Below are 288,358 nucleotides of genomic sequence, written 5' to 3' on the forward strand. Positions count from 1 at the left end.
AGATTTCCAAGGCTATACCGAGTTCTGAGTGTGAAGTTCGGTATTATTGCTGGGTGGATTAAGCAGGTGGATAGTTTCTTTTCTTTCTTTCTTTATGGTACTCCTGCATCCTGCTTTCAAATTCTTCTGAAATTGTTTTATAAAAGCTGTTGGTTAAAATACACAGGTTTTAGTTATTTTGAAAGTTCTTAGTCTTCGCGTATAAATGGGGGGAATCTGGGTTTCTAAAAGTGGCATATGTACATTCTATCACAAAATTTTGATTTAGGGTTTGTTTTGTTTTCTTTGAGGCAAAGAGAAAAGACATTTCCTTTATGTAACCAGAATGTAGTAGGAAATCTGAGAAATACTCTTCAAGAAGAAGAATAGAATCCTTGGAGGATAGATACTCTCTTAAATAATTGTTATGTCTTTAAAGAGGAGGATGAGTGGGTCAGTGTTTTGTAAGTATGGATTCATGGACAGCATGATATATTCAGTAGTTTATTTTAGTCAACAAAAAAAATTTTTAAGCTAAATTTGATGCTGTTTGGAGAGTCAATAGTAACCATCAAGGGGTTTTAAACCAGTCTGTCCAACCCTAGATAAATTGGAACTGCTTTACCATGCTTCGTCATTGTGCTCTCTGTGGCTAATCTAGAAAAATGTATTTCAGTACAGTTCCGAAACAGGAGGTGTACCAAGATGGAATGGAAAAGCATGTAAAGCCCAGATTTGTGCAACAGAATTGGAGATTTGTTACTCTTTTATCACCCATTTTACTACCTGTTTTATAAATCACAATCATAGTTCACTGTGTTGCATTTAATTACCTTGGTGTATAAAAGGACTATCCTGATTTCCTAAATAGAAAGGAAAAAGGCAGCAAAAGATTGGAAAAGCACATGCTATTCTCAAGATAAACCTCTAAGCTAAACTACTAGTCTTCAGAGGCAGAACGACCTCCCCAGCTTGCGAGTATTTTAAGATTTCACTTTTTAGTGCTCTTCACCTCTCAACAGCTTTGCAACAATTCCCTATGTGAGATTTTACAGCTGTTGACATGGCTATTCTGTGTTGTGTTTGAAATATAAAGTGTGTTCTATATAAAGCAAGATTTCAGCAACCTTAAAGAAAGGTAATAAAAAAAGATCAGTTTAAAACCATGAAAGCCTCTTGTAAAATGCAAGATTGTTTAGTACGTAGTTGCCTTCTCATCCCTTTGAATGTTAATTGACTTTGAAGATTGCCACAAGTTGAGCAGTAGTTGAACTGAAAAAAGAAAACCAAAATAAAATCTATTTGAAATACAGTTAGGTGAGTGACCATAGCCAACCATATTTTTTTTTATCCTTAGTTGATAGAACAATATTCTGCTAGGTGGCTAATCTATAGTGCTGTCCAAAATGATAGGGTCTTCAAAACTTGTGTGAAAAATGTATCTAGACGGTAGTGATTTAAATGGAGAATAAAAAAAACTTCATAATAATATTAGAATGATAGTGTAAATACCAAAGCATCTCCACAGTGTAATGGTAATATATGCTCATGTACACCTCTCTATATGTACATTAGATGAATAGGTAATAGCTCATCACAATTTATATTATTTTTCTAATATTTAATGTTGTAAATGTTGTGACAGTCCTTCAGTGTCTTTGTAGTAGTGACCAATCTGTAACCAGAGTAACAGTAAACTCTGGTTGAATTCACCAGTGAATTCTGCTGACATCACTTCTGTATATTGTTTAATAGAAAAATATTAAATCTCTAAGATTTAATACGGAATACCTCATTTCCATTGCAACACAAAGGTATAATCTTTGCTTATCAATTTCTAATAAAGGGTTGATCTTTTTGTTAGAGGGATAACTGATAAAACTTTCAGAAAGGAAGGAATATTTTTCTGCATCTCATTGGAAATGTTCTGCCTTTATGTAGTCCAAGCATGCATTCAGTAAGCTGGAACAGGTACAGTGTTTGGGAACAACTTTCTCAGATAAACTTGGTTTAATAATGAAACTAGATTGAGTTTTAGAAACAAGTGCACTTTCAGCTCTTGACACTTGTTGCTCCATTAGTATATATCTAATAATATTAAGATAGGAGGGCACACACACACACACACAAAAAGTATTTATAGAAGGGAAAAAATAACCTGGCATTTGTATTTGTCTTTTTGTGGCCGATGTAATGATTACTGATCAACTCTTCAGCTGAATTCATTGCAGCTTTCTGTTTACTAGAAAGTATATTTTTGCTCATCCAAGCAAAATAAAAAGCCCCCGGACGCTATATAAGGTACATTTGAGATGATGAATTTAAGCTCACAAGTTCTTTGAAATTCATCAGTGGTATTTGTCAAAGTGAATTCGAATCCAAGCAGATCATGTGCAAAAATAGAAAACTGCAAATAAGGTGGCTGGAAGAGGAAAAAAAAAGAATGAGAAGGGGAAAATGGATGACCCAGGGAACTACAGACCAGTCAGTCTCACCTCTGTGCCTGGCAAAATCTCGGAGCAGATTCCCCTGGAAAGCATGCTAAGGCACATGAAAAACAAGGAGATGGTTGGTGACAGAGCATGGCTTCACTAAGGGGAAATCCTGCCTGACCAATTTGGTGGCCTTCTATGATGGGACTACAGAACTGATGGACAGGGGTAGAGCAGTTGACGTCATCTACCTGGACTTCTGCAAAGTGTTCGACACTGTCCCATACAACATCCTTGTCTCTAAATTGGAGCGACATCAATTTGATGGGTGGACCACTCGGTGGATAGAGAACTGGCTGGATGGCTGCACACAAAGAGTTGTGGTCAATGGTTCGATGTCTGGCTGGAGACCAGTAACAAGTGGTGTCCCTCAGGGATCAGTGTTGGGACCGGTCTTGTTCAACATCTTTGTCGCTGACATGGACAGTGGGATTGAGTGCGCCCTCAGCAAGTTTGCCAATGACACCACACTGTATGGTTCAGTTGATACACTGGAGGGAAGGAATGCCATCCAGAGGGACCTTGACATGCTTGTGAGGTAGGCTGATGCCAACCTTATGAAGTTTAACCATGCCAAGTGCAAGGTCCTACACCTGGGTTGGAGCAATCCCAGGCACAGCTACAGGTTGGGCAGAGAAGAGATTCAGAGCAGCCCTGTGGAGAAGGACTTGGGGGTGTTGGTCGATCAGAAAAATGAACATGAGCCGGCAGTGTGCACTCACAGCCCAGAAAGCCAACCGTATCCTGGGCTGCATCAAGAGGAGCGTGACCAGCAGGTCAAAGGAGGTGATCCTGCCCCTCTACTCTGCTCTTGTGAGACCTCACTTGGAGTATTGTGTGCAGTTCTGGTGTCCTCAGCATAAAAAGGACATGGAACTGTTGGAACAGGTCCAGAGGAGGGCCATGAGGATGATCAGGGAACTGGAGCACCTCCCGTATGAAGATAGGCTGAGAAAGTTGGGGCTGTTCAGCCTGGAGAAGAGAAGGCTGCGTGGAGACCTCTGAAGGGGGCTGATAAGAATGCTGGGGAGGGACTCTTCATTAGGAACTGTAGTGATAGGACAAGGGGTAACGGGTTCAAACTTAAACAGGGGAAGTTTAGATTGGATATAAGGAAGAAATTCTTTACTGAGAGGGTGGTGAGGCACTGGAATGGGTTGCCCAGGGAAGCTGTGAATGCTCCATCCTTGGCGGTGTTCAAGGCCAGATTGGACAGAGCCTTGTGTGACATGGCTTAGTGTGAGGTGTCCCTGCCCGTGGCAGGGGAGTTGGAACTAGATGATCCTTAGGTCCTTTCCAACCCTAACTATTCTGTGACTATGATTGTATGATTCTATAATTGTTCATGTATTGATGAGGTGAACTGAAAGCATCTACTCAGCAACTAAACCTACTCTCAATTTTTGAAAGAAAATTATTTAAGTGTATTGATATCTAAACACAAACAGAAGACAGATTCTGATTCTATTTTACTCATACAGAGGTGATGAGAATGAGCTGGAGAAGAGTCCTGTTATTCAGATTTCAAATATATCTTAGGTAAATAAATAGCTTCTAAAACCTGAAGGAGATCCAAAGTAAAAAGAGGACAATGGCCAGGTTGAATATACAGAGATCACGTGAGAATTCTACTAGCTTGCTTTCTTTGTCAAGCTTCAGTATATTCTTATTCTTAAACAAAAGCCAAACTCTGAATCTGTTTTTTAAATCTGCCATTTCATAACTCTGACTCTTAGTAGAAAAATCCCATGAGTTTACCAGTCTTCAGTGAAGTTGCTTAATTGAGAGGCAGTAAAGTGAAAGCTGAGTGATTTCCAGTCAGACCAAATGTAATGTCCTTGATTTCAAGAAACAGTCTTCCACCAGTATACCAGAGGAGTAGCTCTTCTACACTGAGGTGTTTATTTGTTTATCTATAGGCTAAGATTAATTAAATATTGATCACTTCAGTAGCTGCTGGTACACTAGGTTTGCTAAATATACCATTGCTGGTATAGGGCAGGCAGAAGGCAACCGCATTTATGTATCTGTCATCCAAAGTTATAAAGAATCAACAACAATATACAAATCACAGGGCATTATTTCAGTGCGTCCATCTCCTTGGCTGTGATTCCCAATATAATGAACTGACAGTTTTTTCTTAATGCATATGTATTTAATCTGCGTCATGCCACCACAAAACAGCAAGAAGACTGCTAACAGGCAGGTGCCACTCCTGCCCAAATTCTGTAACACCTCAAGGTAATCTATAGAGGAGACATTTCTGCTCATAGGTGGCAAGATTTCTCATAGGAAAAGAGAGTTTTCTAAAACCCAGCTTGAATGTTGCTAATTACCAACATGAATTTTCCTGTTATATAGACCGTTAATGCTACACTTGGCTAGAGAACACATAGACAGTTTCAAGGGTTTGCTGTTGTGGTCGTTTGCAGTGGAAAGCAGGTACAGTTCCACTTCACTCAAAGAGGCTGTAGAGAAATGCCAGTTAATCATTGCACAGAAGCTACTGTATTGCCAGAAACCAGTGGAGCTGGGATTGCCACTCTGTGTTTTTCAGTACCTCTGCCACATGTAGCTACTTGAAAGGTCTGCAATAACGTGAAATGGCTCTTCCCCAAGGAAAGCTTCAGAAGTGGCAATATTACCTCTGTCTGATTGGAGAAATTGGAAATGTATAACAGGAGGAGTTTCATTTGGTTTTACCTGATGGACCTACAAAGTAACTCTAGGGAATAAATGATTTAACACAGTTTCAAGCTATTGCGCAGAGTTCCAGGAAAACTGCATGATTTACTTTAGCTGAAGTACATGACCGATAGCTTTACTTCGTAAAACTCTGTAAGCATAAATATTTCTTGCTGAGTTATTAAAGTGGTGCAGGGATACGTGTCTCATCCCCATGGCTTGAATGGTAACAAAATGAATTATTTTTTCCTCTTTGACTCTGCTCCATGTACTTCAAATGGAACATTGGCTTCTGTTGTTTTCCATGTCATCCTTCTTTACATTTGTGATAGGAAAAGAAGGTAAGTTATATGCAACTTAGATATAGGTGTTCATTGTGTGCTTCTGCAGGTCTTTTCCAACAGAAATGGTTCTATGAATAAACCTGGTTTACTCCTTTTAAAATAAACAGTCAGTTTGGCAATCTCTTGCTGAATAAACCTCAATTTTATCTAATTTTAAGTAATTTATCTTTTTTTCCCATTATACCTGAAGTGTCAGTCTGAGAAAATAAATGATTTTACAGACTGTCAGCAGTAGCTGATACTTCTCGCAGTCATGCATATAGGACTGTGGAAGAGAATTATTTCCATAAGCATTAGACCTTATGAAGTGAGGAATTCCTTTTTGTTCAAGAGCAAACAGTGGGAAGCGAGAACTAAAAGAGTTCTGAACCCAGGCTCTAGGGAGGGTAAGAAATTAGTTGCTGACCTTTCTGCTGAATAGGCTGGATTCACACTGGGCCAAGATCTATCAGCCTTAAAGGTCACTAGTATTTTCAGCTAAAGAGGGACCTTAAGACATGGCTACACTTAGATTCTATGTTTCTCACGTTCTGCGAATGTATGTTATTATATGTCTAATGATTACTGGTACTGCTTTGTAAAAAGAAAAATATACTTTATGTGGGAGGGAGTATAAGCTTATGTGTAAGTATTTGTGTCGTGCAAAGGCTGTATACAGGAAGGTGTTTCTTTTGATAGCTAAACTGCAGGTTCACTCTAAAAACAGTAAATTACTGCATTTAGGATGTGCTACAGACCAAGAGGCTGTTTTGTCATGGGCATTCAGGTCCTCCAGAATTTTGTGAATGCTATCTGTTTTAATAATTCTAGATTTATAGTTGTAGGCTTAAGCTGAGATCCTCAAAGTTTTTATAGTCGCTAAGTCTCTATTTTAGAAATTAAATTCCCTTAGTGAAAAAAAAAAAAAACCACAACACAAAAAACAAAACCAAAGAAAGAAAAAAACCCACAAAACCAACAACAACAACAACAAGAACAACAAAAAAGCTACCAGCATATGTTCCAGTGCAAGGTAAGTGCCTAATTATGTTTGGAATGTTTGGTTTCCACAGATCAGATTTTAGATACCTATTGCATACTGTTTGGGAGTCTACATGGATAACATCCAATATGATTAGAATGTGTTTTGTCTGTGTACAGTGTGTGTATATGTATGTATTTATATGTGCATATGTATTTTTATATATAAATATATATATTTATATGTGCACATTTTATCCATTTGTCAATAGTTGGAAGTTTTTATGAAGGTACCAAGTCCCATGCATGTGTAACAAAACACATGGCTTTTTCTTCTTAAGAAGTATAAGCAGCATCTGCTTGTATAGGACACAACACACCCTTGTCCTTGTGTAGCATGTAGTTGAAAAAGATAAAAACAAATCCCATTAGAGTTTGCTTTTGGGCCAAATTAGCCTGTTGGTAATTTTCTAACTGAATATTGAACTGCTGTCTTCACACTTCCAAAAGAAGACTATATAAGAAGCTAATACAACATATTTAAAAATCAAATTCATTGCTGAATTCAGTGGTTTTTAAGCCAAGCCTTTTAAAAACAAGATGTTGCCTTAAATATTCTTTTTTATATATGTATATATAAAATTAACTTGAGACACACCTAACTCCACATGGCATGCAGAGAATCTTTAATTTACTGAGAATCTGAAGGGGACCTGTAAGGATGCTGAGGAGGAACTCTTCATTAGGGACTGTAGTGGTAGGACAAGGAGTAATGGGTGTAAACTTAAACAGGGGAAGTTCAGGTTAGATATAAGGAAGAAGTTCTTCACTATGAGGGTGGTGAGGCACTGGAATGGGTTGCCCAAGGAAGTTGTGAATGCTCCATCCCTGGCAGTGTTCAAGGCCAGGTTGGACAGAGCCTTGGGTGACATGGTTTAGAGCGGGGTGTCCCTGCCCATGGCAGGGGGGTTGGAACTAGATGGTCTTAAGGTTCTTTCCAACCCTAACTATTCTATGATTCTATTTATAGGAAAATTATTATGTCCTTATTCCACTATCATATTCAATTTTAACTTCAATAAGTTATTTTATCACTGTACTGATTGTTTGTGAAATACTAGAAACACATACTGCAGGCATTCAAATATTCCTATATTTTTCCCAGAAAATCTGAGTTAATAGACAAGCTAACAATTAAAAATTGTGTCCCCCATCAGAAAGTTAATCTTGTCAAAATTAGCAACCATTACCTCTGAGAGGTCTTTTGCCCAGTCAGTCTCACCAGAACTGGATAAAGTCACAAGCTCAATTCAGAAGAAATCAGCAGAGAAATAACCTTATTTATCACTAAAATCAAAGTAGTAGTGTATCTTGGGTTTTTTATTTATGCTAGCAGAAAACAAGTGGCATAGTGTCATGTGACATCATTGTAGGAAAAACTCCAAGAACACATCCTTGAAGTCTTTTTTTGAGTTGTTTCAGCTTCTTTATCTGTGATTCCATTGTTGAATTATTCAGCTAATGCTCTTGCTGGTTATACTTTTTTCACCAATGTCAACATTTAATATGTGCAAGAAAAGTTAACAGTTATTTGTAAAGGGAGAATATGAACTACCCATACAGCTCGGATGCTCAGTGGTCTAGAACATTGTGGTAGGTAAATCTTTTTTGACATCCACTTGTTTTCCACAATAACATTTCTGTTACATGAGAATTTTAGTTTTCTTTTTAGGAAAAAGGTTGAGGTTTTCCTCCATATGAAGGTAGCAGAAATATAATTTTATTCAGAACTCTCATAGCAAGGAACAGTAGACATAGCTTAAATGCTACTGAGGGCCAAGCACAGTTTACGCAAGTGGAGCAAAACACAATTTATATGAATACATAATGCAACAACAGTTCAAGAGGTACTGTGAGGTGACTCCACATACTCTCGACTCGGAAGAGCAAGTTGAGTGCAAATCCTAGTCAAGCACAGTGTAATCACTTTAAACCCAGAAGAGCCCTTACCTATCTGAGAAAGACAGGAAAAGAAAGCAGATAAATTCTTCCTAACCCAATCTAGTTGTGTCTTCTTCATAAGGTTAAAACTCACACCTATGAGACCATAATTTTGCCGAAGAATAAAAATGTCTCCTAGTCCCTGAAACAGCTGGTGGATTGGGCAGCATGATAATAGTCCCACATCCATGAAAATGCTAAATCTCAATGGAATTAAACTTAGTCTTGATGAAATAAACACAAATACTGGTGTCTGTTTTTTCTCATGCACTATACCCAGAAGGAACTTTTAGCCCACTTTTGGTGACGGACAAGTATCAGCTTATTAAAACATGGGCATATCACAGAGAAGCCAGCAGAAGCCAGCTCTGTTACCTCAGTCTTGCCAGGACATAATTTCTCTTCCTCAGTGCTGTACTTGTCTCTTTACCAAGCCAAGTTTCTTTCAGTTAGGTGCAAAACCATCCAAAGCATGGATAATCATCTAGCCTTTTCAAATGACCTCTTGGCAGTTTTGCCAAGGTTATCTTTTCTTGTGGTGCTTCTTTCTGTTTAGAGGTGTGTTCATTTCCACAGATAATATGTATTCAATTTTTGCTGCTCTTTATGTCTTAGTAAATAAACTGCGTCAAATTCAAGGTAGCTGTCAGTTTTTCATGAGACTTTTTTCTGTTGGCAGTTCTGTATGCATGTATTCCGTATGTGGTGGAGGATGTCCCAGCCCATGGCAGAAGGGTTGGAACTGCATGATCTTGAAGGCCCCTTCTAACCCAAACTATTTGGTGATTCTATGATTCTGTGATCTTACATAATTTTGTATTAATAATAGCTCTCGTGACCTGGTAAATTCAGATTGTGTGAGCATATTTTGTTCTTCTGAATTCTTCCAAAGAATATTCTTTATCATGCTCAAATACCTATTTTGAGAATTGTTTTGTATTATTGTGTTCAAAACTGGGGAAGCCATGTATTTTGAGTTTCAAATTTATCTCTTAGATTTTTATGAGATTTTTGGATATTTCTCATTCCTCCCTACCTACTTACCTCTCTCTACAACAGAATTATAGGGCTTCCCTGGAGTAAGCTTGAGTACCTCTTAAAGAAAGATCTGGTGGATACTTTTGTTCTAATTCTTTATCTGCCACCTTTTGACTTTGTTAAATTTATTACTGAGTAGGATTCTTTTCTGTTTTTCATTTTATTCCATAGGGCTTTTTTAAAGGAACATCATAGGAAACCATTTTTTAAGTTAGTCTTTTACTGAGCCTTACCTTTGTGCATGTATGTATCATGTAGGTCACAGAGGACAAATATGTAGTTTCAGGCTATGCCTATGCTACAGTTACCTTAAAAATACATATATGCATCAAATTCATGGCTCAGAATGCCACATAAAGTATTATAAAAGTGTAGTGAGACCCATTCTTTATTCATTCTTATGTAACCTGTATTATGTACAAAAGCATAGGAAAGTCCAGTTAAAATTGGACTTAAAGGTCCAATTTTAGTACTAATAATGGGCTGGGCACAGCCTGGCTTTGAAAAGCACTTTAACTTTATTCCTTGTGTTTGGCCTAAAAAAATAGTTTGGAAAAAAAAATTCATTCTCCACTGAAATGTAATTTTAATGTTTCTAAATGTGTGATTCCAATCAGCCATATATCTTGGGGGAAAAACCTAGGATTTATCTTACATTCTGGCTTAGCACAAAACTCCACATGATACAAGTAGAAGTTCATGCCAAGAAAGAAAATAGATTGTTTCCAAATAAAATGCGTATTTGGTACAGATCTACAATTTTTTAAAGCTGAGAGGTTAAATGCTTTAGCCCAAGCATCTTGACTTTTCCTGAATCCTCAACAAAAATTTCAAATATGCAAAGGATGCCTTTCTTTTTGCCTTGTCAACACACTGAACAGCGCTGAAAGCATTACTCAAACTTATGTGTGGTATTTTTCTAAGTGGTCGCTTGTTATGCAAAGAAATATGAATTTAGATTACAAGATGTTTGTCTTCTTGCACATATTTTCACTTAAATTATTTATGAAATCTGTTCTGCCAAGACAAGAAAATTGCACTTTTGGACTCCACACAATGTTGTTTTCTTATCCCTTAAGCTGTTTTGCATCTCTTAAGTATTAATGGGTGTCTCTCTCCAACTCCACTCAAAAGTTTTTCAGAGCCCTTTTTAATCATATGATGAATCATCAAACTAAACACTTCGTAGAGTGTCTGGCTCCACTGCAGTTGACAGCAAAATGTCTTTTGACTTCAAGAGACAAAACAGCAGAATTAATCTGATGGGCTCTCAAGTGTAACTTAAGTTCCATCAGCAAAATAGTGCAGATCCAAGCCGCTTCATTTCTCCTGTTATGATGACTTGTGCAGCTGGAAATTTATCAGGCTTACATGGAGCTGACCATAAAGCCAGATTTTGATTCCTTACATGCTCTATCAGGAAGGGCCTGTTTCAAATGAAAAGTGAAATTTCCATCTGCATTTCAGTCTAAACAGGTTTGCCCTTAGTGCAGTAAATACAGAGGTAAAATAAGATCTGGGACTTTGAAAAGTCTCAGATTGAGATACCTCTCAATTTAAATCTTACATTCTATAAGTAATTTTTTTTTAAGCCTCAGGGAGCATAGAATACTAACATCTGTTGGGTTCGTAACAGCAACTGACTTCTCAGGATACTTCTTCATTAGTATTTTTCACCTGTCTTATCAAAACTGCAGACTTTGCAGGAGTTAAATGAATCGTTGCACGAAGTAGCAATACAGAGGAATACTATGGGTTCATACCAGCAATGCAACATTTTTGCTTGAGTGCTTTTTATTCCATATTCAAGCAAAAAGGGCTCCTTTCTTGCAAAACTTGAAATACTATTCATCTTTTGAAGGCAAGTATCTTCCTTTGAGCACCTCTGTAGTGGGAATTGGAGAAGATGCAGTAGACAAATCTATACAGTGGATAGGTGCTGGGATTGCAGAAGTAGCAGAGTGGATGAGGCCACTTTTACAGTTACGGCTTTAATGGAAATAGTGAAGCAGCTCATTTTGGAGCTGTTTTCTTCCTTGCAGCATCAAGGCAGTTCAGCTGAAAGCTCATCCCACTTGCGGCAGTCAGTCTCAATGGAGATCCGAACTCTTTAAGTCGTTGCTTATACCATTGTGACAAAAGCAATGTCACTCAAGATTCTTCACTATACAAATGCTTTAATTTCTAATCCTTAACAGATTGCAGTATTTTCCTTTATGTATCTTATTAAAGCACAGCAAAAGTTCATTTGAGGACTTAATTCAACTGCAAGCATTGAGACAAAGGTACTAATTATATGCTCTGGACTTTGGTCAGCTATGTCTCTAAATTAAAGGGATTAAGGCAGTTTAGCAGCCAATAGGAAACTGGAAATTGATAGCAAGATTTTCCTCTGCACAATGTATTTCAGCATTAAAACATGCTGGAGCAGTAATATACCTGGCCCAGAAGCTGCAAGCATACCAAGACATCTGTGCTTACAGTATTCTTTTGGTGTGGTTGCTCTGTTACTTCAAAGATCTGTTCTCTCTGTCATGGGCAGCTTTCCACATTTAAAACAGTGTTATTAAGTGAACTTCCAAGTAGATCCTAGTTTTACAAAGGTGAGGGTTAGATCAGCCTTTGGAAGAAGTGAAAACCTTCTAAATTCTCAAAAAAAAAAAAATAACTCCATGCCATCTTTACACCACAATTACACTTTTTGTCAGGTTAGTGGACAATATAACTCTGATCTCTGAATATGCAGGTTTGCAATCTATGGCTTTTCAAGTGCCTGAGGAAGAGGACTATTACAATTACACTCATACTGCATCTTTAAGAATAGTCTTTCTGCTTTAAAAATTCCCCTAATAGACCACTGAAAGCTAGCAAGATAGGGATTTCACACTGAAACCTAATTTTTAATCTTTCCAACTGTGATAATTTTCCTGATTGCACATTAAAATGTATCTGATTCATTTGCACATAGATTTAATTATGATTTAATTCTTTGATGAGAATAAGAACTTGCTGTATTTTCTTAGGAGTAAGTTTTGCAATGCAGAGTCCTGTTACAGCAGTATTTCAGTATAAAGTTATTTGAGGGTTTGGCCAAAGTATTTTTTCACTAAATGATTTGTATCTGATGGAAAACTCAGTGCATAAAATCTACGGTTTATGTGTCATTACCTGTGTACTGTTAATTATAACTATACCTTTGTTGCTAAATATATAATGAAAATTCTGTATCTGTGGCATGAGTTGTTAGAAACCTTGTCTTTAAATGAATACATTTCAATATGTAGGTAAACTTAATGTCATGGAATGGACTCAGTCGGAGATCAATGTGATCAGACAAAGCCATTTATTATAGAAAACTAACTCTTTATATACTATTTCTTAAAGTTGTTTGCACTAGCTTGGCCCATTGTGATTGGATACATATCTGTGAGGCCCTTAACAACTAACATATAATTGGTTAAGCACAGGTGTGAGAACCTGACCTTCAAAGTTTTCCAACAGTCCTCAATTTATCAACTCAGTAAATTCCAGCTCCTTCTTATCTTGCTGGGATTCTCACTCCCAGTGCCTCACTCCCATCCTCCTTCACCTTTAGTTGTCCCTCGGTTCATGTTGAACTCCACGTAGGCACTTGCTGATCTGAGTATGTGGCTGTTCTTTGCCAGAAAATCATCCACATCTTAAGAATGTTTTCCATTTTCTGATAAACTCATCTCCTGGATTAATGTTCCTTGTTTCTAATGATGCATGCATACAGCTGTATGTGTGTCCTGGGTTCAGCAGTAGCAGTCAGTTTTTCTCCTTCTTAGTAGCTGTTGCAGCACTGTGTTTTTGACTTTCGGCCTGGGAACAAAGCTGATAACACCGATGTTTAGACTGACCAAGGACTTTGTGAGTCTCATGCTCTGCCAGGGGGGAGGGGGGGCCGGGAGGAAGCGGGGACAAGACACCTGACCCAAACTAGCCGAAGAGGTATTCCATACCACAGCACGTCATGTCGGGGGATGTAACTGGGAGGTGCCCGGAAGGGCACGTCCTCTTTCTCTCGGGCTCTCTTTTCCGGCAGGCGGTATCATATTCTCTTCCCTTGTTATTTCTCTTATCATTATTATTATTGGTGGTAGCAGTAGTGGTTTGTGTTATACCTTTGTTACCGGACTGTTTTTATCTCAACCCGTGGGAGTTACATTCTTTCGATTCTCCTCCCCATCCCTCTGGGGGGTGGGGGGGGGGAAGTAGACTGCGTGGTTCTAATTTACAGCCGGGGCTTAAACCACAACAGTTCTTTTTTGGGGCGTCTACATGGCGTACCTTCACCACCAGGTTCTGCACCCGGGCAGCGATATCTTGCCACAATGCAGCAGCCCAGATGGGTTTACCTCTGCGTTGCCAGTTGCTCTGCTTCCATTGCTGCAACCACCCCCACAGGGCATTTGCCACCATCCATGAGTCATTTTTGGGCGCCAAAAAAGAACTGTCGTGGTTTAAGCCCCGGCTGTAAATTAGAACCACGCAGTCTACTTCCCCCCACACACTCCCCAGAGGGATGGGGAGGAGAATCGAAAGCATGTAACTCCCACGGGTTGAGATAAAAACAGTCCAGTAACTCAGGTATAACACAAATCACTACTGCTGCCACCAATAATAATAATGATAAGAGAAATAACAAGGGAAGAGAATATGATACCGCCCGCCGGAAAAGAGAGCCCGAGAGAAAGAGGACGTGCCCTTCCGGGCACCTCCCAGTTACATCCCCGGGAATGACATGCTGTGGTATGGAATACCTCTTTGGCTAGTTTGGGTCAGGCGTCCTGTCCCCGCTTCCTCCCGGCCCCCCCTCCTCCCTGGCAGAGCATGAGACTCACAAAGTCCTTGGTCAGTCTAAACATCGGTGTTATCAGCTTTGTTCCCAGGCCGAAAGTCAAAAACACAGTGCTGCAACAGCTACTAAGAAGGAGAAAAACTGACTGCTACTGCTGAACCCAGGACAATGTGAAAACAGTAGCAAACATCTAGAGCTCACTTAAAGTGACATGAAAGTGAATTACAAAGTTATGTGGCAACAGCTGTGGTACTGAAATGAAAATAAGTAGTGTCCATAAATTTCAGTACTTATTTAAGTATAGTACAGTTTCTTAGTATTCTGTAATCCATTACTTGCTCTCAGTGAAGAGATCAGATACTCAAAGTTTTGTGTTTTAAGAACAATTTTAGACAAAATGTAACATGCAAGATGGTCCTCAGGCCCTGAAACTGAAGCAAAAGCACTCCAAGTTCTAGAAAGCAATAGCACAAATGAGCAGTAAAATGCTGCAACACCACAGGTGTCATGAGTTTCTCACTTAAGTTTTTTCACACATCTAAACCTGTGTCATATTTTTACACAGTTAGTGTCTTGGCTGGACCAACAATGGGATCCACAAACTAAGCATCTTCTGAAGGTCCTGACTTGATAGGTAGACTCAGAGCATGCTTGGAACAGACAGGGCTAAGCTGGAAAAAAAAAACATGCCCAGGGAGGAAGATAATGGTGGTGGTTTGGGAGATGATACAAGTTTCTGCCTAGTAGCCTCATTAGAGTGCTCACCTCAGAGAGATGGTACTTGGATTCTGGATTTTCCTCAGCTCCACTGCCGTGTATTGAGTACCCCGACTGCCCAGCACTTCCTGTTCCCTCTGCTGAGCTCACAAGGTCACTATGCAATCAAGAATGCAAATTTTGAGGAAGGGGACAGAAAAGAAGCAATTTGGGTTCCCAGCTGTCACATCTTTTGAAAGGGAGAATATAGGTTCTGGGGTTTGCACCCTATTTTTTCAATGGTTACAGTGAAAGAATTCTCTTTGAACACTTGTCAATACAGTTTAAGCTCAATTATCTAAATGCCAGTTATCTGAATACTGTTAGATGCCAGTAGTCTCTGAAGAGAATCCTAACCCTAACCCTAACCCTAACTAAATGTTAAAAGTGACATGGGCAAGCATATGCTAAGAACAAAAATGCTGGCTCAGATGAGCGCTGTCAGGAACTAAACTATGTATTCTGCTGCACAGATTCAGTGGTGTTGCTTCATGAAGAATTGTGGCTGTGGCATATTATGGGAACAGTCCAGGTAGATTCTGACATGGTTGAGCTCTTGAGTCTATACAGATCTCCCACATGATGCGCTTCCTGGTGAAGACAACAAAGTCTGTGTGATAGGAATAGGAATGAGGTTGTATATATGAAGAATGAGACTCAGGAAATAGCTTCTAATTCCTGTTGTTTTCTTGTGCACAAGAAAACACATCCTTATGAAGCATATCAGTTTGAAGAGTGTGTGCATGTGTGTAGTAATGAAGTTTCTTATGGGGATCTGACTAGCCTTCTCTAAACCTCCCTTAGATATGTCCCTAATTAACTTTATGAGACAACATTTCTAAGTGAAATCTTAGACTGGGACAGAACTTCTCAAAAGCATAGAAAACGTCTCAAAATCTGTGAGATACCATGGATACAGCCTTTGGCTCCCTGTTTGAAAATTGTCTGAAGAGGAACTGGACAAGATGTGCCCATGACTCTTTTTAGAAATTGCTCTTTCAGGGTGGTGCTGTTCTCTCTCAGCTTAGTGTTATCATTCTTGGTGATAAGAAAGTATGGTCTGTGCTCAGAGAGAGTTCCTTTGCTGTGAGAGAAGAGGATTTCTTACAAAATGATCCCTTCCCACTTATGGGTTTTTTCAGCAAGTACCTGGCTTGGGCTTTTCACAACAGTGCTCTGATGAAAACCAAGACTTTCTGGCTTATACACAAGTAGGTGCCAAGTAACTGGAATCCTTTGTTTGTCATTCCTTACCTGACTAAAACCTATGCTTCTTAGCTTTTTACTCTTGAATGCAAAGACATTTAGGAAAATCAATATTGAAAGCGGTAAAAACAAACAAAAAATTGCTCTTATTAATGACATCCATATGTTTCAGGACCTTATTTATCAACTGGGATGAATACAATACAGATTTCTTTCTCTTATGCTTGGAAAGAAAATCTTTGCCTAGATTCTGGAGAATAATTACTGCATTTTGTGACTTTATTTAAAAATGAACCAGGGAATAAATACTTTCCTCTGCAATAAAGTCTAGCCTATTAATATTAAGTTGCTATGTCTTTCACAATTCCAAATTTACAGGGACTTTTTGCTTAATCATTTTGCTAAAGAAAGTAATCAGGGATTTTTGTACTGAAAACTCTCTTTGTTTTTCCTTTATTCTCTTCGAAGTAGCATGAGTAACACTTTAGAATGTGTTAAAAGTTGTTCTAACTCAGGAATGGGCACTGACCCAGAAATCCAGTGATAATTTACAAATTTAAACAGATTAGCACTTTCTTTTCATGTGAAATGCTAGCTCTATTCAACTCCTTTGCACAGATTTTCTTCATTTTGCTGTGCTTTTAAAGCACTTACTGCTTTTCCATTGGGAAGAGCATTATCTATTATTTATCTATAGCTTCAAGCAGTCTCTTTGCATGTTTCTTTCAAATATGAAGCAGCAGGCACTATTTCAGCTGCAGAGTAACTTTTATGGAACATAAGACCTTATTAAAAAGTTTTCAAGTAACATCTATGTACTTGTACTGACTTATTTATAACCCTAGATTTTCATTTTGTTTTGCACAAGTAAAATGTCTGTGCACCGTTTTGGGAAAGTACACATGCAAATGCTTTTTTGCTTTTGATGAGAGTACCTGTTCCCTTCCGTATAATAGTGAAAAGATGTGTGTGCTCTCTTGTGACTTGAAACATAAGGAATTCCTTCTCTCTCATAGGCCTTTAAAAACTGAAAACACAGAGTAGTGCTGCAGTCTATCTAACAGTGTGGCAGAATTGCATTTATTGTTTCAGACTGTTAACAGGTGTTGATCCTCAGAGGAAAAAGTAGATTGGTACATTGACCGCATAGAACAGGGACTTATGCTACTCAGACAGAAAGGGGGGGATGACCGGCCACCAGAGAAGAATCTAGGCTACAGCTAAAGTTATGCTTGGTTAAGTCTGCTGGAAAAAACCCAATTTTTAAAAAAGGATAAACTGAACTGTTGAATACCTCAGTTAACTTTACTCATGATATTTCATTGCTCAAGTGAGGATATTTTAATGTAGAAAGCCTTATCCTTCATATAACACATTATATCTGTAGCAACAATATGTAAAGGAAAGCATCCGTTGCCCTCTGTTGCAGCTTTACTCCAGCTGTTTACATATTGCCAAGATTCTGAGCACAGTCAGGTAGCAGCTGTCTCTTATTTTCAGTTCACAGAAATATGGCTTTGCTTCCTTTTGCTCCGTACATTTGCTACAATGTAGGTTCCAAAATGGACAGTATTTAGTCTTGGTTCAATGGACAGGATCTTGTAGTTTATTAATCTTCTTTGTTACCTCAGTGTTGATAATTACAGTCTCCGAAACATTTGCATTACTGCATGGAAATACCTGATATATCGCTTTAGGTTATGATGGGTTTAGACTGTTTTGTAAATTATATGTTTCTGCTTCAGTCTGTCTCAATCCTCCAGTATTACATTTACAGCAACCTACAAATATGCTTAGATGAATAGTCAGGTAAAGATTTTAGAAAATGTCGTAAACACAGTAAATATGACATCAAACTTGTGCATTTGAGATATGATTTGGGAGTCTTTGTACACACTTATTTGGAATGTACAGTGTATCTCAGACATGGCTTGGTTGCTCGTGAGTCAATTTAAGTAAACTTTTCATACAGAGTGAAAAACCCACTGTAACTATTATGCATTTGTAATCCTTTAATCACTCTATTACTTCATTCCCATGCAGAATCACGGAGAAGTCAAGGTTGGAAGGAACCTCTGGAGATTATCTGGTCCAGCCTGCTGGGTTGGAACCAGAGCAAGGCTTGGATTAGGCTGTCCAAGGCAAAGTCAAGTGTTTTGAATGTTTCCAATGAAGGAGATTCCACCACTTCTCTGGGCAACCAGTTCCAGTGTTTAATTATTCTTGAAATGAATAATTTCTTTACATATGTTCAGATGGAATTTACCCTGAAGCAGCTTGTGCCCTTTGCCCCTTATCACTGGGCATCCTTGTGAAGAGAGTGCCTCCATCTGCTCTATGACTACTTTTTAAACACTGCAGGACTGTCTCTTGTCTAGGCTGAATGCAACCAATTCCAGCAACCTTTCTTCCTACGTAAAGTTCTCCAACCCTCTGATCATCTTGGTGGCTCTCCAGTGGACTCTTTCCAATTTCCCATGTCTTTCCTGAAATGGGGAGACCAGGAGCTGATAGAGCAGAAGAGGTATAGTGTTTCAGGTTTGGCCTAACAAGTACTGAGCAGTTGAGACAATACCACATCCGTCCATACGCTGGCTATGCTTCTGTTGATGCAGCCTAGGACACATTTGCCTGCTGGTTCATGTTCAGTTTGCTGTGCACTGGGACCCCCAGGGCCTTTTCCACACAGTCACACCTCCACACACTTTTCACCTCACAGTCAGAGCCCAGCCCATACTTGTGTGTGCAGTTATTCAGGATGCAGGTGTTTGCATTTATCTTTGTTAAACCTCATGCATATCTTCTCGTCCCAATATTCCAGCTGTTTCTGTGTGGTGACTCTTCTCTCTGGCTTAACTCTCTCTGCTTCCACTTTAGTGTCACCCACAAGTCTGCTTTTCAGTAAAAGATTTGGAAGGAGGTAAAAATTAATCATTTAATACTTTGTGGAGCTTTCATTCAAGTTTCAGTGGAGGTTATTTTCAAAATTTGTGCTTAATTTTCTGAGATTTATCATTTATGGAATTAAGACAAAACATGTTTTACCATGTGTCTGCTAGAAATTCCCTATAGATTAGTTATCTCAAAGAACTACCTATTTTTATAACCTTCTCCTTCTCCAAGAAGCGAACTGTTGAGGACCTCAATGCATGGAACAGATATGATTGGAGCGTACATTGGCAATGAAATCCAGCAAGTCTATACTCAGGCTATATTCTCATGTTCAATGTTCTGTGATCCACAATCACAGTTCCACAGTGGATCTCCTGACAGAGTAGCATAAAAAAGCTTCCAAGCAGGAACTGAACTTTGTGTGATGAATGTCCATTTATTTTAAAGTTGCTTATTACCCATCCTGCTTTACTCCTGTTAAGCAGTGGTTTACAATCCAGTTGTGCTGACTTGCAAGAAAAATTTTGGTGGTTTATATGGTTTCAGTGGCAAGATTCCTGGTGTGGATTCCACCTTTTTTTTTTTTTTTTTCAATTCCAAATGATTTTACGTTTTATTGTTATGACCAGCACTTAGAATAATGATTGCCTCAGAATCAGGTAACCAAAATCTTAACACATCTGCATCTTGTTATGATACTCTCATTTTGATAATGTGGTAAGGAACTGGAAGGAAATCTTTCTGGGAAAGTTCTTGTAAGAGGGAAACTGGTTTTGTACAGGGGTTTTTTTTTTAACAAATATATATATACACTTGATAGGTGAGCAAACAGAGAATTTTCTAGTCAAGTGAATCTTCCAGACCAACAACTCCCACAAGCTCTATCACCAGTGACCTTTCTGATGTTTAGCCAGGGTCCATCTGCCAGACACTTGTCTTGTCCAAAGACTTGCTACAGAAAAATTAATCTATTCAGAGATTGTTATACTGCTATTTTATTTACTGGAGAACTTCACTATGTGACATCAGATGTCTGCACTAGCCTTTATGCTACTTGATATCTCTGGGTGAAGTCCTGCTTTTCTGGAGGAATAGCAGTGCTGTAAGCATCTGCTCTCCTCTCTAAGGACAGGTAAGATTCCTATGGAAGAGGCTTCTTTTCTAAGGGAAAATGGTCATGTGGGCCCCAGTATTACTTAGATTTTCATTCCTTGAACGATAATCCTCTTTAGAGGAAGATTATTTTGGTATCTAAACCATAAAATTTGTTATGGCTGTTTACAGTCCTTGTTTTATCCTCGCACTTAAGTTGCATATTTAAGTAAATGTGCGTGAAGGACTTGACTTAGGCCAGATTGAAATCAGACTGAGGTACCTCATGTGCTTCTGACCTGCCATCTAGAAATGTCTTAAATCAAGACCTTGTCTTCCTAAAGGCCTGAGTAGAACCAGACTGAATTCATAACAAATCAATTTTTTTGGTTTTGTGGACTTTCCAAGAAGACACTGTAAATATGTAAATATATAATTTTTTTTAAATCAGTCTTTGAGTAACTCTTGCTTTTACTGTGATTTATAGATAGCTCATGGTACGTTTTTTGGCCAAATGAGGAAGTTAATGTTTGCTATAGATCTGAATTTAAACTGAGATAAGAACTTATTTTTGTAAAGGACAGTAAAATCTGAAAAAAGAGAATCTGCTATATTTTCTTAAACTATCTGTATTTTTGCATTAAAATACGCTTTTGAACTTGTGAGAAGAATGGAATTTTTTCCTGATCCATTTAAACCTCACCTGAATAAATACTATGTAGATTCAAGCATTATTTTTCAAATCATTTACCATAATATAATGAAGATGCATGAAAAGAATGTGAGGAACAGCTTAGAATGACATGAAAGAAAGCCTTATTTCTACACTCAGAATTAGAATTGCTGCTTTAACTAAATCCCAGACGGCATGAGTGAGAGCTCTTGGAAAACAGCACCATTGACAGAGAGAAAGGAAAATTTTCTTTCTTCCATTCAGAGCTCAGATCACTTCTATACCCTTTGCAACAAAATCTTGTATTATTTTTTTCTAGCAGCTGCCATCTGTGTTTTGGATTTTTATTAAGTGAATTTGTTTCCCTGAACAAAATAAAACATCATTTAGGCTACAAAAATGAGTAGACAGGTGGTCTTCATAAAAGATATTTTTCCCATTGTGTTCTATACCACCATTTAGTCTAATTATCCCTATCATCTCACCCCTCATATTGTGATTTTTTTCCCCCGTAGGAAAGAAATAACGACATTTCTTTTTGAGAACAAAGAATTAACTTGGAAATTGTGCAAAAAAGCAAAACTGCCCATTGGTAGCCTTCTAGAAATGCTTTGGCAATAAAATAAAGGACATAAGAGGGCATTTAAAATTTAGTAAATTTAGAGGGAAAAATAACTAAATTATTTTCAGGTTCTGTGCCTGTTCTTGAGTTTCTCTGCCAATTCACATTAGCTTTTTATGGCCGTTTGTGTTAGAAGACTGAATGCAAGAGGAATGCTCATTCAGTTGTGGGGAAAAAAAAAAAGCAATGCTCTGTGTAGGACTGTGGGAACAGTGCTGTACATTAGGAAATGAGAAAGAAATAGTATTTTTGTAACTTGGATGGAAAGAGGAAGATTACTGTGTTGTAATATCATAACTTAGCTTTTGATACTTCTTCACTTTATGCTGCTTTCCTCCCCACCCCATGCCAAGACTACCACAATAATGCATTTAGCACTATCAGTGCCTGGTCAAATGAGAAGTGATCAGCTCCAACAGTGTAATTCTATTAAATATATCCATTACCACGTATCCCCAAAGAAAATTTTACAGCCCATTACAGCCCACTCGCTTTCATGAAATGGTGAGAATGCCAAGAGCAACCACTGAGGTGAATTGTTATCAAGTGTTTCATTTGGCTTTTAAAGAAAGGAGAAAATAAATCGTGGGCCAAGTTCTTAGGCATGTGGTTTCTTTCAGTTGCCATTAGGTAAAAATAAGCTGAAGTTTCAGGTGCTTCTGTGTCTCAATCACTAAGTAAAATACACCAGTTTCAATGCATATTGCCATCTGCTCACATTCTAAAAATGTGCTTCCTAGAAGTATTCATGCTTACACTGGTTTTGTGACTGTTAAGAAAGAAAATTCCATCAATTAAATGTTTTAAAAAATGAAAACTTAAAGCATCTAAGCACTATTAGAATGAGCTGGAATTAGTGTGTAAATGTATTGCATATATCCAAGTCCACTTGGACATTTTCACCACTAATAATTAGAACATTATCCCAACTCGGCTCCTCAGTGGAGTGGCTAAGAAATGAGGATGACATTTCTAACAGAGCGTAGGGTGTTATTATGTGGGAAAACTGAGAAAGAAGCCAGGATTAAAAAGAGAACAATTGCAATGGGAGTTCAATTCCCTTTTTAGTGAATTGATCAGCTTTGCAATCTATTCAGTTATATAAATGAAGGAAGAGAGCACAGCTCTTTTGGTCACAGGACAGCCTTCTTCACTGTAATAGAGGACAAGTTGTTACCCGTGCTTTTGCTAAGAAAAAAAAACAAAAGCAAAAACAAAACACAAGAAACATGGTCCTATTGCAAAGAAAGAGAGAGGGAAACTGAAATCCTTTTGCTATTAAATAATTTCAGGTTCTTGTAATGCATAATTAGAAAACCAACAGGTACCATATGAACCCTCTTTCTTCACAGGACATTACAGACGCTAAATACAAAAAGTTCTGCTTCCAGCATAGCCTGAATTAGTCCACAGTTTAGGTACAGTTGCCAGTACAACTGAATTCAAACACAAATTCAGTTGAATCTGCACCATGGATCAGAGAATCTGGCTCTAGCAATTATTGTCTTAGACACTGAGAAACTGGGGAGGGGGATTCTTAATAGACAGCATGAAAAATTTATTAGATGGTGTCACAGCAGGGTTTTGCCTAATTATTTCATTTAGTCTTTATGTCAAAAGATGGCAAATGTGGGAGTATCCAGATATTCATGGGGTTGAAAGCTGTGTTCTGGGAAACATGTAGGGTTAAATTAATAAACTGCATAAGGAAAGGGAAAGCTAGAGAGAAACCAGGGCCAGATCTTGCATGCACAAATTCTATCAGTGATTAAAATTACCCAATAATAGAGTGTACTGTACTGCCCTCTAGAAACACCTCTTGAGTACACGATGACTGAGAGCATATTGACTAAGAAAGATGAAGATCAAACACAAGCGCACTCCCCTTTCCCTCCCCTTTCCCTCCCATTTCCCAAAAAAAAAAACTGTTAGCATTTTGGTAGTAATGAGAAAAATGTGAGAGGAACAGCCCTGCAGACACCAGTGTCAGAGAAGAGGAGGGGGAAGAGGTGCTCCAGGCACTGGATCAAAGATTCCCTTGCAGCTCATAGTGAAAGACCACTGTGAGGGAGATTGCCTTCTGCAGCCCGTGGAGGACCACAGTGCAGCTATCTGCCTGCAGCCCGGGGAGGACCCCACACCAAAGCACATGAACATGCTCTGAGGGAATCTGCAGACAATGGAGAGCCCACATTGGAGCTGGCTCCTGGCAGAAGCTGCAGCCCATGGAGAGGAGCCCATGCAGGAGCAGGTTTTCTGGAGCAGTCTGTTCCTGAAGGACTGTACCCTGTGGAAAGGACCCATGCTGGAGTAGTTCTTGTAGAACTGTGGCCTGTAGGAAGGACCCACACTGGAGCAGGGGAAGACTGTGAGAAGGAAGGAGTGGCAGAGAAAAGTGTTAACAAACCAACCACAGCCCCCATTCCACTTTCCCCTGAGCTGCTGGTGGGCAAGTAGAAGAGTTGGGACTGAAACTGAAGTTGAGCCTCCAAGGCAGAATAGAATAGATTTACAATAGAAGATTAATAGAAGGCAGGTGGGGAGAAAGTGGTTTTAGTTTTGTTTTCATTTCTCACTGTCTACTCTGTTATTAATTGCCAAAAAATTAAATAAATTTCTTCAGGTTTGGTCTGTTTTGCCTGTGACAGTAACTGATGAGTGTCATGTCCTGTGGAGTAGGGGAAGTGAGAAAGCAGCTTGGTGTGCGCCAGACAGTTGACCAATGTTAACCCATCACATTTATTTATTGCCCTCTTAACTCTGTGTAGATACAGCACACTTGTTCAGTGCCTTTCCATCATTTCTATTATAGTAATTTCATTTCATCCTTACATTGCTAACGCTGAATGGATTTATTGAAATATTTACAGAATTGTGAGGGCTGATTGGCTTCTAAATACTTCCCAGAACCTGTAACACAGTAAAATACTAATCACTTTGACTATGTCAAAATAGGAATCATACACCTTTTCTGAAGTGCCTCTTTTATATAAACTGGTAGCCAAATTCTTTCTCCTGGTAATACAGCATAGTCCCTGAGATGCATTTTCATATGTATGAATAGACCATTTTTGAAACGTTACCGCATCAGACAAGTTGTGCAATGTGAGAAAGTTCTACTATGTATACAGCACATCCATATGTTCAAGAAATAACTTTTCAGAGCTAGAACTGCATACATAAGTAAGCCCTGGGGTTGAAGAACTGTGCAAATTTAGTTGCTAAAACCTAAGTCTCACCAATTTCTTTCAAGTCCGGGCAAATACTCACAAGAATAGATAAGAAGTGTCTGGCAAATTTTATATCGTTGTTTTAAAATACAAAGGAGCAGGTGTACATAATTTTCAAGCATCACTTTTCTTTTTTTCTAATGGATATTCAATACTCCCAGTAATGGAAAATATCAACTCATATTCACGGGGATGTGTTAAGGGTATGAGCAGCTGGTAAGGAAGTGTCGTAAGGTATTTGATAGTCTTCATACGAAGTGGTGCCACTAGTCTCATATATAAAAAAATACCATTGTGATGCAGTCTCTGGCAAGATTTTGAAAACTGGGAACCTGCTAGGTGCTAAAGTTGACAATGTGGAACTGGAATTTGGCTGTGTAGTCTGATACTCATCTTTCAATACCAGAAAAATGTTATTAATGTATAGTGTCATAATAAGGAACTTGAAACAGTCTGATAGTGCTTTAGGAAAAAAAAAATCAGAATAACAATTTGTCAATTTATCTGGAGATTTGGATGCATGTTTATAGAAGCATTTGCATATTTATCTGATACCATATTAAATATCATAGAATCATAGAATAGTTAGGGTTGGAAAGGACCTTAAGATCATCTAGTTCCAACCTCCCTGCCATGTAGTTTCCCTCATATTACCTACCTATATATAGCTGTAGGATCTGACAAAAATGACATGATGCAAAGCCTGAACTTGAATATGTCTTTATCTCTGTAAATATGGGAGTGCTTCATGAATGTCACCACTGTGCATATGAGGCACAGATGAGAGCACATTGCCTCGAACTCTTCCCACGCGCAGTCTGCAAGTAACTGAAAAATTCAGCGGCCTGCTGTTATCATCTGTCACAGTTCAGTTCTTCCTTTTTTATTCCTCAGTTGCAGCTGATAACGTATCAAGATCTTTTCCTGTTGCACTGCTGGTGCCGATGGCAACCCATAGATGGTTCTGTGCTATCTCTGAATCCTGCCCTCATCTGCTTTGCTGCATTCAAATTCTGATTTATGTGTGAGTGCTTAGGGTTTTGCAAAAAGAAATTAGCCTCTTCTTGGATAGGGAGCTTGTTGGTGACTGTGCTTGTAGGATAAAGTAAAAAGGGAAACTTGATGTATTCGAAGACCAGACATGAGTGTGGCCAATGTGAATATAAAATCCAAAGGGGAGCATGGCTTGCAAGAATTGTTCTCTGGACCTCACATGAATTTGGACAAAATGAGGAGAACTTGAAGCTGCAGCATGAGATGGTAAAAGAGAGGGTGTGGGCCTGCTGAGCCTTTCAGCTTTAATTTGTGTGATTCACTGAACTGCTGAAAAATAAAATAAAATAAAATAAAAACAAAAAAAACCACACAGATGTTTTTATGCTGGGTGTTTGTATTGATTTCGCCCTTGGTTTCTTTATAAAACACTAACCTGGTTATAGGCATTACAAATATGCCTGTGGAAGTCTGGCATTTTTCTGTAGGTTGTTGCAGCAATTTGCATGCAAACAGTTTTCTACAGTATTATAAAATGATGAATAGATTCATTTTTAGCCTAATGACATAATGATGATACCAAAATTTTAGTGATAAAAGTGTTCTGCAGTAAAAATATTTTGTTGCCTCACTTGGCAGGAAGAGGTTCTTTTTTTTTCTTTTACACAGACAAAGAATTTTTCAATGAATTCCTTCCCAAAAACACATTAAGTGTAATCTCCAGAGATTGTAAAGAGTAGAAAGCAATTCTTTTTTCCCTTCTTATTTTACATCTGACTTTTTATGTTGCAAATTCTTTCTCATCGCACATTCCAACTATTGAAATGCAATAGTAAATTACAGGCAATGGCACATTTTACTGAACAAGTAGCCATAATTGTACAATATATATCTTTTAAGAGGTGGGGATTTTTTCCTTGCAGTACAAGGAATGGGAATTTTAATGCAGCTTTTCAAAATACCAGCTGCCACTTCCTATTAGCCTTCTTCTAATGGGGATGTTCCCCTGTGTCAAGAGTTCATTCACAGGAGGCCTTATGGAGTTCCTCATGGTTGAACTGCACCACTGCTGTTTGAAAATTGCTACGTCAAGGTTATGAGGAGGACAGATGGGCAGCAAGGAATGCAATGAACAGCGTGTGAGAAACTGTTAATCATCATTTTGGTCTGCATCCTATCTGTAAATACCTACAAGTCCCTTTGATATCTCTTAATCCAGTGAAGGAATCTGGTATTCTATAATTCTGGATTTAGGACAGAAATTAGTGGAGTGGTGAGTCTTTACTAAAAGAAGAATCTTCTGTAAACATAGAATAACACTTCAAGGAATTATCAATAGCAATAAGAAAATGCTAAGCTCCTGTTTCATTTCATTCTTTTTATACATAGATTATGGTGGTCTTGAATCATAGAAGCATAGACTAGTTAGGGTTGGAAAGGACCTAAGGATCATCTAGTTCCCACCCGCCTGCCATGGACAGGGACACCTCACATTAGACCATGTCACCCAAGGCTCTGTCCAACCTGGCCTTGAACACTGCAAGGATGGAGCATTTACCACTTCTTTGGGCAACCTGCTCCAGTACGTCACCACCCTCATAGTAAAGGACTTCTATGAAGGATGAAGTTGCAAGTTTCCCTTTTATTCTGGTCACTGACAGCTGTCCAGGGGAAAAAGACTATTTCCACTGCAGAATGCAAAATTCTCTGAAGGATTATCTAATATTTAGAAGACCTGTACTTTCAAATCAGATGGGTAAATGAATATTCATGAAGAGAATGAGTAAGAACACATGTGAATGTGTTTAATTATCATGAATGTGGAAAGCAGATTTTTTCAAGATAATGCATAAACCACAAATATCTCTGTCTCATGGAAATGCGGTATATGCGTACATTCTTAGTTTGTTAATTTTTGTTAAATGTTCAGGAATAGTTTCATACTTCTTAGGAATTGCAATATCTGTAAAACTTCCAGAGGCATCAGTGACATGTTCTTTTATAGGCTTACACCTTCATCCAGTACACCTGAATATTAGTGTAAATGAACCTTGAAGAGTTGGCACCATAATTCATGTTCATTCCAAGGCCTGGTTTCACCAATGGAGCTGCATGAACGTACCGTTGTTATAAATGACAGAATTAATGCTTGAGAACATGATGCTTAGCATAGCTAAGAGCTGTTGGAAAAATATGTGTGTACAAAGTCAGAGGTTTTTTTTGAAAGTAGTTGCTCAGTCTCTACCAACAGCGTCTTTCTATGACCTATTTAAACATACCTATTTTTGTGTACTTAGTCTAGAGTGATCCTCATTCCAATATTTCCTTGTGCAATCAGTGACTAAATTTTGTGTGTAGGAATAAGAGGGATGTGAAGATTTGCCAGAACAGTTAGATTTCTATAATTAATATGTTAAATCCTGAATTTTTATTTTCTGATTTGTAGATGATAGAGAATGTTTCCAGATTATATATTTTAAAGATATTTTACTTGGAATATAGATATAGAGTATGGAATATATGATATAGAACTACTAATAGTTGTCAGCATTGAATGATAATTTCAGCAAAGAATGTGATCAGTCTTGCAGAATGCTGTACATGACATTTTTTTTCTGAAGAGCAAGCCTGTATAGTGAATGTATAGTTTCTTTTTCAACTCTTGCCTGAAGTTGTATTTTTAAAGTTTATAAGGGAAAAGAGGTAGTTAGAAGTGCTCCTTTATTTAAATTTTATCTGGCTAATAATTATTTTCATTTTAGAGAGCTTTTAAGTATGAAGAAAAAATACAGTGATATCTGACATGAAGACTAATTTGGTTTAAAAGGACGTTTTTCTATATTAATTGAAACAATGTCTGATTACTGGGTAAATTACTAAATGGGTAATAATCATAGAATCATTGAATAGTTAGGGTTGGAAAGGACCTTAAGATCATCTAGTTCCAACCCCCCTGCCATGGGCAGGGACACCTCACACTAAACCATATCACCCAAGGCCTCATCCAACCTGGCCTTGAACACCGCCAAGGATGGAGCATTCACAACCTCCCTGGGCAACCCATTCCAGTGCCTCACCACCCTCACAGTAAAGAATTTCTTCCTTCTATCCAATCTAAACTTCCCCTGTTTAATTTTTAACCCATTACCCTTTGTCCTGTCACTACAGTCCCTGATGAATAGCCCATCCCCAGCATCCTTGTAGGCCCCCTGCAGATACTGGAAGACTGCTATTTTTGGCCTATAGGATAGACCACAATAGTAGTATGCCAGAAATAAACTGTGCATATGTTTGCATTTACATTGCAACTAACAAGATTCTTTCCTCTGAGACTGCTCTGGCTCACTGCTAATATTTAAAGAGTTTTTGATCAAATCATTCCTGTATGCTGCCAAGGCAAAAGAGAATTCAATTAATATGCCAAAAAAATGGAAGACAAGCACTAAAGGAATATTTTAAACATTGTATTCAACTGTGAGTTTGGTTTAACATTTTGTCCTCTATTCCACAAATATTTAATATTATGTATTTTTATTTGCAAATAGATTAATTTGCATAGGATTATTCAACTATAATTAATCATGGATGTTTGCAGAATGATGGATATATATTTTAACCAGTATTTAACGTACTATTTAACTTTTTTCCCATTCTATATTCTGCTTCTTATTTGAAGTGGAATAAATGTACAGGTACATGATTGCCACTACTATATCTGTAGCATATTAGTTAGAAACCTTTCTAGACCTCAGAATAGTAGTATGGGTTATGTGCTGGGATATAAATAACCAAGTCAGCTTCAAAAGGAGGAACATTTTATGTAATCATATTTTTAGTTCATTCATGGCTGATAAAAGCTAGCTACTTAGTCAACTGCAATACAGGATAGTATATTCAGGGGTTTTTTAGTTTTATCAATATACTTGAAATCTGAACATGAAATTTCTGCTGAAATAATCTTCCATAGGAAAAATACATCAAAATGTGCTAAATGGCTTGGTCATTTTGCAATATAGATGACGGCACTGCAGATTATACCAGAATCTGTTTCTAGAGAGGCCAAAGTTAGGTTTTATGTTGTGCTGTTCAGTCTCTGGAGTTTTTATGACTTAGGCTTAATGTTTCTCTAAAGAAAATGAAACTTGAAGCATCCAATTCCACCATATTTGAAGTTTTCTCTTCCAAATGATACACAGCATTTTTTCACATAAGGCTCTGCCCAGTGTATATCTTTCAGTAAAGCACTCTTGCCTGGGGAGGTCACGGACAGCAGGCTTTGCACGAATGGCTGCTGTACAGCCTGCATGAGTTGTGACAGAATGAAAATCCCTGGTAGTATCACCTGTTGAAGCGATTTTGTGGAACTGTCAGTCACGTTTACTCAACAGAAGGAAAGAGCTTCACGCCTTGGTTCATGGTCTCAGAAGTGTAATTGCATACCACATGAGGGGTTTCTCTGGGGAAGGTACCACAGAACCTGATGGATGCAGAAGGCAGCAGTAGGCTTTCCTATGGAAGTTGGCCAAGAACTAGCCCGTCTTCTCTAAGTCCAGGAGGCTGCTTGTACTGGAAATATTTTTTTCTGCTGACACAAAGTTAGCCTAGATATGCATGAACTGTGTGCTTCACTGATCTAGTCTAATGGCAGAAAGCCTAAACTATCCATATGCTCACTGTGATCTGGCATTGCTGAGGCATGCTGACAATTTGGCGATGGTGACTGTTCCTGTGGGCGTCACTGAGACATTCCTATTTCACTTCATCTCTTCAGTATCATATGATGTCCTGGGACGCTGTGTACATTCTGTTTCTACATGGTTCATGGAGAACGCCATTACAAACCCCAAAATCCAAGAAGTGAAGAAATATGTACCATGAGATGTAACTGACCAGGAGGTGGAACAGAAAAGGTTTTCTCTGGCTGGTAGTTTGACACTGCCAGCCAATTTCTTTGCTTATTATTGTCTCCTGTATCTGTAAAGCAGCCAAGGTCTCTTAGCCATGGAGCATTTCATGTCCTCTCACTCCTCTTTGTGTTTCTTATCATACTTCATTTCATCTTCTCCTTCAACCAGAATATTGCTCTTTAGAACCATAATGCTGCTTATGTCTCCCTGAGCTTGTACTTCTGAGGGCAAACCATCTTAAAGCAAAGGGACGTCAGCTGTATGCTGAAGTTATCCATGGAAGCTAAATGAAAAATTACATTCCTTGTATCAGAAAAGAAAAACCTACTGCTTGTGGAGTTCATTTAGGACTGCAGCCAGCTTGAGAAGTCATATCATTAAATGTTTAATGAAAAATATTCAGTTACTGATAATTAGAAACTCATTTGCCAATTATTCTAGCTTCAAAGGGGGCATCTAGTTGGTCATTAGAAGAGCTTTGAAACAGGGACCTTAGTTTCTGAGTGTTCCTGCAGTGGTTTTGCATTCCAGGTAAATTTCAGCCGTAACATCTTGGGTTTAGCCACACTGTTCATGACTAATGACATGAAAATTGGCAGCTTAGGGAAATAAATATAACCTTATTATACAGTGTATTTTTAACAAAACTCCTTTCTTTGCATTCTTACCCTCATCCTGTTTTCTAATCACAACTAGTTTTGAGGAAAACCAGCATGAGCTATTGCTGGGGACTTCAGACCATGGGAGAATGGTGACCAAAAAGTCTGGTAAGAAGAGAGGTTCATTGGTTGTGTGAGAAGCAGTAAGCAGAAGCCTGTGATTATCGAAGATTTCCACAGGTTGCCTGTTGAGAGTGAGTGCAGCCTCACCTAACTAACCAAAGCAGAATACTGCAGCATGATAAAGGGGTGGCATATCTTCCAGGAGGAGGAGGAGTAGGCTTGTGCTGTGAAACACAGGCATCACCAAGGACACAGTCACTTGAGCCTGATCCCAGCAAGAGAATATCACAACTTTCAGAAATTCTCACTGCAGCTAAGGTTCAAAGTGTGTGGAATGCAGATTGATAAATTTTGATGGTTAGTTTTTCCAGATGCCATGGATTGTTTTAGCTACTTACGAGAATATGGGTGTGCTGGAATTGAAGGTATAAAGAACTGTTTTGTTTTGCTACCTGCATGTCTGGGACGACCAGACTTGCTATAATAATTAAGCTTTTTTTCAGGTTAATGAAAGTGTCTCTATTAGTACCATTACAGATTTAGAGCATCTATTAGAAAACTTTTACTGCTGAATGCAAATCTAAAAACCATGGTACTACATCCCATTCTAGTTTGTTGAGCCCCTGTCTAGGAAAAAAAAGCTGTCAAGAAAAGGAGACAGACATGATGCTTTTTACATTGGCTTAGGCATAATGTTTTTTTAAAGAAAATTAAACTTGAAATATCCGATTCCATAAGTGGATTAATTGTCATAATTAAACTAAAATTCTCTATTTATCATTCTATCTAGTTACTTTCACAAGAATGCCTTATGTGTCCAAATTAGATGTAAAGCAGCAGAACAAATTCATCTGAAATTGACTGCTTCATCTTTTGGACGGGTAGGTGGTAAAATCCTTTTATGTCACCATCATTGCATTTAAAAAAGATTAAATCTTATACACTTCAACTACTTTTCCTAATCCAGACTTTAAAATAGTATTAAAATACCTGGAAAATCTACTTTTTCTCTCAAAGTTTTCTGACTTGCTTGGAAGTTGTGTGGAAAAGAGAATGGCTTTTACTTGGATATTAATAGATGTTAAGCCTTTCAAAAGTCTAGGAGATAAAAACACTAGAGATGCTGATAGTAGTATGTTCATTATCATAACATAAATCAAGTAGCTGTGTTAGTAAAGCATGTCTGGGAAATGTGACTTTCTGTCATTTGTGTGTGTCAGCTGACTGTATCGTTAATTGAATCATGGTAGTGTTTTAGTTACTCCATATGTATCTTTAGCCTTTTCCCATATCTTTTTTTGGCAGTGGCAGTCAGGTTGTTTTCTTCAACAGTCAGACACAGGAATAAAAAGCTATGAGAAGTGAACTTGTAAATGTTCAAACATAGTGTGAGTTCCTATATTTTATGAGACCTGTAAGGGTATTATCATCTTTACATGCACTTTGGTTGCCTCAGCAAGATTTGAGTTGAAAATTTTATGAGAAAATGGCAGAAAACATAGCTGCATATTGAGTCCAAATTGTCACATAGCCCTTCAGAACTAAAGGGAAAAAATGTTCTTTTGCATGTTTCCATGATAGGAGAATTAACAGAAGACAAGTCAACCTGATCATATGGAGGAAACTTTGCAGGTCTGCTATAAGAATGAGCAGTAGAATAAAAGGTGCAGAGTCAGCTCAGAGGATTCAAACTGCAGAACCAAGGAAAATGAGTTAGCCAGCCACGTTTGAACCTGACAGCAGCTCCTGCATAAAGCAGATCTTGAGGGCTGATTGTGGGAAACCCAAGGAGAAATCAGTCCATGGACTCCATGGCTTTCCCGGCTTACCAAGCAGTGTAGTTGGACCAGTGCTTTCTGAAGGAAAAAGAAGGGAGAGCTTGAAGGATGCATGATGCCCTGTGTGCCTTTTGCTCATATTCTTTGGTCATAAGATGCCACCATTTCCAATGCTGTGAATCTTGGAAAGGGTCTGTCTCTGGATGGTGTCCCTGGTGCTATGTACCACTGGAGCTCAAGTCCAAAACTAACAGTCTTTCATCTCTAAGATTCAGGTGCCTTTATGATTCTTCCCAATGTCAAGAAACAGGTGGGATTTGCCTCCCTTTGCTAACATTCAGGGTTGTACAGATCTTGTATTTCAACCCCTGCCAGTTTAAATTTGAAGTACTGAGGCAGGGCAGGAGGTTGGACAGCAGGTGGAAGAATGGATGCAAGTGCACAGATAAGGGGATTGTATAGACTTTATTACCTCAGGGAACCTGGCAAATAATGCCTAACAGATCATTTTTATTGCTGTCCACCACCTATACCATGGACTTCAAAGATGCACTGTAGTTGTCTGAGATCACACTCTTAACACTGTATTAAGGCCATAAAAATTTCCCTTTAAATCACAGTCTTATGGAACTAAACCAGTGTTAAGAGCTTTAGCAGGCTTGGGTTTTTTTTCCCTTTTCACTTAGGGTAGGAGAGATCACAGACCTCTTCATGCTGTTCCCAGGGTTTTATTCTGAACTTCCTTTGTGTGTGTCCTTGACCTACCAGTCTCTTTCCATTTAGGAAAAGAGAGAAATTACTTTTTTTAAAGTATGCAGGTCTCTTCCGAACACAGCTGCCAGCAGCTGCCAGTGAAGTACTTATCATCACTTTTTAACATTCTATATATTCACTCATGTAAAAAAAATAACAACATTTGCCAGATCTACTTGTATGCTCTTATTTGGTGTGTTTTCAGTGATTTTGTGGAGCATACATATTTTGGTTTGTCTTCTGTTTCACACTGCTCTACAAAATCATGTTGTAGAAGATGGTGAAATAAAATGATGGGCCTTCCTCTCACCTCACTTTTACTAATATCCTTTCAGCAGTTGTCACCTGCAACCTAAGAAAAGTAATTTATTTACCTTTTTTATGAAATATTTCTTTATTTTTAAGTAAGTTTCAAAATGGATAGTTACTGAAACCTTCATTTATCTTCTGGAAAATATTACTACAGAAATCATGCATTTCTGAAAACAACCAGCCATGTCATCCAGAGTTCCTTCCTTAGATCTTCTCTGCAGTGCCTTAAATGGTGAACTCTGAAAATACACTGGAAATTATAGTTGCGGTAGTTCAAGTTTTCTAACAGTGATGTGTCCTGTTTCTTTGCTAGCGGTCATGTGCACTGCTGTTTCAGCAGGGATTAGCTTGGCTGTCAGAGTCAATAATGATTACTAGGTTTGACTTTACTGTGAACTTCCCAAGAAAGATGGTAAACTTGAAATTGTAGCTTGGCTACTGTTTTATAGGGCTAATATCATTCAGTTTTCTTTTCTCAATGCAGTACAGATTTAATTTTGGTAAATACTAATGGCTGAAAATATGAATGACAAATAAAAGTAGTTTACTTGAACATTGGTTATGACTCTGAGTTACATTTGTGAAAATACAAAGGTTAATGTGACTAACCTCAATAGAAATGCTTTTAATTTATCTAATTATTGGTAAAATGTGAATCTGTCTATGTGAACATGAATTCAAGAATTTGAAAGTTGTGGTTTTCATTTAACACCCCAAATATAAACCAAAAACACCCACTATATTATGAGAATTGAAGACAGCTGTGAATAAGTGTCTTGTATGTAGTATGTTGTACTGTGTTTGCAGTCCAAACTGGGAAAAAAGCAGGGAAAGCCCCAAACCCAGCTATGATAACTTTACTCAACATTTTCAGTCAAGTTCTGTCTAGACAAGGAATTCACAAGAATAAATCTATATTTATTGATAAAGCATAGCATTATTACATATCTGATAAGAACTGTATTTTATAAAGTAGCTAAAGGCTGGATGGAAAGCAGCTTCAGGAGTTACTAGAAGCCTGAAAACCTGGCTTCAAATGTATTTGAAGAAACCCAGTCAATTTAGTTTATGGGAGAAGAGCATGAAATAATCCTGTTTTATAGCAGCATGGGGGAACATGGCTCATTGTAAGGCCTTCTGAAAAAGTCCATTCAAAAAACTCCAGAGCTATTAGGTGGAAGTGCATACCAAATGCATTTAGATGCAGCTATGTATCAGCAGCTAATTACCAGAACAATTTGCTTGGAAATGTGGCAGATTCTGTTACTTAGTATCTTTAAAATTGGAATTACTATCTTTCTACTAGGTGTACTCTTATGTCAACAAAAAATTGCAGCTCTACAGTAACAGTTGTGGATGTTTTTTATAACCCTCATATTATGTAGGAGGACAAACACTGTAGCGACCATGGCTCCTCCTGAGCTTACACAATAATGCTGGCATTTAACATATGATGAACCTCATGATTTGAAAGGAAAGATGAGATTTCTGTTGAATACCTAAGATGTAATAAAATGAAAGGCTGTGTACTTTTCATTCAAGTTTAAGGGATTATGGCTTTTTTTAGTTCACAAATTAAAGTAGGTTGTGTGAATCCACTCACCCTTCACCCCGACATGAAATTAAATTAGGAGGAGGAAGTAACAAAGAATTATCAGGATGTTCTCCATATATCACCAGGTTGATATATACATAGTAGTCTGCTTATGGTGTTTTTCTTTTAAAGAACTATTTTCCTAAAGTATTTTCAATACTATAGAAATGTTCAATGAACATTTACATTATTACTCGGCTGGCCGTTTTAACAGAATATTAGAGCTTAATTTAATAAAAAGTAATGTAGAATCCATTACTTAAGTGATTTTTTAAAATACTCATGACAAGATGCTTTGCAGTAGAACCTAGAAATAAAGCATTTTACCTTCATGTATATTATACCAGTACATGTACACTTCATCATTTGCTATTAATTGTAAAATAAATTTCAGGAGATCATTGAACTGTATTTCATTTATGGTAGTTCTGTGTGATGAACCAATGAGTTACTAATACCATTCTCTTCTACAGTGTATTATTAATGGTTTTGAAACTACCTGCTAAATATAATGGAATACATTTTTTCTTTATCATTACTTTAAACTAGCAAGTATTAAAAGCAGAGATTAAATTCATTCCATTCACTTTCATGATATTCGTGCTGGTCTCACTCAGGAGTAATTCCGTTGAGGTCTATGAAGTTGTATCAATTGGGGCACTGCTAGAAATAGTAACACCAAAAAAAAAAAAAAATTAAACTCATACTTCCTTTTCCTTCTTTTCATTTAGTCATTTTTAATCCACTCTTTCCTTCCCACACTTGGATTTTCCTGTTACAATAAATACTCATTAATACAGCAAGGTTCAAGTGAAACAGAAACATTCTTTCCTCTGTCTTACTTGATTTTGACTTCTTGATTCTATATAGAAAGAAAAATTTTAGTTCTATTTTTTATAATTGTGTTTCATGTCAGCACTGTGTAACATTCTGTCAAGGCCAGGATAAAATAAGAGTCTGGTGCTTTGGTATTCCCTTTGAGCCCCAAAGAGTGAAATGTGAAGTGCATAAATGCCTAATGTGCTGATTAAGTCAGTCATCTTTCAACAGTAAGACTTTCATTTACTATTTTATATATCTCAGCACAGTGATTTGTGATGAGCTTCTGTACAGAATGCATACAGAGAAAAAGAAATCATCTTCAGATCTGAATTTCTAACATGCACATGAAGTACATGCATGCATTTTAGGTGCCATCTAATGTGAGGGTGCCACCACCATGTGTTGAAGCCTCAGAGTGAATCCAGTGTGATCTCACCAAAGTGATAAAAGATCAGACTGTGGACACAGAGATCAGTCAGTCAGTCAAATACAAATCACAGTTAAATTCCATGACACTACAAAGCTGACCTGGGCAACTGAAGCTATCAGTATATTTATTCATTTTTCGTTTTCAGCTATCCAGCATCAGACAGACTATTACTCTCATTGGTAATTTAATAATTTTTTTTTCCAGTTATTTTTGCCTCTTTCTGATTTAAAAGCTGTTCTGAAAGCCATTTCTGAAATTTTTAAGGCATGTTCAGTGTTCTGAAAAATTTATTTCTATGAATAATTTTTCGTGTATTAGCAGGGATTCATTCGAAGTATTCATATTCAGTAATTGAGCTTTCTTTTGATTTTTACTTCCATATTAATAGAATTATTTTCTGGTTCTTAGTTGGATAAGCATAATTGTAACAATCAGATTCTTGTCAAATTGCCATTTGTCTGTATACCTCAACATACGTGAGCAGAGTTCAAAATAAACTTTCCAAAAGTATTATTTAATCTTTAAATTTACTTGTTTCTAGGTATGTGCAGGCCATTGAATATATTTATCTATTTTCTGAATAATGCATGGAGAAAAAAAAAAAAAAGAAGAAAAAAGCACATTGAGACAATGGAAACGCATCACATGCGCATAAATAATAGCAGAAAAATCTGAGATACTCTTTTTTTTATTAATTATCTTTTCAATCAAAATCATATCCAAATAAATTCAAAGTTACTCTTACGGGTTTTTTGTAAAAGCTTTTAAACTATTGCTGTTGTAAATTTATAGATTAGATGTAGCTAGTGGTTCTGTCATTTAGGTGGAATTGAATGAAGCCTCAAAGCAGAAATTGAGAAACTGTGTCCTCTGCTCAAGGGCAGAATACCCTCCCAGAGGAGATGCAGCCACTATGCTGTGCCTTGCTTGGGGAAGAACCTTTTTCTCACAGACTTTCTCTTCTGCACTTACTTTTGCTGTCACATTGTACTGTATAAGTGACTTGATAAGTTTAGGTAGCTTTTTGGAAGTACCAGTCATTTTTTCAGACATTCTTCATAAATTTAGGTTTATTTCCCAAGTACTCTATAGCAACAAACATTTTTCATGGAATTTTGTGAAAAATAGTCCGTTTTCAAAATTGATGCTATTTCAATTTCTTCATAACCAGAGCTGCATGAAAAATATTTCTAGTAAATGTTTTCCCTTGAAAAGACAATTTTTCTGTTATACCAGTAAAGGTAAGGTGAGACAAGTTTATTTGAACAAGTGGTTAAGACTTCCACCAAATCTAACTCAATCTTATAGCATTGCTATAAAACCAGAAATTATTTCTGTTCCATCTACTATGTGACAACAAATATTGATCAGTTCCTACAGCTATCAAAAATAAGGTGGTTAAAGTTCTTAAACTGTATTTATATACCACAGCATAGATGAGGTTTTGGTTTAGTTTTTAGATTTTGGGTTTCTTTTTTTTAACCTTGAACTCAGGAAGTTCAAAGTTACAGCACTGTTTCAGGGTACAGCTATAAAAGTTCTGTTATTCTCCTCCTTCTAATCAGATGTTTCATGGTCTATGCCAAACCAAGCTTATGTTTGCTGATTTTTACTTTTAGATTGAGCTGGAAGGAACAGGTTAAAATTACTAAGGTTAAGTTTTAATCTGAGCATGACTGTTTTCTTCAAACCCAATGACCTTTCCAACTCGCTTGCTAAGCATTTTTATCTCATACCTTCAGAGAGGGCTTTTGTTTCTTCCAAGAATTTGTTTTCTCCCATGTAGAAGTTCATTGGCCTTGGATATAAGCAGAATGTTCTTGCCACTGCTTGCCTTATCTTTTCTTACTGCATCACTGGAGAAACCTGGCTTGGTTACACAGGATTTGAAACATATCCATGACCAGGCAGGGTGATCATAGCGGTGGTATTTCTTGATACAGTCAAAGCTCCATAATACCAATATGAATATGAAGTGGATTTTCCAGGAAGTTCTTACTTGTAGTTACAATATGGGATATTTTCACTAAGGTTTTTTTTGCTTTCTGGTGGGGCTAGTGTGGGTAGCATATGGGCTGTGAAGATCAATAAGCCCTGTAGTGTCATCCTGTCAAAACTAATATCTTCACAATGTTCCTCTAAGGTTTCCATGAAGTTTCTCCATTAAGACACTTGTAAATTTCTTTCTTCATTTTCATTAGTTTCTGGGGCTGACAACAGATTTTGAGGGGTAACACCATTCAAATAGAGCTACTACTTGAAAGCCAAGATGGGAGACCATCTGCAAGCATAGAGACTGATGCTTATATTTTTTTGCATCTATCACTTTTGCTTGGACTTAAAAGATCACAGTGTACTTGGAAGAACATTTTCCAAGGAAATCAGTCTCTATTTCTGCTAAATGAGGTCAAGGTCTGTGACTAAGCTGTAGAAAGAGTCATGTAAAACTATGTTTTATTAAAATGGGTTGGTAGCTTTTGTGGAGAAAGAAATATTTGAAATAATGTTTATCTTAATTTCTAAACAGTAAGGAATAAAAAGCTTAGAGGCAGTTTGAGTCATGAAAATTGCTGGTCAAGACCAGCAAAGTCACATAATCAGACTGTCACTGCCATCACAGAAATAAAAGTATGGATTCTGTCTTGTGGTGTGCCTTGACTGGACTGTAATGCATAGGACTAAGAAAAGCCAGTTGCCTGGCTTGACAGTATATCTTGTTATTTCAAGATATGTGTAGAAAACCTCTTGAGATCATGAAAACCTTTAGCTCAGGCAATAATTTAACTGATTCCTGTCGCAAAATTACCATGCTGCTGAATTGCAGAGCACTTAAAAAACTGGTTGAAAAAAGTTAGTGATCCATGCAGCTTAGGATTATGTAATAGTGCAATGTCTGACTCAGATTAACAACTATTAGGTCACTGTCAGACAGTCACTAGATGTGATAGTGGCTCCTTTGCTTGGTCACGCTAGCGTGCCTGCGGTGAGAATAGAGTGCTTCTTTTAATACAAGGATGTCCATTTTCACAATGTGACCACATTGCAGATCGTGAATTTACTTGATTTTCACAGGAAAAGTACAGTGCATACATTGAATGTAGGTTTTATCTTTTGAACATCTCATTCTTACTAGAAAAATAAGCCTTTGACATTTATAACTGGCTGGCTTAAAGGAATCTATATATACAGACCTGAAATTTCCATATTGTATTAGTCATTTAATGCTATATGTTTTATGCCACTGTGTTAGCCCCTCTATTTTTGTGTGTGGCCTGTCCCTAATACGTGCTTCCTTTTGTAATCCTGAATGATGTAAGCAGTCTAAATTACATTGATTATCTGTAATTGCTAGAAAGTAGTGACTGTAATCCTTTAATTTTAAGAAATCTTCTGTGAGGAAAGCAAGTAAAAAGCCTCCAGAGTTGCAAACTTGAGTGTCGCTGTAGGGTACCCAAAAGACAGCAACTGAGCTAAGTATGTGTTAACCTTGTTCCAAATTTTGGAACTTTCTTTTCATCCCCTTTCACTGTTCTTCCAGCCCAAACAGCATTCTAGACACAAATTGTAAGCACTGCTAAAAAAAAAAAAAAAAAAAAAAAAAAAAAAAATTTAAGGTCATACAGTTCATCACCCTACACATTTAGAAGGATAAAATGCAACATCTATACCTGTATATGAGGTATATGCTTAAATATTGCCTATACAACATTTATCAAAGGACTCAATTTAATATATTCTCTTACATGCACATTATACAGACATAACCTCCTGGCTGTTTTCTTTCTGGGAGTAGATGTTGATTGATGGTTCGGAATTTGCAGTGGAATTCACAACAGGCTCTCCAACTGATGTGCTGTACCTCATCAAATCAGAGAGACTCTGTGTTCTATACCACAGAAAAGGCATAAGCAGTCTAATCACACAGTATATTATTAATCACTGGAGCAGATCAGAATTTTTTAAAAGTTGACTGTTGATTGTGTGTGCAGACGAGGAGAGTGGATGAACAGATGATCACAATTCTGTATTTCTATTTGTAGAGCCAAGATTTTTGTATGCAATCCTTTGTATTGCCAGTCACATTCCTAACAGGATTGGAAAAATCAGACTGTGTCAAAATCTTGCAGACATATTACTGCTAGAATTCTTGCAGACCTTGTAATGTAGATAGATATGACTCAGAGATTAATTATGTGTCAGGTTCCTTTAGTGACTACATTTTTAATGACACTCCTAGCGAAGAATCAACTTGCTATTAGCCACAGAGATGAAGAAAATAAATCCAAGCCCAAACCCTCAAGCACATATTACCCTGGTACTGACCACCACAGTTGCTCACCAGAAGCATGTGGATGAAAATAATAGTCAAATGTAAACATGAAACTTGCCACCACAAGTATATGCAAACTAAAGAATGTTGGATGCAGACAAAAAACCAAAAAAAATCCAAACAAAAAAACCCCACATCCATTTTTATGACATTGTGGGTGGGATGCCTTTCTTCTTGTTTTTTTCTATATGCATACCATTCACAAGGAATACCTCTTGAGTTTAATTACTTTTTTTCCCCAGTTACTCCCCCTTATTGATCTGCCCACGACCTTGGAGTGAATTTATGTTAGTGGCCAAAACATTTCTTTTATGAATCCCCATCCACTGTTCAAGATTAAATTATATTGTAAGTATCACCTTACTGGTGTGATTGCTGACATGGAAGCAAAAGCCAGACATTCGCTTGAGAGTTTTACCCAAGGCACAGTATCTCTCATATTACATGCCAAAATGGATTAGGAATATAATTTGAGACTTCATTTTGTTCTGAACACCTTTAACAAATTATATAGAGACAGACATTTTAGAATATGTATCCTTTTATCAATGTCAAGATTTTTATTAATGGGAAAGGCCACACAGAATGGCTATAAAATATCAAGACCTTTGGGATAAAGCAATGCGCTGCATGAGGAGCGTTTGGAAGTTTGATTCTCAGCATCAACGTACCTTCCATGTGTTTGTAAAGTCTGAGATTCGAGGAGAGGAATTTCCCTGACAACATTATGTAGTGGGTGAGTAAATAAATAAGCAAATGCTGAGAATCTTTGGTGTTCAGTATGGGAATGAGAACCTCTGTTTGTTTACCATTGAGCATAAAATGGGAGCACAACCAGAAATAGCACTTCCAGAAAGCACAATTTATATCCTCTCACTTCAAACAGTAACGCAGCATTTCTTTGAAAAGACTGCTGTGATCTGAGATGTAAGTACCAATATGGTCCAAATGTGCGTTTCAGTTTGCGTGCATGATTAAATGCCTTCCTGTCTCAAAGCTGTACATCCATGACATCATATCTTTACATTGCCTTTCACCTGTGTGCCAGCCCTGCAGTTTGTGGTCCTGGCACAAAACCAAGGATTCAGAAGTATCCTCTTAACTCACTGAATGGAACCATGTTCACCAAATGAAAACAAAAAGTCAACATCATTCACTCCTTATTTTCTGAACAGACAAGGATATTAGACTGAAGGTGCTGTAGTCCTAATAATGATTAATTAGGGCCTCTCTGTTAGGGTTAGGGTTAGGGTTGGATATTACAGTGTCGCTGTTGGTAACTACACATAATGTAATTGCATTGCCTTCCTTCTGTATATATCTAATGTGAATTCCAAGCACGTTTGGCTGTTTCTCATATATGTCTTACTTGCATTTTTATAGTTAAGCTGCACACCTTGACGTAGATATCACAGCCATTCTGTCAGTTATTTTAGCCGTTATTTACCTTACACTCCACATCATTATACATTATATTGTGCATTTTGCATTGCTCTGAATATTGTACTGCTACAACATAACCAGATTATTGAAAAAAAGAGGAAATTATGAATATTGAGCCTTCATACTGATCCTATAAGACACTTCAATTATGCAGGTTTGTAAGTCGCTAATGGCCATAAAGTATTTTTATTTTATTAGTCATTCTGAGTTATTAATTATCCATTTTGTACTACCTGCTACATTCTCCTGTATTATTTGCTTACTGTCTATATTCCTATGTATGCATTATTTTATTGAAAGCATTTGTTAGCTAATTGTTTTTCACAGCTTCCTGTAAAAACATAAGAAACTTAATTCTGCAGTCTCGTAAAATAACATTGGAGGGGCTATGTTGCATATCAGTACATCTTTTGTAAGTGAGAAGTTTTCACATATATCTGAGATAAAGAATATATTTCTTGAATACATGTTTTATAAATAAATTTGGAACACATGAGTAGACAATATAGGGAAATCGGGCTTGTAAAGTGTAGGTAATTTATGCAGTCAGATTTGTTATTTTGCAGGCATTTTGACTTTAATTACGTTAAGATTTAATTGCACACTTTTCTAACCACTAAATTATTTCAGCAAATTGTTGTGCATTAAGGACATCATGTTAGCAGCAAGGATGAGTATTTTCATATCCTTCAGGGCATCCTCAAAAACAAAAAAGCAAATGTAACATGAATGTTGAGAGTAATAAGAATTCTTCAGCCTAATAATGCTGTGTCTATTTAAAATCTCATTCCTATTGCATCAAGTGGGTTTGGTCTGCTGTCCATAAAATTGCTAATTCCACTGTTTATTAATAGGCAGTATGTTCATCAATTATCTTGCTTTATTTCATGAGTGATTAAATGTTCCTAGTTTGGCCAAAAAATATCAATGCAATAAAAAAAAATCTTAATTGTCTTCCTCTCAGCTATTCATTGCATGATCAGATAGCCCTGTCTCCAGCTGTTAATGGCGCTAAACATTGATAGTTCATCATTAAACATTGATAGGTTCAGCCAACACAATTATGGTGAAAAAAATGCATATTAAAAAAAAATAGTGGTGGAACTAGAGGCTGTGTAGGGTGGTGTGTTGGGTTTTTTTTTCTAGACATATATTAACATATTAAAGCAGGATTGAGGTGTGGAAGTGATTTAGGAATTGCACTGGGGTTTTTTTCTGTGCAGAATTGCCCACTAAATATTGAAGAAAAGCACCACTGCTTTCTTTAGTGAGCAAATATTATACTTATTCTTCCCTTCCTGGAGGATGCACTATGGTACATTCTTGGGGATTTTTTCTAATTCATTATGCTTTCAATACTGTAGAAGCAGTAATATAGTTAAGGTAAAATGAAGCTATATTCTCATTAATACTCATGACTTTTATCACAATTGACATAATAGATGTTTTCACAGTATCACAGTATCACAGTATGTTAGAGATTGGAAGGGACCTCAAAAGATCATCTAGTCCAATCCCCCTGCCAGAGCAGGAACACCTAGATAAGGTTACATAGGAATGTGTCCAGGTGGGTTTTGAATGTCTCCAGAGAAGGAGACTCCACAACCTCCCTGGGCAGCCTGTTCCAGTGTTCTGTCACCCTCACTGAGAAGAAGTTTCTTCTCAAGTTTAAGTGGAACCTCTTGTGTTCCAGTTTGTACCCATTACCCCTTGTCCTATCATTGTTTGCCACTGAGAAGAGCCTAGCCCCATCCTAGTGACACTCCCCCTTTATATATTTATATACACTAATAAGGTCACCCCTCAGTCTCCTCCAAACTATAGAGACCCAGCTCCCTCAGCCTTTCCTCATAAGGGAGATGCTCCACTCCCTTAATCATCTTAGTTGCCCTGCGCTGGACTCTCTCCAGCAGGTCCCTGTCCTTCTTGAACTGAGGGGCCCAGAACTGGACACAATATTCCAGATGCGGTCTCACCAGGGCAGAGTAGAGGGGAAGGAGGACCTCTCTCGACCTACTGACCACCCCCCTTTCTAATACACCCCCGGATGCCATTGGCCTTCTTGGCCACAAGGGCACAGTGTTGGCTCATGGTCATCCTGCCATCCACTAGGACCCCCAGGTCCCTCTCCCCTACACTACTCTCTAACAGGTCGTTCCCCAACCTATACTGGAACCTGGGGTTGTTCCTGCCCAGATGCAGGACTCTACACTTTCCCTTGTTATATTTCATCAAGTTATTCCCTGCCCAACTCTCCAGCCTGTCCAGGTCTCGCTGGATGGCAGCACAGCCTTCTGGCGTGTCAGCCACTCCTCCCAGCTTAGTGTCATCAGCAAACTTGCTGACAGTACACTCAATTCCCTCATCTAAATCATTGATGAATATATTAAATAATACTGGTCCCAATACTGACCCTTGAGGCACTCCACTAGATACAGGCCTCCAACTAGACTCTGCCCCATAGACTACAACTCTCTGGCTTCTGTCCTTCAGCCAGTTCGCAGTCCATCTCACTACCTGATCATCCAGGCCACGCTTCCTCAATTTAGCTATGAGGATGCTGTGGGAGACTGTGTCAAATGCTTTGCTGAAGTCAAGGTAGACCACATCCACCGCTCTGTCATCATCCATCCACCGTGTTATTTCCTCATAAAAGGCTATGAGGTTGGTCAAGCATGACTTCCCCTTGGTAAAGCCATGTTGACTGCATGCTATTGCAATGCTATTGCAGCAGAAAAAAAAACTCGTAATGCATACACAAGTCTGAGAGTTGTGAATAAACATTTATTTACTCTGAACTTCAATCTCTCACAGATTTTAGAGCCTTTACTATTACTCCTTTTTGTTACACAGGTGCTTGCTCCCCTTTGTTTTGGGTTTTTCTGTAATTTTCTGGTCTTTGCTACTTCTTTTTTTCCCTCCTCTTTCAAATCTGCTGCTCCTGCAAAGATTTATCCTCATCTTTTTGTGACTCTGTGATCTTTGCTTTCACAAGCATATTTTCTCTGTTACTCTCTGTATCTGCTCGTCTGATTCCTCTCAGGCAAATCAACCTATCTATTTTCTGCTTTTTTCTCCAGTACTTCCTCATGGAAGATTTCCTGACAGCTCAGACTCAAAATGGGTGTAGAACTAAATGTTATATTTTCTCCTAAACATTACCACCATCCTACTTGCCATTCAAGCTCATATAGGAGTGCTTAACCAGTCTTCCTCCACAATTTATGGAAAGCGTGTCCCTTTCTCACTGTACAGACAAATAAGACTTTTCATAAGCTTTATCGCTTTTTAAGACTACTCTTCTCTTTAACATCTATATTGCCAGTCCGTCCAAAACACAGCTAGTAACATTGCTGCTCTCATTGGTCAAACCATACCTATATCTTTTAAGCTCATCTTTGTCTTCTAAATGTTCCACACTGTTCTGCTCCAGCCTATCTGTTATAGAATCATAGAATCATGGAATAGTTAGGGTTGGAAAGGACCTTAAGATCATCTAGTTCCAATCCCCCTGCCATGGGCAGGGATACCTCACACTAAACCATGTCACCCAAGCCTCTGTCCAACCTGGCCTTGAACACCACCAGGGATAGAGCATCCACAACTTCCTTGGGCAACCCATTCCAGTGCCTCACCGCCCTCACAGTAAAGAACTTCTTCCTTATATCCAACCTGAACTTCCCCTGTTTACGTTTTAACCTGTTACCTCTTGTCCTACCACTACAGTCACTAATGAGTCCCTCCCCAGAATCCTTTTGGGCCCCCTTCAGATACTGGAAGGCTGCTATGAAGTCAAATCAAGTGTTTCCTCATCCGAGCCATTCTGCTCTAACAGTATATTAGGACTGCATATTCTTAATAATTCCATGTCATCCCCTGTGCCTGTTATGACCTCATTATTCTGTAAATGCTCTGTCCTTTCAGTTCTTTGTCTGTCTACATATACTCTTTTTCCACAGTATGCTAAAATGAAAAATTCATAGCCATTCAGATAATAAAAAAATGAAAATAAATCACTGATTCTGTGCAAGTCCCACTGTATTGTACTTCTCCATGTCTTTCTTGTGTCTATGGAGCAAGGTTTTACTGTTTTTATCTTACATGGTACGCTAATCTATTGTTAGTCCTAAGATAATTTATCAACCATCTTGTGGATTGTTGTATGATTATGGCCTTAAATTAATTTAAATACATTTAAATGAAAATCAACTGGCTGAAGTTTTGTTTTCACAAACCTTTAAGTGTGAAAGATATTCATAGACACCGGAGATACAAGTATTTTTATTCGGTCATTATATCCTTTACTGGTATTCCTCTTGATGGGATATTGTTGGTCAAATCACACTTTCAATGATTTAAGTAATAGAGCTACATCCCTTTGGGTTTTTCTCTGTTACACAGTCTAATAGATCATACTTTTAAAGGAGTTTGTAGGGATTTGAAATGCTCCTTTGAAATGATAAGGATTGTCACTACAGTATAACTGAAAAATCAGTTCTTTGACTATATTATTTTTGTGCTTTTTAAAGTGCATTTGGCCATTCTTCAGGTAAGCCAGTGAGCTCATCCATTTGGAATATTTGAAGTGCTTTTTGTGGTATTTTGAAAACTTTTCTTTTGGAATTCAGTCTTCTGAGAATGAACATTTTCTGCATTGCAGGGATCCAGTGAGGGAGAATGAAATGCAGGACATCCACAGTAGCTTTGAGGCATATTTAAAAAAACCCTCCATTTCAGCTCATCACAGATTCAGAAGAAAATATAAAACCTGTTGTAATGAAATGCAGAACATCATTTTCCAGACTGACTAACTTAGTGCTATTTCAGAAAACTTCATTGTTCCAAATTCACCAGCATGTGCATTGTCCACAACCTGTTCAAACATGAACTTTATCTGAGAGAACACTGGAGGAACATAGTGGAAAACTGTGGACACATGTCTATCCATATTCAAAAAAAGATCTCAAGGGCGACATTTCCAAAAGTATTATGTGACTATCCATGCTGGAAAGGAATAAAGTAGTTGAGTGACTCCCATTTCAGTTGTGTGCAGAATAAGAGAGCATCCTCTAAGGAGTCCTCTGCCCATCAGAAGCTGAGACAGCACCATGGGAATGTTTTGCCACATGTAAAACCGCATAATTTATACATTAATAGCTCAGAGGTTGCAGTAGCGGTTGCATCCAGACTTTTTCTAATGATGAGAGCTGAAATGAGGACATCTGGCCTCAAACAGAGTAGTGGTTATATCACTTATGGTGAAGATTTCCCTTTCAAATTGTTGCAACCGGTAGTCTATAACCCTGTGAGTCACTTCAAGGCCAAATAACTGCAATCAAGTGTTAGGCGTTGAAATCCCTTACACTGTTACAGCAGTGTGCAAGTTTTGGCTATACGAATTTCCGTAACGGTAGCAGGAGTAGGTAGGGATATTTTAAACACTGCTTGGTACTCTGAAAATTTATGGAAAATTAAACCAAGCCATGCATTATCAGAATAAGATTTATTTTTCTAATAGGAGTGAGTAAACAGTAACTACAACAACCCTGATTATATAGGTTATTAAACAGTTTGTTTGATTTAATTTTGACAGAGTTAGTGCCAGTTATTATTATTTTATTCTTAATTTGAAAAAAGCTTACAGAAATAATGTTTTCATATAGTCTTGAGATGCTTAGGGTCTAGGACAGACAACATTCAGATCAAGTAAATTGCACTTTAATCATGAATAGATGTGGATTTAAGACAAAGAGAAGTTTTACCTTAACTGAACCACACTTAGTATTTGGTCCAGAGTATCCCAGGAAGTGATCCATTAGGGACATGATCTTTTTTAATGCATTTATTTGGTTCTGAAAACATGCAGATGAGCAGATAAGGCTTCCTGAGAGGTCCCTACCCATAAATGTTTTCAGGACTCAAGTTTTACAGTATAGGTGGTGATACTTACCTTGTGAATTCATGAACAATAGCGAATTTCATATCAGAAAATGTTCTTACATGTTTTCCAGCTGGTGAAAAGAATATTTTTCCTGTGTATTGCTTAGGTATCCCCTATCACTATGTTGGACATGGGAAATATTAAGTGAAAAAAATAGTCAGAGACTGTTTATTACAATTATTTGTACAGTAAGAAACAATGCTAAACATGCACATGCTGATTTTTCTCTTATCTTGAATATCTTATGGCTTCTGTTGTATTTCATTTTTTTAGGCCTTTCTCTGAGATCTGCCTGTTGCATAGCCATACGTATTAGATGACTTTGGGACTTGCTTTACATCAACGATGAAGGGATTATCTAGCAGCCGTAGTCATCATCATGGGGTTGCCTGTGACCCTCCGTGTGACAGTCTGCCACACCACTCAGACAGGAAGCCATATTTGTTAAACCCGGTGGACCCCCATCCTGCAGACCACCCTTACTACACTCAAAGGAACTCTTTTCAGGCAGAGTGCATGGTGCCCTACAACGATCAGATTGCCAGCAGCACATTTCCCCGGAGGCATTATAGTTCTCACCATGAGCTCAAGGATGAGTGTGCTCTGGTTCCCCACGGAACTGCCAACAAGACAAACCGCATTCCTGCCAACCTTTTGGACCAGTTTGAGCGGCAGCTGCCTCTGAATCGGGATGGCTACCACACTCTGCAGTACAAGCGGACTGCCATGGAGCACCGCAGTGACAGCCCAGGGAGGATCAGGCATCTGGTTCATTCTGTCCAAAAACTCTTTACTAAGTCACATTCACTGGAGGGACCATCCAAGGGGAGTGTCAATGGGAGCAAAGCAAGTCCAGAGGAGTCACAGACAATGAGGTATGGGAAGCGCAGCAAGAGTAAAGAAAGGCGATCAGAAGGTAAGCCCAGATCCAATGCATCAGGATGGTGGAGTTCAGATGACAACTTGGACAATGATGTTTGCATTTATCATGGTCCCAGTGGGGTCATGACCATGGGAAGATGCCCTGATCGTTCTTCTTCCCAATACTTTATGGAAGCCTATAACACTATTAGCGAACATACTGTGAAGTCATCCAGAAGCAATAATGATGTCAAATGCTCTACCTGTGCAAACCTGCCTGTGAATTTGGACTCCCAGTTAATGAAGAAAAGCTCTTGGTCCTCTACATTAACCGTGAGCAGAGCCCGTGAAGTTTACCAGAAAGCATCAGTTAACATGGACCAGACAGTGGTGAAAGCAGAGACGTGTCAACAGGAACGGTCATGTCAGTACCTCCAGGTACAGTGTGGACAACTGATTGCTGTTAACTGTGCTCTGCCTTGTCTAAGGTGTTTGTGGGGGATGGAGGTTTACTCTGATATTTCAGCTTTCCCAAGAGGTCACTGATCATCAGACAAGGGGTAAAGCTGCTGAAATTAAAAATAAACCTGCTTTTTCTTTCCTTTTTTTCTTTTTTTTTTCCCCGAGCATTCAGTATTTCAAGGAAACAGTTCATGTTGGAACAGGCTTATAATTTTTTCCTGTGGGGAAAAATAAGACCTTTCTGTGTACTTTTTGACTTTATAAGGCAGTCACAGTAGTGGTATAGGGAATTTGATGTTGTAGTGCTTGTGCTTAGCATTACAATGTCAATTAACTGAATGTAACCAGGATACAAATTCTTTGATTTCTGTCATTTCAAGATTTGCCTTCATTTACTGCTTATTTTATTGTGAAAGCTTTTGAGACCCTTTTGAGAAATTTTGATGTACCTTAATACTTCCTCCATCAGGAAAACAACCTATTTTCCTTTTTGCCAGAGAATTTAAATTCTCATAAAACAGTTATTGTAACGTGTCCAGATTTGTTTGTCTGGCTATTCCTCTTTCTCATGGCTTTGAGTCAAAAATAAAAAATCAAAAGGTTGAAATTATTACTTGTTCTGATTATACATTTTAGGAGTACATCACCTACTCCCTCACAAGCTGTTTGCAGTTAATACAGCGTCACTATTTTCACCAGTATTGTATCTTTAAATGTCAAGAATCAGATGTCTGCTCTTGGAGCTTATCATACTGCCGGTGAATGTTTGTGGCAGGAACATGGATCAGAAAATATTAAAACTGTTTCATTCTTAGGAGAGCTGTGAATAGCTTTATGCACTTTAAACGAAGCACTTATGGCACATCTAAGTGTGTGTGTAAGATGGAACAACGTTGCTCAGAGAAGAGAGAAGACCATGAGGAAAAAAGAGGTTTGCTAAGATGATTTGGTTTCATTTTAATGTAGTGGGACTCTTGTCTATTTGTATAGAAACTGTAGCAAGTTTTCTGGTATGAGTGCTTTAATGAAGCAGTCAGCTTCCACATTCTGTTGTTTAAGTCAGTATGCAGAGAAAGCGTAGGACTGAGGCATCTGCATTTAAAAATTGATGTTAAAAGGTTTTATTGAATGGCATGCAAAATAGTTTTGAATGCCAGCCTCTCGTATTCTAAGTTTTAAATGTAAAGGAATGGATCTGTGTATTTCCTATTAGTTGTTGGGAGAATGGTTTAGGGGGAGAGGGGGCAATATGAATGCTCCGTGTGTTTGGAGCTGTGCATGTGGACTGGGGGGGGGGGATTCAAAATAGCTTCGGGTTGCAACCTTTTGCGTTTTGGGTTTTTTTTTTCTATTAAGTCTCTTTTGTCTGAAATTTGTGAGTGAGAAGAAATTGCAATTGAGCTTTGATTGTTGTGGTTACTTTAGACCTTGAGATTGCTTTTTGTTGATGTTTTTGTTTACTCTTTCAGTCTTTCTCTCAGGTTTAGAGAAAATAGCTGACAATTCAGTATGTGACCAGATGGCTAGAAAAGAGCAAAAAACTGTGCCAGCATCAGCTTTAAATGAACACCTCCATGGGGACTTTTAGATAATGTTTAACTGACAGGAATAGTCTCTTGAAGTGGAATTAGAGGACATTATCTGTGTCTATGTGAAAATATGTCCTACAATTGAGAAGAGCAGGAATTCAAATAACTAAATTCTCACTGTGTTTTCCATTCTCACTGGTAGTTCTATTTTGGTTTTCGTTTCATTTTATTTGATTTTGTCTAACTGTATGCTTGTTTGTAAAAGCCAGAAATATAACTGTTTTGAAATGGTTTAAAATAAATAAATAAATAAATAAATGAATGAATGAATGAATGAAAGGAAAACATTAGCCAGACTTTGATTAACTTTGGAAATAATATTCATAGTAGCATAGATTTGAGAAAGCAGGTCAGGATTACTCTTCTCTCTTGGCAGCTTGAAAGGATGACACATGGATATAGGTATTAAAAAGTCAGTCTATTTTGAATGCATCCGACTGCCTTTCTCTTCATTTTATCACTAATCCTTTTACACTACAAGCCCTTTGGGGCTTGGACTTTGTTCTCTTTTGTGTTTTCACAGTGCCCAGTACAATGGGGCTCAGAACCTAATTGAGGCCTTTTAGCTGTCCTGCAGTATAATTATATATTAACTGGAGCAGACTATTACTCCATTAGGGTGCTGCAGAAGTATTCTGTAGATTTGTTATTTTCCTGATGACCTTCTCATCATTGTACCAAAAAGCTGGTGTCCTATGTTGGAACCATTAGAAATGCACTAAATGAAATTAAAGCTTCACATTCTTGACAATACTGGACAACTCTAATAATTTAACTTTGTTATTATGATGCTACTTTGTTGTTTTATTTAACTCACTAAATGTTAAATAGATGCTTTTATGAACTCACTTTTAATTTAAGCTGTTGTTTACAGTCCAGGACAAAAACTCTCTGATCCTTGAAAGAGGCAACTCTTTTGTTCGTGCGAAACTCTTCCTGTTATAATACCTGAATTCAATGAAGGAGTGACTTTCTTTCAACTCTGGGTATTCAGGGTAATTTTCTTTGTCCTGGTAGATCTATCAGAGATCACAGATGACATTGACTTCACATTTGCTTGCAAAGGCTTTTATCACCGAAATATCTGGATGATTTCTCAGTGTAAAGGCATAGAAATAACAAACAATTATCTCACTTAGTGTGGTATTTTCCACATAACTGTTCTGTGGAAGGAGTTGGCAGTAGTTTGTGTTACAGATGGGCTTATTTCTCATAGTCTGGAATTCGGATTGAATGCAGAGCCCTCCTGCATTGCACAGTCTTCCTTTATCCTGGCAGGCTCCATTTCCCGCTTGGGTGCTGAGGCACAGTGTCTGTCCTTGGCGGTCTAGAGGAGGCTTGTCTCAACACTGTGCATCTCCAGAAAGAAACATTAGCTCCCAAACTAGCCTAAAGACTGTCAAGCAAACCTTTTCCTCTCACCTGTGTTTTGTAAATGGAGTTGTATTTTTCTCTTCTCTTGTATTTCTCCTTTCAAAAATGAGGAGCTACATAGTAGAAAGATAAAGTCCTTAGTTTTGAGCTGCTTCTTACATCAGGAAAGTTCTTTTATTTTTTTCAGGTTTACAGTTGGACTAATTTGAAGGAAGGTGAGAAGGGATTGTTTGTGTTTTCTTAAAATTCTTCAAAATGGTTTCGGTCCCTTGAGAGAATAATTTATGAAGCAGTGGACAGCCTCTCTTTCTCTGGTATCTTCTCTGGAAAAAAAAATAATATTAAGCAAAACTATCAAAGACAAAATGCAGTCTTCTTCTGCAAACAATAGGGTCTAATACACAGGTAGATATTTTTGACACTCTTGTTTTCTATGAATTCATGATTGTTGAAGCTAATAGAGTATCCAATACACTGCAGAGTTCGTTTCAAATTATAGTTCTGCCATTCAGTGTTCCCTGATAATTACTATTCTAATTGTCCTTGGTCCATTTGTTAAAAAAATGGATAAAAAAAAAAAAGGATAACATTTTTGTATTATTCCTCTTTTCTTCTTATGTGGGTCAGTCATGTTTTCTTTTGATCCCATATGATAAGGCTCAAGTCAATTGTGTCAGAGGATGAAAGGCTGAGATTTTACATCTGAAAACTGAAGAGCAGTAGGTGAGGGTGATGGTGATTCCATATTTCCATCGCTTGTCTGTTGGTGGGAGACTGTGAGAAATACTATAAAAAAAAATATATAAGCCAAGTTTCTGGGTATAACAAACATTTTCTGGTGGAAAAGGGCTCTGTTCATGCTGTGCTCAGTTTCCTGTGTGAAGATTATCTGTAATGTGCGTTATTGCATAATGTGTAGTGTTAAGAGACACAATAGTTCAAGTGACTTGTTTTCCACTCTGAAGACAAGTCATGCCCACAGGCTCTGAGGAGATGCTGCTCAATCCTAATTTCTTTCTGTTGCCTGTGTCCATGGACGGCCAAATAGAGGGCATCACCCTGTGTCAGAGTGCTAATAAGGACCAGTATCTGCCGTATGATTTTTTTAAACACAGTATGGCAACTGCAAAGTGTTTATCCTTATGGCACAGCAGTTTATGTTAGATCAGTTATCCTGGGCTTATGTACCAAGTCTGTCTGCATTTTCAGTTTATCTTTACTTTTTCCTTGTTTGTAGTGTTTGCATTTCTGTCACAACTGCCATATTGGTATTAGACTTTCAGTATCTCCCTGTATATGCATTTATATATAAGTTGTATTTTAATATTCATTAATATTGATCTTCCATTTTTCATACAACAAAAGACTTGCCTTTTTTTCCTCTTATTTCATTATGAGTTGCAATTGAATGAAGCATACATTATTTTCCCTTTATTTTTCTTGTCAGAACTACAAAGTATATTGAGTTAAAAGTTTAACATTAATTTACTGAGCTCATATAAAACATACTTCTCAGTAAAGCTAGTGAACAAATTTGAACAATTGTGAAATAAAATGTCAGATGTTAAAATGTATTCTAGGCCAGCTTCCAGGTATGCAATAATCCTAAAAATGTTTGGAAATTTGTAAATTTTCATGAATTTTAAAATAAACTAATGTCTAAGAACATTAAAATTGAAAAAGTGTCATTCACAGAAAGCAACTTACTTCAGCTTTAAAATTGTGAGATGGGTAATATGAATAATGAATAAAGTTACGAAATGTGTGTGGACTTGGAAAATAGAAATGAAACACAAAATAGCTCATTTACAAAAAATAGATTAATAACAAATAATTCCATTGAACCAACATCTTGGTTATTTAGCCTACCTGCAAATCTATCCATTGCTATATTAAGAATCCTACCCTTGATATATTAAGACAAATATGTAGGAGACTATCTCCATATAGCCACCCTCCTCATCTTTGCAGTCCTTTAATTTACCTTTTTTTAAAAAAAACCAAATTGTCGGCTGAATTGGTGAGCATGATCTTGCCACGTATTTCACTGTGTTCTCTATTCACTTAGTTGAAACCTGGACTGACCTTTGGTGTCTGAGTAATGCAGTAATGGGGGCCACCTAATCACTAAGAGCTGTTCTACAGCAGTGGCAGTACTTAACTTTTAGCTGCTATTTTATCTGCCCATATATCTTAGGTAATAATTTTCTATGCTTTAGGTTTATAACCATTCTGTAGCTTCTTAGTATTGGGTATACTGGCACTTATTTTTTTAGGTTTTTGGATTAACTTGAATTCCTGTTGGTTCATTATGTTGATATCCCTACATTCTAATAGCACATCCATTAATGAGCCTAATTCTGGCAGCTGGATCCCTGTTTTGTGTTGCTAGCATACAAACCCACATATAGGATCCAGCAGCATACTTAGGTGACACTGTGCTACATATACTGTTATGTCAGAAATGTTTATGAAAATTATGGCTGCACATAATTTAGTATAGATTTCAGTTCCTTTGTGGATAAGATTTGTCTCAGTCCTGGATCTGACTCCTTTCTATAGCCTTAAGTATCTGTAGTGTTCTAATCTTATTCTTTTCAGTAATTTCACTGGGGAAAAAAAAAGCAACTTCAAGACAAATCAAGCCCAGCAAAGAGGATGATTTCAGTCTGCATCCAAGTATTCTTAACTTTTATTGTGGAGATATGCAGAGTAGGTGGGGAAAAAATGCTGAGCGGTGGTATATTTTCCTCAGTCAGTGCAAAGTCGTAAGTAGTATTTCCCCTATATCCAGTTATTGGGTTGTTTTTGTTTGTTTGTTTGCTTTTGTTTCAAGAATGGAATTTCAGTACAGATCTTGAGTGGGGACATACTACAGTGCCGGAAGAGTGGTTTGAGCCGGGGGCAGCTGCCCACCGTTTCTGTTCTGCCTTACAAATAATCTTGTGCTTTGCTTTTTGCACAACTGAGCTTCTGTCACTAGTGAATTAAGCAACAAGAACATGAATTTATTGTGTACTGTTTGTCCTTTTAGCCTGTGCAATGGACTGTCTCATTTGGGCTTCTGATGTATAATGTATTTCTCTCATCAAAGGCTAAGGAATGTGCATTGCAGCTGGATAAGACAGTGTGATAGTTCTGGTGGAGGGCTTCCAGAGACAGTCTCTGAGTTATCTCTGAGTGTTCTATGCAAATAAGTTTGTGTTTAACTTTGCTTTAGTGACAGCCTGTCAATCACCTTGGTAGGAAATCTATGAGATTTCCTGGTCTCTAGCAATTCAGTTTCCAGCAGAAGAGAGCCAAGACCACAACCTTGATTTGATATCCAGTGGGACACTGCTGTAGAGTAGAGCTGACAATTTGGAGTCACTGAGAAGGCACATTCTAATGTTCTGAAACCAGGAAAGTTTCCTTAGGGCTGAATGAAAGCTTCTTACATGGGTATATTTCATTGTATTCCAAAAGAAAGCGTTGTAGAAGTTTCAGTGAAGTCTGTCCACTGTCCAATAGATTTGACAGAAGCTAATAGCCAGCTGGAAATGGTAACTTAACTGCATTACTTACGGCTGCTCGCTGTGAGAGCACAACATTAGCAAAGCACCAGAGATCATTCAGTTACAGTCAACCAACAGAAACAGTATAAGGGCTGTTTCTCAAAATGCTCTCCCCACCATCAAAAACATCAGTTTTCTCCCAAGGATGCAGATTCGGCTACATGTTCTCCATCCACAAGCCAGTTTCCTGCTGACTGATTGATAATGGGCTTGTGGTCATGTGTAGTGAAAGAAAGGTAAAAAGACGTCTTATTTATCAATACTGAGATGTGATGCTAGCTAGTCACTGTATACAGCTGCTGAAGTGATTAGGGAGAGAACTGATTCACCCCAAAATAAGGTACCTAGAATTGAGGGAACATTTCTCCATTGCTATCGATTGAAAGTGTCCTTTCAAGAATTGGTATTCATGTTAACAGTCATCCTGTCATCCTTACTTGGGCAAGGAGCCTTATCTCATTATAGTCCACTGCACTGAAAGCTTCAATGGAATCGAGAAAGATGAGAATAAATGTCTGCCCTCTGCCCCAGAGAGATCATCCATGAGTATTACTGAAGCAGTTCTAGTTTGAGGTCCTGACCAAGAGTCCTTCTACTATATGACCTTCAGTTATGTTTCCTTCAGCTAATAAATGTGGTAATTGCTGTTTGGCTTCCTTTCTGCAGAATGCGTTTGGGGATGGCAAACTTGCCAGGCCCTTGGCTGGAATCATTGTATCCATGTGATCCTTTTTATGGTTGGTTGGATTTTTATGGGTAAAGCAGGAGGAGAAAATTTATCTGGAATCAAGACGTGGTTGTTTTGTGTAGGAGACGCACATTTCTCTTCATAAAACAGGATGTGAATCAGATTGCCAAGCTAGTGGTCAAGGCACCTTTTGATGAATGAAAATCATAAACTGGAGCAGTTATTTGAAGAATTTTTGTCTATTGACTTGCTATATGAGAATTTATACTGTTTTAGCAGACTTTCCAAACTCTTGTTACGTGAAGGAAGATTGCAGTTCTTCAAACTGCTTGTTCAGGTATGATGCAAGGTGCAGGCATTTAGAATTGAGGAAATAATGTTTCATCTTGGACAGGGTCTTTTGGCTGTTAATGCTGTTCATGTATAAAAAATATAGAGTCAGCTAAATGAAATTCATTTATAATAGAACTTGATTGCTGAAATAGTACAAGCTAAAACAAGTGGTGCTGCAGATGCTAAGCATATTAATTTTGTCCTAAATAGAAGCAACCTTCCTATCTGCCTTGTTGCAAACTCATGAGGTTTATTAAACATATAGTTCTTTAAGATTTCTAAGGCTTCCCCTTTTTTGCATACTTCAGTGATTCTTAACACATGCACACTGATAGAATGAAATGCTGCTCATCTTTATTGGTCTGATTAATTCAGTATTCATGAGTGCTAGGAATAGGCTTGGTGAGTGGAAGATGGGAATTGAAACTTCCTTAACAGCACGCAGAAGAGGCATAATAACGGCTAAGAAAACCAAATTGCATGGGTTTGAAAATCTGCACTGAGCAGTCATTAAGCATTGTTCTTCAGTTGTATGATTTCATTTCATTAAGTATTTGCATACTAATAGAAAGCTGAAGTTACAAGTCTACTGCTGTGAGCGATGGTTAGCCACTCCTTCCAGTCCTTGTGTTTACTTCTGTAGTCATCCACATTGCTTTGGCAAAGCACAGGGAGAAGCTTTAATGATTTCAGCTGCAATAAACCAAGTCAAACTAGAGATCAGTAATGAACTTAATTTGCTATAGAGACAATCTGTTTGCTATTTCATCCAGTAAGGTAAGTAAGTTAAACAATTTTTGGGGGAAAAAAGAAGGAAATTAGATATTCTAATTTTATTGTTTAGAAATGGAATAAAAAAATGGGGGTTTACTTTTGTCTTTACATTCTGGGTTTATTTCACATACCACTGTGTGAGCTTTTGAAATGAATGTTTGAAAAGTGGAGAGACAGTATGCCTGTTTAGTTAGTTTCTTTATTGGGGGACCTAGACTATCTATTAGAAAAATCCAGCTCCTTCATATCAAAAAATGTATTAAAGGAATTGACGAGACACTCCAGCCTGGGTAATGATGAAATGTGAACACTTCCAGAGCAACATAAATTTAAAGGTCAGGACAGGTAACCTATACACTAAATGAACCTGAATCCAGATAAAATGTTGGCTGGTGGCAGTGTGTTATCTGTATAGCCTGTTCTGTTTACAAAAGAATCCTATATCTACCATTTAATCAGAAGAAAGAAACTATAGTCAGGCTTAGCTTTCGTACTTGTAACAAACATTTTACTAATGTGTATGCTGAAGTGTCAAGTTTCAGTGAGTCGCCTGGCTCAGGGGCCTTCGCTGAGTATTTTTTGTGTATTTTCAAGTAATCATGTGTTCTATTTCACTGTGCTTTTTGTGCAAGTGAAGTGCACTCTTGATTTTTATGCTTGTAAAGAAAGAATTGTACATGATCTTAAAGATCATTTGCAGAATTAAATGTTTCCAGGATCTCTATTATTTCAATAGTGTGAATAATAATAGCTCTATTTTAATGAAAAAAAAAAGTTCATTGTTAGATCTGAGTTTAGCTCTTCCCCTTTTTCCTGAGAGTAAAAATAATCAGACATGATGTTCCTGCTTGATGATCTGATACTGATACAATGGTATTGCTAAGGTAATTGGATAATGTGATTTTCTTAAAAGCATGAAACAGCTTTATCTCAGGTATGTCCATCTTAATGCCATTAATCCTCTAAGGCAGCAGATACTGTACATATGCACTTGAGTGCAGTATAGTATGTGACCCTGAAAGACATAATATTGGTGATTCAAACAAAGTAAGAGCCTGTGGGAAAATCCGTGCAGACCTCCTGACTGAAAAAAATAAAAGAGATGGAGGTTCACATAGACCCTTTTCTCAGCATTTTCCAAATCAACAGAAGGAAACACACTACAGAGTGTTTAGTACCATATGTATAGAAAATGAATGCATGAAATAATGCGATCAATTTTGTTTTCACAGTTTGTGGTTTTGAGAGGGCTTTATATTTTATTTTTTTCCCATGATATGAAACACTGTATGTGACAGTAAATTGCATTGTCTGCATGAGTTGTTTCAGCCATTTCTTTTAGGAACAGAGAAAGCTCTCTCAAAATCAGGTCACTTCTTTTAGTAGATATTGCTTGAGGTATTTGACTGTAGGCACAAAAATATTAAAATGTTGACATTATTGTATCTGGCTGTATTTTTTAAACAGCAAAATAGGTACAATGAAAGGAAATGCTAAGCCCTAAGACTTGTTTGTCATACTCAAATAATACAGGCAGTGCCCTGAGGTCCTTTCATGAAAAGTATTACAACTGTTAATAGCCAAAGCAAAAACCTACTACTTCTAAAGTAGTACTGCAATTGCTCTCTACAAGTTACATGATGTCTTACTGATTTCTCCTACTCCAATTTCTGAAATCAGGGTTTATGACTATTTTAAAAATGAAATAAGATAAAAAAGGGAACTGAACCCAAATTTCTTTCCCTAATATTCTCTTAAATACTGAAGCCTTACTGAAAAGAAAAAGGAGAAAAAAAAAAAAGAGGGAGAGAGAGTCCCACTCAGCCTTAAATATCTGCAAGAAACCTGGTCAAATTGTTTAACTAAAATAGCCTTTTAACAAATATCCATTACATTCTTCCACTTCAGCCATGTCTAGACGGTTAAGAGAATTTGTACAAGCACTCTGACTTACTCAATGTGTTAACTGAAATTAGAAGTATATCTGGCTTGATATTTTAGTCAGTTCTCTAAATCTGGATGTTTTTCCTAACCATAACCATAGCCATCCTTTTCTCTTTGGCTTGTACAGGGTTTACCCTTAAAACCATAATATGGTAATGGAACTTGGGTTGCATTTATATTATTTACTTTGGGTTTGGGCATGAAAGTAACTTCCAGTACAAAAAACACCCAGTAGGTTTTTGGCACTCCCTGAGACTGCTTTGTTCCTGGTCTGTATGTGACCAGCTCAGCTTTCTATTTCTTCTAGAGTGTTTAAAAGGTGGAAGAGCTGCAAAAAAGTTAGCATGCTGATTTTCAGTGGTTGCTCACTTCACAGACTGAGCAGAGCTCAAACTGGAAACTTTCTCCCAATCACATCTTGCATTGTGAGGCTAAAGCAATGCATTCAAAGCGTATCATGGCACACAGTGTTTGTGTGAATAAATAGGAAGTTTTGTGCAAAATTCATTGCAACCAGCTTTCAAAACCTAGCCTATTGTATCTAAATTATTTTGAGAAGTTTAGGGATAAAAAAGGTATTGTACTTATGTATGGACTTACTGATAACAGAACTTAAGAATTACAGGGTTATGGTGCCTACAGCAACTATAGCTCATCACTTGTGTTATCACCTATAAACTACAGCATTACATCTGACAGTATGTCTGTTATTTTGTCAAACCACAAGTGTTCAACTTGCCTGAACTATAGGTGCTGTATGAGCATTGTAACTTTAACACCCTTAACTTTTTCTCAAAGACACCAACTTTAATATTATACCAACATATCCTATTTAGTGCATGAAAGATTAATTCAGTAATTTATTTTCATGAGAAAAAGCACCGATCTTTAACTAGTTAAAATGTAATGAATAAAATATTAAACAGATTAAAGTGCATGTCCTCAGAGAATTTACAGATTCCCTACATAATATGACTTAGCTATCTAGTATCTTCCTGAAAACTGATTAGAAATACACTATTGCAGGTTTTAAACTCCTGACAAAAGGCCGAGCATGTCATCCAAATGTCAGCAGAGCTTGATTTTACTGAGTGTATGTTAACTTCTTTTTCGTACGTCAGTGGATTGAAAAGTTGAGGTTTTACAGCTGAGAAGCAGGAGCTGTAGGTTCCAAAATATATGTGAGAAGTGGTATGAATATAGAATTGTATTTCCACTGTTTGATGATGCTGTTGGCCTACAGCCGTTGCAAGAATGAGAGATGAAAAAAATATTATCCTCTGACTGTCATAAATGGCTACAGGAGGAGTATAAAATTCTCCATACTCTTCTATGTCACCAATGGAATCAAACCCACTGTCAAATACTATCTTCATTTGTATACAGACATATACACACCAAGAAAGCATTAACTTTCCAGATCTGAGGTCTAAGCATAAACTTAGAAACCATGGAACTGGAACTGCTTTTTGTTTGCTTGTTTGTTGGTTCATTCATTTGGTTTTTATTGCACACAGAAATTTGTCAGAGTCCTATATTCAGTGGGTTCTGTTATTACTCTCAATCTGTAATACTGTAGTTCTTAGAGTCCTAACCTTTTCTAAAAGAAAATTTTAAGTGTTGTAAGTGTATTTCTTCAGTTACTTTCTATAGATACATGAAGTAGAATACAATGACAGGATTAAATCTTGAGTCCTCTGAGGAAAATGTCAAAGCTCCAAATGAGTTTACCAAGGCCAGACTTAACCAAGAGAGAGGACTTAGACTGAGTACAAGAGGAAACGACTTGTTTGAGTCAGGAAGTTCAAGGACCTAAATCATGATGCAGCAATAAAACGAAGAGTCGATGAAAGAAGAAAGTTGGCAAGGTCCTGGGTTTGAAATCAGCAGGAAACAAAACAGTGACATGGCTTATGAATAGTTCGGTAAATTAATTATGATTAGCAATAAGTCCATGAATGCTTAGGACCATTAAATGTCTTTATTTCATTTGTGTAGCACAGTGGTTTTTTGGATTACAGTTTATATCAGTGTAGATGGATAAAATGACATAAAAATTTGACCTACATTGACAGTAACGTTTGAAAGGCCTTAAAGCATCTGGACTTAGGTTTAAGTTTGTAGTGAAAATCAACAGCTAAGCTGTTAGCAAACAATCCAGTGTTTCAGTTTTGGTTCTCTAAACAAGCTGGCATGTAAATGCTATAGCTATAGTCTGTGAAGCAATGGATACACAAGATATTCAGCAGAAGATAGATGTTGTTGAAGAACAAAATTTCCATAGAAAAGAGGCACTACGTGATTATCCTCATAGATGCTATTATTCATACACTGCAGGGCAAATTTTGGCAACTTAGGTCTGAGACTCCTTTCTTAATATGGCTTGTAGGGGCTTTTTGAGCGTTGTAGCTACAGCTTGCGTTGTAGAGTGATTCACTAAAAATCAGAGAAGTAGCAATCTAAAAGTTCACAACTACTTTTATTTAAATCAAACACAAAATATGTGTAACTAAAAAGCCTTTTTGCAGTTTCACCTTTGTTATAAAAATATGCTTTCTGCAAAATAACTTTAGGACAACTCCTTCAAGCACCCTTCTCCACTGCATGTTGTTTCTGCTGTTACAGGAAGGAGAAGGATGTTGGTTTGCAATGGCCAGAAGCCCCAAGAGCAGAGGAGAGGACAGGATGGGTGGGCAAGAGCACCATGCTCTTGAACTGTCCTCTTGCTATGTTCCAAAATCTCATGAATGCATGTTCCCAGTGTTCCAGATTTCTGGTGCAAGGAATGGATAGCACTTACTTCAGATCAAGAGAAATAATGTGCATCAAGAAGAAAAAGAAGGGAATAGAGTTGTATGACTCAGACATTCAGGCTAACATAATTCAAAAGGAGGATCCCTGCAAGCTGGCAGGTGTTCAGTGGTGCTAATTATGCTATAGAAGCAATAATAGTATAATTTCACACTTGCAAACATACTTTTGTGATGATTAGTGCATAGCTCCACTAATCTGAAATGTATCTTGAACCAAAGTCATCCTGGTCTGTGTAGCAGTGCACAGTCTGTCCGAAAAGGTTATGATATAGGGGTTTGTATTTAATCTTTTCTGCCTCCCCAGAGGTGTTTCATTTGTTAAGCTAAACCAAAAATACCCTGATCTGGTTTGCAAATACTTCTAATGAAAACCACTAAAAAAACAAGTTTGTCCAGCCCAGTGTTAGACCTAACTGAGGCTAGCACGTTAGCTAGAACTTCCCAGATAAGTAGTGGAAAATAACAAAGAACTCCAGAGATGCTTGTGACTATGCAGGGAGAGAAGTGGGCCTCCACTGCAAGCAGCAGCCCATGGCCAAATGGGATTAATAATAGGCTCTTGGCCATTAGAGGTTTTGTTATGGCTCTGGTGTGGCTTAGCACATTCAGATCTTGCTGTGCAATTGCATCAGGGAGGGATGTATTAATAAAAGAATTGTGTTTATCACTTTAGGTCCCTCAAGATGAATGGACTGGATACACTCCACGAGGGAAAGATGATGAGATTCCCTGCCGACGAATGCGTAGTGGCAGTTACATCAAAGCCATGGGGGATGATGACAGTGGAGACTCAGACACAAGTCCAAAGCCATCTCCAAAGATCGCTGCACGGAGAGAGAGCTATCTCAAGGCCACCCAGCCATCCCTCACAGAGCTCACCACCCTCAAGTAAGTCAGTGCTCTGCTACATCATATAGAGTTCCCCATTAAGACATACAGGTTTTGTTGCTATTTGTTTCTATTCTTTGCTTCTGGGTACAAGATAAGGAAAGTATTTACATAAGGATGTCTGGTCATGCTAATTTTTGGTTGGAATTTTTTTTTGCTGAACAAGAGTAGATTTAGGAATATATTTCAATGTTATTCTGAAGAGAGACCCTACTACCTGTGCTTTGAATTTGTGAAGTATTTCAACCTTTTAATGTTAAGTGAGTATTCAGGTATGTGCAATAGGTCTGTTCTTTAAATATTTTGCTGAATTATAGTTTTGGCCTGCAAAAGCTTTGCATGATTGTGTATTTATTTATATTCAACTTGTGAAATTAGCCCTAAACTAGTCTTTGCAGCTCAACAAAGAACATCTGACATTTAATTTAAAAGAAAAATAAACAAATATGCCTGAAAATAAACAAATCCATTGTTTCCACTCTTCACTTCACTCAGAATTGCCCTGTATTTTGTGGAGAAATAGAACCAAAACTGGGGGGAGGAGGAGCAAATCATTTATGGAAGTCAAGAGGAATTATGGTTTCTGTTGTGGTTTTTTTTTTAATGTCAGTTTGTGTTGTTTTTACTTGGGCCTTTTAAAAGAGACACCTAAATTCTCATGAAAGTTATACAAATGGATAATTTTGGTTTTAGTGTTGTATTCTAAATTATTCTAAAATGGAGAGGTCCCCTACAGCAAAAGAATAAATAATATCCATAAAAGAAAGTAGTGTGAATTTAAATCAACAGTTGTTTCTGTCTAATGTCTTCTGCAAAATTCATAGCTATAATAGTGAATCATAGTTCACAGAACCGAAAATAACTTGATTTTAGTATAACTTGCCTAAGGCTGTAGTTTTAAAACCAAAAAAAAAAAAAGTGCTGTATCTCTCTTCTAGTATGTGTGATTAGTGACAAAAGACTCTTCATGCATTACCTTCATTAATTTCCTCTCCTTACTTCCTTCCTTGTCCTTCTCTACCCCATTTTTTCCCAGATATCTTATCTGAAAAATAGATTTTAGAGAGAAGCATTTGATCCTTGTTAAGAATGTCATGCTCTTGACATCAGTGATGAATAGACCAGCAGAAAAAAAAACAGACTTATTGCAGCTCCCCATAACAGCCTGCTTGACTTTGTCTTGGGGGAAGCCACAAATTGTTTCTGTTCTGTCTTTCCATCAGTGTCCAAAGGAGAGAGCAGTCTCATTCTCTACAGGGATTTTCATAAGCTAGATGGCTCTTGCTCAAGGGATCCAATGATTCCTCTCATCATCCAGCAGACTTTATCGCATCCTTTCCTGAGCCAAAACTCCTCCTCTGAGATGAGTTATTGCATCCTCTGCAAGGTGAACTTGAATGTTATGTACCATCACAAACTCCATAAAGCCACGCTTTATGCATGGACACATTATCAGGCACCGAGTTTATTCTTTCTGAGACTTCAGAAACATATGGTCCATAGTTCTGTAATATATATGTGAAGTACAATCTATCACAGTGAGTTTATTTGCTCTTGGTCATTCCTGTTTTCTGTAAAAATAAGATTTTCAGAAGAATATCAAATTATTATTGAAAATAAAAAGTCCTGCATGTCACTGTTCACCCACAGAGGATGTTAGATCAGAGGGCTTTGGCAGCAGAAGCTTTTTGAGTTTGGCTTTGAAGTCATTGTTATTCAGCATAGTGCTTGTACAAATACTTCATTTTATATATATTTTTTAATTCCTTCCTATTTGGGAAAGCTCTTAGGAATGTGCTTGATTTTAAGCTGTCCTCTGTAAAATTCATGTACGTTTAGAAGCTATACAGAAGTAGAATGTAAATCACAGGGTAGGAGAAGGCAGGAGAAAATGATAAATGGTAGTAAAACACAAAAGAGGACCAAATATGAGATAACTTTTCCTTTTTAATGACTTTTCATCAAGAATTGGGATGAAGTAGAAATATTTGTTTTAATCCATGATGATACTTTGTAGAATATATAGATACTTCTTCCTTGGAAACCTTTCCACTTTCAGAGACAAATTGTATAATACATAATTACGCATTGCTTTTATTCTTTTCTGCTGAACATCATAATTTGGGGTTTTTTTTGTGAGAACTAGCCAAGTACTTGCTCTGGGAATTGAAGGCTTCTGTTAAATCTGTTCTTTTTTGCAGACTTCTCCATACTTCCTTAGTTGCATGAATTGACCTTGACCATGACATTGCTTGTTCATCCCAGGGCTACCTTGATTATTCTGAGAGTGAGTTGTGATAGAGTTTTGCTGACATTTCAGCCAGAGTCTAAATTAGGGCCCCTAACTCACTGAATATAGGTCGTCTAGAAATTGTGTAATGTGTGATAACAAATTATTTCCTTGGCTTACTATTGACTTGAGTTCAATTTGCACCTGAATAAGAGCTTCATGGAAATGAGCCAACAGCCACGCTAGTTAGCAAGCAGCCTTTTAGTGACACTAGTGGACTTCCTAGCTGTCCTTTTGGGACATTATTAACACCTTAAAGCTGAGTGGTATTTCTCTCCTTTAATTATGTTTTTTTCTGTCAGTGAAGAACAAGGCACCTTTGAAAGTGGTGTTTCTTCAGTAGCAATTGTCAGGAATCTCCTGCACTTCTTTCTGCTATTCTTTGTGTTTTCTGTATGCAGTCTCTAGTTGGCTTCACTTTCATCTTTGACAGAGCAAACAACTTAAAAACAAGTTCCCCTTTGCTTTCACTGCTTTTGAAAGGATTTTTCATCTTATGGGACTTTTCCTCTCTGAGTACTTTAAGTCTAATATTGGTCTCACAACCCACGCTGTTCCTCCCACCTACCTACCTACTATTGCTCATGCGCCTACTTTTCCAAGAAAGGATTTTCATTATTGCCAATGTTTCTTTTTATATAAGGAATAATTTTTGAACAGCACAACTGTGTCATATCTCCTTTACGTAATGCAAATTTATTTTCCTGTTTTTGCTGATGTATTTTTCTTGCTATACCTTACAATCTCCCTCCTACAACATTCCTCCCATGCCATGGTTTCCATGTGGTTACGGCACATGTGTCAATTGCTGTGGTACCATTCTGAACAAAGCACATCTTGTTGTGATCTTGAAATGCACACCTCCGCTGCTGCACTCTCATTATTCTACCAGGAAGTAAGCAGCTTTTTCTCTCTGTCTTTGCTGGCAGTATCCTCTTGGTGTTTAATCTTTTGGTGTTTAATCTTTCACAGTCCAGATAACCTGACCCAGCTGAAAAAAAAAAAAAAAAGTGGTGTTTTCTTGCCCATTCCTGAAAAGTGTCAAAAATTTATCTTGCACTTATAAGCAGATGGAAAATAGGTTAGCTAACTTCTAAAGAAGGTGCAGGCAACAGATAACTGACATTTCTATTACAGCTCAGCTTGGTTCAGGACATATTCCTTCACTATCTATATGTTCCCTGGTTATGTTTAGCCTGATTTTCATTGGAGAAAAAAGTATGCAATTACATTGCCTGTCCACACACCAAACCTGTCACCTCCACCTCCCAGTAACTTTTGAATTTGTTGGCCAGCTATAACTAAGTTTGCTAGAGAGAATGAAGTCTGAAAGCTATGAAGTTGCAGCAAACGTTATGAAGATCTCTCTGGACAAGGCAGAGAATGATCTGCAGCTGTCCCTTACAGTCTCTTGAAGTGGGAGAAGTAGCTGGTGAGTCAGCACAAGATATTACTTGATGGCAGCATTTTCCCAGCCTGAAAGATGAGGAATGTGGAAAGGACTGAAGAAGTCTGTGGAGGACAAGAGGTCTAAGATGGATCCTGTTACCATAGCTTTCCTACTTCATTCTATCCGTTTCCTCTTCTCACTGCATCCACACTCATTGCTTAAAATACGGGTTCAGATTAGGGTTCCTAACTCAATATTGCTTCTACTTTGGGGACTCAGCCACTTCAGTCTTCTGCAGTTCTATTTTTATTTTTCCTGAAATATTACAGTACTGATGTACAGTACATTATTCCATTTGTGGACATTTTACATGGATTTTTGGGTATATGCAGTTGCAGTATTGTTCCTTTGAACTCATATTTGATTATATAAACCTTTTTCAGAGTTGTTCTCTCTGATCACTGGTGTATTGACAGTTTCAATGATCTTGATACTTTGGAGATGCACTGGTGGAATTCATGTAAAAAGGAGAGAAGGGAGAACAGAAATTAGGTTTTTGTCTTTACAAATCTTTATTTTCAAGGTATTATCATAGCTGCATGTATTCCTGTGATTTATTGCATAGGTGAGTAATACTTGCAATTAAGCAATCAATTCCTAACTTTATCAGAGACATTTCAGCAATAATATCTCAAACGACATCCATGTTATTTGTGTACACCCAGGCTTATATATTTTATATGCTAACAGAAATGGCATAAGTACTTTCTGCTTGTATATTTATGGAAATCTAAAGATAATATTGTTTTGGAAAACTCTGTGCCATTTTTCTTAATATTCTATAAAATCACAGTAAATAATCAAGCTCAATTAAGTGGCAGAATCTGGCAGGAAACTTAACAATAGTGACAAAAGCAAGAAGAAAGAGGTAGATCTTATTTATCTGTCCTGAATTCCAACATTCCGTCACCTGCCTGAGAATTGATCAGGTCAGTTCACGGCAGACAAGCCTTCAAGCTAGGGTCAACCTATATTACAAATCAAAGCCTGACAGAGTTGCAGGACCAGCTCTGGTAGGATGACTTGCCAAAAAAATCCAACTACCCTATTGTTACATAGCATGATTCGGATAGAAATCCCCTAATCCTTGCAGAAGTTAAAGAAATTATGATCAAAATAGTTCTTTTAATATGCAAAGCTCCTGAATAGTTTTGTCTGATGGTAACTTGTGGTGATCAGGGGAAAAGCGATACGCACACATGGGCACTTCCATATAGACTGTCAGGAAGGTTAAGTGCGTCATCTGCACTGAGTGAATTAATCATAGAATCATAGAATCACAGAATAGTTTGGGTTGGAAGGGACCTTAAAAATCATGCAGTTTCAACCCCCTTGCCATGGGCAGGGACACCTTCCACTAGACCAGGTTGCTCAAAGCCCCATCCTACCTGGATTAAGCACTTCCATGGGGCATTAATGGTGAAATTAATGGCAAAATTGCTTACTGTCTGTTTTCAAACATGACACTGGGACTGATGTTAATGAAAGGATGAGCAAAGATCCAAAAGCTTTTTACAGCAAAGACACAGCAAATTAAATGTCACATGGCAAGGATGTTGTTAAACATTAAGTTCAAAACTGGAGATCATTATAGCTTTGATTTTCCTAGTGATGAAACACACATTTGTGTATGTATGAATCTTCATGGGTCACCAGACTGAAATATGCAGCTCTCAGAAAACTATAGAACAATATAAACTCTGGAGATGGTTCTCCCACTCTCTCAGCTTTTCTGAAATATTATTCTTGGGAAATATCTGCACTGAAGTAAATGATAAGGGATGTAAGGAAAATTGTAGCCTCACAGACTGGCTAGACTCTTCTGACATTTGAGCAAACTGAGGCTGATGTCCTTACAGTGCACTAGCATACATCCTTAGGTATGAAAGCCATCCTGGTCTTAGGAATGAGGTCCTATTTACTTTAAGGTTTTTCTGTATTACGAAAACATGCTCCAAAAGATCTCCAGAAAAAAGGTGTCACTTAAACAAAAGCATACTTTTTTGTCCTCATTCTGCTAAAATTAATGAAAATGTCCCATTAACTTCACTGGCCCAGATCACAGATGGGGGAAGGGAGAGGGAAGATACAAGGTGATGCAATACCTCATCTTCCTTCTGGTGAATATTTTTAGACACATGCAGGGAAGTTTGATAATTTCTTTTTCTTGTTGAGTGACTTCCAATTAGAGAACAATGATTTTCCTAATTAGTACAAAAGCAATAAGATTGATTAATCTTTTATTTGTGTTTTACAGTATATTTCCAGTACAGTGTTTCCCTGTTTCATGTTAAAGTCTCTTTCATTTTCATCAAATCTTTAGCTGCTGAAACGATTGTTTCCATTTTCCTTAGGTGGTTTTTTTTTTGTTTGCTTGAAGAGTGAGATTTTTGAATTTCCTCTGAAAGAGACTGGAACATCACCCTGAGCTTTGGACGTGCAGATGGAGGAATAGTATTCTGGAACAACTGTTGGCTTGGGTGGTAACTTTCCCAGCCTGCAGTCACCGATGCGTGATATATTATTTAGCTATATATTAGTCTAATCCCTTCTCTCTTCTCTCTGAAAGCTAGGGAGAAACTGTTGGACAGGTTTCTCACTTTTCAGGCTCATATGTCAGGTATGATTAAGTTCAGTGAATAAGTTGTAAGTCAGAAGAAAATTTGAAAGGCAAGACAATAAAAAATACATTTATTTTGAGGTAGTAGGTGGTCATAAATCCGGAGCCAATGGTTTCTTTATGGCAGCTGACATCTGTTTTGTGTGCATGATACTTAAGGAGCAGAGGATATTGATTTATTAAAGGAAGTTAGATCTTGGGGCTTTCAAAACAGTTGCAACTTTCCAATGATGGATATATAAAGCATGTTGAGTCAGTTAATGCTTAATGTCACTGATGGTTATGTGAGAAAGCTTGTGCCCCATTGCAGCTTCTCTTCTGGGCTTTGTGTCCCCTCACGCAAAGGTATGTATACTTTGCAGCACAGAAATGAACTCACTTATCTCACTGCACAACCCTCTGTGGAGAAAAAGCATTCTTCCAGTTCACTGCATAGTACGTAGGTTGGACAAGCACCCTTCCTCTCTACTTCTGTGATAGAATCATAGAATAGAATGATTCTCACCTGTTTGTCTTGCAGTGAAATTGAGATGCCTGAGCTATTAGTCTCACTGCTAGCAGACATTGCTTATCCTATCATAAAATTTACCCTTTGTCAGTCCACACCTAGCTCCATGTGCCCTTATGCCCTGTTATGCTGCTATTGTCACATTTGTGTAAATAATATTATTTCTTGTTTCTCTAAGATAAGAAGTCAGAATTGTGTTGTGACATGTGACCTATACTACTGTTGTTGCCTCACTTGTACTTTAACGTACTGAAATTTAATGCAATAAAACTGTTACAATTAACTTACACATGAAAAAACATCAGCCAAAAAAAAAAACTTTAACTTTGCTAGTCGAAGTGTGATTCTTTGGTAGTACTGGAGGAGAGTTTTGGACGTTGATAGTTTGTTAACAAAAAGCTGCAACCTCATTTAGATTATTGGCTGACTTCCCGAAATCACTAGATGCATGACCCCTTGCCCTGTATTTAGTCATCTGCCCCAACTTTGCATAAGATCTAGCTTAAAGTTAAACATAGCTACAGATTAAAGGGAGGATTTCTAACTTTTTAACTTCTTTCGGTAAAATTCTCTAAACCTGTATTCATTTTTGAGCAAATTACTTCAGTGAATTCAAGTCCATCTCATTGTCTGATTTAAAAAGCAAGGTTTATTGCTGTAAGGGGCACTTCCAGGGTTTGCTTGAAGAAACAATTACAATCACTGAACCAAGATGTGGTTTTCAGCCATCTCTTTCAGGGTATAGTTTTTACACAGCCAACCTGCATGCCTGTGTGCAAAACTGGTCTTGTTTCTTTTTAGCCCTACTTCTGCCTACCTACTTAAAAGGCTGCCTCAGAAAGGAGGTTAATAATATCCAGTGGGGATAGGAGAAGAAATACCACCTTAGACTGCAAGGACATACTCAGTCTATATGTTAGGAAAAATTTCCTAATGATAATGATAGTTACGCGTGGGAGTGGGTTGCCAAGAGAAATCACTTCACCGGACATTTTCAAGAAAAGAGTAGAAAACGTCTGTCAGGACAAATTTAGGTATTGCTGATCCTGCTTTAGGGTAGGAGGAGGGAACAAATGACCTCATAAAGACCCCTCCGGACCTATTTTTTATGATTCTCTGTCTTTCTCCGGCTATTAAAAATACCCACTATCACTGTTCTTGCTTCCTTTTCTTAACTTATTTTTTAAATACAAAAATAAAATTCTCGTCAGGACCAAATTATTCCTGAAGGCCTAATGTTGAATAGTAACTATAGATATCCCACCCACAGCACTGCTGCACAGTTCTTTCATGTATTTTAAATGTTATTTCATTGCTAGCATTTTGAAATTATGTTCTGGCTTCTGCCAGCAATACCATGCTTGACACTTGGTATGTGATCTTGTACTATCTAGTTTAGTTTGCTAAGGGAAGCTCAGTTGATGTATTAAATCTGCCATGCAGAAAATTCACGAGCATAAAAAGAGATGTGCATTTGCACAAAATTCAGTCTGGAGTCCTTAATGTCCAACATAACAAGACAAGCAAACAGGCAACAATAATTAAGTTCATTATTCACAGCAATTTTCTGTGCTGATCAGCTAGAAGTGCAGTATGCTTTCACTGTGAAATGCTGGATCCCTGTTAGATTAAAAATGAAAAAAAAATCATATTTTGCTTTAGTTTTAATGTGAATTACAGGACACTTTCTGTAGACATGCTTTGGGATCTTCTGTTAATTTATATCATGTTAAAGTGGAGAGAGAGAGACATGAAAGTGAGTAATTGTTCTGTCCTTACAAAAAGATACTTTCAATATCTAAGTCATGTTGATGCACAGTCATTATTTTCTTGCATTTTCTTGTGTCCATATTACTGCTAAGATGGACTGACTTTCAACTTATTTTAGTAACTCTCTGCTGGCTTGGCTGCAGTATGAGATAAAGGTTAGGGGCAGGGGGAAACAAATGAAGTGTAAGGCCCCTGGTAGCAGAGGTGCTGAAGTAGGCCACTATCAAATACCACTCTGTTCCCAGTAACACACATGGATGGAACTTCATCCAATCAGACCTGACTTCTTAAAATCTCCTCTCTTCTAAAGAAGTCAAGAATCTGTTCAGGAAGGCAGAAACTAGGGAAAATCCTTAAAGACTTTTTTACGTTGTGCCTGTTTGCTTGTTCATTGTATACCACAAAGATAAGAGAAGTATCATACAATTGCTTGTGTTATTTGCTGGTGTGAAAAAAAAAAATATTTTGGCTTAAAGCACCTTTGCTGCAGCTACTGAGTTCCTGTGAGACATTTCTGTGGTTGCATCTCTAGCTGAGTTGCATGGCAATTTCCCATTCCCCTTCAAAAGGGCTGTGCTGCCTGACCAGCCTCTGCCCTGGCTGCCCTGCAGCAAGCCTAGGAGCTGCAGAGAGCAGTAACTGGTTTTGTCATCCCCAAATGCCAGCAGCCACATACAGAGCACCCAAATCCTTCCTTTTTTTAGGTGTCGTTGGGATGGCAGCCATGCTTGAGTTGTGTCTATGCAGCTCCGCACTGTGACAGTGATGTATCATGCTGAAGACAAGCTCTGGATCTTTCAGGACTAGTATATAAATCTCCTGTTTCATATCTGACAATGGCTATTGCAAATCTTTGCTAAGCCTTCATTACACTTGAAAGGAAACCTTGAAAAACTTCTTTTGGAAGGTAGTCCTCCTTGAGCTAGTCCTAAAAATGTTCAGTTATTATTTCTTACTGTATCAAACCTAAATAGGCATAGTATTGACATTTATTAAAAATCTTCCTTGTAATAATCAATATTTATTACTGCCTGCATAACAAAAATTGGAAAATGTACTAGAATGCATGGTTCTTACATAATTTAGCACTTTTACTCTTTTACAAAACTTAAAACTGCTACTTGGTTTTTATCACATTAGAGAAACAATTTGGTTCTGAACTTTGCATAAATCTCAAAATCTAGGATACATAAAAAATGCAGAAAGCTTACAACCACTCTGGGTGAAATGGTGTCAATGACGACACCAGCTGAGTCATGACTTCATCTCATAATATTTATGTTTATAGCAGTAATAGAAATTACATTTATAAAAGATGGATTGGGGGAGGGGGGCAGTTTCTGACTTTGAAAAGGTCTCTTTTCATTATTCTAGTGGGATGCAGCCAACATGTCATTCAACCATCCTTGTGAAGTTGCAGTCAAAGATGTTTGAATCGCAGAAACGTTGGCACTGTCTAGTCAATAGGGTCCAATCTAAATGTCTAGCTGTGGATTTCAGACTGCTGCAGGATCTGTTGGACTCATCTCAGTCATGTGCCTGTAAGAGCTGTGAGACAACAGGGCTTTGGCAGAGATTTGTTGCTCAGAGTTGTTTGAAATGCTAGTGAGTCAGGCTGTGCCACTGCAGTTGTTCAGGCATTTACTGTTGGGTAGAATGTCATTTCTGGCAGAGCAGTCACTCTCTGTCTATTACTACTTCCCCCGCGCCCACCCCTTCCCCCTCTCCCTTAGAGATCATTTTATTTGGGGTAGAAATTAATTGCTGGTTACCTGTGATGGAAAAAATGTGAATTGAGAGAGAGTGGATGATGCCTTGTTCAAACAAGGTGTTAGACTGACAGTGGCTGGTATGAATGTCAGCATGATGTCACTATTTCTGTTGTCCGTTTCTCTTCTCTCTCTCTTTTTCTTTCTTTAAGTGATTCCTTAATATTAATCAGTAATCAGAGAATCATAGAATGTCTTGGGTTGGGAGAGACCTTAAATTCATGTAGTTCCAAGCCACTGCCATGGACAGGGACACCTTCCACTAGACCAGGTTACTCAAAGCCCCGTCCAACCTGGCCTTGAGCACTTCCAGGGATGAGGCGTCCACAGCTTCTCTGGGCAACCTGTTCCAGTGTCTCACCATCCTCACAGTGAAGAATTTCTTCCTAATATCTAATCTAAATCTACCCTCTCTCACTTTAAAGCCAGGTCTCCCTGGAGCCTTTTTTGCTCCAGGCTGAGCAAGCCCAGCTCTCAGACTGTCTTCATAAAAGAGGTGCTCCAGTCTCCAATCATCTTCATGTCCCTCCTCTGGACTCACTCAAGCAGGTCCACATCCTTCTTGTGTGTCCCAAATAATCCTCAGTGCTTAGCTAGACATCATTTCTCCATTAAAAGGGCCAAGATTTGCGAAAGTGATAGAATGACCTTCTGACTATCAACTATTTGTATATTTCCACCTCCCTAGTGCTTATGTTATTTCCTTTTTCAATGAATTTCACACCTCTGAAAATAATGAGTATGTAGCATTACCGTCTGCTTTCATTTATTATAGCTCTGATCCTAACACACTCTTAAGATTTTCATCAGTGGTGATATAATTATTAACATTTTCCACTAGTCGTGTTACTAATTTCATCCTTGTGAGTCTTTCAGAGTTCTTTTATCCCACAGTTCCTACTCCTAGCTAGAGCTGCTCTGTTGCTCCTGGATACTTCTCTTTTCTCAGGGGGGAGGCATGCAGCTTGTATTGGAAAATGGCTATGCCTTCCTTCGTTTTGGTTCTTCATTGTCACCACTGTACATGTAATGGTTAGTTGCACCCAGTCATGCTTCGAGCTATTTTTGGAGTGATTCTGTGGGCAACTGAGTGTGCTCCCTGTTCCAGTTCTCTCAACAGGAGTTGCTGGGGTGGCTCACAATCACAGCCTGGCAGCCAAGGTGCCCTTGCCATCAACCAGTGGTCATGCAGCCTTTGTGCACTGCTCCCTGTGCAAACATGCATGCACCCCAAAGTGGCTTTATACTATCAGCTCTAATTGCCCCTTCTCCAGGGAAGTTAATCAGATTCATTATATCTGTGTGATGACTGCAGTATCTGCCTGAATGTTTTGCCTCTGGCAGAAGATTGACAAGCCCTCATTTTCTATTGAAATTGCATGTTATGACTATATTTCCTTCCCCTGTTCTCAGAATCAGTATGTCCATATAATGATAGCTTGTTATTTAATGTTACTAGTTCCCTTAAGGGCAACAGCTCAAAGAATAATAAAATAATCCATTTGACGTTCATACAAATGATGAATCACCTGAACACCTGTGTCTAAAACTAGAGCTGTAGCTTGACATTGATGCCACACAGATTCTTCATCTTTTGAATATGTTTTTAGATTATGTTTTATTTCATGTACCTCCTTTAAATGATGTACATAATAGTCAATACATAAAGAATCCTTATTTCTAAGGAATATTTTTAAAGTAAAATGGACATGTAAAGTAATAATTAAAACATGGATTTTAGAACATCTTGATCATTTGCAAGCCTGTTTTACAATATTTTCAATATTAAAAAATACATAATCCCTTCTCATAAATAGAATATTTATATTTCTAGAGAAGAAAAGTAAAATTAGTCTCTTTTGTATCCACAAAAAACCCCAAACCCAGCAAGGTAAAAGCTTGCTTCTGAGTTGAATCTTACAGTTTTTATCATGCTATATTATATTTCACCATTACTCCCTCAGTATTTCTACCATGGGCAGCACCGAAGCCAGCCAGAATGGGAAGTTTAGATCTGATCCAGTTTAGATCTGAGGTTAATGTAAATCGCCTGCCTTGCTCCCTGGATTACACACTGCACCCAATACAGGCCTGATATAGCCATTGGGAGGGCATTCCACTCCATGGGGAGGTATGCACTCTACCTGAAATCAACACTGGGGTTTTTCCCTAAGGCATAAGACTTAGTGGGAATAAGGCAGAGAAAAATGATTGTAAACGGTTTCTCTTAAAGTCCTTGGGAATACTATGCAATTGGGATCTGGGTCCTCACCAGTGGATTCTGCAGTGGGTTGTTTACAAGTCTCAAGTGTAGCGTTTAAAATCTGAGCTGTGGAAGTTTTTTCCCCCCCTGACAAAGTACATACTAAGTTTTAAATGTCGGCCTTCTACCCAGCGCAATGGGATGATAACCTCTGCCATGAATTAATCAAGCTGCTTGTTAAAAACATTATCTTGCCACTGTTCTTCCAAGTTCTTTTGAATTCAGACAAATTTAACAGCTTTCTCTTCCATAAAATGATATACTGAGGTTAATTACAGTTCAGGAGCACTCTAAGGTATGATTTGGCTGCTCTGTGTTTCTCAGGTCTAAAAAGAGCATAAAGAGGTGCACCTGGAATGAGTGCCTGGCTTGTGTTGTTCCCATAGGGAGGAGGAGGATCAGTCAAGCAATTAAAATGAAGGACTGAATTGCAAAGCCATCAGCTGTGCTGCCCCTTTTTTGTAGCAGGGGGAAGCAGGGGGAGGGGGGGGATCTGGCCCCCACACCTACATGCTGTGCCCCCATGGCAGGTAGGCAGTGGCCTCGGGAGGAGGTCCCAAGGAAGGAGTGCTGAGCACCCCACAACTGCTGCTCCCTGCCTGGCCCCTTACCAGTCACAGCTAATGGTGTGCCTCCAGTTCTGGGTAAAAAGGGATTATAATGCTCACCTCCTGCACATCAGAATGTCACGAGGATTGATTGATTACAGTTAGTGCAGCAATCCTTGAGCCTTCTAAAGAGGTTGCAGAAATGCTTATACCATCATCATTAGCCACTGACCCCTTGCTTTTAGCTCGTGCTTTGTACTCCTGAAGCAAGGCTTGCAGCAGCATTTCCTGGTGCTCATTGAGATGCCTGGGAAGAGCCCCACTGTACTGCATGAGCAGCAAGGCACAGTGTGGGGAAGAAGTTAAATCATCCTCATACTTCCATGCTGGATGAAATGCTTCAGAGGCTTGCTAGACCTCAGCCAGGGATAAAAGGGTCGGTTCCTGTAGTTCCTCCTCAACTGTGCTTCCCACATGCATCCTGCTGCCGGGATACTCTCTTCTCTCTTTCCACCTGCTATATGTATTTGCTCACCCTGTCATGTGTGAAAGCCTGCAGGGAAGTGTACTACTCCTAGGAGTAACAGTAACTCATGTTGCATTTTGCTGTGTCTGTTGAAATCCATAGGTATGATATATCATAACTTGACACATCTCCCCCTCTCTTACTGCCATGCAGCCCACACCCATTGCTAACATATGTCCTAGAGGTAGTTCAGATACTTTCACAGGGGGTAAATGATAGATAGGCATGCTTCCCTTCAGCTGTTCCTACATCCCCTCTTCCCTCTGTGACCTGCCTACATACGCTAACGCATGGCTTCCCACTCACATCTCTATAAATTTTCTTTGTATTTGTTACCCTTCACACTATAGCAGAAGGAATCTCAAAATGCTTTTTTTTTCCCCCCTTAGGGAGGGACTTCAGAGCTAGGAAAATATATTTTAATACATCTCAGAGCCTGAGCTGCTGTGATATGTGCTGCACAGAGAAGCAAACACACCACACACTGAAAATCACAGTTTGGTTGAGTGAGGGAGTTCCCACTGTATGCTCTGTGCATGCCTATTCTTGGAAAACCTGTGAATTTTTTGATGAAAAGCCACTTGGAGGGCTGCAAGAAACATTTTTCTGTTATTGTCTCCTTATTTCTCTCCTTTGGGGAGGGTAGACAGCAGCACCTGTGGTCCTGTACTGATGGCAGCCTAGTCACCCATTAAAAGCATGGTGCTGCCAGGGACAGTAAAACCTTCAAGACCTAGTGGAGGAGCGGTTTTCTACTTATATCCCAAGTCCTTAGTATACTCACAACAGAGGTTATTCATGACCTTTCCACACTCTTTTTGTGAAGCATATCGATCCATTTTCTTCTGCTGAGTTTAAGCTTGGTTTCTTCCTGTTTGGAAGGGCAGTATGGGGCCTGTTAACTCAAGCAGAATTTGTTGAAGGAAGAAACATGACTCAGAATTTCCAATCAATTTAAGGTCCCTTCCAGCCCATACCATTCTGTGATTCTATGATGATTGATAGACCCTCAGCAAAACTTCAAGATCTGACCTGCTAAACATCTAGCAATTACCTAATTAGCTACTTGCTTATCTTCAGATAAAAACAACTTTTTAATTTTATTTAGCATTTTCCTGTTACTGAAAATCTTCTCCTCAGTGAGTAGTGAATAGCTGTACACACAAAAAGCTGCCTTCACTTACCCAAATTACTTCTTTCCTGCTATAAATGGATAGTTAGTATAGTTATCCATGGTGAAAAGAGCATAGTAATGCAGCCATTGAGTGTATTATTGTTTTGGGGTTTTCCTTGCTTTCTACTTTCAAATAGCTTTATTCTTAAAGAATATAGAAGTAACATTTTAAGCATGTTACTAGTTTCTGTACAGAAGAATTCCTTCTTCAACACCAAAGTGCTGACCTGCCCTTTCTAGTCACCAAGAAAAATACTTTCGTTCATTTAAAGCACATAAAAAAGCTGTAAATCCTACAATTTTTGTAAAGTTATGCTGAATGCTGTGAAAGAAAATTGCCTTATGAATGCTGATTAATTGGAAATCAGGTCCATAATTCATCTGGGCTGTACAGATCAGAATATATTCTAACATACAATAGGAGTGCAGCACCTTTTTTTGAGTCCTTGTACTTTGTGCTTGTGTGCATTCTTTGCCAACTGTGAAAACTCAAGGGTTTTTTCCTTTAACTGAAAAGGTTTTGCAAGCCTCATGAGATGAGCTTTGGGAAAAACATAATGCATTGCAGATGCATAATAAATAGCAGTGATTGGAACCACTAGATTATTCCTCCCTCTAGTGGCTGGTTGGCTCCAGTGAGAATAAATGGAGCTCTTTATTAACATCTCAAGGAATTATTCCATTAGTTTAGCTACTAGAAACTTACTCTTATCAGGTTAGCATCCTCCAGCATCCTTCACCTCCTGCCTGCTTGGTAATCCCTGGTGCCTCTCTGTACACATAAGTGACTATGTTATGATTCTATGTGACCAGCCTTCCAGTTTTTCAAGGCCACCTCCCTAGAGTGTTCTCAAGCTTTCCCAGTCTCTTCTGTACATTATATTACATGATTCCCGGTAGCTGTCATGTAAAGAAGGTTGCCTCATTTCTGTTTTGCTTCTGTGCTTCCTCATCATACATTACAACAAATCCAGGTAATATATCACAGCTGATCTCTGATGTGTGTGCTAAACTGAAAAAGTGATGAATTTGAGACAGCTTAGTTTGCCTAGTCATGTACAATACATGACAATAAGAAGTAGATTAATAGATTATCATAATGTTGCTGTTTTCCTAATCAAGGTGACAAAAAATCTGAGCAGTAAAAAAATCTGAGCAACAAAATAGCCAGTATATATATATGAGTACAACAGCCATTTAAGGAAAAGGTCATCTAAGGAAGAGGGTACTTACTCATACAAAACAATTAAATTACGTAACTTCAGGGCAAAACTGCAGGCCCTTTCCCCCCCAGTAAATGCTGTGAGGCTCAAGAAAGTAATATAGGTTTCATTATGCTTAAAATTGACATTTAGGCATTAAACCTTTCCATAGCTCACTGAAGTTTTATTAGGCTGGAGATCTTTTCAGGGAGTTCTGTCTTACCTCAGTAAAACCATTGACTTGAGATGGTATCGTAAATCTCCATCCATAGTCAATAATGGTTTTAATCGAATAATGCATTTCTTCTGAAGTGCCTTTTGATCATCACACCAAACATTCATTAGTCTTTATTAACCAGCTATTGCGCTTTATGTGCTATAACTGTCCCTGGGGATAAAGTTTATTATTTCAGTCATCCTGTCACCTTTGCCTCCAATAATATAATGAAAATACGTTATTTTCCATCAAAGAACCTCAGTCATGTCTGCTAACTTGAATTCAGCACCACAAAACTACCCGAGCTGTGCTGTAGAGAAGTATTAACATACATGTTTTCTGAGCCTGAGAGTTTATATGACTTCTATAGGTCACACAGCAAATTTCTGTCAACAATGAAATCCAAACCCATGAGCCACAGTCCGTTTCCTGTGGTTTTAAATGCCAGGTAGAAACTTAAAGCTTATTTTTATTTTTTTTTTCTTTCCCTGTTATGGTGTGTTAAGCAAAACCATGGATATCCAGATATTTTGATTTTCCCAGTAAGACAGAAAGCCATTTTCAGCTTCACCATGTATGCTGTACTTATATTCTGAAAAGGAGAGGAGGTTTTCTTAATTCATTCACAAGTGGTTGGTGGTTTTGTGATTTATATGGGCTAGATAGCACACTATTAATCAGCCTTCTATAAGGAACTAGCTTTATTCCTTTCAATATGCAAACACAGACATTTGGGCATTTTATCTTTTTTATCTGACCTTGATGGTTGGTTTGGTTTTTTTTTGCTTTAATTTTCACTGGACAAGAGCAGTGTCCCAGTTCCGTAAACCACATGTTTTAATTCTGAGTATGATAATGAAGTTCAAACAAATACTTGGAAAATCTTCAGGAGTTAAAGCTCTCTTCCTTTAAAATGAGGTGCACAGCCTATTTGAAGATCCTCAGCCCTGAAGAGTACCTACTCTTCAGAAATCTTTTTACATTCTCATTGTCTCCATCTGAATCATTGCACTTGAAACTAACAGCATGATGAATGGCATGTCAGCTGGTTGTCCATTCCCTTACTCCCAGACCCAAATAAATGTTTCAGGGTATTTCTGTTCCATGGGATTAAAAGTTACCTATTTAAAATAATTGCAATAAAACTTCCCTTTTAGTCCCCAGCAGGATTTTGTATTATTATCCAGGGTTCTTAAGAAATGTTTTTCTTTATTCTCTCATACTCCAAAATATAATTAGTTCTGCTTTATCAGGATTCATTCTGTACAAGTTAGGCCCAGTGACAGCCTATAACACAGAATGAATCTGTTTTTAAGAAAGGAAAAAAAAAAATCTAAAAAGTGTGTTTTAAGCATACTTTTACATCTTCTGCACAAACTTGTATGTATCAGAAAAGTTTTCACAATGGAAATCAAGTGCAGACTTCCACCTTAAGGTATTTAGTGCTTTTGCCCTGTTTATAAAAGCATTGACAAGCCAACTTGCCCATATCATAATACATATATATATATATACACCTGAAATAACAGGTTATCACTTCATGCTGTGTCTCAGTACAGGAGAGAAAATAAGACTGGAAAGACTTTGGAGTGGAATGACAGAACAAGAAAATACACACGGATAACTAGGTTTTGTGAATTAACTGGGCTTGTTTTAAGGATTCCCTTTGATGTAAAAGCAGCTAAAGGGAAAGTGGTAGCAGCTCCTTTTTTTCTGAGGAATAACTCTCGTAAAGTTACATGGCGGGAATGTCTTCCTATCTCTGGGTAACATTTTTGCTGTGCAAGATCAGTGATAAAAGAGAAACTCCCCCAGAGCAGCAGACTACTGCCCAGAGAATCAGTAAAAAATTTGCCAGAAACCCTACTGCACACCATTATTTTTCAATTTACTTATATTCTAGATATTACTTTAAATAAAAATGTAGGAAAAAGAAATTATTCCCAACTTCTTTGGTAGCACAGGAGAAGTTTCAGGGTTTTATCTTAGTCAGTGATAAATCCCAGTTGAATAGTTTCCCCCAGAATCTTTCTTTTTTTATCAGGAAGAGACAGCTGCAAGTCGTATCTGAGCTCCAAGCTCTCAGACACAGCTTGAGAAGCTGGCTGTAGAGTTATCCAGGAGGTCATTACTCTGTCTTATCACCCCCCTCTCAACCCTCTGTGCCAGCAGGAGGAGCTGGATCCCATTGCAAATCACCAGTTCCCAGATGTCCACAGGAAAACAAAATGTAGAAAGTTAGAAGTACTTGCTTAGACTAGAAGAAAAGGCAATCTTCTCTTCAGGGATTTTAAACTGCTTAGCAGTCTTCAAATATAAACCAGCTGAAATAGAGAATACTGAAATAGCCACTTAGTAAGAGTGCACAGATGATGTTTCAAAATGAACCCATCAGAAGAGAGGAAAGAAAATCTGCAGTCACTATCCGCATGTATTACAGTCCAGGTCAACAATTTGCAGGTGTTATCAAGAAATAATGTTTGCCCACAGTGGATGAGGGAATATTCACAGTATTTGTCAGGTACCAATGTATTGACTCTCGCTTTTTCAAACATTCATTTGGAGTCAGTGCTGTTACTCAGAGATATAAAAACATGAGCTCAGCCCCTTTAGCTTAGTTGAATATGGTATTTTTCCCTTCTGCCTAGCAGAGTTACTAGCGTTCCCTCCTCATTGCTTTAAAATGTACTTGCTTTTCAGAGTTTCTGCAGTAGTTTGGTTTGTGCTGAACATCTTTGCAGATGTTGAATCTGCTTTTTTTTTAAGTAGGTAACTGAAATTTTTGAAATGGTAGAAGACTGAATAGGAAGTGAAAAAATGCTGCATACGTAAAAGTCATTTTTGGGAAATGCAGGTGGCTGCTTATCTATTTGAAGGTTTTGGAGTAATGGTGTTGACTTGCAAAACCTAAGATGCGTTCCTAATCTCACTGTGAGATGCTTATATAGATGTAGCCTGGAGGGCTGGAAATGTCTTTCTGAACCAGGTGACTTAGAAACAGGCACATGGCAGGATTGCAGGCTCATGGCCATGCAGTATGAGTGACCATCACCTGGTTTCAGTTCCATGTGGAGCTGAGGACACTGATCACTGAACACAGATGGCGAATTGTCAGGAAAAATTACTCTTAAATAAACACTGCAGTGACATTAAACAGCAAATATGGGTTTAGTATTTACCTAGAAAACATGATTTGTAGATAAATACTGCCCAATATTGTAACTTGGAATAGCACAGAAGGACCTTAAGTTATGGGAAGCCTGCCCGGAAGATGCCGTTTAGCTGAGCTAGAGTGCTATCCTCCCACTCCCGGGAGCAAGCCAGAGCTCCTGCATAAATCGCGGCGCTAAGCAGGGAGGGCTGGTTGTGCAGCCAGCTCAGCACATGGCCAGGTGACATTCCTGAAAAGTAACTGCTTTCCTCCTGCAGTTTGGCAGAGAGCTGTGATTCTTGGTTCTTCCCACTGGCAGAATTAATCAAACTTTTAATGTATGAATGAGGTAGACCTGAAAATTAAATCAAGCAGGTGAGGTCTGAGCTTGTTGGACTGTGATTTTTTAGTAGAATCGCATAAGGACGGCAATGGGGAATATCTTGATGCCAGATACCCTAATGTCAATATTCTGAGTAGGACTAAGCTCATATTAGTACATAGACTGAGACTCGAAGTTCTCACCATAAATGCATCAGGAAGTGCAGATCTGCAGGTGTGCAAGAGGATGTTTTGAGTGTGTAGCCAGAGACCTGAGAGGAGGAAAATGCAGTGTGATTTGATTCACTTGTTACAATAGCAGCAACTGGAAGTGGTGGTGAAGCAGTCCCTGTGCCTGAGCAGACCTGGAGGCATCTCCTTCCCTCCTTCTCAGGGGGCTTGCCCTCAAACACATACAGTTGGCTGGCACACCAAAATGTTTGGATTACTAAAGTAAGAGTTTCATCTGAGCAGACTGTGGATTACTTTTGAATCTCATTAATGGGGAGAAGTGGCACTGAAGTAACCAAGAACATAAAGTGATGTGTGATCTGGTGGGTGCGCCTGGCCATGCCAAGGATAGCTGTGAAGGAGTGCCTTCTGCAGGAAGGAGGGTTTGACTTTTGTGCTGGCAAAGAGAGTTCATCAAAGCCGTGGTGGAGGGTGTTAATAGGGGGACCAGCAAAGGATTCATCCTAACCCCAGCAGGGGCCAAAAGGCTCCAGCAGGACTGCAGGCATGGGCAACCTGCTCAGACCCTCAGGCAGTGTTTATAGTGCTATACCTGATTTGAGGCAAAAGCTCCTCCAGCTTAGGTAAATATATTTCTCTGCTGGTGAGCACCACTTGTTCCTGGGATTATTAGTGCCAGCACAAAGGAGACTTGTGCTGAAAAAGGCAAGAACCTTGTGTCACACATTTGGTCTAGGTTCAGACATGTTTTCCTCAGCAAGGACCTGCAAAAGCCCATTTGAGTATGTACTCAGTAGAATTGGCAATAGGGAGGGGGGACATTAAGGCCCACAATTTTCTTCAGAGGGTCTTCTGAAAGGAAAGCTACTCTTCTCAAGCTGGGCGCTCTCGACAGTGTTATGTCTTACTCTGCTAGGTGTGACAAGAAAGGATGGATTTCTCTTCTAGCGTAAACAAACAATATGTGGTTTTCTACAGAAACAGCTTACCTGGCATCACTAGGTTGAGCTGGTTCATCTGGGTTGAACTGCTTCTACGTTTCAGCATCTCTTTTCACTCTCCAGGGTGGAATAGAAGAGTGCTCACAACTATTCCCCACACACACACCCCCACATAGGAATGAGCACCAGCATGTAGACCAGATTTCTGACTAAAGAGAATTGTATAATGTCTGTCTGCATCATCTCCCATCTGTTTCTCTTACCAACTCAATTTCATATTGCATTCTGTGCCCCTTCCATACTGTACTCTGCTCTTTCACCGTGTCTAGAAAGCAGGTAGAAGACGTAGCATGTCAGGGGCAAGGGAAATGTTCCTTCAGTTCATTAGCCTATGGGTTTTGATTATGCACAGCACCTGAGGGGATCTTTGAGATAAAGGGGAGGCTTTGTTTTAGTGTATATGTTGGGTTTTATGCAGTAGTCATCTTTGCTAACACTTTAACAACTAAAGATTGCTCTTACAACTGGGTCATATAAGCTCAACACCTTCACAGCCCAAAGGAAATAAATAAAAAAAAAAGAAAAAGAAAACAATCAACTCCAAGCTTCTGTGTCCCTCAAGAGGAAAGCAGGTTTGGAATAAAATCACGAAGAGGAGGTTTCATGGCAGATTCTGAAGCTCGCAGTAGCCAGACATGGACAGTTTTAAAAGGCAGTGGGATTTTTTGAAGCATTTGCTGCTGGAAACTTTAAACCCGTTACTGCTGCCCTCTATCAAACTAACAGGAGCTTTGTGGCAGGACACATTGTGCTTACTCAAAAAGCCCACAACAGCTGGAGATAGACACGTTAGAGAGCTGCATGGCACCAAACTGTGTAGGCTTCTGGATTTATATATTTTTTTAAGTGCTTTCCTCTGCAGCCCTACCAGAATATATACACCGTACTGCCTCTTCTCACTGCATGACAAACCCTGTGACACAGGCATGCCCCGTACAGTTTTGTTGTGTGTCTTGGCTGGTCTGTGCAGTGAAGACAATTTATAGTCTGATAATTGTACCTTTTACAATGCAAAAGGAAGCAAATGTCAATTTTTTAATGATTATTATATTATTATAATAATTAATTGCTCTTCAGAAGTTGAGCTTTTTCTGGCTATCTGCAAGTTTTAGATATTTCTTTCTCCAACTCGACTCTAGCAACACATTAAGGACTTGAAGAGAGGTTTTTTGGGGGGGGTTTTTTAGCTTTAATTTTAGCTTTAAGATAGGAAAACCCCATGAGGAAGTTCACTTGATTGTAAACAAAACCAGAAAAGGAGATCTTCAAAACCCAGAAAAATCCCTAATGAGTGGGAAGAATGCTCAAAACTGTCAATGTGCTGCCCTTGTCTCTGTCAGTAGCGTGACAGCTTTATGTTCATTGCACTGAAAAAGCATGTGCCAGCATGATCAAATTACTCAAGCCTGGTGACCCATATCATGACGAGGATCAGACAGATGCACTTGAATGACTTTGTTCTATATGTGCTCCTCCCTGATGTCCTTCAGTGTTTGCCTTGTGTCAGACTGTGCTGGCTTCTAGCAACATGAAAATGCAAGTAAAATTAAGCACAGAAATGTGCATTGGATGTGCCCACCAGCCACGCCGAAGGTGGGGCATTCAGCCAAGGATAATTAAGCCCCAGGGAACTAAGCTGTCCGTTGTAGGCTACTGAAGTGAGAGCTGAAATATTTAGCAACAGTGGTGGTTTTGAGGTTTATTTTGTCTTGGGTTTGAGTTGGGTGTGGTGTGGTGTTGGATTCCTCCTGTTTGTTTGATGGCAAATTTTAGCACATTCCTCTACTGGCTCATGGGAATATTCAGGGCATGTTTCTGGACTTTCACTTTATTCTGCTTTGTCATTTTCTGTTGGCAGGGCATAGCACGCATCTGGCACAACACTGGGCTTTGTACTATGAGTCTGAATGCTGAACTTGCAGAAGACAATACTGTCTTTGGACTACTTTTCACTGTAACACTTTTTTATATTGTGTCTGGTCTAAAGGGGTACCTCAAACTGCCCTGAGGTACAGTGTGTATCAGAGGCACTTGCCTTTCTTTACCCAGCAGAACTTTTATTTCTCTGCTGGGTCTTGACAGAATCCTTTCCAACCCATCTCAGCCGTGGCTACTTTTCTGATAAGTTCCCTTGGATCTGCCTGAGCGGACTGGCCGCAGAGTGGCAGAAACCCAAAGGTCTCATCTTCTCGTCTTGCCGTGTCTCTTGCCTGTGGTTCTTGGGAATCACATCTAGCATGCTACTCCAGGCCCATGCATTATCAATGTGTTGCTGTTGTGGCTATGCTGTCATACTCTGGGGTGAGGCCTGGGACAAGAGCAGCAGCAATATGGGGAAAAAGGATGGTGCAGCTGGTTTGGGGACACACCTCTTGTGAATGCAGCATGCTACCTTTGGGGACAGCCCAGCCTCAAAGCACACCTGGCTTCCCATGCCTGCTGCAAGCTCAATGAATGCTGCTTCGACCAAACATGGTGTATCCACAAGGGACTAACCATTATACATCCCAAACAAAATCTCTCTTTTATCATAGCAGTAAGGAGGAGCTATGTATAAGCTTCTCTGAAGGAGCTCTGGCACTGAGCTCGGGACTACCCTACAGTACTCATCCCATGTCACACTGTCAGGCACTGCAGCACAGAAATGATGCAGTATGCTTGAGGAGCTCGCTCAAGATCTTTAATAATATGCATCCTCCTTCTGCCAGTTAACGTATCCAATGCAGTGAGTGGAGCTAACAGATCATTTTGGATTAGCTAAAGAGCTGTCTCAAAGTCTCAGTCCCCTGTTGTATTTAGTTGTGGAAATCATGATGGCACAAACAAAAGCTTAGGTAATGCAGGATATGAAGATGTAGTTAACCCTTAAGGAAGAAAAGAATATTTTCATTTACAGGTTAATGGTAATAGCAACTCTGAGAAAATAAATTAGACATTCAGCTCTTCCCTGTCATACATAGTCAGATTTATTCCTAAGCTGAATGTTTTAAAAATTTCCAGTGGCATTACAGCTGTTCATTGAGGTATACTGTAGCACACAGTGACGATTTATTACACAGCTATAAAAGTAGCAGTATAAATGCAAACCTTCAGATGTTTCTTTGTCTAGGCTTTAAAATCTCTCTTTCCTTTTTTTCTTTTTTCCCCATCATTACTTCTAGTGAAACAGTGATTGTAGCAATCAGTAAGCAAGGAGCCACCTCCTCCAACAGCTGCCAATATCCTAGTCGGTTTTATACAACGGATGGGAGGCTAAGACAAGGGGCCACCTGTAAAATGTGGTTCTAGATGTGTGCCAAGCGGAACAGTTGTACAGGCAGGGACAAAAAGAAAAAGAAGGCAGCTGTGCTGACCACCCACATCTGTAACAAGAGGGAAACGTTTGCCCTCATGGGTGGAGGCCCTTGTTTCCAGAGTTGGGAAAAAGTTATGCAGCACTAATGCATATTGAAAATGAATTTTCATACCTTTTGTGGTGGCTTTCTATGACACTTAGAGCATCTGATCTGATCTGTACTCTGGCTGCTACAGCAAAATCTTGCTGCTGTGGATAGCTGCAGCTTGTTGTATTGGTTCCAGTATTTAAAACGTGCCTGCCTCAGCACTTGCAAATTTCTGTCTGGCAATATCTGTGCACTGAATTTCATGATGTGCTGCATTCTCCTTGTGAGCTCAGCTAATCAGTGAACAGCAACAAGCTCCAGGTGATGTATTTGACTAGCTGCTTATCAAGCATATGTGAATTTTGTATGGCACATACTGACAACAAACTGTTTAGAACATGTTCATAAAATACATTTTGAATTAATTCAAGAAATGCGTTTCAGTCAATGCTGGTCAGTTTACAGATCTGCAGGGTGGTGAAGTTGCTTGCATGCATCTGAAACATTATGTCTTTTGAATTATTCATTCTATTTTACCTTCTTTTTTATTTATTTCTGTATATTTTTATCCAACAACAGACAAGAAGTTGTGGGGTTTTTCTAAGAGTTTCATGGTTAATGTTAGTTACCAAAACGTTGTAGCTAACCATTAGTAATGGTCGCTTTTTCATCACTTCCTCTTCCTTTTTTTGAGTTCTTTGAAACACTGCTAATAATGATATCTAAAAGCCTACTTTTGTCATGTGGAGTCAAATGGCATAAGGAGTCAGAGTGTATGAATATGGCTGCTGTGAGTATTGCACCGTACACATAATGAAAATGGCAAGAAAAGGCTCTATCTTCATCTTGTGACAAGAATATCAAGTAATCAGCATAAGTTTACATATTTTTTTTAGGCAGATAATTAGCAGCCAGAGTATTGTATGATTGGTATTGTAGAGATGGCCTAGATTTTATTACCATATTGTACCATTCAGAAACAGACCCAGTTTCTGAACTACTTACTTAGGTGTGCAATTACACAATGGAATTGTCCTCCTAAAATACATTGACAATTACCAGAATTGTGCATGCCACTGGGAAATTGCTCATACTAATTACCATCATTAGCTACTTGAATACAAAATATCTGCAAATGCTTGAGGAATTAGACATAAAATGAATTCTCTTCTTTCAGGTCAGCTGTGTATGTATTGCTAAAACTAGGGGACCAAGATTAGGCTTGTAATTAGGTTACAGATTTTTCTTTCATATATCAACAAACATCTACGTGAGATCTACATTTTAAAATGGAAAATTTAGTTAATATTTTAACTTTTTGCTTTATAATATTTAGAGAATATTAAGGATATTTTCATTAAATATATTGAAGAACCACCCTTTCAATACTTTATCCTTGTTTATACTTGTTTATCCTTGTTTATACTTGTTCAACATCTTTGTCGGTGACATGGACAGTGGGATTGAGTGCGCCCTCAGCAAGTTTGCCGATGACACCAAGCTGTGTGGTTCGGTTGATACACTGGAGGGAAGGGATGCCATCCAGAGGGACCTCGACACACTTGTGAGGTGGGCTGATGCCAACCTTATGAAGTTTAACCATGCCAAGTGCAAGGTCCTACACCTGGGTTGGAGCAATCCCAGGCACAGCTACAGGTTGGGCAGAGAAGAGATTCAGAGCAGCCCTGCAGAGAAGGACTTGAAGGTGTTGGTCGATGAGAAAATGAACATGAGCCAGCTTCAGTGTGCACTCGCAGCCCAGAAAGCCAGCCGTATCCTGGGCTGCATTAAAAGGAGCGTGACTAGCAGGTCGAAGGAGGTGATCCTGCCCCTCTACTCTGCTCTTGTGAGACCTCACTTGGAGTATTGTGTGCAGTTCTGGTGTCCTCAACATAAAAAGGACATGGAACTGTTGGAACAAGTCCAGAGGAGGGCCACGAGGATGATCAGGGGACTGGAGCACCTCCCGTATGAAGAGAGGCTGAGAAAGTTGGGGCTGTTCAGCCTGGAGAAGAGAAGGCTGCATGGAGACCTCATAGCAGCCTTCCAGTATCTGAAGGGGGCCTACAAGGATGCTGGGGATGGACTCTTCATCAGCGACTGTAGTGACAGGACAAGGGGCAACAGGTTAAAACTTAAACAGGGGAAGTTTAGATTGGATATAAGGAAGAAATTCTTTACTGTTAGGGTTGTGAGGCACTGGAATGAGTCGCCCAGGGAGGTTGTGAGTGCTGGCAGTGTTCAAGGCCAGGTTGGACAGAGCCTTGGGTGGCATGGTTTAGTGGGAGGTGTCCCTGCCCATGGCAGGGGGGCTGGAACTAGATGATCTTAAGGTCCTTTCCAACCCTAACTATTCTATGATTCTATGGTTCTATCCACTGTTTAATTGTTTCAAAAGGAATATCCCCAAAATTAATTGTGTTGCATAAAAGGCATGACATGGATCACTTTTTGTGACTCAAATCTTTATAGGATGCCTGTGATTATGAAGACAGCACCTAGCCAGCATTTTCGGGTGATAAACCATCCCACAGATGGAGGATTGTTTCTACACGTTACAACCTTTGCTAGCTGACTCTAAGCATATATGGCAGGAGTACTGCAGTTTGTACACTTCACCTATGGGGGAGGTTTGTTTGTTTGGGACTACTTGTACATCTTGTCTGTCAGTTGTGTTGAAAAGATGGAGAAAGTAATCACTTCAGAAACACAACTGTGGTTTTTAAACTTCTAATTTGACATCAGTCTTGTAAAGCTACTTTCCCAGCTTACATTTTCTCTACTTACAGCTTAAGGCAGGAATAAAATTTTAGAGCAGTCAAACCTCACCAGGTGCCCCAAGTTCTGGGAGTGATTTCCCAGGTTAAAACGTTCTATGAGTGCATTTTGCATGTTGTGTATAATCTGCCTACCCTATTGGCCATACACCCTTGAAAGCTCCCTAAGAAGCAATCCCATAAGATAGGTACATACATGGGTGTCAGAGTCACAGCACCATCAGGTCTGTTCAGCACCAGGTTTCCTCAGAGAAATAACCCCTTAGAGGAATAGAGCCCCTACCATTCCCACCAACTGCATTGCAAGAAGTGAATGTTCAGCTGATGTGTTTGGGATCACTCAACCAATATTAGTATCAGGCTTCTTTCTTTACCCGCCTCCCAGCTGTTTCGGTGTTTGCTACATTCAACTCTGTAAGGATAGAGGGCTTTCCTCCACTGCACTCGCCTCAATGGCTCCATTTACTCTTTTAAAACCAACACGTGAAGTCGTTTCAGTGTTGTCATTTTGAAAGTCCCACACAGCGAGGGGCGTTGCTGGAGCTGATTGCTGCTACTGTCAGTACAGTGTAAAATTTTTTCCATGCAGATGTCTCTAAATAAAATGGAAGTTATTTTGCCATTCTGCTTAGGCAGAGTTTACCAAAAACAAGGTTTACAAAAAGTAAGTCCTTTCCTTCCTTTTCTCTTCCTCCCACCAAATAAACAGGTGTGGCAATCCAAATAAAAGCACTGACATTATCCTCACTTTGTAAATATACAGAGACTGTGTGATGACTTGTTCAGGTCTTGCTGATCCGGTGAAAAATACCTGGTTACTCTTGCTCCTGCTGAGGCCATTTGGATGTCATGAAATATCTTTTTTCTTTCTCCTTCCCCACATCTCCCAGGATATCCAGTGAACACTCACCGAAGCTTCAGATCCGGAGCCACAGTTACCTGAGAGCAGTGAGTGAAGTCTCCATCAACAGGAGCCTGGACAGCCTGGACCCAGCAGGGCTGCTGACATCCCCCAAGTTCCGCTCCCGCAATGAGAGCTACATGAGAGCCATGAGCACCATCAGCCAGGTGGGTGACAGGCACCCATTGTGGCCTGAAGAGCAGCCACTGACCAAGCCCTTGCAATAGGAGAAACTCGATTTTGCTTAAAGTGGAATCAGGCCACTCCATGCCACACATTTTCATAATGCATTGAAGAAATCAGGAGTGTTTTCACACAGTCTTGTTTGTGAGAGGGTAACATTTGATAATGCCATAACCTGCCCTTTGCAAATAGATGAGTGGCACAACATGCAATTTCTTTGAAGGAGCAGTCTAATTTTTTATTTTTCTTTATCCAAAGCAGGTGTTCATCAACAATGTCTTTAAACAGGGTTCTTTTAAGGATCTTGTGCCTGATACCTCAAATCAATTTTTTTGGAATGCCTCCAAAAAACCCAGTTCACAAGCTAAAGAAAAATTAAGTCAGTAGTATTCTGTATTTCACAATTCTGTTAGTATTTTTTTAGACATTTTAGAGCTTTCTTTATGCTATTGTGTACATTTTTAACCTTGGGCACCTCTGAACTTTTCACCTGTATAGTACAAATGTTGCAGTATGTATATTAAAGTGCAACGGTCTGTTCGGTTTTTTTGCTCTGAAATCCTATAAGACCTCTTCATGCTAATTCTAAACTAGAGGCAAAAGTAAGCCTGCTGTGACACATTCAGTTTATGAGCTTGTAACACATTCAGTTTATGAGCTTTAGCATCATAAAATAGCCTGTCCTTGCATAGATGTTTGTACAGTTGAGTTGGGCAGGAATCTGGATCCGGAAGAAATGCAGAAGTGCGTGCCAGCACTACACAGGGCAGTGGGCCAGTAGTTAATCTGCTAAATTCTGTAGCTCCCTGGTATGAGATTTGGCTTGTTTCCTTAAGTAAGTGGATCATTTGGGTTAATCATTTGGATAAAAGAACTTTCTTACACTAGTCCAGAAGTGCAGCAGGCAGGATTTGTGGTGCCAGATACTGCCCCCTTATTACTGGCATGTCAAGTCACTACAATGTCAAAAAAAGTGTGTGGCATCTTTGGTGCCAGGACTTTAGCTGTGGCCATAACAAATATATGTGTTGTTCAGAATGGATCTGTAGTTTGAATTTCTGCAGTATTCTATATTTGGACTCTGAAACTTCAGAATATTCACCTATGTATTTTATACTGAGGCGCTTTGCATAGGCTATGGACTGATGCTCTAGAAAGAGGGTCAGGATGTATCTAGGAGGAAGACCAATGAATTTCAAGTCTTCAAGGCAATATATGTACATTAAGTTAGGCGACATACTTAGTTTACTCCTAACAATTATACAAAGCTGTCTGCGAAAGAGTGACATCTCACTCACATCTTTGAGTGACAAAGAGCATCATTTGACAATGTGAAGAAGTTTGTCGTTTGGGTTTTTTTAAAAAAAAAGCCTTAATTCAGAGATATTTATTCGGGAATATGGCTATTCTGCACCATAGTAAGATTGTTCTGTATGATATACCATCTACTACTTCTCCATGCTCTTTTAAGTAGTGTCCCTTTAAAAACTATGTTCTACTCTGAGATTTCTCTTTTCAGTTATGCATGCAAGTGCTCAGCATAACATTTTTCTTGATGAAGTTAATCTGGGAAAAGAATTTCTAAGGTTTTTTCTACCACTGTAACATAGCCTTATCTTCTGCTGTCTTGGTCTTTGGCGTGCTTGAAAACTAACAAAATCCTCAAGTGATGGTTTCTGTGTGCATGTTTCATACAGTGATAATTGTTGTGCTTTCATGCCAAGCTCAGTTTAGAAACATGTGCATCCATTACCAGTGAAGCCGAGGTAAATGGCTTCCAGGTTTGTAAGACCTGCAGCAAGGCCACATGCTTTTGAATGTTTTGTAACTTGGGTGAGTGCAAGTCTTTGTCACCACCTACTGTCTGCTCCACAAAGGGTCTGAGGATTCCCTTGCATCTCTTGCTTTCAGTCAGAAATGTAATTACACGTTTTGCCCCTGAAGCAAACTTGGTCCCTTCTCAGCCTTCCTTTCCCAACTGTTTGTTGTCACTTCTACCCTCGAGTTTCCCAGGCCTTCAGGTTTATCACTGTGATTGCATGTGGGTTGCATTGATTGTGTACTGGTTAAACTGACCTTTGGGATTTTTTCCTCATTCCTCAAAGAAAGTGTGAATGATTTTTGTTTTTCAATGTAACGATCATAATGGCCAAAGGTTCAACCGTTGCTGTGGTCCTAAGGTAACACAAACCAGATGCTGCTCATCAGACACTGTTCATGAGGAATCCCAGCTTCCCACCACTCTCAGGAGAAACCAAGAGCCTGAAGTCTGCTGCATCTCTGCCTAACACCTTTGTCTCCTCTTTTTTTTTCCCCTAACAATTGTTGCTTTGTACAATGGGATGTGTTTACGTGCCATTCACCCTTCCTTCATGTGTGAAGGGATATTCTAGCTGATGCTGGCCATTGTGCCACCGTAGCTTGTGAGAGTACGGTATGTACTGAACCTGCTCTGTTTGCCTGCAGGTGAGTGAGATGGAGGTGAACGGTCAGTTCGAATCCGTCTGTGAGTCAGTGTTCAGTGAACTCGAGTCTCAGGCAGTGGAGGCGCTGGATCTGCCCATGCCGGGCTGCTTCCGCATGAGGAGCCACAGCTACGTCAGGGCCATTGAGAAGGGCTGTTCTCAGGATGATGAGTGCATATCGCTGCGGTCCTCATCTCCCCCACGTACAACCACCACGGTGAGGACCATCCAGAGCAGTACTGGTGAGTAACAAAAGGAACATCCAGAGGGGTGGTGGAAGAGGAAGGTACCTTTCTGTGAAGTTCCATCAGATCAACAATTAGCTCCTCTCTGTCAGACACCAAGCCCACAAGAGAGTCTGTTTTTCACTAGGGAACTGGACAGACTAATCAGCCTAAAACTATGTGCTGATCAAGTCTGATGCAGTTCTGGTGCCTCCTACATCCAATCTTATTTATTCTAGGATAAAAGCATATAGAAGGGAAGTCCAAGGCCATGTCTCCTCTTGTTCTCCTCCCCAAAAGAGCAATCAGAATTTGACAAGGCTGAACAAGAAGGCTCTGAGTTAGCATCTCTGCTGGCTCTTACCAGAGTACAGGTCCCTCTGCTGTGTTTTTTACAAAGATGAGGTGATCTTTGTCATTTCTAAAAATTACAAGTTATCGAATGTGTTGTTTAATGTCTCAAAGTGACTGTTACAGCTGTTTAGGCCATATCTCAGAGGTGAGAATGAAGAAGGGAACAAGAGGTCTGCAGGTCAAAAGCTGCATGTTCACCTCCCGCTGTTATTCTTTCTGCAGTTGAAATTATTCAAGCCTTGCAAGAGAGAGAGGCTTTGCTCTAAATATGAGACTTAGAAACCTTACTTTTAATGTTTGAGGTTGCTTTTCTTTTGGAAATAGCCATTATGAATTACAGATTCTGTCACCAAAAGCAGTGCTTAAGGGGAAGGAACACCAAGTCAGAAACCAAAATCCAAATCTGCCTCGTCATTCAGGAAAGCAAGAGGCAGGAACCATTACATGTGTGTGCTTTTCCCTGTGGGAGGATGAGAAAGAGCCTCTTTCTTTTGACTTCTCTGCATCCATTCTACTGCTTTACACAAGCTTCATTGACTATTCATGTACTATTCATATTCATGACTAATATTAACTATTATAAGTATTTCACTACACCTACTATTTCTTTTCCCAGTTACTTCTTTAATTTCTGTTTTCTATACACTAAAAACTTTTGCCTTTTTGTGTGTTATCTCAGAGGTGCAGTTGTTTACACCTTGTAAGTCCTTATCTCTCACTCCAGTCTTTTCTAAAGACACTTGTCAGTTGCTTTATGTCATCAAAGGACACTTTCAATCCTTTTACCAAATGTTCAGCTTAAGTCATGATTTTTATAAAAGTAACAAGTTTAAGTACTGTTGGAAATACATTGTCAGTACATCACAAACATCAAAGCTTTTTCAACAACTGATACAGAGGAGTTCTCATCGAAATCACTAACCTTTAAGAAACAGTACTCATATGACAACATTTCTGCTACAAAAGTAGTTCTTGAGTGTATGCAGGGTTTGCACCACACCACAAAGACAGGATTAACATAAGGTGTATGTTACTTCATTGTATGGTATTAGCTTGTGTCAAATGTATTCTGAGGCAAAAGCTGAAGGATGGGAATTCTCGGGGATTTTTCAGTGTGCATTCACCTTTTTTAGATCAATTCAGGTATCCCAGAGTGGTTTATCAATTCTATAAGAATGGATTTGTTAACACTTTTCCTTTATAAAAATAACATTAATCTTTAATTAATACAAAAGAGAGGGGTTTTTTTCTTATTTTCATATAAGATGTTGTTTCTGACACTCAGAAAAATTATGGCTGTGTTTGGGGATGATGATGTATAAATAGGGAAGGTTGGCTGTATGTATCAGCCAAAACCACTGGAAAACTCAGAAGAGGAAAATTGTTATTGTAAACTGTCTCTTGTTTATGTTCATTTTTTTGTAGTACAACCACAGACAGAGGCCTGGTCTCTTCTCTAGGTTGCTGGCTTTATTAAAAAATCAAATGAACAAAGCTATGTTATTCAATAATGTAATCCAGTGGGTCTGTCTTGGGTTACTGTTTCTGTAGTCAACTCCTATATAAAATGCAGATAGCAAAGTGGTTTGCAGCCCTCTCTTTGGACATTCATAGAGGCATTTAAAGACTGCTGTAGGCATACATTTTCTGCCATGGGAATTTTACAGAATTATCTTTCTCATTTTTTAATTCTCAGGCTCCCAAGGGCCTATCTCTTATACTGTTAGAGTTTCAGGCAGCTTGTCTCTTTTACTACCTGACTTACATACCACTATCCATTTAATGGGGATTAAAGCTGAATTTACTCCATCCAAAAGCATCTATATTGACTACCTTGCTGTTGCCTGTGGCTGGCTCACAGAAGAGAAACATGAAAGGTATCATTGATGGTTTCCATTAATATCTGCTTCAATAAAATTGGAAACAGCACAACAGCTAGGAAGATGTGTAGCCAGGAGAACAGTATATCATACTCCTCTCCACTGAGGTGATATTTCAAATGTTTCGTGGGAGACATAAAGGCAATTATGATCTAAACTATGGATTTAATGTCCCCAAATAAGAGAGCTGTTCACCTGCTCCAAAAACACCTCTGCCTGTTTAACCAAGCAAGATTCCTTTCATAAACATTAGCAATTCCCTCTGCAACCTGGCTTTTCGTTCACTAATGCACAAATCCGTGATCATACACTGATACTGGGAATTTCTTTGACCTGGGCTGGGAGCCCAGGAAAATGCCAACTTGATGATGATGGAAAAGACAAGACAGCTGCCTGTCCACTGGATTCAGAATTATTCCTCCAGAGCGATGACTCACAGCTTTCCAAGGCATCTGGGTAAAAATATTAAACAAGCACTATAAGAAAAATCACACCTCTGCCTGTCAGCCTATGCTACAGTGGTTGCAGCCTCAGGTTTTGATTTCCTCTTTGCCACATAGTTTTGAAGGTTTGATTCTGAAATTAGGATACATCTCCAGTGGCATAGCTGTTCAGTTCCTGGGAGTGTTCTCAATATAACTATAAATCCACTGCTAATATACTAGCTGTGGTACAGAACTCAGTCATGGATGATTGCCCAACTGGTGGCCTCAGCATCTGGCTGAAACCAAGCCCAAGTGTAAAAATGGGGTTGTAGGCACAGACCTGTTGTGATCAATGGGATAAAATGTTATACTGAGTGGAGAGAAAAATCTTAACCTCACTGAAGTGACATTTCTGCGTGTAGCTAGAAGGTGAGTATTTAGGCAATCTTGTATGTGAAATCATGTTTTATCATCTTTTAAAATGAAGGAATTTGAAATGAAGGTGAGAAAATACAATCTTACCACTTCATATAGAAATACAAATTAAGTGCTATGTCACAATTTCATCATGACTTGAAAGCTAAGCAACTGAAAAGATACATTCCGCCTTGTGTTTGCTCACTCAGCATCATACCCGCAGAGGCAAGTGCACCCTCCACTGGCCAGAGCCCATTCCTCGGAGAGGACTGCGCAGGCTGTGAGCTACAGAAGCTCTGAAGTGCTGGCATATGTTACGCACCATAGCCTGCACTAAAAATTGCCACCCATGTCATTTGGTCTCTTCAGAGGAATTTAGTGAGCTGTGAGTTATTACATGATGTGATTCCAGGTTATTTGCAGATGCAACCATTATAGCTGAAATGCTTCAGCCAACAGATTCAGTCACTGAAGAGGTAGCCATTTAACAATTTTAGAAGTCTGTAAATAATTTCAATGAACTTAACACAGTAATGAGGAAGAAATGAAATTTCAAAGTAGTCTAAAGAACATTTCTCCTACATTTCTTGTGTCTGTGTTTCTAAACCATCTGTGCAACCATGCACATTTCTTTGCTGCAAACAAACCTTATCACATTGTGAGGACTCAGGCATTAGCATATGCAGATACAAATGTATAATTGAGGTTGGATATGTTTAATTTGAAAATGGCATCTCTGTAAAAGAACTCGGGTAGTAACATCAGTAAAAACTTTTCACTAGATTGCAGTATTTTCTCTGTATCTATCCTCTGTACAGTCAGGTAAACAGAAATATCAAAGTTATCTGCAGCAATGCCATCTGGTGATTCTCAGTAATATTACACTTCTGCTTAAAAGCAAACCAAACAAAAATCCCAAGGAAATCATGCTGTGTAGCCAGCAAGTTAGAGAAGGGCAGAGGATTATCACAATATATGCTAATTATGGTGCTTCTGCTGAGCAAGCTGTTTTCCTTCCGTTTGCTGGAACATCTGACTGAGAGAGGTCAGGTATTTTATGGAAAATCTCTAAGGGGCTGCCTAGCCAGTACATAGATATATATTTAAAAAAAAGGAGGAGGAAAGAAAATGCAAACAGCTTTAAAAACAGACTTGTGCTTGGCAGAATTCAAAAATAATATCAAATCCTGTGGAGAAGGGGAAGCTGTAACTGACTGTATGCCAGCTGTGTCTAAGCTCTTTTGAACTCCTCAGAGCTGTCCTTTCAGTGACTGCTCTGTCCAAAAAGAAAGAAGTAATTAGGATTTCAAATTTGATTTCCTGTTGAAGCTAGGGTTGGTTTCTGGACCTGTACCAAAATTATTATATTTCCACAGAAGATCTGAAGAAATATAAGTTAAGGCTTTCATGCAGACGTTGTACCTTAAAATAGAATTGAAGAGTGTAAAAAAATGTTTGACAAACAATTTACATGGTTCATTTCCTCTGTTTCCTTGAGTAATCCTGAAATGTAGTCCGGCTTTGGATCTGCTTTCAAATTGCTTAAACCAGCACTTAAAAATGTTTTGCTTTACTAATGAGGAGCTGACCTTGGAGAACACTGTTTCCAATTTCAGAGGCATCTGACTGTAGATAAAACAAGTTTTGTCTTACCTATCCCAGAAGTCGGCTTTGACTATGAATGTTAAGCTCCACATCCCACACAAAAATAAAAACATGTTTATGAAGCCAGAGGAAGTTTTTAATGAGAGAAATTCACAACAAAGATCTCACTGGAACATTTATGACTTAAAGCATGATGTGAGGCACTCATGGAAGTGGCTCCAAGTGGGTCAGGAGTAGGACTCAGGTGTGAGAAGGAGTTGGACATGGAAAGACTACCCAGACATTTGGTGGGTTGCATCAGGTTCGTTTACGTGTGGTATGGTTTATGCCAACTGAGAACAGGAATTGAAATGTTTGATAAATTCCATTTTACCTTTTAATGTAAAGTCTCTATGTCCTGAACACATGTGGAACTTTGCAGCCTGAAAGACAGAGATTGCTGGAAGAAATGCCCCATCCCCAGAAGTGTTCAAGGCCAGGTTGAATCAGGCTGGTGTAGTGGAAGGTGTCCCTGCCCATGGCAGGGTGTTGGAGCTAGATGATTTTTAAGGTCCCTTCCCCAACCCAAACCATTCTATGATTCTATGTAATATTACAGAAACCCTACTTTATATCACTTAAGTGATATATGGTGGAATATCTTACACCAATTTTTTGTCATCTTCCCTGGTACTTTTTTTCTTTTTTTTTCTGTGATTATGAATATCGAATTTAAACTGTTTATTTCTATCTGAGACACTGCTCAGATCTGGAGAGAGACAACCTGTGGAATTCAGCCTGGAGCTTGGTGATTTTGATTTCTTTATGACAAGTCCACTTTCCCTCACAGCACTTCAGGAAAGTGCTCAGTCCTTGCAATTTCAGGTAAGGCTCGAGGTGAGTTGCTGAGCACAGTGAAAGCTCAGAACTTTCTAAGGAGAAGAGGTGAGACAAGGACTTTGTTTTGTAGGATATGGCCTATTTTTAATTTCCACCTCTGAGAACGTAAAGCTTAGAGGAGTTAAAAGTTGTCACCAAAGTTATAAATGTGTTTCAAAAGCAGGAAACGAAAGACATGTAATACCCCTTGGTATTCAATCTTTGGTTACTATTCTCATTCTTCATTTGCTTGATACACTTCTGAGTTTTTGGACTGAGACTCCTAGGTAAGAATATGAGAAAGATCTTAATCATTCAAGACTGTGATTTTAAAATGTTTTGAAGGAGTGTGTTGTGTTACTTTGTTAATATTTCCAGAACAGAACAACTCCACTATTTTGTTCAGATAGCACTTGTGTGGTTGGCTTCTCCAGCTGTCCAAATCATTTGGGCATTTCCAAGACTAAATATGGGTACATCACACTCTAGCCCTACTAACTCTGTCGATGTCCATGTGTCTCCCATGCTGGGAGTACCACTCTGAACACAGACTGGAGATGTGGTCTTACCAGAACTATACTTGCCTCAAACTGCCAGCTGTGCTTTGGCAAAGACTGCCTGGCATGCAGTCAGCAGTCTTCAGTGCCACAATACACTGCTGACTGCTGCTCAGCCTGCTGCTCTGCAGGACCCCACGAGCCTTTTCTGATGCTGGGAATAGGATGGGCATTAGAGCTGTAAATTTGACGCTCTGAAATGGAACAGGAAATAACATGACTTTTCAAGAGAAGCTGATTTTTAACAGAAATCTATAGCATTCTGTGAAAAGAACTTTTAAGTAAATTGCTCATCTAGTGGCAGCACAAATAAAGAGGATGCAGTGATTAGTTACATAAAATGTTTCATTATATGTTAGTCTCTTAATTTCTTTATGAAGATGAAAAATTGTATGGAAACCTTTTGCATATATATGTATAGAATGTGCTTAAATACAGTCAGCCGTTAATTCATTTCTTTGATTATACTGCACAAACTAAAGTGATAATCATTTCAAACTTATATGGTTCTCCCTAAAGGATTATGTTTGGAGTTAGCTATGCTTTTGGTCCACACTAGGCACGTGTGTTTTCAAACTCACCACTACCTGGACATTGTTGTAGGAGTGTTCAGGGCCCCAGTTAGGTGGAGATCCCTGGTATATTAATGCTCATTGCTGCAAGCAAAGTTACCTTTTGTGACTTCGGCAGCTCTGGTTCAGCAGCCTTGTTTATCTGCGTTTCTGGGGACAAAGTTTTCTGATTTCAGGCAGGAGTAGGAACCAACCCCTTTTGAAATATGCTTGCAATCACATAGCAAGGAAGCAGGTTTCTCATAGCAGCACCAGCTTATAAGTGCAAAATAATGGGTGGGATGTGGAGCAGAATATAAAATAAAACCATGGTCCGCTTCCACTTTCAAATTGTGGGAGGACAGCATAACCTTTATCCAAAATGTTGTTCTCAAGGACTGCTCGTATCTCTGAAGCAACAGAACTCTCATCATTAGGGACACGTTGCTCCTTAGCTGAGATGCCAATAACAAATGAAGAGCAAATAATTCAATTTTCATTTTATGAAGAAATACAACAGACGTGAATCTTTTCTTTGTTCTGGCTTATTTCCAATGCAGTGTTTTTGTGATGGTGGTGACAGAAATGAGCTGAATCAGTAAGCTGAAGGCATGCCCCAATTTATATAATGCGATCACATTTTCAGTAATAATTCCTGCCATTTTCCTAAAATAGACTAATGTGGTGGCTTTTAACTACAGTTATCTTTTGGGAAGGAAGACTTAGGCCTCTTTCCTGAAGAGGCTATGACTAATTAATTCATCCAGCATGTGAAAATAACTTGGGTTGTTCTTTTTACAGTATACTACTGTCCAGTCTCTGCAGTGTGCTGTCACCCACCTACGTCATTCCTTTAAGACAAACCTGAATATTTTGGTTGCTCTCAGATACAATAATTACAAAGCTCTCTTGAACCATAGCATATTCTAAGAAGTTACAGATGAGGTAATTGGTGATGAAGGGCTTTTTAAAGTGACTGTGATTTTGGATTTAAAAATAAAAAACTAAATGAGAAATTTTAATAAGTGGATTTAATGAGTACAGCTCTGCAGAGTCCTTCTTGCACTACAGCAATTTGTTCGAAGCCGTTATATTTCATCATGTCAGTAATTCCCATTTCAGAGCTCAGATATGATGTATTAGGTACTGGATCCAGTAAATAATTACACATTTTCATGCTTCCTAAATATGTGTTTAGCAACAGTCTAACAATAATTGGCTCTTTGAAGCTATGGTAGACTATGGGGTGCATATATTTTTAACCACTTCTGGAAACAGAAACTGCCTTTTTTCTCTAGTAATGCCACAGATAAACCCAAGGGAAATGTAGTAGCAAAGACATCTGTAGATTAAAAAAAAATTACAGAAGCTCTGAAGCATGCACATAAATGTGATTTACTCTTTATTTCTTGATATTACACCAGTCTTCCTGCACTGCTCTTTACAATGCTCAATAACAAAGCACAATGCAGGCCAAATACTGGAATCTGAAAAACACCTAATTTTATTTTGCAGAGAGGGACAGTCCAGCTGCCATCACAGTCTAATACTCCTTTTTATCAGAAGCACACTGTAGGCAGATGCTGGTAATCTGTTCTAATGCCACAACCTTTGTCTGGCCTCTCAAGGGGGAAATGGATGTGTTGCTCTTTGCAAATTGTTTTCCCTTACTGAATTTGGCTTTGGTCAGATGGGAGAGCACTAAATTGCATTCCACTTAAAATGCAGTAAGTCATCTGAGCAGAGCAATTCCTAGTTGCTTTGATCAAGGATTTGAGCTGAGCTATCAGAGGAGGGGAAAAAAAAAAAACCTAATAAATAATATCACAGAACCCTCTATTGTGACAGATCTCTTGCTTGCTCTGTTGAGAAAGACACCTACTTTTTGTCTCTGCACAGTTAAGATGATGGCGGCTTGAAAACTATTCTCTTTTCTATAATGATTTTTAAATTAATTCTGTCTTCACCTGAAGTAAAATGTAGATCTGAATCCCTCTGGAAAAGTTTAAATGGAAGTCAGAACATTGTAGTAGTAAAACAAAATAAATGCTGGCAGAATCTTTGTTTAAATAAAGCAGATTAATTCTGTTTTGGAATTCCTTTTTCTCAATGTAATTCTCTTCTCCTGAACTTTGTTAAGAGTTGAATAAAATGATGTACATCTGTGGCAGAAAAAAAGCCAGGGTCTTAGTAGACCAAAATTATAAAAGCAGTGAATAAAACCCAACCCATCCATGAACTAGTAGCCCAAATCTGCCCCAGGAACTCCTGAGAAAGGCTGCTGCTTTCTATTTTGCATGAAGGGTAATTTACACCCAAGTGACAGAATTAGTCACCTGGTGCCATGGCCTTACTCTGTCTTATCTCACACAGTTCTCTGAACTCTTATGTGACGTTTTAACATTTGCCTTTTTCTAATATTTTTATATATATATATATATAATTATATATATATGTATATATAAAGCATGGAAAGAAGGTGTTCAGAGAGATAGAGGTGGGGTGAGAGGAAGTATTGCACCTGTGTTGCAAGCCCTGATGGTGAAGTTTGCAAGGCTGCATGCTGTCATGTAGGTGAAGTGGGTTACTGTCTTGTTATGTATTTTGAAGAGAGCTAGCTCTGTCCTTACACGTATGGCTTTATGCCATCTCTTTCCCTCTTTGGGATGTTGTTATGGGGAAGTCAGATCCTGTTAAAAGTAACGCTGATGCACTGCTAAGGCTGAAATGCTTATTCTTTTTCAGAAAAAGGGAGATAAATAAGGGCAAGAAGTTGTTAGTTAAGTTTTCCAGTACCAACATTCACCCTTTCCAAATCTTCCTCTAGGACTTCATCCCCCCTCAAAAAGCTCCATCGTGTTAACTTAAAAGTGTACAGTGTCATTTTGTGTAAATGAGTGGTTGTGTTTAATCATCTCACATCAGCTACTTGCGGCGCTAATGCTTGAACAGGTTCTCCTTGTCTACACAGACTATGCAGCCTGCAGCGCATCACATCTGTTCTGGTGTGGGGTACTTCAACAGATTACACATGGCATTATGAATAAGAACACCCTCCCATAATGTGATTTACTTTCCCAGTCATCATCCTTTCTGGACTTCAAATATGTGCTGCGGTCCTGAGACCCTTTCTCTGTTTCTGTCAGTGCTTACTGAGAATGTATGTGTGTATCTTACAGGGAGTATGTACAACCAGGTTAGTTAAGGAGACTCATGCTGAGTACAAAGATTGGTTTTGTGTCCTGTTTGCTTGAGTGGGATGGTTAAGTAATAGCTGTAGGGTGAAGCAGTACTGAGTCTGATTCAAAGCATGTAGGTTGATACATGTTTTCTGCATTGGTGCATGCCGCCATGCACCAATGGGGAAAACACGTGTCTGTAAAAACATAGGAGTTAAAGCAGTTTTTACTCTTAATAATATACTTTTTTCCCTAGTTCAACATATATCCTTTCATTGAAAGGCAAAGTGTTTGATGGTTAAGAAAAAAAAGGTGAGAAGTGACAAAAGGAAAAGGACAAGAAAGAAACTGATTTTAAGGAGCAAAGTGGGTCTGGAATAATTTCATAAAACAGAAATGTGCCCTCCACTTCAAAAATCATTAATTTCAACAAAATGTAGAATCAGTAACACCTTTCCCTCTGTGAATAGTTGATGGTGAGAAACAGATGCATGGAGCTTTTAACCTGAGTTTTTCCAAAATGCTTTGTCTTGTCTTTATTCCTCCATCACATATGACTTGGTATGCTATCTAGCATGTTCATCATTCACATAGCATGTGCAGTTTGATTCCCCAGTGTAGCCAGATTTTGACACGTATTTTAGAACCTGTTTTGTGGCTGTGATGAGTCTCCGGTTTCCCTGCAGGCATATAGATACAGAAGGATATGAGGTGGTCATCAAATTAATGGCGTCCAGAATCCCTTTATTGCATTCAAAAGGCTAGCAAAACTAGTGAATGGAAAATAATGAGCATGACAGATAAGGGTAGGCAATGGATAGAAAGTTTAAATAGCTGTGGGAATTTGTGGGACTGCAGCAGCAGTGTTGGAATTTCATCAAGTGAAGAGTAACGCTTTCCCACATCTGTTTTTCAGATACATTTTTTAATATTTTAAGTACAATATTGCAGATCAGAGCAGTCTGTTAAGCTGCAGAAGTGAGACGGATCTTTCTTTTCCTGCAGACTTTGCTCATCGAGGGTCTAATTGTAAAACGTGCTGAGTGTCCTCAGCTGCCAGCATCATAGAATCAGCTCAAAATTTCCATATGCCTGGTGTCATAAAAACATCTGGCTCCTCTGTTTCACTGCAGGTGCCTTTACAACCAGAAGAGTCTGGGTCAGGAGCACGAATCTGTTGGAATCCAGTTTATGGTATTTTTTGAAAGATACAAATTTAAGTGTTTCTTATTCTTCTTCTGTTGAAAGCTTAAATCATGCAACCAAATCCTGGGGAATAATACAGAAATGGCTTGCAAAACATAATTTCTGGGGAAGCTTTTCAAATGATAGGGGTTTTTTCCATTCTGCTGCTAGAAAAGATGAGATCCTGGGAAATGTCAGTGGAGTAAATATTTACACTTTCCCTATGCTGTAGTAGCAGACAAATTTGCACAAGAAAAAAAGATTTTTACCCAATGTCAAGATTTTTTCTGTCACATTCATAAATGGGAAGAGACAGAATGAGTGGCTGTGTCTTTCTTTTGACCCTCACAATTAGCAATGAGATCGTGCTCAGCAGATTTAGATGGAGCAATACTGAGTGCCTCGCATCTGTTGTCTATAACATCATAATGTGAATTGACCACTGGCACTGTATTTCATATACATCTGCTAAATATTGATTAAAAGAAGACCACCCATTGCAAAACTAGCATGACTTCATTAAAGAGATTATTTCTATTTGCGCTGCAATCATGTGCACTTCCCGCAAACCATCTGTATTTTCTCCTCCTCAACACATTGTTTGGTACATGTGTGTCCTTTGCAGTGTCACCTTTAAAGAAGTGGCAAAAAACTAACCCTACCAGCTACTGCTGAGGAGGAGAGGAAGCCTTACTACATCTTCAGACGGCTGCCTCTCCAGCAGGCATGGAGAGGAGTCAGGGACTCTCCTGGGGTTACATTCTGGCCAGTGCCTGTGCAGAAGCACGAGGAAGAATATCTTCTTATCCCAAACCAGAACCTGTGTAATTGCACAATGTTGCCAACTACTATTACTAATCTCCAAAAATAAACATTGTGGTTGTAGAACAACATCACTGTGGTAATTTGCAACATGTGACATTAATCATGGGTGCAAGATTAGGCATACCCACCTGGTGTAGACTTCCTGTTTCAAAAAACACTTTTCTTTTTCTCACGTTCAATGTGATATGAACCTTTTTGGGGCTTGAGGCATTGTCAGCTTCTGCTACTGCAGTGCACTGGCTGCATTGGCAGCATCTGGCATCATCTTTTACATCTGATTTTTTTCTCCTGAAGAGTCCATTATTGTTATTGGAGCATGACATTATGCTTCTTAGGAGAGAGAAAGAAGCCTAGGGAAATTATTAATTCAAGCTGTCAGCAATATCTAGCTCATTCATATTGTTATGAAAAACATTTCACTTGTAAAATAAAACCGGTGTGTGTTTGCTTTTTGATAATGTAGCAGGAATAAGTGGGTATCTTTCTACAGAGGCAGTTTGTAGAGATTTTGCAAAATTGAAATTAGCACAGCTTCCTTAAAGTGCAGTAAGTGACAGTCATGACTTTTCATCAAAAGGAGGAAGTTTCATTACTCAAAATAGATTAAGTGAAAAGAAGTTCACATTGCAAAAGTGGTAATGTCATTAACTAGTTTTGTAGAACAAGGCCTGCAAATGCTTTATGTGCTGCTGATGCACAAGTCATCTGTCAGTCAGCTTTCCACTACTCACTTCAGCTGCTTTGTTGATTCTTATTGGTTTATCTGCTTAAGATGTTGTTTGGTGGGGTTTTTTTTAAAGAACTTTTGATTTCATGCACTTTGATCCATCTTTATGCTCACTACAGATTTCCTATTCTACCTCCAATAAATCCATATTTTAATACTTGCTGATGTTGAAGGCAACTGGCATGTCTTCTTCTAGACTTGTATTTACACAGTGATTTCTCTGGCTCAGTCCCTGATGATTCCCCACAAAAATCAAGCCTAAGCTGTTTGCCATGAAGTGCTTAGTTAATGAGGATTTGTTTGGGGACAAGTTGAAGCTAATGGGATAGCTCGTTTATTCAATAAAAACTGCCGTTTAGTAAACTGTATCTGATGGCCTCATGACACTCATGTCAGTCACCATTTTTCCTAGGCCATTTATTCTGATTTGCACAGATAACAGCTCTCCAGCCATTCTGTGATACTGCTTTGGAGAAAAAAAATGATGTATCCATACTTATTTTTATCCCACAGATTTTTATCTTTCACCTCTTCCTGCCTATGAAAAATGTAACTGGTTTGTCAGCCAGCAACACTTCCAGCAGTGAGTCAACAGACTTTTCAATTGACATTTTCACAAAAATTGAGGAACTACCATCCCGTAGTGCATAACTATATATTCTGAGACAAACTAAAGATGTCCTGTTATTTGCCTCCATCTAAAGATGGGGTGTGAGGAGTCGGGGGGAGTGAGCGAGCGGCTGCGTAGTTCTGAGTTCCTGGCTGGGCTTAAACCAAGACAGTTCTTTGAAAGGGAAAGGTGTCCTGTCTCTGCTTCCTCGCGGCTTCCCCTCCTCCCTGGCTGAGCATGAGACTCAGAAAGTCCTTGGTCAGAGTAAACCTTACTGAGCAACAGCTAAAAACATCAGTGTTATCAGCATTGTTCCCAGGCCAAAAGTAAAAAGCACAGCACTGCACCAGCTACTAAGGAGGAAAATGACTGCTACTGCTGAACCCAGGACAATGAGAATATCTAAAAATTATGTGGCATAAAAGTATTTGCTGCATCTGGGCTGGTGGTGTGTACAGAATAAATGAAGGTGTTTGTAGGGAAGAACTCCCAGACAGTGTCCCAGATGCCCTTTAGCCATCGGTTATGGGATATATATAGCTAGAGCTGGTGCTGTCTGAAGGCCTTTAGTTGAACTTCCACCTCTACAGACACCTCTTGAATACACTTGCTTTCTCTGGAATAGTATCCATTAAAGCCATGTTTATATCTGCTAAAAGCGTATGTTATTGGCCTGCAGCTCTCCCCACTGTGCAAATACATATTAATCACTCAATGCTGTAACAGCCGTTTCCTCTAAAGTTTGCCTATATGTTAATTTTCTGGTTTTTCCCAATTGCACCCTTCTGGTTAGCATGAAGTGAAACTCTGCATTCACAGTCAAAAGTGCTTTTGGACAAACTGGGCAGCTCCAGCAGACAAGTGTCATTCGTGGCTGAAGAAAGGGAATGGGTTACATGTGAGGCTTCAGGAAGGAAAGAGATGACAGTGTTGTAGCTCTGACAACTTGAGAGATTTTTCTGGGTCCCTACTCATAAATCTGATTTTCTTTTTCCTTCTTTTCCTTTTCGTGTTTTAATTAGCGATTATTTTAGCAGTTAGAATTATAGTGAGGCCATGTCAGCAGACTGGATATGGGTAGCTTATAGTAACATTGCAGCTAAGATCACCCCACCCAGTCATGAACTATAAAACCATTGCGCTTGCAACATATATAATAAAAGAACTGGGGAGAATTAGCAGAGCAGACTGCATTTAAGGGAAGATCATTGCTCATCTAGAGGCACACTAAACAGTGTTTCTTACTCTTTTTAGCAGTATATAATTATCTTTCAGACAAGCTGTCCCTTTTCATAGCTTCTTGCTTTTGTTTTCTTTTTCTTGGATTCTGTTTCATGTTGCTAATTTGAATAATTATGTAACAGTTTCTGATTGTTAGAAAGAGAGAAGTTTTCCACTTGTATAGCTGTGCTCACTGTTCCTCTGCTACCTAACTCAGCTGTTTGCCCAAGGACCAGCAATGCCAACCTGTCACAATTTCCTTGTTGCTATTTCACTGCACTCAGTAACATTAAAGGCTGTCCCCCCTCCTCATTAGGCTACATAGCCTATTCCCTGCTTCTGTTAACGAGTTTCTATAATTTCTATCTTCTCCAGATTATTATTTCATGTTACTAGTACCATCTGCACTTGAATTAGGTAGCAACAAGAAAGCTGTGCTCCAAGCCATGGTTTTTATGCATAAACAGAAGCTCGCAATCAGAAAAGTCCTTCTGTGTTAGTAAAAACACAAGAATTTGATTAACGACAATGTGATTGCTTTGGTGACAGGGCAGAGTTCAAGTCATGCTAGCAATGAACCGTTACAAAGAGTCTGCCTTGCAAGAACAGCATTTGAGATTTAGACACTTTTTGCATTGCAGCTTGCCAGGGATGAATGCATGGGTGAAATTCAATCATTTTACTTCTTGAAATGAAAACTTCTGTTAAACAGAAGCTAGTGAGCCATTGGAGAAGTGCTTGTAAGGCAATCCCGATACATCGTTTCAGTGTCTAACCTTTAGGGAGAAAAATTACAAGGTTTATAGAACTTGATCAACCACATCTCCATATTTCTTAACAGGATCTTCATTTTGTGTTGACTAGATCTAAAAAGCAGATTATGCAAGAATATTCCTTCTGGCCACTTGAGGAATTTAACAATAGAATGATAGATAATTCCTCATCCTGCATATAATTATGGCAAATTCTGCTGAGAAGATCAATTTTCTTCAGTGTCAGTTTTCCCTTTATCTAATCATATTCAGCAGGAAGCTTTGCCAGTAATCTGACTGGCCCAATTCCACTTCATGACTGTTCTTTTACAAAAATCTCTTTTTGAACAAGTTCTTACAAAAACAGTGCAATTACAATATATTGTGTTCCTTCAGTTTATAGATTAAAACCCGTAAAATTTATGGGCAAAAGTAAGGCCTGTATTTCATTCAGATGCGTGGACTGTGTGGTACAGGGTGAAGTTTTTTAATAACTGCATATGCATATGCTGATTTATCTCATTTGATGCTTCTAGGGAGCCTTTTTCTCATTAATGGATCAAGATGGGCCATAAGGATCTTCTCTGCAAAACTCTTAACTAGGTTTAAACTAAATACAACTCCCTTTACAAAAATTAGGTGGTAATAACAGCAGTAGTATGAATTAAGCCTAGTTCTGATATCTGAAACATTCTGAGCTAATCCCTTTTTGCTTTTCCTGTACCCTAATTGAAACATTTAAAGTTCTTCCTGAACATTGAAGGCAGTAGTGTTTCCATACCCAAAGTGAATTTTGCCCTGAAATAAATACATCCTAGATTATCCTCAGTGGATATCAGAAGTAAATCCATTATTTTGTATCTTTCAAATTTGAGCAGCTGAGAATATCTGTGAAAGCACAATAAGTTGTGCAGGTGTTCGTAGTGCTAGTTCCTTTGTAGTCTGAGTACTTGACAGGCTGTGATGTGTGACTGTGCCATGCTGTAGCTAGCGGCAGCCGAGGCTCAGCTTTGAATTTCACAGCTGCAGCGAGTGCTGAGGACGGACAGTTCCAAGGAGTGAAGTTCATGTGGGTGCAAACTGCAGCACAACATGAACCTCTCCAGCGTGCCATTCGTCTTTCCCTTTTCTGGAAATGGTGCAACTGCCATGATACCATCATTCCCCCCATTTGCAAAAGTGAAAACTGTTCTCACAACATTTAGAAAAACAAAAAAGCACACTTGGAAAGTAACAACTAGCGAGCACTGGCAAAAATGTAACAGAGGGCATCATCTGCTTCACTTCTTGCTTCCAAGGAGACTGACATCTGATCCTGGAAACAAGGAATGAGAAATGATGTTTTTGATTTGGAAGGCTAATAAAACACTGCAACAGGTGGTCTATTTGAAATGTTCCCATTCTGTTACAGAGGTTTATTACTAAGCAATGCTTATTTTTTGAAAGCTGCTGTTATGCCTCAGTTTTGTTAACTTTTAGTTTGTCAACTTTATTCAATCTTTAAAGATTTTTAAGTGGATTTTCCTGTTTATGTTACTTTCATTAGTAAGTTCCATTGCCTCTACCCCTAATTTAGGGTACAAATTGGTCCCAGGCAGAAAGCTGCAGTACGAATTCACATTCCCCTGAAGGACACCTGCTTGTGCTTTTGACAAAGGATCATTTCAAACTGAAAATGAATAAATGAGAAATTTCTTGGGGGCAACTGCAAATGTGGGGCTTAGCTTTCTAACAGACTGATGACAAAAATGAGATGTGGCTGTTTCCCTTCTCTGACGTGATTGTTCTTCATTAGCATCAGCAGTAAGCCCTACTGAGCAGTGCTGCAGCTCTCTGGCCTTTCACATTAGCACAGATGGAGATCGCTTTTGCAAGACCTGAAAACAACTGGTTTTACTTATGCATATATTCTCTTGTTGGAACAAAGGGAATCACATAAAGCAAATAGCTAATGATTTCTTCCAGAGATCTCAATGTATGGATGCCTCATTCCCTTGAAGTCATTTTGTAGCAAGCATTGCTTCCTAATAAAGAGATTAAAGCAGAATGGAAACACTTACAATCTGCTCTAGTCATTGTTAAAAAAGAAAGATAATGCATAACATGTTCAACAAGATGTATTTTTCCAAAGCTAAAGCTTTCTCACATGCTGAGGGGAAAAAAATCCTCAAGCACCACACCATGGTACTGTATTCTGTTTAAAAAACAAATGTGTTGACATTTTCACACGAAACCTAGGAAGACAGATGTTCAGCCCCAAGGCCAAATGTCTGCCTAAGCAAACCCTCTTGGGGAGCTGCAAGAGCAAATGTCAGGAGATGAAGAAATCACCTCGTAGGATACCTGTAAACTACTGATGACTCTGAGATGGACAATGAGCCTGGTGCTTCAGCCAGCAGTGAGCTGGGTTTCGGTCTCATTTAGTAATGCTCATGATTTTCAATATAATGCTTCACAATGGGAGTTTATCTTTTACTTTGTTTTCTTGTTGCTTTTCTATAAACATAGGGAATTATACACCCAAAAATTGCTTTAAAAGAACATGCTTAAAGTCATCAAGTGAAACATCCATAAAGTAGTCTTAGTAATCTTAGTCTTCAACTTCCATGCACAGTCTTATTTTGGCTCCATTGGACACCTATTGTATGACACAATCCTTAAATTACAAGGATGTTTTCCTGAAGGTGTCTGCCTGACTCCTGTGGCCAACAGACTGGACTCTGCTCAGATTATCCAGGTTTGTCTAGGAATAATAAATAAGGGAAACTGTTCTCCTCTGAGCCCAATATTCATCTGTTGGAGAAGCAAGGTCTGTACCAAATGAGATCAGGGAACTGCAGCGATAAAAAAGATGGGGTCACAGTTAAATCCGTGGAAAGCTGATGTGGAGAGCTGGATTCTGCCCAGCTTCTGACACAAAGCTCCTCTGTAATATCAAATAAGTAATTTCCTGCAGAACACACAATCACAGAATGGATTGGGTTGGAAAGGACTTTTAGAAATCAGCTAGTTCCCAACTCCTCTGCCTCTCTGGCTGGAGATACAGACTTGATGGGTGGAAGTGCTGACTTAGAACTGAAGTCACAGGGTGCTCTCCCTTGCATGTAGGAGGTGGTGCAATTGGAAAATTAGCATCTCATCTTGGGCACTCAGAATTGTAGGCAGTCTAAAATTTGACTGCTCTCATCTCCTCAACTCTGAAATGGGAGTAATTAACCTCTCTTTTCCTCTGAAGAGTGATTTTAAATAATTATTTTCTAAAAGAAAAGGTTAGCCACCAAGGAAAACAGTAATTCTGTCTTCTGGGTGTAGTATGAGATGTGTTTAGTAGACCTATGTTAGGACTGTACATTGAACAAGAAGGAAAACCCAATGTATGGCAGTGTTGCTCATGAGTACTGATTTTTCTGTGCGCTGAATTAGTAGCTATTCTGTGAAGGAACAGACAACAGGGCTAAGATAAGGTTTATAAGGGCTGTCAATTTTTACATTTTTAGTACAGAGCAATAGGCTGAATGTTCTTGCAGCACCTTCTAGGAAAGCCTTATGTGTTATGTGTAGGTGAATGGCTATATTAATTGCGTAGAAAAAGTACAATATACTTGTTATAACTAATCTTCTGTCCTCTGATTTCTCCCCAGCTTCAATCTAGTTTAAATAGTAGCTTATGCCCTTGTGTGTGCTTTCCCCTAGGATCTCCAGTATACGTGTTTTTGTAACCATTCATCTTCATAATGTTCTTAAGTCATTTCAGCCATCATATGGAGTTATTCCATAGACAGAATGTGCAAATGGAACTAAGCATTGCTGGGGATCCTATAGCACTTCTGAGAGAGGTCCCCCCAGTTTTTGCAGAATTCAGTGTCAATGGATGTAAAGCAATTCTGTATGCTCCCTGTGCAGTATTTAAGGGCCTACAGATCTGATGAATTATCTTTAAAAATCTACAAATATAATAAAGGCTATTTTAAAAAATAAATTTGCAGAGACTGAAAAATGCTAGAAGAAAGTGATCTCACAGGCTGTTACCATTTTGCCTTTGGGTTTTAAGAGTCATTGCACACAAATACACTAGAACACAGTGTAAAAAAGGCTAAAAATCAAGTATTTCGGAAAAGGTAAATGTAACGATAATTAATGCTTAAAAGGAAGATGTCTACTATGCTGTCTCAAACATGTTTGCCATTTCAAAGTGTTTCCAGCATTAGCCTTAATACAGCCCCAAAATGTTTCCTCTTTAAATTTGGCTTTACCCCCAGAAATAATTTCCTTTCTTGAAAAAAAACAGCAGTGACAGCTCTTTTGCATGTTAAGACGTCACTACTTAAAATTTGATATCTCATGTCCCTTCAGGCTCAGAAACTGGAGCTTTATGTCACTGCAGAAGGTTGATCTCCAGTGCCTAATTGTTCTGTGCAGCTGCTTCTTTCAAATCCTGTAAGGACCTGATGTGTCAAGTTGAAATTATCAATTTCTGGCATGAAAAGCTTTCACAAGTTTTATACCTATATTTGGTTTTATGATTTCAAAGGGTGAGCCGTATAGAATTCGGCACAGAATAACTATATAAGAAATCAGTCTTTGAAAACTGAAACTTTAAAATATTTTTCGGTTGTTCTCATAATAGGTCTTCATTCAGGAAAGACACAGCTACAGAAGAGGAGCCAGTGAAAACTTATACCCTCTGACACTCATTGTGTGCTTTTGGTAGTTTAATGTAATACAATACGGTGTTGGCTACAAAATATGTTTCTTGCACAGCTGCCCTTCGCATTCAGTTACTTGATTTCGGTAATAATGAAAAATGCCCCATCCAAAGTAGTGTTTCATAGCCCACTGTAAACATATAATTTGATCTCAGCACCATTAAGATCGTCAATTAAACAGAAAGTCAAGCAGCCAGCCACCTGTTAAATCCTTTCACTGTCCATCCATCATCGAGAAAGCTTGCCCTGTGCTCAGGCTCACATGGAGTTTTAGAGAGGCTGAAAGCTTATAAGGTCACCCCAGGGGACTTCAGTTACAGAGGGACAGGGAACCCTGGAGCCCTCCCAGAGAGGCAGCCTGACCTGGTCCTGCTACGAGCTCTGCTAGAGCCAACCAGCTACCAACTACCAAGTTGGTGCTACTGTATTTAGTATCTGCCAAAGTTGTTGAGTTTTGACAGATCTGACAATACTAATTATGTTTGGTGTTAAAAGCTTGGGATTTGACATAATGATATGCCTGCATGTCTTAACTGAAGGTTTTAAAGCTACTTTGAAATTAAAAAGGATGATGAGGAAATCCGTGGATGAGGAAAAGGCTGAGGTACTTAATGCCTCAGTCTTTAGTAGTAAGACCAGTACCCAGCCCCCTGAGCTGGAACACAGGGACGGGGAGCAGAATGAAGCCCCACAGTCCAAGGGGAAATGATCAGTGACCTGCTACAACACTTAGACATACAAAACTCTATGGGGCCAGATGGGATCCACCCAAGGGTACTGAGGGAGCTGACAGAAGGGCTCACTGAGCCACTTTCCATCATTTCTCAGCATTCCTGGCTAACTGGGGAGGTCCCAGATAAATGGAAATTAGCAAATGTGACTCCCATCTACAAGTAGGGCCAGAAGAAGGGTCCGGGGAGCTACTGGCCTCTCAGCCTGACCTTAGAACTCAGGAAGACTGTGGAGCAGATCATCTTGAGTGCCATCACATGGCAACCAGGTGATTAGGCCCAGTCAGCATGAGCGAAGGAAAGGCTGTGGATATTGTCTACCCAGACTTAAGTAAAACCTTTGATACCATTCTGTGATTTATTACAGCATTCCCAGAAGAAACTGGCTGCCCATGGCTTGGGCAGGCATACTGTTTGCTGGGTAAAAATCTGCCTGGCTGATGGGCCTAAGGAGTGGTGGTGAATAGAGTTCGATCCAGTTGGTTGTCAGTCACAAGTGGTGTTCCCCAGGGCTCAGTAATGGGGGCAGTTCTGTTGATTATCAATGATCTGGACAAGGGGATTGAGTGCACCCTCAGTAAGTTTGCAGAAAACTCATGGGGAGTTGCATGGTAGTGTTGATGTGCTGGAGGGTAGGAAGGCTCAGCAGAGGAATCTGCACAGCCTTGATTGATGCGCCAAGGCCGATGGTATGAGGTTCAACAAGGCAAAGTGTCACATCCTGCACCTGGGCCACAACAACTCCATGCAACACTACAGGTCTGGGGAAGAGGTGGGGGTGTTGGTCGGCAGTAATGAATATGTCCTAGCAGTGAACCCAGGTGGTGAAGAAGGTCAGCAGCATCCTGGCTTATATCAGAAACAGTGTGGCCAGCAGGATTAGGGAAGTGATTGTTCCCCCTGTACTTGGCAGTGGTAAAGATGGACCTTGAATGCCGTGTTCAGTTCTGGGCCCCTCACTACAAGAGAGAAGTGCTGGAGTGTGTCCAAAGAAGGGCAACAAAGCTGGTGAAGGGTCTGAAGCACAAGTCTTGTGAGGAGCAGCTGAGGGAATTGGGGTTGTTTAGTCTGGAGAAAAGAAGGCTCAGGGAAGACCTTATCGCTGTCTGCAACTACCTGAAAGGAGGTTGTGGGAAGGTGGGCGTCAGTCTCTTCTCCCAAGTAAGAAGTGACAGGACGAGAGGAAATGGCCTCAAGTTGCACCAGGAGAAGTTTGGACTGGATATTTGGGAAAATTTCTTCCCCAAAAGGGTTGTCCAGCCTGGAACTGTCTGCCCAGAGAAATGGTTGAGTCACCATTCCCGGAGGTATTTAAAAGACATGTAGATGTGTCACTGAGGGACATGATTTAGTGGTGGACTTGGCATGCTGGGTTAATGGTTGGACTCAATGATTTTCAAGGTCTTTTCTAACTTAAACAGATATATGATTTTATGACAGCCAAATGATATCATACGTTCTTCCTCGGTTTTCTGTGGAAATTGTATATCTAGACCAACATCTATCATTAAACTATTTTTCTTTATGTAACTGTCATATTAACCATGAATGCAATTAATAAAGTATTCATTTTCTGCAGAAAAACAAAGCATGTTTATGATGTAGTAGTGTTGTACTTTTGATGTCGTGTTGGTTCACTTTAAAATTATTCTAGATTTTATTCAATCAGGACAGAATGGTGTAGCACCATGAAGGTAAGGGTGTCAGCATGCAAAATATAATAGGTTTACAGTCATTTCTAAAATTTGTCATTTTGGTCTCATACTAATCTTAAACAGTATACAGCATACAGATGTATCCTTAGGTCATAAAAAGTACTGACACTTCTCCATAGCAAGTAACAATGTGGCAAGGTAGACCTTTACATACACCTTGCTGTAGGTTATCTGAGTTCTATTCCTTTTTCACTTAATTGCTCCTTAAGTTTTTTTAGAAAGGAGAATAAGGTGACTTTGAGTTTGGTTTTGAAAAATAACTAAATCAGTTCCTGGTCCTGCAACCCAAACAAATTTTTACCAAAAATTGGATTGGAGCCTAAGCCTTTGTATTGATATAGAACTGCTTAGAAGCATGAAGTGGGTTGGAATTTCCGTGTTTCAGTCAGAAATGTAAATGTAAGACTTGAGTTTTGACTGTCTATTCCGAAAGGAAACATGCCAGTATCCACTAAATAACATTGTTTTGAATGATAAGCAGGTGCTTGTTGGTGTGAAGTCTTGCTGAGATTAGAAGTAAAAAAAGTTAAAGAGCAAATTTTCCAAAGCATTTCACTCCCACATTTATCAGTGGAGTAAGCCCTGAGAATCCACTGCAGGTAAGAAGTAACCAGATGATGTCCACAATGCGAAGAAGGGAGTCAGAGTGTATCTGATGTACAGCAACACACTTTTTAAGGCAGTACAGCTAAACTAGTTTACCAGCAACTGATCAATTGCTGTAACTTGTAAGGTTTGTCATCCATCTTGTTCTACTGACTGCCTGGAAAAGTGATAAGCCAATTACGCTTGTCATGTGCTGTCTGAAACTCTGATGGCATTAATTTGAATATGAGATTTTTTTTTCCCCTTCTATAGTTAGTCACACCAGTATGCTATTTATGTTCTCCATGAATTATCCAAGTGGGAGGGGTTAATTTTTTTAATACAGCTGGGTTATTGAATTGAGCTTTGTAGTTTCTCTTTTTTTTTTCTTTTTTTTTTTTATCACTAGGTGTTTTGGAACCCATTAAACTATATTTTACTAGTTCCCCACTCCTGTTCTTTGTCTGTACAACCACTCTTCTATAAAGTGAAAATCTTAGACTGTACCCGTGCATACATCAAAAGATAGTTACACCTGTAATAGGTTTAGCTCTCAAAAAATTCCTGAATGGACCTCTGTAGTGGGAAATACGTGGGAAAAAAGTCACATGGTGATTTCTGAAATTTAGTTTCCTTGCCAATGAGAAAGAAATATCATTTCTTTTCCTCATCAGACTGTTACTATTTCTTGACAAACTCAGTGTGGTGCATTTATGGTTTCAAATTCTCTGTATCTTTAGGCTTATTATACATCTTCATTATTTCTTTCACACTTTTAAAACAACTTATGGTAATACTCAACATTGACGCTATATTTTTCATCCTTGAAACAATCCATGAATGAGAAAAGTAAGGATTATTAGCCCCTTATTACTGATGACAAAGCTGAATAAAAAGTGAATTAGAGCCTGAATTTTAAACTGGATTATTTTGATTCCAGTCTCGTAAATGCTGATAACATTGAGCTTCTCATCTGAATATGAAAGTTTTCTTTTTCTTTTGGTAATAACACATATGCAGTGGGTTTCCACTGGCTTCCTATTCTAATTCCTGTTTCATTTCTTAATTGAAATGAAATCTCATTTCAATTAAGAATCAAGATGAAAGAACAATAGTAGTAATTATAACTATTAGCTCTTCCCTCAATAATTTGTTTTGCAATAACAAATATTAAAGCAGTGATTTAGGAGTGATTAAGCTGATTTTAAAAGTTCAGAAACTGAACAAGGCAACATATTTCATAATTGAAAAGTTGTGGTTTTCTAATCAATACACTGATAACAAAGTTTGACAAAGTGATTACTTAATTAAGCTTTGGCAAACTGAAGTTGTTCTTATCACCTAGATAAAGACAAGCAAGCATGCCGCCTGTGACAGCTGGACTTCTAATCCTCCTTAGAGAGGCATGGAGGAAATGAGGTTACTTCTTCTTTTATATGCATGAAAAAATTTTGTTTAGCATCTTTCTAGGGGTCTTTCTTGTAACCTTGCTGTTCAAGATAATTTTTTCTGCTCACCAAATTGAAACTGGTTCCTTTTGATTGGTATTTGCCTTCAATGTTTAAAGTTTAAATCTTCTTGCAGTCAAGTTACCAAGTTTCATATCTATTTGGAGTTTGTAGACTTTCATGTGAGATGGGAAGATTAGCACTTAGAGTTGATAAGTTAACTTTATTTCCTAAAAAGTGATTAAATCCTTGAGTTTCTCTCTTTTTTTTTTTTTTTTTTTTTTTTTTTTTTTTTCAGCACGAATGTTTGCACTCATGAGAAAATTCAGCTGACTTAATTTTGGCAAATCAAGGAAATGGCGAAAACAGCTGTAAAGAAATTGATATTTGGCTATTTTGCTTGGAGTACAGCAAATTTCTCAGTGACAGTAGAGTTTCTCCCTGCTAGAACCATTAATTTTGCTGATTTACTGTAAACATTTGAAATGGCATAAGAGAGCCTAATTTCCTGCCTTTCTTTTAGAAATAGTACTGCCTGATTCCCACATGCAGCCTACTTCAGCTTGGAGTGTTTATCAGTACTATTTATTCTTCTTGTTAACGCCTGGGTGGCAGTCTTTGAGCTATGGCACATGTGCTACTACACAGTTCAGTGGAAGTAGGGACCTGCAGGGCTGCAGGGCATTCCTAAACCTCCAACAACGTTCAAAGCTGCTTAGGCTGAGAGACCATCAAGATTCCACCCCTCAAACTCTCAAAATCAGGGAGTTTGCATTTTCAGTTTGTGACTCATGAGGTATAGGCTATAATCTCAATGAATAAAATGCAAAGTAATTATGATTTTGTACAAGGATGAGAGTTTCACAGAGCTCCAGGAGAAACTCTAAGCCTCTTGTAGTCACAAGATTAAATTAAAAACACTGTGAAATGTTAACTCAGGATGCCAGAGAGCTGCGCTGTTTAGCTCAGGTCTACTTACTCACCATCTCCAGAGCAGCTGCTGTGAGTCAGCAGCTGACCCAGAGCCCATGGCTTATCACTTGCTGTGTAGGACAGACAAAAGCAGAGGGGTTGTGGATGGGTGATCCCCATGCTCGGGGTGGTGGGGAAAAGGAATAAAACGCCCCTAAACCTCATCAGACTCTGTCCTCCATAAAAAACAAACCCAGAGAAATTTCTGCACTTCATCTTTCAGGGAGTGAGGGAGTGAAGCAAGCTGGCTGGGCTTAGACAGGCAAGACGAGATGGTCTCATCAGCAGGTTGTGCTGTTGTATCTCTGGAAGCTGTACCTCAGCACTCCTAGCTTGCCACAGATTCCTTACGGCAATATGCATGTTTGTCAGCAAATACAATTTTTTTTTTTAACTCTTAGGCTAATATTCATCAAGTCCTGCAATTAATGCAGTTTGTGACACTTAAGATCTTACATTTGACCTGATGAGACCCACATTAAAGTCATCATCAGTTGTCACGATTAGATCATTTAAATAAATATGCTGATCTGATGAAATAATTTTAGTCTCAGCTTCTACCTCTGACATGAGATGGCAATATCTAAAAACATTTAATCCTGCGATAATGAAACTTCGAGTAACTGGCAGCACAGTTGTAAATGTCCAGGTGCCAGTGTTAGGGGGCTTGATTATTACTGCTGAGGTGGGAATTTTTCTTTTACTAGCTTGTTTTAGTAGTCCAGAAGGAGGTATTTTTTGATTTTTCTAGGCAGCTAAATCTGATTCTATCTTTGTTTTACAACCCAAATAGAAAATGTCATTTTACTTGTTTCTTGTTGACTCTCTCAGACATGTTGTGCCTCTGCCTTGACCAAACAAAAAGTAGGCATGCTACTGTTCTGCTGGACAGCTGAAAGTTGTTTACTCGTTTTGTTAATCCAGTTCCAACCGAGCAGTGAATGTGGAATCTGAAAAATTCAGGCTGCAGAAGAATCAGGTTTTCTGTAATAGCTAGTTGCAAGTACCAGAAAATGGATATGAATCATTTCCAAAGGAAAGGCTTTAAAAGCATATGTGATTTTGAGGATTACCATATGCAAGAGGATTATTATTTGAGAGAAAAAGGGAATAAGAGATTACAGCACATTAAAGGGGAGTTGGTTTATATCAAAGGTGCGGTATGGTTATACACTTTGTATAATATGGGACATTGGCCAAGGAGCCAGACAGTCAGGATTTACTATGAGCTTTCAGGCTCTTTTAACTTTTCTGATTTCAGCTCTATACACCAGTGTTTGAAATATGCAAAGATGTTTGCGTTCAGAAGTGAATTAACAGCAACAATAATCAGCTTACAGATTCCTGTTCTGTGATATGCTGAAGGGAAAAAAGAAAACAAACCACCAATGAACTCTAGACATTTAGGTCAAATATAAAAAGCCTGTGGGCTGTTTGGAGAGAGCACTCAGCTGAATGATTGCATGATTCTTTGGAAGGAATTTCTATTCAGCAGCCCAGCAAAATAGCCTCTTCTCTTTAGCAAAATGCCTATCTCAAACATTTAGTTTCCTTCATCTTGTCTTGCACATTTGTTTTCGTCATCTGCTTACAGAAAAAATCTGAAAAAAAAAAAAAAAATAAATTATTGGGTGTTTACTTATAAATTATTATGTGATATATATTTAGCATTAAAAGTTTAGATTTTTTTGTAAATTTCAAATTAAGGAAATTGACAATCAGCATTACTATGGCAACAGATAGGCAAGGTCTAGCCAGAGGGACAGGAGCTTAATCCTCTTGCATCTCATTTTGTTTCCTCTGCCTGCAGAGATGGCTTGAAACTGACTTGTAGGTCAGATCTGAGCCTTAAAGCTGTGACAGTATTCCTGTAAGTTTACAGCTGAATGACAGTTCCACATTTTTTGTCCCAAGAGCAGAGCTCGGCCGTTCATTAACTCCGAACTATCATCCAGATTGACATATCCCTGTATGTATCCTGACCCTCTCAGGCCTGGGTTATACTGGGAAGTTCCAGTAGTCGTCAAATAAAGCATCCAGGCACATTGCAGTAAGCCTACTGGTCGTGTAATTAAATAAATGCAGGGAGCATGTTAATGAGCCTTTGGCACCACGAGTCACTCTGCAGCAGCAAAGTTTGGCAATCCACTTTTCGTGGTGCAGAGATGTCCATTCACCTGCAGACATGAATACTCCGAGGCCGGCGTCTGCCCGACGGGTACATGCTGTCCTTTCTGTCCAAAGCAGAAAATACCATCGATCAAGGAATGAGAGTTTATAGTACGGGCATCATCAGGCAGGGCTGTGGCTGAGGCAGTAACAATAGCAGGCAAACACCAGAGGGAGTTATTGTTCTACTGGAGATCTGGGAAAGGAAAGCCTCTGGATACAGGACTTGTAATAGCGTGAGTGAGGTTTCTAACCAAAGAATAAAGTTCAGATGACGTGACTCTACAGAAACATAGTGAAACGATTCATTCTGGTGATGTTTGAAAGAGTTTGTGTTATTTGCCATTTTTCAATGCTGACTCCAGGGTACTGATTCATTGCACCAAGGAGCTGCTGCATGACACTCACCTACTGTCCACTAATGAAGATGTGTTAACAATACTAGAGGCTTGCAGCTCAGTGTCCAGAGCCAGATGAGCAGGAAATAAAAAAGAAGTTTTTTCACCTGTTTATTGAGTCTTTTCTCCTGGTCCATCCACACATGCCCTCCCTCTATCAGAGTGCCTGTGTGAACAGTTAAAGTCCTTGGACTCTTAGAGTCCTGGTCCCCAAGTGTGCTGTATGCTGGAAAGGGACCAGGATACAATCATCTCCCCAGGTGCCTTGGTTTTCCATGGAAGCACATCTGGGTACACAGATAGGAAAGAAGCGAGTGGGTTATCTACTCACTGAAAATGAGCTGCCCTTTCAGCAGCTATACTTGTATTTTGTGCCTGCTAAAAGTCTGTCCTTCTGCCCACAAAGTTTCATCTGACCTGGACCGAGAACACTGAATCCACTGGGCTCTCCATAGAAAGACTCTCTCAACTGCTTCATTTGCAGTAACTGATAGAAAGAAAACACACCGTCAGTCTCAAGGTGAATCTATGCCAGTAGAACAAACTGACTCAACAGCATTATAGTTCACACAATGCTGGAGCAGGTGGGAAGCTTCTCCAGTTCACCACTGAATGTCTGAACAATAGCCTAAAGTGGAGACTCATTCTCTGCTTTATCTGGACCTGTAATTATTGCTTCTGTGCTGACTGCTTTTAGTTTCTATTATTGACATGGTGCTTAACTTTCCACTGCCATTACACTGAGTTTCACCTGTGGAATATGAAGCAAAGATCAGCTCATTACACAATTCAGCTGTCTCTTCAGCAGGACTTCAAAGTTCTCTTCTATTCTCAGAGGGGTATTCTGTAAATATCACCTTTTCATTGACAAATATCAAAGTAAATCCAGGCTAAGCCAAATGTTAAATCGTACACCCTGGCTTTCACAGTGTGCCAAGGTGAAGGATTCTGCAACAACACTATTTTATCTTTTTTAATAGTTTTATTGCAGGTGTGTAAGATCAAATGGAGATGAGACTATTCTCTTCTTAGGTGTGTCAGCTTTACAGAGCTCACCAGCACAAAAGGAGAATCTTGGCATTGTTATAGTGGTGAACATAGAAGACACTTCGTACATTCAGGTGGATGACTTGTATTGTAGAGATCTTTTAAAAGATCTGGGCATTATTAGAGGTGGGTGTTTAAGTGTTGATTCATTAAATCATATCCATACATGAATTATGTAGACAGTAAACTTTTTCGTTCAGTAGGTAAAGAAGAAACCTGAGAATCAAATGCTCATCTTAATTACACCAATGTGAATGTAGAAGAGGTAAAATGTAGTTACGTATTTCATAATGTGGATAGGCGCCTAGTTAAATTTACAGAAACCCCTATGCAGATCAGGTGTTTAAGTAAGTTTGGTTTTGTAAATGATTAAATATTAGTATTTCTGTGACTTCAGCTCTGATTCCTTGGCTGGAAGGTAATACATTGCTCCTCCTCATTTTGAAGGTAAAAATCTGTGTACAAATTTGAGTCTTCCTACAATATGGAGAGAAGTAAAGGTTACATATAGGGGCCAACTTCAGCTCAGGACAATAAATCTTCCTAGGCTGTTCTCACAGTCAGGGTAAAGACAGGGGCTCCTCCATGCATCTAAAATTAGGCTGCAATGATAGCACATTGTCTTTGGAAGGGATACTGTCACGCAGCATCTCTGTCCCTATTTCCCAGTTTCTTGTTCCCTCCAACACTGTTAATATGACTGTTCTCTGAAGCTGTCCTGTAAATCTGGCTCTTTTATTTTTAATACTTTTTTTAATAAATAAATAGATAAATTCTTTACTGTGAGGGTGGTGAGGCACTGGAATGGGTTGCCCAGGGAGGTTGTGAATGCTCCATCCTTGGCGGTGTTCAAGGCCAGGTTAGATGAGGCCTTGGGTGACATGGTTTAGTGTGGGGTGTCCCTGCCCATGGCAGGGGGTTGGAAATAGATGATCTTAAGGTCCTTTCCAACTTGACTATTCTATGATTCTATGAAATTGAATGTAAAAGCAGTGCTGTGTATCAACCTGATCTGGTTGACAGCACCATCCAACTGATGAGTCTTAGTACAGGTGAGGATGTAGTGATGCAGAATTGACAATCATCTAGTCATCTAGAAGGCTAAGTCATCTGCATCTGTACTGCCACTGAAGACAACCGCCATCTAATCACGTCCTTAAAATATGCTCTGAAAGGAGCTGAAATGATCCTTTGTGAACAATTCATTCACTGGTGGCATTTTCATTATAGACTTTCAAACATTTCCTTGTGACATTTCTGTGAGGCTAAAACATTTCTGTGTGACTTGCCCACAACTCCTGAGTAGTGTAGTTGTTTCTTGCAACAGTATTGTAGAACTGAGGTGAAGGGAAATAACATTTTTTGTAAAGTCACTTTTATGATGAATCCTGCTGGTTGGGCTGGGGAACATTGGCTTGCTGGAGAATATGGAGAATCTGCACATGAGCTTGTGGGTCTAGCACCTGTCCTCCATTTACTGCAGATACACAAAACAAGCTATTTTATAGTCCTGAAGAAAATGTTGCCATCACCCAGAACATAAAAAACATGGTGAATATCTCGTAAGACCAAAGCGCAGTAGCAAACACGGGAGCTGGGGCATTGATTTTTCAGCTGTACTTACTGATGCATGACAGAAACGATAGAAATTCACATGGGTACATGAAAAAGGCTAGATACACCACAGAAAACCTCAGGACATGACATTGGGGGTGGACATGAAAATGGAGTGACTATTTTTCGTTAAAGTATGTTCTGATAGCAGCTTAGATTTGCAAGACATCTCGCATGTTTCTGATGCTTCCAGAGTTGAAGTAAGTCAGAATCCCTTTATTCTTTGTTAACAAAGATTCAAAGATTGATGCTTACTCCATCACCACAGTCCTTTCCTAGCAATAGCAATCATCTAATCCAAATTTGATTGGCATCTCAAGTCAAAAAGGAATAGCAGTACCATGTTGCTGGACAAGGCAGACATGAAGGAACGTCACATGCTTATGAATGTTAAATTTACTCATCAGATAAGCGTGCCTAAGGAAAGGACAACTCCTCTAAACTACTGGAAATATTGTATTTGTGTGAAATCAGAGCACCACACTAAAAATTACAAAAATTTACTAAATTTATTTTATTTTTAATTTATTAAAATTTACTAAAATTTGCAATGCCAAACATGGCTTACATTCAAAAGTAATCATTGTGATGTTACCTTACAGTTCAGAAGACTTTGCCACGCAAAGCATGTAGGGATAGCAGAGGAGGCATTTGTAACATGAAGAATTATTTCTCACCAGGATCTTTCAGGATCTGTGTCTGTGAAAAGAAATCCCATACCTCAGGGATAAGAACAAAGAAAAAAAGGTCAGCTTGCCCTTGGGAAAATATGACATGCAAAGCTCATACAGTTCTTCTTTAATAACATTTTTAGAAACCTTTTAGAAACCTGTTCTTTTGAATGCTTACTATGAACCCTTTGGGGCCCTGTCATGAGCACATAAAACCTACAATTAAATTAATCTTAATCACAGCAGTGTGTGCCTGCATATATCAGACTGCAAACAGGGAAGAGGCACTGGACAGTAGTCCCAGTGACAACACAGGGACTAATCTCCAAGAGTGAAACTCACGTATCACTCTTACAGCCATCTTTTAATTTCCTTCATTTCTATCTGAAGTTTTTACATCAAGGTATTAGGACACTTCCTTTGGTGTTTGTGGTCTTCTGAAACTATAGGCCTTCCACCTTATCTGGAATACCGTGTCTACACAAAATTTTTCCTAGCTCATCTATGTCCAAACTCATTTACCAAGGTAGTGTAATGTCTTATTCCAAAGAGTTTACATATTAAAAAAATCATCACTCCGTTGAGTCCTCCGAACTCTAATTTTATCCTTCTAATTTTAGTAAAGGATATTTGTTGAAGAAGTTTACTGGGTGTCTTTGGAGCTGGATGTAATTTTATCACTGGTAGTCTGTCAGGATTAGTCAGCAAAGCACTTCATCAATACCTAGCAATACTGGGCTGTTAGCATGCTCTTATCTCCCTTGCTACAACATCTTAGTTTCATTTATGCAGCTGAATTTTCTTCAGACAAGTTGCATAGGCGCCAGCTCAGGATTTTTCCAAGGCTACTAACTGAAACCATGTTCAGGTTAGCCAGAAGCAGCCCCAGAGGTAATTCTGCTTTGCCTCTGCTGTGTCCAGTCTAATCTGTCACTCACTGGAGCCTGGATCTATGCTAGGTCCTCTTGGGAACCCAAAAATGTCTAGCTCCTTTTGCCAAATTAGAAAAGCGAAAGTCTAAGCAGTACATCCTGAATCCAGTCTTACTTCCACTGTCTGGGATCACTAGGGAGTTTCTTTCTCACCCTAGTTCTGGTGTGGGCTAGAGGAAAAGCAAAATGTAAGCAGAATATACTTATGTAAATAAGTTTGAGGGACCTTTTCATAGTAAGCTGATGGGATATCGCAGTAACGATCTTCATTTTAGTCAGTCTATTTTCCTTCATCCCTAAAATGACATAACAAAACACCCACGCTCCAGAATGGAGCATGATTCATATGAAAATCTACCCTTGGCCAAGCCTGTACTTGACAGTTCTTATGCTTTGCAGAGTATTATTTCACAGGGCAGTCAGGGAGAGAACAACTGAAGACTGAAACTATCTGTGTACACACAGATGTGTATTCCTGGGCTAGCATTTCCCTGCCTGACCTCAGGAAGACTAGATGAAACACAGCACTAGCTGCTGAGCCAATGAGACTCTTTGAACTGATAACCATGGCATGTTCTGTGATGTGGTTTGCCTGGAAACCTATTTGTTTCTTTTGAAAATCCAAAATGCCAAAATGACATCAGTTGTAGTGTGCTCTGAAAAACCTAGGCTGAGATGGCAGACTGTTCTGTTCCATAAATGATTGCAGATGTTTGGGTGAAGGCTGCAAAACATGAGGCTTTTCAAACGTGTACATGTGGGGAAGGAAATTAGGGACATACATAAACATGAACATATTTGTTACATATTACAGCCAGTCAGCTGGTCCCATTTCAGGTTGGCAATTATTAAAGATGTGCAAAAATAAGTGGAAACTATGATAGCTGGAATACATCTGGCTGAGTGAATGTTTTTTATTTCTTGACTCTGTAGGCTTACCTCCCTTTGTCCGATGCCAGTTACATGCTAGACACATAGAATTGTCAGCAGTCTGAAGAAGAGGCTTAGGCTATATGCTGCTGGGTTTTATTACCACCAAATTGCAAAAGCATGTAGCCTAAACTGGTTTTCCGACAGGCTGAGTCCCAGCTCTGCATCCCAGGAGCCTGCTATGCTAAGTAAGATCTGGCTGGTACCAATTTAGGAAGCTGTCTAAGTATGTGGTGCCCTTTAAGTGGCTTGAGTCATTTGCTAGAGTCACAGGCATGGGAAAAGGATGGGAAGAAGAGCTACTAGCTGAAGAATTGCTGGCATTAGTTCTCCCTCCTGATCTCCAGATTTGGGCTCTGGGGCTGAATTCCAGAAGGAAGGTGCTAATAGTTCTTGTTGATGCTACATCAAGAAGGTAAGTGACAAGGGCTGTTGCAGGCCATGGCCACCTGCTTCCCAGCCATAGGAAAAACCAAGTCATCATGAGCCTTCAGTTTCAAAATGCCAATGGCTAGCAAAATCTGTTACAGCAAAATGGTTAAATGGTTTTTGTGCAATCTCTTTGGGCCAAATTCCAGCTTATTAATACATTGCCATATACGAATTCTGACAAGTCCTTCAGCTGACTTGTCTCAGCTTAACTCTCTATGCAGCTGTGGACAAAGAGTGAAGAGGGCTTAGCTGCTGTATACTTCCAGTTGTTCTGCAGTGTTATCTCTAGTTATATTAGTGTTAAGTTCCTATAAACCCAGGTGACATGTCTACACTTGTGTGTTTGTTAGTGATGACAAATTAAAAACGAAACTTCAAGTATTTACGTAGCAGAAAATCTCATTGTTTGCTTAAAAATTAATGGGCCAACTGCTTTTTCAAAGGTGTCCTTTTTAACAAACTGCATCTTTTGCAATGTACAGTTGGAAGATGGAAAACATATTCTTTCCTGATTAATGTTGCTCTTTTCCATTTGACAGAGATTTTAAGTGTTTCCACATCTGCAAATGTCACCTTTCTGTTTGCACCTCTGTCCGCATCAATGAATGTTCCCAGCAGTAAAGTGAACAATTACAGGTAGAGAAAAGCAACGAGGAAATCACACACGTGGTATATTGATAACGAGCGTGCCATAAAAGCTGATACTGAATTGCATATGGGTAGGGAAGAAAATTCACTGGTTTTATGAAATACGCAAACTATTCAGATGTTTTGTTGTTACCGAATGGGTTCAAGAAGCAACCACTCAAAGAAATTAAATAAAATCCACTAAGAGGTTGTGAAGGATAGGACATTGGGCTAGGGAAATTGCTGAACTGCAAGTCACTGGAGCTGGGAGAGTGGCTTGGAGAGAGATCGTTACTTTGCCTTGTTCTTGTCTTGAGCAGCCTGCCTTAGCCACTGTCCAAGATGCCTGTAATGAGGTGGAGGTTTGGATGCTGTTGCAGAGTTTAAGTGAGCAAAATAACTTCTTAAAATTAATAGAAATTCTAATTATAGCACAGATTTACTCCAGCTAATATTCTACCAATGTGTTTTGCTTTATTTTCAAATAATTGCATACAGCTGAGACTGTGTCTCAAGTGGAAAAAGATCAGGTTTCACATGCATAGGTTCAAAAAGAACACTATAAAAGTTGATTGTGTGTGCTAGAAGGCAAAATTGAGCCAATGATTTCAAAACTTGTTCCTCGTGCTCTGTGGTTTATCCTTCCTCAATACACCCAACTTCGTAAATGAGTTTGTGTTTAAAATGTTTTCTTATATGTAGCAATGTCTGGTAGGTTCAATAAAACTTAGCAGCTGGTGGGGGGAAAAGACCACAAAATCTTTGCAGATTCTGGCCACATGAAAATCAGCAGACAGCATCACAGATTGAAACTGGTGCCCCAAGTGGCAGCAGGGACTAAGGGTTTCATCAAGACCAAGTTGAGGTCGGTATGATAATGGCTGAAGACAGGACCTGACCCAAATATCAAGGCTTCAGCTGACTTCAGCAGAGCTGAACATGGTGAAAACAGAACACTTGGTACAACTGTTAGTTCACAGTGTTAAGGTCTGACCTGGGAAAGAGAACTAATACAGAGCCACGCAGTGCATCTTGCAGTGTACACACCTGAGAGAAGCTGCCACCACTGTGCAAATAACATTGATAAAGAGTAGCAAGTACCTGATAGCAAGATGGAAGTGTACTAAGAGAAAAAAAGTGCTTGGCTGAGTTAACTGTGGGACCATCCAAACTCCTGAGCGAGTATCTTGCAAGGTTGTATTCTCAGTAGTGAGGGTAAACATCAAAAGGAAGGGAACATGATGGTGCAAAAGATGTTGTGCTGCAAGGAAGGTAAAGTGAATTTTTGGTTATGTCATTCAAAAATGTATGATTCAGCTTCATTAGAAATAGAACATAGCATGTTTCTGTGCTTTAGGTGATGGGACTTTTAAATCCTGTCTGGTTCTGGGGTAAGGTGTAAGCCTGGATTGCATCCAAGCAGAATTTACCTGCAGTGATGGCAGTAGCATGTTGTGCTGATAAGTACTCAAAGCATGCTGATGCTGGAGGAAATTCTATTATACTCTGGTTGTTCTGGTATCAGAACTGAGCAGCACAGCTGCCTTTATGTTCCGCTTTCTTGGGCAACATGGCAAATCAAGGAGGCTGACCCTTACATCACTAAATTTATACTAAAAATTGTTGGCAGTTATTTTGAAACAGCTCATTGTTTAGTAAGTGCTATCTTGACATCATTTGAGGTATAGTTCTGGAAGCCATATTGCTATTTGAATCTCCCAACCACAACAGGTAAGAGTACATCAAGATCTGAGGGAGGGCTTGCTTGGCCAGGGTGCTATGCAGACATAATAGTTCAGCTGTAGAACTAGTGTGTTAGTTTAATTCACCAGTACACTTAGAGGGGTTTTTATGAGGCTTTGCAAGATGTAAGCCAGAGGGCCTCGTGGTTTCTTTCTTATTTTTTTTTTCCACCTTGGACAAGAAGATAATTTCAGACTGAGGCATCTGTAGCATATATTTTCTGCAGAGCTGGTGATAACAGAAACATTTTAGTGAGGTCCCTAAACGAGTTACGTCACTTGTTTTTTGACTCGGCAGTCAGAGAGAAACTAGAGAGGAAGCCTGCTGTCACTGCTGGAGAAAGGATATAGGTCCTGGCGGCAAGCCCAGGCCTGCTCAGCAGATCAAAGGCTCTTCCCTTGGCTCTCAGAGCAGCCGGAAAAGCAGCTGCCCAGTACCCTTTCAGCATCCTTCGTTCCTTTCCCCTGTGCCAGCAAATAACAACTTCTTTTTGCTCCCCACCTTGGAAATAGTCTCATTTTTTTCCCTCGGTATCCTGCCAAGCAAGGTCCTTTTAGGGTGAGCACTTGTGTTTATTACCTGCGGATCCCAGGGCCAGCCAGTGGAAACGTGCTGGGGATGCTGTGGTTCTTACACACTCCTCCCTCCTCCCAGAGATGCTCCCAGTTGCTGACTTAGACATGGAAGAGCAGGCAAAGCTGAAAAGAGCAAGCCGTGGCTATAAACCACATGCCGTTTTCCAAGCCAGCCCAATGGAAGATTTCAATTTGGAAAAGTACTTTTTGTGCCAAAACAGCGTAACAGCCACACTTTGAAAGTCTGCCCACTCACCTCCCAGAAAAATAAATAATGTGGCTTTTTTGTAGGCTTCTTGGTGGTGATTTTTTCCTTTTTAAATACATGACTGCCTTCCTCCAGAGCTGCTGCTTGTCAGTGCTGCTCATCGCTGTCCCTGTTAACTGGTTCCTGCCAGGAGGTTTGTCCGCTGTGAGAGTCAAGCGGACATACGGGAGAACTGCAGACTCTGCAAGAGGAATATTATGTCTGCTATTAGGATGCCATTTCTTCTGAAGTTACACAATGGGCTGGTTGATGGGAGCCTATAAAAATAACTGCACTGCCCTTCAAAGGCACACGCAGCTCTTAGCTACCAAGCTACTGCTAAAAGCGGGGAGATCACCTGACCCTTGGCTGCCCTGCAGGCACCGTCTGCATCACCAGCACCTTTTCCCCTCCTGGTTTTACAAGTCCATCTGACTAGTAGTGATAGGTGAATAAACAGTCCTGCCTGGATCTGCTAAGGTCTTGAAAATGCTTGTGTAATTGCTTTTGTTAGCACTGCAAGGCACTCCAGCTTGCAGTTCCAGCTGCAGCTGTGGATATGAGTTTTTCCTTGCTCAATGAGCAATCCCCGAGCAGGGTTTGCTGACTAATGATCTGCCATAACGAAAATTACTGTGGGAGCAATGTTTTAAAAGATCTTTGCTCCCAATGTGAGCTTCTAAGGGCTATTAAAGCTGTGAGCCTTTTTCAGCTCCTCTGGGGAGCAGAAGCTCTTCTCCCTGTGTTCTCACACTGCTAATAAGGCCTACATATGGGTTTGCCTACTACAAATTGCCAGTAATTAATAATATTCTTTATGGAAGCATCAGAAATAGTTAAAGCATGTGACTGCGAACTGGCCCAACCCCTAGCCCAGCTGCTTGGTAGGTCCCTATCTGCAGGCAAGTTATTCTATGCCTCAGTTTCTCCTTCAGTAAAATGAAGAGAACATGAGAATTAGTGATGCTTTTAAAACGTTTAATGTCTATGGGAAGGTGGTGGAAACCACTGGAAATGACAGATGCAGAAGCAGTAAAGGAAGACAGAGGATATTTTCCATACCTTTGCTTATTGTACCTGATGCTATAATAATGGAGTCTAATTTTCTAACGCATCTTTTGCATAGATATCTTATGTTAGACAGCAGTGGCACTGCAGGGGGAATTAGAATAAGTGGAGAGAGTAACTGCAGGATCATTATCACCAGAAATACATATCATTGTTTATTATCATAAAGTACCTCTAACGAGGCACAATTATGTCTGTAATTTTTTTTTCATTGTTGTTCTTAATTGTTCTTCTCCATGTGTCTTCTAACACTGTTTCTTTATTATGTGTATTGGAAAACTCCTCAGGGGTCCCAGCGAGGCACCACTGTGGCAGAAAGACAAGGGAGGCCCCAGAGTATGTACAGTCATTTCTTTCTATCTCCCTTATCTCTCTTTTCTGCCTTTATTGGCATCTTCCCACTTGCCTTTTCCTTCCACCCTGTGAGTCTGCTTTTGTCTTTGCTACAACTGAAACAAATTATTTTGACAAAATTAATATAAAAAAGGAGGGCAAAACACTCTCTTGTGCTTTGTTTAGTAGAAAAATGTGAACATTACAAAATATTGAAACTCTAATGACTCCGTAGGAAAATTCAGGTCGCAAATAAGACAAATGGATACCCAAAGCAAATATGTGGATGCATCAGACAGGATTTAATCCAAGACCATGCTGTGTCTTTATCCCAGGAGAGGTGTGCAGTAGTCATGGGCCTTGATCTTCAATAGATTTTAGAATTCTGGAAAATTGATCATTACAAGAAGCTCTTAAAGGATTTCGAGGAGTGGGTGAAGAAAGTATTTTGTCTTGAGAGGCCAGCTCAGCGCTTTCTTGATCTTTTTACTGTCCTGGTAAATCATTTATTAGGGCAAACTTTCAAGAAACTCCCACACAGACTGTACTAGGCAGAGCCTGCCAGAAGTAATATTAGTCTGTGTTTATGCTTTCCGGACCTAAAAAAATAGAGGTTGTAATACCAGGGTGGTACAGGCCCCTGCCTGATAGTGGGAGAACTGGAAAGCTTCCCTTTTCTGAAAAAAAATATTTAGTGAACTGTTTAGGACTATAAGGCTATTCATTTCTCATTTAACCTTGCTTTTGTGGTTTATTTCAGTGGTACCCAATACAAAATTCCAAGTAGAGCCACGGTGTGAGATCATAAAGCGCTGTATCTTTTCTCTTTTGAATAAGCAAAATGAAACATAAAGTGATTTGGGTGGGGTTTTTTTTTTTCCCCTGTAAATTGTTCTGTTTGACTTCAGTAGCTTAGAGCAAAGGTGTGGTTTGAAAGGCTCGGATTTTAAAATATTAAGAGGAAAAAAAGAAAAGGAAGAATGGTGTGAGTTCTGTTCTCCCTGCCATAAATGGCTCCCAGAAACCTGGGTTCACCACACAGGGCTTCTGGAAGGACACATTTTAACTTGTGTTCACAAGTTACGAGGTTTTTCCCGGTCTAAAATATCACAAACCATTCACTGTCGTTTGTATGCAGCATCAACTCCAAATCTGGAAGTATGATGAGTACCTAAATGTAATGGTATGTAAAAAAATGTATTTCTACTTACATTCTGATTTTGAAACCATTCAGGTACAACTGATTTATTACAGGAATATTCTCCTAATTCGAGGACCAGTGCTTTGAGAAAGGTATTTTAACAAAATATTTATTATTTTTCAGCAAGAGAAACAGAAACAGGTGTTGAAAAAGGTTTGTGTAAATGAAAAGTACATGCACAGAGAAACTAGATACACATACAAATGGAATATAGCTTTTTTTCATTGTTGTTTGCACGTAGCGTGAACCAATGGATTTTATTGAAAGTCCTACATCCAATATGTCTAATTAGCCACATTTCACTGCAAGATCCAAATGGTGGTATTTGCTAATGTTTATTAAAATGTAAGCCTCAGGTGACTGATGCAGTTCCTCAAGGTAGCTCCTAGCAGTGAGTTTTGCAGGAATATATTCTCGTATTCTCACGAATGAAAAAGTGTGTATCCTGACTGCCATTACAAAACTTACTGCTTGAATAGGAATAATTTTCTGACAATGCACAAGCAAAGGCAGTTCAGGAGTTCAGGGATAACAGTTCACAAGAAGCAAGTACTTCCAGAGCTGCCTATGTCCAGTATTTCTATCATAAGCAGCATTAATGACACAGTGCTACCTCCACATGTTTCAGGCTTCACATCATTGTCATCTCACAGCAAAATTATGAACTGGCTACACTGAATAAGGTTCTCCCTTTCAAAACGAGCAACTTCCTCTGCCTGCAGTTGAGCAGAGGCAAATAACTCATGCCCCCTTGAATAATTTTTTAACCTGTTGTTCCATTTCAACTAAATTTAAGTAAGGAACAGCACTCAGGACTGCTTACGTTCTGCTGGGTTTTGTGAACATCAGTGGCAGGGTAGGAAAGGCAGGAAACTCAGGTTTGCATGGCAAGCCTGGCAGCTCCCAAGGCATGTGAGCCAGATACCAAAAATAGGTGAAGCAACAAGGCACTTGGCAAAGGGGAGATGGAGAAAGCAGGGGCTGAAGTGGGAAAGACTAATCCAGGGGTAAACCAGCTTCACCTGCTCTGTTTCTCGTGGAAAAATTGTCCTCACCTGTGGCAGCCCTTAAACGTGGAGGTTGTAATTGTGGCCTCAGAATAAGTTTGTGTTTTTTCAGTCAGATGAGCTCTCTCTGCCCACCCACAACTGTTGTGTTTTAAGGTCTCCAAAGCTTACAATTTTAGGTCTAATTTTCTGGCAGAGCTAATTAAAATCGAATGACAACGACCTATATTAAAAGCTATCTAACATGTAACTTCACAAGTGTGAAACATGATATTTAACTATCCCCTCATATCTGTCCATCCTCCAGTTCATCAAGAAAATCCAATTCCCCTAGCCCCAGATAATATTACCTGGTACGCAAATCTGCTCCATGTGTCTTTACTCATTTCTGTGCCTGCCCCTGCTGCTCCAGACCCACATGTGCCTCTTTACCTCCATGTTTCACAAAGACAATGGTAGCTGTTTGCCAGAATTAAAGCAAATGTGACTGCAAAGGCACTCACACACAGCAGCTGTTTTGAACATGCTGCTGTGAAGGAATTTCTGATAAAAACAGAAGAGAAAAAAAATGAGCTGGTATCTCAAAATACTTTCCTTACTGCGGCAATCTGCTGAGGAGGAAGGTCAGGAAAGAACAACGTTAACACTGTTTGCAGCTAACGTGGGGGTAAGGAGAAGAGGGCAGAAGGCACTGAAATGTGTTCATAAAGGAGTGAAGGAAGCCTCTGGAAGCACAAAGAAGAGGAGAAGCTAATGTGCCTTTAAAGTACATTTAATGCGGGATTGCTGACATGTCATCACAAGCACCAGCATAGAGCTATTACATGGGTCACTGCAGGGACAGGGTTATGGTGCCCTTCTACAATCTTGTTGGATTTATTTTATATTTAACTTTGCCGTTGAATTCCACCTTGTATGATGTTTGGTGTAGGAATAGGTACTACGGCATTCCATTTTTTTAATTCTGACCTGGCAATAGGGACTTTTAACCCCAACTGCCTTATGTAATTTTTGTGTGAAAAGTAATGTAAAGTCTCTTTGAACAGTATCCTTTGGTCTTTCCAGGTATTTTTCATGGAATGTTCAAAGAGCACTTCTCATTTTTCAGATATTTGGATTGTTTTTGAAGGCATTTTTACCAATCTTGCTGCCCTTTACAAAAGTTTCCATTAACAGAGAACAGTAACAGTCAGATGTGATGAAAATTGCTCAGCCACACGCCTTAAACACTGAATATGTTAAGATACACTTGAAGTGAGTTGTTTATAAACAAGTGCTAAAACCTGACCTAGATCCATAAAAGGTGTCATAGAATGACTCTGCATAACAAAAAATACCAAATAACTTTTGCAAGCCTTGTGAGTAGGAAAAGGAATGGCTACATTCTTAATTGGTTATAAACACTTTAGCCCAGGCTTCTTAATATAGTTTCACTGGCACAGTCACATCCTTCATTCCAAAATGTAAAGCCATCCTCATTCTTTCTTACCACAAGAATGTGTTTTGAAGAGCAAGCAGAAAGGAAGGAGAAAGTGGCAGCACCTCAAACATGTTACTGATGTCTGAAAACCTGGGGCAAGAAAACAGCATACCTTAAAAATTCCAGTTCTCATAGCTGGACTTTGGTGTGGAAGTGGAAGGCGGGTATTGAGACAAGGTGAGAGTCTAAATTGTATGTGTGCCAAGCATTTGCATGGAAGCTTGTGAGCCCCAGCTTGCCTGGGGTCCTGGGAAGCAAGACTTGCTAGGGATGCTGCCGCTGAAGGAAGAGGCAGCATGAGCAGGCCAATAGCCCTGTTGAAGATTCCTGGCTAGCAGCAGTCAAGTCCCACCCATCATATCCCCTTTCATGGCAGTAGGAAGAGCATCCCAAAAATACCTGTGCCTGAGCCCTGCCTTTTTTTGTCTGGGTCCCTCCTATATGAGGTCACTGAGTTGTGCAGGTGGCTGTTGGAAAGGTTGTGTTAGCAGTACAACATACGCCCTGAGACACACAAACTACACTTGTCAAGCACAGAAGGGATCCTGAGTGCTCCATATATTTGACAGCAGTGACCTTAACAACAACTTGCATTGGCTCAGAATCTATATACTTCCTCAGAAATGTTCTGTTACTAATTTTGAGATTAGTAAAAGTAGTGGTTTTGCTTTCTGCTTATTGCTTATTGATAAATAGATTGAAGATTGTGAACAAAATGCGGACAAAATGCATACAGTGGTTGGGGCAGAAAGCATTACACTTGCAGAAGTCCTTGGCACCTTCTGGAACAGGAGGTAGCTTGCTATTTTTATTCTTTATTTTTAATGTGACAGATCCGTGAAGGCAGGGATTTATTTACAAACCTATCTGAACAAATAGTTCTAAAGACTAAAGGTATTGCCTAATGCTCACTGCTGTGATAGCAACAAAGACTTTAATTATTAATGGGAAGACTTCATCTCCACCATTTCTGCAGACTATTATGCCTTGTGGGATAGGGAATGTGCTTCATTAGGGACTTCTCTTAAAAAACAAATGTAAACCATATGCACATTCATCTCAAGGTCTTTACCTCAGAAATAATTATGTCCATAGCTACACACTGCCTGTTGGCTAATGTCATTCAAGGTCTTCCTTGAAATATTAGAACCATAAGTAATACCAGATTAACCAGGTTCCTGAAAAGTATTTTGAGAGTTACTCTTTAAAGCAGTAAGACTGTGGAACACGGCTCAGGGCAGAGAGAGAAACCAAAGGAATAAAGCACTTACCCTCTCTGTGTTTACAGCAGGGCTGTCTGTGTGTTCTTATGAGCTTTTGCATGTGATTAAAAGCCACATGTACATGCAAAGAGAGGGAAAAAATGAAATGGGTGTGGGGAAATTAGCTCAAATGATGCCATAATGGGATGTCTAAGGTCAAGGGTAGTAGAAGCACAAGTTAAAGTCCAAATTTCCAATGAGACACACATGGATCACAATATTCAGAAATTCAGAATCTTAGTTTATAGAAAATAAAATACAGAAGCATGCGTATTATGTTATAGGATTCCTTTAAAACAGTTGCTAGTAAAAGGGGTTTTCTACTACAAGGAAAGAACCGTATCTTTAGTCAGTCCTTCGGCAATTTAGCTACTCTCAATTTCATAAGATAGACGTGACATCCCTAGGAATCCCTCAGACAAGGGGTTCCCCCACAGCCAGGGGCATTATCCTACTGCAGTTTAAAGAAATTTCAAGCAAGGATGACTGTGTAAAGACACAAATCTTTGAGAGTGTTAGTATGAGAAACAAAGAGCGTGAGGGAGCAGTGTGGGGAAGAGCAAGCTTCTCTTTCTCAGATGAGTAAACCTGGAAGAATTATACCTGTCCTTAGGTTTGGTGGTGAGTGAAGCCCAGTATTTGGTCTGGATCTGCTTGCTTTCCTTCCTTTCTTCTGCTTCTCAGTCCTGTCACATGCAGCTTCCGTATTTAGATAAAAATTTGCATTGATTATTATGGAAGCTTGTTAGATTTATATCCGTTAACAGAAAGGGACTCTTAACTGAAAGGCTCTGTTTGGGGCAGTAGCAGCAGAGAATAAATGGCTGCTGTTAATCTGGGCTGACCCAGGGGAGTGGTAGATGGCTCCTTCTCCCAGGAAGGCAAGGGAGGTGCCATAGAGCCTTGGAAATCCACTCAGACCAGGTGCATCTAAAGCTATGAGCACTTGCTAGCTATCTCAAGGTGCCAACAGCTGTCTACAAAGGGAGACTGTTATTACCACACCTGAAAGGGGAACTCTGTGTTGATGCATCTCCACCCCATGCCCATCACGGTTTAATGCCATCCCACAAGTGGCCCAGGAGAGTGTGCAATTGATTCAGAAGCATCTGACACTGGCTATGATCTGTGTTTACTACTCTTCATAGATAACAGCTCCCCCGAAGCTCACCCTTAGGCAGGGCTTTACAAACCATACTGTTTAACCCTTGCAGCTTCGGATCTGACTGTCTGTTCCAGCCAGCATGGCCTTGAGTCACTGGAGTATAACAAGCTAGCAGCCCTGCATTATGGTGTAGCACAGTTCCATTTTAAATCACCCTAAATACAGGGGAACACTTTTCAGAGACTTTGCTGTTTGTGAGTTAGATGTTAATTTAAGTCATGTTATATAGGCCTGTCATTCTCCTAGAGCTGTAGCATTCTTTGGGCAGGCTTGAAAAATCCATATTTGAGTTTTCCTCAGTTAAAATAGGTGTGTCATCCGTCACAAGATGCCTACTGTCTTGCCAGGATGACCTCCCATTCCCAGCAGAGCACCTGCACATGTGTTGGTGTGGCTGTTGCTCTCTGTGGATGTGCGCTCTTGAGCAGGCTGAACTATGTTTTACGACATGTAGATATATGACATGTATATTTACTACATGTAAATTACAACATGTATGTTTTGCCTTCTTACTATATGATATCCACATACACAAAGCCAGTTCTGGATCTGTTTCTTTCCAATTTATACCTGTGTTGTTCTGTTGGCCTTGGAGAATTTATCCAGGTGTATAGCAGGCCATAATCAAAGCCTCTGCTCTGTCAGTGAAATGGGAGTCAGGAGCTGGGCTGGTGTGCTAAACAAAACACATGATTAACAGGAGAAATGACTTGGCAGGGGTTGAAGCACCAGACATACAGAAAATGTTTGCTTTGAAATTCCAGAGACTTGACCGTTCCTTTGGTTTTTTGGAATGCTTTGATTTAGTCATGTGGGGTGGGAGCAGGCTGTAACCTCACAAGGGCACTGGGAACAGTACCTCTTGTGCAGGATATGTGAAGGGAATTAACTGTCAGAGAGCTTCAGGGAGACATCAGATGTATACGTGGTTAGGAGAAGTTTGGCCGGCTTATAAAACTTATTTCCACCACAGATCAAAAGCAATTATGTCTATAAAGTATACAGTCCTTGGATGTGTAATGTATAACAGGACATAGCAGTATAAGTGAGGGAACAGCAAATTAAATGCATGTAAATACCTGAACAGTTTCACTTCTAATTACTTGAGAGCAGGAGAAAAGAAGTCTCCTACAGTTTCCATGAGTGCAAATTATACATGCCCATAAGGAAATTGGGATTTTGTGCATTTAAAATAACACATTTTATGATTCATTTTTAGAAGTAAACATTCCAAGACAACTCTGCTTGCATTTGGGTGCAGCTTACAGGACAACCCTTGCATCAGCAGAATGAACAGTTGATGTAAATCTGCTTGCTGTACTTGAGCATCCATTTGATTTACTCATGAGGTCATCAGTTAAAGGCAGCTTTCTTACATTTTCTGCCTCTCCTTATGTTAGTAGCTCAAGTGTGAGTGTAGTTTGTACCTCCCAAAATAAATCTGAGTCTCAGAAAAACAGCAGCGCCACTAGATACTGTTCCTGTGTTGCTGGGGGGGCTTCTGCTAGACTCCTACCCCATTAAACATTGTATACATTGTTAACATACACACTGTGCATTGTTAATGGGGCTTGCACAAGGAGAAAGAGTAAAAAAAAACTAGTTGAAATTTCCTCGTAATTACTCCAGTAATTCAGTCATCTTCTGTGGCTTTTATATATTGTTAATAAGTGATAATAAGTGATTCCATTTATTTTTCATTGTTATGCTGATATTTTGTTTCTAGGATGATAATAAAAGTTGGATGAGGGAAAAACACTGATTAGAAGCTTTAAAACTGAATGCAACAGAAGGAAGGAAAAATGAATAATGCCATAAAAATGTGCTCAGGTTCCAAATTCTTAATAACCCAACTACAAAGAAATGTTCTGATTAGGATTTTAAGAATACATCTTTCCACTGAGAAATCACCTGATTCTTTCTGATTTACTTGTGGGCTTCAAAACTTCTACAGCCATACTAAGATAGTTCAAATTCCACTTTAATCCCTGAGACTAGTCACATGGATAAAGGTCACAGAAGTCTCTGATGATTGAATAAGAAGGCACAAGAACTGTGCTGAGCAGGGAACTAGCACAAGTTAGGTTTTTTCTGTATGGGACTTGTTATATGAGATCACTCTTCTGACGCAATCTGGGAGATGTTTACTGAAGTAAGTTTTGCTGGATGGGAAAAAGAATAGGTACTCAATAACAATTGTTGATTTCTTGACCCTAGGCTTGCTAGTAAGGCATCTGCCCATACTTCTGAATCTCCCTTGGATGTTTTTTTAAACAGGCTTCCTGGGGAGGTGGTTGATACCCAAGCCTGTCAGTGTTTAAGTGGCATTTGGAGAATGCCCTGAATAATCGTAGACTCAACTAGGTTGGAAAAGACCTTCAAGATCAAGTCCAACTGTTAACCTAGTACTGCTGAGTCCACCACTAAACCGTGTCACTAAGGGACTCATCTACACTGGCTTTGGACACATCCAGGGAAAGTGATTCCACCACTGCTCTGGGCAGCCTGTTCCAATGCCTGACTACCCTTTCAATAAGGAAATTTTTCCCAATATCCAGTCTGAAACTCCCCTGGTGCAGCTTGAGTCCCTTTCTTCTTGTCCTATTGAATAACATGCTTTTACTTTTGGTCAGCCCTGAAGTGGTCAGGCAGTTGTACTAGATGTCTGTAGGACCCTTCCAACTGAAATGTTCTGTTCTGTTCTCATTACATTTTACCTTTAAGCACATGTTGAACCCTTGGGAGAATAAAACATGGACTTTAAAAAGATTTTAAACTGTGTTAGGAAGTGGGACGGGAGTTATGACAAGCTGCTTGCTGGGAGGATTTTAAGAAATTAAAAAGGTTCTTTTTTTAATTGAAAATTAACAGTTTATTTTGGATGAGTTAGGTTGCCTTAGCTGTGTCTCTGAGGATTCTGTGAGCCCTCTGACAATAGGTACTACAAACAGCACAGCTAAACTTGTTCACAGTAGATGAGGAAATTGCATTTCATACATAGTTCACAGTGTGCTACAGTGTTTCTATAAGGTCAGTATCTGTTGTTAACTAAGAGGAAATCAGAGAGGAAAGAAAGGAGTGTTTGTTCTTGCTGATTTTTGAAAGAGCTGTCTACAGACTCCTGATTTCCATTGCACAGCACTACACAAACAGCAAAATGGAGCCCGTCTGCACATTTACAAGCACTGTATCTGAGACAGATAAACTCTGCAGCTAGAATAGTGTCTCTTTGTCTCCCGATTTTCATCTTGGAGCTCAACAAAAATGGAGAAAATGGACTAAATACAATTAGGGGCAACTTTGTGAAGCAAAGTGCTGGAATTGTTTAGCATTGGGATTCCTGTTGCCTAATTAGCCATCCAAAATTAGTCAGCTGGGCCTGCAACTCAGTACAGGGAGGCATGCAGACACCACTAAAGGGCAGTTCATCGCCTCGAAATACAGTGGTTGTAAGGAAGGTAGGGTAAGTTACTTTCCCAGAGTGCCTGTGTTTTTTAGGCATTTATAGCCATTTATACAGGTTCTTCTAGATTTTTCCTCTTTTTGTTTTCTGGAAATGTTTGCTAAGTGGATTGTGAGTGTGCTTTGTATTTGCTTTGGATTTCCTTCACAGCAGGGCACTGAAAATGGCCAGGTTCAAATTACCCAGCATACAGGAGTCAGGTCATAACTGGAATTTTCAGAAAGACAGTGCCTCAACAAGGCAACATAGCATGCTGGAAAACCTGAGACATTTTGTGCATGCACTGTGCAGTGAGCAGGCACTTACACAGGGACTTTATGCTTCCGGACAACGAATGTAACATTTACTGCATTGTCTTAGAAAGCAAAACAGCATATGCACTAGAGGCCAGTGGTAGCATGATGCATTGAACTACCGAGCAGAAATACAGTGTCCTGGGAGTCCGTAAAGAGAGAGGAATTCAGCTATAATCACACTGGTTTGTGAGAAGCAGCGAGACCTGGGAAGAGCATCCAAAAACCTGCAATGTGAGGCAGGGCTGAGGTAGGTGTGGAAAGCTTGGAAAGAGGTCACAGCAGAAAACACAGTGAATGTTTGTCCTATGGAGAGATAGACACGGACCTTTCAAGGTAAAGGACATTTCCTATAGGCGGCATGTTTTTGTTTGCCTAGATGCTTGTTTGAATGGAAAACCATCCAGGAAGTCACAACAAAGTCAGGAGAATGATGTGTGTGTTTGTGTGTGAGCAACGGAGAAGGGAGTAGTGTTTCTGTGAGCAGTACTCACGTGGCCACATGCAGGCTAACAAAAACTGGAAAGGCAGGTATTCTTTCTCTGGATGTAATTTGCAAACCATCATTAAATAGTGCTGTCCTTTTTTGTCCAGACTAGCTTAAGCTGTAATGGGGTGTGATCTCTTGAATAATAAATATCCCTGTGTTTCATAGAATGCTCTTTTACTACATAATGATGCATGTCAAGAAAGTATCTGTGGTTCTCCTTGAATATCTCCAAAGTTGTTTAGATTTGCCTTTTTAACAAGCTTTTAATGTAATTACTACAGAGGAGTATCAGAAGGCAATGTTTCCCAAGCGGTGTGAGCCGCCAGGCGCTGTAGGTGGTTTGCAAATGGTCTGGAGACCATATTTAAATAATAAAATCATAAACAGAGTGTTAAAACACAAGCGATAACAGTGCCAAGCAGGCCACAAATGTGCGTCAGGAACTTGATTTACAGACATAAGAGATGGGCCACAAAGGCTGCTCACCAGTGGAAGGATCTGGGACTTTTTACTGACTTCTCCCATGTTCTGAGTCATTCAGCTTTTGCATCCACCAAAACCTTTTGTAAGTTGCAAATGGCTGGGAAGGCAACATGTGGGGCTGCCTTCTTTATGCCACTGTGTAGGGCAAGGGGGTGAATGCATTTGAGCAAAACCGTATTTCCATCATTGTTGGGCACGTGAAGCCAGCAAGCCACTGGGGCTGCTTCTGACCTGCTTCACCATGTGTGGTGTATCAGCTTTCACATAAAAAAGCCAAGCATTTGCATGTGCTCTATTACCTATATACTTGAATGAACAGGAGAGTGGACTCACCTGTCTGCTTTGCCTGCAGTTCTGTCAGCGCCAGAGAGCTGCGAAGCTGAGAGGTGCTGCCCATTAGGCTGGGTTTATGGGTGCTTGGTAGCACTGGAATTACAGCATAGTGAGTATTTCTGAACACACACAGCTCACTGTTCACACTATAAATAGCCTGAAAATAACAAATACCCTCAAATGCTGGTTCTTATTTCAAATTGAACCCTGTTATGTTTCCAAAGGGAAATGTTTACTCTGTGCATATTACCTTTTTAACACATAAACAACTAATAAAATAATTATAGTCTTTGTATTCTATTCAATAGTACATCAAAAGTGACAGGGATATGTGTGTTGTTCCTCTCCAAGGCTGTGCACTAAAATGAACACAAAATGGCTACTTTCGATTATTGCGCTAGCATCCTTAGTGACTAATGCATTCAGTCTACAATAGAAAACATGTCTGTATCTGTATTCTGCAAACAACACCTCTCTTCAGAGCAGCCAGACAAAACCCCCAAATCTGCATACCTTGAAATGCTGGGATATAAAAACTAGGGGTTAAATTTTATTTTATGAAAGAAGCTAACCTGCAAAAATTTTCTGTTCATTTTACCTTGTGTTAGACACAGATGATTAGTCTGAAAGGTAAAGAAAATTCTCTTCAAGTAAATGAACCTATTCATACTTAGATGAGCTATTCTTCTGCTTTGGCAACCTGTGGGAATGGTAATCTAATCATGCCACAGTACTAGCATCCAATATGCTGAAAGCTTGTAATTCACAGCTCAAGGGGAACGTGGAAGATGGTTGAGAATGCAGTAATTATAGGCCTGGTGCTAGAATGAGCAGTGAAATAATGTGCATTATTTTGCTCATAAGCAGAATTTTTTTAGCCCATAGCAAGCAGGTTGTGTGAGCAACCAAGCTGCAAGTTTTTTGTCTTTGACACAAAGCCGTAGGACATCTGGTGCTATTAACTGTAATTCCCTCCATGTCCCAGTAACACCTTTATACAAACACATGCACATGCACATATACTTACCTTAACGCTGAAGAAAACTGTTTCCAGAAAAATGATTTCTGAGTATCTCTTCAAATGGTGTTCTGTGAAGAACTGGTGGGGAACTAAGTTCTATTTGGATCCAAACCAGTTAATGCTGGGGACACCAACCTCTTAACTCCAATCTGTGGTATCAAATAATGCAGTTTACCTGTAGGTAAGGACCACCTAGGAAGCTTTACCCTCATCTAGAAAGGCCCATGACACTGGTTGAGCTCTTGACCCTCTTCTGCTCTCTTCCAGTGGATTTTACTTTTTAGCCTGTTTTTCCTGCAAGATCTATGTGTTATCATTTTAATTTTATATTTCATATTTCATTTTCATTTTATTGGGTGGTTTGTGGTTTTAGTCAGAATGGTTAATGTTACAAGATACTTTGGGACTTAACACGTATTGTGTGAAAGCTGTGGATAGACCAAATAATCCCTCCCAGTGTGAGATACTGAAGAAGCTGAGAATGCTACCCAAAAGGAATATCCTGAAAGGATATGAAAGATATGAAAAGATACAAGTCAAAGCTCAGGAGAAAAGCATGCCTTGAAATTTGGTGCATCATATAAGATGAGAACAAAAGCAAAACTCTAAGGCAGAGTTCAAGATGAACGTAGTTTTGTATGTGTGTGCATGGGTGGCTCTATTTGTGTGTTCAGGCAAGTACATGCACACAGGTATTTATTATACTCGTGGACTCCTCTTTCTAACTTCACGTACACTTCCAGCTCCTTGCCTACCTGTCACCCTAATGTGTATTATACAAGGTAAAGTAAGATTTTCCAAATGCATTTCCAAGAATAATAATGCCTATATTGGTATTTTTAGAAAATTGCATGTGCACAGTAACAATTCATCTTGCATATGCGTCATCTGGCAAAGTGCAAAACAAACATTGTGCAGACGGGAGCATGTGTTAACGATGCAACTGATGTTAAAATTGTCACATAGGAAGACTTTCACACATGGCAGGCTGTGGAAGGTCACAAGAAGCTCAGTTCTTGACCAAGTGGCATGCAGCAGTCTGAAGAATGTGAAACGTAGCCTTTTTAACACAATTTTTGTTTTGACAACATATAATTTATGGGGGAGGGGAAGTACCATTGGCTCAGTTCTTCTTAGTGAGGCTAATACAATGATTTAGGAGATCTTACTTTTAACTTGTACCAGTGGAAATTAGGAAAACAAAGCTCTGGAACATTTCAAAGTAGCTTAGGACATTTTTAAAACTGAAAGTTCTTTGACTGTGATACTAACTTAAACTGGAGAGCACAGAGCCTTCCATCCTGAAGAACTCAAACATGCTCAGCAGAGCTCAAGTCTATTCTGTTGTGTGAACGTGGCAAGGTATGAAGTGACTGTCTTCTTACTTCTGTCATGACAGGTTCTGCACTTTTCCCTTTATCATTATAGGTTTGTTCATAAATATAGATATTTATTTTCCACTTTAAGGCTTTAAATTCTATTGCATGCGCTTAAGACATACACAAAGAGATTCCACATAGACATATATAAAGAACACTAAGTATATGCTTTTTCCAATTTTGCAATTTAAGCTTTTATATAAAGAGAACTGTTCCTTTTTTTTTTTTTTTCTTGAATTATGTACAAATATTAGAAAAGAAGGGAAAAAAATGTCCTCTAGACCAGTGACCTTTTACTTGGCTCTAGGGCGTTAGAAAGAAATTGCTCACAAGAGGAAAACTATGAAACAATCTTGTCCTGTTGAGATTACACTTTTCTCTTGATAAACAGGTCAAATCAGCAGGTTCCCAAACTCAAGTAAAACTGCTGTGGTGACCTACTTGGCTATTAATACATAGCACATTCAAGACGTATAGAAAAGTCAACTGAATGGAAAACATGACTCATCCACAGTATTATTCAGGAAAACTTAAGAAAGTTCCTTTTTACTTTATGGGTGGATTTCACTCCTGGTGTACATGGATAAAACAGCGATTTCATGCACAAACGAATGACATTGTGGATGTAATAAGCTGCCTTTGAAATCGCTAAATTCTAATAGTTCACATTTTTTCTAATCATTCTGCAGGTGGGGAAGTCTCTGCCCTAAGAAATCTTAGGTAGAGGAGAGTTCATGCGCACGCTTTCTTGCTGTTTTCTTCACCCAAGTCAGGCAAAGTACCTTGAATATTGCCCTTTTTAGTCTTTAAAAGCTGAAGGGAATCAGAACTGCCAGCACTTTGACAGATACTGAAGAAAACAAAAGTCATGGGAGGAGACTGCTGCCTCAGTGTGCTGCACTCCTCTCTGCAGCAAAGTCTCCCTAACCCTGGAAGTTCACCAAAAGTACTGTGGTTATTCCAGAATAACTCTTCATATGGATACCCTTAATCCCAAATAAAAAGTGGGGGTGTAGTGATTCAGTTTAAACCACTTCCAAAATGTATAATTACTCCAGAGTAATAGCTCTTCTGGAAAACATCCAACTAGCTTCAAACCATCCTCTCAGCTGGGTGCAGTGCAACCATGGATGGTGCTGCTGTGACCCACAGCTACACACAGTCTGTATATCCTCTTAGATCCTCTGTGATAAAAAGTTAACAATATTAATATCACTGGTAACAAGAGCTGGCTTATTTCCTCACTGGAACTGATTTTAATCTTGAATCTATAATTTTCCCGAGTTCCCAATTTGTTTGCAAACAGTCCTCATGATTACACGTGAATTCGTTTATCATTTGTTAACAGACAATTTATGAAAAGCATAAATGGCTTGTGGATTATTCATCACTTGTCTATTTTAATTATTTGCTTTTTGTGCTGCGTGATTGGCATTTGACAGTGATACTGCTCAAACTCCATAATTTGATGGCAATAACAAATCATGAATTACCACATATTCTCAGCCATGTTAACCAGACAGATAAAGGTGCTGGTATTAAGACAGACATTCTTCAAACATCTGTGCAAACAGAAATCAAGGTCATATAAAGGAGGTTTTCAAGCAAAGCAGAGCCAGACTCAACAGCCTAAATTGAACTGGGTTGTGGGTTGCTCTGCTGAGCATCTTTTTTGACAAACATTCACAGTACTTTGTATTAGTGTGGTTTTTTATCTATTTATTTGTTTACCTATTTATCTTTTGATTTATTTATAACTGTTTGATTTGGACAAGAAGATCCAGACCTGATTCTTCCCCTTTCTTTCACATCTTGTGAGCTCATGGGAGCATCTTCGGTCAGAGGTTTGGGTTACCTTCTGATTCACCATGAACCAGTGAAGTCTCAGAGACAAATTTTGTTGTTCCAAAAGAAACACCAAGTTTGGAGGAGGAATAAGAAAAGGATCTTATTAGAGGGGTGACTAAGAAGAGGAAGTTTCAGGTTGGGGCAAAAATTGGTAGGAGAAAACTGAAATATTGGAGCTTTGGTTAAAAATCTGATCTTTCCTGCAACTCATGCACAAAGAGGTGTGGAGTATTTCTATGTCCATGTAAAATTGTACAGATCTGTAGGATTCACTTTGCTGGCATTGGCAAAGATTTTGTATTGGTGACATGATCTTCATAAAGCATTTCTATAGTCTAGGGATTCAAAAAGTCTGATACTTTGAAGTGTCAAAATTTGTTTGGGTGTGTTTGCTTTCTCTTTTTATGTAGTAAATACATGCACTGGGTCTACCTTTTGACTCTAGCCAGCACAACGGTCTCGATTTATCTTTTAACTTAGCCAGTACAAAGTTTATCATTCATTTTTATAATACGCAGAAGTGAGAAATGCTAATATTATCTTGCTGTCTGCGGGTTAGAGAAAAGGGAGGTTTATCCCAGGCTGAAACCATGAGCATTCATTCCAAAATCTCTGGCTAAAGAGATTAGTGGAAGATAAATACTATGTGGTTTTGGGAGAGAAAAGTTGGATCTTTACTGTGATAATACTTCTTGTCCTTATGGAAATAAAACTCTGATTTTTGCTACTAGAACGATATGACATGAATTCAGCCATCAGGGTTTCATGATATTGTTGGCAAGTTTTAAAATTTCTACCTTTAGTGAACTGGATTATTTTAAGTAAAATAGAAACAAAATAAAAAAAAAAATAAAAATAAAAAATTAAAATTAAAATAAGCTTTCAGACTATCATCCATGCAGCTGATGTCTCCAAAGAAGTTATGAGAGTTTGTGTCTAATGTCTCCTACAAACTGTGAATCTGAATTTCTTCAAGTCCTGTCTTACAGGCATTTCTTTAATAAATGGAGAAATATATGAAAAGAAATGAGAATGTCTTTCACTCAAATCTTGCTTAAAAATAACATGACTGGTCTGTCCTCTTTCATGTGTACCAGGGCTACCATCTTTCTTTGTCTAAATGTCTTCTGGGAATTGTTGATGTTCTCTTGCTAGTTGAGGACTCCTAGCAAGAAGTGACTTCTGTGCTCCGATTTGTTGAAATGTTCTTATCTGTACACTATGGTGACAGTAAATGAGATGTCAGTATTTTTTGTGCTCAGGACACTCGGGATGATCATTAGGAATTTCTCGCGCCAAGCCAGTATCTTCAGCTGATGTGTTGAATTATTAACTAGGACTCTTGTCATAATAACAAGCAAATAGATTAAAGGATAAGGTCACTCACAGCAACCTCAAACCTGTCACTGAGCAAGGATGTAGCTTGTTCATTTGAATGTAAAATGGGAAGATAGAAATCAGATTTCGATGTAGATTCTAATACCTCAAAACATATTTCATACACATTTTTCATATGCCTCATTCACCAAACAATTCCACTTTTTCTAGGTTTTGAAAAACAATAATGTCCTTAAGCTTGGGTCAATTTTGCAGTTTTACATTTCTTGTGTAAACCCTTTGTCTCCATTTCCTCCCCATTTGAGAGGGGATTGGATTTTCTCCCACAGCGCTAGTGGGTCTGCCCTGACAGCTGACTTTTAACAGGTCATCTGATAACCTTATGAGGGGAGGCAGAACTTTTAAGCGGGGCTGTAATTCTGTCTCTCAGGTGACAGCCTGGAGCATGGATTTAGTCATAATTTTCCTTATTCCTTTCCTTCTTCCTGCTGCAAGCAGGTCTTGCTTTTGGTTTTGGTTTGGGTTTGTTTTCTTAGGATATACAAGAGCATAACTTGCTTGTTTTAGACATTCCTGCTTGGACTGGAACAGCCCAAAAGCGATAAATGTGCTGAAAAATGCAGTACTGGCTGCTTAAAGACAAGTGAGCACTTCCCCGACTCAAGTTCCCTGTTCTTGCTCAATACCCATATGATACTTTTCTTCCTGAATGATGGCTTTGTACATTTATGTTTATTAATAATTACATATGAGAATAATTCAGTGTGTGGTTATACTCATTTGAATTATAGGGAATTACACTGAAACTGATAGTAAAGTTATATAAATCAATTCTTGTGGTGCTTCATGGCAATTTGTAGCAGCTAAAAAGTTGTTTTTAACAATCGCATTCTTTTTTAAGTTAGTTTGTATTGGCTTTTATTTTCTTGGTTTTGGCATTTGTACAGTTTCTTCCCAACATATATCTGATTAAAATACAGCAGCCCTTCATCATTGCTGTCATTTGAATAACTTTTAACCTTAGCCAAACTATTTAATATAATCTGAGATATCAAGTAGCATAAAATAAAATTCTCAAAATAAATTGAAAGGTAGACTTTTGAGATGATGTGAAAGCAGTAAAGCTTTTGATGCCACTGGGGACTGAGCAAAAAAGCTTAAGTATGTACTTTCTTTTAAGAATTTAAAAAGATTTGAGTCCTTTACTGGATCAGGTGACAAAGTGCTTTCTGCTGTGAGGAAACACAGCCTGAACTCATCAGTATCATGAAGAAGTTTGATTAGTACAGTAGGTGGCTACTGTACTGAAAATGGGAAATTCCGTCTCATATAGGTTGTGTTAAACACATTTGAATGGTCTACATCAGAGCAACGACTTTCTTGATTGCTTAAAAGCTTCTGAACAGCCTTAGGGTTGAATAACATGCAAAACTGGTATACCTACATTTCCATACTTGCTGTGTATACCAGTCCCCTAATGACTGGAGGAATATAACTGTCACATATGTATATGTGTACTTTTCTCATAGTAGAGAACTTCTGCAGTGCTGGTCAGCTTTGAAAAGTTCATTAGTAACAATGCTGCTCACTGTGTTCCGTGTTTTATTTTGGCTTTTAAAAAATCCCAGATGTAAAAGTAACCAAGCCATGTAGGCACAAATTAACTCAAATAGAGCAACCCTGAGAACTGATTTTGACCCAGAAAATTAAAAAGGGCTCTTAATCTTCACAAATTGTCATTGGGTTAAATTATACCTCTGCAGTTTGCAGTGGATTCAAATGGATGTAATTGATAACAATGTACAGCTTGTTTGCACACCGTGGCCTAGAAGGAAGTAAGTTTAAAATCACTGAACTGATACAGTTAATTGGAATAAACTCTTCGAGGGAGTAACTCTTATTTCCATTTATGGAATGCATTTATGAATGCATTTTTCATTTAAGTTATAAAAAAGACCTTATCAGTCATAATGCACTTCTGAATGTGGGGTGGGTTTGCAGCAATTTAAACTAATTGATTTCTAAACCAATTTAGATGCATCACTAATCAAATTCTGTGGGACCAGCTTGATGCCCATGTGTGCAATGATACAGAATTCTCCTTACCCTACCTTAAGTTTATTAAGTATTCAGAAAACCATTGGGAGTAAAAACCAGTAGAAGCTTGTTTTCTTGCTAACATCAGCAGCAAACAAAGGTACATTTCCAGACTGAAGAAAAGGGAGCAACTTTTACAGTTATGTTTTTCTTATACAGAAATCACACTTTGAAGTGTCAGTAGCCCAGCGAAGTATTTCCTTTTGAAAGCTGGTTGCGGTGAAAAGCATAAAAATAAAATCCTTGCATTAATATTGAAAAAAGTAATGTCCAACTACATTAATACCTAGCTAACTTAAAGGCTAGATGATCAGCTTACTCACAGTTAATTGGCTTGCTTAAGTCTCCTCTAGGTTCACAGGTTAATTTCTGGGATTCACAGATTTAGAAGAGGAGAATACTAATTATTCTCTAGCCCAACCTGCTATGTGACAAAAGCTGTACTATTTCAACCTGCAGTTTCTCCATCGAATTCATGACAAACTCCTCCTAAAATTACTAACTGCTAAACTTGCTCTATCATCAGTTAGCTCCATTGGCACTGAGGGAAGATGGCAGATTGGCAGCAGAGGCTCAGGAAGGACAAAATGCAGTTCTTAATGAACTATGAAGGAAGGCACGACCTGCGGTACTTGCTGCAGGAGAGCTTTAGTAACATGTGGCCTTGGTTCTGACCACACATCTGCAATGATGTATCTTCAGGTTTGATAGGGTTCAAGACTCCTATGTATTGGCTGCTCAGATATTAAATATTCCATCTGTAAGTGAAGGGAAAATACATACACAAGAAACCATATAGACAAGGGAAACCATATACACATTAATATATAATATGTCCAGCACCAGTTACATGATAATTTTGAGAAATAGCACCTATGGTAATATGTCCAAACAGAGTGGCAAGTGTGGACTTCACTTTTGGCATGTTGAAAGAGCTGCTGGTATAGTCTGGAAATTAGGTTGTGTATTCACAGTTCAGGTTTTCAAGAAGCCACATCGAGATCAGAAATGTATTAGGACCAAGGACTTGCAATGTGCCTTTGTAGCCAAAGTCTTTAAATTCAACCTTTCCTCAGTAGCCAAAAAAATAAGTGTTTATCTTTTTGGAGTATATATTTTGGATGTGAAACTTTAAATACATCTTCCTGGCTAAGGTGGCTTGATACTTGCAGAGAGTTCAACCCCTTGTGTTTCTGAAAATCCAGGCACTGGATCTTGCACTGTGTTTTTACTTGAACAGCTGCTTACATATGTGTGTCAGTATTTGGTTAGCACTACTCCACATTAAAAAAAGAAATTCCGATTTTGTTTTATTAACAGTATTGCCAGAGGGAAAAGGATGCAAATTCTGGAATTTGAGAGTGCTGCAGTAACACATAAAAAAGTGTTAAAGTGCCAGTGAAGTTGCTTCCTGTAAAATAGATGGGAAAAGGATCTGATTTCATCAACCTGCATACTATTACATTTATTTACTTATGCATTTTTGGTCTAAGTAGGACAAACTACCATATTTTACCAGGTTTCCTCTGTTTTCCACAAATGTATTTTATAAGATTCATGTATTGATATTCAGAAAGCTCATCAATTTCTCACCATGGTGATTTTAAGATATGCAAATTCTGAACAATAAATGATATTTTAAAGTATCACAGAATCACAGAATCCCAAGGGTTGGAAGGGACCTCAAAAGATCATCTAGTCCAACCCCCCTGCTAGAGCAGGGTAACCTAGAGTACATCACACAGGAACTTGTCCAGGCGGGCCTTGAATATCTCCAACGTAGGAGACTCCACAGCCCCCCTGGGCAACCTGTTCCAGTGCTCTGTCACTCTCACAGTAAAGAAGTTTTTCCTGATGTTCACATGTGTCGTGGTTTAAGCCCAGGCCGTAAATTAGAACCACGCAGTCCACTTCCCCCCACCACCACCACCTTTCTTCCCTCCGCTCCTGGAGGGACGGGGAGGAGAATCAAAAGAATGCAACTCCCACGGGTTGAGATAAGAACAGTTTAATAACTAAGGCATAACACAAATCACTACTGCTACCACCAATAATAATAATGATAAAGGAAATAACAAGGAAGAGAATACAACCGCTCACCAACCGGTACCTCGCCCCCACCCCGCAGTGATCCAGCCCTTCTGGGAACTCTCAGTTCTACATCCTGGGCATGACGTGCTGTGGTATGGAATACCTCTTTGGCTAGTTTGGGTCAGGTGTCCTGTCCCTGCTTCCTCCCGGCTTCCCCTCCTCCCTGGCACAGCATGAGACTCACAAAGGCCTTGGTCAGTCTAAACATCGCTGTTATCAGCTCCGTTCCCAGGCCGAAAGTCAAAACCACAGTGCTGCACCAGCTACTAAGAAGGAGAAAAACTGACTGCTGCTGCTGAACCCAGGACAACATGGAACCTCTTATGCTCCAGTTTACACCCATTACCCCTTGTCCTATCACTGGACATCACTGAGAAAAACCTAGCTCCATCATCCTGACACTCAACCTTTACATATTTGTAAATATTGATGAGGTCACCCCTCAGTCTCCTCTTCTCCAAGCTAAAGAGACCCAGCTCCCTCTGCCTCTCCTCATAAGGGAGATGTTCCACTCCCTTAATCATCTTTGTGGCTCTGCACTGGACTTTTTCAAGCAATTCCCTGTCCTTCTTGAACTGAGGGGCCCAGAACTGGACACAATATTCCAGATGCGGCCTCACCAAGGCAGAGTAGAGGGGGAGGAGGACCTCTCTCGACCTACTAACCACACCCTTTCTAATGCACCCTAGGATGCCATTGGCCTTCTTGGCCACAAGGGCACAGTGTTGGCTCATGGTCATCCTCCTATCCACCAGGACCCCCAGGTCCCTTTCCCCTTCACTACTTTCCAGCAGGTCAACTCCCAACCTGTACTGGTACATGGGGTTGTTCCTCCCCATATGCAAGACTCTACACTTGCCCTTGTTGAATTTCATCAAGTTTCTCCCTGCCCAACTCTCCAGCCTGTCCAGGTCTCGCTGGATGGCAGCACAGCCTTCTGGTGTGTCAGCCACTCCTCCCAGCTTAGTGTCATCAGCAAACTTGCTGACAGTACACTCAATTCCCTCATCCAGGTCGCTGATGAAAATATTAAACAGCACTGGTCCCAGCACCGACCCCTGAGGGACTCCACTAGTCACAGACCTCCAGCTAGATTCTGCCCCACTGATCACAACTCTCTGCCTTCTTCCTTTCAACCAGTTCTGGATCCACCTCAGTACCTGATCATCAAGCCCACACTTCCTTAGCTTATCTATGAGGATGCTGTGGGAAACAGTATGAAATGCCTTACTGAAATCAAGAAAAACCACATCTACTGCTCTACCATCATCCATCCACCTAGTTACTTCCTCATAGAAGGCTATAAGGTTGGTCAAACATGACTTCCCCTTGGTAAAACCATGTTGGCTACTCTTAATGACCCCCTCATCCTTGATATGTCTAGAGATGGTGTCAAGAATAAGTTGTTCCATCACCTTTCCAGGGATGGAGGTAAGGCTGACTGGTCTATCCATGTTATCCATGACTGCTCCAAAATGGGGCAGAAGTGTGAAGGACTTAGTGAAGTATTTAAGTGAAGAAAGCATTTGAATGGTTCACTAGATTTAGTTTAAACTATAGATCAACCAGTGTTTCCCTGATTTTCTCAGAAAGAAACATGTTGTACAGATGAAAAGACATGATAAATAATTCCCCTGCTAACTAAAAAAGACCACACTGCTGTATTGGTTTTTTCTTCTTTTCACTCTTCTCCAACATGCTTCATTGCATGTAGAGGTTGATGTTCTGTATCAGATACCTTCCACTGTGACTGTTCTAAAGCAGTTTGAACCTTCAGAACTCTCGGGGAGCATCTGTCCAGAATAGACTCACATCCTCATCCCTGTAGTTCTTGGTGCTGTTTTTCCGGGTGTTTTGTTGGTAGCCAGAGTTTAAGGGCAAGGCCAGAATAGTCTCACATCTGACTTCCCACTCAGCCGGACTGAATTCCAGCTATTCATATATTGTCTGTGGGTGTATAGCTTCATCATGTCCCACAGGCCAATGAACAGGATCAAACCCATCTGTAAAGCACCATCTCCTCAGGTACAGTGCAGTTCAATCCCATAGATACAGCTGCTGGCAAGGGAATGGCAGAAGCAAACGCTACTGCTGTCGCCTCCAACTACTCACTCAGGTAAAAAAGCAAGGCATTTCATATGCAATAACTGGAATTAAGTCTAGGGCTTGCACATGGTCCCATTCTTAGCTGTTTTATCTCTTCAGGAAAGATAAAGCCGAGTCCTAATTGCTTGACACCAGTAAAAATCACAGGTTTCAGGAGTAAAGTATTATAAGCCATCCTAGCAAGGATCCACTTTGGGTAATGACTTTCAGTTTACGTGAAATCTTTATTCCAGAGTTTCAGTTGTCTATAGATGTCTTGGTTTTCAGACTAAATGAGTTGAATTGCTTAGTTGTGTGCTGCTAACGTACTGGTAATTTTTATGTATAGAGAAGTTCAGATATGGCTATATAGTACAAGGAGTGAAATAGGTCTCATAGGAAGCCTACTATTTGCTTGAATTTGCACTGAATTTGTCTGTGCATCCATAATTTACGGTGATATCCTAGTCATAAACTACATCTAGCAGAAATCTTTGGCTGTCTCACCTGTTCTCTGTACACTAATTCAGCTTCCCTGGGATAGCAATTAAACTTCTGACTGGCATCAGCAGTCTCCATCAGCTGGAGAAATATTCAGCTATCATCCACTGACTATGCATGCGCAGATTTTCTAACTCAGTCCATCTGAAGAGCACGATGAACCATTTTTAGTCTCACCTCTCTCCTAGGTTTCAGGAAAACCTTTACTGTATCCTGCTGGGCAGCTAGAGGCACCCTACTTGCAAACAGAAATGTCCGAACTTATGAAAAGATCACCAGGACTGGCTTTTAGACCTCAGAGTACATGGAATATTAAATCTGTGGTGCTACTGTGTGCAGTGAAGATAGTTTGGGTACTCTGCATAGGTTTCTGCAGGATTTTAGTTAGCAGTTATGCCTGTTTCTTAACCCAGTGTTGCTTAGGTTTTTGTCGGATAAGGTATCTGGCTTGGCAGTGGTGGGGGTATGGAAAAATCATGTTCTTGGCAGAAGTCCTGATGGTGTAGTACATAGATTTCAGTAGTTCTCATTTGGGATAATGATATCCATAACTCACTCTGGTATTATTCCCTTGGGCAGTTTAAAACCTTTATTTCAGTTTTGTAATAGTAAATCTCTACATCCTCTACAATCTCTACATCCATCTGCTATATGAAAATAGTTTTTTATTAGGAAAACACATGCTCTCTTTTCATACCAGTTTTTTGCATGTATAAATAACAATACAGGATCTGAAACCCTATTTCCAAACATTCCCCCCCAGATCTCCATAAAGTAAGGAAATAAGTGCATGGTAAAGAGAGTAACAATTCTAAGTCTAACAAGCCAAATCAAGCACCGCACCTCTGTGTGGGGAGCTCAGGAGCTGCAGTTGTGAGGGTCAGGTCTGCTTGGATGTGCCTACACCAGTGTTTTGTGTTGCAGTTGTGTGAGATGCAAGGGCACTGCTGTTTGCACACCTGTTTAACAGACAGTAAATCAGAAGGCCGAGGCACATCTGTGTGGGTAGAAGAACTCCTGCCTTGTGCCTTAATACTTACTTGTGCTCAAGTTGTGCTTTGCTGCTTCTCTGAAGCTGTGGAATTAGTCCTTTTGCTCAAGAGAAACACTATTATGTTAATTAAGTTTACATTTGCACTTTCATTTATTCCTGTATTTGTGAACTAAGTTAACAAGTTAATATGAGGCTGCCAAATTAGGAAGATATTGCTTACGTATCTCATCACTTGAACTGTTCAAAGTAGTGCATTAATTTGATCTCTTCACAAATATTAATCTGCCTTGGTATTCTCCTGAGCACCCATTCACTGAGCTAAAACTTCGTGTTTGCATGCTGATGTTTGCTCCTGAGGGCTCATCTCCCTAGTGAGCATGTTTAAACAACTGAAGTGTTCTTACAATGAAACATTCAAATTCAAGCCTTTATTATTATGCAATCTGGGATTATTTTTTTTTATCATTAGACTTCCTTCTGAACTGAGTGGTTGACACTCCCTGTTCCAAATTCCTGTCCCATGAGCTAGTTGTTTGGAAATACTGGCTAGGAAGACAAACACCATGACTGGGGGTTTTTTTATTCTCAATCTGGAGAAAGGGCTTTTTCACTAGGTATTTAGGATTAAACTGTAACCAGAAGGCAGGCTACAGAAGAAGGATAAATACCAAAAGGAAAAGGAGAGCTTTACTTGGTAGATTGATACAGCTGGAAACGGTGGGCCCGATCCAAGGTGCTTTGGGAGTCGGAAGATTCTTGTGCATGACTTAACTAGTTTCTGGATTAAGCCTTGCATATGCCCTAGGAGAGGAATGCATACTTGCTCCAGCAGCATGTGTGCTCTAAGCACTACGAAAAGCTAGTCTCTATTGTGACAAACTGGGGGTTCATGCACACATTTGCTATTCAAAAACATATTTCTGATAAACTTAATGTCTAAACAATTTTAATGGAAAACAAGACTACTTTGACTTGACTCTCCAGTCAGATCAGTTTCCGTACAGAACTTCGCTCTTTGATCCATGTCCAAGAACATATTTATCAAGGAATTTATATAGCCGTTTAAATTCACTTCCTGATGTGAATTAAAATGACTTTCATGTGCAAAACCCCTTGAAAGTTCCTTGTGTGTGAAGTGAAGATTTCTCCATCTTTTTCATGTGTCCCGTGATCCTGTGATCTTCTCCCTCCGAGTCGTCCTGCTGGGCAGTCCATCTCTGCTGCAGGAGAGCTGGATGGATGAGCTTCCCCTTTGCCCACAGGGACAGAGCACAACGTGATGTGCTCTTCCCAAGCACTGACTGAACACTCAGGCTCTCTTGGCTGCACAAGGAGAACGTCAGGGGTTTGTCATTTTTCTTGGGGAGTACTTGTTTTGTTTTTCAAGCAGCTTGGCATTTAAAATACCATAGCCACTTGAACAGTGGGCAGATCCTGCAGGTTGCTATGTTGCAAGTTGCCAGGTTCTTGAAAGCACCCGGAGAAAAACTAATGCACCAAATCCCTCCCGTCATTGTGCTTCAGCCGTTTGGAGGGCTCAGCCAGCTACAGCACTGAGAGCACAGCTGCCTCCAACAGCGACGGTGGCCCAAGAATTGTTTTGTTGTCGTTTCTGCAGAGGAGCGGCAGGAGCTTACATCATTTCCAGTAATGAAGTGCCTGGGGTTCTTTTATGACTTGCACACTCTGCTTCTCCAGAGCTGTACAGTATGTGCTGCGTGACTCCAGGAAACTGAGGATTTGTTTTGACTTGCTAAAAGAACGTTTGCCGTTTCTCTTTACAATTTCACCATATGACTTGTCAATTCTCTCCCCCTCTTAAGAATAACTTCAGATTTAATTAGCTGAGTGCAAACATCTTTCATTGCAGTGTGGATTAGACTCCTCATTGAGTACATTTACCAATAGAATGAAAGAAAGACATCTTAATCAGGCATTTCTGTATTTGTACTGCTGTGTCCAGAGTGCATGGTAACAGTTGAGAGACAGTTGCTATTGACTCCCTTTCTAGTGAGGGATGACCAGTGATGTGTGGACAAGTCTTGTTAAGGCTTGCATTTTGGTTTTGATGCTCTGTCTCCTACCTAAGAGCGCTTTCTGAGTGTGTTTCATTATCATTTCCCTGTCTGCTATGTAGGAAAAATTATACTTATGTGCCTTGCTGGGATGTCCTGAAATTGCTGGCATGTCCCCAGGAGTTCCACAATGACCTTGCCTAGCATATTTTAAATGGTGCAATTCATACTTTGCTGAATTGCAAAGTAGCACTGCACACCAATCTCTATTAGACAAGTTTGGTATCAGCTTCCCAAAGCATTACCCGGATATATGCATGTGTATGTGCTTTGAATTTTCAGCAGTGAATTTCAGTTTGCATTTCCACCGCTCAGAGAACATTCTCCAGACCATGAACCACCTGGGTTGTTTCTGGGATATCATCACCCAAGAAGCAGCCTCCACAACTCTCTATAAGTCCCAGAGTAAATGCTTGTGCTGCAGCAACAGCAGCTGATTTACCTGAATGTGCACAGTCACACCGAATGCTTTTTGGCACGATCAAAACCAGTGAAGAACGGCACAAAATTCACAGTCCCCTTTGTAAAATTGTCATCCTTTCTGTTAGTTCCAGATATTGATCTTGTCATAAGCACTTTAAAAAACACCTTTAACCCCTAATCCACTAGTCAGTTCCACAGAGTTAAAATATGACAAGTTCATTTTTAGCCATCTCTCCTCTCAAAGATGCTGTGGTTTCTGTTTGATTTTTCAGAAGTGAATCATAGTTTCAAAACCCTCACTGCCTTAGTGAAACACTCTTTTTTTCCATTAGCATTCAACGTGTTTAACATGGGTTCAGACATGTTATCAGAAACTTACACTACAGTCCCTAAAAAAATCCCGTGTGATTTCATGCCCTGGAAACACCTTTTATATTGTAACTATTCCTACAGCTATCTGGAGATGAGGCATATGGATCTGAGCTAGTCAAATTAATTCCATAATGGCTTCTGGCTCAACAAGCATGTACAGTACAAACAGAAAGCAGAACAGCTGTAGTAGTTACCTTTTATGTGGGTGGCATAGACGTCTGCCAATTAAAATGATCTGATGATTCATTTCTTGCCATATGATTACTGTTAATAAGAATTTATGTTAACACGTTTGTGTCTGAACTTTGCACAGGTTCATGCCTGCATTTATTTTCTTAAAGAATAGAGTATATCATGGTTGGTTTTTTTGTTCTTAATGGACTTTTCTTTCCTCATTTGAAAGCATTCCAAGGCTTCAGTAACGCAAAGACGCCAACTATCCCTTAAAGGAAGACGTTTCTATCTCCATGCAGTGCTTTCTGCATGTCATTCTATATATACAGGCCTATAGGTTTTAACCTGGGAATGTCAAGCTAAGCTTCTAAGTCCATACACCAGCACTTAAAAGAGAGCAGAAAATAGAAAATAGAAAAAGAGGAGTTTCTCTTAAACTTCTATTAAAGCATCTTGTTATAAGCATTTATACTTACGCTTTCCTTTAAGTAGTCCCACTCACTGACAGGCCATTGACTTCATTACACTAACTTCCTGTGTATAAAATCAAGCAGTTTTTCTCCAGAACTGATATATTTATGGTGAGAAATTTAGGCACGGCAAGTGCTGTTTTCAATGTCTTCAGAGGCTCACAGAGCATTTCAAAGTATTTGAGAAGTCTGTGCAACAAGTGAGATGTTTTACAGAAAGAAATACACAGGTTTGAGGGTCCATCTCTGAGCAGAAAAATGTAGTTTAAAATTCCAAATAAGCTTGGTAAATACAGTAGGACAGGGTAGAGACAGAAAACAATTGCAATAAGGCTGTGTGAAGTACAGTTCAGCTAGGATAAGTGGTGAGAGACTTATCATTCTTGTGAATCTCGTTTGGAAGCCATGAGCAGAACAAACATTTTGGTGCAAGGACTTGTTCCCATGGGACTTAGAACAGTTACTAGAACAATCCTAAAGAGACTAAGGAGGAAATTGGCAAATAGATAATTTCTTTCCCTCTACTGGCAATTCTGCCACTCACATTAGCAGGAACAGAGGACACCAATAAGCAAGGTATTTCTATGGCCCTTACATTGGAGCTTTTGGGGGTTCTGTGGCTAACTATGTCCTTCTTATATCTGCTCTTTCCATGCTCACTGATGCTTTGTGATCCTATCTGCATCCATTTTCACTGCAGCCTTGATAAATCAAGGTCTCTCATATGTTTTTTTCCAGTGTCATCCTGCATTACCACCTATAAGAAGACACCGCCTCCAGTCCCACCAAGAACTACCACCAAACCATTTATTTCTATCACAGCCCAGAGCAGCACAGAATCTGCCCAAGATGCATATATGGATGGGCATGGACAGAGGGGAGATATCATCAGTCAGTCTGGACTTAGCAACTCCACGGAGAGCTTGGACAGTATGAAGGCGCTGACAGCTGCTATTGAAGCTGCCAATGCACAGATCCATGGCCCTGCAAGTCAACATGTAGGGAACAATACTGCCACCGTCACCACCACCACAACCATTGCCACTGTTGCAGTAGAAGATAGAAAGAAGGACCACTTCAAGAAAAACAGATGCTTATCTATTGGAATACAGGTACAGTACAGTACATGGATTATTGCCTGCCATTGTTTTGGATCTCTACATCTGGTTTACTGCTTGTTATGCAATGTTTTGTGTATTTTTCTTGTTTTCCTGACAGGTACCTATGTAGAAATTGCAGCAGCATAATCATTCTGCATGGTACTAATGATGTTTTCCTAATTTATCGTAAAAACGTCAGATGCAATGATTTGTTTAAGTCTCCTTGCTGCTTGTTATTCAGCTTTGTTAAATTACACACATGAGCACTAATCTATGAATCATAACACAGCGGGGGTCAGAAAGGCATGAATTAAATCACTGAAAGGGAATGTGTAAAACAATGATTTACATTACACTATCACCCAAAAAAATATTTTCATCCAGCCTCAGTGAATTAATTGTCACTGCTTATTCATGCATTTCATAATGACCGGTAGCCACTTGAATGAGGCAGCATTGTTCCCTTCTCAGCCTCAAGAGCAGAGGGTAAGTTCCTTCTGAGTTGCCCTTGTGAAAGAAAATTACATTTTGTTACCTGTAGTGGAAGGAAACAAGAAAATTAACCCTGCCAAACTCCTATTTACAGAATGAAGAAGAGCAAATAAACCAGACCAATGTAATCTGCTTTCCTAATTAACCTTTCCCATACACGTACCCCCCCAAAAAAAACCCTAAAAATAAAAAAAAAAATAAAAAAGAATGTGTGTAGGACTCCAGCTATCTGCTTGCAAGATTAACATTTGCAGTGAAGTGCTTGAACTTACAATCAACTGAGAATCAACATGGGTTTTGATGGGAGATGAACCCCAAGCAAATAGAATAGGAATCCACAGCTTATCAGCCTGAAGACATTGCAGATCGAGGTTGTACACACAGCACTATGTGCCTGGACAGGCTTATCTGATTAGCAAAGCCTAAGAATTTACCATGAAATCTTTGCATCAGCCTGATGAGATGAGAGGTGCTGTGTAGAAGTATGCCATCCCAGGGGCACCTCCTGGGGTAGCTGTGACTTTTTTCTTACTTCTTCTTGGAAGGGCAGTAATTACCATTGCCTGTGGGTTCAGTTCTCTGCCTTGGTTGTAGCCTTTTTCTGCTTCACAGATGTTTGTTTGGGATATGTTCTGAAAGAAGGGCTGATGTTCAGTGTTAAACACAGGTGCATGATCCAGGTGGGACAGGGATAGGGAAAGCTCTTCTATTACTTATTCCCATTCACAGCCAAGTCTAATGTTGTAATTCCTCATTTCACTGAGCAAGGCAACTAAGACTCCTTCTTAGCAGGCAAACACCCTGAAAAATGATAGGCAGAAAGAAATCATTTCCATGTTTGCAGAAGCCAAAATGAACAACGGTAATGTGAATCATGTCTCTTGAGACACCATCTCCCTGCTGTCTCTTCTTCAGGTAGTGTTTCTGCAAGTAACAAATGCTGCTTTTGGAAGTATAGGGGCCTCAGTGTCTTGAAATCTGAAGCAAATAGAGCCCCAAATGCTGTTCAAGTCTTTGAAATTTTGAAATTTACAGATGACCAACATAATCATATGTGAAAGCTGCCTGGTCATGAGACGCTGCCAGGGTAATTTTTGTGTACAAATAAATGGAGATGCCAAAAACTGGGATTACATGAAGGAAAGCCTTCAGCAGTGATACAGTCTTACAGGATTCCTGCCCGCACACCATGCCACCCTCCCTGTTGTGCCCATCAGTGAGATTTTTAGTCAGACAGGCTTCACAAATGAAACTACTTTGCTAGTCTGCTGTCTGGTCTATTTTGCAGCATCATTGCACAAGCAATCATGCTCATGGTACATCTTGAAGAGGTAGCGTGGGAGTGGAAATACCATAAAATAGCTGTTGCTGCCAGAAATTACTTCTTTTAGAAACAACTGCCCTAAAATAGGTAGGTATGCTGTCAGCCCTCACACTGGCAGTGTGGAGCAAGTCTCTCTCCACTGACTGTAAAGAGAACCTAGCTTAGGCTTATACTCTACTCAGACCAGGTATGCACCTTAATTATAGCTTGGCCCATCACTGTAGAGCAAGGCAAGCTGAAGAGGCATAGTCTTGGTTTTCTTCCTCCTCTAACAAACAAAGCTAATGTGTATTGATGATGAACTTCCATGTGCGTCCTCTGCACCCCTCAGTCACTTCTGGTCACTTGGGGCTGCACCCCAAGCCTTTGCTGTAAATCTGTTTAGCAAAACACAAAGTAAAGCAAAAAAAAACAACCCTTCCATCAAAAGACTCCTTCTCTCTCTCAGTTATAGGATTTAAGGCATAGTTATCTCCCCAAAAGCCTCAGTACCAGGTAAGTACCTCAATTCTTTGAGCAGGTCTGTAACTTTTCATCCCTCCTTGAGCATTTTTCCTGCATAGGCTGTTCAAGTGGCTCTCAACAAGCTTATTTACTGGTGGAAGAGATGCTAACTACAACAGAAGGTACACCCAGAATCAGAGTGAATCCACAGGTCACTTTGTAATCCTGCTGTGGTCCAAAAATTCTGTGTGCCAGAAATCTTTTTTCTTGTATGACAACTAATCTCATATATAGCATTGGCAATTAACAACTGCACTGATTGGACCCATAATTTTGTGATTTTTCTCAAAGACGTGTCTTAAATGTGTGTTAAATCTTAACTTTACACCATTGGTATATATCTCCTCAAAGAGATGGGGAGGTGATATAAAGTTCCTGCCTCTGCTCCTGGGGACCACCTGTTTGCATGATGAAGCAGTAAAGAAAATGCATCCAAAAGCAGCATCTGTTTTCTTTAAGTCTTATCTGTACAGTGCTCTGATATAAACACTGAAAATAAACACGTAATTTTGACATGAGTTCATGTATGTACACATACACAGACTAACAGGTAAAATCAAACAAACAGAGCATAGTAAGTGGAGTTACAGCTGCTCAGAGATTTGATCTGGCAAATGTGAGCATCCAGACTCCAGAAAACATTGGATAAAATCCATCTGCATTTTGCAGGCTGAATGTTGTCTTACCAGAAATGATTTGTAGATTAACAAGAATAGTGAATATTCACTAATAACATCAGAAATGGGCACAGCACAGGTAAACTATCTGACTAGATGAAGGTACTTACAGTACAAGTTATATGTGCAGACACTTATTTTGCATAGAAATTGTAAGCAGCTGGGCTATATCTCTGTTAAAATACGTTATAATTAGCTGGATAATTCTTTTTTAAGGTTGATGGTGCTGAAGAGTCCAATAAATCAGTTGAAAATAAAGCAACCAGTAAGTTCCAGTCCATAGGAGTTCAAGTAGAGGAGGAAAAGTGGTGAGTAAAAGTTAATAATGTTTTTCTAAAGTAAACAATTATGCCGCAACTAATTTTTAAGAGCCCTAGTTCCTGCACACATGACCATATTAACCTGCTTCCTGGATGAATTGTTAGATCATCCAACTGAAAAGCTGAGCCTTATAAATGCTGTAGCTCTTATTTCTCAGAAGGGACTTTTCCGGACCACTGGCAGAAGTGGAAGAAAAGTGCCACATATTTTAAAGGTCAATGTACTTTTAATAAGCTCTTTTTCCCCAGAAAATCTACCTAAACAGCGAAAGGTGATGCAGATTGAATACTAGTCTGGGGGTGGCTGCAGCAGCATGGAGTTGATGGGGAAGTTTCCATTGTTTTTCAGCAAAATAATTCCAGCCACGTGGAGCAGTGCAGTGGCAGAGCCAAACTGATTGCTTTTGCTCAGGTATCTCACCCAGACATCTCTGCATTACAACTGCTTCCTTATGAAAAAATGTTGAGATTAAAAAGCAAGCTTGTAAAACTCAGTTCTCTCTCCAGTCTGCAGTGCAACCTGAATTAGTAAACAAATATGCTTCAATTAATATATATATATATATATAAAATAGTTGTTGTCTTTAAGGGTTGTATTTCTTTTTGGTGACAAATTGCAGTTAAATTGTAGGGCAGCATAAGTGTGGATAGCACTTCCCAGACACATAAAGTTTCTGAGTGCTTGACCACAACTGTAAATCTTAATTCCTGCCCAAAACTGGACTTGGTGGCTGAAGAAAAACTGGACTCTCCCCTCACCTCTGAGCATGCAGGCCTGCCCAGTGATGCTGTGGCTGCAAGCACCCACCCAAGTCTGTTTGTTTTTCATTTCGTTTGGCTGCAGCATAACTTTTGGGTCCTGGAGCCATTTTGCTTATAACTCCTTGTCCTGTACTGTGGGAGAAGCCTCAGGGTTTGTCACTGAGGGAAGAGTCACCCTTGCAATCTCTCCAGAGAAAACCTAGTCACAGTAAATCTAAGCTGACAAAGTTAGGGTCCTCTGCCCTCCTCTGGCCCACCAACTGCAGTAGTGAGTAGAGATGTCCATTTCACACTGGTTTTTGACTACCTCTGCTAAAAATACCCTAAAAAAAAAACATGTTATCTACACTATTTTCAATTCAACAAAATCTCCCCATGAAGTAGCAGAGTATTTTCCTGTGGTTTTAAAAGGCTGAAGTGATTTCAGCAAAAAGAAACACGATTTTGCAATGACCTTACTAGGCTGTTACCAAGTTCCTCATTAACCTGCTAAAACATCTCTTGCTGGCAGACATTTCTTTATGTGTTAGACCTTAGCCCCATTTACCCAGAACTCTTCCAGCACTAGATAAATGAGCACATTAGAATAGATAAATAGATGCTGAAGGACTATTTCCCTTCAGCCTGAGCGCAAAGGAAGTAAGTACCCCAAAAGCCCAACCTTCCCCTTCCCCTCAAAGAAAAACCAAAACCAATTCAAACCAAAACACATTGAAATGATGAAAGAAAGAAATGGCTGTTTGTAAATACCTTACTTCCAAAGTCCACTTTCAACTGCAGTTTTTATTACTCCAGATAAAAAGGTAAGATGTGCCTGTGAGGGTCTGTCCTGAGAACAGTATTTCTGCTTTACCTCCTGACAGATGTGTTTGGGGGTTTCCTTGCTGATAAAGTTGAGGTTGCTGCTGCTTGGAGCAGACGGGCAAGCAGCAATCTATCATGGACTTTCAGAAGTGAACTGGCTGATAAAGGACAGCCCCTAATCTCCAGAAAATGAGTGCACTCAAGACACAAAGGGTTTATAATCACAGTTTGGCACCATATTCCTTTTTTTCTTTAAACACAGCAGAGCACGATGTATTGATTATCTGTTACAGAAATAGAATTGTAAATACAGTGCATTCTTCCCTATCCCTGCACCATAACATCTGCAGCTCTGAAGAAACACCCTTTTGAGTTGAATCTTTGACAAATGAATTTTTTTTTAAATAATCTTTCAGGCTTCAGAAATATTACATAAATATAAAACAAGAAGAGAAGAATGACACAGAAAAGAAAATAAATACAGTAAATTGATCATGTTTCCTTGCCAGTTTAAGCTACGAAGTGCAATGTTATAAAAGAAAGCTCTCTGCTTAATGCACCAAAAGCCTACCATACAAAATTTGTTTCAGTCCTCTTTGCTTCCTGCTCTTTCCTTCCCCCTTTCCCTCACCTCAAATGACTGTCATTCTCACACTAAGGAGTCTTACCTCCTCATGTTCTTCTACATATTCCTGCTTCTGTGCTTGGACCAAATAAGCAAAAGATTCTGCTTCCATTTCTTGATCTAAGGTAGCTCAAGAACCAATCATCTTCGGAGGACAGCTCTATCTCTTCCATCTTCCATGTTGACTCAGACCTTTCATTAGTCCTTCACTCTCTGTAGCCTGGGCTTCCTGCCAAGATCTGAGTCCTGCTCCTCCTCCTGTACAGCTCAAAGAATAAATGTGCCTACCACTACCTGACCATTTTACAGCTAGATCCATCACCGCTATTCATATTATCTTCAGTCCTTTATGCTGCCTGATCTCAATAATATTTTACACACCCATTCCCTTAGTGCAGCTGTACAATTTCTGGCATTTATATATAGAGGACCTCTGTCCAATCCTTCTTGTAGAAAAAAAATTGGTATGCATTTCTTTCAACCTCTTGATCTTCCTGCTGTTACTTTCTTATCTCTCACCTGATCTCCCCCATGATGCTAATAAAACCCAAGCCAAATCTTCCTCCCCTTTCCTCACATGACCCACCCTTTCCAGGGCATTTTCGAAACATTTATCTACTGAAGCTGACGAGTTCAATCTCAGGGCACTTCCATTTCCATCCATTTCTGTTTGTCCTTCCTCTCTACCTGCAACTTTTTGACCTCAAGGGAGCACCTTCCATTCCTCATTTACAGAAGATAATTGAGTTGTTGGAAGGCAACCGGTTCTACTGAACTAGAAAAGAAGTTATATACTGTGCCAGGCTGATTAGCACACATCCTTATTGAACAAGGGGCTCTCATTTTTAGTTTCTCTTGCTTCTTTATATTGTCTGCCTTAAGATGTCCTCCCCCAAAATTGTCTTGCTTATTGCTCTAGTCACATCATCAGCTGGTAATTTTACTTGGTTTGCCATCACAAGAATTTATGAATGCTGAAAAAATGGTAGTTTCTGAAGTAAGAACACTGCAATGGGAGACGAAAACCATAGACAGATGGTCCTTCACCATTTTCTCTGGCTTCTGTGCAGCCAGGGAAAGTGCCCGCACCTCTTGCTGTGATATAAAGTGTGGCTTACCACACCATACCTCTTGGTGTGGTATAAAGTGAAATGATTTAGAATGGTGGTGGGACTAATATTTCCACTTATGCCAAGCACACGTATAAACTGGGAGAGGAGTGTCTGGTGAGAAGCTCTGCAGAAAGGGAGCTGGGGGTGCTGGTTGGCAGCAGGATCAATAGGAATCAGCAGTGAGCCCTGGCAGCCCAGGGGGCAAACCGCACCCTGGGGTGCATCACATACAGCATAACCAGCCTGTCGAAAGAGGTGATTGTCCTACTGTATTCAGTGCTGGTGGGGCCTCAACTCGAGTGCTGTGCGCAGTGCTGGGCCCCACAGTTTAAGAAGGATGTGAAAGTCCTTAAATGTGTCCAGAGGATGACAACAAAACTGGTGAAAGGGCTGGGGGGAATGTCCTGTGAGGAGTGGTGGAGGACTTTGGCTTGTCTAGCTTGGGGAAAAGGAGGCTGAGGGAGACCTCATTGCTCTCTACAGGTTCTTGAGGAGGGGAAGTGGAGAGAGAGGTGCTGATCTCTTTTCTCTAGTATCAAGTCACAGAACACGTGGGAATGGTTCAAAGCTGCACTAGGGAAGGTTTAGACTGGGCATTAGGAAGCATTTCTTTACCAAGAAGGTGGCCAGACACTGGAACAGGCTTCCTGGAGAGGTGGTCGATCATTGTAGGTCCCTTCTTAACTGAAATAGTCAACTCTAAAATTGCCATAAAGGATTAGTTTCTCTGCTAAGACTCTTAGTGATGAAAAGACTATGTGAATCAGAGGAGAGGGACAGAGCAAAGCACACAAGATTGTATAGTTTGAAGATACATAGCTGAACATCCTGCCGTTAGAAGACATAGTACTGTATCTGCTAGCTCCTGCAGTTTGTTTTGTTCTGCTGACAGCGGCTGCAACCTTAGCAGAGAAGCCCACAAACAAGGCAGAGTACAACCAATGTCTAAATTGAGTCAGGCTGAATTCAATGTAAGTGCCTCTGAGGCTCACCATGCATCAGTTGCTGTGAAACCTAGATCTTTTCTGGGTTTTGGATTGGGTCTCTTTTAGGAAAGGAAGAAGTTCTCTGAGTTGAAATGAAAACATGTTTTTCAAAAGAAAGCGAGAGATGACTTAGAAGCAGAGAGTTGAATGCTAACAAGTGACCCTGTTGTTGCTGTTCAAAACACATCATGCTGTTGTTCTCCATACTGGTTTATCCAGTCTGAGGTTTCATGGCTTTCTGCACCTTAGGCCACGTATCTGCTGCAGTCCTCTGAAGCTGTAATTATTTTGCCTTGTCCCTGCAGGGCACAACTGAGTACAAAAGGGCCAGGCCTGAAAGCAAAGGAAGAAGCAAATCTCTGTTTTTAACAAATACAAGCAATTTCTGAAAACTTTTTTTTTTTTTTTTTTTTAATGTAGACCTGTAGGTGTAAAAACAGTGAAAACTTAGGCAATGGCTTCATCCGATCTCCTGTGGTATGGAGTTTTAACTGAAAGCAAAACAAAAAAGGCTCATGTGGGACACAAATGGTATTTTGTAAGAGTAAAACATCCTGGAAGTGAGTGAGAAAGCCATGTCAGAGACTAAAATTACCATCTATTAGGCATTTGATATAGATGTGCTGGAGGCAGGCAGATAGTGGGTGCCTTCCTGCATTTCCATTTCATTCAACATGCATTTCCTTGGGAGTATTTTTTCAATTTTGAACTGATGCTATATTCTATTGCCAAGTTGTTTTTCTTTTGAAGACAGATAGGTTACACAATCTGGTGCCAAGAATCTGTCAAGCCAGCCTGCAGCATACCATTTTATAGATAAAACAAAGGCAAAAACAAATCAGGTCATTCTGTTCAATTTTTTGAGCAGTCTGGTTTTGGTGGTAGTAGCTCATAGGAAACCCAGTAAAAGTACACTCCTGAAAGCTTTGAAATGTAGTGTCTCCAGCAATACATCCTCTTGGCAAGAAGACCTTAATGTTTTCACATTTGGGATTTGGTGCACACTGAAAAGCCAGGGTGTTAACTGAAAATACAAATGGTTATCTGAAACAAGTATATCAGAGTTCTAGGGCACTGGGGCAAGCAAAAGGCGGCTGTGACGTTTAGGTAAGGGCACAGAGAAGAACGAGCCTGGATTAAGGCATTTGCTTTTCTCTCCATACCATGGAAGGTGTAGAAGCATACACTGTGTACTAATGCCTTGGCTCTCGGTGAACCGTGACTAAACGACTAAAAGAAACCCTCTGTGAGCATGTGTTTGTGAGGACACACAGGGATTTCTCTGTGTGTGTATGCATGCACACACTTCAGCGTAGATAACGTCATTTGTCAGGTTGGTGGCCAAATAAAAGCAATTTTTTTAAAAACTAAATAAATTGAAATGAAAGATATTCATTATAATGTCAGCCTAAAGCTAAAGTCTTTCTAACAAATAATAACAGTCTAACAGCTCTTGTCTGCCATGGGACAGTAGGAAATACTTGGGAGAGTGTATAAAGGAAAAGTACAAAGGGTGTGTATAAAGTACTACTTCTCCCAGTGGACATTCCCAATTTAGCAGTCTGTTGTTCAGGGACTTCTTAAGCCAGATATGACATCTGTGTAATAGCTCTTCCTGGACCTGGCTCCTGTGAATCTGATTAGGTTCTCTTTGAACCTATTTTTACCTTTGGTTTTCCCAAGATCCTGTGGCAATTTAATTACACATTGTGTGAAGAAATGCTTCCTTTTGATAGATGTAAATCTTTAGACTTCTGAGCCATGCGACTGGCTACCTTCCTCCTCACAGTCTTTGCACTCTCAGAAATGTTGAAACATCACCTAGTCAGGATTTCATAGGTCTCTCATATCTCTCCTCAGCTACCTGTTTTCTCAACGAAGAAATGTCTTTCATCCTGTGGAAGCCATACCATATCTCCAATGATCCTTGTCCTCCCTTTTGAACTTTTTCTGCTGTATCAGTGCGTAGCAAAATGCTTTGCTCTGCTTGTCAAAGGATAAATACTGCTAAGCTGAAGAGTTCTCACTCATTTTTTTCAGTTTGCTGGTGCATATCATGCAAAACTACAGGTGGATTTTCCATCCTTTAACACACCTGTTTCAAAAGAATTGCCACTGAAAATGTTTGCATTCTAGGCCATTATAAAAAAATATGCATACAATTTATTATTAACATTTTCTAGGGATTGATGTGACTGAAAAGTTAATTTAACCTTTCTTCTGTGGAGGAATTTGCCTTTTCTTTTTTAATTGGATAACCCTTCTTAACTCATGCTTTGCTTTGCTCTACTCCTTTTAAAGCCCCAGATCAACAGCCACTAATTTCCTCTATCAGCAGGACCTAGTACAGTCCTTCTTGAAGTCAGTGGCACTCCTCCTGAGGTATCTGGGTGCATAAAGTATATAGGACATGAAATTCTCCCTCAGCATCCTTCCATCTGCTCCCTCCCCAGCTGCAAGTTTTGCTGTGAGTTGCACTTGTCTAATCAGCTATTGCTCTTCAGTGGAAGGTGGAATATAAATGGAGTGAAATGGTGCCCAGCATCCAGCTCCACTATCTCCTCAGCATTTTGCATGCTGCTTGATCTTAAACTAAAAATAGAACTGGTAAAGGCAAAACAGCCAAAATATCAGAGGGAAATAGATCTTAACACTGGTTTCAAGAGTAAATGTGAGATAATGAACAAATTAGAAGTGAACTACCTGCTGCATGACTGCACAGGCATCCTGGATTACTAAGAATGAGTGGGAGTCTGCCCCTGTTCAATTGAAAACTATATTAATTCTGAAGCCTAAAAATATTTAGGTAAAAATATTTAGGTAATTTACTAATTTAAGTAACATCTATGTTAATTACTTTACAGTTCTATCTTCTTTATCATCATGGGGCAAGACAGATGTCTACTTTGCTTGTTTTCCTGTGTTCCTCAGTGCATCAGTTTCGAGAGTTACCTCTACTCTATGATTATTTGCCTGCATATTTTCCACTCATTCCCTCCACAATTTACTGCTTGTTGTATCTGCTCACTACCACCTCCTGCAACAGCATGAGATGTGTCTTACTCCTTACACTTCCCTCTGGTCCTTCCCCATCAGCCTCTTCACCTCGGATGCCTTGGACTGCAGAATTTGGAGTGTGTTTACATAAAGAAAACTCACTCAAACCCAAAGCCCCAAACCTCCTCTCTCCCCTGCTTTTACCTTTATCCTCGAGGTTTACTCTCTGCCCTCAGAGGATCTAACACAGGGAAACTATGCAAGGTGAAAGGAAGCTACCCTCAGGGTGGCAGCCATCCCAGTGACGGTAACACAGGCAGTGACTGAGAATGGTATCTTTGGTGTAAAAAAGAATACTGCTTTGAAACAAGATTGAATGTGAAAAACAAAATGCCTGAACACTGGGAATGGGCACTGAAATTGTGTGAGATGGCAGTGATATTAGCAGGTATGTAATTGTGAAGAGCAATTATGAAGAAGCAATACAAAATACTTATCTGGGTTAAAAATATTTCTTTATAAATGGAATGTATAGCATTATGTAGATAGTGGACCCATTGGTATTACTATCTTATCAGTCTCACATGTATGATTTTTAAATGTGGCTTGTGAGTTTGGGTGTGTAACTTCAAAGAGGTGTAAGTTTTACAAGTTGAAAGATAAGCCACTTCTTAAAATTAGGCCTCTTTAACTTTTCATTAATCATTAACCCAAAATCCTGAGCTACTGACACCATTAGCTGTCTCTTGGGCTAGCCTCTGGTTTTTCTAAGCCACACAATAATAAGGGGTACTTCCTTCAATAAACAGTAAGCCTACATGGAAAAAAAGAGAGGCTTGTTTGTTGGCTTGCAATGAGAAAATAAGTTTATGCTGATATTTCAAGAAAAAGCACCCCAGTATGACTGCCAGTCTTAGGAGGAGTGGCAGAATCTCAGAAAGTTTTCTTACTGAGTTACCTAGAAAAAGCTGCCTAAACATTTTATGTTTGTGGTCTCCAAAGTTTTCGCAGGTTTACACGATCTAATAGCGTAACAACAGCTGTGCAAGCAGACCTGGATTTCCATGAGAACTTTGAAATAATCGACCCTCAAGAGGACAATACGTGTTCTGGACAAATATCAAGACAATTTTCCCGAGATGCAAGCACCTCCACCGTTAGCATACAAGGGTCAGGAAACCATTACCATGCATGTGCAGTGGACGATGACTTTGATACAGATTTTGATCCATCAATTTTACCTCCTCCTGACCCCTGGATTGACTCTATTACTGAAGATCATCTGGAAGCTGTTCAAAGGTCAGTGTGCCCACGAGATGGCCACTGGTTTCTGAAGCTACTACAGGCAGAGCGAGATCGTATGGAGGGCTGGTGCCAACAGATGGAGAGAGAAGAACGGGAAAACAACTTACCTGAGGACAGTAAGTAACTATGTACAATAATATTGCAACTACGAAGAAGTATTTAATATAGGTCAAATTTACTCCAGTGAATTCTGTATCGTGCCCTTTCTTATTTAGCTAATGAAGCTATGGAAGTGATTCTCAAAAGGACTATATGTATGTATATAATAATCCTCATTAAAGTTGACAGGGAATGCAAATGTTCGGCACTTCTGAAACTGCAGAGGTATTAGCTTTTGGGATTGCATAGTTCAACGGCTAATTAGGAGAGCGTGGTTAGGGATCTTGTAGTATTAATGTTTCTTAACTCTTTCATTTGAAATCTCTTCTCATAACCTCATAATATAATTGAACAGACAGTAGTTCCTTTTCATTAAATTCATATTTTAGTTGCCTTTTTAGATGGCGATTGGCAGCAGGATATTCAGATGCTCCTCCCAACTGAAAGAGATTTCAGTAGTGCTTCCAAGTTGTTCGTCCTCTCTTCCCCTCTTCAGCCTCCCATCATCTCCCTTGCAATTCTCATTCCTCTTTGATCTTCCTGGTAAAAGAAGCTCTCCATATTCTGTGATAAAAACCACACACATGCAAACTGCATCTCAGCTGTCACCACTTCCAGAATTATTACCCCACCTGTAAGGTAATGGAAATGTAAGTAAGGCTTCATTAGGAAGAAGGGTTTGGTCTTGCTCATTCAATCTAATTAGGGAAGAAAAGCTAAACATGTGCCTCCCTGTCCAGAATTTAGTTCCCCAGGTCACACTTTTTTCCTCTTTTTAAAAATGGAGGTCAGTCAGTGGTAACTTCACCAGACTGCCACAGCTTCTCAAATATGATGGATAGTGGCTTAGCCACTCCATTCCCCCCTTTCCCTCAGGACCCATGGATGCATCTCATCAGGCCCCATGGACTTGTGACCTTCAGGTTCCTTAGATGTTCTTGGCCCTTATCGTCTACAAAAGGCAGTTCTTCATTCTCCCAGGCCCTGCCTTTGCCTTCTGTGCCTTGGGCAGTGTGGCTGGAGCACTTGCTGGTGAAGACCAAATCAAAAAAGTCACTGAATACCTCAGCTTGCTCCATATCCCAGGTAACCAGGTCTCCCATTTCCTCCCAGAGAGGGTCCACATTTTCCTGTCTTCCTTTTATCACCGATGTATCTACAGAAACTTTTCTTGTTTTCCTTGACATCCCTGGCTGGATTTAATTCTCCCAGGGCTTTAGTTTTCCTAATCTGGCTGCTCTTACAATTTCTCTGTATTCCTCCCAGGCTACCTCTCCTTACTTCTGCCCTCTGTAGGCTTCCTTTTTGTGTTTGAATTTGTCCAGGAGCTCCTTGTTTGCCCATGCAGGCCTCCTGGCATTTTTGCCTGTCTTCCTCACTGTTGGGATGCATCGCTCTGATGTGGAGGTTTTGATTTATGGAAGAAAAAAAATAACACTGGCAAAAATTATGTTTTTTAAAATTCTTAGAAATGCATAAGCTGTTTCTGCTGTAACTTTCCATTCAACCCAATGAAAGAAATAAATAACCATAGAGAAGTTTGATCTAGATAGATACTATTGTAAGCAACTGGAAATTGGCATCTAATGGAAAGTGTGAGATAACATTAAGGTATGTTAAGGTTTTCTATTACTACAAAATTTCTTTTACATAACAGGCTAACAATTTCTTCTGAGGCAATAATAGAGAAGGATAGGCCCTCAAAGCAAATCCTGATTCCCCAAGTTTTAGAATATTTGAACCTCGTTTTTAATTTACATCAGTACATTCAAAAATCTCTTTGAACATGTATCAGAATACAAATGCTTTCTGTTGTTAGTATGCAAGGAATAAGCTTCATGAAGTAAGAGATTTTAGCCTGAAAAACAAGTGGGAACACATAACAAATAATAGGAAGCACGCAACATTTGTAAGTCCAAGCAACAAAGCCCGCTTGCTTTCTTTTTTCCACAACAACTTAGACTGGACATAAGGAAGATATTTTCTATGATGAGGGTGGTGAGATCCTGGGAGAGGTTCCTAGAGAACTTGTGGCTGCCCCATCCCTGGCAGTGTTCAAGGCCAGGTTGGGTTGGGCTTTGAGCGACCTGGCCTAGTGGAAGGTGTCCCTGCCTGTGGCAGGGGGTTGGAACTAAACCATTCTGAGAGTCTATGATTCTATGAGCTGATAATAATGGAAAAAAACTACAGATATTTTATTTGTACACCAAAGTAGTTGTTCACTTTGGGAAAAAACATGAAGTGAATTTTTACAAGGCTGATACATGCAGAAAGCGTATAGAATTTTCTGTCAGTGTCTTGGTGTCTTTGAGATACGATAGTATGGGGAAGATAAATGAGTGGTTCAGCAGGCTATTCCAAATGCCTCCTTACAGCACACATGGCATGTGTCCTTTGGGTTATTCCTCCTCTTCATTTTTCTGACTGGCACATTTTGTGACCACTGGCAACAGGAAGGGGAAACGGGTCACTCGGATTTTGTGGTCGACAGTGAGGTACTGATTTTAGTGTGGTGCCACCGGCCGCTCCAGCACGTGGCAGCTGCCTCCCGCAGAGGCTGCACGGGGCTTTCTGCTGTGGCTCAGCACGCCCCGCTCTACCTGGTGCCAAGGAAAAGCATATGGCCAGAGCTGCTCTGCCCACTCAGCAGTGCCCGAAACAAAAGCCTGGCTGTTACAAATCCTGCCTCAAAATATGTCTGTTTTAATACATTTATAAACTTCGAAGAGAAGGAGGAAAAGCGTAGACGAGGTGTGTTCTCTTTGGTTTTCCTAGTGAAATACAACCAGAGCAGGGAACGCATCCTTTGTTTTCAACCTGACATCCCCAGCATGTGTTTGGCCAGATAACAAAATAACGAGGACGTGTGATGAGCGAGGTTTTCTCGATGCCATGGCAGCTGACAGAGGGCTCGTCCCCCCGGCGCTCCGCGAAAAATGATCCGTGCTTCCTCCAGACAATGCGGCCCTTGTGCGAAACAGCTGTCTCGGGGAGACGGCTCGCTGCTGTTTGACAGTAGCTTGTATGTTACAGAGATACGTTGGGTATTATCTAGCTGGGAATGAATCTACCAGATGGGATTGAATGTTTCTAGCTGGGAAATGGAGTCTGCTGCTGTGTATAAAAACAAGCTGTGGTTCAGTGGCTGCACGATGAAATGCCAATATATAGAGAAATGTGGCTCCCCTTCCGCCATGAATTTTGTATTGTATAGTATATGCTGGTTTTATCTGAAATCATTTTTTGATAGAGCCGTGGAGTGTGTAACAGGCAGATGAACACCACTCACACTTTAAGCTAGGATACTTGATATGGTTTCCATGTATTTTGCTGTTACCAGGACATTGGCTACAAACTGTAGGGCTCTCATAAATATTCTTAGAGGTATATAAATATATATCTAAGAATATTTATGTATTTATATATTTATACATATAGAAAAATATTCTTAGGTATATGAGGCTGAATCCCTTGTGAGAAATGATTGACACTTTGGATCAGGCCTCAAGTGCAATCAGTTGTTTACCTTCTTTTGTTTTCTTTTACCTCTTGCCTCAAACTTGCAAAATTTCATATAGTCAGAGCCTCATGACTGGTGGTGACTTTTGGCTCAGGACTCTGGAGTAACCATTTACACACAGAATTAGCAGCAACAGGCCTGGCTGCCAGCACATTGATGTTAGTGAGCAGCCTCTAATCACTTTATTTCCCAGTGGCAGTAGACATGGAAACATACACCTATGGCCTCAGCCTGGCTTTTGCTGGATTTTTTGCTGTTGTTTTATTTCACATGGAGCATTAACCCTTCTGGAAGAACCAGAGGATCTGATTTCTCCCCTGCTTCAGAAATGTTTCTCTTTCACTGGGGTTGTAATGTGGCTTTGATGCGAAGATAAGCATCAGAAGCAAACAGTGGGCCTGATTCACCACAAGCCAGGTGTAATGTGGGTTTAGTGGTAAGACAAGTCAGGCCAATCAAGTAAAAACTAAAATAGAAAACCACGGCTCTGACAAGACCTGTCATTATAACTGTCTTGTGTGTATACTACACTCCTCTGGGCTAGTCTGTGAGCAAAGGTTGACCTCAAATGTACAATAACCTCGCTGCTCAGGACCAGAGTCTCTGCAAAGTCAGCCAGGTCTGGCAAATTATGCAACACTTGCACACTTTGTGCTGATTTAGTGTGTTTTGATTGTTTCAAAAGAAAACTTAAAGAGTGAAGGCTAAACAAAAAAAGAAGAAAATTAAGGAAAAGATGTAATTTTTGTAATAGCTGTGCATGGCAAAAGAAAAGGGGACCCATGAGATCACTCTCAGCCACAAGCAAGGAAAACCATTTGCCAGTCCTCTGCAGGGCTTCCCCAAGCTTCCTGGTCCCTGCCGCTTGGAGGAGTAAGGCAGCCTCATCCTGCAGTGGGCTGATGCAGACTTGCAAAGGGACAGTCACCAGACTGACATGTGGCCAGAGTCCTGCTGGAATCCCCCTGGCTACGTTCCTCTGGCCATATGCCCGAGGCATCCTTTTCTTGTTCTGGTTTTCTTTTCTCCCCAGAAGGGACTTCTTCGTACACAAGGGTTTCTCCAAGGAAAGTCAGCTCCTGGCTGGAAGCCCTGCCAGTGTCCAAAGGCTAGCAAGGGAAAAAAGAGAAATCCGCAAGCAAGGAAACAATCTAGGTAGGGAAAAAAACATGAAGTGTGGTAATAAATGCCAAGTAAGTCAGAGAACACATGGAAACTGCTTTACTCCCAGTGAACAGCATTTACTCATGCAGACAGCCCTATTAATTTCAATGAGATCACTCCTATAAGTATATATATGACTCAAAGCAAGGACTGCTCCTTCATACTTTGCTCCATTTGGCTGTTTTTTCCTTAATAGTCCAGCTTAAGACCTGAGCAGTAGTTTTAACTTTGAATTTCCTGGCTTTTGTCATGTTTGGCGTTATTTAAATGTAGGTCTGTCAACATGAATAGGCTAAAATGCTGGTCCATCCTGGCTTGGAAATGGATTGTGACAGCTCTATGGCAGGATTGCTTCATATGCATTGTGCCCAGCCAACATCTGCAACGCAAATGTCAGGCTGTGTCCCTGTAATTTCGGCTATTGTTCCTACCACTTGGTCCTGGGGCAATAAGCAAGTCGCTAGTTTTCTGTTCCCTAGCTTGGGCCCTGCTACCAATCAGCTGTTCTTACATTAAGGGCATTTGATAATCACAGTCCTTAAGTGCCTCCTTCCTCACTTGTTAGACCCTGGAGCCTGTCAAAGTTGAAATGCAAAGAGATTGGTTGGTGTTCAGGGCCAAATAATGCTGCTGCTTCTCAAAACTTCAATGGCTTCTACGTGATGACTTTTCATTGCAAGTGATTTTTGTTCTTGTTTTCCTGTATTTTGATATCCTTGTCACACACACAGTCTCTCTCCAAGATGACAGTATCAATCACTGGTTTTTGCTTGTGTTTGCAATTCCTTTTTTGTTTTGTTTTTTTTTTTTTTTTTTCATTTCTTTTTCCATGAAGACATGAAGAAGGGAGATACACAGAGCTTTACAATCCCAAAGTAGGTCCCATGCAGTTCTTAGAACCACAAGAAGTGAGAACTTACTGCTTGAACAGCGCTAATCTAAGTCTATATTTAAGAACATTTTAAAAGGCGAATGGGTTGGGGGATGGACACACAAGAAAATCCACTGCTATGTGTCTACCTTGGAATAACATTCTGTGTCCCCTGGTGAAGAACAGTAATAGTGAGGAGGCACTCCACAGTAGCTGAATTATATCAAACTATCTATATGAAATCAGCTTTTCCAGAATAGGCATGTCTGTTTCTTAAAAGTCATCACAGGAGAGAACTGGATATGCAAGGAAGAGAGGTCAAAGCAAGGAGGGGGGTAAGGAAAAATTCAAACTATAAAAACAAAGCACTGCAGTACACACACTTCTCCCCCTGGGGAAGGGGTGACAGCAAAGCATATGATGGATGTTAATAATGTTGCTTAATGCATTACTGGAAGGTATTCAGATCCAACAGTGCTGAGTGTGCTGTATAACCCTGTATGGAATAGAAAGCAGGCATGAATAACATTATATAGGTGTTTAAATCTGTTATGATTGTATCTTGATGGGTCGGTATTTTTTGTTGTTGCTTGGTTTTATACATTCCGTTTGCATCCTATTAACTGAACACATCAATTTGAATGTTTATATGTTTTTCTCCTGATTCTTTTCTGATGTGTTTTGACTATTATCTCTGCAATTCCGTTTATTTTCTTGGTACTTCAAATATTGCAGGCTTTTCACCTAAGAAAGTATCAGTCTATTTTCACTTTTAGGTTTTTTTAACATACCTTGGCCTTTCTCTTTGATATCCAAGGTTTTGACTGAGTAAGCAAAACAAGCACTCTGCCTTGAAACACCAAAGCAATGTGCGTTTGGAAGCAAAACTTAGGCTATTGATAAGGCTTTGTGCCTTCTGGAGAGATTCCTTTCAGTCTTTTGCATGCTTTGTCTTTTTTTTTTCCCCTAACTTCCGTGACAGAGTTGGTTGTTGACGGGTTCCACATTAACAGACCACTTGCTTTTGAGGGGCAAGGAATCAGTGACACTTGACTAGATACAGCCGCAGCTACAGCAGAAGTGGCAACAATAGAGAACAGCATCAGCATGCATCCCACAGTCAGCTGGGATGATGGTTTTTAGGCAAATAGCCAGTCGCTAGGCAGCCAAGGACAAGGACTTCCTTTTCCCTCTGCTGAGATCTCTGAATTTTAAGCTCTTCTTCCCTCAAAGAAAGGGGCACGTTCCCATCCATCACCAACAAGGTGTATTTACATTTCTTCATGCTTGGGATGTGATTTCCAGCTTGGGTGGTGCAGGTTTCCAGGAAGAGCTCCCCTCATCTTGGTTTTTTTGTCCCAAGAAGTTGAGAGACTTTTTTTCTCTCTCCTCCTCAAGTCTTGGGAAGCATCAGAGTGGCCAAGCTCCAGATGAGGCAGCTGTTCCGAAATACACTCAGTGGGAAGAGTTTTCATAACAATGGGAACCACATGAAAGCTCCCGGAGTAGCTCCTCCCACTATTGAAAAGTCCTTTCAGTTGAGTGGTTTGCATATTGGGTTGCATAAGTGACTAGACACACCAAGGGGTCCATTTTCAGCACTATGCGCATAGAATTAGACACGCAAGCCTTGCTAACAATAATGAGAGTTGTGTGCAAAACTCCCTGCGCAATATGCTGAAAATATTCTGCTTAGTGAATCTTCCAGCTCACGGCTATTTCCTGGCAGTGCTGAGCTGAGTTCTGGGAACAAAATGAAAGTCTGGGCTCTGTGTGTGTTCACAGAGCTCTTTCCTATAGTTTCTGGAAAGAAAATGTGTAAAGACTCCCTCTCCCATTTCCCCTTTCTATGTCTGAAGTATAAATGAACTCTGCATCCCACTTTTTCTTCAGCAGCCTTAAGAAGCGAGCTTGAAGGCTTCTGAAGGAAAAGCTATATGCCTTGAAGGAGCAGAACACAGACTTCATCGTATTTGTTACCGTGTGGCTTCACAAGTGGATCCCTGAGAGAATGCATAGTGGCATTCTGGGCACAAGCCATGGATATGCACTGTAGCCTGTCACAGGACCCTGAGGCCCTAAAAAAAGTTGTCAGAAGGGGCTACAGCAAAGTTGTATTTATTTATTTATTTATCTGTTTATTGATTTTTCATTGTGGTAAGTCAAAATACTTAGCAGCATTTTCCCAGTGGAGCTCTGCTACTGTTGTGTTAGGTTTTACACAAAAAGCGACTGCCCAAGGGACGGTACAGAGGATGGCAGCTTAGGACTAATATCTCTTCTAGGCTCTGCCAACAATTTGCTCACCTTGAGCAGGCCACTTCATCTCTCTGGTTTTCCTGCTTCTCCCTCTCCTGCCTTATGTATCCAGAGTGTAAATTTGTCATGGAAAAGTTGCTGTGTTTATTTGAGGGCTAGAACAATGCAAATACCCATGAATTTGTGCTAGTGAAAATTGTGACACAGTGGCTGCCATTCATGTTTTTCATTAATGAAGTGTTAAAAATTTTTAACTAATTTAAATTAGTTTTTAAGTCAATATTTAACAAGAGAATTGGGGGGTAATAAGTTGTTTCAGCCAAAAGGGAAAATTAATGTTTGAGCCAGATACATCCACAGTGCCAACCTGTTTATTTAAAGACTGTGCATATAGCAGAGTTGTTGGGCTCTTTTTCCTGAGCACTGGAAGTCTCAAACAAACTGGTAGCTGCTTTCTTGCTCACAGCATCAATTTTCTTTCAACCAGCAGTCCCCAAAATCACACTCTCTTCTTTAGATTCACTGTCCTAATATACCAGTTGTCTGTCTTTCTGCTCTGTTTCTGCTTTGCTTGCTTCTTTTATGACGTATACACACGAATGTACACACACACATACTCCCCCTGGACCAGAACTCAGCAAAGCTCTAGGAAAATGCAGGTCTCTGAATGCACCAGTTTTGCCTCTTGTTTTCAGTAGTCTATTCTCAATTACCCCTTGCAGCAGTAAAACCCCACCATTTCAGTGAGGTTGAAGGCAATCAAAACAGTATGAGCTCCTGTTTTATTCAGAGGCATTCACTATGGGCTGTCTTCTGGTTCACTGCAGTCCTTCACAGCATGCAGTCAGTCCAAAGACACCATAAGTACCCAGCTGTCTGTACAAAGGAGTCCCCAAAAAGCACTGGATCTGGGCTAGGACTCTTTGACATCTCCTTCCAGGTCACCAGCAAGGACGAGAGGCCAGGATGTGATTGCTCCCTGAAGTATGCCTCAGTATCTGCAGTCAAAGGCAGAAGCCGCCTCAAGATTATGCTCACTGGAAAATACTCAGAGGGTGCAATTGAGATTCATTGGCGTGATTTAAAATCACCATTCCCTTTCTGGGGCTCTGATTGAACAACACACGGCTAAACCTGAAAACAAGGCTCTGAGTTGCTAAGCAAGGTGGCAGAAATGCTGGTAGACGCGGCAGGGAAGGCATCACGGGGATTGAAAGCCATGTGTGCTTGTGCAGGGAGCTGGCTTGTATTCAGAGCCTGAGCCTGGGTCACAGTGATGACGAGAGGTGTAATTTCTGGTGAGCTTTCTATGCAGGTTGCAAAAGCTTTTAGTTAGCCACATTTATAGTGCCATGGAAGTGCTCTTTGCTGGTTATAGCTGGTCTCATGGGAGGAATGAGTAAGATGCAGCAGCAGATTAGTATTTTTGCCTACTGCAGATTTGGCCTTAGATTTATCAGCTTCTTTCTAATCCACGAATAAGATATAACATACTTTTTGAAAGCCAGAGATGACTACTGTGCAGCTTTCTCCTCTCTTTTTATAAGCTTTCAGTTGCCTGCCACACAGAAAGCGTCGTGACTTACATTTCTTCTCCTCTCAGTTCTAGGGAAAATTCGAACTGCAGTGGGCAGTGCCCAGCTTCTCATGGCCCAGAAATTTTACCAGTTCAGAGAACTTTGCGAAGAAAACCTGGTATGTAACTTTTCTGCTAGACATTGTTGTGTGCCTTTTACTAACCCTGTGAACAATAATGCCTAGACTAGATAGATTTTCTGATTAATATGGTAGTTTTTCTCGTAAAGGCCTTGATATGAATTTGGGAGTATCTCTGTGAAACTTAGCAGTATCAGCATGAGCTTCACAATGGCTTTAGAGCCATAAGATAGCAACAAGCAAAAAGCTTTGGGTGAAATAACGCTGAGGCTCTGCTACTGACTTCAGAAGAGTAAGGACCTGTCCCTTGCTCTCGTGAGTTCAGTTTGCATGGGCACAGAGATGTTTGGGTAAAAGAACTTAGTCTTTCAAGGTGGACCAAAAGTCTCATGAGTGGGGCTTTTCCATGCAATCTGTACTAAACAAGACAGAAATACAAGAAAGTCAACCACTGAAAATTGGTGCTTCATGTTCCACAACTCCAGTAAGTGAAAAAGAGAGAAATAATTTTCCAGAGGGTTAAAAGGGCAAAGAATGATATTCCTGTTGGTAAATAAAAATACATTTTACACCTTGTATCTAAAGCACTATTCTTTTGCATGTTCTCTTGTGAGCTCTTCACCCTGCAGAGGTTATTCTTGGTTAAACCTTAGGTTCTCAGAATGTGGAAAGGGCATTCACACATTGATATATCACTATTTGCACACGCAGCAAATGTACATATGCAGAGGTATCAGTCCTTTTACAAGTGTGAACATGGCAAGGAACCCTTCCTCACGAAAGTGAAGATGAGGCTGATGATTCATTTCACTGGGGTTAGGATATAACCAGTTGTGCCCAGGAACATCCCTAGGCAGATTCTGCCACAGGGAACCAGCCATATGCCCTTTCCCCATGGTCCACGGGGGGTAACCACTGCCTTCAGTGAGTGGGGATTTGTGGGGGCACAGCACCTCAACACCCAGCCAGACTCCTTGAAACACCCCATGCCAGTAAGTAGTGCTCCATTTTGCTTCTCTCCCTGTGTCTCACTGATTGCTTGGATCCGCTGAAACTGCTTTGCTAGCGAGATTCCTAACCATTCGCACAAATGCTTTACATTAAGGCGTACTAAAGCCAATGTGTTTTTCTTTCTTCTATTGCACAGAATCCTAATGCACATCCACGGCCGACCTCCCAGGATTTAGCAGGGTTTTGGGATATGCTGCAGTTGTCCATAGAAAATATTAGTATGAAATTTGATGAACTTCATCAGTTAAAGGCCAATAATTGGAAACAGATGGATCCTCATGACAAGAAGGTAGAACACTGTAGATTTTGTATGCTTCATTTAAAACCCTGCACAAATACTGGACAGATTAAATAGGCCTCTGTGTTACAGCGTTGACGTTAAAAATGTGAAATGAAGCTCATATCAAATTAATTTCATTGTATTAACAATGTTTACATAATAATCATCTGGGATATTATCTGTAATATGTTTCAGGCATATTTTTAAACCAAATCTGTCTTTGTGAATCGGATAATGGGAATGTGGTACTTTGTTAAGCTTTACATTTAATCATATTAGACGATCAATCGTTGGAAGGAACTGCCTTATATATTGATTCTTAAAATTAAATAAATCACATTTACGGTTCATATTATTGCATATAGCAAGAGTTCTAGGTTGTGTTACTGAAAAAAATAGGAAAGCACTGTAACCATCACTGACTTTGGTAACCAGATTACAAACAAAGCAATATCAAAAATATGCCTTCCAAAATGTCACATGAAAGAACTACTTTTTTTTTTTTTTTTTTTTTTTTTTTTTTGGTCCATTTGTTTAATTTTTTAATTTATTTTGGTTTGGGTTTTGTTTTTTTTTAATGGGTGATTTCATAAACAGGTTCACTTTGCTGGTAGTGTTGTTTACCCAACGTAGCATAAAAATCATCTGGAGTTTTGGTCTTCTTTTATTTTTTTTACATGTAGTTGTCTTCTGTCACCATGAAAAACTACCATCTCCAACTGTGAGCCACATTTCACTTTCCATTCTCATTTGGCACCATTGCCTTATTTTTCTTCTCACTATCTGCATCAAGACAAACAGCACTTGGGTGAGCCAAAATACAAAAATGTGTCAAAAAAATCCCTAAAAGCCAGACCCATTCCTAGAGGAATCAACAGTCTAATGTCGCGCTCCTATAGGTATGTAATTTGATGGCTGAATTTCCACCGTGGCTCCTCTGATAGGAGTGAATGCAGCTGACAGGTAGGGTCACCAGAAGGAGGGGGAACATGACGTACAGGTACAGTGGCTCAGACAGGAGTCTGGGCTGCCCCAACTGATGATCAGCTGGCTGCTCCTGACCAAAGTGGTGTTTCTTTTGGACAAATAACTGTAATAATATCAAACCCCATTAATCTTGCAGCGGGAAGCTTGCAAAGGCAGTGCTGGTAGCACTCTCCCTCCTCCTCCAATCAAGACTAAATACTCATTCCTGACTTAGGAGTGCCATGTTCACACCACTTGTGCACACCTAGTGTGTTTTGTAGGGGAATGAATGGGAATGTGTTTTCCTAGCCCAAGGTACTGAAGGCAAGTCATTTTCTTATCTTCTTTTTTTTCCAGTTTCTATCAAAAAAAGGAATTTAAAACCGTCAGACATGCATGCACAGAAACGCTGGTATCTGGCCTTTCATTAGCTTTTACAGTAAAGCGGGTAGGCCGAGTGTTTGCAATTGCAGTGATAAATGAGAGCTTTCCTTAAAAAAAAAAAAAAAAAAAAAAAGTGCCTTTTCTTTGCTTCTGAAAAAAACACTTCAAAGAGTTTCCAACAAAACGAAGACTATAATGGGTTAAAGGAAGTTGAGTAGTGCTGAAGAAAGGGACCCACAGTAGGAAGGTAAAAGATTTTAACAAATTGCACTGTGTTCCTGTTTCAACAGCGTTTGTCTATGATTTTAGATGAAACAGATCATCTATCTTAAAAAGGATTAAAAAAAAAAAGAAAGAAGAAAACAATTTCTGTGGAATTGATATTTGCAGTTGCGTTTGGCCTTTGCCACTGGTCCCTTTTTAAGCAGCATAGATTAATCCTTGGATGGAGAGAAAAAGCAAAGTATGAATAAGTGTAACTAAGCACCTTTATATTTTGAGCCATGGAAGCTGTGAGCAGCATGAGAGAAAACGAAAGGGCAGAATGGGACCTTTGTAGTGCGATAAAATCCCTTCGCTCAGAGACCATGTTCACAGTTGGAAGGGGATGTAACTTAAAAGACAATCTAATTAACTTGACAAAGTCTTTGTGGCCGCCTGAAATTCAGATCTGAATACACTTTTCTTTTTTGGGAGAGATCCTTCTCTGAGGGGGGTTTTTTGTTGGGTTTGTGTGTGTGTGTGTGTACATGCACCAGGATACGCATAAAAGTCCTCCTTGTTGATCGTGTATCTGGAGCTAGCTGCCACCGTGATGATTAATGCATGTTCTCTTAATGGCTCTTAAGCTTTTCCTACCAGGTTTTTTTTCTGTTTCTATCTGATTGTAGCTTGTCATGCCTATTTAGCAGGAGGCTAGAGTTTATGAGCTTGCACAGTGAGCCCCAAACTGCGGGATTTTTGAGCAGTCATGAAGCCACTACAAAACATATACATAAATATATGGTGTTTCTTAACAGCACTTACTCCGATGCACCAGCTGCAGGCAGCTAGTTCCCATCTGCATTTGGGAACACCAAAGCCACGGTATCTCCGTGTTGCAACAGCGCCTGGTGTGTTACGCACGTAGAGAAGAGGGTGGCTCAGGAGTCGGGGCTCTCCAGAGCTCCTTCGCTGAGAGTGGTGCTCGCTCCCCAGCCGCTCACGACTGTGCTGGTGGCGGCAGGCCGTGTCTGATGCTCTCCTTTCTAGCCCCTGGCACCAGGAGGAGACGCCTGGATCCCCCCTGCCCCGGGGAGCCGCACTAAGTGGTTAGCGGTGGGGGCCTCGGCCCCGAGGAGAAGTAGCCCTTTGCCCTTGCCCTGTGTTTATGAAACCTTGAGCACAAAAGCCAGTTCACTGAAGACAGAAAGGCAGATAAGAGCTAACAAACCTTAGGTAAAATGTGTGTTCTAACTACTGACGTATCCTAGTTTTTCCCGCCTTTCCCTGAGAAGCTGTATAATGCCATTAACCTTCTGCTTTGATCAGGAGAGAAGGGTCCCTCCTCCAGTGCCAAAGAAGCCATCGAAAGGTCAGGTGCCACTCATACGAGAACGCTCTCTGGAAAGCTCGCAGCGTCAAGAGGCCCGGAAACGGCTGATGGCTGCCAAGCGCGCTGCATCGGTCCGCCAGAACTCAGCTACCGAGAGCGCCGAAAGCATTGAGATATACATCCCCGAAGCCCAGACCAGGCTATGAAGGGATCCAACCGGGAGGACTCTCTCTGGCAAGACAAGCCTCATGTATAATCTGCCCCTCTAGGCTCCTGCTCAAGGTCACCACAAAGTATTTGTACCTCCTCCTCCTCCTCTCTCTCTCGCTCTCTGCCCCCTCCTCTCCCCCTCCCCTCTCTCTATGCGCAGCCGCCCAGATGCTCCCAGTGAACTCCACTGCCGTGGCGTAGTTGTCGGTCCTCCGAGAGATGTCCTCTAATCACCCTTGCTTTCTGAAGGTTCGCCCATGCCATCACGATGCTTTGTCACATGTACTGATGCTGCCACTTTGCCTCATGTAAACGAGTACGATCCGTCTTTATTTTTCAGTTTCTGTTTGAAATAAATAAACGCAGCGCTCAGACTTCCACACACCCGCCACCTGTACAGTAGATGCTCCGTTTAACTTACTCATGATCTTTAGTTGACCTAAAGCTAGTCTGTTACCCAGTGTACAGCAATATCAAACTGTAGGGGACTTTGGAAATTTCAGTCATGCAGGGTGATCCTTTCGGACTCTGCCGTCTTCCTCACAAAAGATGAAAGGAACTAAGACTCGGATTCCCTTCTTTTTATTACTGTTTTTTTTAAAGCAGATGGCGCACTTTAAACCTCTGAATCACACCTTCTCACCTGAATTTAAGGAGTCACATATGGGGAAGGGGCTGGGGTGGGCATAGGGAAGTGGGGGAGAAAATAAAACACAGCTCTGCAAGGTGAAAAAGTGGAAGTATATCCCGCAGGTGAGATGGCAAGGGATAGAAAAGTTCTGTGGAAAGATACCTGCACACTCACAGCTGCACAAACTGCCTCATTTTTATTTCATCAATCACTACTTAAACATTTCAATCAGCAGAAGATTGTAAATTCGATCTTCCAGGGAAATAATCTATTTTGAAAGGCAATAAAAGAGTGAAAAGGAAGGAGATAAGAAGCAATGACAGTTGAAGAGATAATATAAAAGAAGGATTTTCTTGTCCAAGTATTAAGAATTTTTAAAATTGTACTGTATTGTCAATTCCTCTTGTATTGTATTGTATGGATTATATTGGTTAAAAAAAAAAAAAAAAAAGAAAAGAAAAAAAGAAGTTTGGTTTTGTTGATGTCTTAATCTCGGTGGGACCATCCGATCTCACACGTCCACACAGCCACACATGGACACCTGAAGGCAAATTGCTGTACATGGAGCCTCTGATGCTTTTCCAGGCCAGGCTTGCTTTGCTCTATCCACAGCCAGTTGTATGCTACAGTTCAGACTGCTTATCACCAAACAGTCCATATCTAGGAGTAAATTTCTCACTCAGCCTCCTCTTAGCAGTATAAAATACCCATTTGAACAATAACAATAAAGTATTTTTCACAAATTATGGGATCAATATGAACTTGATTTTTTTCACAACAAGCCTTCCTCCCAATGGCTTCTGCCATTGTTTTGCAATCACAAAAAATATGCATCCCAAATAGCTTATTAATAGTGGGGGTAACTGGCAGACAATAGGGCTGGAGAGAAGCCTGAGAGGTCAGCCCCTGCATGTCTGTTCCCCCCAGTCACCCTGGCTGAGGCAGGAGCTTGTCCTCCAGCTCCTCTGATGTGGAGCAGTGCTGACCATGACGCTACCATGATCTCTTGTGCCAACATTAGGAAAGCTATGTCAGGCATGTTGCTGAAAGCAAGTTGTGTGCATGCATGTGAGTGTGAGTTTGAGTGTGTGTGTGCACATGTGTGCCTAGTTGGCATGTGCTGCTGAAAGCAGAATTACTGTGATCTGGTTCGGATGACGGGGCTGGTCCAGGGCAGAGGAACGCTATGTGGCCCCTGGTGTTGTGTGCAGCCCCATGGTGATGCTTTTTGGACCCCTCCACTGGTCCCTGTGAGCTTTATGCCCCAGCTGCCAGGGCAGGGCTACACGGGAAAGGAAGGCAGGCTGCTTTCCATTCCTGATGGGAACAGGCAGAGGGACAAGCCCCCATGGAGGGGCACAGGGTGCCAGTGCTGTCTGTCTGTGCCTATAAGTGTTAAACTTGTACAGATGATCCGACCCATGAAAAATCTCACTGCACGGGGTGGTGTAATTCTGCAGCTTGCACTTAAAAAGCATTCAAAATCGTCATCAAAAACTTAAGGTCTTGCTAAAACTATCCATCGAGATCATGGCAGACAGCTTCTTTTCCTACGACATCATAGCCAGGTGCTAATTTAATTTTATTCAAGAAAATAAGAGAGGTAATAGGTTCTGGCACCAAGTATTTTCATGAGGGCATACTAAAACCACTAGAGAATTTGCTACCTCTCAAAGCCATTGATATCTGAGCTATGTCTTTATAAACAGGGCACAAATATTTACTGCTGTGGTTTACAAGATAAGGGCTAATAATTTAATATATAAATGACTTTTAACTAGAGTAATCAGAAATCCAGTGTAACCCTAGAGTGCTTTGTGTTACAGGAGCTTCAAATGGTTTGACCCTCTAGGTGTTTGAATAGCAGTGTATTTGCTAGTTTTGAAACACTGCATTTAACTTTTAGCAGCAATGAAACATCACCGTGTTTGCAGTATGTAATAGTGCCAACTGCCACTTTTGAGCATATATAGTCATAGGAAGTATTAACTATTTGGAACTCATTTGTACTGAAATATTCAAAGCAGTATCCAGGTGAGAGTCCACATTCACAACTGTGTTGCAGACTTAACTTAGTTTTGTGAACGTTTTATGAAAGATGAGTTAAGACTTCGGTTGACAAGTGGCTACAGAAATTTATATCCAGCAAGTTCCCACCTAAAAATGCAGAGAAGTGAAGACTACCCAGTCCTGTACATTACAAATTACTGTATTTGTATGTCATAGAATATTTTTCATATCTAATTTAAATGAATTTATTCTTAGCGGGATGCCTGTTAGTTCATTTGGCACTGGAGAGATTATAATGTTTGCTTAGTTTTTTAGCAAAACATTAAAAGTACAGCCAAGACCAGAAACTATAAAATAGAATAATTCTGCCCCTAGAATGCCACTAGTTAACCACTTGACTCATTTACTGACTCTAATGCTAGTATATTTGCTCTATCATCTGTTTTAGTATAATTTGTAACTATTTGTTTTTAGTCTAACCTGCCCAGTGTATATTAAAAATGCCTATATTCTGTTTCACTTTGGGACTAAACTATTGCTTCTTTTTTTTTTTTTCCTTGGGGGAAATTTTAGAGAAGGCTGTTCTTGTCTCCTGCTTCAAAAGTTTAAAAAGAGAAAAAAAAAAAAAAAGTATTTATTATATTTTTTGCAGATGTTTCCATAAAATTCTCATAATCTTTTTGTAAAGAAAGATGAAGAAATGGATTAAAGATTTTTAATATTTGAAAAGGTAAATAGAAATAATTTATTTGTAATATATTTCAGTTTATTTATTGGTGTTCCCTTAATGCTTTTATGTGCACTATCACTTTAATTTAAACTGTATCTTTGTGAATTTATTGGGGTTTTTGTTTGTTTGGGTTTTTTTTAAGGAAAATGGTCAAATGCATATTTTAAGTAACTGGAATGTAAATCACTGACCTACCTGCATTCCCAAATGTGATTTTAAAAATGTTTTTGATTTGAAACAAAAGACACAAATTTGAAAGCCTTTAGAGAGAGGAGAGTGTTTTTATGGCTTAACGATTTGGGTTTCCATAGGATTATCTATCTGGTTTGTGTGTGGACAGGAAAATGTAAATAGATGAATGTTTCCCATAATGTAAAAAGAGCAAATTAATAAAATAATTAATGCACTGCTTGTAAGAGCTATGGGTTTTCAATGCAAAATCGCTCTCCCAGAACTGCCAAGGCGTTCCATTTAATGTGGTCAAGGATAAAAGCACGACAATCAGAATCTTTCTCTTAAGCACTTATTGCTTAAGACCGATCCTGCAAAGTCTCATGTGCAGCGTCCCACTGTGCGTCCTGGAAGTGCTCATCTGCACGGAGTTACTCACAGGTGTAAATATTGCCGTGATCAAGGCCTTGAGCCTTAGCAAAGTCTTCAAAGCTGCTTCTGCATGGAGCCTGGCCAAACCCTGCTGAAGATGACAGGAGTTACATTGGTGATTTCAAAAGGAGCAGCAAGAAACCCCATCCTGTTTCTTTTTCCCCTCACTGGTCCCCTTCATCTCAAGCTTACCTCCAATGATGGATGAAACATGGGCGGTCAAAGAGATCCCTGGCAGAGATAGTTTCCTTCACTTGGAATCCTGCTTCCAGACAGGGTTTTTTATAGTATGTGAAATAAAGACAGTAGCTAAATACCATCGAAATACATCCTGGATGATATTGCTCATGGCTATATGAGCGTTTAAACAAGTTCTGATTCAGTCTGTAGAGCCTAATAGTTCTATCAATAGCATGCCAATGCTGCACCACATACTGTCTGCCCATGCTTTGACCCTCAGCACAGGAAGATCAGAAGGATTTGCACCAGGGATTTATAGGCAGGGAAAGTTCTGCTTAAAGGTTTATTTACCACCAAGATGAAGGGATTTCTCCTCATCTGCTGCAATTTATATTCTTGTTGGTCACTGATAAACTGAGGCACCAGGGATGGAAAAAAAAAAACCAAAACATGTTATTACTTAAAAACCTTTCTGAGGTGGCTGGTATCTTTTCGTAATGAGAATAGAGCAGAGGGCACAAAATAACAGATATGTTTCAAGCTGTTCTCTGGCAGAAGAATGAAGAAATCCAAACCATGGCTCATAGTCCTGCCTTTCATGCATGCTTAAGGAAAACTTTATCCCTATTTATTTTCAGTGTTCCTTTCCAGATCAAATCATGAGCCTTTCCCACAAGCATAGCTTGTTGTCAGTTTGTTTCCCAAGGTCTGTTCTCTCCTGCTAGACATTTTTTTTTGCAGCACACCATAGGCAAATAACACATTTCAACCTTTATTTTGGGGCATGCTTGTGTATCAGATCTGTTGAGATTTGGTGTTGACTTTGAGTTGACATTTTTGATAGCAATTAATAACATAAATATTGGCTGCTCTGCTGCTGTTGGCATTTGTCATTGTAGTCTTAGGTTTTTCCATGATTGGGAGTGCAGTCAGCACATGAAGTTCTCCTTTCCCATTATGTGTCAACCAATGGGGCTGGGTCAGCCCTGCCAGCCTGTGATGCACAGGATGGCTTGGGTTGAGCAAACCTGGGACCAGCACCCACACTTGGAACATACTCATCTCCTTTCCCTTTAGACTGATGCTGTGCCAGTGATCTAAGAACACTTGCTCTCCTGCCATGGCAAGCTCATTCACAGCCATCTTCCCTTCCCCATGCTTTTGTACAAAGTGGGGAAGTTTTTACTTCCTGTCTTCTGCACCGCTGCTCAGCTGCTGTTGTGGCAGGAGAAGGTAGATGCTATCACTTGATTCATCAGGATGCGTTTGCATGTCAGCCACAAAACATGACGCGACTGGCTTCTCCAGCCAGCAGTCAGGCTTTCCCATGCTTGGGTCCCATTGGCGGGTAGCACTCTTTTCAGTAGCGCGGGCGAATACAGCTCTCTGAGTCACACGCCAGATCTGCAGCAAGACAAAGGGATGAGGAAAGGAAAAGGGCTTCCTGGTAATTGTGTTTTTCATGGTTCTCTTCACTGATCCGGTAATAACATAATCATAGAAATTAGAGACAGAAAAGCTCTGCTGGGGCATTGTGTTAACACTCTGCCAGTCCCAGATTGCGATCTACCGAGCTGTGGCAGGTAAGTCATCACCTTCCCGGTTGTGCTCCACCCAGGGGGAAAGAAAACAACACATGAAAGGAGAAAAGAAAGAGATATATTAAAAAACAAACTGAGCTGTGACATTGCCACCACCTATTATGGGTGACTCCTGATGCAGAGGCCTTCATCATAGCAACTCTGCACTGAACAATCTCTGTGGCCATGTGCAGGGCTTTTCCTCATTTTTAGCCAAGTGGAATGGAAGCAATTATGGATTTTGCCAGTTCCATTCAAAGAGGAGAACTACTGGAGCATTGCAGAGCCCCTAGAGAAGGCAACCGCTGCCTGGCCCCTGAGCTGCACTGACAACGACACTCTGCCACGTTTCAAAGCTGTCAAAAGGTTTGGGGAAAGGGACAGGCCTTGTCTGGAATTAAAGAAAAGCAGTAGAACAGAGTGTGGTGGATGTTTTATGGGTACCAAATGTCTTACCAAGGTAAGATAAGTCACTTGTGTAAACAAACATATGCTGAAACAATCATCTTAGTTTGCAGATAGTAACCAGGACCAGGGATCCAAGATGTTGAATGGCAAAAGTAACCTCTTCCGATGTAACTAACCTATTTCTCCAGTGGGAATGTCCAGCCTATCACTTATCCCTGGCTTTTAAGTAGAGAATTATCAAAGTCATGTCCTTAAACTAGTATGGCTTATTTCTTCCCTATTGTACTGGCTATCGGTGCTCAGAATTGCAATCTGGAACCACTTTGTAAGCATATGTTCAAGACTGGATTGCTGCAGTCCTTGAACCAGAACTGTGATTGCCCCTGCTTTTGCTGTGCACACTCCACAAAGTATGTAGCACTGAAAAGTTAATGCATTGCATGAGTTGGGCTATGTTATTTGCCATCTTACCAGCACGTTCTTTTTTCTGGGTTTTTTTGAATAAGTGGTTGTAATAATAACTCACTGCTCACCAGTTGCTTTGTCAGTCTTGGGAAGAAAACTTTCCTACCACCTGAAAAAAAAAAACAAACTACTGAAACTTCTTCAATTTCTAGATAGTTCTGGCAAATCATGGCTAGGTTAAGTGTAAAGGGAAGGAAACGGAGGTAACTGAGGCACTTAAATGTGTCATTCCTCATGTCCCCATTCAATAATTGACAACAAAAGGGAAAAAAGTTGGGATCAGTCAGGCGGTTCACAGATGAGGTACCACAACTGCAATGGCATTTTACCATTCTGTGGTACCAGGCCAAAACTGAGAGTATGGGCCTTGGTACCAAGAGCCGAATCAGGGAGTGCCATGAGCAGCCCTAGGGAAGGAGAAAAGCAGGAGGAAGGAGAGAGACTTGGCAGAAGAGCCTGGATACCACCAAGTTCATCCGTGACCAAAGTGTTTGCTGTCCCAATCTGCAGCAACAGCTGAAGGGGAAAATTCCTTCCCATCTTGGAGTGATGTTTCACTAAATATCCGACATCCCTGCCCAGTCAGTATCAGTGGTATCAGTGCCACCACAATCACAATTTCCACCGTGCTATTTGCAAGCCCCAGATGTGGCAGGGCAGAATCATGCTCTCAAGGAGCCCCTGGGTGCCCAGATTAGGGCAGGGGAGATGCAAGTCCCTGAGCAACTTTGGGGCTTCTATGGGTCAGGGCTGTCACAGGCTACAGAAATTATGCCAGCTCTAGGGGAACATGGCATGGACTTGACACAAATAACATAACCCAAAAGTAATCCAGGTCAGTTCACGGCTGTTACTTCCATGAAGTAAGCTTTCATGAGTTTGAAAGAGTGAGTCTTGTTTTCATCTCATTATCAACTGTTTTAATCCAGCATAAACACCAGTGTTGGATTTTTAGTGAGGTTACACACTTGTATTTGCAGTGCTGAGAGAGAAAGGAGACTTCACCCCAGGTTAATTGCCAGCTGTGACGTTTAGTGGAGGCATAAAGACAAACCTTCAGCAGCTTCAACAGAAACATGCCTAATTGCCAATTTCTGAGTGAACCCAGAAGAGCTATGCCTGAAACACCTGAATTTTAACCCACGATGCTGTGAAAGAGGATCCTATGACCTTGCTCACTGCCCTGAGTCACCGCATAGTAAATACCGCTGTGATTTTAAACCACTTAGAAAACTGTGACTGACATCAGTGAGGATGTATGACTACACATAACATCATCTTTGATAAACAGCGTGTATCAATCTGAGGGACTCTATGAAGTACTCTTTTGTATTACTAACCTAACTGGCAACGAGAGGTTTCCTTTTGTTTACATCTTTCCTGGCAATAGCATCATGACAACTGTAGCCTGTCTGCAAGAATGTGCATGGACCTGGGAACCCAGCCATATGTTAGCAAACCATGGTGTACTCCACACGTTTCTTGTCCATTGCTTAATAGCCCTGTGCTTGTACACAAAAGGGGAAAAAAGCTACTTGTGTGTAGTACTGCATTCATTGCGATGATTCATGTTGATCATCTTCTCTCAGGCAATGCTGAGATCTCAGGTAGGAAGCAGACAACCCTCTATAGTTGTCCTCTTTAAGCTGAAAAATTTCTTCATAGAAGGTGGGAAATAAAATCAGGAAACGAAGCCAAAACAAAGAAAACCAGTTGAAGCATGCAGAGTTTGTCACTGAAGTGTAATCCAAACAGATTTTGTTTGTCGACAGTTGCATGAGCGAATATAACGATATTCTGAAATGATTTTTAACTGGAAATGTTTTCATGTCAAGTAGCATGTGTGAACTTAACACTAATGGCACAAGGCCTTCCCAAGTGTCAAGTGAGTGCGATGCGGGCACTGTCAGTGTCCCTGCCACATGCGTTAGCTGTAGCCACCACTGCTAGGGTTTGTCTGCTGAGATGATGCTGTCTGGGAACCTTTCCTTGTGGCATTTCCCTCACTCACACGGTAAGAGGACATTGTGCTATAGGAGCCAAGTGTTTTCTGCTTTACCTTGCACTGATGCCAAGTCAGAAATCACACCAGAACAGGGTGAATGAATCTCCTTAAACACCAATAATTACACTGAAACACCAATAATTACACCCACCTGGGACAGAGCTTTAGCTTTCAACTCATCTGGTCTTTGTTCAATTATCTTTACACTTTAGAGCTCTCTCTCTCTCTGATTTTTCAATAGACAACATGAAACTGCTCTCACACCTCAGGAGACAGTGTATTGTATTTGCTCTGGGCTTTCAGCATTATAACTGGGAGCTGAAGCTGGATCCATTTTTTTATTCCTCTCCCAAAAGGTCAAGGGAACATGAAACTGCAAAAGCCTAGTTTTTGCCTGTGTCACATTTGTGTAAGCCCAGAGGGGAACACGGCAATGGTATTTTTAATGCTTCTCCCTCCCCACCACACACACACCTTTTCAATCCACAGTCCTTGGCACATCTGGTGACAGCTCATACAGTAACACACTTAACTCTCACATCACCCCTTCTAAGAAGTGGCTTCTGATTAATACTGGCAGCACCAGCAAGGGTCCCAGCCACTGCAACACGTGTGATAAGCAGGGGGAAGAGTGGGAGGCCATATTGCAACACTTGGCCTCATGGTGGGTTTTGTGGTTCTGCTGCTTCATGGGAATCCACTGTACTGGGCACACACATGCACAGTTATTGTTAGATTGTACATACTGTAAGAAGGGTTTCAGCATGATTTAATAGTCCTATTAGCGTGACTCTAATGCTCTCACTAGAGAATCTGAGCTGGGCTGGGCTGAACATTGTGCAAATATTGATGGTTTGTCTTGCAGTGTTTACAGTTCATGAAGGAGCCTGCACCAGAGCTCTCTGCTACGATTTTGCTATTTGTCTTTGGAAATGAATTGCGTGATTTAGAGCATCATAAATGAGCATGTCCTTTCTCTTGCCACTACTAGGAGAGCAATTACTTTACAAAGAGAGCCGTGAAGGAAAAGTCCCAGATCTAAAGGCTTTATCATCCTCACCAAGAATTAGTCTTTTGATATAAACCCAAAATCCAGTACTTTTTTTTGCAGTTGTAACATACCACAATGAAATATAATCTCATGGCTCCCAAGCCCTTGCCAGGTAATGATTCAGCATCAGCAGGGCAAGGCATTGTTTTGCTGCCCCTGAACTGGGGCATGTTGTCAAGTAAACTTACTTAATGGAAAAGGCTGTTCCCAAAGCCACCACACTGATAAAACAGGGATATGCAGTAGCGGTTGTGGAGAAACCCGCAGCAGGAATCAGGTAAGTTAACATTACACGTGTATATAGTATGAGCAGATGCTATAGGAATGGCTTTTGGCCTGACACCAAGTGTGCAAGGTGGCTGCAAGCATCTTGCTGAAGGTGCTGGTGTTTGGAAAGGAAATGAGTTTCCACACTGCCTGCTTCAGCACCAGCACACAGCTTGGCTGCACCTATTCTTCATGTCAGGATAAAACCTATGCAAGGGAGTCAGAAGCTGCACTGCCCCTCAGAGTACGGCTGGGCGCCACCACCATCCACCATCCATCATAACTGCTTCAGAGTTCAAAGGCAAAGTGGCAAAAGACTTGTCATTTCTCAGGCAGCTCTCAGGATTTATGTACTGTTACCTACCTGCGCACTGGGAGGTGTTTGCCAGTCTCCTGTGTCAGCTGAGCTTATAGAGCAGTAATGTGATTACAACACTCGTGTGCTCAGAAAAGCTTTCTGGTTCCTCATGTCTCCTCACCCGATCTCCAGGACAGCTCACCAGTGTTAGAAAAAAAAAAGCCAACATCAAAACACCACCCAGGTCCAAACCATCTGAGGTGTGGGCCCTGAAGCATCTCTATCGTTCCCTTCCCCTTTTTCCTTGCCACTGCAGCCTGCCATTTCTTAGAATCATAGAATGGTTTGGGTTGGAAAGGACCTTAAAGATTTAGTTCCAACTCCCCACCTTTCTCTAGACCAGGGTTGTGCAAAGCCCCGTCCAACTTGGCCTTGAACATTGCCAGGGATGGTATTTGTTCTTCCGACATCCTTACCTCAGCTGAGGTCAGAGGGAAAGCTTAGAGTCAGGGGTTTCACTCTCAGGCAGGTTATACATGCAAACATGGGAATGCACATGGAAGGATGGCCTCACACCACCACCACCGCATTGCTTGCCAGAGCACTTCAACAAGAGCCAGAAACTGAAATTTAAGCTCTTGGCCTCTCTTTCTTCCCTGCATGGGGAAGCTCATACCTTTTTATTGCTGCCCCACTGCCCTACACACAAAGCCTCGGGGCCACCGCCCTGCTTCTGTCCGTGCTGTGCAAACACTGCTGCACCCTTTCCCTGCACACACTAGTAATAGCGCAGTCCTCGTTCTCCGCTCCCAGGAGCAATGGCATGGGCACCGAGCGGCAACTACAGACTGTCCCAAGGTCTGGTTAATGTTTCAGCACTTGCCCATCACAGGTTGCACTTTGAGCTGTATATAGCACGTTATTGGCAATCCTGGAGTTTATAGGTTTCATTCAACCGACCAGTTGGGTGCCTTCTCTTTTTTAGGAGATTTCTGACACTAGAAATCATATGTCATGTCGAAGCGCCTGCTCTCCACCCACACTGATGAAAAACCAGAAAGCATTCTGACATCAGTTTAGCCTTGATTTGCACAGATTCTGGAGGTTTCTACACGTGAGAAAAGGCTGCGACATCACTAGACGGCCTGTGAACAGCCGACAGGACAAAGTTCTTGTTTCCTTTGTAGTGAAAAAGTTCAGGGCCGGATTTTGATTATCACAAGGAGTAGTAAAGTACATAGAGCAGAGATCACACATTGGGTAAGAATTATCACTGAGGTGAAAAAACCAAACAGAAACAGCAAAACAAACTCATGCCCAGCTGAGGCAGCACTGCCCCACATTCTGGTGTGAGCAAATGGCTTACCAAAAATGCCGCTATGTGCCCTGGACACAGCACAGCCTCCCCTGGCATGGCATGGCAACGCAGCATGGCTGCCAGGGGAGTCCTGCCAGGGCAACTGAGCAACGGAGGGCTCATCCTGCCCTTGTGACACCTTTCTTCAACATGCAAGTTGAAATAAATCAGGTGAAGTATCAAAGTCCAGTGTCATGTCACTTGGGTTATATAGCAAAAAAAAAGAAGAAAAAAGAAAAAATGGAGACGGGATGAAGGGATCAAAGGATCTCTATTTTTATTTTTTTTTAGCAGGATCTGCTACCCTAAGCCAGGGTTAGGATGTAAAGCACAGATCTTTTGAACAAGGTGATGGGTACTCTGACACTGCAACCAGTCCACCACTTTATCAGCATTTGAGTATTCTTTCACAAGTCTGAGAAAGAGGAAAACTCACACTTTACACAAAATGGAAGTCCTGCCCAATTGCCACCCAGCTGCGGGCTGTGCCCCCGCTGTGTCCTGCCTTGGTTGGGCTCTGGTGCACTCTTGGCTCCCCTCAAGGTTCCCAAAGAAATCGTTTTGCGTTGTAACATCGGATTCACCCACTGCCATGCAAATATCCCCCACCGACAAAAGTTATGGGGATTTAGACGTGAAACACTAACACTGCAGTCACTGCGGCTGTCTGAAGAAAAACACTGCTGAAGGACCAAGTTCATAGACTCTGTTTGTAAATGCCACCAGCACACACGGCAAACATCACCGCTCCAGGCTTGCACAACTGGGCGGTGAGCAGCGAAAGGTAGAAGCCGTGGGAACTGGCAGCAGGGTGACACAGGAGAGCATCGGGACTGCCAAACTATTCAGCTGCAATCCAGAAACTCAGTTGCAGCAAGAGCCATCTTCCCTCCCCCCCTCCAGCCCTACAGAACATTCCCTCTACTAGAAATTTGCATAAGCCTGTGTCCATTTCCTGCAGTCCTTGAGCAACAGAATTGTGGTTCAACAATTTACGGGATCAAAGGCAGTTTATGATCCTATCGCTGGTGCAGTTTTTTTACACGTGGATAGCATCTTAGATAGCATTTCTTAAAGATCAAACTCTGATGCATCCCAGGGAAGTAAATTCAGGCAAACCACACAGCTGAGGACTGGGAGGGATTATTCACTTTTTCTTAAGCATAACGGAAAGATTTCTAGGGGGTTTGTCAAAACTCATAGCTCTCACCCGTACCCAGCCAGCGCCGACTGGCCGCAGTCCAAACTCCCCAACGTGGGTCTCCCGGGCTGCCTTGCGGCAGGGGATTTCCCAAGGCGGGCAGCGCGTCCCGCGGGGAAGGAGGCTTAGGCAGCTCTTCCTTCCCTGGCAGGCAGCGCCGAGGGCTGGGCTGCAGCTTTCACAGGCGCCGTATGCCATTTCCCCGCTCTCCGTCCAGGCCCCTGGCAGCTGGAGAGGAAGCAGCACGTAATGAGACCCAGGCGGAGGGAGCAGCTCCAGCTCCGCAATGGCAGCTCCCCACACGCTCTGCCAAGGCAGCCCGCAGGCGCTGGGGAAGGCGTCCGGAGCAGCCCGCTTCAGCCCAGACCCGCCAGCAAACGCGGAAGAGGGCTGGGGTAAGGCAAGGATTAAAGGCAGATCTCCAGGGAAGTAGAGGATCTGAAGTCAAACGGCCCCTGAGCACAACAGGCATTAGAGAGCAGCAGGGTCATGCCACCGATGAGTCACTTCTCCAGACAGGCAAAGTCTGGCTAATGTGGGCATGAGCTGGTCCACGCTCCACTCCTTGGCTCCTCCCACCCCGTGGAAGGAAAGCTGAGCTGCTGTATTACTGCATTTGAAAGGAAAGGAAATTGCTCACACTGGAAATACTTGTTTACCAGTGTCAATGGGGGGGAGGGAGGAGGGGGAGGAATGATGCCACCCCCCCAAACCTCCTTGTGGCTTACATAAATTCAAATTGCCACATCAGAGGAGGCTCAAAGAGCAGTCCTGGCTGCTGGAATGCTCCCCAGCCAGGCTCCACGTGCTGCCCACCCTGAAACCACCAGCACCCTTCTGACCCTAGGGACCTGCACTGCTTCCATGGCTCCCACAGTCACACCCAGGTAAAGGAGTAAGGTGTTGCAGGACTCAGTGGGAACTTTTCCCACAAGGAGACCTGTATGCCCTCATTCCCACCATCTCTTCCTAGGGTCCAAAGAGATGGATGCCGCTCCCTCTTTAGAAGCTGACCGGGACATTCCCTCTGCTTCGAGTGTTATGGACATAAGTAGGTGGCGGGAAATGAGACCAGATGTCTCTGGAAGACCCAGAGCACATCTTTTGTTTTACCGACCAGGCAATGAAGGAGGCTTTCTGCATCTAAGCAGCCTCCAGAAACTTGGGAACAGCTGCCAGGGCAGCTGATATGGTTACAAGTCCCAGCAGGCAAGGAGATGAATTTGGCTGAAGCTGCGTCTAGCAGGAGGGAGGGAGCAGGAGGTCAAGAAGGCCTGGTTTGGTAGAGGAAGGGAGGTGGAGGGACTGGCAGCTTTACAACAGAGAGTATGCACTTCGCAGATGTAACTCTGTGCACTAAAAGGAGATACTTACAGGAGTTTTTTCCATGTATCACCAGCTAAGGAAGACTTTTAAGGAAGCCCTTGGAGAAAGTTGGCAGCACATCACTGGAAATACCTTGGCTGAATGCAAGCCAGCAGAATTTAACATGAAGAATAAGTTACAGCAGCAACTGCCTAAGTATCACTTCATACAATAACCTGAACTAACCTTTTAGTTGAGGTTGTCAGAGGAATGTCTGCTTCACACCTCACCTGGGGGGACATCCACCTCGGGAAGGCTTGTGGCAGCAGTCAGGACTGTGTGCTGAAACCAGAAACACCATTGACTCCCACCTAAAAACGTTCCGTTTCTGAAAATGCCCGAGGGATTTTAATGCTCATTGCTTCTCTCTTTGGTTTACCCCAGTCACAGCACAGAAAGCAGAAGTTACAAGAAAGCAAAGCTATCTACACAGGGAAGATGGGCTTTCTCTCATGAAGAGAAGTTGATTTGTTCTCATGAGAGCAAGATTTGCTGTTGTGGTTGGGATAGCAGGGTAGCAAGGATCAGATAACTTACAAAACAGTACGAAACTAGTCAAAATAATTTCTAACCTAGTTAAATGAAATATGCATGATATTATGTAAGCATTCTCAAGTCAAACAGGGAGAGAGATGAGAGTTCAAACACAGATTGAGACTAGAAGTACAAAAGAAAACAACAGAAGACATTTGACACAAGGTCGGGCAATCAGAACATTGCAGGCTAGAAAAGGAAGTGAAATTACAGGCTCTGGCAAAACAGCTGAACACTTACTCAGGAAAATTACAAAACTATTGTGATCCCTACCATCAGTTATGTGTTTGCTGTCCAGAACAATTTCCAAGACAGGCTACACAAATTCATAAAAGCAAGCTGAAGGACATCACATTCTTCCCAAAATTGGTCAAGAGATTTTGTGGGGTTTTTTTTTAATATAAATACCAGGAGCCATATAAGGACACCATACCAGGTGTCCTTCCTAGGAGATCATAGAATCATAGAATGGTGAGTTAGAAGGGACCTTAAAGCTCATCTAGTTCCAATACCCCTGCCACTGGCTGGGACACCTTCCACTAGATCAGGTTGCTCAAAGCCATGTCCAACCTGCCTCTGAACACTGCCAGGGATGGGGCTACTATTTTATATATAGTGTCCTGGTAAAATCTGTATGCTGGTGGCAAATTATGATCAAGATTGTCTTCTGAATCAACAGCTTCTAAAGGAGATGTCAAAAGGCCAAAAGTCCCCAGATAAGCACTAAAATCTGTTCACCAATTAACAGAAAACAATTTTGCTCCCACAGAAGAGCTAGGACGCTAGAGGCAAAGTTGAGATAGAAAAAAATACTTGCTTCATGCTGAAAATGGGACACATCAGTTAAAGAATCCAAATGGTTTATCCCTAATGTAAGCCACTCTGGCCCTAAGTGTGTGTTTGTAGGGGAAAAAGCAGCAACATGCTTAAAGTGTATGACACATCATTTCCCAAAGAGCTATTAGACTGTAGGAACTTCAGAGGCAGGACCCAACATTTTCTGTATTCCTTACTGAATGCTATACTGGTAAAATTAAAGGCCTTGCAGTTCAGAATTATTTCTTTACTACTGATGAAAATGAATATTCTCAAAAAGAAACAGAGCCCTGCCAACCTGTGAAATGTCACTGATGGAGGAGCTCCAGGAACATTTGCCAGGGCAGCATTTCCCCAGCAGTGGTGCAGAGAGGGAAAGACTCAGAGAAGCCATGCAAATATAGATACCTGCTGCAAAACCACAGCACTGAGATTGACCTGCTCTCTCTGGAGTCAGGTCAGTCATATTTATCATCAGCTGAAAGATGTGATGAAAGGCTCACTACAGAAACCATGTGCAGGATTTATATATGCCCAGACAAGGGTTCTTTACCCTGAGAGGATCACGTTGTTACACACCTACAGACAGGGCTCATTGCCCAGGGCAGAGACTGGCTCTGCTGCAATTAGGGAAAGAGGCCACAGCCTGCTTGCAGAGAAGCTGTCCAAGAATAAACAGGGTTAGATAGTTGTAAGCTGCACTCATTCAATACACAAGCTGCCACCAGTCCCCTAGGCTATGTCACTAATTCAAAGCAGTGCTACCTATGTACATGTTTGCAGGTTTATTACACATTGATGTAAGCACCTGAAAGATCACCACTTTGTCAGTAGAAACATATTAAATTTGGCAGAAACCCTGCTCTGCAGTAGAACGGGGATTAGCTTGGAGGCAGATGTGACTTATTCATGTCTGCATCAGCTTCAGGAACCATGATTCATATTACACAGCGAGGCAGCACTGCAGTGCTATAAAGGGCTGTGAGGTTTGTCTGTTGTTGGAAGCTACCCTGGTCTGCTAGCAAGACTTGTGATACTTGCCAGTTTTAGTCCCAGACCTGATGCCTCAGAGCTGAAGGCTAGAAAGCTTCAGAAGGAAAAGGGAGTTGTTTTAAGGCAAGTAAAGCCAGTTTCAGTGAAAAAGGTGAGCAAAATGGCTAAATGCCATGGCCTTGAGCTGTAAGCAGAAATGAATGCAAAATTTAGAGGTAGAAAATAGTCTGAGTTTTGACTTTGTAGCGTAGCTAGTATCATTTTGTGTTACTTTCTGTGTGTACAGAAATCCAGGCACTCACTTTTATGATATGTACCAGAATAGACACTGAACTGCACACAGTACACGTGGATGCAATTATTATGTCTGGAACAGCAGCAGCTTTAAGTGATGTTTTGCTAGAGAGAGTAGCTAATCTGATCTCTTTTCCTTCAGTCTTAACACTGGAACTCATGGCAGAAGAGCACGCTGAACCAGCGAAACAGGATAGAGATGTAACAACTCCAGCAATTGGTGAGCAAGAGACTTAAAACAAGTAATGTCCTGAAAAGTGAACAGGAGCTGTATTCATGCCAGTAATCCCTATTTGGCAGAAGCCAGGAGGGAAGTTGACAACTGCAAGATGCCAAAAAGAAAAAAAAAAAAAGAAAAAGAAAACCCAAATGAGCTTTAAGAGAACTATGAAGCACTCCAGGAATATGTTCTAAGCGTTAACAAGAAAACTGCATGAGCGCTGTGAGAAAAATGACGAATGAAAACAGACTTTGACAGGCAGCACACAGTTAACTGCAAATGGCCCAAATACCACAGGTATAAATGTGGCACTTAACAGGGTCATGGTACACCCAGTCTTCCAGCTGCACAGCACCTTCTTCTGGCTGAGCTTCTCTCCTCTCCAAGGGGAATACCGTGGGCATTGCCCACCACCCCCCACACTCTTTCTCCCTGGTTTCTGCTCACTTTCTCCTGCTGCCCCTTTTCCAGTGAGGTTATTGCCTGCACTCCTACCCAGGTAGCAGCATCCCTCTGGCCACAGAACCGGCATTGCCTGGGAGCATGCAGGACTGTACTGCTCTCCTCCTGAAAAGAGTTATCCCAGCTAAGAGTTATCCCAGCTTCGTGCTCTGTGGGCGTCCCTTCCCTCCCCCATAGCACATGAGGCCAGCTGTTACAGCTTCAGTGGTTTTATAGACGTGTATGTTGACCTCATGGCAGAAGCTGGGAGACATGTAGGATACCACAACCAGCCCCCCCAAACAGGCAGCGAGACACCCTCCCCCCATGCACACAAGCGGCGACGCCAATCCCAAGATTCTCTCCCTATTGTAATTTTTTTTGCTCTGTGCAGATTTATCACATGCAGCTGCCACAACTTGTTTACAAGACACAAAAGCCATGAAAACAAGGTTGATGAAGTCTGCATGCGAGCTGTTTTCCCTGGCATAGATTTGTCATACCTCTTAGTTCACTTACGCCCTGGCTGGCCACATGGTCTTCAGTAACGCACGGCAATGCCTTCCCTTCATCTCCAGAGTCAGCCTAAGCGTGTGTTTTCAGTCAGAGGTTAGGTTTTGACACAGCTGCCTTGCAATTAGGTTTATCATTGCTGCAAGAACAGAAAAACAGCCCATTTTGTCTCATTGTTTCTTTCTACTGCCTTTCTTTTTTTTTTTTTTTTTTTTTTTGCTATTCCATGGTAAACCAAGTTTCCAGAAATGAACTTTTCCTTTGCCCTACCAGGGATGAGTGACTGGCCCACAAAGCCTTTGGCTTGTTACTAGGACTCTTGCTCAATTCTGGATCTTAGCTTCACCTCATGCCCTACATCTACCTACCTTTGATAATTTTATCTGGATTTACTTCAAGTTTCTGCTCTGAAAGAGTAGGTTCAGGCAAACTTCAATAACCTGCACTGAAACTATCAGTGCTACATTACAGGAAAGCAGAAACTCCCCTTTGATATTACTTTAGTGAGTACTCAATATGAGTAATTGTCTTCCTCCAAGTTAAATAACACCTCAGGGTGAGGAAAAGCTTCTACGCAGTGTGCCAGGTGCTACTCAGCCAAAGGGATTTGGCTTGTGGCTACAGCTGAACTTCTAGGTGTAACCTTGACACAAATAATAATTAAAAGAAAAAAAAGACCTCAAGCAAAACTGGTCGCAAGTGAAGTCCCCAGGGCCAGTCAGTCAGCAAAATGGAAATGCAGTGCTCATCACACAGCCAGGACTTTGGTGGTGTTACACTAATGCCATTTTGTATGGCTTACTGGTAAATGAAAACAGCACGGAGACCACAGGCTTTTACTTTCAATGACAACTGTTAACCTGAATAGCAACAGCTTTCTTAGTCATCCTATTTTCATTTTCAGTAAGTACTGCAGCTGCCGTAGTGGAATTACAGAAACGGTCAGCTCAGCCAGCAGAACTCAAGTTTGGGGTTTTAAACTTGCTCACATTTTTTAAGGGCAGAGTAATGAAGATCTCTGAGAACGCTCTTTAGTGATCCAAGTCCCCCATTTTTTCTGTCACAGCACACCAGCAACCTGCTTTGGGAAAAAAAAAAGGGGGGGGGAGGGGAGGAGAAAAATGTCAAAGCACTTAAAGCAAACAATGCATGTATTTGCATGAGGTTGTTTTTCCTTGTCAGCACTTGAGGCATGGGTTTAAGGAGTGTTGCCATAAAGTTCCTTCCTGCATGTGGACAAGGAAGCATCTTCCAAATCTTCACCAAAGATGACACTCTTCTTTGGGTGCCTAGCACCCTTTCAGAACAACCATCTATGCCACAAAGGATGTCTATTGAGCAACTTTTCCCTTAACCTCATGATTTTCACAAAAGTGTACTTCCATTTTATTATAAAGTTAGCCGTTGAAAACAACAAGCCACCACCACCAAAAAGTAAAAAACACATACATAAGCATCCCAGGCAAAATAGACTAGACGTACCAAGTACAGTGTGTCTAGAGATAAGACACAAGGCTCTTTCTGGATTCACATGCTGTCTTTGAAGACAAAGTATACAGCCACCTCTGGCTATGTTAAAAAATTGTTTTTTCTAGCTTTACCTCAATAGAAAGTACATATATAAAGAAAAAAAAAAATCTATATTCATGTCATGGTTTAAGCCCAGCTGGCAACTCAGAACCACACAGCTGGTACTGAACCAGCTGAACCCAGGACAATTCATGCAGTAGATTAGGATGACTCTGTGTTACTGAAGCTGATGCAGATATGGAGTAAACCAGTGTTTACTATTTGCCTTCATTTTTTCAAATATAAACATTGATTTGAAACTTGAAGGTTAAAGAAAGGCAGAAGTTTAGTAGAATTCCAGAGTACTCCATAGAACAAATAATCTTTCCAGACACTACAAAGAGATAAAAGGCCACAGCAAAACAAAATGCATATGCGTTGCAGCCTTCTACTCGTACTGATATCCTTACACTCATCAGCTCTCCTGTTCCACAAAGCCCTCTCCCAATCTCCCAGACAACTGGTTTGTTTTTAAGGATTAGCCGGAACTGATTTTTTTCCCCATGAGGTCTCTTTATTTCACTGTTGTTGGAAGGATAAGTGACTGACATTCAAGTAAGTTGAGATGTGATCTGCAAGTCTTCACATTACTTAGTAATAATTTTGATAGCCAAGTCTTTTTCTGAAAGGTAACTTTAGATTCTGTTGGCCAAAATACATCCCAAAACAAGAGGAATCTCTTTGAAATCTTAGTCAACCACCCATTTAAGTATCTCACCAAGACCTAGCTCCCAAAACTCAGATTTCAACTCAATACAGTCTCTTCTATTTCAGTCTACTAGAATTACTGAGTCAAAACCTTGTTATTGCTAGTCCAAGGATAAGAGTGGGAGCCCTTGCCCTGGCCCCTAAAAATCTGTCACTAGCGTTGTCAAGGAGCTGCATCACAGACGCTTGCTCCAAACCCCCTTTTGGCCTTCCCATTTAATCTTCAGGAGAACTTCCCCATGTGCTGTCACATCACCCAACCCTGAAGTATTTCTAGGAACCAAAACATGAAAACTTCAGAGGCCAAAGATATCCCCCTGGAATTTAATGAGCTATGCCTACACAGTTCTCTTTGGCCCCCTTTAAAAAAAAAAAAAAAAAATCAACACAATAGAACACACTCAGGTACTTCTGGCCCGCTTTCCTGCATTCCTTTAAATACCTGGTTAACAATAACTGCTAGTGCAGCTCTCTAAACCAAAGTCAGTATGAGCTCAAAAATATTTCTCACTTCCATTTATTTCAAGAGTACAGCTGTGTTTTCTGTAAAGCTCATATTCAACAAAATACTCTGTAAGCATCCATTTGTAAAGAAAATATTTTATTACATTATGGGAAAAAAAGCATAATCATTCAAAGTTCGTATTGTTAAAAAAATTGAAAATTTATTTTAAACAGCATGTCGGTATATTCTGTTCCACATGGGAATGATAAGAAGACTCTATATCATTACTAGATATTGCACAGTCTGAAAGAAAAAAACAAATCACATGATCTTGGGAACTATCTCACATTATGAAAAACCTATGAAGAAAACATTAAAAACAAAACAAAAAAAACCAAAACCGACACACAATCCTTTCTTTCTACAGTAGCTTTAAGTTTATAATTCTTGGAATGACCATATTCCACTGAAAACCATCTCAGTGACAGGAAGCTTCATTTCAGCAATCCCTTGTGCAAATAAGATTAATAAAAAAAAAATAATAATAATGCTGTGAAGTCTTTTGATATCATGTGGGTGGCAATAACCACACAGCTGTTAGATCCCTGCCTGGAAAAACAAAACGGGAAGAACAGAGGGGATTTAAGCCATAAGTTTTGCCTGCAACTCCATCTCTGCCGCCCTTTTGAGTGCAACATCCACCAGTAGCTGAAATCCACTAAAATCCTGGTTAAGGTCTGGTGGGGTTGGAGGAGGAGTGTTAAAGAGCCCACTTTGTGCATTCGCACCAGGTCCCAGTTTAGATGCATCCTCATGGTAGGAGAGGGAGTTGTCTGTGAAGCCATTGGTGGGGGGCTGCTGCAGGTCCGTGGTCTGGCCTACATCAGCTGGCTGGCAAAAGTGGAAAGGGGCATCTTTCAATGTAGTCACAGTCGTGTGGCAAATCACCGACGGCCGAGCCAGGACCGATCCTGGGGAAGCTGGCTTGGAAGAGGACAGAGTCTTGCCAAGCGGTGCTGCAGAGGGAAGGAAGGCAGTCTCCTCCAGCAGGGAAATGTAGTTCTTTGTGCTGATGGAAGACTCTACCAGGCCACCCTCGGGGAGCTTGGTCCCTCGCCGTGAGATAGTGAACTGATTTGGGTCTTTGCCATCCTTCCTCAGCATGTCAGGTAAAAGCCTGCGGCGTGCATTGATAAACCAGTTGCAGACCTGGGAATATAATGACATCTTAATTTCTATCTTCATTCATTTCCAACTATGTGCCATTAGAATAGTTGGATTAGATTAATGAATCCCTCCAAGCAGTTTCCTTAACTGCAGAACAAAAGAGAGGCCTACTGACAAGTTCTGACATGCCTGGCAAAAGCCCTTCCCTTGTCCCGGCTCTACCGCTGGCTCCCCACTCCTGTTACAGAAAGCCTGGGGACATTTGGAGACTTCTAGCCTGAACCAAAGGGTTTAGCTTTTAACTCTGTGCACACACATTAACCTATTGGCTATTGTTCCCTATGCTTAGGTTAATTAACAACAGGAAAACCTTTTCTCTCTGAAGATAGTCACTCCTCCCACAAACAGTTACTGATTTTCCTTGTTCAACTGACTGTGTCGACAGACATAACATGAATTACCTCATTTAAGTTTGTCCTTGTTTAAATATCAAACCAGTTTCCTGGGCGATACAGGATAGTTTATAGTTTAAAGTCTTTTTTTCTGTTTACTACATAAAGGAAGTTTTCTTTATGATGTTACACTATGAAAATCTTACTTTATAGCCAATTACAAAATTTTAACTAAAGAATTAATCTGGAAAAATAAAGTCCAGAACTCAGCAGGAGCCTATCTGTATTTAGCACCTTGCAAAACCAAACCAGAGTCAACCCAAGTTTTCATGCAGCCACCTTCCCAAGAGGTGGGAAGCGGCCAACTGTCAACAGCTATTCCACCAAAGATGATCACAGAAGGCAAGAATGACGCATCCAAGGGACCCTGCAGCTGTTAGTGGTATCCCAGGATGAGAATCCAAACTAACCACACAAAAGCCTCATCATACCTATACTAACACACTTGAGTAGCTCTATTCCATACAGGTTGCTCCACTAATGTTAATGGAAGTCATCAGACATATAATAATGTATGTACACATTCTCCAGAAACAAGCCTCAAGTTGCAGTTTTAGTTCTAGGTTAAGTGGCAAATCTATCACCATGAAACCTCTGTTGACAAGTAAATACCACCTTCTCACAATAGATAACCTTCATACAGACACTTTGTGTCTTTTGGGGCCCAATTCTGCACAAGTTAGGATGCATGCTTAAATTCATGACTGTCTGTTCTCCCAGAGAAGTAATTTTATCCCCAGTAAACAAAAGATCATCATAACACACAACTGATTTGTGTTTCTCCTTAGAATTGCCATCACAATGACAGTGAGTAACAATAAGAAAAAAAATCTCACATGCAGTGTTAAACATTTGCAATAGTGACTAGACCACAGGTAAATTAAGAAGAAAACAACTCCTTTTGAAGCCACTACTACTATTTTTAATACCTGTAGTGTGGAAAGGTGTGTTTGCCGGGACAACAGGGCTTTTTCTTGCTCTGAAGGATAAGCATTGTATCGGTGCTCATACAGCCAGTCCCGAAGAATCTGCACAGATTCCTTGGGCAGGTTGCCGCGTCTTCTCCGTTTGCCTGAGCCAGCAGATGAGGAAAGATCCAATGGGACATCCATAGTGTCATCATCCTCTGTTTCACTGCCTGACATTGCAACTACACCTACAAGACAAGAACAATCAGCCATCTAAATCTGTAAGCTACTCAGCTCCAGCATTCTATGGTTCACACATTTTTATTACATTAACTGTCTTTACCATGAATCATGGTATGTATAGCCTCCTATATAGCATTTGTCCTGTAGCGTTAACTTGACAAGCTGTAGCTTTTCTATCAGCTGAACAAAAAGTAGCACCAACGTTCTGTTCCTAAAGGAATTCTTCTCTTCAAATCCTCATTTTCTTGTTCCCCTAGCAACCTTTTATCTGCTGCATGTTATCAGATAGCTTCTATCTAATACCAACATTGTCCAAATTTGCTTGTTATGGTATGCATCCAGCCCTTTTCTTAAAGGATAACTAACCAGTTGCTGGGCAAAAGGTCAATAAGCAAGAACTTACAACACCCAACTCAAGCAATGGGTTATTTAATTTCTTCTTAACATGCTGATGTTTCCCTCCTGGGAGAGATAGCTTGAAGATTTTGTAAATTTATAGCTCATTCAAAATATACTAATAAAAACTAATGGCACAAGAAAAGAATAAAGGGGGAAATTGTGCCTGCCCCTACCAGAGTGGATTTTCACTTAGGAAGGAAACAGTAGTGTAGGCAAAGAAAAGAATCAGTTGCTTAAGAGTCCCTCAGTTTACTGGGAGATTAATTAATGTTTGGTTGGGTTGGTTTGTTTCTTTTAAATGTACCATTTTGCATCCTGATTTTTTTAACTTCATGGTTTTCATCTGATATTTTAATCTGTGGAAATGTGTGTTCTGTGCTACACTTACTACAAAGGCTCCAGATTTACAAGTTAACTGCATACCTTTTTCCTTCAACACAAAGCAAAGAACAGATTTCAGAATTTGATTATCCCTTTATATATGCACCACACAACTAGTAACATGAAGCTATGGTATGTAAATAAAACTAGGACAAACAAAAGTACAGTTAGGAAGACTACAGTTCTACTTCTTTGGTAGGATATACACAATACAAAGAAAAACATACTTTAAATACTCACCAGGTTAAGCTTACCAGAAATGTTAGTAATCTGACAAACTGTATGTCAACCCAAATAAGATACCACCCATTTTCAAACAGTAGAATACTAATTTCAATTGAAATTACACTGGTTTTCAGAAGCCCTTTCTAGAAACTATGTAAGGAAAACAAGCCCTTAATCTGTGTTTTGAACTTAGACTGGGGGTGGGGGTGGAGGAAACTTGCTCATTCATAACATCAAAACTACATACCTTAACAGTAAAAGCAACTTAAATGTCAAAAGTAATTGTTTTATGTAGGCAACCCACCCATAATTCAAAAATTCTGTTTAAAGAAACAAAGTCAGCTCTGAAATAAAAGAAACATGCCCATGAAAATATGAAACTATATAAAGCTATAGTTATATCCATAAGCAAAGAAACAGAAGGACTGTCATTTAAGGAAAAGAAAATCAAACAAAAAAACCCCACAACCAAACAACCCCCACAAAAAAAACACAAACTCAAAAAAACAAACCAAAACACAGAGGTGTGAATGTGCAAGCTTTACTTAATACTTGGGGGATGGGGAGTGGAGCAGAGGAGGACCTTTCCCCACACATCTAAACTTTAACCAAAGCTGACATGGTGAATTTTTCTTTCCTTCCCCTATTTATGAATAGTGCCAGCATCCTTAAATACAGTTTAAGTTGTCCAAATTTCAATGCACGTTTTTGATATACAAGCATTCCCAGCAGGATCATAAATCTGCAATTTGTCTGGCATAGTTACTTCAGTAACTTACTTAGTGTTGTTTTTGTTCTCCCAACTGCTGATTTATGTAACCGACAAACACCAAACTGACATACCAAATTTTTCCAGTGATGATTAGCTACATAAATTATCCAGTCACAGAACAGGAACAATAGGACAATATTTAAGTAGCCAACACAAGATAAACTCTGAATTATGTAAACAGGTTTTTAACTCATGTAGAAAGTATGTCAAGTTGAAAAGTTTAAAATGAAGCAAACCACTTCGCATTTGTCATAGCTTCACAGAAAGTGCTGTCATGCTTGCAACCTAACCTGAGAACACGCCTCGCATAATGGGCTCCTAGAGCCATGTGGGGCACTTCTTGGAACAAAGATCCTGCACAGACAACATGGTGGCTCTGCAAAACAGCTCATCCCTTTTAAATTGAACTTTAAAACTAGCTAAAACTAGCCTACACTGTTCAGACAATGTTTTCAAGTGCAGTGTTCTTGTTCGTCAGAAACTGTATGTGTTGCAGCACTTCAGTGGGTTGGGTTTTTTGTTTGTTTTTAAGTATAATAGGCAGCAAGTCAGGACTTTGGAAAACAGGGAGAGGCCAACAGCAAGGGCTGGAAATAAGAGGGAAGAGAAGCCAAAGAAGCTTCTCCTATGAGAAAGTTAGGTGTCTAATGCTTTGAAAGCCATGTTTAAGCAGCATAACAAAAAAAACCTCCAGGCACACACCACCCTGTCTGGAGTAACCTCTCCAAGATCTAGCCCACAGCTGAAAGACTCCACAGACATCTCTCTGAATTTGAGAAAACTGACTTGACAGGCACAACTTCTAAACTGTTGCTCTTTTTCACTCAAAAGTGGCAAAATACTGTGTGAATGCCAGCAGCACAAAAGTGTTTTTCTATTTTGCAAACAAGATCTTTTGCTAAAGTAAAAGTTGCCGTCTGACTAACTGTAACCTACCTAGCAAGAAATGAGTCAACAGCAGAGCCTGCCCTTTGACCTGCTCACTTAGTGTGTTATATTAATTGACACAGTAAGTTAGTGACAAAAAGCAGGTTTTGGCTAAGCAGGAAACTCAGTGTAGTACAACTTCTCCTCATTTAAATGAGCTCATTTAAATAGATCATCAGCCCTCTGAACTTGTGGGAGATCTCTCTGGCGCGGCACAGAATGAGCAGCAACAGGAAGTCATGACTAGAAATCTCACACTACCTCAGCTGATACATTTTTTTTTTTTACTGGAGCAGGAGCCACGTTGTTGTTGTCAAGGCTCTGTTTTCATTAAAGCATTTCTGCTGATCACAACCCAGCTTTGTTTTTCTGTCTTGTTAGTAATCAGGCTATTTGCTGCTGGTTTCCTGTTTTAACAGGGCCCAACTGAAAAGGCTTCTGGCCAGGCTCCATGACTGGACCATTGGCTTACTGTTATTTACACCCAGAATAAAGGCTTGTGGACACAACGCATAGCCCCAGCTGACCTACTAATTTATTTTGTCTTAAAAGCAGGCTAGCACCAGGTTATTTTTGATTAAATGTATTCTGGGGGAAACAGAAAAACTGCTTTTACAGGACTAAATTAAGCACCACAAGTTAATTTGCAGAGGTCTGGGAAACAATACAAAATCCCAGTTCTCCATTCCAGCTCACTCAGATGAGCAGTCCATGCTGTTAATGACCCAAGAACTACATGATCAGCATCCCTTCTTTATAAATTACTTTATCCTCCTGGCTTCCCAGCTGAAGTAATATACATGATTGAATGTGCTGTTGCATTGTATCACAGCCCAAAGACTTTACAGGTCCTCCTGTAATCAGCTCAGGGAAGATTACACCTAGGATCTCGAGTTTAGGCTCAACATTCAAATGTTAACAACTTGAAACAACTCGAACAGAAGTAGTACACAGTGATGACTAAAGCTGATTTCAAAATAATCTACTGCTGCTTAGGATGACATGCTGAAATATTTTGAGGGGGAGGACAAAGTATTTGGAAAGGCTGAGACAAATGAAATAGAAGTTAAGCAAATGAAAAAAATTTAGGCAGAATATCAGGAAAAAAAAACCCACATCTATCCCATTGTGTCGAGGAAGAGCTTCACAGAGGAAGTGGCAGAATCCAATTGTTATTCAAAACAGGACAAAGTATACCACAAGGAACAATCTCTGCCCTCTGAAGAGTGGATGGACAAAAATCACCTATGGAAAACCTCCCGCCCCCTTAGGGTTCTCTGAATTTCTTAAGCACAGATAAACAAAACCAGTTCCCATCTAAGGCCCCAATCCTGTTGTAACCAAGTTCAGTAGGATTCCTCACATGTATAAACTTGAGCACATGCCTGTGTCTTTGCGAGACTGTATTCTAAATCAGCTAATTAACAAGTACGATTGCTATCACGTTATTATTTGTAAATGAAACTATCCACAAAAGAGTCTTCGGGGTTTTAATACACAGCCTGTAAGCAAAAAAAAAAAAAAAAAGGAAAAGCAGCCCCACAACAAAAACAACAAACACCCCCCAAACAATAACAAAATCCAACAGACAAACAAAAAACCTAACTAAAATTTAATGTGAATTTGAAATCCAACAACAAAAATTAATTAGCTTAGAATTACTTATAAGTAACCAAGACCTACAAAACTACAAGGATGCAAAACGGAACTTCCACAGTATTTAAAAAAAAAAAAAAAAGCCAAGCAACTTTTTCCTCTTAACAAGTTTCAGAATTGAGGAACCAGCTTATTTGTTTTCCTCTGCATTTCACAGCTTATGCTCTATCACTTCAAAAGCGGCCAGATTTGGCTGTGCAATACTTTTTTCCTTCCACCTCCCCGTCCTCCCCCTTGAAACGAGACTTTTATAGCAGTGTAAGCAAGAAAGCTCTAACAAAGTCACTCTTTGAAACTTCTTGAATGTGCCTCAAATGCCAGGAGGTCACAAATAACTACAAGCCCAAACTTTAATAAAACAAAGGCACCCTAGCCCTAACATCTTTTTAAAAGTTTTGGTCTTTGTCTCCTCACCTTTTAATTTCTGCCACGCAAACCCCAGGCCCATGGCCCCTCTCAAAAGTTCTCCCTCCTGCCTGTCACCTTTCATTGTTTCCATTGTTTCAGCCCAGAACTTGCAATCCTCAAAGCAGATCTCTCCCCCTCTCACACACACAGATACACACACAAAGCCCTCCACATGCATACCTAGAAACTACGTCAGCGTTTTTCGCACGCATTTATTTCGGCGGGGGGAGGGGGGCTGGTAAGAACAACAGTTGAAAGTGCGGGGAGTTTGGTATTTCACCAACCAACAGCTGCCCTCGGGGAGAGAAGTCTGAACAATGGAAGCAACAGCAGACAGGAAACCAGCTCACCACTACTGTGCAAATAGAGAGCACAGGAATGTCCTAAAAATAACTGGGCTACATTAATTCAGTGAAACGAAGAAAAAAAAAAATTAGTAAAATCCCAACCAAACCCCCCTGCTAGCAATAGGGTTAACTATCTCAGCCTGCCTCGGGCGAGTGGAGGGTTCCGGAGCTCCTGCGGTTCGTGTCTCCAGGCACAGCAGCCCCACGCTACAGGCGCCCGGCTCCTGTCCTGCGAGAGCTCCGCTAGCCCCAGTACCACCAGCTCCTTAAACTTCGTCTTTGTGGCTTAATTCCCTTTGTGTGCTCGCCTCTCAGCTGAATGGCGCTTCCAAAACTTCTTAAGGGGGGTCTACGAACCATCCTAGTATACCGTGTTTCCAACAGCCCGATGATTTCACTAACTGTATATGCATTAATTGCTCTAAGGATACAACTAACAATGAGCGAGGCTGCTCTACTATAGAGCCGCAGGAATGCGTAGTACGGGAAAAACAGAACAACTCTGGAGTACTGAACATGCGCACTGCTCCCCTCTAACCCTCCACTTCGGGTAATTTAATGGTCTTTGAATAAAAAACACCCCTCGTCCCACACTACCGGCTGGCAAATCGCAACTGAAGAGACACTGCGTTGCTATAAACTTCTTTCCAGCCAGCACAGATGTGTTAAACCTGAAAGCACGTTCCGCGTCTTTGTGGCCAAGCTCTAATTTAAAGACACTTAAAGCACCACAAGCGTAATGAGCAACAATCCTCTAACTGTAGTTTGTCTGACTGAAAATTAACACAAAGAAAACTTAGAAAGCCCTGGCTTTATGAGGAAAAAACAAGTCTTTCTCCTTTTAACCCTACCTGTGCCGAAACTTTTGTACTTTTTTCTCTTTTCCCCATTTAAAGGAATGAAAAGGCAATAACTTCCAGCAAAACACCGCAGCCGAGGGCGCGGATGCGGTCTGGTACCCTCAGACCGAGCCCCCCCGCCGGCCCCCAGACCCACGCTGCCGCGAACAAAGGGCTGCCAGGCGCCGACAGGTCCCGGCGATAGGAGTTGCGGACGGCACCGCTTCCCCCACACCAAGTTGGGAAAAACGACCCGCACCTTCGTTCCCCCCTTGCCGGACGGCGGGCTCGGTGCAGAAAGGCGACAGAAAATGTTTTAATGGAGAGAAGGGGATCGGCGAAGGGAGCGAAAACAAAACTTCGCGGAGGCAAAAGACGAGCGGCTGAACATGTTTTTGACAGGGAGCCAGCGGCGCGGAGAGGCGGCCGCCTCCAAACAACAGCCCCGCATGTTTTGTCTGGGAGCGAAGCATCCACTGCCATCTTCCACGGGAGCTCGGCCAGGGGTAGGGGGTTCCACTGGGGATAAAACGGCCAAGAGAGAAAACAGGCTCCGTCTGGCTTGGCAACAGCCCACACACACACACACTTCACCTCCATCCCCCGAAATCCGTCCTCGCAAGAGACCCCTCTCCCTCCGGCTGCCGAGCACGCCGCACCACCCCTACCTTTTTTACTTTTCATCTTGATCACGAGGACCGCCGAACACTCCGCACACCGACCCAAGTTTCTCTCCCTTTGCCGGACGCCGCTCCCCCTTTAAACTCGGCACGCAGGAGGAGAAAGACGACGACGAAGAAAGAAGAAACACCGCAGCGTAGCCAGGCGCCCAGTCCGGGGCCGCGCTGCTGTCACTAGGAGCCTCAGGGCTCTGCTTCCCCGGGGGTTTTCTGGTGCTGCCGCTGCCGGGGTGGGCTTTCCTCCCCCCGTCCCTTTGTTCCCTTCTGCTGGCTATTGGCCCCGGCTTGTTAAAGTGAGGAAAGGCACGGGAGGAAAAGGTACACAGCGCCCGCCCTTCCCCTCCTCCCCGTAGCGAGTACGGGAGAGTAGCCGAGCGCTGCACTGGCACTCGCGGCTGCCTCCTCCTCCTTTCTCCTCCCCTCCCGGGCTGCTGTGGCTCTGTCAGACGGCAGGGGAGGGACGGGCCGGGGGAGGGGGGGAACGTACCCGCTTGCTCATGCACGCACAAGAGCGCTCCGTACCTCTCGCTCCCTCGCCTTTCTTCCAGGCAGACGTTTGATCATTAAACTGGAAGGAGAAGGGGGCGGGGGAGGGAGATTTTGACAGCTGCCCTTGACTAGCCTCCTCCTGTTGCTGCCGGACGAACCACCCACTCCTTCGCCTGAATAGAGAGAAGAAAGAGGACGGTACCGCAGGAGAAGGAGCCTTCCAAAGACCAGCGGGCCCCGCTGGCTCCCCTACCCGGTGCCCCCTGAGGGGCCTGGCGGCGGGTGCTTTGTACCCTACCCGCAATCCCCCGATGGCACCGAACGAGCCCCGTCCTTCTGGCGGTCGCCCGCCCCTCCCGCGGGGAAGGCGAGCCCCCTTTATGGGGTTATTTATACATCGGTTCGTAAAGCTTGTTTTTCTTCCTCTCAAGCTCCCAGCCCGGTGGATGTTGCTGTGACACACGCTCGTAGCTGTGAAAGCTAACAGCCTCCCATCCTGACTCGTCCCTGAGGGGCGAGCACGCGTTGCAGCAACAGTTTATTTTCCTTCGGGATGGGAAACGCGGGGCCGGCGAGTCGATCCCCCCCCCCCGCCCCAGCAAAGGGAAGATATTGGGGGGGGGCCCTTCGGCGCCGGGCTAGGACTTCAAAGTGCCGAGCTCTGGGTTGACGTGTGACACGGGAAGGTTTCGGCGTGGAAAGCAAAACAAACCGCCGTGCCCCACAAACGCGTTTGTATCGCTCCCACACCGCCACGTGCTGGGCCGTTGGCGGGCGAGGAGGAGCTCGGGGTTGGGGGGAAAGCAAGCAAACGCTTTAAACGGCTGATGAAATAATGAATCCCTACGGCAGTGCAGAGCTCCCTCCTTCCTTCCTTCCTTCCCCCGCCCTCCCGCTCTGGCGGCGCGGGCATCCACACAAACGCGCATTCACAGCCGAAGGGGAAGCAACAGCATTTTAACAGCCCCCTCCCCCCCAGTACCTTGTAACTATTTTTATGTGCCGCAATTACCGCGACCTTGCTGGAGATAAAACAGCTGTTACATCCTGAAGGGGGAACGTGGGGGGGGGGCGGCTGCCGCGTCACGTCAGTTGACAAGGCCCCGGTGTGGGGCTGCCGGCTAGGCTGTGTGTGACTGTTAGGGCTGCCGGTTGCCGTGCCGGGCACACTTGACTCACGGCGCCGCGGGCCCGCGCTGAGCTGAGCTGACGCGGGCCGTTGGTCCGCGCGGCGCTAAACTGAGCGCCCGCCGGCGGCAGCGCGAGCCGGGCCGTTACCGGCCGGCCAACTGCCCTCTGCGGGGATGAGGTAGGGGCGCGCACTCGCCCGCCCTCCCTTAGGGTCCACCTTCCCGCCGCGTTGCCGGCGTCGCCCCTTCGGTTGTGTCCGGTTCGGTTCGCGCCCGTGCAGCTGTGAGGGACAGGCTGGCTGAGGGGCGGGTGTTTTTTAACGTGACAAGAAGCGAGCCGTGTCTCTGAGGGACGGGTGACGCACAGGTGGGGGGTGTGCGCGCACGCCGCCGTGTTTTGTTGGGGGTTTCTTTCCTAGTTTGTTGTTTAAAGTCCTGGTGCCCAGCTGCGAGGGCTGACTCTTCCAGGGGGGAGTTTGAGCGTCCAGGCACGCTCACGCCAAAAAGAAAAAAAAAAAAAAAGTAATTACGGGAAGTTGACAAAAAACACGTTAAGGGTTTGAAGAGATTTCCCTTTCCCCACACCGCCCGAGCCGCCTCACGCTTGGTCGTTGTCCTAGGGACTGCTGGCAGATTGGGAAACAAACTCCCTCTCCACCCCCGCCTTTTTTTTTTTTTTTTTCCCCTGTTTGTTTTTTAGGTTGGTTTGGGTTGAGATTTTTTGCTTGGTTTTCTCTTTGGCAAGGTCACTTTTATGAGAGGGGAAAAAAAAAAAAAGTTTTATTTTCATACCGGGATCAAGCCCGCTTTTGAAAGTGTTAGAAACAGCATTTCTGGCTCTGTTGGAATGTGGGTTCCTAGGAATTTTCTCAAAGGACGATAGGAGAAGACTGATTTTGACTTCAGGTGGCAGGTTTTTAGCTAGGAGGAGCAGCCTGTGTGCTCATGTCAGGGTCAGCGTGTGTTCATGTGTAGCTTCCCAGATACAAAATGAACAAAGAGGCTTTTTTGAACCAACATTCCTTATGGATTTGAGTATGGAGGGGCGTGTCCATAGTTGGGACCACTGGGAGGGACAGAAAGTGGGTTTGTGCAGCACACCTTGCAGTTGTTGCCTACAACACAGGTCTGCCTACAAATTCTGTCTTTGTCACTTGAAGACTGATGTGTTTGAGGTGGTAAGGTAGATAAGGTTTGCAAAAAACGTAGGATGGGTGAAAGAAAACCCTTGTAACCTTTATCGGTTAGAGTTGTCTCAGGTGTGCTGAGGCTTTCACCATTTTGTGAAACCCTCAACACACCTGAAACAAGTTTGCATCTAAAGAGAGCACAGGTGATGCTCCTTAGGAAATATCTTGGGTTTAGTACACTAAACTTTAGCCTAGGCATTTAAAACCCTTATAAGTTAATAATAGCTTACAGTATTAGATCCAAAAATTTTCCTTCTGGACCAAAATCAGAGTATCACATGGGTTTGGGTGTGGTAGAGTTTTCTGTGACCACTACCTTGAACTAAGTTCAGACTTCAAAGCTGAGAAGACATGGTCCTTAAGGAGTCAATTTATTTCTATATGTGAAAATACCTAGAAAACAGATAGATTGAAATATATAATCTGTTTTCAGTTATTTTTATTAAAGTATTACAAGGAATCTTACTGAGCTCAAACCTAAGGAACAGAGCAACTTGATTTTTAGAATTAATGCAGTAACACGGTGGCCCATAAGTTGTGGTGACTGTTGGTATGGGCTGTTGCTTGCAGGCAAAAATAGGTGGTATGGAAGATTTTTTTTTTTTTTTCCCCGGCATGCTAATGAGGCTGTGTTTCTTAGTATTACCTAATCTGTTGAAGCTGCATCATCAGCACTAACAATCATATCTCACAAGCAGCTCATGCTATCTGTGCGGCTCCTTGGGTAAGAAGTGGTATACACATGCATCAAGATGCATCTGTGCCAACAGGTTTGAGCAGATTGGTTTAGTCAGAGCAAGTTCAGCTCTGTCTGGAACCTATCTGCATAGACATGCTGTTAAGTATTTGTAAAACTGGATTTCAAAAAGGGAGAGAAATAAAACTGGAGGGGCTAGATTTTGAATTGCTTGATGATTGTTCATATCATAGGTTTATCAATGTTCTGTGGTGGGGCACACGTTTCTCTGTCCTGTCATGCTGCCATTTATGACATCTTGCACAATTAATTTCATGTTTCTTGCAAGTGCTTTGCCTTAAGATATTGGGATTATGTTTGCCTAACTATTACTAAGGTCTCCAAAGCCATGCTTTGAGCATAGAAATTCTTAAAGGAAGTACTCTGGAAAATTGAGACCTAGGAATCTCAGGCTTGTGGGTGTTTGTTATACTGTTTTTTATTTATACAGTTTTCTATTTATAAAATGCAGAGTATATCTCCCCCTCTGCACTTTATAGGATATTATGAAAATAAACTCATTGATATTTGTGGAGCACTCAAATGTCATTGAAATGTTTCTGAGAAAATTTATTCCTTTATATTCAGAACAGAATTAAGCATCATGCAGAAAATTAAGCAGGTCATACCTTCAGCAATGAGAATAAAGCAATGTAACAAATAACCAGTTTTCCAGTGAAAAAGTCTGTCCTATGCATGAAAAACCAGGAATTGCTACTGTAGCTCACAGCCATTCTTCACCTGTTCTTATCAATGATGTTGACTAGTCTCAGATGTGTCTGTGGAAAAGGAAAGGCTATAGAAGGCACATGTGAGATGATACTATCCCACAGATGTCCTATTCAAATCTTAAATGGCTGAATACAAGCACTGGAGCAATAGTTAAATATAACTTCAAATTTTGTTACTGAGATAGCTGAGTGGTTTTTATACTGGTATAAAAGTTTAATATCTCTATAGCATTAAAACCCTGTAATGGCAGTCGGTTGCAGAGTACCATGGTGAGTTGTGAGTTACATAAAAATGCATCTTTAGATTTTTTTCTTACGTATTTATTTCATTGACTATCATCTTCTGTTTTGATACAATGAAAACAAGTTCTGACTTCCTGCTTTATTTGTACCATTCACTATTTTGTATACTTGCATCATGTCTGCTTTCTGAGGTAATTTTTTTCACTCTTTTCAATCTCTTTTCCTATGAGAATTATTCCCAGCTTTTGATTATTGCCTTGGTTCTCTCTCAGGTCTATTTAGTTCTACAATATTCTGTTTTTCAGCAAAGGTGACTTATGCTGCATGCAGTATTCCAAGCAAGGTTATGCCTCTGATTACAATATATATATATATTTGATATTACTCCCTGACCTATTTCTTATGGAATCCAGCATGTTAGGCTTTATCTTTTGCTGCTGCTACATACTCAGCACAGGGCTCTGTCAACTTTGGAGGTTATATAGCTTGTTTGAAGTTTGTCTTGTGCACAGCTGAATCTCAGTGCTGAATGTCTTTTGTCATTGCACTGTTCATTTATTTAACAGAAGTCATACTGAAGTTACTCACAAATCTTCCTTTTCCCAAATATGTTTTTGATAGCTTCAGACTCTGGCACCTCACTATTCTTCACCTGGCCCTATTTCTTCCTTTCTTGGTGGTCTTAGCTAATATATTAAAGAACACGGGACTGAGCATGAGGCCTGGAAGCACCATGCTGTTAACCTTTTCATCGTAATAAAAACCAACTTTGATTCTCTTGCTTGAACCAGATACTAATTCATGACAATAATTTGCCTTTTTGCCCTAGCATCTTACTTGTTTCTCCAGTAGCTCTTTGCAGGGAATCTTGTCAAATACCCTTTGGAAATCTAAATAAATTATGCCAACCAGCTGTGCTCCCATATTTGGATTTCACATTTCCCTTGCAAAAAAGATAAACCAAAGTCATGAAAACAATCCTTAGATTTCAGAACTTCTACATGAAAGACTTTGCAACTAGAATATACTTTTCACTTTTTTTTATATGGGCATTCTTGTGGTTATTAATGATCAAACAAGAACAAATGCACCAGGAATTCTTTATGGAGAGTCATGCAGGCTCCTCTCTGGTATAGCATCAGGTTTACAAGCTTTTCATTCTCAGCATGGACTTCAGTACAATCTCTAGGTAAGAGGCAGCAGTTACCATTTGTGATGAGGATCAGCTGCTGGAGTGCTCTGTACTTGTTGCTGGGGTTTTCAGACATTTACTGGCAAAGGGGAGTTACGGCTTCTCTAGCAGGTTCTAGTGCAGTCTTTCTTTGAGGCCTCTTTCAGCTCTTCCCTGTGCCAGCCCATGCTCCCTCAGCTCCACATGGTCATGCCCCAAGTCTGTGCCTCTCTATAAGCCTATGGAAAGATAATATTCTGATTACTGTAGGGACAACTTAAGTACATACAGTAATGTTAGCTATTAGAAGACTGCATAAACTTTGTAAGTGACATAATCGCACACTGAGACTAAAAGCTGTACGGCTACTCTGGGGAGTGGCTTATGAAACTTGCATTAATGTAAAAGCAATTTCTTCTTCATAGCTTTAAGTCAGATTACTGTGTAAAATTTAAAAAAGTGAATTGTAGGTTTAATCTTGCTTGGAGTAATAGTGTTCACTTTCAGGTTTGGACTTAAAACTCTGACAAGGAACAGACCTTGTATTCCTTCCACTTACGCAGAAATTATAATTTTTGTCCACCACAGGCACATCTCGTAACTGCTTTGTCCTCTTGCCTTAGAGGGGGGGCTTTGGCTCTGTTTTCCTTTGTGGCATGCAAGTGAGTGTATCAAAATCAGCATGACAAATGGCATGATCATTGACAATCTCAGCTTAGCTCAAGAACTTGTGGCATGCAAGGAAACAGATCCCTCTTTCCTGAAATTTGAAACTGTGGGTGCAATTTTGCAATTTGTGCAGTCAGTTTTTGCTTATCTGTAAGAAGTTAAGCAAGTAAAGCGGGTATGGCTGCCAAAAAAAAAAAAAAGTGGGTTTAGGGCTTTTTTGTTTAGTTTTTTTAATAGTGGGATGACTAACTTGTTTTTACCACAGACTGGTTAGTGCATAGCAAGGACAAGGCAGGAGGTTTACTGCAGGTGCCCTAAGCAAGAGTGACCTCACTTATCTGACCTTGTCTAACTAAATACTGGAATGTCTATCTCCACTTAAGTTTTTGCATCAGCAAACTGTATCTAGCTATACAAAAATCACTGTATAAATGAACAACAACAAAACAAAAGCCTAAGAGATGTTTACACTTGATAGCTGATCTATTTTCAGGGCAGAATGTTAATTTAAAATGAAATAACTCTTCATAACTATGTCTGGGCACTTTTATTCTGTTTAATGTAGTCTACTCTAAGCAAAGTAACTTAATGATCAGGCAAGTATTTCCTTAGTTGAGTCTACACTAAAAGTTTGGTTTGTTTTTTATATTTAAGGAACAGTGTCTAAAATTATTTCTGTCCTTGAAAGACAAGGTTAACTTTGCCTTGCAGAAGTACAAGCAATGCAATCATAATGAATGAAATATACTAATTCCACTAAACATTATTTGGTGTAACAGTAAATAACATATTTAGTTTTCTGTATGATGAAAAACCTGTATTGGAATACTTGTTATGGCTGTGAACTAAGGAAGTAATGGTACCGTATCTTAATATTTTGGGAAATAGAAAGTTCTTGCTAAAGATGCTCTGTCACCATTCCCTGCCATAAGGGAATAATGTGTAGGAAATAATGCCTTCTGGGACTGCAGATTTTCCATGCCTTTTTAGCTGAACATAAATGTGAATGTTGGTTATTAGGTATAATAGTACAGAAAAAAACCCTATTTAGGTCTACAACCTTATGTTCAACAAAGACTGAAAAGGATGTAGACTTGTTAAAAGTAGTGGGATTTTATGACAGGCCACAATTAAACCCTGTGTACTGAATGTAGAAAAGCATTTACTGTATGCTAAAAACTGTGCTGTACTTGCTCTGAATATATGCTGGGAGCTTTATTTTCAAAGCTGTCAGCTTTTTATTTTCATAGGTATTGCATCCACTTTATTATTTTTACTACTGCAATTGTTTTGTTAATCCTCAGTGTTACACAATTTAAAATTAATGCTTACATTATTTTAACCTGGGTGTGATTTTTACATATTTAACTGCAAACAGAATACTCTTTCAATATTGGAGATGCGTTGCAGAGATTTTGAGTGACTAATCAAATTTACAGCTTTATGGCACAGCTTCATTAATTGAGCATATAAGCAGGCTATTAATATTACTTTATTTACTAAGCATTTATGTACATACTAAGCTAACCAGATTCAGTGACTGTTTGAGAGGCAAGTGTGTAAAAATTAGGGACTATGCATTCGTCTTGCGGGTGACAGTGGTGAGCTGATCTTTTCACCTGGGAGCTACCATGAAAAGATGTCTGATGACTAAGGAAGAGTTAAATTTTCACTGCTGAAAAAGGTGTGTAAGGTTTTTAAAGTGGCAAATAATGGGTGTTGGCTAACTTTCTCTAAAATCCTAGACATAGCCTGAGGCCCTAGTCTTCTCAAGGCGAATGCACCTTGTGATGATTTAGGACTGTGTCTGTCTGCAGTTATAATATAGGGCATCAAGGAAGATTGCTACACCTGCATGTGGCCCATCCAAGTGTGAGTATTAGGAGGCAATGAGAGTGCTACACTCTAAGGAAATTAATTTAAACAAGATTTTGTTGATTTTAGGGAGGATCACAGGAATTGGATTGATGCTTCTGCTCTCCCACACTGGGTACTTCTGTACTAGGAAGAATAAGTCAGGTGTTGGTGCTTGATTTTAAGACCCAAATCCTGAAGGCAGATAAAGGAGGATTGAGCAGGGAAGAGAAACAGGAATGTGTGCTCTCTGTCTTCAGTAGTGCTGACAGTTCTGAGTCTGCATGGGGCTTTCTGCTTTCACTGTAGCGTGCTCTTTCTACATGTGAGCATCAGGATATTTCTTGTGAATGTTGAAGTAAAATAAAGCACCCTACAGAATTGTTGGTTTGGTTTTGTGTTGGGGATTTTTTTGTGGTTTTGGGTTTGGGGTTTGGTTTTGTTTTTTTTTTTTTGTTGGTTGGTTTGTTGTGTTTGGGGTTTTGTTTTTTTTTTTTTGTTTAAACTGTGATGTGTTGGTGGAGTGTAAACTGTAACCTAGGAGCATCCCCAGGATTGGATTTTTGGCACATTGCGCTTATTCTGGGCAGTCCATGAGCAGCTTGAGATAGCTAGTTTATTTTGTGAAGGCCAAAGGCAGCCTGTCACCGAGTAATCTTTCACAATGTCCAAAATGAACGTAAGGGATCATGGATCTCGAAACACAGTGACCCTATGAATATCTGTCTCGGGCACAGCATGGGACCTGTGACAACCCTTAGCTGTAAATAGTGTGAGAAGCCTTCACTTATGTAAAGCAAATGGTATTATGGCAGGCACTCCCTAAAACTGTGTTATAAGCATTTGCTTTCGTGGGATTTGGGCACTTGGATGTTTTTAGAGTGTAAATACTCAAGCAGTCCTTCATGTAAATATTTTTGTGATAGTCTTTGTGATTTTAGAAGTCTTTGGGAGTCTTTAAATCAGCTTTATATAAAATAACTTTAAATAAAGTTATCTCAAAATCCAGAAATCTTGGGGGACATTCTCAGTACTTCTTCTTAGGTGCTCTGTGGCTTGCATGATTAGCTATGTGGTAAGAGTCATAGCCAAGTGTGGGGGTAACTGCCCTGGGGGCTCGAGGAAATTGTGATTATGCATTAGGAGACATTGAAGGTAGGAGCAGTTGAGCTTGGATCCTCAGTGTATAGTTAGTATATAACAGCCTAAACTTCTAGTGTGAATATTTCATGTCTTGATAAGAAGCAGTCTCTGGACACTTAAGTGAAACTAGATAAACAAGCTGTGCATCCTCATGGAGCAAATATAAATCTTGACACAGCTGTTAATCATATGTTGATCTGTTAACTATTAAGACACTAAAAACTGTTCTTCCTCCTTCCATGGCAGTTAAAAGATGTAGTAAGAGCTTCCATCCTAATACGAGCAAGTATTAGAATCTGTTGTACCTGCCTCATGTCTGTACCCATTATGAGGTGTAACAAAACCTGAGTCTGAGTCATTAGTCTCCTGAGGAGCTGGAATTTAATCACCTGGATGCTTAACAGTCTTATGTGGGATCATCAAATGGCTAAGGATCTGACTTCCGCTGTTGAGAGATAAACTTCAGGTATGGAGATATTTGATTAACTGGTTAGTCCTGAAAAGTGGAAGGAAGAAGGCTACACCAAGTTCGAATGACTTTCAGTCTTTGTGTTGTGTTGTGTTACATCTTTACAAGGTGCTAATTGTCTCTTACTTGTGTGTAGTTAAGGCAGATGATTGGCATCTATTTCAATCTCTTGCAAGTGTGTCTGCAGACACAAGATCTAAGCAAGCTGCATATAGCTAGGTCCTGGCTAGCATTTCTTTTCTTAAATCACATTAGTTTAAGACTGAGTAATTTCCCCTTGAAGACAGAACCTTTTAGCCTTAAATGTGAAATGGAAATGTTGAAAGTTTCATTTTTTTCTGTTTTAGTTTCCCCATTTAAATTGAAGTTTTAATCTGATTCTTTAACACAGACACTGAACCACATATTTGAGACAAAGATAAGGATTACGTAGGAGACAGCAATCATTGCTTGTTAGTTAATTTGGTGTCAGTAAATGTAATTTTCCAAAACGTGATTTCTCAAATTGTTTGGTTTTTAGAAGTGGAATAGCTTTATATTTGTATGAAGGTTAAAACTCTGAGAGCTATTATTCATGCTGAATAGGGGGTGTTGTATTACACAGAATTTTGTTAAATGCAGAAGTTTAAATAAAGCTTGTTTACAGAGGTAAAACACTTAGAGAAAACTATTACTTTCTTACAGTGCTGTACTGTTGTTTTTTTTTTGTAGTAATACAGTTAATGTATTGATAGTTCTAGTATGAAAACATGAACATTGCTCATAAAACAATGTAATTTCATGGGTGCTATAAATCTAAGGAAAAAAAACCAGAATGCATTTATTTAATATTTTTGCTGCCTCATATTAATATACAGAACACTTCAGACTGATGTTCTATTCTATATGTATGGATGTGTCCTGGGCTTACAGAAATGTATGTACTTATGAACATACTTGTTCAGTGTAGTAACCTGTCCTGACTTTTACTGTTGGTGTGAATCTTAGAAGAAAGCACAAAGCAGAGAACATTTGCATACAAAGCTTTGTTTACATCTGTGTGTGTATGTATGCACACAGTGCTGTTAGTTATATAACTGATTATTGACAATGGTATTTTATCGAAGTTCCTTGTTGTCTAACACCACGAACAGTAATAATGCATGTACAGATGGAAGATACTATATTGCAAATTCGGTAACTCTTATTTTTGGAAGGCTTAGTGAATGGAATGCCTAGCAGAAATGATCATTCTGGTGTGTGTGTTGTGCCAGCATCTGCTGGGAAATGAGATGCCTCTGCAAAAGTTCTCTGTAGACTGGCCAAAGTCTAAGTCTGTCCAAGTGACATGTGTCACAGTAAATTAGTTTTGAGCACTGCTAACAGTCTGATCTTGTCATTGTGGTGTTCCTGCTTCACTAATTAGCTGAGATGTAAGGCTTTAGTATTGATGAAATACCACATGAATATAGCCATACTACTTTTCACTCTCAAAGTCAGCTTCAGACTTTCATGTCCCCATAGCACAGTGTTAACACATGACAACTGCTAAGAAAGTCATGCTAATGATTATCTTCAGCAATGTGCTTTCCTTGAAGTGGCTGAACAACTTGTTATAGAGCATCCCTGTCAGGAATGTCAATTATACTTCAAAAGTGTAAAATTTAGTACAAATAAGATAAGGTTTGTTGGTGGCCCAGCATCAGGAGTAGCTTAAGGCAGCAGAAAGGCAAGCAGGTGTTGGTGAAGACAGAAACACAAGACTATCTGGGACTGCAGACTGCATGGACAAGTAAGCTGCTTTGAGTAAGCTGCTTTGGGGACTAGCATTACTCAAGCAGCCACACTTGGGTGTTCAGGTGGTCTTGGAGCTCGGTAGTGAGACTTTGGCCTAGTTCGGATTTATGGAAGAACTTCAGTGAGGCAAGGTGCTATAACTTCTAGTTCTGCTAGCATTCAAACTGCTGCACTTCTCATTAGTTTAATTTCTGCAGTATGAATGGACCTGATCAGCAAATTAATAAAGTGTAACTTGCTTTGACAGAGCCCGAGGGAGTTATAAAAGAGACATACTGGAGACAGGAGAATGAAACATGCTGCAGAAGAAGCAGTGAGTCTCCCATGAGTGCCTGGTGATGACATATTGTGCTTTGCTGTCAGTCTGTTGACTCGCGTACACTTCAAAAGAGCTCTCTGGGGAGCTAGTTATACGAATCATTGGCTGATGCATTGTGAATCACGACAGTGCGTTTTTTCGTTCGGATGGGCCTTGAGTGTGCCTGACGCTGCTTTGAAACCTCATCTAATGCCATAGGAGCTTGGGGATTTCAAGAAAAATGGGGCAGTGGGATAAGGAAAACCTGCCCTCACAGATGTGATCAGTCAGAGGTGCTTCTGGGTTGGCTGGTCATCTGTTCTTTAGTATCATGTACTGCTCCTGCTCAAAGCTGAGGAAGCAGCAAGAACCATGAGTGTCATGGAAGCTGAATAGAGAAGAAACAAAAACCTAGTGAGTGTTCTGTCTCCATGGCTAATCTGAGAGCAGCTGCACTCCAAAGATCTGGCCAGGGCAAAGGCTTCAGGGGGTTAGGGTACGGGTTGGTGCTGCCAGGTGCGGCTTTGGCATGGGGTTTTCTCTTAGGAATGAATGATTGCTGCTTCTTTAAGGAGCAGGCAGCAAAGGGTACCCAGTAGCACTGAATGAACCTTGAAATGTTATACTCATAACAAAGAAGAGCTAGATGAGGAGTTTTATCTGGAATTCCTAAGGAAAGGAGGTTTATATAATTGTGCTGCCCTTGTCTGCTAGTCTGTCTGGGTTCCTCAGTAGCTTGAGAAGTTGTAGGACAGTTTCAGGTAAATTTTTATGGAATTCAGATATCTTAAAGATGCTTTGTTCTTTATGATAGTGATTAAGTGGGTTAAGTAAGGCCTGAATCTCTGCATAGAAGGAAAGGCTTTGAAAGGAGTTTGGTTATGTTGCTAGACAGTGACACATCCACAAGGGGAAGATACTGAATGCCCCAAGCACAACAGAAAAGGTGGTGGTGTTTGTATCTCGGTTGAAATGGGACAGTACAAACAAAGCTGCAGGTAAACATGAAGGGCATTTCACTCCCTTTGAAACTATTTGGGCCTTTTAAAGTTTTGATGAATCATTTGTGGGTTTAAAGCCAAAGTTGGGCTTACAGTTACAAACCCTCAGGCGTAACTACCGCGATTGAACAGATGATGAGTGACTTATCAACACCAGATCTGATGTCTACTTGACTCCTCTCCTTAAAAAAAATCCAAACCACCACACCAAAACAAGTATTTGTCTTGGTGAAGTTCATTTTGTGCAAAGATGTTAAACCAATAGCTTGGCTTGTCTGTTCCTTGTCAGAGTTCAATTTGTAGGGTCCAGCACAAAGAAGTCAGTAACACATTCAGTTGTCTTCCTCTTCTTTTTGATTATAATATATCACCAATGGAATTTAAACAATGGGCAACTGGTGACTTTTATTTAAATTGCTGATAATAGAACAATGCCTTCAACTATGTTGTCAGAAGTATTTCTTTTTAAATTTTAATAACTAATGGAAATCAGTTTTCTCTTAAATCAGTTGAAGCAGTGGCTGTTCCTGTACTTTGAAAGTACAGAACTGCCTATATAAAGACTTGCAGATCAAAGAGGTTATGGTTATGAAACATTAAAACAAACTGCAACATCCAGGTCAGAGATTATCTATGAACCCTTGGTGCTGACAATTCAGGAGTTACCAGAGCTGTGTGGGTTTGCCTCTTGCTTTCATGCTGAGAATGGAGGAAATGCCCCTTCTCCTGAGGAGAAGCCAAGGAGATAATTTTTATGTATTTTAAAATTAATAGGGGTGAGCATTTGCAAGGAAATTAGGGTATTCAACTTCTCATGTTTCTTCACAAAACCCCAGAGGGTTATTTTAGATGTCCTTACTTAGTTCAGAGATGTTGTGATTTCTCCATACTTCCTGAGGACAGAACAGGTTCTTATCTCTGATTCCCAATTTACTAACTCATTCTTTCATGGCTATCAAAGATTGTAGAGTTGATCCTGTTTTCTCAATAGCAGTGATCACAGCAGTTACAGCTTGAAAAAATTATGTTCAGCCATGAAGACACAACATAATCACTAGTTTCCAAACCTCAGATTTTAACTTGTTTCTAGGCTTTTTCTGGTATTTGCAGTGTCAAGTGGCAGTACTTTTACTTAATAATTTATGAAACACATAAAATATATTTTAAGTATGTGGATAACTTTTTCATTAGAATAGGGGAGTTAAAAGCCAAGGAACCTGACTTCCGTGTCTGACACTGAAGGACTTGGCACAAGGAACCAGCAGTGGTTTTTCCGTATCTGTAAAACCAGAACGGCTCTTACTGCTGGGCAAATACTGGGGAAAAGGTTCTCTCCACTTAACATGATGCCATTTGCATTGCCACAAATATGACCAAGCTTACAAGACTACTTTGTGCTGTTTTGGTATGTATCTTTTGCCTTCTTTTAAAGTTATTGTATATGCTGTAATATTTTCTGGGCATTACTACAGGTCAGTCAGTCTCGCTTCTGTGCCCAGCAAGATCATGGAGTAGATCCTCCTGGATACTATTCTAAGGCACATGGAAAATAAGGAGGTGATTGGTGACAGCCAACATGGCTAAAGGCTATTTTGCTAAGGGCAAATTTACCTATCAAATTGATGGTGTTCTGCAATGGGAGTACAGCACTGGTGTATAAGGGAAAAGCAACTGGCACATCTACTTAAACTTGTGCAAAGCATTTGGCACTGTCCTGTGTGACATCCTTGTCTCTAAAATGGAGAGACAAGGGTTTAATGGATGGGTCACTTGCCCTAGGAAATGAACACAAGGGGTTTCTGTGTGTATGGTCAGATAATGTGCATGTATATGTGATTCTGAGCTCACTACCTATTGTCAGTTGTCTCTGCTGGTGTACCTTCTATAATATGGCTAAGTTATGGTTTACTTGGGTGGGTTTGCAGGTGGTAGTTGAATATAGAACTTGCTGCAGAGGCAGGACTATAACTTCTTTTTATGATTGTGCTGTCTGGTCCTCCTCTGAGTCAGATATGGATGTCCTAGCCAAAAAAAAAAGCCTATTCTTATCGGAGCTGTGGCTTCTCTGGTTAGTATATCAGGGGAGCTGAACTAGTAATGAATTGCATATCTGAGTTCTAGAAAAGCAGGTGCTGTCTGCTAAATTTGTGCCAAAAGCTCCAGTGTCAACAGTAAGGGTGAATGATATAATGCCACCTTACAGCCAGAACCACCCTGAGATCATGAGCTCATTTCATATTAAATAATAATGATCAGTTGGAATTTTTTATCATTACTAATCTGCCAACAGATTTACTAGTCAATTTTGTCTTGAACATGGCAAGGAGATTGGGGCAGCTTTTTCTGTTAGAGCCTCTGTTGGGCCAAAACCATCAAATCAGATATTTTGGCTGTGCTGCTGCCAGTATCTAATGTAAAAGTAATTTTTAACTGTTTGTAGAATGAACATCGAAAACCCCAGTGCAGATGTAAAGACTGCAGCAGGAGAAAGGAGTGGGATGCAGTAAGCTGCTAGGAAGGGAGTTTTGGCAAAGATTCCCCTGTGCCACTTGTATCTTTAGCTGTATTTTCCAAGCTCTTCTAGCTGTTACAGTGAATTATAGTCTTGGGAGACTTCAGAATTCTCAAGCCTTTCATGACAAACTTGGGTAATTCTCCTTTTAGGAAATATTACACTATTTTGAAGTAGTAAAATTCTGCAGAGATGTATGTAAGTGGGTCCATAAAGATAATTGTGGTGAATTTTATGGATCTGGGAAATAAAATGCCTGTGCCACTTCTCCCTGCTCTGTGTCTATATAGCTCAGTAGGTCTCTAGGTTAGTGGTAGGGTGGAAAAATAATTTTCCTCCCTTTTTCTCCCTTTCACCCCTTGCTACTATTTCCTTCTTGCTATTATTTATTCAAAAACATCTGTGTTATAAGAAACATAGTTGTCACTGCTATTTATACTGTAACATGAATGAAATAGAGTGTAAAGTAATATTTCAGAGTTTGGGGATCTGTTGTTGGGATTTGGTTTTGGTTTTAAGCATCAGGTTTATTTATCAGAAGCATGAATGTTTCTTGTGACCTAAGTACATGTTGTTTTTCTGCTACTGAGACATCAGTGCTAAGTAATTGCTGAAATCTTTTTCATTTTTCTTTTTATTTTCACTCGGCCTTCACTGACTTTGAAGTTTGGTTCAGGTCAAATTGTACATTCGTCTTTTAAAGCATCTGAAGCAATAACCTCAGTTTGTCCTTTAGATCCTGAAAGCTTACATTTCTGCCCAACTTTAATTCAGCTCTTTATGGTCTGTGCTGAAATTATTAGAGGTACCAAATGATTTCTTTTTAATGAAAAATAACAGGCATGCATCAAGCATTGCACAGACTTTGCAAGAATATCTTAGAAAAAAGCTCTTGGGGTTTGCTGCAACGATCACTGGTCAGTTTGTTTTCTAACAAAATCTGATTTATGAAGATGAAAACAGGACCCTTGAAAGCTGCCTGTCCAGTGAGAACAATTCATTAATTAGCACTTCTTCACTTGTGATTATGAGCAATATAACCTTATGTCCTGGAATTTCCTTTTTGCCCCCAGAGAGTCTAATCTGTATAACACATCTGTGTCTCCACATATGGTTATATGCACCAGGGTAAAAAAACTGTTATAGATACTTTACAAAATTACATACTTCACAAAGATTTACATTTTCTGCATCTTCATTATAATCTATCTGGCAGATTTCTATCATCATTCTGCTGGGGAATTTTGCACTCTTCAAAATGGAGACCACATTATGATATCCATTTTGAGTTATATTTAGACATCATAGAGAAATGCCCGTGGTATGACAATTTTTTTTTTTTAATTTCAGAACTGACAGAGTAGGCCCTTGAAGTAGAGGGCTCTAGATTGTTTTTTAATTTATTTTTAATTTTTACTTTTTGCTTTGTTTTACAGAAGGGAATTGTCGTAGCTGACGGACATGGTGCTTCTCAGCATGAGCAAATAAATGGAGGGAGAGCCTGCTTGTCCTAAGAGACAGGTAGGAGACAGACCTGGATTCTCTGTGAACAGGGGCGCTTGGAGAGAGCAGAGGCAGAAAATCTTTGCCTGGCTTGGAACACTGACAAAACTTAGACTATGGTGGCAGCAAGGGCAAGCTTTACAGAACTCCGGGTCTCTGCAGCACTTTTTAGCAATAATGCAACTGACTGAGAAATTCCTTTACTAAGCCTAAGTACCACCTTTTTTTGGTTGGTTGGTTTTTTGTTTTTTTTTTTTGGTGAGCGAAATAGTACCTGGATGTATTAAATTAGAATTACAACACTGACGAGGAGTTCTGAGAAAATAAAGATTACTGAATGGGAAGAGAGAATCTTGGACGTGTGTAAGACTGCAGTTCAAAGCTCTGTTATAGCTGGGTCAGGAAGTAGTGTGGCTCAGGAAAACCTTTACACAAGGAATCTGGGCCTGCTTGAGAGCAACACGGATCCAAAGCTAGAAACAGTAACCAAGTCGGTTTAAAGATAGTTGGTTTCGGATTCAGCTGACTTTTACAGCAGGTTAGCTACTACCCCAGGCCTGATGGCTCAGCCTTAGATTTCAGTGAAGAGTTGCAGCAATCTTTGATCCTGGAGCTATTAATGCCATGAATAATCTTGCTTTTCAGAAGAGCAAATTTGCAGAAACACCTCCTGTCTTCCATGGCAGCTTCTGAGTGCTTCTAGTCTGGCTGTGTTTACAGAAGGGGAACAGTGTGATGCTTGGTTCTTTGTGAGACTTAATTTGCTGTATTATTGTGGGCAAGGCGCAATCCATGTTTAAGAATGGAAGATGGGGATGCTAATGGGGGAATTGGACCAAATGTTAATGTCCCAGAGCCTATATTTAGGTACTGTGCCTTACTAGGAGATGACATGTCCTGCATAATGAACACTGAGACCTGTTGCCAGTCTGATAGTATTTTATCATGAGTTTAGCTTTGACAGCAGTGAAATTATTGCTCACAGGTTTTATCCTTTGAAGCAGAACAATTAGGGTTTTGCATCTTGTCTGACTCTGGGGAGACCTTGACCTTGGTTGTAGTCTTCAGTTGTTCTGTGTAGCCTCACCTCTGAGTGATAGTACTGAGATACTTCTGAAGCTTAATTATAAAGCAGCTTTTACAGAATCTGCTACTAAGATAATGAAGTAGCTGCCAAAGTTCAGGTTTGTTAAGAATCACTCCCTTTTTCTGCAATTAAGAGGATGCCTTCGCAGACACGGGCATATAAACTCAATTCTAAAGCACTGTGATAAGGCCATAATGATCATGAACCAATTTGTAACAGATGAGTACTTCCTTCATGAACTTTTCTTTCACTGTTTACAGAAAAAAAACCAAAACAACAAAACAAAACAAGCAAGTAAAGGAGATAGGAGGAGAGGATAAAAAGGGAAAACTTTTACTGGAAATAAGTACATTAGCTTTTCTGAGAATTGTCCTGTGTAAGAGACTGGAACTTTGGAGATATGTGTAAAGGCATCGCATTTGAATTTCTTTACTCAGAGAGTTACTACAGTAACAAGTGATAGGATGAGAGAAAATGGCATTAAGTTGCACCAGGGAAGGTTTAGATTGGATATTAGGAAAAATTTCTTCACTGAAAGGGTTGTCAAGCATTGGAACAGGCTGCCCGGGGAAGTGATAAAGTGACCATCCAGGACGTATTTAAAAGATGCATAGATGTGGCACTTAGGGATATGGTTTAGTGGTGGACTTGGCAGTTGGTTAACAGTTGGACTTGTCAATTTTAAAGGTCTCTTCCAATCTAAATAATTCTGTGATTCTGTGTCTGCTGTGTTTTGTGATAACTGCCACTGCGTATGTACTGCTAGGCTATAGAAGCCTATGTTAAAACGTGTTGGCACAAACTCCCAGGAAAAAGGTTTAACCTAATCGTCCTGTCTCCTTTTGATAAGCTGAAAGCAGCCACATACTGTGTTCTTGCACCATCATAATTCAGCCATACATCAGGATCCTGGGGTGGAACTGCCCTGAAAAAGTAATTAAAACCTGGATCTGCAATGTTTCTTCTTTGGTGGCACTACCATTTGTTTTCAGCACAGTAGATTAAATGAGGAAGGTTTCAGTTAGATAAAGTTATCCCGTTAGCAATTTTGAAAGTATTTTGGGACCTGTGACCTGAGTTCTTGCTGCTGGTCATCCCTGCATTTACTGAAGTGCAAAGTCTAGCTTTGTAAATGGCATTTGTTTGACTGGGCAGTCAGCCCTGGCTTAATCCCTAACACTGACTGTCCAAGGAAGGCTTGGACTGAATTTACTTTAAGGAGTGAATACATGCAATGATATGCTTGCACTCTGTGTCCTTTTCCCTCATTCATACCAAGTAGGGAACTGGACAGTGTGTACACCAGCTCCTGCCTGGCTGTCCCACACGAAAGGAGCAGCATAGGGAATGCTGAGTCTTGTCAGATCTGACACTGGTGGGGCTCAGTTCGTGTGTAATGTTGCTGGAATGGTTTACCCATTTACAATCAAATTTAAAATATATCTAACTTGATTGTTACTATCCCTCTTACCCCATATATTTATTTGTATCTGTATGTGTTTGTTTACGGAAAGCTGTTTACATTGTGCTTAGTACCATCTCTGATACCTTGTGATCAACTCTCACCTACAGGTCAATTGATAAAATTCAGTGATCCAGAGGTCTGGGTCAAACATGCCTTTTTGTGGTATGTCATTTTCTCCTTGATCTGTGACCTAGAGATCATATTAAAAAGGCCATGATTTAGAAGAACTACAGTTGGGTTTATTTGATTTTCACATTTTCCAGAGGCAGAATTCACTGTTTCAGGAGTTTATATCCAACAGGGCAGGAGAGAGGCAAGGAAAACCAAAGTGGTTATTAGAAACTTCTATGTTTTCAGACCATCTTGCTACTTTGCTTGAATTTAAACCCTGTAAATTCTAGGGAGTTTGATTTTTTGAATATTTCACCCCTGCCACTTGCTTAACTCTGTCAAGTATTCAGTTTCACGTTTGTCTCTGTGACTGTTATGAGATGTTGCTTGTCTTCAGTCCACTGTATGTTTTTTTCAGTTTCAATTCAGACCATCGGGTTGCTCTACCTGTGAGTAGATAGCTATTCGTGATGTCTTGCCCTTGCATTTAAAACCTCTTTTGAAAGGCTTGCTGTTTTTCCAGGTCAATATATTAAGCTGGCTGTGCAAACAGCAGGGTGAACTGGAACAGCTGTGATTTCCAGTATCACGAGGACTGTTCACGTCCTCCTTAAGGCTTAAGGTTGTGATCTTTCTCTCTCTGTCATCATCCTCTCCTGAAGCTCTTTCCCAACCACACTGTGGAAACTTTTTTTTAAAGCTGTGATCTTTAAATCTGACGAGTCATTCTGCCAGTCATTAGCTAGAACAAGCATATGCTGCTTAGTCACGAAGTGACACACATCCCAAGGGAATGTTCCAGCTCCCGGATTCCTCTGTGCTCGATAACCAATTTCTCCCAGTCTCTTGTAACTAAATATTTATCAAGTCATAGAGAATTACTTCCTCTCTCACTCAGCTGCGTTGTCACCGAATGTGGTTTGTGTCTTCACTTTAATGGATATGTAGTTATTTCTATAAAGCTCTATAAAGTTGTTTAAACAGCTTACCTAATACAGACTTACCCAACAGTCAGTGTTACACAGAGTTAGAGACCCTTGGGTTAAAGTCCAGTTTAAGGGCCTGAAACAAGATCTTCCATGGCAGCTGTAAATAACTGCTAAGCTAATAGGAGAAGTGCTATACATACATACAGGGAGAAAGGTCTTGTTTTGCCTTTTGTGAGCATTACGTGTAGCTTAGAGATGTTCAGAGTTGACCTCCAATTGTCCCGGTGAACATGCTGGAGGAAGAGCCTGCTTGAAGGTTTCTGCTTTGAGACTTCAGGGGTTTGCTTCAGTCTGTGACATACCTATGGAGTAACACTGGGAAGGGTTTGAGGACATCAGATCATGAAAGTGGACCTACCTGCAGGGTTGGAAAGCAGCTTTTGCAGAAATCAATAGTGCTTATAGTGGACTTAGTCATCAAGTATCACTTGATGTTGGATTTTTTCTTCTGTGTTTATATGTTGTTTAAGTTGGAGTTACTGACACAGGGAGGCATTAGTCATATATGTCCCAGTATTGTCATTTTAGAATGAAAACCAAAAGAAGTAGGGGAAGGGATGCCATCCAGAGGGACCTTGACACGCTTGTGAGGTGGGCTGATGCCAACCTTGTGAAGTTTAACCATGACAAGTGCAAGGTCCTACACCTGGGTCGGAGCAATCCCAGGCACAGCTACAGGTTGGGCAGAGAAGAGATTCAGAACAGCCCTGCAGTGAAAGACTTGGGGGTGTTGGTCAATGAGAAAATGAACATGAGCCGGCTTCAGTGTGCACTCGCAGCCCAGAAAGCCAACTGTATCCTGGGCTGCATCAAAAGGAGCATGACCAGCAGGTCGAAGGAGGTGATCCTGCCCCTCTGCTCTCGTGAGACCTCACTTGGAGTATTGTGTGCAGTTCTGGTGTCGTCAACATAAAAAGGACATGGAACTGTTGGAACAAGTCCAGAGGAGGGCCACAAGGATGATCAGGGGACTGGAGCCCTCCCGTATGGAGACAGGCTGAGAAAGTTGGGGCTGTTTAGCCTGGAGAAGAGAAGGCTGCGTGGAGACCTCATAGCAGCCTTCCAGTATCTGAAGGGGGCCTACAAGGATGCTGGGGAGGGACTATTCATCAGGGACTGTAGTGGTAGGACAAGGAGTAACAGGTTAAAACTTAAATGGGGAAGTTTAGATTGGATGTAAGGAAGTAATTCTTTACTGTGAGGGTGGCGAGGCACTGGAATGGGTTGCCCAGGGTGACTGTGAATGCTCTATCCCTGGCGGTGTTCAAGGCCAGGTTGGATGAGGCCTTGGGTGACATGGTTTAGTGTGGGGTGTCCCTGCCCATGGCAGAGGGCTTGGAACTAGATGATCTTAAGGTCCTTTCCAGCCCTAACTATTCTATGATTCTATGATGCATTCATGAAAGTATCTCTGTTTCTCTTAGGGAACAGATGTAAATAACTATTTGTATATTTTTAGGTTCTTGTTCCAAAGGAAGAAACACTTATTCTTGTTCCTAGATGCTTCTTGACCCTTTTGAAAATGTGACTAGGAAAAGGACTGAGTGACTGCGTTTCAACTAAAGATATGATTGTAGTAGGCTTGGGGGAACACCTACCCCCTCCTTTCCAGCAGGAAGGATTTAAAAGTCAGGATTTCTTGCTCTCAGGAGCATTTTCATAGACTCTGGAAGACAGGAAAATATATAGGCTTTACATCATGGGCAGAAGATCAGTAAAACAATTGCTTTATTTCAGTTTTGGCAGGCAGTGGGACTCTGAGCAACCTTTTGGGAGAAACCCAGCAAGCTGTACTTGCAGCCTGGTAGATTCAATGGCCGCACAGAGCTTTCTAGAGCAAAACCAACTACTTAAATTCAGTCTGCTACTGAATAAGTAACCCATGCAGACTCAAATCACAAACCTTTGGTGCTTGTGAAAACTAAGTTCCTGTAATTAAGGAGCTGCTCAACTCTGCAATAGTTTCAGTGCCTGGATATGTTTAAAATGCAATGTGACATGAAGGAAGGGGAAGAACAGTTCTTGAGATTATACTTTCATTTGTGCTCCTAAGCCTAACCATTAATTTAACACCAGGTTTAATTTCATTCCAGGTTTTCATTTGCTCAGTTACCGGGGGTAAATGTGAAGTGGATTTAAGTGGCATTGTTTCAGGCTTGTGCTGAATTAAATCAGGATGTGAAATCAGGATGTGGCCTAAACTGTAGCAAGTACAACATATTTTTCCACAGTTCTCTTTTCAGTGCTTATTTCAGTTTATGCTGACAAATATTTCATGCTTTATCTATTTATCTTTTTTTGCAATGTTGTTTTGAAAAAAGTATGGTTGATGTTTAGGCCTGACTTAATGAATTGAGTTTGAAGGGGTTTTTCTTTGTCTTGGCAGCAGCAAAGTAGAGTTAGGGCAGGATTAAGATACGTAATTACACGTAAAAATAAATCAATTAATTTGCTGTTTTGTGGAGGCATTGCATGCTGTTCCTTGTTATTTTTATGCATATGAAGTTACCACGGTTTCTAACATGAAGGCTCACAAGCAGTCTCCTTCCTTCTGATGGCACTTTTGAGCAGTGAGACTGCACAGCCATGCTGCTCTGGTACATCAGGTAAAGGCAAAGACAACGCAGTTTTCAGTTAAACCTTAAAAGGGCCATACAGCATCATTTATCCTTGATTTACGCTGCATGCATGTAGGAGTCATATCTGCAGTTGCGCTTGTGGGAAGGGCCTCTGTATCGGTGTGTGAGCTGGGGCATTTTTCCTGGGGGTAGGCAGCGAGGCTGGATGTTTCTGGGAGAGATGTTTACGGAGCGGGGGCTGAAACTGTCACAGACCAACAACCATGCCTTTTGCATGGAAGGCAAAACCTTACAAGCAGTGTGCCACACTCCTCCTCTGCAGCAGGTCTATTGCTCTGTGGGAGCTGGGACAGCCAAGTGGTATCACCTCACATACAGCCTGGCAAAGGGAGTGTATGTACCTCCTGGCAGAGGGAGCAGGTCTGGGAGAAACCTGCCTAACCAGGGCTTCCACTTCATCTGGCACGCTGAGCTCTCTTTCACCAGTAGTGGTCTTGTCAGTGGTTCCTCGTCTGTGCAAAGGGCAAAGTACAGTGGCATTTCAACAGGGGGAAATTTCTTCATCTGTCAAAGGGGAGAGAGAATAATAGGGCCTGAACTGCTGAATCCATGTAAGAAAGACAGGTCTTTATAAGCATGGCTCTGCTTTACAGAGTTACATTGGGTGTTTGGTCTGGTGAATGTGAAAGGTCCTACCTTCCCTGGTGGAACACTTTGCATGCAGTGGTGATGTGATCCAGCCAAAGCAACAAATCCAGCAGCACTCCATTTGACATGTGTGTCCCCTTTGCCCAGCACACCCAGCTCCACCAGTGAAAGTAACCTTGTCAGTAGTCTAGTTTGTGAGATGACTCTGGTCATGTGGCATTGCAATAGATGCGAGACCTTAGTTCCTTTGAGTTCTCTGTTCTGAACCGGGGTCTTCGCCAGTATTCAAGGCAGCAGCCTTCAGGGTGCAAGTTGAAGGTTGTGACCACCGTGCCTCAGCTGACTATGGAAGAGAGGGTAGCTTTGTCAATGTGAGACCTATGCCAGTGGCCCACAGAGAAGAGGGTATCTCATTTAGCGTGCCCTGATATAATGGGTGCAGGGCATTTACAGATCAGAAGGTGCCACTCATGATCCCTGTTTAATCAGATATGCCTCCCAGGTACCAGATTTGATGTGGCTGTTTTAATTTCCAGTTCTATGTGAAAAACTTTGTTTTATTAAAGAACCCTTGTCTGCTTAAAATGGTAATTAGCTGCCTACCACCACCAAGATTCTGATGAAAACTTTTAAGTAAATATTATGGAAAAAGTGTTTGCGTAGGTTCAGAATGCTAGTTTAGTAGAATGTTAGTGTAATATATTAAAGAAGTTTTTCCCAGGAATGCTGGATGCATTAAAGATTACTTTGGTAAGTTGTTAAGCTAGGTGTCTCTGGAAAGAGTAGCAAATTCTGTGTTTGGTACCTTGGTCTTTGCTGTACAGTGCATCCAGTAATGTGAATATTTACTTCGTACATTATTTTCTCTGGCTTGAAAATGCAAATATGTACTTACAGCTACGCTTACAGCTGTATAAGTATAGCTATAAGCTATACTTAGAATCATAGAATAGTTAGGGCTGGAAAGGACCTTAAGATCATCTAGTTCCAAGCCACCTGCCATGGGGAGGGACACCTCACACTAAACCATGGAACCCAAGGCCTCATCCAACCTGGCCTTGAACACTGCCAGGGATAGAGCATTCACAACCACCCTGGGCAACCCATTCCAGTGCCTTGCCACCCTCACAGTAAAGAATTACTTCCTTACATCCAATCTAAACTTCCCCTGTTTAAGTTTGAACCCATTACTCCTTGTCCTGTCACTACAGTCCCTGATGAATAGTCCCTCCTCAGCATCCTTGTAGGCCCCCTTCAGATACTGGAAGGCTGCTATGAGGTCTCCACGCAGCCTTCTCTTCTCCAGGCTAAACAGCCCCAACTTTCTCAGCCTGTCTCCATACGGGAGGTGCTCCAGTCCCCTGATCATCCTTGTGGCCCTCCTCTGGACTTGTTCCAACAGTTCCATGTCCTTTTTATGTTGACGACACCAGAACTGCACACAATACTCCAAGTGAGGTCTCACGAGAGCAGAGGGGCAGGATCACCTCCTTCAACCTGCTGGTCATGCTCCTTTTGATGCAGCCCAGGATACGGTTGGCTTTCTGGGCTGCGAGTGCACACTGAAGCCGGCTCATGTTCATTTTCTCATTGACCAACACCCCCAAGTCTTTCACTGCAGGGCTGCTCTGAATCTCTTCTCTGCCCAACCTGTAGCTGTGCCTGGGATTGCTCTGACCCAGGTGTAGGACCTTGCACTTGTCATGGTTAAACTTCACAAGGTTGGCATCAGCCCACCTCACAAGCGTGTCAAGGTCCCTCTGGATGGCATCCCTTCCCTCCGGGGTATCAACCGAACCACATGGCTTGACATCATCAGCGAACTTGCTGAAGGCGCACTTAATCCTATTGTCCATGTCACCGACAAAGATGTTGAACAAATACTTATAGCTGATCATGTTAATTTTATCAGGAGATTCAGTTTGCCCAATCTTGCAATTGGACTGTTGCCAAGGTTGTGACTTAGAGTCAAAGAGGAGAAAACAGGACTCCGGTGAGATTGGTCAAATACATAATAGGTGAGGCCTTAGTGAGTCAGAATGATTCGGTAAGTGACATGATTTTCATGATGCCTGTATAACAGAATGACTAAGAAACTCAAACCCCAGTATGAGTATGAAAATAAAATGGGAAAACTCTTTGCTCATACCCTGACCAACTGGGAACAGTCCAGGTCCAGTATTTGGATCCCCATTTTGCCAGTCCTTTCACTAATGTTCAGGGATCTGCACCAAAATAAATGGTATTCTACAGTTCTGTTCCAGGCTGTCATCCACAACGTGTGAGATTAAAGAACAGCAGGAACATTGGCAGCAACAAAATACTTCCAGTTTGAGATAGAAATAACTTTTAAACAAAAGGAGGAAAAATATTTCTCCCTGGGACTCAGCCCACAAATGGGACATCTCAAGTACATGAAGTCAGAGTTTAAAATGGAGATCTGCAAATAATTTTAGCTGTATGGTTTTGCTGCACATGTTCTAACACAGAGTGCTTACTGCAGCAATAGTGCTGTGCAATAATTACTTGCAAAAATAACTTCTGTCTCTGTTCACATTCATAAGTCATCATTAAAGGGCTCCTGTAACATTAAATGCAAGTCTGCTGTTAAAGTGATGGTTGTAATGACAAAAGGAAAAGATACAAGGTTAACATTTAAATAAACAAGAGGAGGTGATCCATGAATGGTCAATCAAGATTATTTTCACCCATCGTTGTTTTAATGTAGGTCAAAAGTTTTCTTAGTAAAGAGAAAGCAGCTTTGGGAGACGACTGAACTTGCAGTGAAATGTCATTTTAATATTTGGCTAAGCAGAAAAGCATTATTTTAAGTTTGGAGGGGGGTAGCAAACTATTTTTGCTGCTACTGTTTCTGCTCAGGCAGACTTTCAAAGTGTAATCAAAACCATATCTATCATATAGTATGTCTTATCAATGTTCTTGCCAAAAATATTTCTATGTAAATCAAATGTTTTTCTTTCTAATGGGAAAGAGTGCTGTGACCTCCAGAGGGCACCTAGCCAGAAACTCTTCAGTTTTAGTCTCAGCTCCTGTGTGGTTTTTTAGCTGGTTTCCCTTCTCTGAAGAGCAGCAATAGCTGCCTACATAACTTCTCATCTCTCAGGATGGGTCCTTGTTGTTATGTGGAATGTGGAAGGGAGCAGGGAACCGGCAAGGGCCCATTGGGTCCAATATTTGATCATCAATGGAGGAAGAAGGAGGAGCTGTCCTATTGAAGCTTCACTGTGTCAGGTTCTCTGCGCATCAATGCTGCCGAGCAGTACCTGATTCAGACCTCAGTATTACTGTTTTCTGGACTTGGTTATATATTATTTGAATATGGGAGGATTTCTGCGTGTATGTCTCCAGTGGATCTGCTTGCCAGCTGCCTTCTGCATTTTCTTCACTGGTAGTAGCATTTGGCCTCTCCTGAGCCCTGATAGTTTACTCAGTATCTATATAAAGCTGTCTGCTGTAAGACCTTACTGGCAGTATAGGTCTTTCTGCTAGTGAAAGCCTACGCAGGATAGCAAAACAGTCCTCCCAGCCAGCCCAAAGTCCTGATCTTAGTCACTTAAAATGATGTTGCAGCACAGCCTTTGACAACAAAACCTATATGCAGAAAGCTATTTTGTGGAGCAAATATTTGTCTTGCATATTACTTTTAGGTCACCATTTTACCTTTAAATGCTCTGTATGACACATTTATGTCTGTACCTTTAGTATCAGTATTGAAATCTGAAAAGTCACTTCCAGGGTAAAAATGAATCTGCATGAGTAAGGATGACAGATGGCTTCAAAAAATTCAAAAAGCAAAGCAAGAGAAGATTAGAAACAGGGCAGTGCTGTCCCTTGCCAGGTGAGTCTGTCACCTCTCACCAGTTGCAGAATTTTCTAGCTGATTCCCAGCCTACATGCCCTGGCTGCAGCCCATGTGCTGTGTTCACCTGATCCCTCCACACAACTTGTGCCCTGTTGATTGAGGCTGTTGCCTCTTGTAGTGCCAAACCATGTGCTCCACTGGCTGTTCTTTTACCCATCTACCTCTCTCTCCCTCCTCATCTGCTGGCACCCTCCAGTTCATAATACCCCCTTTCCTGCAAACCTTTGCCTTTAGCTTTCCCAGCCTCCACCCCCTGTCGGGGGGCAGCACACAGAGGACAGTGCTCATTAGAGGGAAAAGAGGAGTCTTGACCTATGCGCCTCTTTCCTAGGTAGAAAAAGCAGGGGGGCACAGAAGACAATAAAATTTGAACTTGATGGTGTTACTTCACTTTGTTTTTTGTGTATGTTCTGTACACATCTGAATGGATTGTGCCAGGTATATCGATAGCAAGATCTCTGGTTTCCAGGAAGTTTCCTACTTTTGCTTTAAAATGGCTGTCAGAGTTCTGGGGTTACATTATTAAAACTGACTACGGAGGAGTGGAATCAATGCAAACTCTTGATTTCTACATGAAATATTAAGTAAACCTTTTGATGAAGCAAATCAGCAAAACTGAAGTGTGGTTTGATCCGAATTTTCCTTCGGATACTTTTTTGTTTTGGTCTCAGTCTGATTACACTCAATACAGTTAGTTCTGTCTTGCCCTCACTGGGAATGATTCTTTGCTTGTCTCCCACAACTGCTCCTGACCTCACCTACCTGATGCTCCTTCATTCTGTATGTTTATCCATCATCTCATCACTCAGCAAATGACCAGCCAGTGCCTTTCTGAACATACTGTTCCTATTTCAGACAGCTTTCACCATCTTGTTCCATCCCTTGCTAACCTTTCTCCTCTAGCTATTATGAACATGAGCAGTTATATTTGGCCTATTGGTATCTTTTTTCAAGACCAGGAAATTTCTCCATGCCTCAAAGAACTACAACACAAAGTAATTTGGGATTCTTAAGTAGAAAATACAAAGATAATAGCTTTCCTCATCTGTCAGATATACTGATGCCACCGTATTCTACACTGCTGTCAGCAGCACACTGATTTCTGTCATTCACTGCTATCAGAAGACACTAATAATCTCTACTCCATTTTCAAAACCAGTAACTTTCATCTCTCTAGTCAGTTTGTTTTCTCCATTTGGCCTTTTCCCTGAGCCCAAAGCAAAAAATTTTGATCTTTGTATCAACATAAATTCTCTCCTTCCTTCAAACACCCCCCCCTTTCCCCCCAACTTCTATTACTACTAGTCTGCCTCCTTCTAACTCATATCAGTAAGCTCTTAATCCTTCTCATCACTTAAGAAACCCCCTATAACATTTTGTCTGGGCTCTCTGTCATCACTATTATTGCCCATCGCACAGATTTCCTGAGCTTGCTCTGTAGTGGAAGCCCCTCTGCACTCTCCTCTGATCAATCGCTCCTTTCATGTTGACAGTCCGACTGCTTCCTGTTAAATCTCAAAAGCTGCCTTTTCAGCAAGTGAATCATGAAGGCTCCGTTGTTTCATCTTCCTAGGTTTTTCACCAAGTACAGTTGAAATTTTAATCTTTATTAATGTTTTTCACTAGGTAATTAATAACACAATTACTAATGCTTTCCTTTCTTTTGATAAGTTTCTGTGTGTCTTGAACTTGGTACCATCTTATGTACTAATTACTGCTTATATTTTTTTATATTTTTTATAATATAATTAATAAATTAAAATTAAAAAAAATAAATTTATAATATAATTAATAAAACTTATATTAGTTATGCAGGCATTTTCCCTGTTAGGATTCTTGCTTCCTTTAGTCCATAGTGATTCCCCTTTAGTACCATGATTTCTCTTCCATGGCAGCCCAGAAAGATTGAATCAGACTCTGATGTTTGGTCCTAATTCCTTCTCCTCTGCAATCTTGTCAGCTCGGCCCAAAAGCATTTCAGTTGGGTATATTCTGACTGGATCAGGAGCTGTGAACAGATTGTCTTGGATTCGCGAAGCTTAGATAGAAACTGGGACTAGAAAGGTGTGGAACGTAGCACAGGCTGACATTGCTGAAATTGGCTTAGAAAGCTGAGAAGAGGCAGGCTTATACAGAAATGTGCCAGGAGAAAGGGAATGTGGTGACTTGCATAGCCTCAAAGCTAAAAGCAGGATGTCTTGGGATGCAGCAGATATGCAAAGGGTTGCCTGGGCCAGACAGCTGAAAATGGACCTATCCAGGGTGTGGAATAGGCTCAATTCCAGACAATTTAAAAGGAGAGTTGCAAACAAGCAGGCTTGTTGCATAACTTACGCACATCAGAGAATGAGCCACTGGATCAATGCCTTGCCACTGATGGAACCACAGATGTGCAGCCAGAGCCAGTTCACTTTCATGGCTTGCTATACCCATGCTACTTCTGCCAGGATCTGGGGTAGGGACAGATGAGTCCTCCCACAGTACACTGTAAAAACATCGACAGAGCTACACAGCTTACTACAATGTTACAAACCCTAAGCACTACATCTGGAAAAAATGGAAGAGCGTAAATGCATGACTTCACTCATGCAGGCACTTGTACACTCCCTTTCTCCCTGTGCTTGACCATTATGCTGTCATTCTCCATTATGGTAAGCAAAAACAATGGGAGTGTATTGAAGATGCCCTTCCATCAAATTAATCCTGCACCAGAAAGCCAGTTTGGCTGGGAGCTGAAGGCAGGGAAAATCCATGCCTGGAAAAGTAGCATTATTTAAAGGTGTGGAGGTCTGTTTGTTGGCATGCTTGGGCTGTGGCATAACAGCTCTGCTGAGAGGGAGCTAAAAATTGTCAATACTGGTGTTTTGAGGGTAGGGTTGAGCACGAACTGAAGCAGGAGCAGTCCTAATGTGTAGCACAGATTTGGTATGTTCCTATGTACCACCCGTTCTTCCCCTTCCTTCTACAGTTACTTAGGTTTGGCAAATGCCTAAACCTCTAAATTAGGCTTAAAACTTGAAACATTGCTTCGGGTGCTTTGGCACTGAAGACCATTCTAGGAACCCAAGGAGCTCTTCCACGATTTTCCACGTCAGAGGCCTAGGCTATACCTGCTATGTAGGGCTTTTATGTACGACCATCTTTCTGTTGAATATTTAAAGACTGTTAAAGAGGGGGCAGGTCAAGAGAGAGAATGCATAAAAGTTGTACATTGCAGGTGTTTCACCAGGAATGGCAGGTCCAGATTTGTCCTGTGACCCTTCCCCAGCTGAGGGAATTTTGATGTGCAGTTGCTTCCTGAGTTACATAGTGAAGGAGTTCATTCCTTGCCTGCACATGCCGCAGCCCCATCAGCAATTAGTTATAGCTGTAACGGAGGTTATACTTGTGCTCTACTGGATGTATAGTGGAATAGCCTGTAGATGAAGGGCAGAAAAGAGCCCATTGCCTGTGTGTTCTCAAAACTTACAGAAATTCACCAGCTAGAAATTTAGACCCGAGTGGAAGTGGACAGTGTAGACAAACTCTTGCTCTTAGCTATGTCCTTGCAGAACACAGTACACAAACCTAATCAACAGGAAATCAGGAAACCAGCAGCTTAACTCTTAAGTTTCCATTAAATCCAGATACAACAGTTGCTGTATTAAGAAAAAAATATAAATGCAATAATCCTTAATAACTCAGACCCTATATTAGGAATTGCCATTACAACTAATGCAGCATATGAAGTCACATCACCCAGTTTGTGTCTGCAGTTCACCAGTACTATATCCAATAAAAAGATAAAATTTTGTGTACAAAAATGAGACTGATGTCAACCATCATACTAGGAAGGGAAACCTCTTAACTGGGCAAAAAAGAAACACCAATAATAAGGGTATGTACAAATATAAAAGGAGGTGGAAAAAAGAAAATACTGAACCCAGTTTTACAGTTTAGTAAGAAGAACACTTCCTAAGAGAAAAGGCAGGCGTGGCTTCTTCTGAGAAATTTTTTGCTTTACCAAAATGCACAAAGTGTATTGGGCCTCACATTGAAGAAGCCTGTTGTCAAGTGCTTCAGAAACATTTGAGTTACAGAGTCAGGCACACATGCTGTCTCCTTCTGTCTTTCCTTGTCCTTCCATGAATCTGACCCTCCTTTGGAAGTCCAGCTTCAACAGGAAGAGCAGAAAAAGTTCTCAGTCTAGAATAGCTTCTGCTGTAAGAGCCTTCAACTTTCTCAAGCTCAAAAGGAAATCATACACAAGTCTCTACTTGCTGTGTGTAAGCTCTACATACTGAGATGGAATGCAAAAGGCATGAATCTTATCAGACATGATTCTGCACTAGTTGCCACTGTGCTTGTGCTTAATTCAGTGCTATCCACCTTTGCTAAACATGTTCAGCATGTGATCGCTGGAATCAGACTGTGAAGGAGCGAGACACAAGTGAGGCCCAAAGACATCATCACACTGTAGACCACATATGGCTTTAGGTTGGAAATAACAACGAAACTATTAAGCTTAGCCTAGAACATTAGCTATGGTATGTATCTTCTAGAGAAAAAAAAAAAAAAGTAAAGATAATAAAAGGCCACTTCAGACATCAGGCATGTAAGCAATTAGGACAGTAAAAGTACAGTTCACTCTGTAAAGAAGCCCAAATTCAGGATGGATTGAAACCTGGAAGTTTTTTGCAAAACCTGTGCACCCACGCTTATAGGATACTGGTAGATGATGAAGTCATTTGTTACCTTAGTTATCTCATGTTCTCAAAAACAGAAGTTTCTTTCAAACACTTTAGGATGGAAACAGATCTTCACTTGTTAAAAACTGAGTTGCAGGCATGGAGCCAAAGTTTCCCTGTCAAACTTGTATGAGTAGTGGATTTACTTGTATGGATGTAGGCTAGGATTTGGCCAATACAACTCGTCATGGTCCCAGGTGTTTCAAATGGCAATAATGTGCTTTAACTCTGGCTAGCCATTAGGGAGAGGACTGTCTTGGCAGTAAGGTCAATATAATGTCACTGAACTCAATTCCTAGGCTTATAAAACCAGTCTTGCTGAGGCTTTGACACTACTTTCACCTATGTGATTCATCTTTACATGGGCACCTGCAGCTGTAATTCCCTGGGTTAAGTGAGAAGCTCTTTGAGAACCTCTCTGAGGGCTCTTAGTAGCTCCCTAATTTGTGCTACTCTAGGAATTGATTCAGACTTCATTTCCTCTTTCTCTGTGTGGAAGAACTTAGCATGCTGACACACTTAACCCAGTCACTTCCAGCTAAGTGCGTGTGTCAGTTCTGTCCATTCAAGCATGGTGCCAAAGCAAGAGTCCAACGTAGAAGGGACTTCTTTTGCAAGACAAATTAAAAGCTGCATGAGATGAGCTCATTTAAGCCACAGTTTCAGACATCCAAATACAAGTTCTCTGAGGGAGCATTATAGCTGCTGACACCAGCGTGCAGAGCTGTAGGCTGTGCAGCACGACTGACGTGGAACAGCTAGCTTACTTATTTATCTGTCTAGGAGGGTCAGCAGAAATTCCAGCACTTCCAAAAGGGAACAAAATCCTTCTGGTACTTTACAAGAGGATTTCCCTGATTCTCCTCACAACACAGCGGTGTGGAAGCCTTACTGCTGCTAAGGCAGATCACTACTGAGGCTGGAAGCTAGCAATCTCACCTGTCTGCTCGGAGGGTTCTACTGGATGTGCATAACTCAGCTCTAGTCAGAAGCATGCAGACCATATGGTGCCCAGATGATGCATAATAGTGTTTATTTAGTGGCCTGGAGATATGATGATGCACTGACTGGCAAAAGGAACAATTTTGCTCTAAACAACAGTTATTGACAGGTATCAATGCTTGTGTTTGCTCTTTTTCAATACCATGCCTGGGTAATGCAGCCAAGAGGTGCATGGAGGAGCTGTGCAGACTGTGTCACAGAATGGTGATTAGCAATGTGGTGACAACATAAGCCAAAATGCAAGATAAAGCACAGCATGTAGTTATCAAACAAGGCACAATTGTCTCCTTTTGTCATTAGGTTGTGGGATAAGAAAGGATGAGGCAGCCATAGAATATTCTGTTTGCCACTTGTTATCAAGAACACTGCTAACAGAAAGCTGCTAAATCAGCCTAGCCAAAGCCAGAGGTGAAAATGATGTTCTGATGAATTAGAGAGGGCCTAGAAAAAGCTGTTCAAACAGAGCTTTTGTCACCTCCACTGGAAAAGTGCTTATTACTTTTATTATGGAAATGCCTTAAGACATTATAATTTCACATGCATACAACCTCTGCCTGTTTTGCTAGACACTGTACAAACAACGAGAGAGAGACCTACTCACCTGTCTGGAGCCCTGGGAGTTCCAATTGTGAGCATTGTCACAGAAGTTGCTCTTCAGACAGCTTTTCGCAGTGTAATAGTAGGAAATACGTCAGCCTAATAGCAAAATTCCTACTGAAGTCAACTCAGGAGTCTCTCTCCCAGTAAAGACATAGCTTATTTTAGGAGTCTACACTAATTCTGACTATGTATTATAGGACAGACTGGCTTTGCCCAAAGTTTCTATCTTAACTCTGCTCTTATTTATTACTTGGCTATGGAAATAGCATATTGTATAAGATTATATAAAACAAGATTGTACTGTGCAAAGGGCCCCAATTTATTTACTCAATATGGCTCATGGTGTCTGGATGATTACATACAAGTGCCGGGGGCAAAAAAGCAATAAAAGCAACAAGACAGTAGAAGTATTGTTCAGATAGCTGTGTAATAATATTAAGCAATTTAATTTTCTGTGTTGAAAGTTAATTACTTACTTTAGGGAAAGGCCAATTTAACGTCTTCAATCACCTAAGTGGCTAAGATTCATTAAAAGGAAGCCATATTAGAAATAACTTTATGCCACATTGCTTTTATTTCCAGGGATAAAACTTCTTGCTCCCTACCCCTAGCCAACTTCTGTTCTAAATAGATTTTTTGCTGTCCTTTTCTCCATAGCTTCGCCTGAAACAAACCTTTGTGGACCTTGTAAGGACATGCCCAGATATTACAGGTGTCTGACATCAGCCGCATATAGCAGAGAAATGCAAGGAGATTCATCAGATGAACATTTCAACTGCCACAGAAATAAAGTGGAGCAAACCATGTAGGAAAGTCACTAACGTAATATTGATTAGAGGCCGAAACCCAAGGAAACCGTACCTTTAAAAAAAACACAAGAGTTAAACAAATAGACAAATGAAAGACCAAAAGAAAACTAAGAACAGTAGAGTCAGGAAATGAGCCAGAATTACTATTGGTATGTAAGGGTAAATACTGGAAACTCACATAATGTTGCTGAAATGACCTTTTTTAGGTGAGCCTCACTGAATTCAGTACAATGCTCCTGTAAAAGGAAAGCCTGTGAATAGGCTTAAGGGAGGCATGGAGCGACTGGAATAAATAAAAATAACTAAAATAAACACACCCTAACCTGTTCATAATAACAGCATCTCCCAAATGCTTTCCTTGCTTTTATAGTCACTTTCAAAACCACCAGTAGGTAACAAAAACATTCCTGCAAAGGGTGTGTGCAAGCACTAAATCTGTCACGGGTAAGAATAATACAAAATCAGTCACATATGTGTAAGGTACCCTTCGAGTCTGGAAAATGGTTGTGAAAATAAGCAGCCAGTACCCCTTTGTTTGACATTTGCTCTCTCATAGCAGTACTTGAGATCAGTGGTGGAACAGGCACAATTGCCAGCCCTGAAACCCTGGTGTAGGGTAAGATCTTCCAGGTGTTGCCAGTAAGAATATCAGCCAAAACAGTCTCCTGTTTTCCTAGCCTCCTTACCTACTGCCCTCAGCTGACAGTTTTGTTATGTGCTGCCCTATTGCTCTGCATCCAGTGATGTGCACAAGAATCTGGTTTGAGCCAAGAGCCTGAAATCTCTGAGGTACTGATGTCCCATTTAGATACTGCCAGCATTTTCAAAGCAGACACTGAATTGTTCCTTAATCCTGGGGGTGCTTGAATTTTTACTCATCAAAATTTGCAAAGCCTGCCTTACAGCTTATTAGCTGCTTTGAATCTTATCTCAAGGTGAGGCCCAAGGTGTGGTACACAAAGCAGGGAAGGGAATGCCTTTCTCACTTCAGGGCCTCAACCCTTAGGCATGTGTAAAGCTTGTAATAGCAGCGCCCCCCCCCCCCCCCCCGCGGAAGGCATTTGAGTGCTTGCATAAACGACAGGAGGAAAGGGGGTGAGAGGGGGGGTGGATGAAACATCACATATAAAACAACCCTGGAAGAGCTATTGAGCATTGCTAAAGTAAGGAGCTACCTAAAGAGTTGCTTAGACGTTGGTGTCCAGCCCCTGTAGAAGGCAGACTACTGGGATCTCAACAGACAGTCATGTCTCTGATCAGCTGCATCAGGAAATACTTCAGTGCCTCAGCCCTTATCTTCTCTCCTCTTTCTGGTATTTTAATACTTCTCAGTTTAGATGGCTCCTCAGTTAACCAGAATTCTGTGTCTGGAGCTTGGGGCAGAAAATGTCAGGGGCCGCAGGCTGCATGCATTGCAACAGGAACAGAGTACACTCAAGTACTTCCTACAAGCCTCATCCCTGGCTTCTGATGGCTGGCCCATCCATCCACATTGTAACTTGCCTCCAAATTTGGCTCTAGTTGCTACCAGGTAGGGTTTCTGATAATCACGCAGTTGTAACTAGCACTCCATGGCAACAGTTTATCCTCCTTTTTGCAGTTCAGGTGGCCTACAGTCATCTTCCAGGAAGTGAATCAGAGTTTGGCATTTTTGAAGTATATTCCTCACCATTTCATTCAAGTTTGATGACTTCTTTGCCATAGGTCTACCATGTAGTAGGACTTCCCCAAATACAGTTGTAACAGTGCTGCTGTTTTCTGCCCCACCTATGTAAAGAGGCAATGTACATACTAAAAAGCAACAATAACAAACACTGGTGAGACCAATGCAGTGTGTGTACCTACACCTATTACAGCAGAGAAACAAGTTAAATTCTAAGATTATGTTGAATTAGTTAAGAAAACCCCAAACAAACAAAAAGTCTGAATGTTGTCTTCTGACAACTGAGAATTACATTGCTACCTTTTTTAATTAGCAGAGGAGGGGGCAGGCAAAGTTGAAGGGTTTAGATTCATGGCCAAGTTCCCCTCTTTGCCAACAGGATAGCAATAACTGTCATCACTGATGTTTTCCACAACATGTGTCTCAGGTTCTAATACATACACAATACCTTATCCCCTGAATCAGTAAAAGAAACAGGCGAGAACCAACTATAAGTAATTTTGTTCCATTTAATTCTCTTCAAAAAATGTACCACAAAGCTCACGAGCTTATCTTTCTAACATGAAGCTTGTCAACTCCCCTTTTAACTGACTCCAGCCCTGTAGCTTTGAAGCTCCCTAAGGCTGTGGGGCACAGAGCTCAGCAGATTTCTCAGGAAACCTTGTACATATAGGGTGGGGGGGGCAGCAGCATGCAATGGTTGTGGTCTCACTGTAGCTTTTTGCAACCATTTCCAATGGCACAGTGACCTGCAGTTATTTGAAAAGGAAGTTTCCAGCTGCAAGTATCTTTTATTTGCAACTCCTACCTCCTCACTGAAAGAAGCCTGCTGGGACTGGTATGCATCCCTGTTGAAGCTGTGTGGACGCTTTTTTACATTCTTAAACACTCTGGTTACATGAAACCTCTGATCTCATGGTGATTACAGAGGAACTCTAGTTAGGTTTGTCTTCCACAGCTAATAAGTGATGCTGAAACAAGTTTTATACTTTGGCAGTGGGATCCGCAGAGTGGAACTAGCGATGAGTCAGCAATTAGCTAAGGTTGTTTGAATAGCGATATAAACCATGCCTGCAAACAGTCCACAAAGGTCATACCAAGCGCCTAGCATTTAGACACCACTACCTTGGTGATAGGAATTCTTGTAAGACACTCACATTTTTTAGACCAAGCATCATTTTATTTGACATTTGGATATCGTCATATTAAATACCCCCTACTTGGTATCTGGGTGACAGAGAAGAATGCTTGACATCATTGGTACTATTTGCAGTGAGGCATGCCTGCCAGATTGACAGATGCTGCTCTCTCCCCATCTAGGGGAGTTAGGCACTAAAATTAGTAACTATTAAAGCAAGCGCACTGAGTAAGGCTCTGCTGAATCTCATCAACATGAAGTACTGAGGTGGAGGTAAGGAGTCACCACTGCTCTTTCTACGTGAGTTTGGGCTGTAACTCCCAAGCAGTGACAGCACAGCTCACAAAATGACTGCCCCTAGGGTGGACACGGACGAGTTGCCTAAGGATAACCAGCTGCTGAGCCATGGCAGCTCACAGGACACCCCATTAAAGCAGAGGAAAGGCAGGGACAACCTTCGCCTGTTTTGACCTGCACTGACAGCTAGTGGGGGGTAGCATGAGGTCAGATACAGGATGTGCAAGACAGTTCCCTGGTGACTCCCAGGCACTGCTTCTCACAAATAGCCCTAAAGAGGAAAACGTTTACAAACAGCCCTGGAGATGAAAAGGTTTATAAGCTAAAACTCATTTAGGGTTCAGCTCTGTTGCCTCTGCAACCACAGGAAATAAACATACCAGCCCCACTTATGAATCACAGCTTTTGGGAAGCTTCAAGCTTCACCTTGAAGAGGAGGAAAGAGTCTTTCTTCAGGTAGAACTGATCGCTTTAATCCCTTCTGCTGGGATCATTGCCCAAGATCCTTCATTTGCCAAAAAGAAAAAGGGGGGGGGGGGAAAGAAGCACAATTAGAAACACAGCCACTTGTGATGGTTCCACCCTCCCTCCTTCAATTGTTCAGTGGTTTAACATTCAGCCTGAATGCTGCAGACCTACTTTTAATTCTCTCTTCTAGCTGAGAGGATTGAAGGCCACATTGTTCCAGCCCTCCACTCAAGTGGCCTAGCTACAAAACAACTGAATTAATAATAATAAAAAGAGAAAGGCATCCCCCCACAAACGCCTTCACGTTCTGCTGACCCACTTCAATGAGAACACTTGGAGACTGCGCAGCTCTTAGGGTTTTGCCAGGAGTGAGAACTGCAATTAGTCTCTAAAACCAGTGTTACTGGTTCCAGGCAGACACAGACTTCAAGGCACCTTCTGCATCAGAGGTTAGTGGGGGTTTAAAATGTCTTCTCAAGAGAAATCCCAGGCCTCTGAATTACCTACTAGAAGTCAGTTTTTATCAGTCTCCCTGACATGTTTTTATGAGCATTAAATGCCACTAAACTTGGGAGAGTAAAACAAAGATTGTCCCCAAGGCAAGGGGAAGAACAATAGCATTAGTGAATTATTGTTCATCATCGCAAGACCAAACGGCATATAGGCGTTGCTATATGGCAACATCATCGCCCTGGCCCAGAAGCGAGAACTGGGGTTTTAACAACTGCCTTTTATTGCTGTAGATAAATACCAGCTGCCTCACTCCCAGCATCAACAGTTTAGTTTGTATCACAGGCTTTAGTCTTTCATATGTAAACAAAGTTATGCAAACATATAAATTTGAATGGGGAGGGGGTAGTTTTTCAAAGCTGATCTCACAGAACAAGAAGGGTGCTTACAGAGATGCTGAGAAATGAAATGTACGAGTGTGTATCTGGTTTGAGTTACAAGGAAGGCCTTACGTCCCTTTGAAACCCAATCTTTTCCAAACATACACCACATGTGCATTTGTACATCCATGACTGTAACAACAGCTGGCAGATAACCTCTTTTTATTCACTTCTGTAATGAATGGATTACTGCCATACAAAAGCTGCAATTTGAAAACTCCCAGCACCTCTAGTCTTGTTGTGGTAGGAGCGGAACTTCACTGGGAACTGAACTGCTCTTTTTTATCTCTCTACACGGCACTAAGCGAGCTCTTCGGAAGTCAACAACAAATTTGTGCTGGGAACCGTTTACCCTTCAGCCAAGCCAGCACCGGGAGCTGCGATGCCACCTACCGATGGCGCTGGGAACTGGCCTCAAGACCCGTCAGGCTCCCTGTTGAGCAAAGCCAGGCCCAGGCTTCCGGGCAGGAACTGCACAGCTTTTTCTTACTGGTACCAGTGAACGACTTCTACAGCACTGTCCTCAAAAGACGACAGCCCTCGTAGGTTACTCATGGAAGAACAGTGTGTTTCTAAAACAAATAACCACTGCCCTCTAACGAAGTTTAATACAAGTTCATCTCAGAAAAGCAGCCTAGCAAGAAACTCGGCACTCTCTCCACCAAGTGACATTTATCCTGAAGGGATAACAATGTAATTCCTCGAAGTGACAGAAGCAGCACTGATCACTCTTTCTCTCAAGGCCAAAAAACTAAAACCACAAGTATTCTGATCATGGCAAAGTTGCTTCAGAGTACTGGAGCCAATCTGCTACGCATCCCTACCACAGGAACTGGAGAACATAATAATGAGAAATAGAACAAAAAGGAATGCCTCCTTCTCACACACCCAAAGCACCACTCTCAGCAGATACTCTTAAAAATATATTGTACATTGTTTCATTTGAAAAGCAATAATGTAATTTTCAGACAGAGTGAGCACACCTCCCTTCTTCATCCAGACCCATCCTCATTGTGCTTTGTAAAAATACAGGAAGAGAAAATAAAAAAAAAGAGGCTGCAACAAAATGTAATGAAATCTATATTGTTAGTCCTGCAGATCTGATAAGACGCATCACTCAAGCATTCTACTCATATATGGTATCTTTTTAAAGACAACACCAGGATTTACTACAGAAGTTTTTAATAGCAGTATTTATATTGTGCTCAGCGTCAAGAAAGGGAGGCGCCAAGGTGGTAAAATACCCCCTCGATTACATCCATAGGATTTAAAATGTTTAATGTGCAAGTCCTAGACAGAAATTATTAATTTACAGTGTCGTAAAATTTGAAGGACAGGGTTTCTTCATTGTATGTGCTCATAGTAAGTGAAGTTGCTGAAGTACAAACATCAGTATACTTAAGTGACTTATGCTTCATTTTTAAGGCAAAAATAGGTAACAACACGACTGCATACAGTTGCAAAAATACTTACAGATGATTAAACAGTCCACTTCTAGCATGAAAATTTTAATGATGTGCTTAATATAGCAGTGTTTTATTTGAAAAGCTACCATCAAAACTGTGAAATGAATCTACCTAGGGTGAGTAGCACTGACATTTTTACCTGGCCTGTACACTCACTGATCTTTGTCCCTAAAGCTCTATCACTGTAAGCTGTCCTCCCTCCCTGTCCATGTACAGTCTTACTACAAAGGTGCAGGTGTGCCTGAGCAGGCCCAGAGTCCACAGAGGTAAAAAGCTGGAACGCTAAAAATGTATGCAAAAGGTCCCAACAGGAAAAAAGAGAAAACAGATCCTGAGAAATAAAACTAACGGGGGGGAAGGGAGAAGGGGAGGGGGGAAATCTATCTGCAGTTATTTGAGGATCTGCTCAGTCATCCTTGTCTTTTGCTCCGTGTTTCAGGATGCGTGTGAACTCAATGTAGTTGAAGTTCCCCTTTTTGTCAATGGGTGCCTCCCTGTACAGCTCATCTACCTCCTCATCCGTGAACCTGTCTCCCATTGTGGTGAGCAGCTCTCGCAGGTAGTCTTCTTGGATGAACCCTAGAAAGAAACACAAAGGGGAAGCTGTTTCTTAGCCAAGCCTTCAAAAGCAGTAGAACAGACATACTGAAAGACATGCAGTTAACTAATACAGTGGGTAATATGCGTCTGCACCAAGAGCCCAAAATATTTTCTTACTGGATTCTGAAGAAACTCCTTGAATGCAAAGGGGAGGAGAGGGACATTGAATGCAATTCATACAGATTTTTGAAAAGAGGACCTGATCTGCTGTGATCCGGTAAACACCTATTTCCACCCACCGATCTTTAACAGCTGAAAGTGGAAAATCAAGTTCCTGCCACTGCTAGTCTTCTTTACACAAGCTGTTCTCTTAATTCAATTATATTTTTCTTGACTTAATTAGATATATTTGTGTATCCTCTATAAACTAGTTTCCTCTGGGGACTAAATAACCATTGGTTGGCCCTTCACTCTACACAATACTGTTACTGGAGGCGGTTTAAGTGGATACAGAGCTGCTGGCAAATGTCCAGCGACAGTTTATAACAGAAAAGACTTTCAGACAGGATTGAGCAAGTTAACTCAGAAGGGAGGAAGAATGTTTACTTGTTGAGATGTAGACGCAGAGAAGCTAGTAAAGAAAAAGGTACAATATATCAAGTTATTTATGCTAAAATATTAGCAGATTATTTTGGAAGAAAGCAGTTGCTAAGTATGTCCTGTTAATTCAATTTCAATAGATGGGTAGAACCACCAGTTGCCAAACAATTCCAGGGAAGTTTTGAGATGAAAAAACGGAATGCGAGTAGCAAATAGTAGACAGAAGAATGCAGAAACCAATTAATGTTGAAATAAGACCAACCGTGCTTTTAAATGCACAATAGTTGCTTCATTTGATAAAGAAATTGGTTACTGAACTTCAGTTGGAGAAATATCAATAATGTAATAGAGGAGGTAGAAGTATGTTCCAAAAAAGAATGTGTAAACTGTGCAGAACAGCCGGAAATCATACGTAGACACCCACATCAACTGATGTAGATTCAATTAGAATGTGACAAAAAAAAAAAAAAAAAAAAAAAAAACACAACACAAAAGCAGTTCTGTTTTGGAAAGAGAGTTGAATAACTTAGGCAAATAGAATTCATTCGAGAGACAAAACCAAAGAGGGAATCGGGACTGAAAGGCAGTCAGTGAACATGGCAAATTATCATGGGGTTGGTGTATGCTGCGGGGAAGAGAAAAACGTGTTTCAACATATGCTAATTAAACCAGCATCATATCCCAGTGTAGGCAAACTCTTGATAGCTGACTCCAAATGAAGAAGGCTAACAGCCATGTTCTACTTCAAAAAGTCAGAGAATGTTCAATTAGCCAGACTCATCTTAATCAGGTCAAACTCTGGAGTTGTCTCTTAGCAGATGTGCGTAAAGAAGGGGGAAAAGCAGCGAGACAGATTAGGTTCTCTATTTCTGCAGGTCCTACAGAGACCAAGTGCTGAGAGATGACAAAAGGATTAGTATTCAAAGAATGCAAAGCTTTTGGTGCTCCAAGTTTAGCCTCAAGGAGACAGATTGCTCCTCAAGGAGACAGATTGCTCCTGTTTGAGCAGCTAGGTGTTTAAACACTGAACTAGGTTGCCAGACTAGGAATACACTAAAAGTTTTAGCAGCACCAAATTGTAAAGTAAACAACAAACCCACTCTCCCTCACACACAGCTTCGGTGTAGATGGGGAGTAACAAATTAATGAAGCAAAAACTAAGATTCAGGCAGCACAAAACAGATGACAATGCAGGATCAAAGATCAGACATAACAAATGCAGACAGATATAACTTTTATAATTTATAGTTATTATATAACACTATAAAACAATTTCATAGTACTACACATGATAGTAATGCTAAAGCAATATACTCAACTAGATTTGCAATATAGAAAATGTAAGTAAAAACCAGCAAGTACAACTGCCTTATCCTCATCAAGAGGATCTGATTTGTATTATACTCTTTCAAAAGAACTACACTGAGGTAGAGCTAGAAATCACACCAGTAACACACACACACTCATGGAGAGTACGAAGTGGAAAAGCAAAACTGAAAAGTTTTGACATAGTTGGAAACCCTTTTATTTATGTTTAAAAGGAACAAACTTATCAGAAGGCAACTCTGAGAATAAAATGAATGAAAGGCAAACATGACATGGGTTCTACAAATACATCACATGATTTTGAAGACTGTATTTTGACTGTTATGAATCAAAAATCAATAAAATAGCGTAACTATCTAACATGTTTTCTGGTTAACATTTCAGGATGGTGTAAGACACAAAAGAAACGGTGGAACCATTATCCTCAAATCATCCTAAGACTAGACTAAAACATTTACCACACAGAGTTGAAAGATAATAAGATCAATCTTATCAGTACATGGGGGCCTGAACTAGTAACTTATTATTTACATAGATGTAGAAAGTTACTGTTCAAAAGAACTGTTAGCACAATAATTTTCTTTATATCGTAATTCACAGGCTCTTGTTTTGGTGCACACAAAAAACCCCTGTAGCACAGTGAGTCAGACTACCTGTGGAGAGAAAATAATTAACCTATTAACAAAACTTCCTTCTCTAGAAGATGGTAAAAAGATTTTCCTTGACAGGAAGGAAGTCAATTAACATTTGAAAAGGCTTTACCAACAGAAAGCCTGTTTACCTACACCTCAGCAGGAAGGAGACACACTCTTTGAAACGGCAAAAGGTGCTAAAAATACACAGACTGAAAATAGCTGTTTGAAATGGAATAATATTCTTCGAAAGGTTCAGAGCACATATCCACAGGTTAGACTGAAATACTGTGGACAGTTGTGAGGAAAGTTACAGGTGTGGTGACATCTGTAGTACAGATGCTACGTAATTTTGGCACGCACTAGTAAGACATGTTCACAGCATGTCAAAGCTCTGATATCCTGTGATTCCACAGAACTGCCCTAAAGATTCACCCCCACTTGCTACACACTTCTCCAGAATCTTAGCCTACATGAATAATAAATAACCTCTACCCTCTAGATTACAGGTGCAACATTTTAAGTGTGATACAGTAAAACAGCTCTGCCTTTTCTTTTCTCCCCATCTTGCTATGCAAGTCAGTCCAACTTGTAATTTCTGTCTTCTAGATCCCACCTGTTTTTTATCTTCAGATCACTAAAGTACAGCCCTTCCTGCAACCTGGAAACAAACTGAGCTGCAGGTGAGGGCATGACACATGACATTTGCCATGAGAGCTGTAACATACACAAGGCAAAATGAGGTCTCAAAAGTTTATGCAGCCTGGACACCTTGTCTTGAAATATTAGAAACATTGAAGAATTTGGATGCATTTCAAACCTACTGCAGGGAGTGGACACACTCAGCTGTAGTACAGATTTCACATCTGTTACCTTTTAATGCTGTAGAAAATCACATATTTTCAGTTTGAATTCCTCATATCCTTAGAGCAAACATATCTTATTTTGCACTCAGAGGAACATACATGCTGTCCAGTTAAAACTTTTCTTCAAATACTCACAGAACAACATTACTAGTAGTCCTCAGTACTCACACAGAACAGCCAGACAGTTTTCACTCTCACTCAGTAAAAGTCAAATTCTTACTACTTGGTAGAATATGCCATATAGAATTACTGTGTCATACTTCATTTATAACAGTGCAAAAATCAGCATACTATTTAGAAACCCAAATAAACAACACAAAGGTACTATCTCCCTTCCCCCCCCTCCCCCCCCCCCCAGTGTCTGAGTTTCACCTATGTACCTGTTGCTTCTTCATCGAAGCAAGCAAAAGCATTCCTGATTACGTCTTCTGGGTCGGTGCCATTTAACTTCTCACCAAACATTGTGAGGAACATTGTGAAATTTATAGGGCCTGGAGCCTCATTCATCATGGCATCTAGGTATTCATCTGTTGGATTCTTTCCTACAAATAAAGGAATTCACAGTCGGTTTAGCCTTCAAACTAAAAGTAACCTGAAGAGCATATCCCAGGCTCCATTATTCTAATTCTAACTGCACAAATTTGTTTGTCAACCACAAACAGAAAAGTGACATTACCAAGGGAGGCGAGCATGTCATGCAAGTCCTCTTTGTCAATGAAGCCATCCCTGTTCTGGTCAATCATGTTGAAGGCCTCCTTGAATTCCTGAATCTGCGACTGATCAAACATCGCAAATACATTGGAAGTGGCGCGCTGAGGGCGCTTCTTGGTGGTCTTCGTCTTTGCCTTTTTGCTGGACATGTTGGCTGTTGGATACTAAGGAGAAAAATAAATACTGTAAATACAGTAAAACCAGGACTTTTAAAAAAATGTACTGTAGTTTAACATGAAAGTTCACAGAAAACACATCTTACACACTTCCATTTCCTCTCACCAATATATTTCGCTAATGAAGAAGGAAAAAAGAGTAGAAAATACAAACAAATGACAGACTCCTAAATAAAAAACTCACTAAAATAAGACATAAGTTAATCTTGAATTTCAGTCTTCAAAGGGACAGCTTTTGTCTGTGATCTCTTCTTGATACATGCACCTGCAAGAAGGAAACTACAAGAAGAAAGTGAGGTTTTGAGAGCCATTGTTAAGCCTGTGAAAGAGCACTGTATGGATATACAGATGGGTGGACAATAAATGTGTGCAATATTAAGTAGCAGGGAAAGGAGAAACACAACTCAGTTGACCTGAACAAACTCTGAAGTGCCTATACCTGGCACCTGACAGTGATAAGTAGTTGTTATTTTGTATGATGATGGGTTGCTGCCTTGCCTTGTCTTCCATTATTTAAAAACACCCTAAAGCTAGGAGAAAATCTTGCAAGCTATTTTTCTGTTTATACCATTAAGTCCTGTCTGACCTTCATTTACTTTTATGCATTTAATTTTACCCAAAATATACTACCGGTCTGTTGTACCTGAAAGCTCACGTCTGCTGCCTACTCCTTTAAACAAAAAGGGAAAGCAACCAACTCATGCCTCTTCTGCTCATCTCCCTAGAAAAAACTGCTCAGAAAAAGCCATCTTCACCTGTAGCACTCAGGCTGTGCTCGGGTCTGAACAACACAGAGTAATGGTCACACTTTGGTCCTTATTGCTACCACTGTCATTTAATTTACCTGTTGCTGAGCCTGCTAATGTTTCCATCACACAGAGCTGAGGAGCAGGCTCTTAAGATTTTATAACATGAACCCGGGCAGATTGCATTTGTCTTTTAGTTTGGGTGGGAGGGATTGATGGGGGAAAACCTATAGGCTGCCCCTTTCAGCTTTAACCACACAATGCTGTGACTGGAAAACAACCTGGCAGCCACCTCTTGCCCTAAGCTTGGGCGTGTGGAGAGAATCAAGCTCGGCCGACACGCTCAGCTCTCCAGCGAGCACAGCACTCAAGAGATTTAATTAAAAAATAAATACTCTATTTCTGCCCCCAGAAGGCTGATCTCTGTTCTAAAGCAGCATCCCGCCCTAGGCTCTAAGGGCGTATGGAGCCTAAAAGCTCTCGCCCTCCCTACGAAGAGACGACGCCATCGCTTCCCCTCAGCAGCAGCTGCCCCAACGGCTGTCGCTAACAGTCGCCGGCTCGAACGCGTCTCCCAACGGTCACTCTCCACAGCTCGTCCCCGCCCCCTCACCGCCCCACCGGCAGCACCCGGACCCTCCCGGCCTCACCCCAACGGCCGCCGCGGTGGCCCAGTACGAGCGTGACGCGGAAGGGACGAAGCGGCGGCAGCAGACCCGGTGCTTCCCGGAGAAACCATCCTGATCCGGAGCGGCGGGTGGGGACCAGCGGCGGACTGAAGCTAGGTGGCGGCGGGAGAAGCGGCGGATGGCAGCGAAACGGCACCAAGGCCTTTTCCCTAACGACCGTAGCCCCCCTCACCCTCCCGGTGCGGCTGGCTCGGGGCATCTCCGCAACCGCTCCCCCCCTCGGGCAGCGTTGGCGCAGCCCGCGGGAAGTGGCCGCTGCCGGTTGCGGGGCCCTGGGCGCCGCCCGCAGGTGCTTTGCAGCGGGGAGGGGTGGAGGGAGCCCCAAGCGCCGATGGGGAAGGATAAACGCGCACCCGAGCCGGGCAGGGGTGGTGGGATGTTGTGTTCTGTAGCTCCTGAGGGCTGCTGCGGGTCAGCGAGTTCTTCCCGTGTGCTTGTTTTTCATGGGTCACGTTGAAGACAGAGCTTCGGTCCGTGTTCCTGAAGCCTGTACCGGCGACCGCGGGGTTAACAGGTTGGTGGTGTGCCAGCAGTGGAGTAAATGAAGTCTCGTGGGGTGGTAACACACTGCATTGATAAGTGTAGGGTGTTATCCTTACCGTATTCCTCGTGCTTCGCTTAAGGGATCAGAAAAACGTCTAGTTTGCATCTTTTACGTCTTGTAAATGGGTGCACCTCTCACAGAGCAACAGACCCCTTGCAGGATTTATTCTTGCTTGTATTTTTTTAATGAAAACAGTGCAGAGAATAATACTGGGTTTTTTCCCCCCCTTCATTTATTCGTGTAGGATCTCAAATTGAAGTATAAGGTCTTTTTAGTGCCCACTAGAGAATGGAGTCTGGAGTGAAGTCAGAAACTGCTTGGTTTTAGTCTGACTGCTTCTGCATTTTTGAAATTCCTCTGAACAGAATGCTTGTTCCCATTTTGTATATTGAAGTACCATATAAGTCACTTGGGCTTCAAAAAACAGTCGTTTAGTACACAATAATTATATTCTGAAGAAAGCTACAGTTCATCGTTCTCTTAACTAATTTTCTGCCTGTTACCAGTGTTGTTCATATACAATCGGTATCTTGGTAAACAACACAGAAGTTAGCATTAATTTATTTAAGGAGGAAAGGAAAAAATAGGTAGACAGGGTTTTGCTGAAATTACCAACTATATTTACAAATGTAAATGGATTACATTTAGACACTGTACAATTTAGAAGTTGCAGGCCCAAATTTGAAGAAAAACAATTTAATTGTTAAAAGGCCCAACTTTCTTTCCCTGCGCTCCCTGGAACCAGAAGAGTTTTCATGAGGTCTGAGAGTCTGGCCTAATTAGCTATAGGAATAATCAGGGCAGGGCTTTTAGCAGCCTGGTCTAGTGGAAGGTGTTCTTGCCCATGACAGAGGGGTTGGAACTAGATGATCTTTAAGGTCTTTTCCAACCCAAAACATTCTATGTTTTGCTGATGAATATTGCTCTTCTAAAATGTGTCTGAAAATGCAATGGGGAAAAAAAACCAAAAAAACAAAAAAAACCACTGTGCTGAATTGAGAGCATCTTTATGGAAAGTTTGGAGAAAAGTGCTCTGTACTTACCAGAACTGGCACGTAGTTTCCAGATAATCATATGCAAAGCATGAGTGGGCAGAAAAGCAGTAGAAACACCAAGGTAGTAATAGAGTTATTAAATGCTTTGTGATAATGTTGAACAACTGAATTGTGTGTTGAAATTTAGTTATTAAAATGGTTATTTGATACCTTAATTTAAACTCTTTTCATCAGTTACTGTACATTGAACCACACTGCAAACATGCTACTCTGTATTTTATTGTTTCTTATGCAATTAAAAAGGTGTTGTATGAAATCTGTCACTGTGGATGTTGTTCCTAGTGATTACCTTCCAAAGATGTGAGAATAGGTACAGTAATATACTTACCCAGTATGAGATCAGTTCTTACTGCAAATTGTGTGTTTATCTCTTAAAGTTTTTGTCTCTAGTTTGTCACATCATAATGAATTGAGAAGCAGTTGCTAAATGCAGACCATTTTCTACACTATTTAAATCTGTATAATGCTTTTACAAATGGTTCCATTTTACTTGATTGCAACATTTACAATACCACCAAAGAAATTTAAAAGGGAAAGAATTTGTTCTGCCTCTTAAAATGTTGTATAAATAATATTTTTTTTGCCCATTAACATCAATCTTGAAAAGGGAAAAAAAATAAGGGTCTTTTTGGTGACTGTATTAGCTTGTGCTTCATCTCTTACTTAAGAAGATTTGTTGTGATGGTCTCTCAAGTAAACAGGACTTTGTTTCTGCTGTGTAAACTTCACTCTGGAGAGGGTGCTGCTTGAGGATGGTACCTGTGAGCTGCCTGCAGCCTTGAAGAGCTGCGACTGGGTATCCCTGGCTGATGCTGAAAAGCGCACTGAAATCCTATTCCCTGCCGCCTTACAGGCTGGTTTTGAGAGTATAATGAAGCCATATGTTCCTTTCTTGAGTGTGCAAGCTCCTCTGTGTTCAGGTGGTGCTCCTTGACTGCAGGGAGAGCTGTGCTTGCAGATCGCTATCTGATGGGACAGCAGGCCTCGTCATGAAGGTGGCCTTCGGGCTTTTCTCAAGAGAACAGTCCAGGTACATCCTAGGGAGAGCGTGTTCCAGAAAGCCCAAGGTTGTAATTCTGCTAAGTAATTCATTCAGCCTTTTGCCATCACATGGTGCAGAGTAGAAATGCTTCGCTCCAGACATAAAATTGCTGTGCAGAAGGGGTACCCCACAGCTGGCCTGCGCAGGTCGGGCACCGCGGGAGCATTTGGTTTGGGTGCCTGGGGTTCTCACTCTGGCTGTGGTGCTGGGAGGATGCTTTGAATAGCTGGTGGTGCTGTACCACCAAATAGTGCCGCCTAGTGATGGGCTTCAGTTTCGCACAGCGTTTGTTCTGAGGGCTGCCACGTGCAAGAATGTGGCAGAAAAAAATGTTTATTTGTCAGTACCACATAATTTCCTGCGTAAACCGTACAGAATAGGAATTTATCCATTCTGAAAAACTTTTTTTTCTTTTTAATGCTGAGCTCTTAACTCTTTCTATTTTCTTATTTCTACTTTTTCCTTCGTAACTCCCACCTTCTTATTTATGTCAGTCTTGTTTTAAGAAAAAACCCTTTTAAGCAAAATGTGTAAAATTTTTCCATTCTTTCCATCAAAAATACTCAAATACTTTTGTGCTGTTGGAATGTTTTCCTAGGCTTGTTTTCTTTGGGTTGTGTAAGAGCCTTCAAAATCATGTTTCATGCTGAAGTTCTACAGCTGTTACAGACAGCAAGCAATTTACAGTAAACCTTTTCCGTCACTGAATTCAGTTTTCTACATTTCCTCACCTCTGCTGAGTTACGATGACTATGCAAACATTTGTGATTAATTTGGTTGCTTAATGAAGCAGAGTCAGTCTGTGTCATTTGATGTTTCTTTATGGATTTAATTAATGTCACAGGAACAGCTGCACTGGCTCACAGTGAAAGTCTGCCTAGTGCCCCAGCTGTAAAGAGACGTGTGTTCTGGATATGGGAAGCAGGGAGTCTTGGCCATCCTTTGGTGAGCTCCTGTTCCCATGGGCTGGCTGTGTCTGCACTGTCTGCTCCACAAAGGCAACTGCACTGCACGAGTGGTAGCCAGGGAACTGGTCTGTTTGAGGTCACGGTGTACTGCTTGCTTACTGCAAGGGCAGAAAAAATACCAGGATCATCCCCAGTACCCCTCTTTGGCCCTGCACAACAGTGAGGAGGAGAGCAGGCATGTCAGGGTTCCTCAGGCTGGAGTTTTGTGCAGCATTCAGATCTTGCTGCCTCCTGAGAAGGTGAGACCCATGGAGTGGGGATTAAATGAGGATGTCCATGTCTCACCCTGATTTTTCAGCAAGTCAAAATTAGGCATGAGAGTGGGGAAGGGGAAGCCCAGCAGCTGTGTCCTCTTCCTGCTTCTTGCATTTCTCGGTGGAGCACCCCTGGGATGTGTCTGCTGGTTTCTTGGATGCCTTCAACAATGCTGTGAGGTCTCCTACCAGGTGTCTGGACGGTTTTATTGTGTTTTGTTGTTGTGTGGTTTTCTTTTCCCTGAAACTTGGAATCACCAGGTGTTTTAGAAATCTCTTTCTGTACACTTCCTCTTCTTTTTGGAGAAGAGAGCACACTGTGTACTTTTATCCTATTTTTAAGGGGAGAGCAGATGTGGTATTTAGTAACCTTTGATGAACTTTTTTCGTGAGTTTGCCTAATATGTCATCCTTAAATTGATGTAAATTTAGCATCCACAATACCCTTTGCAGGTGGTTTTGAATTCCTTTGCAAGGTTGCTGTTTGTTACATGGAGAACTTCACTTTACTAATTTTGAACCTACCTATTTCTATTTTTATTTGATGCTCTTAACTTTGTACTGGTAGAAATGCTAAGGCTGAACTGTGTGTCCGCCTTTTTGGTGTTACTTTTTCTTCTAGAGGGCACTTGCGTGTTCTGCCAGCTGTAACAAAGTCCCGCTTAGGTAATTTTTCTTGTACAAAAGCTATTCCATGCTTACAGTCATTGTAGAAGTAAGACTAAAGATGTGCATAGGAAACAAACAAAAGAGTCTAAAAAAGAGACAGTAAATGAAAAAGCATATTTGTGACTTTCACATGGAATTACAAATCAAAAATGTGTCAAAGTTGGGTGGAAGTTTTTTGTCAGTTAAGAGATTTTTTCCTGATCATATTATCACTGTTCAGCAAAAGTTGCAAATGCTAATTGCAGAGGTTAAGTATTGACATCACAATCAAAATCAAATATATCCATTGAAGACAGTTCTAGTTCAACAGTCATTTAACAAAATCATTTTGACTGCCAATTGCTTCACCTAGCATTTTGGCTCATCCTTCTGCCTTTCCATCCCTTCTTCCCTGATTACAGTTGGCATCTGTTGTCTTTGTCAAGCTATCCCAAGCGCAGCACTGTATCAGTCAGAGTGACAGTCGTTCTTTTTGTGATGCTGCGAGTGTCACTGAACTGTTCTGGAATTTCTCCAAAAACAGCTTCAGCACTGTGATCCAAAGGGAAAAAAAAGGTTTGAGAAGTCGTGAGGTAAAGAAGGATTTTTGAATGTGTGTCCTCACTTGGGTCTCTTGGAGGGCCTCAGAGCAAGACTTCTAACTGTCTGTGGGGTATTCCCTGCTTTCATTCACAGACCTCATGGATAAAAGTGGTGAGTTACTGATAACTTCTGGTGTGCATAGGTGAGGAAAAGGAGAAAACATTTAAGTTCTCTTGAGCGTTGTATGACAACGATATGACAGGGCCAAGGGCAAGGCAGAGAAATGTAGTGCAACTTAAAATAGAGTCAGTCTCCCAAGTGTTGTAAAACAGCAGAAAAACCCAAAACACCTCAATATAATAATCTAAATCTGCAGCTCAGTCACTCTATGAATAGGCGCTGAAATGTGTTTGATGGACTATGGAGGGACTGGACCCAGCAGAGAAGGTGCTCCTTGCGTTTTGCATTCCCAAGTCCAAAGTCCATTATATGTAACATTTATATGTAAGAATACAAATTATTTAAAAAATAAATAAATAAAAAAGAATTGAAAAGTATGTCTTGGGCTGTTGGCTTCTCCTAGGAATTTGTGCCTTGCTACCTGTTCTCTGTGATAAAGAAGTCACTACACTGCCACTTGTGCTGTGTGTCTATCACTTATTTTTTTATCCCAGCTGGTAAGTTGCAGTAATTTTAGCCAAATCTTTGTGTGTTTCTCTCACCCTTTTTGAACTAGTTTTAAGCAGAAACACTGCCAGACACCCATGATTCCACAATGTTTATAAGTGAAATGCAAAAGTAAGTGTTAATAAGGTGTTCTTAGTCAGAAAAGGGTGATGCCTCCAGTCTTTCAAACACAGGTAAGTAATTCTGCTAACCTAAAAACATACCTCTTCGCCCTCTCCTTCTGTGTTAAATTAGCGTTTGTATCTGTCTGACAGTGTGTATGTATAAATAATAAAATGAAATGTGCTCAATGCTTGGCTGAAGGTCTAAAATGGTATTTTAAAACGTACTCAAAGAACAGGAGGGAGCGTATTCAGTCAGGTGTTTGGTGAGTAAAAGGTAAGCTGTTACCAGTTATCTTTAGCTGATACCCATGCAAGTTTTTTGGTTGGTGGAGCAATTTCAAAATGAGCATGCTTCTTGTGAGATGGTAAGATGTTGCCAGTATAAAACCTATTGCCTTAGAGGTGGATAGGTCACAATAAAGGAGGAGGAATGTGATAAAAGTAAAAAAACCTAGTATCTGTAAGATACAATGCTAAGTCAAGGCTCAAGTTACTTGTTTCTGATGCCAGCTCTATTTCAGCACGTACTAAGACAGGGCCTTGAAGACCTCATTTTACACCCACTCACTTTAATATACTAGACAAAGGCTGGAAATTCTTGCGCAATGCTGCCTTTTAACTCCCAAGGAGCTATGCATTCACAAAGAAAAAACCCAAAACGAAGTTCAGTATTTAGTGAGGTTGCACTCACTGGTACCCTGAAATAGTCAAAGTGAGGAAATTACTAATTGAGGATTAAATAAACCTAGCAAAATTGAGCAGTGATGGTTTATAAGAATACTAAAATGAATGCTGCTGTCACATACCACGTACTCCTTTAGGTGCATGTCTTGAAGTTAGTCTTGGCCTGCCTGACCCTGTAGTATTTGCAAGTCATTTTCAGTCTTTATCAAAGTGCAGAGCTGCCTTACTAGGGTGTGGAATCATGGCTGCGTGGAATCATGGCTGCGTAGCAGAGGAATCTGCATGCAGCCAGTTGTTGGGATTTTCCAGGAGGCAGTTTGATTTCCTGTTCTCCTGTTCATTACCTGCTTCCAAGAAACACATGAACACCTTCCCTTAGACTTATTACATTCATACAAACTGCATGACTCCTTACGCCCTGTGATGCGGTGTATGTATCTATTAGGTATGATCTGTTCTCTAGGGAATATCGCGCATTTGGTCTGAAAACATTCCTCAGCAATGTTTTTTCTGTGTTGTTGAAATTTGAAAAAGAAGCTATTTTCTGCAAGGTCCAGTGCAGCGGTTCCCAAAGGGTGCACTGCCACATCAGCCTGCCTGCTTTGTCTGCCCACAGCAATGGAGCTTTCTCCTATATACCCAAAATGGGTGGTCCTGGGGAAGGATGTGTGTATGGGCCCACAGGCTGCAGATTTAAACAGGAAGAGCAGCCATTGCCCTCCACTTTTCTTTTTAAAGATGAAAAATTTTCTATCTAATATATCAAAAGTTCAGGAAAATGGTGATCTCTGTAGAATTGTTCCTCAGAGCACATCAAAACTTGAGCTGTGTGGAATCTCCTCCTCTCCTCTGCCCTGTATTGCTTTTCAACATTTCATGGTAACTTACTTCTAAGCTGCATTTTGAGAGGCATTTACCAATTTCATTTTGCCTCTGTATTGTTCTTGGTTCTGCAATACTGTTTCTGAGTTATTGTCATCCTAAATAACCTCCTCCTGAGGAAAAGTTATCTAAAAATATCAGTCAAGTGTGAAAAATGAAGCAAGCCAGCCAAAATAGGAGCATGGGTACACAGGCAATACCAATGGCAGATTAACTGCTGATACCTAAAATGTTCCTGACTCTGCTTCGATTGTTACTCATCTGTTATTCGGACTTGGATTGTCTGAATGCCTTCACTGTGGTAAAAGAGCTATTCGTAGCCCTTTGAAACTCCCCAGGAACATGGCACATAATGGGTTAGTATTATTCAAGACATAAAAACGCCACAAGGAACATGATGACAGGATTTCAGATACTTTCCAGCTTTGTGGAACAAATACACTGGGCAGGACACAAAGACGTACTGTTACTGATGTTTTCTGCCAGGATGGGGCCCCTGTGCTATATTTTGTTTCTCAACATACCCTGGTGATCCTAGAAACAAGTGGTCTAAAGATAGTTCTTAGGTCAGTGGGGAAACAGATCCTTACTTCAAAAATGTACAAACACCATCTCTGTGACATCAGTTAGCTGCTGACCTAGTATGTTAAGCTGCCTTCGTGTTGTGAAATGCTTCAGTCATCTGATCGCTGTGTGATAAAATATGTTTCTATTTCCTTAAATGCAGATGAAGAGCCAAATCAAGTGTATCCTGAGTGTTAAAATATTGCGTGTTACCAGTATCTCCAGGAACTGGGGGGAAATGGGGGGAAGCAGCAGACAAGCATATACTGGCTGCATGTCAAAAAGACACCCATTCTGGAGGTTTCTCATGCAGCTGCAGTAGCTCCTTGGCTTCAGTTTGGCCTCTGCGGATGTAGCCTTAGAACAGGGTAAATGGGTCATGCAAAATAAATCACTGCTTTTCAGTAGTGCTTCACGGGGCATTATATATCACTATAGATGTAGGGCTATTAAATGCGTGCATCTGCTGTGTAAATAGTTTTTCATTATAAGCTTAGTCTGGCGTTGAGCTTGGTGACCATTATATATGAACCCCTAGGGAGAAAAGATTAGGCTCCAAGATCTTGACTGTAAACTGCAGAGCTAAGTCATCAGAATCTTAAGCTGTTTCAGTGACCAAAGTTATTTTTATTTTTGGAAGTGGATTATTGATGACACATCCCTACAGCCCCGGCATGCAGCCTCAGCTGTCTGGATGTCCCTTGTGGCCTAGCCACAAAGTGCATCTGATGCTCTTATATGGTCTCTTGGCTGGCTCTGTTGGCTGTGTAGCCTTCCCCTGCTAAGGGGTTTGTGCCCGCCTGCAGGTTAACTGCTCATCTATGTTACACCATCAGTACTAGTAGGGAAACTGGCACTTGGAAGGGCATCATTAGTTGCACTTGAACAGCATTGGAAATTTTTTCTCAGTAACATGTTTTCCTGAGCAGGTATCTGTATATTAATGTGGTTCCCCATCCCTACCCCCTCATCAGAGGAAGCAGCTGAGACTGTAGCACCCACACAGTGCAACAAGGAACGCAGTGGCTATATCCCAGTTTTCAGCTGGCTGCTCAAAAGTAGAGAGCAACAATACAGGTTTTCAAGTGGACAACTTCCTCTCAAGGAGGATCCTGTATTTTCTTTTAAGTAACTCATTTATGGTTTAAAAATCACTACTTCAGTACTTCCAGCAAGAAAAATCCAGCTGGCTTCTGTGCCAGTTACTCAAAGTAACATACCAGCACCTAAAATTTACTGAGAAGATGGGATCAGGAAAAGACTGGTTTGGGGATCCAGTGTTCATAACAGAAGGAAACTGACCCTCTGAATCTTGCACCATTTAGACATTCAAAGGGAAAAAAGAATCAAGACAGTCTAACATCTATCTTTTGTGAAGGCTGCTTGCATGTACACTATTGAATTGCAGAGAGGTGACAAGATTAGTCAAGAAGTGACAGCGTAACTATTCTTTGGCTTAATGTTACATAGCAATGGTGCAACAAGACAAGTGTTTCCTAGATCTACATACTGTTGTCTGTGTCACATGGGTACTGAAGGTGAAAAAGCTTCCCTCCATACTTACAAGCTACCTTCCAAAAAAAAAAAAAAATCGGTTGTTGCTAGAACCTTGGAGGCAACCCATGGAGAAACCTCAGCAACCACCTTGAAGAGCACTGGGATAGTTTAAAAGCAAACACTTGAGAAAAGGAGTAGGTGCAGCAGCCTCAAGATGTGCACCAAAGAACAAGGTCTGAGTGGAAGAAAGAAAAATTAAGGCTAAGCTCCAGCTAGCAGACCAAAACTGGGACAAGAATGGCTGAAACCTTGTTTTAAGTAAGCCCAGAAGGGAAAGAAAGCACCCAGGAATACCAGAATATGCCTACTAAGTACACTTTGTAAAGTTAACTTACAGAGCTAAAGGCAGAACATCTTCAGGAGCCGCCACACTAGGAACATAAGCAAGATCAGCCAACCAAGCCTCCATAGTACCATATGGAAAAATGAGGCAACTCCTCTGTACCATATGAGCTGCCCCAGCCTTTACAAGGGTAAACTTAAGACCCCTGTTCCTTGGGATCTTATGTGAAGTGGCTGAGGGCATAGTTTCTGGACAAGACATCATCACTTTAATAAATATCCCCCGTACACTTTTCAGCTTGCAGTAACCAAGAGAATGAGACCTATTGCAGGACACAGTCCTCCTCAGAACTCAGAGAACAACCTTCCTCTTCTCTTGGTATTTGAGACAACAGCATCAGCACAGCTGTTCTTCAGTCAACCATTCTTGATTGGTTAAAAGCTATTTTATCAATGTAGTAAGGAATATTTGTGACCTTTTAAAAAGTGAGAGGGACTTTAGCATCTATATATAGGGATTTACCAAGTTAATTCTCATAACTTCAGTGTCAATCTTAGCTGCAGAACAGTGAAGTTTTATGCAGGTTTTCTGCCACATACTCCTGTTAGTGCTAGGACAGATGCTGTAAGCTCAGAGATTCCTTTGCGCAGGCTTCCTTTAGCAGAAGGGAAAAAAATATGCTCAATTCCCTGCTAATAATCTGGCAATAGCCAGCATGAAAACTTGGCACACAGGAATGCAAATTCTGACATAAAAATATTGCTAAAACCCTATCAATATTAAAAGGAAATAAAAGCTGGGCACGGTATCTGTTGGCAATGAGGCAACTGTAACAACCTTCCCCAACCATTTCTCTGGTGAACACGTAAAAAACCCAAGGTAAGAGATTTCTACAGCTGCATTTTTAAAGTCACAGGCACACACTGCAAGGAGCATTTCGGAACTGTGACACCAAACATTATGTAAATGAGTTTTCCAGCTTGATTTGCAACTACAAGTAGAATACAATTAACAGCTACATTTATAAATGCATAATAGAAGTATTCTTCACAAAAGAATTTGAGGTATTTTATCTATATAGCAATCTTTATTTCAAAATGGAATTATTACAAAAATGTAAAAACCCAGCTAAACCAGAAACATTGAGATTAATTATTCTGGACTAAAAAGTCCAGGGATCTTTGTCCCCATATCCTTTTCCTCGCAATATTTTCCCCTTTTCCAGTTTGATTACACAGGTGCAAATGTGCCTAAATGGCCTGGAATAGATAAATACATTGAGAAAGGCAAAAGCTGTAAAGCTAAATGCATGCAACAAGTTTTATCAGGAAGAAACCCTCAAAAATAAATGTAAGTGTAAAGTAGAGATAATCTGCAGGTATCCGGGGATCCACTCAGTCATCCTTGTCTTTTGCTCCGTGTTTCAGGATGCGTGTGAACTCGATATAGTTGAAGTTCCCCTTTTTGTCAATGGGTGCCTCCCTGTACAACTCATCTACCTCCTCATCTGTGAACCTGTCTCCCATTGTGGTGAGCAGCTCTCGCAGGTAGTCTTCTTGGATGAACCCTGGAATACAATGTACAAGGACATAAGAAAAAGGAGTTTTTATATTTATCTGCTAACAGATGGATGATAAGGTATTTCCCCAAATTCTTCGTTTCAGTTACAGACAGCTACAGTCTTTGTTGCCAAATGAAAACAAAGACATTAAAGCCTATTACTACAAGTTGCAAATTAATTACAAGCATCTAATTAAGTCAAGCCTCTTAGTGAATTTGCCTGGTCTCACTACTTCAAGTAAAGGCCATCTCATGATTTGCCTGTGTTGTTTCAGAGAATATACAAATTTGTCAGTATATGTATTGGATGGTCTTCCCAACAGCCAGGCTATACTCCTAGTAGTACCAAAAGCCTTTAACAGTTGTGTATTTTACACAAAAGGGATCTGTTTGTCTTAAACATTCCTAATGAAAATCACTAAAAAAACCTCAAAAATTACAGAACTTGGCAACTACCAATGTTCAACAAGTACATGAAAACACAGTTTGAAATACTTCAACGATTTGAAATTGATCTTAAATCAGTGGCAAAACTCAGATTTACTAGACTGGTTGCAAAGAACACATTTGGGCATTGTTTATAAAACAAGCAGCCTTATATAATTTATGACTCCTATTAGCACTCTTGTGAGTCACACAAGGATTTTCTTGTATTTGGTTTCTTCTCCTTTAAGTGCAGTTTAACAAAGAGAAGGTGGATACAAGTTGCCAACAGAAAACAAGTTCTTCATAAAAGCGCAATAGCTTTGAAGACAAGGATTCCTCTCACAAAAGCTGCCTTGAAGCTGAATTTTAAGTCAGGAAAAATTTTAAGACCCTGGTTCCCAAATCAATATTTTTATTTTATTTTTTTAACCTGCTGCCGTCCTGAATACCACCAAAGAGCCAGAAGTTTGGGATCTTAAGTTCTACAGTGTTTGAAAAAGTAACTTCAGCTGATGGGGACACAGGCATGATTTTTAGTTATTTCACCTACATACCTGTTGCTTCTTCATCGAAGCAAGCAAAAGCATTCCTGATTACGTCTTCTGGGTCGGTGCCATTTAACTTCTCACCAAACATTGTGAGGAACATTGTGAAATTTATAGGGCCTGGAGCCTCATTCATCATGGCATCTAGGTATTCATCTGTTGGATTCTTTCCTACAAATAAAGGAATTCACAGTCGGTTTAGCCTTCAAACTAAAAGTAACCTGAAGAGCGTATCCCAGGCTCCATTATTCTAATTCTAACTGCACAAATTTGTTTGTCAACCACAAACAGAAAAGTGACATTACCAAGGGAGGCGAGCATGTCATGCAAGTCCTCTTTGTCAATGAAGCCATCCCTGTTCTGGTCAATCATGTTGAAGGCCTCCTTGAATTCCTGAATCTGCGACTGATCAAACATCGCAAATACATTGGAAGTGGCGCGCTGAGGGCGCTTCTTGGTGGTCTTCGTCTTTGCCCTTTTGCTGGACATGTTAGCTGTTGGTTCTAGGGAAACAGAAACATACCCAAGATTTAGCCTTATTAAATCAGATTGCAAGTCCTTGGGAGAGTGGTGGATAAAGGAATATCAAATTCCATGTTGCAAATGTGAATTTGTTCATAACAATTGGTTATAAACATATTATTTAGTATCTCTCTGGCTTCATTTTCCTTCACTTGCTACTAAGTGCATTTTCCAGACTCAAGGACTGGCACTGTAGGCCAGCAGCAGGCTACATTAGGAAACCAAATAAAAAAATAAATTCACAAAATGAAACTCACACAGTGCTTCTGTTGCTGATTCTATACCTTATCTGTGCCTTCTGCTAATTAAGGCTACATACTTAGCAGTTACAGAGGCACTGCTAACCTACCATGTAGAAGGATAGGGGCTGTAACCTAGTATAGTGTGCAGTGGTTAACTAAAATCAAACAGTACGCTAAACTAACATTTGTCAGGAGAAGAGTATTTTAGGCTCTGAATAACATTTTGTTAGAATAGCTGCCATTAAAAGAGCAGTAGGTCTCAGGACACAGAATGACCCTGGCAAGAGCCTGTGGGTTTTTGTGCAGATTTCTGCATGGTGCAGGGAGAGAGATCTGCCAAAGAACTCCTACTACAGTTTTTTCATCACAGTCAGCTAGGGGGATTGTGTGTGGTGGAGAAAGGATACTGACTTGGTTCAAAAGCACTACTTTGCTATTCTGTTACACAGTGAAACTATTACACAACACATATGCAAATGCAAGCATACTCTTTTTAAAATAAATTGACATAATAGTTCTAGAAATCTGAAGATGGTTTCTTTTAATTATCAACCTTTCAAAACATTTATATAATCTTACAGAATCTTTATATAGTTTCATGTATCAAATATACTGATTTAATTGTTTCTCTTAGCTGTCAAATGAAGAAATAAATGTGGCAGTTCACATGTTATAACACTGAGATAATTAGGATGGAAGAGAGGCTTTCAAGTTAACTCCTTCTGTTTAGCTGGGAAGATATGATTTAGCCATCAACTATGGTTGACAGCACAAACAGGAAAAGCTGAGTCATTGACTGAAATGCAAACACAAAAGACCTCAACATTGCTATTGGATCAGAAGAAGATAGACACTGCTTAATACTGTTTCCAAGTCTTCTTTCACCTCTGTGCTTTAGTTTTACCTAGTGCAAGCAATCCATGCTGCTGTCATCCTTTATTATGCCCAACTAAGTGTTATGCAAACCACATTCCTTCTATCCTCTGTTGAATTTTACAAGGAGCACTGCACCAACTGCGTCCTGAAGTAGGACACATTTAAACTTCACCTGCAGTCACAAGAATATCAACAGTTTGAAATTTACAACAAGTATTAATTTTTTAACTTAAAAATTATCTGGTCAGAAAGGCAATTTAATCAGAGTCACAGTACACTTCTGTTTCATGGACAGTTTGCTCAAAGTTACAATATTTTCTGTTAGACTCCTGACAAGAAAGACTGAAGACATTAACTGTGATTGATCCTTAAAAACGGGAGTAAATTTAAATAAAGTAACTCCCATACATGGTTAATCCAATATTCAGGCAAAAAGCAGTTAGTTCAGTTTTTCTTTGTTTGCTTGTTTTGTTTTTAATTAAAAGGAAATACATTTTACCTTCCTTTTTATCAGGTACCTGACACGCTGTACCAAGCATCTGGATCATAAAAGGATATTCCATGGTTATGTCCTTCTCAGTCTGTCTACAAAGAGTGTTACTGATCTCCCCTGCTAATTCCACGCTTTTAAATCCTACGTGCCTATACAACGTTCCTCTGACGTATAAAACAAACCATTATGTCCCAAACTAAAAATAGCTTATGAAATGCAACCACACATCCTTCAGCAATGAAGTTCTCTTCATTGCATTCACTAACCACAGGCTATCAGAGATGCCTGGTCTCCAACGAATACTTCAACAAATAAACATGAACTCCTGACATCTAGATACTTACGAAGACAATAAGGTTCTGGTGTCCTCAAAATAAAAAGGACATGAAACTGTTGGAACAAGTCCAGAGGAGGGCCACAAGGATGATCAGGGGACTGGAGCACCTCCCGTATGAAGACAGGCTGAGAAAGTTGGGGCTGTTCAGCCTGGAGAAGAGAAGGCTGCGTGGAGACCTCATAGCAGCCTCCTAGTATCTGAAAGGGGCCTACAGGGATGCTGGAGGTGGACTATTCCTCAGGGACTGTAGCGACAGGACAACGGGTAAAAGGTTAAAACTTAAACAGGGGAAGTTTAGATTGGCTATAAGGAAGAAATTCTTTACTGTGAGGGTGGTGAAGCACTGGAATGGGTTGCCCAAGGAAGTTGTGAATGCTCTATCCCTGGCGGTGTTCAAGGCCAGGTTGGATGAGGCCTTGCATGGCATGGTTTAGTGTGAGATGTCCCTGCCCATGGCAGGGAGGTTGGAACTAGATGATCTTAAGGTCCTTTCCAACCCTAACTTTTCTATGATTCTATGAAGGTGGCTTGCTTTCAACCTGCAGTCAAGTTGGGCATACCTTCAGCATTTTTCTTACCTCAATAAAAATACTCATGCAAATTACTGTTAAACTCCAAATTACTTACAAAGTTCCACTACCCAAAAATACAGTCAAAGAGTAGTTTTCAAGGATGTGGCCTGAGAAGTTCACTTTGCATGTGCTGCCAGGCAGTACTCCCAAAAAAGCTGCTACCTGCAATTCTCTTGTGTACAATTCCATCTTAGTCAAGAGGCAGCAACAGAAGCAAACTACTGCCAACTGTACCTGCACATGGCAGGAGGAGAGCCTCTTTTTAATTGTTCAGAAAATTGCCATACCAGAACACTGTACTAGAGAAGAGAAAAAATTTGCTGGTGTTTGCATTATTATTTCCCGAGTTTCTCTCCAGCAGGCTCAGGAGGCAGCTGGTATGGAATACAGATGACACAACTCCTTCACTTTGAGAGAACTGTCAGCCTGCATGTAGAGAAACATTAGGTCTCAAGAGATTGTGGTGCCTTTCAGCACAAGTTTGGTGCAGCTGTGCCCATGTGGTGCACTCGACTCTGGGCAACTCGATCAGAAAAAGGATGATAAATTTTCAAAGTCCTCAGACAAATGAAGACATCAATCCAGTTAGCCAAAGAGATCCATTCATGATGAAAAGGTTCCAAGTGTTTACATGCAGTATACCTCTCTGTGTACAACAGTACTGATGTAGTGAGCCAGAACTAACTTGAGTCAAGCACTGGACCCACTAATTTTAGAAAAAAATAGCATTTTACCTAATAAATCCAACAGGTCATTTATATATAAAAACCCCCTATGCTTTTATAATTGAAATACAGTAAGTATAGGCTGACAATAGAAGAATCTCAGTGGATGTAAAGTGGAAATACTTCACATTAGATAGTACAAGTCATGACAGGCAAGTTTAGTCTGTTTAAAACTGTGATGCACTGAATGGTCTGGGACTTGTTTTGGAAACAGTTCAAGAAACTTCTAATGCAAGACCCTGCCTGTTAAACTTACCATAATACATTTCCAAAAACATAACCTTTACTTGGGAAAATTTTAACATATTAAAAAAAGAGAAATAATAAAAAGGTAGTAATAGCATGCCTTGCACTCTGTTGCTTGCACACTTCATTTTCTTTGTTAAGCAACAGCAATGGATATCAAACACAGACAGCACATGCAAACACAGAAGCACAGAAAGTCATCCTATGGCCCTTACCTCTAAGCAAAGGATAAACCCCAGGAGGAGACAAAACTGAGCAACTAAAGAGCTTGAGCCAGACAGTAAGATATGAGACTTTATAACCCACTAACAGTGCTGCAGGCTGGATCTGTTTAGAGGTAGTGACCAAAAGTTACGCTTTAGAAAATACTCTCACGTTTCAACATTGTTTTTATAATGATTTGGGATGCCTATAATGCAAGATTTGTTCCAGTATTAAAGGGTGACTACAAAGAAGATGTAGACTCCCTTTTTACAAGGAGTCATATGGAAAAGACAGAGGTAATGGCCACAAGTTACTCCTGTGGACATTCTAATTAGACACAACAGGAAATTTTTTCCACAAAGAGAAATCAGCCATTGGAATAATCTTCCTAAGGAAGTGGTGGATTCCCCAACACTGGACACTTTAAATATTCAGCTGAACAGGGTGCTGGGGCACCTAGTCTAGGTCATGGTTTATCTGGAAAGGTTGGATCAGATGATCCCTGATGTCCCTTCCAACCTGGGAGTCTATGAGTGAAATAAAAAAAAAAACAGCCCTCAAACAAAACAGCCATATAATAAAGCCCCACAACCCACACTCAGGAAAGCCTCTACGTGACCTAAGATAACAGTCACTTTCCTTTCAATCATCAAATTCAAAAGTCAGCCTCAAAGCTAAATCCCAAGTTCTGTCCACATAATCAATTACAGCATCAGGTACAACCATGCATCCATCACAGTAGGGCTGGTAGAGGAAGAGGTAAGACTAGGGCACTCTGAGCTGATCTGTACCAAGGCTCAATAAAGAGCTTTTGGAAAAAAAAAAAACGGGGGGGGGAATAAAGACCACACCCTCTCAGTCTTCAAAGTCATCTTAATGCACTCCTCACGAATAAGCCTTCCTAAACCCTTGTACAGGAGTCAAACTTGCCTTAAAATCCATTGTCTTTGATTCAACAGGGCCTCTGCAAGTCAGACAGCGGAAAGCACTACGAGCTGCCCCTCAGAGCTCTGTCGCAGTCATGGTTATTTCAAAATGTATGCAGGAAAGAGGAAACTCACAGCCTCTCCTCCTATCTCGGCCTCTTCAGCCGTGCCAGCTTTCACACTGGCCTTTCCCCTGCTCTAACTTATGGTGAGGAAACGGCCGGAAGGCAGCCGGTCACTTCCCACGGGGCCCTTGTGCCGGCGGGCGTGTCCACGGTAACGGCCCCACCGACGCATTCACAGGGCCGCACTGGGAAAACCGCGGGGCCGACGGGGCTCCAGCCAGGCCCGGCAGCACCGATGCGAGAGCCGAGAAAAGCTGCCTCCGAGGCGGGCGACGCCGCAAGCGCTCCCCGCCCAGCTCCTCAGGGAGCCGGCTTCTCAGGCGCCCTGGCCCACCGCAGCCCAGCTGCAGACCCCACAGGTGGCCGCTGCAGCCCCCCCCTCTCAGCGCCGGCCCCACCTCACCTGGCGGCTGCAAGAGAGAATCTTCGTCCTAGCACGGCAGGGAGCAGCAGCAACAACAGCACTTCCGGAAAGCCCGCAGCCACCGCCCCGCCGGCGCAAAGGAAGGAAGACGTGGGCGAGACCATCGGCTCGAAAAGGCGGAGGGGTGGCGGCGAGACTCGTCGCTTCGGTGTCGAGGTTGCACAAGCCGTGCCAAGAAGAGGCCCCGGCGGCGACTGTGTGTTTCGCGCTTCCTCTTGGGGGTCTCTACCCTCCCCGGGAGCATAAGGTCAAGGCCCGTGCTCGGCCTCTGTACCATCGTGCCTCCCCCCCGGCGGAACGCAGCATTGGTGCAGCGCGGTTTAGTCACCGCATTCCACGGACAGGGGGGCGGAGGGAATGCCGCGTCTGCCCTTATAAGGCAACGGCGGGAATTTCCTGCGCGTCCGGCTCGCGGCGGCGGGCCGGGCCTCATCCCCTCGCCCCGCCTCCCCAGCCGCGAGCCGGTGTGGGCGCCGGGGCGGGCGTTACCCGCCGTGTCGTTCCCGCCCCGCCCATCCCATCCCGGCCCTTCAGGACCCGCCTCGCCGGGATCCGCGCGTCCCTCCCGCTTTCCTTCGTAGCACCCGCAGCGAAACACCCTTCCCAGCCGCCTGTGCTGCCTTTACAAGGACCCTTCTTAGGGAGGGTTGCGGTGGCCTCAGGGCATCACGGACCTCGACTGCACCCCTTTCCTTTTTTGACAGAAAACTAGAGCATCTTCCCAGTTGTCTTTGGCCATACAGGGGCGGGGGAGACGGGAACCGGCCCAACAGAAGATAAAAGTGCGTTTTATGGTGCTGTTGTGCGTGCTTGGGAGGGGCTGTGTCGCAAGAAATTCCTAAGAAATAGGGGTTATGCCGGTTGGTTGTCTGTACATCAGCCCATCTTCGAATAGTATTTGCTGCCTTAGCTGATGGTGGCAATAAAACAGGCGGCCTGAGGCCTTGGGTGTATTCAGTTCTCCCGTAGTCTGTGAAAACAGTGAGGGATTACACCTATTTCTGACTTTTTTTGACAGAAATAAAATAGAAGGCTCTCAGGAGACCTTAAAGCAGCCTTCCAATGCTTAAAAGGGCCTACAAGAAATGTGAAGGGGGACATTTTACACGGCATATAGTGACAGGACAAGGGGGAATGGCTTTAAACTGAAAAAGAGGGGAGTCAGTGGCAAAATTGACATGTAATTTAGCAGAGTTAGCCCTGACAAGAGCAGGAATGGGAATCTCTATCTGTATTAGAGGTATTTTTATCCAATGAATTAAATAATATTCAATAACAATGAATTCCCATTTTTTTCCTTCAAAAATTGATACAATACTAACTCAGGGATTTTATAAGTGTATTTATTTTTCTGACCTACTCCAAAATAATATTTTGGCATACCCCAAATTGGAATAATCAAAAATGTATGACTAGAAGAGCAATCAAAATGTGAACAATGAATATGTAGGAACACCTATCAGAAGAAGCCTTCATACCTGGTATCGGTGTTTGAAATGTCTGGCTATGAGTAGTTGCCAGGTTTAATATTTAACATAATGAGTAGTATGTAATATATTGACTAACCACAGAGGACTTCAGCCTATATTACTAAATCACCACAGGTGAGTTTACCTTATTGCCCTTTGAACTTCTGCAAGATTTTTTTCTTCTGAATAATTTCATAATGGGAAAAGGTGTGCAACCTTTTTTTTTTTTTTGGAAAGTAGGGAGAAATTTAAAGACTCAGTAGATTTCAGGCATCTTTAAGAGACACAGATGCAGTAATATTGATTCAGGAACAGCAACTGTGCTTCCAGAAAAAAATGATTAGCCAGTTATAAAAAAATATGCATGATTCATTTGTAACCTTCTTCATTAGCTCTTATTAAACTTCTTCAGACTGAATAAAAGCTTCATGAGTTCCACTTTACAGATGGTGACACTGAAGCACAGGTGGGCTAAACAAACAATAATACATAAAGATGCGGTTTGGAATGTAAAAGGATTTTCAGCCAGGTGAGTAGTTTCTGAGTTCTTCTTCATTAAGATTTGGAAGCTTGCACACTTCCAAAACCCCTGTGAGTCTTCGAACACCTATATAACTCTAGAATCTACCTGAAAGTGACTTACATGCTACTTCCCCAGAAGCCAGCGGTCCCTAAAGGAGGAAGTTTTCCAAGACTGCTTTTAAACTCTTGAATATATCGTAGAATCACAGAATGGTTTGGGTGGGAAGGGAAAAATTACCAAGTAAATAATAACAATAACAAAATAAGATAAAATATAACAAGAAGAAGAAAAAGCAGCAGCTTAATACATTTGCAACAAAGGTCAAGAGAATATATTCTGGTATTCAGTTATATAAACAATAGTATAGTCAGACTATTAAATAAAATAAACCAATGAAGCTGGAATTACAATACAGGAGTTGCCAGTACAGACAGCCAGGAAAGAAAGAACATACTTTGACTTGTTACCAGCTCCAGCAATCAACACACATCTTCCACACTACAGCGAATAACATGAGTTTACTTAAACAGTGCAATTCCTGCTGGTATCAGCCTGTGGAAGGTGAGTGCCACATAGCAGGCCTGGTAGTGCCATTCCTAGGGCATTCCTGGCATGAGAATATGGCCCTGCACCTCCCTGACCCAGGAAGACATGCCTGTGGAGAAGCCGGAGGTGCTGCCTCTTGCTCACTCTGTACAAGCTGAGCTGTTTTAGCCTTACTGTCCGTTTGCTTCTTACACAACTCGGATGTCCCACTCACAGTTGAAGAAGCATTTTGAAAATGCAAAGCAATGTCAATACACTTAAGAACAAACTAAACAAAAGCACTGGCTAAGCCAAGCTGCCATTCCATACCACGAGGCCATGAGCAATAGCGTGTGAAAGAAAGAGAAGTGGCCACCGTGTCTAAAGTGTTAAAAAAGGTGACTTGAGTGGGCTCTCCAGCTGTGTCTGTGCACTGACATAGTCCTCTGGTTTGCTGAAGAGCTAGTAACTGCAAACTAATGATTAAAAATAGTTACCTTTGATTACAGTGTACTGGATGACATCAAATCTTACCTTTCTTGCTCTTTCCAGAGACTTCTCCTGCAGTCGATCACTTTTTTCCAGCTGTGGTTTATACTACAGGAACTGGTTTTAGTTTGAACAACTCTGCATTCTCTTTAATCTCAGAAATACATCTCTCTTATTTGGTACTGTTGCATTATGTACAAAGTAGAACTGTCCTTCCCTTTTGAGACAAAAACTGGTTTGTCGTTCCTCTTTGGGACAAAACCTGGCTCCAATGCTGAATGCGAGGAGTCAAGCCATGCACTGGGCATTGCAAGCACTGGAAGCCAAAGGAACAGTGGCCCATCCATCCTCGTGGCCCATTCTGTTCTGTGACAACTTCTGTCCCACCCTACCTACCTGTGGGTGAGTTGTGCATGTTGTGCAGGATGTGCACAAACTCAACACAGATGCTGTGTAAGCAGGCCAGGTTTGGGAGCAGCACAGCGACATTCCCACAGCATTGACTGTTTTCTCTGGTTGAGATACCCTCCTCTGCCTAGCAGCATTCCTTCATTTGTTAAGCCCTTATTGTAATCCTTATCCTGGAGCTTATATATGTGTTATACTAGAAATGTTTTTTGGTGGTGGTGGTTTTATTTTTCTCCAGGTTCTTTCCCTGATTGCTGTTGGTGTACTACACTTCAGATGAAACGACTCTCAGACTGTATGATTGTGAGGGTGGTGAGGCACTGGCATAGGTTGCCCACAAAAGCTGTGTCTGCCCCATCCCTGGCAGTGTTCAATGCCAGGCTGGACAGGGCTTTGAGCAACCTGGTCTAGTGGAAGGTGTCCCTGCCCATGGCAGAGGGGTTGGAACTGGATGAGCTTTAAGGTCCCTTCCAACCCAAACCATTCTATGATTCTATGATTGTGCTTTGCTCCAGGAGGAAGATGACTGGTTTATTTACAGCAGTAGTCAATTGCCTTCCTGTACTGTCCTGACGCAGCCTGAGACAGAGGGGAGCCATGCCTGAGGCAGCACAGCCATACGGACACTGTGTACCTGGACCCAGAGTCCATCCCCACGGCAGCTCCCTCTCGCCCCAGTGCCAGAAACCCGCACTGGAGCCCTGCTTCTGCCCGCTTTCAGGCTCTGTGGAGTCTGCTGAGGGAGAGTACTCCCTTGAGCTCTCGAACTGGAGACGCTGGTGTCACGGGCGGGAGCTCCGGTACCGGCTGTCACCAGCAGGGGGAGCTCCTCGTTTGGGTAGGAACCGGGAGACAGGCGGGGCCGGGTACGGTCACAGGCCCGAGAGGACGCTGCAAAATGGCGTCAAATCCTGCTATGGCCTGCAAAAGCAAGGGGAAAGATCCTATCAGGGCTGCGGGGTGACACTTGGGCTGCGTTTGAACTCCTCAAACTCCTGTAGCAAGCACCTGCCTACCTCCACCGAGAGAGGTATCTTACAAAGTGAGGATCTGCCTTGCTATCCTAGCCCCTCTTTGCCCTGATTCAGCGCTGCTGATTGCTTTTTCCCAGTCACTAGAAACATACAGAAGTGTCTCCAAGCTCTGGCAGCGCCAGCAGCTTTCCCAGCTAAAACTCTCTGAAAGCTGACATCACAGTTTTGCCTGTGATGAAACCCTGAGCAGCTTCTCTGGTTTCAGTACAGACTGGGAATCAGTGTGTTCCTTTTATGAAAAGCTCAAATACGTTTTTCTGGGATGGAAAGCATTTTGTTTTATGGTATTGCAATCAAAGTTACAAATGCAATAAGAGGTACAATGTCAGTAATCAACAACACCTGGGGTAAATATGCTTTCTGCTTGTATAGCAAAATTAGTTTCCTTGTTTTCAGCAGAGATACCCTGTGTGAGCATGATGAGCCAGAGCTAACCTAGCACACGGACAAGATTTGCAAATCTTCCTCTGAAACTGGATTGAAATTAGAAAAAGCTTAAAGGAAATTTTGAATAAAACTGGATTGAATAAAATACCCAAGTGCTTGGAAAGTGTATGAAAACAAATATTCTGGAGGAGGCCAACAGCTGGAAAAAACGAGATTTGGGGTAAGTTTCATTAAAACCTGAAAGCC

General features: G+C 40.6%; 3 protein-coding genes and 1 pseudogene across 5 annotated transcripts; 1 reads left to right on the forward strand and 3 right to left on the reverse strand.

The window, feature by feature from the left end:
* Positions 1 to 49,162: 49,162 nt before the first annotated feature.
* On the forward strand, positions 49,163 to 188,124 carry DLGAP1 (DLG associated protein 1; the record flags this gene model as incomplete). 2 transcript variants are annotated; one of them, XM_080610083.1, is made up of 10 exons in its annotated part: positions 49,163 to 50,116; positions 63,883 to 64,097; positions 92,150 to 92,327; positions 94,810 to 95,054; positions 161,867 to 162,278; positions 165,480 to 165,571; positions 173,872 to 174,290; positions 183,691 to 183,782; positions 184,891 to 185,043; positions 187,915 to 188,124. In XM_080610083.1, the coding sequence occupies 10 exons, from the start codon at positions 49,163 to 49,165 to the stop codon at positions 188,122 to 188,124; spliced, it is 2,970 nt and encodes a 989-aa protein (XP_080466209.1). The 2 variants fall into 2 exon arrangements, with proteins under 2 accessions (XP_080466209.1, XP_080466210.1); XM_080610084.1 differs by having other exon boundaries at positions 94,810 to 95,050; positions 161,905 to 162,278.
* Positions 188,125 to 208,093: 19,969 nt separating this feature from the next.
* On the reverse strand, positions 208,094 to 218,247 carry TGIF1 (TGFB induced factor homeobox 1). The gene is made up of 3 exons (XM_080611205.1): positions 218,205 to 218,247; positions 211,361 to 211,587; positions 208,094 to 210,021 (listed from the first exon to the last, which is right to left on the reverse strand). Exons 1-3 carry the CDS (start codon positions 218,218 to 218,220, stop codon positions 209,455 to 209,457), a joined length of 810 nt encoding a protein of 269 aa, XP_080467331.1. The 5' UTR covers positions 218,221 to 218,247; the 3' UTR covers positions 208,094 to 209,454.
* A 40,491-nt stretch (positions 218,248 to 258,738) lies between these two features.
* On the reverse strand, positions 258,739 to 265,240 carry LOC308217443 (myosin regulatory light chain 2, smooth muscle minor isoform). The gene is made up of 4 exons (XM_080610516.1): positions 265,201 to 265,240; positions 263,594 to 263,792; positions 263,298 to 263,459; positions 258,739 to 259,532 (listed from the first exon to the last, which is right to left on the reverse strand). The coding sequence occupies exons 2-4, from the start codon at positions 263,775 to 263,777 to the stop codon at positions 259,360 to 259,362; spliced, it is 519 nt and encodes a 172-aa protein (XP_080466642.1). The 5' UTR covers positions 263,778 to 263,792; positions 265,201 to 265,240; the 3' UTR covers positions 258,739 to 259,359.
* Positions 265,241 to 275,957: 10,717 nt separating this feature from the next.
* Positions 275,958 to 279,971, reverse strand: LOC308217306 (myosin regulatory light chain 2, smooth muscle minor isoform-like; annotated as a pseudogene). Its single transcript, XR_013958980.1, has 4 exons — positions 279,725 to 279,971; positions 277,891 to 278,088; positions 277,595 to 277,756; positions 275,958 to 276,621 (listed from the first exon to the last, which is right to left on the reverse strand). The product of XR_013958980.1 is annotated as a myosin regulatory light chain 2, smooth muscle minor isoform-like (transcript).
* Positions 279,972 to 288,358: the final 8,387 nt, after the last annotated feature.

This window comes from Psittacula echo (assembly GCF_963264785.1).
Source record: "Psittacula echo genome assembly, chromosome: 2".
Lineage (NCBI taxonomy): Eukaryota > Metazoa > Chordata > Aves > Psittaciformes > Psittacidae > Psittacula > Psittacula echo.

Coding starts and splice junctions, on each gene's coding strand:
- TGIF1 (XM_080611205.1), bottom strand. Junction 210,022..211,360: donor CACACCTTTCCACACTACAG/GTATTAAAAATA, acceptor TTATATTCCCAG/GTCTGCAACTGGTTTATCAA.
- LOC308217443 (XM_080610516.1), bottom strand. CDS start 263,777: ATGTCCAGCAAAAAGGCAAAGACGAAGACCACCAAGAAGCGCCCTCAG. Junction 263,460..263,593: donor TGACATGCTCGCCTCCCTTG/GTAATGTCACTT, acceptor CTTTATTTGTAG/GAAAGAATCCAACAGATGAA. Junction 259,533..263,297: donor CTTCGATGAAGAAGCAACAG/GTACATAGGTGA, acceptor GTTTCTTTCTAG/GGTTCATCCAAGAAGACTAC.